General features: G+C 36.7%; 5 protein-coding genes across 6 annotated transcripts in view; 2 read left to right on the top strand and 3 right to left on the bottom strand.

The window, feature by feature from the left end:
• Window positions 1-12,767: 12,767 nt before the first annotated feature.
• Window positions 12,768-42,932, top strand: LOC150091603 (uncharacterized). The gene is made up of 3 exons (XM_090384867.1): window positions 12,768-13,787; window positions 36,890-36,975; window positions 42,223-42,932. The coding sequence occupies exons 1-3, from the start codon at window positions 13,180-13,182 to the stop codon at window positions 42,459-42,461; spliced, it is 933 nt and encodes a 310-aa protein (XP_090240993.1). The 5' UTR covers window positions 12,768-13,179; the 3' UTR covers window positions 42,462-42,932.
• A 6,471-nt stretch (window positions 42,933-49,403) lies between these two features.
• On the bottom strand, window positions 49,404-78,141 carry LOC150091602 (uncharacterized). Its single transcript, XM_090384855.1, has 5 exons — window positions 77,976-78,141; window positions 69,616-69,738; window positions 62,510-62,790; window positions 59,032-59,095; window positions 49,404-49,750 (listed from the first exon to the last, which is right to left on the bottom strand). The coding sequence occupies exons 1-5, from the start codon at window positions 78,031-78,033 to the stop codon at window positions 49,527-49,529; spliced, it is 750 nt and encodes a 249-aa protein (XP_090240981.1). The 5' UTR covers window positions 78,034-78,141; the 3' UTR covers window positions 49,404-49,526.
• An 11,830-nt stretch (window positions 78,142-89,971) lies between these two features.
• LOC150091601 (mucosa-associated lymphoid tissue lymphoma translocation protein 1-like) lies at window positions 89,972-233,085 on the bottom strand. 2 transcript variants are annotated; one of them, XM_090384838.1, is made up of 16 exons: window positions 233,022-233,085; window positions 232,504-232,770; window positions 208,727-208,890; window positions 195,390-195,561; window positions 190,154-190,269; window positions 182,179-182,324; window positions 178,882-178,954; window positions 172,529-172,654; window positions 162,457-162,660; window positions 144,734-144,926; window positions 137,010-137,084; window positions 127,316-127,437; window positions 122,597-122,740; window positions 116,435-116,610; window positions 110,585-110,677; window positions 89,972-90,961 (listed from the first exon to the last, which is right to left on the bottom strand). In XM_090384838.1, the coding sequence occupies exons 2-16, from the start codon at window positions 232,632-232,634 to the stop codon at window positions 90,737-90,739; spliced, it is 2,160 nt and encodes a 719-aa protein (XP_090240964.1). In that variant the 5' UTR covers window positions 232,635-232,770; window positions 233,022-233,085; the 3' UTR covers window positions 89,972-90,736. The 2 variants fall into 2 exon arrangements, with proteins under 2 accessions (XP_090240964.1, XP_090240971.1); XM_090384845.1 differs by lacking the exon at window positions 233,022-233,085 and adding an exon at window positions 232,929-232,955.
• A 29,350-nt stretch (window positions 233,086-262,435) lies between these two features.
• Window positions 262,436-263,937, bottom strand: Pex3 (peroxisomal biogenesis factor 3). Its single transcript, XM_090384827.1, has one exon. It carries the CDS (start codon window positions 263,678-263,680, stop codon window positions 262,571-262,573), a length of 1,110 nt encoding a protein of 369 aa, XP_090240953.1. The 5' UTR covers window positions 263,681-263,937; the 3' UTR covers window positions 262,436-262,570.
• An 11,407-nt stretch (window positions 263,938-275,344) lies between these two features.
• LOC150091599 (uncharacterized) overlaps window positions 275,345-288,358 on the top strand; it is a 118,593-nt gene continuing 105,579 nt past the window's right edge. The window contains exon 1 of the mRNA XM_090384815.1: window positions 275,345-275,512. Within this exon, the coding sequence (XP_090240941.1) occupies window positions 275,479-275,512 (34 nt within the window). The 5' untranslated portion in view covers window positions 275,345-275,478. The remainder of the gene's footprint in view (window positions 275,513-288,358) is intronic.

Genomic DNA, 288,358 nt, shown 5'->3' with positions numbered 1-288,358 from the left:
TTAGCGTACATTTACGGTTACCGGATTTAAAATGTAATCGCAGGATCGGGGAAATCAAATCCGAATAAAACCGGGCATTCTTTATTAAAGATTTAATATGTAAGAATTACATATAATTTATTAAATATCATTTTTAATAAAAAAAACAGGCCGAAGCGAATGTGGCCAGCAAACTTTTTTTTATGTAGTTTTAATTTAGTTTTATTTTCTTCGGTGCAGGTTGAAGTCATCACCTCTCTAGCATAATTTTAAGCGCAGGACAAAAGCTTGTCTAGCATTATTTATACAATTAGCAGCAATTAATAAATCTGTTTATACTCCGGGACAACCGCTAAGTCAGAGGAGTTTACAAAATACAATGAATACAAGGACATCGCCGTATTTAGTAGTCTATGTGACTAGATTTATGAGGCCCAGACTAACTGGAACCGAAGAAGAACGAAATAAGAAACATCAATGTGTATATTAAGTAAAACATAATATAAATTTCTGTTTAAACTGTGAACCACAGCCAAAGGATTTACTATTTCAGTGCAGATAAATAAACGCAGTTAACAATGGGCCTTGCACTTTTTATGGCAGCGTACAGGTTCGATCTTGCACCGTGCATGACAATGACCATGTAGATTAGCCTAGGATTAGAGACATCCCTAATAATTGAAACACCGAACAACATTTTAAGCCCGGGTCGGACGTTACCGAATAGGAGAAAAACTCGAATATGTCCGGGAAAATTCGAACGCATGCATACTGATGACGAACTGCAGTAATGTATAATCCTATGTATACTGATAATGGGATGCAGTAATCGCTTAGTGTACCTAATAAATGTTATCACTCAAGTTCTTGGGACAATACCTTTAAATGTTAACGTCAAATAATGATTGCTCCGAAGTGCTCTAACTGGGGCGGAAATCACCGGAATGGTGTTTTCGTAGCTCCGAAAAAAAAAAAAAAAAAAAAAGAGTAATAAATAAATAAATAAATAAAGTAAATTTAATCAAAAGGTTACGATATAATAGATTAGGACTGTTCCAACTTCCAACCGCTCATGTATTCATTCAAGATGGTATGGCAACTGCCCACAGATAAACTTGACCAGTCATTGCTTCCACGCATTGGTCGACAAAAATTAAGGTATATTCGATTTTGCGCACTCAGCCGTTGTAACTGAACTCAATCAGCTACTTGAAATTGTTACTTGTTCTGCTATGAAAACTTGGGTGATTTCAAACAGAGTGGTCTGACCTCGTGTCCCTCAGAAGCTGTGTAAGTAAAGATACCAAACCAAAATGAAAAATAGGATACGAATGCCAAACATACTTGAGTAACGTTTTGTGGCCTAATGGCACAAAGACGCCGTGTGATTGATTAACTGCGATGGAGTGCGACCGGAAGGATGGAAAGGAAACAGCGATAAGCGGAAGTTGAAAGAGTCTAAATGTCCACCAAAATGTGATATTCCGATTATGGAAACCTTGTACAGCTTTTAGCATCGCTAAAATCTGTACAAGGTAAATAACGAGTCGAAACTGATACTGTCCTTATCTGCCAGACAACACAGGAAGATGGCAGCAAGACACCTTTTCAGAGTATGCAGTATTCGAGTAAATGGGCTCTTCTTGCCTCAATCGTAAACATGAGTCCGTTTCGATTGTGTCATGAACATGGAAACTAAACACAAGGAATATGGTCCAATGTGATGCTTACAGACCGAGATTCAGTCTAAGGTCCGCTTCTCGACATACTCTCATCGGAGGAGAGAAAGGGACTGCTACGGAAGAAGGAACTGCGCAGCTCAAGTACGGAGCTGCACATGTTCGAGAGTACCTGAGAGGACTGTGAGGTATAGAAACGAAATCTTTAAAGTATGTGTCAGACTTTGCAAGGGGATACAGCAGACAGTATACCATCCTTCTAATGAATGATATGCTCTCTCTCTCTCTCTCTCTCTCTCTCTCTCTCTCTCTCTCTCTCTCTCTCTCTCTCATATAGAGTGCAACCAGTGGAGGGCTTTCTTCAGAATTAAGGATATTCCAGAACAGAATGGCCACTAACGCATTAAGTGTTTATCGGATGCTCAGAGGAGACATTTCGTCGTCAACTATCAGACCAAAACTTTGGGTTAAGAACTATTATTCCGAAAGAGGTGAGCTTCAAAGTTACTCTCATTAACAGCATACCCCTTAATGTCTATAACCTCCTCTGCTTGATATTCATTTTCAGGTACGCATGAGTTAATTTGCATATTTCACAATATTTCCGTTTATTTTCGAGACGGCCGAGGAAAGAATCATTCACATATTTATTGTGACTTTATACAGAATACATGTAGATTAATGGCTGACAAGTTTTTAGCGATACAGTAAACAATAGGCTGTGCATTTTTTGTTTAGCTTTCTAACCCTCAAATTGCATACCTGTGGTCGTGTTACGCTAACCACAGGATCATGGACCACAATTATGATTTTATTGCCATACTTGAATATGACAGCAACCAAACGATTTCAAGCGAAAAAAAAAAAAAAAAAAGTAACTTTTTGGAAGTCCGCTTGTTTGTTTATGGATTTCTTAGGAGCATTGGCAACTATGGCCATAGTGCGCCATTGAAAGTCCGCACAATTAGGCAGAGATTTCGGAGTGCTGGAAACGGCTCTAGAGTAGCAGAAGGATCCGAGGGAGATGAAATGCAAGTTCGAGACAGTTAACTGATATCAATCTCTAAACTACACTTTTATTTCAATGTATTGTTGTAAGCATTTTCTTTTATGTCATCAAAACATAAATTTACTGTTATTTCTATAGTTTTACATCTTAATCAGGAAAAATGTTTACCCATGGCCATAAAGCTTACAAGATATTCTACCACACGTGTAGTTCTTGAATGTAAAAAGAACAGTGTCCACATAATTTCTATTAATGCCAATTTAAGTGGTGTGCGTGAACTTTTATTCTTTCTTAATACCAGCAATTTGCAGAATGCAAACAAACTGATGGACAGTTTCAGAAAATCTGTGATATTTTTATTGGTTCTCTTTTAAAGCATTCTTACTCATGTAGTTCATTTAAAGGTTGCTATTTTCAATGAATAAATTTTAATAAAAAAATAATGTCAGATTGAAACCAGTTTGCGTATTTAGAACCAGTGTCCTGGTTTATCCGTAAAATGTGAAAGTCTATACTTGTTAATATCTCTGCTCTTTTTGTTTTGTTTTTCTTTCTGCAGACCGGTCATACGGCAATTTAATGTTCACTGTCGGCATACGAATTAGCTGCTTATAAAGCCAATTAGCACTAAGCTGGACGTATTTTAAGGCTATATTTCGTCCACCGTAATGATCTTTTGGTGGCACTTAAATGACAGGATAGGTCGATAGCCAAAAGACTCCCTTCTGACTGGAATTTTATCGCCCCCCCTGCTTTAAAAGAGGGATTCAAGTTTTTGTTATTCACAAGACTACAAATAACATCACTTGTGTAACCCACAGAAGTATGCCTAAGATGACGAGGAAAATAGCATAGGAGATGAGCCAGTGACAACCAGCACAGTTACTGAACCTTTTTATTTACAGGAAATGTTCTTCAAGCTTGCAATTTCCTATTTTTTTTTATCATGTTTCTCTTGCCTGCACCGCGACTTTAACAGAATAGATTGTAGTGTATGCTGTGAATAGATTTAAGAATTTTTTTTTACGGATTGGAGAACTTATTAACCTTACTTTACTGTGTGTGTGTGTGTGTGTGTGTGTGTGTGTTACATGCGCGCTTAGGATATGGGGAGAAGGGCAGATGTAGGAAAGAAAGCAGGTGAGAATAACAAGATCGTCGACCTTGATTACGTTTGTTACCGCTAAAAACCGTATTCAATATATAGTACTACACAGACGTCAGCAGGAAACGAAAATCATAAAACAAGCTAGAAAAATGGGGAAAGTTTTATTAGACGGAAAGAGGCTCTGTACATTCATAATTAAAAAATCCTAAATAAGTAATTGGACATAAGTAATATGATGCTAAGCACTTTATATACATAGTAATTGGACATTAAAATCCATATAATTTAAGAAGTAATCCTTTTACATAAAAAAGTTAGTTAAAATAAATGTACATAGTGCGTTACATTTCAGGCGCGTTCGATTTTATTCTTAAGTTAAATGATTTTTATTTCTCTTTTCTGTGACGAACAGAAGTGAAAAGTAAATATAGTTATTTCCTTATCAATTAATTACTTACTAAGATTATAACTTGATAGAACGCTTAGTAAAACTAAAGTTATGTAGTTTTACGTTCTCTAAATTTAGCCATTCCTTTATTCTCCTCCCATTGTTGTTGTTTGTTTGTTTGGTTTTTAGGAGCATTAGCAACTAAGGTCATATGCTACGAGGATATGCGGTGGTCATTCCCTAACCTTTCCGCATCCTCCGTATTTGGTGGTCACGGGCTCGAACTCTGGTCTAATCAAGAAGCGTGTGCTACGCACTGCTGCGCCTGCCCACATGGCTACGGAAACGCCTCTCATCCCGGATACTTATTTTTTGACTCTTTTCTCTATAAATGTGCATGTCTTCACAAGCTACACTACGTTCACGTGTAAATTCATATAATGAACTACATTCATTGTACGAATTTCTTTTTTCCATATAAATCATATGAATAATAATAATAATAATAATAATTGGCAGATTTCTATTTTTCTGATTTTAATCAAATTCGGAATGGCTCGTAAAATATTTTTAAAGGGCTCAAATACAAAATTTCATGAAAATACTTCCACTTGAAAGATGGCAAGTTTGCAATGGATGGACTTCACCGTCCATCCATTGCAAACGGATTGGCGGTGAAGATAAAAGCGCATATGTGCTATATGCATATATATGGATATATACACGCAGTGCATATTTTAGGACGCACCTAAAAATCAACATACGAAGGGACGATCTCAAGTTGCTCTACTCCTCAGGTAGAAATAACAGGATAACAACAACAAAAGTACTTTTATTTTTCAACATAGTCTCCTGCAACACTAATGCATTTTTTTTCACAACGATGTTCTAAGGCTTTCAAAAAATTCCTGAAAAAAAATTAAAAATAAATAAATAAAAAATTCTTGTGATTGGCTATCTAACCAGGAGACTACAGCATCCACCACAGCAGAATCACTTGCAAATTTTCTACCCCTAAGGTATTTCTTTAGCTTTGGGAATAGATGGAGCAGAGTCACCTAGTTTGTTCACAAAATCTTTGTGAAATTAGAATCCGGTTCTTTATCACATACTGTATTTAATAACAGCTCTAACCTCGGTTTCTCCATTTCTTATGGATATAGTACTCCAGTTAGTAGTTCACTTGTAATGAACAAAAGTATTATGAGTGACCTCTAATTTCGCGTTGTTCAAATACATAATACATATTTCAAAAGAACTTGACTAATTATTTCAATATTAGGGGGTCACTTTGATCATCCCTCGTAATTCAAGAAGTAATTCTACATAAAAAAAGACATTAACATAATTTAATAAGTAATTCTGAATTTTAAAAAGTGCACATAACTTTATAGAACACACACACTGAAAATCTATGTGACAGTAATTTGTAAATACAGCGACAGATATTTATTAAACTGACTATACATTAAACAATGATCGCTATAGTAAACTTCTCGTTATAGGCCGTACTCCTAATACTGGATCTTCACTGTAATTCTGCACACGAACATTTTATTCTTGTCCTTGACGTTGCAAGCGGCGCTATGATAAGACAACCAGGAAATGATTAGCAGTAGATTGTACTACGTGGTCAACTACAACAGTCACGGTCGTATCCATCAGATCTCTATTTTCTGCGGTGCGGGAGTTCCAAACTAAAGTATCCAACCCCACAATGTAAACAACTGCTTATGTTTTAGAAAGGCAGGACTCAGCCTGAAAATCATATTAATCTTGTAACAGCAGCAGCTCCATAACAACAGATAAAAAGACATTCTCTCCTACATAACAATCATGGAATTTAAGCAATTCCCTCTAATGAACCAATCGGTTATTTCAAAGTTCTTTGTGCAGTAGCATCAGGGTATAACGTTATTTTTTTTTCTTGATTATTATTTAGACTGTCCTTGTATCTGTTTCAACTGATGAAATGGGATATTAAGGTTTCTGGTAAGTTTTCGTTGACTTACAAGTTTCCTAATGACCTGTCAAGAAGTTTATATGTAGCAGCCCATGTGAGCTGTGTAAGAACGTGTTATTTACACTTATCTTGTCATAAGTGTAGAGAGGAGTATAAGTTTCATCCTAAGTAGAAAAACAGGTCAGAAATGAGATACGATTTTAGACCGCAGAATTTGGAGCGCTCATATTTCAGGCATGGCAAGCTATGAGCAGCGTAATTCCATGGCAGCAAATGCGTATTCCACACATAAGGTCGAAGACCTCTTCTCCGGCCCTAGTATTGCTTTCACCAGCGGCATGATAAACACACAGTTCCCTTTAGACACGCTATGTAACGAAAGCTCTCAGAAAACGAAATGGATTCCTTGTAATTGCTATGTTTATATTTACATACAAATCTTTACTCCAATAAAGCAGATATTTTCCTGGATCACGTGTCATTTGTAACAGGTGAAAGGTAACCGCAGATGTTTTCTTATTATTTTTCCCCCCTTTCTTTTTTCTTTTTTTTTTTTTTTTCTTGTAAAAACTCCCAGTTCACTGGCCGTTCGGTTTGTTACTTGTGCCAGGTCACGTGATCACCGACGACAATGGAGTCCGGCGAAACGAATGATGTGTTTTACGAGCGATGCGTTTTATTTAAACTTGGTTATCATCTCTCATACGCAGATGATTTATAATAATCTTCATCTTTACTGTTTGCTGCTTTAAAATAAACAGTGGCTCACTTATAGCAATGCAAACATCACATGCATGAATATACTGTCTCATATAAAGTTCTTCCCAATTTCAATACAGTAAATCATGATCATATTTTACGTAAAATATGGTGTTGCCATCTAGCGGCATAAAATAGAAACACTTCAAAACAGTGATGGTGCTATAAAGTCAGATGGCTTATAATTCCAAGATAGAAAGGTATTTCAGCACAGCTTTACACGGCAGGAATCCATTATGAACTTCAAAGCTGGCCTTTGAAGCATTAGAAGAATCGTTTAAAGTTTAGATATTGCTTTATACGCTAAGTATAACATCCTAACTTGAATTAAACTCGTGTGCTTTAATGGTTAGAAACACATGAATTAAACATTATAATATACGTAATGTATTACGTTTTGCATTGTTACTCACCTATTTAAATCCAAGAATTATTCGTTCATTTTCTTCATCAGGCAAAAAAATTTCGTGGAATTCATCAGGAGTTATGTTTACAGGTTTACTTTGAGTTTTCGAAAAGTAAACTTTTAAAATTTATTTTCTTACAGCAAACGTGCTTTAATATTGAGGCACTGTTTTAAAGAGGAAACCAATTCGCAGTACAGCACTAAACAGGCAACAAGCCATCAAAATATCCCATGTACACTTTTAGTATCATTTGATTTCACGTCTTCACCTATGTCTGAAGATTTTTTTTTTAACAAGTATTAATTTTGGCTTCGTGACTTTCGACAAGGAGGTACTTTATTTACAGTTTACTGTGCTGCCGTGTAATGAAGTGCCACAATGTAGTGCCACTGGTAGTGTAAAAATAATAGAATTAAAAAGCGGACAGTGGTAATCAAGTCAAATTTTGCATCCCACAATTACGCAAGATGCAAAAAAATGACTGTAAAGGGAAAGGGGGAGGGGACTGTTGACTTATATGGCGAATATATGATTAAGCATGAGTTTAAGGGGGAAAATAGTTCGACTTGTAAGCTGTAATATACTCTTCTGAAATCAAGAACTGCAGGTATGTTGCTTTCAGAAGAGTCAAGGCTCTTCTCTTTTGACCCCATCTCCAATTTCTACATTACCGATTTTTTCTTAAAAAAAAAAAAAAAATTTATTACTTATTTTTCTGCTGTATGTCGATGAAGGCAATATTTTCTTCTCTACACCTTCTACTAATAGCTGCGAACAACTTTTACACATGCTCAGTCTCTTTGATAACTAGTCCAAGCAAAACCGAATTATTCATGATCCCTCTAAACGCCTCTAATCAGTTTTGCTCATTCTAGCAAGTCACTGATTCTCTATTCAATCACCATGCTAATTCTTGTCCTATCAGCGCGTCTTCGTAGTCGCTAATTTAGGAATTAAGTTCACTTCCAATCTTTTCAATTCTGCCATTTCACTTTGAATACTTTTATTTTCCTTTTTATATAAGTGTATGGAATATTCTTAACATATAGTGCATATGTTAAATCATCATTTACCGTTATTTGACAGTTCGTTTCCTCTTTTTCGGATTATAATTTTTCGACATGTCTCTAATTATTAATTTTTTGTTTTAATTATTCTGATTTCGTTAGTTCGCTAATTAATTACATTAACACATGCTATTTGATTAAGATTTCACTTCCGTATTTCTTTCAATATCTATATATCTTAATTTCATTTTAAAGGAAAATTGGATTTTATTTTCCTTGGTAATTGTTAAACGTCTTATTTTCTGAATGGCTTAAATATATCTTTTATTTTATGTAGGTTAGTGCAAAATTGTCATTCTACCTAGTAGCATGAGGCCTTTGCCCTTAAATATTTTATAGTCTATCTTTTATTTTATTAAAAAAATCGATAGTCATACAGTTTCATTTCATAATGCACGTATCATACATACTTCATAAGTATTACACAAGGTAAGTAAACTACACTGGTGTGCAAAACTTAAGAACCAACACTATTTCTAAAGGTTACAACCACAAAATCTTTGCTTAAGGTACTCTTTACTGATGAGAGTAGATTCAGTCTCAGCAGCGATTCTGAACGTCAGCTAATCTGGCGAGAGGTTGGCACACGGTATCACCCCGCAAACATCACTGAAAGGGATCGATATGGCGGTCGAGGTGTTATCTTGGATGGACGTACACAACTCCAGATACTGGAAGGTGGTATTGTAACCGATGTATGCACTGTATTGAGGTAATCCTTCCCCATGTGCGTCTGTTCCGAGGTGCTATTGGCCCCCAGTTCGTGTTTATGGATGATAACGCCATACCCCATCGCACTGCAGCTGTGATATGCTTTTGGAAAGTGAGGTCATTGTTCGTATGGATTGGCCTGCCCATTCTATCGATCTAAATCCCATCGAACATATATGGGACGCTCTGGGGAGACGCCTAGCGGCACATCCACATCCACCAGAAAATGTTCACCAGCTGAAGATGGCGCTGACAGAGAAATGGACGATGTTACCGCAAGAACTTATCAACAACATTGTTCTAAGTATAGACAGGCGGTGCAAACCCTGCATCGACATTAGAGGTGGCCATATCTCCTACTGAGGACCACCTCTTCCCTTTGTTCCATCTTTGGCAGTGATGCATCTGTATCATGGCAGCCAGTGCTGTGTTGCCATTTTTGAATAAAGTCCCCCGTTTTGTTTCCGTTGTTGTGTTATTCATCATTTTTGTACCTCATGAGGTTTCTTTGGCATGCTTTTCCCCATATCCAGGCCACTCCTATGAGAAGCTACAGGTGAAAACCTGACTGGTCCTTAAATTTTGCATACCAGTGTATATGATGTCTTCATAAGATGTTGATTAACATCAGTATTTGCTTGCTGGCATTAACACTGTGGAACGCTGCTTGACATGCATGTGGATTAAATTTTTACAAAACTATTAATAATCTAAACTTGCAGTAAACTCTAATGTAGACAACGAATTATACTCAACAGAAATTATTATGCTCATCTTCTTTCTAGTTATCAGTTCCTGCTAACCAAGCAGATATCGTATCTTATGTTTTTTACGTATATTGTTGAATGGTAAAATTATGCCTAACCGATGTCGTAAACCTGGTCCATTTTCATGTTAAAAACGCAAAAAAATAAAATTTTTCCTTAGACTACTGTTAATTATTCACTATTAATTTGTCCCTGAGGTTTTTTTTTTTTTTTCATTTTTCATTTCTCATTCTTGCCTATGGATCTGTGTAAGCTCAGTGAGGTATTAGCCATGGAAGCAAGGAAGCCCGTAGCTTTTGCTGCACCAAAAAATAAAAATAAATAAAATAAAGCAAACCACCTCTTTGACTCCCTGCTCATGTAGATGCTTATGCAACTGACCTTGGAATCTCCCTAAACTGTCAACCTCATGGTCCGTGGTCAACCATCCATGGAGGCAACTTATTCCAGTAATCAAAAACTTGCTGGCTCAAAAAACTTCCTGCAGCCTAGTCTAAATCTCTTCCCCTGTAATGTGAAAATTTCATTCTCATCCATTTTACTTGCTCCCCTCAGAGCCTTGTATACCTCAGTAAGGTTTCTGGGAATGGGCCGTGACTCCAAATATACTCTCTATTCCGTGATGTTAGCAGGAGGGAATTCGATTTTCCCTTCACTCCAGATGAAAGTGCGACGAAAATTTGACTTTTCGACTCATCAGTGAATGGTACCATAGAAGACTATAATTTCAACTGGTTCCAATCGACATGCTGTTGGCACCAATTCAAGCCGGCTCTTCTGTGCATGGAACTCAAAGAAATTTTTGTTTTGTTTTAGTTAGTTGTTGGCGCATCGGCTTCTGTAGCCATAATGCACCTCCCAAGGTTTTTGCAGTACTGTGATCCAAGCCCGAGGCGGGATTCGAACCCGCGACCTTTGGGTTGCTAGGCAGGCAATTTACCCACCCGGCTAGCCCTCAAGGAAATAAAGAAAACAAGTCGTCGTTCAAAAACATGACGCAGTCTCTTTAGACAATCTGCGCCTTTCTTTTTTTTTTTTTTTATAACTGATTCTACAATCTTCTTACGTCGTTGCGAGTCACAGACTTTGTCATGTCTCCATTCTCTCTACTGTTTTCCATCTCAATGGTGGAGAATAATACGTAGAATATCACACGTTTAGATGGTGTCACAAAGATGTCAATCCAAACGGCATCTTGTTGACATTTTCACGATGGAAGTAATAAAAATAAAATTGAAAAATAATAAACTTAAAAAAATAATAATAAAAAAATGAATCTGTAGTGTGCGCGATAAATGCGAAATAGAGGTTCCGAAAACAGGCTGTTTTCATCTGGTTACCTGATTTGAATGTTATCAAATTTTGTTCATGCGGTCAAATAGAGCTTGTTTTGTTTTATAAAATTCGAATATTTGATTATACATTTATTTATTAAAAATATAAAAAATGTTAAATCTTAGTAGTGTATTCGCGTTTTTGTGTTTATTAGCTTTTGATCAATAGTGTATACTTTGGTGCTCAAATGTGCTCTGCATATAGTATAGAGCCAGAGTATTATTTCTGTATAGGCTCCGTTGCCTACCTATATACTCTTGTGTCCAGTATTATTTCTGAGAGCAGTTATCTTTTAAAACAATCCATTTGGGAACTCATTATTATTATGCTAGGAGTTTTTAAAATGTTAGTCAAGCGTAGCGATACAACCTATTGTTCCATACAGTTTTTTAGTTAAAATGGTCTAGACGTGCACGGTGTCGATATTTTTATATCGGCAACACGCAATTGTTGCTCAACCATCCATAAAGTCCGAATGAGTTCAGTGTTAAATAAAAGTCATATTAATCAAAAGTCTCTGTCCTTTCAAAAAGAGTTCTACAAGGCGCATAACTCTGCTAATTGCTATACCATCCCACTTTAGTGCTATTCAGCGTAAATGTAGCGGATTCGTCGTCTTAACACGCTGGCGTTCTCTATAGTTAAACCTTATGACTGGTTGTCAAACTCGGTGTAGTCAAACATTTGTTGAGGGTCCAACCGTTGTCAGCTCTTGGATATTCATTGTGACACACCAAGATAAAGAAAGTTACATTTACAGGTGAGTTACACTAAATTTCAATATCAATTAAAAATTATTTGAATCTTCATAAGTCTTCCCAAGACGTTTGCAGATACGTATAAGTATTTTATCAGATTAAAGTGACTACGCAGAGTTAATTTGCGTCCTATGGCTATTAGAGATTTTCTCTTCAGAATAAGAAAACTGATAGCTTCTCATTTGCTGTGAGTAGACAATAGTTTTGATTAACCGCTGTGGTGTCACAATGGAACCTCTTAAATGATAATTTCTCTTCAAAATTTCTACATTTTGGATCAAACAGTGCATACAAAACTCTCTAAATAACTTATATCAAAACACATGTAAGCATAAAAACTGAAGCATACTGGTAATGGAAGAGTGACCACCAAACTGATACAACATTTAGCATTTTCAAAGATATTGTAAATTTGATTAGTATTATGGAATATTTTCTGCGCTCATGACATTTTATAAAATGTACAATCTTTCTTTTACAGGTTACGAACTACATCGACAGCAAGCAAGGTGGATGAAACCATCATAAAGAAATGCTTCGACATCCGATTTATTTGTGTATTTCCATCCTGTTTTTCCAAGATGGGTGTGGAACGCAATTGCTTATAGAGCTGATAACCAACTGAAGAAAGTCAGAAAAGATGTCTCCCAACAGTCTGCTGTTTCGCGAAATGGCGTGGTCGAGAATTCAATAAAATTTGAGTTTTGAATTACTCAAATGCAGGTAAGGAGATGCATGCTAACTTGGCTTCTGGGACTATCGTGTGTCTTCACCGACGTCTTACAAAACATTTTATGCTATAAAGTGTTTTAAAAAAAAACAAATTAGGAAATATGTTCCACGATGACTAAATCCGAACAGTAAGAGCTTGATTCATAGTGCAATGTTAACCCTGCAGGTTGTAATTCTATACATGAAAGGTTGATTCCCAGCCGAACTCTTAATGTAACGCTTTGTAATGTATAGCTGGTTATACAGAACTAGCATAACCGATATCTACTTATTCAGAAATAGGAAAATGATGAATGAATTTCGACGGAGCAAGTTATTAAGGCAAAGATTAAGTAGTTAATGTCTCCAGAATCACTAGCTACTGCGCAGCAATGGCGGCGCCAACAGGAAGCCTTACTCTTCTTTATCGCAGTTAAGATAACGAAGCCTTGTAAATTTACACTTCGTAAAAGAAAGTGGTGTTACTGTTACGTGTACAATTCATCCAACAGTGCGCAAGGAACACTGGGATGCTACAATGTCGAGCTCTGTGAGTCTCGAAGCTTCTACATCCCCTACACCACCGAGCCATAAGATGAATGGAGGCCTTAACCAGAGACACAACCTAAACATTAGCTCGCTCAGTGCGTCTAAACACAGTCTGGGAAACACTCCTCTCGGTACAGGTGGAGCTGGTGGCAGTGCGGGGATGGCCAACGTAACGTTAACCAGTAGTGTAACTAAACCGCTTTTGGATATCTCTCGGACCAGTATCCACCCGAGTCTCAATGCCTCAAGGAGAACGTTGCACACATCTCGGGTGAGTCTATCTCAGGATCAGGACGAACATGGAATTTACCAAATGTTGGCATCCTTGGCTCTCCTGTGCCTTCTTTCATTGTTAATGTCTTTTCTTGCCTTGTTCTTTCTTCAAAAGTTGGGACCATTAACTTTGCCCCCAGACTCAGAAAAGAAAAATGCACCCAAAAAGATTATAGTGAGTTCCGATGAATATCTGACTGTGTATCAAGTGTCTATAGCTCTCAGCACCCTCACCATTTCACTGGACTTATGTTGTCTCTTTGTCTGCTGTATTCAGTTTCTGTTTGCCATCAAACTTCTAAAAACACCTCAGGGAGATGAAAGGTAAGACGTTTGAAAAATTAATTTAGCTATTTATTTTCAGGATCTACAAATACGCTGAAGGATCTTAAATTTCATTATGCCAATACAAATGTTCCTTTATCTTATGCTTCTAGAAGTTTCAAGTCTCGCCGCGGAGATTATAAATATTTTGTAGTGCATAATTCGATGAAGTTTTTACATTTGTTCGGAAAAGACCCAATCGCATTCAATGGCATTAATTTTATGTATATTCAGTATCATAGTAGCTTATCCAGAGAAGGGACGAAAGTTTTCACTGATAGAAAAATAAATTTAATATTACTTATCCATTAAGAACAAAATTAAGAAAAATTAAGTTATTTCTAGATTTTGCGGAATTCATTTCAGTTTCAATTTTTGTTCTTTATCAACAAACATTTACTGATTTCAAAAGATAACCGTATTTATAAGCCAGATTACAAGTAAAAAATTAAAATTATAGGTAAACAGGTATGGGTCACCTAGACATCCAAGTGAAACCCTACACAAGCGCCCGTCCCCAACGAGATTCGCCATCTGGATATAATTTTACAAACAATGCCTCAGTGTGCTAAAATAATACCTAATAGATATTCAGTCTTAGGCTGACATGCGGCGCTTTGGAAATCCTTGCTCTAAAACTGATATGAACAATCTGACCTAGAAAATTAGTTGAATTCACCACAACCTCTATCCGAACTAAACCAGTCACGCATGAAATCCAGAAACCTTTCCATCGTCAGTCTGAAGCACTTCAAATACTTCGATAGTCGGAACCATCCAACTCACTCGGGCGTAATATCTTTTGAATAGCTAACATTGTTCGAATGGCATAATGGTTAGAAAACTATTGACCTCTCAATTTTGTTTCCTAACTCTGCCATTGACCTCGACCGTAATATCGTGCTTTGTTCTCCACTAAATGTCACCATTCTTTACGTGCTCTGTTCTTGGCAGTTTGGTTAATGAATTTTTTTTCTCTATTGCTTGTTTTCTTTGTTACTTGTCACATGTCAAGGCTTGGGAAGTACACTTGTTTCACTGACAACTATTCGTTATAATTGATCATACAGCCTTCGCTTCTTTAATTCACAGTACCATTAAGGCGTGCTGTTTCAGTATTCTCAAAATGATTTTCGGCATTTTTGTTATCGTGTTATTCGGCGCTGCTATTTTGTACCATCTACATGGTATCCGGAAGAAGCTGACTTGTCGATAATGTAGCGGAAGTGGTTATGGCTGTGATTGCGCTGTAATAACTATCAAAGAAGAGCTTTGGAGGGCGGATTTATTGTTTCTTATTTGATCACAGAGTCACAAAACACTTGTTATTTCGTGTAGAATGTTATGCTCCTTGTCAGAGGTTTATTGTCACAGATGGAAAGGGTCATACTGTTAGAGAAATTCACCGAATGATTGGCAAGATTCCCACAAATTACAATCTTTCATTGTGGGTGTCCAATGTTCTTCATTCGGTAAGCATCCTGTATGCCATGAATTTTATTAGTGCTATTATAGGTCCTCTGGCAGCTTAGTCGGCACGATACATCACTGCCTCGAAGAGGTCTAGGTTTGATACCAGTCAGAGAGAAGAATTTCTAAAGTTCTTTTTAATAGTCGCTGTAATTGGTCGATTTCAAGCAGAGGGAGTAGCGTTTTTAACCAATGAGCCATACCGGGTTTTCCAGCCTGCACAACATGCAAAATATACTGTATATACGGGTATGAGTGACAATTTCCGGTGCCATTAAAATAATAATTTAATTTTGAAAATCTAAACAGGCTGAAGCTATTTGAAAGACATCTGTAATGCAACCTTGTCTTACATAAATGCAAATGACAGATTTCGACCTCACGAATTTGTATCCAAATTACAGCAACAGGAGCTAGCATTGGTTGCTAGTAAACATAAAGGAAAAACAGCACTGTGTATTTTGGTCATAAGTTATTTGTTCTTAGTCGTAACAAAAGATGGCATTTCACGTACAGCTAAAACGATTTTCCCTTCAGAAAAAAAAAAAAAAAAAAAAAAAATGAGGCTTACAATAACAAGTGCATATCTTTTTACATTTCCTCTCATTTTGAACTCACTATAATTGTCTTATATGAGCTGCTTTATGCAAAACTGTCTAATGCAATGGCAGACAAAATGGGAGTTCTCATTCGTGGGCGCACAAAAAAAAATGTCATATTAGGGTTACCCGAGAACAACCTCACCCACGTGTATCATGTACATAAATTGTGTGTATTCTCTGTTCGGTTTGTCTGTTTTTCTGGGCGAAAAAACTGTGCTGTTCTCTCCTAAGACTGGCTAACCGAGTGAATAAAACCCATAAAAGTTCGTGTGACTGATGGGATTCAAACCGCAGCTTTTTCCACCCGGTGTGGGGAGGACAGGCATTATAACCACTGTGCTATCACGACAAAAAGGACAAACTCACCTTTCACACTAATTCTGAAAGGTAAGTTTTTTAAGTGACATTTTTTGACTCGAATCTTTCTGGAACGCGAGTTATAAGCGATTATGTATCGAGCAGAATAGATTTTTAATTTTGCTTATTAAATTTTCATATTTTGAAACAAGGGCAAATTTTGAAGTTTGGTTAGAAATATTTTTAAGATAGAACTACAGGGGTGTTTCAACGTAGAAATTGTTATAAAATCAAAATTCGACGCGTTACTTGCATTCGATTTCAATCACGGAGACTTTCTGCTCTCAGTGAAGATCGGTATACGGAAGTTTTCTTCCACACACAGCTTGGCTTTTCGCTTAGACAAAATACATTATTTACAGTCCAGGATACGGTCGCTAATAGAAGTCACTCAACTGCTGATGAGAACCCCGAAACCTTCGAAACAGCTATCCTAGCGGTGTCTGAGATTTTTAAATGAATAGCGGATTCACCTATCCAGGTGATACTATACAATTTAAAAAATATATATTAGCATCCCAAGCTGAACCGTGGATAACTGTATTTGTCTCTAAGTTTGAAGGTAAGCGACGAGTATTGTTCCATCTTCAGTGAGAGTAGAATGTCTCTCCATAGACGAACACACCTAACCCCTACGAATTTCGATTTTATTAAAAATATTTTGTTCGTTGGTCGCAGTGTATTCTTGCTGAGAACAATAAAAACAAAATAACATTTTATTTTGAGGGTTTGCCGATAAAGCTAGGAACCAAAAGGGGTTCTGACGCCGAAAACGTTTGCATAATATTGGCCTAATGTAATGCCACTTACTTTGTAAACATCCATAATTGAAGAGGATGTTGTTGTTATTTGGTTTTTAGGAGCATTAGCAACTAAGATCATATTGCTCCGGGGATATGCGGTGGTCATTCCCTGACCTTTCCGCATCCTCCGTATTTGGTGGTCACGAGCTCGAACGGGAACTTGTTCTCAAAACCTGTGCTCCTGAACTTACTCCTGTTCTTTGCCGTCTTTTTTCACTTTCTTATTCCAAAGGTGTTTTTCCTTCTGCTTGGAAGTTTTCTCATATCCAGCCAGTTCCTAAAAAGGGTGACAAATCCCTCCCATCCAATTATCGCCTCATTGCAATTACTTCTACTCTTTCTAAATTAATGGAGAAATCAATTAACCGCCAACTCTTAAACTATCTAGAAACCTTCAGTCTGATCAACGATCGCCAGTATGGATTGCGTCAGTGTCGATCCACTGGTGATATTCTGGCTTATGTTACCCATTTATGGACTAATTCAATGGAAAAGTTCGGTGATACACAAGCAGTTGCTCTTGACATCTCAAAGGCTTTCGATCGTGTTTTGCATAAAGGTCTTTTAAGAAGCTTCCATCTTATGGTTTTCCAACTGTATTTTGTAATTAAATTAAATTTACTGTTTATACTACGGGACGACCAAACGGTCAGAGGAGTTCACAAGCTAGACAGAATACAAGAAACAGCACCGTATTCAGCAGTCACGGGCTTGAACCCCGGTCACTCAAGGCACGTGTACTTATGCACGCGCGCGCCTGAACACTAGGCTACGGCGGTTGGTTATCTCTCTGATCACTCACTCAGGGTTATGGTAGATGGCGCTCTGTCTTCTAACTTCTCCACTAATGCTGGTGTCCTCCAAGGGTCAGTTCTTTCCCCCACTCTTTTCCTCTTTCATTAATATACAAGGGGAAAAGGGTGGGTTCAGTTCTTTCCCCCACTCTTTTCCTCTTGTATATTAATGACCTTCCATTGATCGGACATCCTAGCCATAGTTTTGCCGATGGTAGCACATTGTATTTCACTTTCCATTTTGAGAAACCTTACCCTGCTCAATCAGCGTCAACTTCTAGAATATCCGCTACTAATTCCTTACATGCCGATCTCCAGGTAATTCTCCAGTGGGGCAAAGACAACTTAGTTGATATCAATGCTTCTAAAACTGAGTCATGTCTTATATCTCGCAAAAAGGATTCTTCTGCTCCTATGCTTATCTTTGGTGACACTCCGATTTCTACGCAAGTTGATATATCTCTTTTGGGGATTACCCTGACTTCTAATCTCTCTTGGCACAAGCACATTAGAAATACTGATTCCAGTGCATCTAAAAAACTTGGTTTTCTCTTTCGCTCTCGGCGTTACTTTTCTTCCAAACAGTTTACTCAGTACAAATCGTAAATCCGCCGTACCATGGAATATTGTTCCCACATCTGGGGCGATGCCACCCAAATCTCTCTCAGGCTTCTAGATTCCATTCAAAAGAGAGCAGTTAGGTTAATTCATGACTATTTTCTAACAGAGCCTCTCCATTCGCTGTCTCATAGACGTACTGTTTCTGCTGCATGCCTTTTCTACAGATACTTCCATGGGCACTGTTCTTCTGAATTGGCTTCTATAATTCCCGCTCTCTCTTTAAAAACAGTCCGAACACGCGCCGCCACCAGCCAACATCCATTTACTGTCCAACTTCAAACTCACAGAACCAACTTTTCATTTTCCTCGTTTATTCATTCAACTGCCGTTTTCTGGAACAACCTGCCTTCATAAGTATTTCCTGAAATTTATAGTCTACAGAAGTTCAAAGTCTAATGTCAACAAATATCTTCTCTCGTCTTCTCAACCTCCAACCCAAGCACGGTACTAAGTACTATATGTTCCTATACCTGTTGTGTTTGGCGTTTTCATTCAAAAAAAAAAAAAAAAATATATATATATATATATTGGAGACCAGGTGGAAACGAACATCACTGAGTTGGAAATGAGACCACGTATATTTGTGAAATGAATGAGGAAGTCTTCAGGAGGTTTAGATATTTTCGCAAATAAGTTTGTTCTTTTAGCTTGACTATGCATGATGCATTCAATAGATATGGTAAACTTAGAAAGAGGAAAAACATTTAGGCTCGACGTAGCCGAGTGGTGAAAGCGAGAGTGCAGCAGCATATGCGTTCAAGAATATGCCAAGCTCTATTATAAAAACCCTTTGTGACAGTATAGTGGTTTTGCCAATTGTCACTCGTTTGGAGAGGTCCGGCTTCAAGTGCTGTCGTAGAGTTGAGGAATTTCTAAAGGCGTCTTCAATGGGCGGGGGGGGCTGTAGATTATTATTATTATCAGCCATGTGGTGCAAGGAAACCTGAGGCTTATACTGCATCAGCCAAAAAAAAAAAAAAAAAAAAAAACCATTCCCGAGTTATCCAGAGAGGAATCACCAAGGAAGAGAAGAATGATGATATTCGATCTCAGGCAGAGAATGTATGGTTCCCCTTGAGTTATTCCACATTTGCTAGCTCGCACAACGCAGACTTGTACAAACGTAATACACTGCACAATATGATATAAATCGCTGCTGCTGCGCACAAATCCCTATACAGAACCTATTGAAAAACGTAGCCTCAAGTGTGCTTCCCGCATACACACTACTCTGTAATCAGAGTTTTCCAAGGTGTGATCCCCTGGGGTGTACTTGGTTTTTTAGGAGCGCGTGTTTTTATGAAGCCCTTATTTAACGAAATAGAACAAACCATCCCACTAATCCAGGTATAAAGTGTATTTTATTTCAATCTTTGAGATTAAACGTATTCAAGTACTGTATATATTAATTTATAACAGTATGTATACTGTTATAAGTATGTTTACTTATAACTAAATTTTATCCCAGATATTTGAACATGTTCTGGAAGAGGGCGTTAAATTTATGAAATATTTAAGGGGGGGGGAGGTATAAAGCACTAGATGATCAGGATTTAGTTATTAACGAGCCTATTAATAAATCTAGGATGTCTCCTAGATTTATTAATAGGTTCCTTTTGGACTGCCTAGCTGAGGGCTGAAAAAACCGCAATAAAGTGGTTGTACTACGCAGGGTGATGATTCATCTACCACCTGGAATTGCCTGGTATGGGAGATCGGCCATTTCTCTGTGTGATGTAGACACCTATCGACATCTTACGTGGGTCACACCTGGGTGGTACCTCCAGTATACTAGGAGCAGCGTTTATAACGCTAATGGAACTTGTATTCAAGTCCCATTTGTGAGTGAAATGCACCAAATTTCGGTGCAATGATCACATTTTTCCGAAATTTGGTCCGTTTCACTCACAAATGGGACTTCGATACCAGTTCCATTAGTGTTTTAGAGTCCCAGATACAGCCCTAGCTACCATACTTGGGAGAAAGTCTCTCACAAGCCTCAGGGACCAAGTCTTGGTGTTTGCATAGTTAAGATCTAAACGATGCCCAAATACAGGGGGGGCTCGGAACGCCTGAACACCAGGCACCTCAGACCAGTTCGCACCTGCATGTCACCCGCAATCACGCCCCTTTCAAAGTTTGGTAAAGTCGATACCACCGAATGCATGATTGACTATCTGTCAATGCATTCAGTAGGATCAGTAATGTACATGTACACATGTGTATGTACATGTATACATACACATTCACAATTTTTTCAACTTTTTTTGTTCAACTGTTTCTACATTACCACATAACTGCCACCATACGTTGGTCAAAACATTTTATAAATTATTGTTTTGAACACATCAAGCTACTTTGTTTTTATTCTCACGAAATTAAACTTTCAGTTTTTTCAAGACTAAAACAAAAAAAAATAATAATAATAAAATAAAATAACCGAAATAAGTTTTTATGGTGTCTTTGAGAAAAAAAAATGCGGTGTATTGCTTTTTTTTTTCTTTATTTGTTTTTATGCCCTGGTGATATGATTTGAAATAAGAAAAAAGACACTCGATAATCCACGCCCCATGGTTGTTAGCAAACACAGCAACCTGCCATTAGGCGGGCGGCTTCTCTTACGAGTTTTACGCAGAAGCGTGCAAAAAATATTATGCGTACTTGAGAAATTTAATCATTTCTCAAAACAAAGTTTATGATCTTGACTGTTGTCATTTTTTTTTTTAATAAAACAGCATTTGGAAAAACTAAAACGATTTGCCACATGGTATAAATTACAAATGATTTATTCTCTCTTCAAAAATTCCCTAAGATACTCAGTATTTTATTGAAGAATTAACTTCCTTATAGTTGGAGCCTATTCACAAATTACGTAACTCAACGTTTTTAGTTTTTCCGAATTATTTAATTTTTGAGTAACAAAATACTTCAATTTTTTTATCAACATGTTACGTAATATTCGCATCATCTCCTCTCTTCCCCATAGCGTCGTAACTTGATTTTGACATTCCATCCATGCGTTACGTAACTGCGTATCACCCCTTAAGAAATATTGCGTAATTAATAAAATATAATTTTTATATCACTAAGCAGAATATTGCATGTATTTTCTCACATTAACAAATATGGCTTGTGCAAATATTGACTCTCATTCTACAAGTTATGGAATTCAAAAATACACTTTATTTCTAATTTAATTTTAAGTTAAATTATGCATTTGTAATCAGATTTAAACGCTCATCCTACTGTAGGATGCTGCTGTATTTTAACGTTATAATTATCTACGAGATTTTTATTATTATTAAAATTAGTAAACAAAATACAGTACTTACAGTTTGATCCGTGGCACTCCCCCAGTTCGGCTTTTGTCACATATATCCTTTATCATATTATAATTATTAAAACTTCATTCATTTTAGCTTAAAAAAACTATGCTTTTCTCTTTTGTAATACCATTCACACCAATACACAGACATTAGTTAAAAGCTGTCACACGCACAAAAGAACGCTAAAAAATGACGTCACCGCACGTTCAAAGCAGTTATCTAAATCTAGCAGACGAACAATCGGCATTAAGAGTTTTTGTTACTCTCGTCTCGCCATAAAAAAATCATGAAATAAATATAAATAATACGATACTGGATATCTTAAATAAAAAAGACGGTAATAAGTTTTTATCTTTTTATCAATCTTGGAAGCGAACTAAGAAAATATAAAAAGCTAAAATAACAAATGTACGAGTATTTAAAGGCATGCATACGAAAATAATGATAAACAAAAGGAGAAAAAAAAAAAAAAGAATCAATGGTCAGCCTCCTAGAATATATAAACGTCGTTAAAATATTTTAAACATAGGAAATTATTTTATTCTTTATTTTATTTAATTATACATTCAAATTAGCTTAGCCGATTTCTATGTATAAAACGGGACAATACATAGAAATCGGCTCATAGAAACCAAAGAAATACATGCAGCTTACTGTCATATGCCGGACACTGCTATAATGCATTTTCGTTAGGCTATGGAGGGGAAAAATAGAAGAGGTAATTCAAGAATTCTATAGTGAGTTCAGAATATTCTAACAGTCCTGTTTAGGTGTCTTTCATTAGTGACGTAGCCAATATCATGTCCGTCGGCCATATCGGCGATCATGTTAAGCATGCAGAATTTTTTGGGTGTTGGTTCTTGACTTTTTGTTGTTGTTGTTGTTGGGATGTAGGTGGGTAAGGCCATATTGCTCCGTGTATAGTGTGTGTAAATTGCATGTGTTCTGTAGTCGATTTTCTGTTTGCTGAATGAAAACCCCGAGTTTCCGGGAGAAAAAGCCATGCTACCCTCGTCTGAGACCGACGAACTCAGCCACGTTGTGAAAAGGCCCGTAAAAATTCCTTATGTCATCGAGAGGACTCGAACTCAGGTCTTTTCTGTGGGGAGGACGGCGAATCTACCAACTGTGCTACCCACGAGGGCGGTTCTTGACTTGGGAATATGAACATAGGTGTGATGATAGGGGCATACAACTAGGGCTGCATTAGTTGATCTCTGATGATGTTGGGTATGTGTATCATTTTATTCAGAAGTCTAAGTCGGCTTGTAGTATTTTGCGTGCGAGAAGACATTGTAAATACCTGAAGCTCAAGTATTTGCAGATTAATCTGTAGCAGTGTTTGTAGTAAACACTAGTAGGTGGATTGCTGCTCAGAAAGTAGTTTGAATTTCTTTTGGGTCGCTTATATAAATAAATTTTCTGTTCATACTCCTGGACGGCCACATAGGATCAGAGAAGTTTAGAAGATAGAGAGAATAAAAGAACAGCACAATATTTAGCAGCCACGTGAGCTTGAACCACGGTCAGCTCAGGATGAACTTTTCTTCATACCTGGGGCTATACGGGGAGAATTCTGTTCTGAGTATTACCCGTGCTCTGTACAGAGTAAATGATAAGGGCCTCTGCTGAGGAAAAAAATATGCATAAATGCCATATTGTTATAGGTTCAGCTTTCCCAAAGAAGTGCAAACTGAGATACTTAATACGAAGTACCCTTCTTATTATTATTCCATCAAGTCTATAAAGGTAACAGAAAGAAGTGGTTTTTCTATAAATTTGCTTGGGTTAATAGATAGCCCAATATTATCAATGCAAATGTGTTGCGTCGGTGTTAATGCAACACAAGATCATTTCTTAATGAAAAATAAAGATGGAGTGAGCTTTGTGTGTGAGAGAGAGACAGAGAACGGGATCATTGATTAATTAAGATTAATTATTATATACATATATATAAAATTATTTATTTTTTTTAAGCTGATTCGAAGATTTTTAAAGACGTTTCGGGAACCATCCCAAAATGGAATCAATAGTTTATGATTTGGAGGATAGTACAACATTAATAATTATTCATAGAAAAATTATACTGGCATTGAAGCTGAAGGAATTATACTTATAGGTATACAGTATCTTGTTTCGAAAAATAAGAACGGATCGATTTTAAACGCATTGTAGTTAACTAGAAAATCGGTTACCCAAATGTAAAAGACAGATTATAGAATACAGAATGGAAACTTGCTTACAAAGTGGTTATGCAAAACATGATTCAATGCATGAAATGTCTATTTAAGCTTCAGAAAATTTTATGGATTTTGTCTATTGATTGTAGATATTGTAGAAACGGAGAGGCCGGATCATACTCTGTATCGACACTGACAGAATCTATATTGACCTACAGTAAAAAGTGATACTAAAAGAAGAAAAAGTCAACCAGCCAGATTAATTTAACTGCCCAGTCAAAATATTAGAAAGAGAACTAAAGTATGTTGCGGGATAGTCATCTGCCTGAAGCATAGACAATGATTCAAATAGTGGCCGAAAGGTAAGTATAACGGTAATCATGTGGAAGTACAGAGTTATGTGCAATGTGGGTAGCACAATGATTAAAACCGTTGTCTTTCCACACTGTGTTTGGAAAAGACCTGGGTTTGAATCCAGTAAAGAAAGCAGGAACTTTTATGGGCGCCTTTTTACACCTGAACAAGTTATATAGTCTCGGAAGCGGATTGTGCGGTTCCTTTTCTCGCCGGGAAAATTAGGTTTTTAATGTTTTTCATCCAGCCGACTATAGATTTTTACGGCCATTTTCACATTAATATATTTTTGTAGTTTCTAGTTTATAAACTTGTTTGACCGGATGTGGTCTCTCCGAATATAACAGAAAATTATTTTATCAAATGAAATTTTAAGCCATTGCTGTGGCGATAATCCCTTGCCCTCGAAGTAGCAAAGTGGTCATAATCATTATCCTCCCACACCATCTGGAAAAAGCCACAGTTCAAATCCCATCAGTGACATGAATAATTTCTATCGGCTTTTTTCACATGGCTGAGTTAGTCGGTCTCAAATGAGAGTTTCATGTTTTTTTCTCCCAAAAAGTCGGATTTTTCATTTAGCAAACATCAAGCCGACCGAAGAATACACTCGTATATGTGACATCAGTATACACTCGTATACTGATGTCACATATGCTTAGTCGCTCTGGCGTTTAACATACACGCACACACATATTTTTAGTTCTTAAAGTAAACAAAAAATATCTTTACGTTAAAAGTAAAGTGGGGTTCGGAACTAAGGACTTGGCGGAGATGCAAGAAAGGTGACTGACTTGGCCATGTTCCTCATTTCACAAACAGATGAAAGATGATGTAGGACCGTAGAGTTAAGCTGATCCAGATGTGACAATTAATGTAAAGGTAAAAGGAGACCTTTCCTTTTTGGATCTGGAACCCTGATCCTAGAGAGATGAAAAGTCGCATTACCATTTTGAAAGGGGCCAATTTTTCTTGAATAAAAATGAAGTACTGAGGGTGAACGTGATCTGATAAATTTCTTAAATATGCAGGCAGTCTTTTGTATTCTTTTAACTATATCACTGGACTCAGTCCATACCATGAGGACATTCGCTACACAATTATTCCATCACTCAAAGCTTGTACAGAAGGGGCAATCATAATCAGAATCATAATTAACGTGCATCAGACGATGAATTGCCTGATGCAGGTGCCTCCACACCCTCGCCATTTCATCCTCAAAAATAAGCAAATAGGGCTTAATTAGACCACAGTAATTCTTTTCAATGCACTTCAGTCCAATCGCGTTAGTCGAAGCACCAATGAAGTCATCTCCGACTTTAGGATACAGTGACAGCGGCTTAGTTCCATATTTCGCGTTTCGTTGATTTTCTCTTAGCAGTATGTTTTTACCTGAATGAAAAGCATTCTGAAGTTTCTCGAGTCATCTGCAATTCAACCTCAGTCCTAAGTAAGAGTATGTAGTATCTTTCTCTTTTGGTGTACCTGTCCTGTCCCAGTTACTTCCTCCTGAACTGAATGCTTCGTTTTTCGATCGTCTTACAAATTCTGGATTTAGGCAGTTGCACAAGTTCCACAGTTCTTACTGAGATATACTGTATTTGTAAGTCGGTTTTGTGACGTGTTTTTATTATCTTGTGGTCGTGTAACTCGTGTTTTGATTATTGACTAAGCGCACGGTATTTATGGCATCATGGTTGATACGTAACCATATCGTGTGATTCCATAATTTGAATATACTGTGATTTCTATGCACTGTGCACATGGGCGTAGTATTTCTAATATTTTAACTGAAAAATAGTTAGAAGGGCAAAACGTAGTCAAAATTAGAAGTTAGAATTAAAGAGAAATTGAGTTGAAGAAGAACAGTATGTATGCATGTTAAGCGCAAAAGTAACTAAGGCTATGAGGCGTCAGTATATTATGTCTGTAAATTGTTGCATGTATTCTGTGGTGGATTTTTCTGTTTACTTGATGAAAAACCAGAGTTCCGGGTGGGAGGAACCATGCAATCCTCTCCTGAGACGTGTTAACTCAGCAACTTTGTGAAAATACCCATAAAAATTTCCTCCCATCATTGACGGGATCCAAACTCAGTCCTTTTCCATCCGATGTGGGAATGACGGCAAATATATCTGCTGTACCACCTGCGAGGGCACAGAAGAACGGAGAGAAGATATTCTAGGTTGGGCAATCTCTTGTAGGCCATTGGAGCATATATATAGAGAAATACTATCTGTAAAAGAGGAGGAATGAAAGATGTGTAAATGTTTTTGAAGAAACCGATAGCTGAGTTCAGAAAGTAAATGGAATTCAGAAGACTGTAAATGGAAAAAGACTTTACTGAGTTTAGAAACGACACTTCTATCTTGAAATGATTTAGGAAGTTCGTGAGCATTCATATAAAAAAAATCCATAGAGACTGCTTCAACAACTGAAAAACTTATAGACACCATTGAGGAACACCCTAATAATAAATTAAAACATTGAATAAAACCTATGAATGACGTAATGGGAAATATAAAGAAAATTAAAATAACCTTCTGAACTCAGAAAATTTAAACATACTGTGCATATAACAGACAGTTTATACTGTCTCAGTACACCGTGGTTAAGATTGCTGTTCTTTCGCATCTTGTGAAAAGGCCTGGATTCAAATCTCATGAAGGGGAAGAAGGATTTTTGTTTTTTTATCTACGTATTATATATACGTATTATATATATATACGTATTATTATATATGGGTAACAGTAACCCCAGAGCAATGTATCAACTCTGCGGTACTACACTGACAGTGGTGGAGAATGAAAAGGACCTGGGGGTAATTGTGCAGGCAGATATGAAGTTCTCTGAGCAGTGCAGACGAGCTGCAAGAGTAGCTCATGGTGTCTTGTCAATGATATACAGGAATTTTTCTAGCAGGGATAAGGAGGTGATTATTCCCTTGTATAAGGCAATGGTTAGGCCACATCTTGAGTACTGTATACAGGTCTGGAGGCCTCATTTCAAGAAGGATGTAGAGCTGCTGGAACGGGTACAGAGAAGGGCAACAAGATTAGTAAATGGAACAAAGGGTTGCTCTTACGAAGAAAGGCTTAAGTTTTGCAAATTACAGAGTCTGGAGACTAGGCACCGGCGAGGTGATCTGATAGAGGTGTATAAGGCTTTGAATGGTTTGAGCATGCTCAATGCCAGTGGGATTCTTCATCTTTCTCAGAATAATCACCTCAGAGGGCATAAATTCAAATTGAGGAAAGACGGATGTCGGATAGATGTGCGGAAATTTGCCCTTGGCCAGCGGGTGGTTGGTTGGTGGAACCGACTTCCATCACTTGTTGTTGAAGTTGATAGCCTAAACAAATTTAAAGCTCAACTGGACAGGTATTTCGAACGAACGGAGGGGTGAAATGGGAGAGGGTTTTTTTTTTTTTTTTTTTTTTTGGCTGATGCTGAATAAGCTTGCTTTCTTGCATCATATGCCTCTACTAATGCTAATGCTAATGCTATACACGCCGTGGCCAAGGTTTTCGGGTGGAGGTTGAACGTCCCTTTCCCAAAAGCTTGTTTTTCATCCAGCAAAACAGGCATACGTACTATTAAATACACACAATTTACAGATGCAGTACACTAACGTACATTAACTCCTCATTGCTTTAGCCTCTTTGGCAAAAACAATTAACTCCATCTCCACTGAGAATTGGATGGAAGGATTCGAGATATCCTGCATTATCTTTTTATTTCTTACTTCGTTGTTTATTCTTAACTCTTCGTATTCTTATGCTGTTAGAGTAAACAAGGACTAAAATGGTTCTTTATTTTCTATTATCTCTCACTCCTTTCCCTCCCTTTTCTTCTCTATTAACAACCCCTCCTAAACATTTTTCACATTGTGCTTGAGAAAGACCACTTGTACATAATCAATAAAGATTGCCGCTTCCTTCAAATGCTGTACTTTCGAAGTGTTTCTACATTTTTATTCGAAAAAATTGATAGTTATATTTGTATTTTATAATTTTGTATATTTTATCTTAAGCTGTTGGTTTGTGTTCCTGTTTAGTTAGATTCAAGATTGAACCCAATGATCTTATTATCGGACTGGATATTTCATTTATTCTTTTTCATTCCGTAATGTTTTAATTTTTTGTATTGTTTTCAATGATTTCAGTGGTTCTGTGTAACTTTTAAGTCTGTTTGAAGAGCAGTCTGCAGCCTATACTACATTGAGATTTACTGTTTAAAAGTGCATGTTGTTGGATTTATTTTTGTAAAATGTAGTTCTTTATTTAGGAGGGTCTGCGTAATTTTTTTCCCAAGAAGTTAATCTTGTTCCATTAGTTTGTATGGCGGCCTAATTATTCGATCTCGCAAAGAAGAAAATGATCGCAGACAACATACATACAAGCAATATCTGTCATTATTTTTCATGTGAATCTAAAAAGAAACATGAGGAATGAACTGCCCTAGTGGGTAGCACGGTTGATATAATCACAGCCTCCCACACTGGGTGGAAAAGACGGGTTCGAATCCCGTCAAAGACTCGAGGAATTTTTATGGGTCTTTTTCACAACATGGCTGTGTTAGTGGGCCTCAGGCGAGGGTGGCAGGTTTTTTCTCCCGGAAACTTGGGTTTTTCGACCGGAAAACAGAAATCGACCATATAATACACGCAATTTACAGACATACTTGTATTATATATGGAGATACTGCCTAAGTTACGATTCGCATAAACCCTACCACAACCAACCAATCATGAGGAATGAAGTAATGCGATTTTTAGATATATGTCAAACACAAGGCGATACAGTCTGATCTCACATTCCCATGATGAGCCAGCCATTGTGCTGTAGTACAATGAATAGAGAGAGGTACTGAGCCCCCATATTTTCTATTTTATTTCAATTTAACAGTTATCTATACCTCATTCATATTTTTAAACTGACTTCTAAGTTTATTCCACTAATCATATCACTGATAAATGGCAAATACGGGCCGTTTCACGGAAGAGATTAGTTGGATTAGGTTATTTTAGATTAAGAACTGAAAAATTTATGGATATGAGGCTTCACTGTACTGCGGCTGTAAACTGCAGTTTTCGGAATGAAAACCATAATACACTTTCTAGAAGAACAGTGATATTTTCCGCTGGGCCACCTGAGAAGGGAAAAGATTCACCAATGTAACTGAATGAAAAAAAAAAAAAAATCGAAAAACAAAACAATCGACTTCTTTGTGCTTCATAACCAAAGATAAGGGAGGCACTTCAACCACTAACCATTCAGCACCTAGGTAATGTTCCGAGTTTTCATGAGATTTTTTCAGTACTAAGAAAACTAATGCCATAAGACGTTAGTGAATTGCATGTTTTCTGTATTGGTTATTTTATACTTTTCTGGATAAAAAACAGTTTCCGGAAGGGGATGGGAACTACAATTCCTCAAGAGAATGACTAATTTGGTTGATTTATGAAAAATCTCAAACCGAAGAAAATGCTATCTATGCGAAATGCTTTGCTTCCATCTAGATTTGGTCTGAGCTCTAAGCCTATAGGTCCGCAACCCTCATTTGAGGATGGATTCGGATCTGTTAGAACGTTGGAAAGAAGAGCAACAAGGGACACAAAAGGGGTATTCCTATCAAGAAGGCTTCCGTTCAGTAAACTGCAGCGTCTGGAAGCTATGAAGTATGAAGTAGTTTCGGGTCTAACGACACCAGGGACTTCTCCCATCTCCGCGTACGTTCATTGTATCGAGGACAATACGCTGTCAAAAGCCAGAGATTTAAAAGTGTGTTGATCATGTGTTGTGTAGTATGCTGTGCCCATTTTTCGTCTGGCTTATTAGCCACCGGGACCCTAGTGGGACCCAGCGTTTCCATACTTTGCCACGGGGAGGCTAGCCAGGTGTACTATTTGTCAATATATTACTCTGGCAGGTCCTGCCACCTATTTTCCTGAGATTTCAGTGGCTAGGACCTAAATAAAATAAAATAAAAATAAAATGATCGCGGTTTTTTTTTTTTTTAATTATTATTAAATAGTTATTAGAAACGCTAGACGGGGTTGTACGCTAAAATGATAAATTCTAAAAGCCTAAAAGGTCGAGCAGGAATTTTGATGTTATTTAAATTTGGACTCGTGGGGCAATACACTATGTAAGGAGAAAGTGTTGAGAGGGGAGGCGGAAGACTGCGGAAGACCCATGAGGCAGTGGGGCATGCCCATGCCCCACATGAAGGAAAAGTGGATAGTGGCAGGAGGGGAGGTGACAGCAAGATGGCACCTCCCCCCTGCCAGGGAAAGGAGTGAAAGCAGGCTGAGCCAGATGTCCAATTGGTTGCCAGCAGTCACGGTCATGTATTGGTCCAGTTCGGTCCTAGTTTGTCACGTTTCGTTTTCTTGCTCTAGGATGGTATTTTGTCTAGCTCCTGGTGATGGCACAATAGTGTCTCCAACGGCAATCCTCTCATAGGTTGCATTTACATTTGAGATGATTAAGTTTTAGTCATTACATTAATATGTTCCAGTTTTCTTGTGTTGAGATGGTCCCAATGATATGCAGGGACATGTCCAGAAAGCGCATTTCACGGTTTTGCATTCCTTGATGTTAGGATTAGGAGATTTGTCACATTTGAGTTTCCTTGCTACCAGCAGAAAGCAAGGCAGATCCAGATGATGTTTCTACGTTTGCGTTTCTTGGTGGAAGGTTCCAGTCTTTTGGTCACTGCTACAGATGAGGTTGCGAAAATGTTCTTCTCCTTTCGAAGAGATTTTTAGCAAACTGAGCAAATGTCTGGTATGTGTCATCCTCTGTTATTACAAGGTGCTCCTAGTCTCGGAGGGAGAGACAGATCCTAGTGATTAGCCTGTGGTGCAGGTCCTCATAGAGAGGGCAGGTGTAAAGTAAATGTTCCCACGTTTCTCGGGGCCACAGTGACACAGTGGGGTATCGCTGAGTCCAAAACCCTGAAGCTTGTCTCTAAAGGTCCCATGGCTAGTAGCAGATAGATGGTATAGAGCCCAGGGGCGAGCCATGACGGGTATATAGGATATACCATTTGTATTGTAGGCAGAAATTTGTGCGTGATTTGTCCTTTGCTGGATGCTTCCCAGCGGGCTTGCCAAGTCAGGTGAGTAGAGAGGCGTTTCCTTTCATTTTTAAAATCATTTGAAGGGTTGGTTGTAAAGTCAAGGCAAGTGGCCACCAGGCCTTTTGCCAGCTGACAAAGTAGTCCACGTTGGATGATCTCCAGGTCCATAGGGAGGGATCCTGTAAGGGCTTGGAGTGCGTGACTACTGACTATGTTGGGGCGCCTCCGTAGCCAGGTGGGAAGGAGCAGCAGTGCGTAGCACACGCTTCATGATTAGACCAGGAAAAACCAAACCAAACCAAAACTGACTGTGTTACAAGCTCTTGAGGCGGTTAGTAATATACACCTTTGTATTGTCTCCAGCTTTCTCCTGTTTACAGCTGCTGTGGCCTTGTGTAACCATATTCCAGCTGCGTACGATATTACCGGTAGAAAGATGGCTTTATAGTAGAGGCTGAGCGATTTTTCTCCTCAGACCCCAGTCCTTGCGTGCTATTCTTGTAAACAGTGCGGAGTAGACTCCGATTTTCTTGTGTATATACTTGATATGTGGTGTATACGATAATTTTTTTTTATCAAGAATCATTCCGAGGTGTATCAATTCAGTAGTCATCTTGATAGATACACCCTGAATCCTGATTTGGGCGGTCGTCTGATATGCAAGGTTCCTCTGATCACAATGGATCTTGTTTTCTCTGATGAAATTTTTAAGTTATTGCTTGCAGCCCAGTTCTCAAGGGTGTCAACTGCCCGAGTAGCGGTAGTCTCCAGATGGGCTCTGGAATCCCCAGGAAGCATCAGAACCAAGTCATCTGCATAGGCCACGGAAACGACATCACCGAGATCCAGGTTCAGGAAACCGTCGAGAACCATGTTCCAGAGGAAGGGGCCTAAGACGGAGTCCCTTGGGCAGCCTCTGAACACCTCTTTTGTCGCGGAGGAGTGTGGAGCTCGAACAGTTACATATCTGTTAGATAAGTATGATTGACCTTCCGGAGCCAGCCGAGGACGCTTGGCCACCATAAGGTGTCAAATGTCCCGGAAAAGTCTATTGCAAAAACAAGGAAATATTTGCGGTTTGTTGAGGTTGCAGCTTCATTGATGTTTTCGAAGACATTTAGGGTTGCACAGCTTTTCTTAAAGCTAAACTGATTTTGCGATTGTAGGGCCGCTGAATTGTAATGAGTTTCAATTCGATTTTTGAAAAGTTTTTCAAACAGCTTGCTCAGTACGGAAAGGAGTGCGATTCTTCTGTACGACTCCGGAAGGTCCTGTTTCTAACTGGGATTTTTGAGAATTAAACGTAGGTTTGCAGTTTTCCAAGCCTGCGGGAAGAGGCCCTTCCTAAGGCAGTGATTGAACAAATTGAGTATTACCTCTGGAACGGCTTCGACGGCCCTTTTAATGATCTCTGGCTCTAGGAGGTCAATGCTAGGAGACTTTCTGTTCTTGATCTTCAGTGCTGCTATGTCCAGTTCTGTTTTGGTGAGAGGTTCTTCATAGGTAGTTGTGTGATAGGTGTCATTATCCTGACATAGGATTTTCTGTTCCTGAATGGAAGGAGCTAGGGGTTCCAAAAACAGAGAATCCAAGATGTTTGTCACAGAATCTTGCTAAGTTCGGGTATAAGTTCCTTGCGGCGTGTTTGTAGCATATCTTCACCCCTGGGGAGTTTGTTTGTAGTTACCCTATAGACAACAGGGATCATCGTTCCCAGTTGCAGATACAAAGTTCTCCCAGCCGACCGGGCTAGCCGGGTGGGTAAAGTGCCTGCCTGACAACCCAAAGGTCGCGGGTTCGAATCCCCCATCGGGCTTGGATCAAAGTACTGCAAAAACCTTGGGAGGTGCATTATGGCCACAGAAGCCGATGCGCCAACAACTACCAAAAAAAAAAAAAAAAAAAAAAGCTCTCCAAACAGCGTTGCTTGCGTTGGCGGATGGTGGTGGCGTACTGATTTCTGGCCGCCCGGAAATTTTGTCTCAGTGCCTCTATCTTAGCAGCTGGCCAGGAGCGCCGCGCTCGCTGCAACAGTTTTCTTGTTCTAATGACTTCTTTCCTCAGGCGTTGTAGGTCCGGGGACCACCAGGAAACAGCTCGCGAGGAAATATTTTTCTTTTTAAAAAAGTTGTTTGCAGCTGCCGCGATGAGGTCAACCACTGCAATCTGGTGCTGATCTGGGGTTAGTCCAGCGACACATAGGGATTGGGCTGCAGTGGTCAGGGAGGTCTGGAACAGAGGCCAGTCCGCCTTATCAGCAGCGTATCTAGGTTGGATGTATCTAATCGCAGGCTGTCGGGTCAGAGAGTCTGAGCTCGAATGTAATTGCCCTAGGGTCCAACGTGGTCCAGTGTTCTTGGACGGTCCAAGAGGTTAGGTGTCCAGCAATAGATCTTGAGGCCAGGGAGACATCAATAGTAGACTCCCACATCGAGCTGGAAAAGGTGGTTGGGTTATTTGGCTGGTTTAGTATTATGTATGGGCTACTTGCCAAGTAGTTCTCCCGTCGCAGTCCATTGTGTCCTCCACGTCTCAATGTTTGGAAGCTAGACATCTTTGAGGAGACCTCATGGAAGTGTTTCGGGATTTAAATTGATTTGAATGAACTAAATGGTGATGGTATTTTACTCTTTCGCGGACGACGCACACAAGGCAATTTAAATTGGAAAAGGATAGTTGCAGTAAACGGTTTACATTAAGCGAATTTGAATCTCTCTAGAACATTACTTTTCGTGTAAATAGACAGTAAATATTTCTCTGCTGCTCACGAAAGCACATTATGTTTTTATGATTGGCAGGCTTAAATTTCTAAGCAAATGAAATGTCTTAATGTTCAAAACAGAAATGAAACTGCCGAAAGGTTAACTGCCACTTATTAAAAGACGAGACACTATCAAGACTTTCGGAAGTCACTTCATCACATAGCAGCCCACAAACAAAAAAAAAAAAAAAAAAAAAAAATGGCGTAAAAATAGGGAAGTCTTCCTGCTTTCCATAATTTTGAAAAGGCCAAAGAGCATTATATATCTTCTTAAGCTGAATTTCATTTATCTCAGGTAGATTTATACCAAGTTTATGTTATTTTCTTGTTAGGTCTGCAGTACAACGGAATTAATTTAAAGAAATAAAATTATATCAAGTCATTTTCAGCTGATTAATATACATGCATATTTTATCGGCGTTATTTTTTATTTTTTTTTTTTTTTTGGATCCCTCACATGTAGAAGATAATAAATAAAAATAAAATTTCAGCTTAAACCCCGGGCGGTTACATAGCGTAGGAGGAGTCTATTGCTTAGCCTGTCTGAAATATCTTATTTCTCTTTGTGTACACGGAAGCGAAGTTTTGTATTAGATACAATTCCTACTAGTTAATACTTGCAATTTGTGTGCCTTAATGGGAGAGGTACACAAGTTGAAACTGTTAGGGTAGGTGGATAGGTGGCTGTGCTTTTAGCGAATAAAATAATATCTTCTGAGGGTTGATAGTCAGGTCATAATTGGAAAGGTACTTTGCAAGTTCACAGTTTTTTGTTTAAAGCCGGAAATACTAGATTAAAATCATAGGACGGTTTGACAGCGCTCAAGATTTTTATACCATACGCGTAAGTCGATGTCACTTCTGTTAGCAATAAAAGAGACCATTACAGAGCTCTAAATAGTAATCGGTAGAAGACTCCGCTGTGGGAAATTCGGTGCTGATTTGTCTATTGGGATGAAGAATTTTGTTTGTGAGAACACATCTGAGAAAGTATAGGGTGTTTTCTTGGACAGTATTAGTATTAGTAGTGGCAAGGAAGCAAGCTTATACAGCATCAGCCAACAAAAAAAAAAAAAAAAAAAAAACCTACCCGCCTCATCAATCAACCCTCCCTCCTCTAATAATTAGCCTAATTCTTCCTTAAATGTATTCAAACTACCCACGTCCACAACACCAGATGGAAGTTTGTTCGAACAATCAATCACCAATCACTGTCTAGCTGAAAGCAATTTTTTGCACATCTATTTTACGACCATTTTTTTTTTTTTTTTCAATTTAAGTTGATATCTCCTTGTGTGTATGTTGTCTGGGAAAGAATACCGATGCTATCAACATTGAATTTACTCAATCCATTTAAGGCCTTACATATTTCAATCTTGTCCCTTCGCAGGTTCATAGTTTTCAAGCACTGCAATTTTCAGAACTGAAGTCTTTCGTTGTAAGATTACCATCCTTTTGTGTCCTCGAATACTGAAGAATGTTTTACAAAGGCGGAGTAAAGAAGAGGTATTGATAACATCATATTCCTGATTGCATAATGGATTTATGATCATGAGGTAGGATATGGGCTGTAAAAATTGAGATTTGAGTTTTTTTAGAAGTTTTGAGATAAAGAATGTTTCAAAATAGTCCTGTTTTATTTCGTTCGATTTTGGTATTAGGGATTGGAGTGACTTGGTAAAAGGTTTTCCAAAGTGGTGGGAAATAATGCTTTCAGATAACAGAGTTTAAACATTTAATGATGAACTGTGCTATATGTCATAACCTAGAGTAACCTTTAAAGGAAAACTGCTGATGGCTTTGAAGAATTGAATTTTTGAAACCCGTACTTCTATCCATATATCTGGATCAATACCATTCAGAAGGAAATGGAGGTTTACTCTATTATTGGGATGAAATCTTGTTATGTGTAGGAACTTTCGTATGGTTTTACTCGTAATGGGAGAGCTTGATTAGGACAGGGTGTTTTAATGTATATATTTCAATTATAATTCTAGAAATTTCGACCAATCTCCACTGCGGCGGCAGTGGGGAACTCTTGTTCTTCCTCTCCTTCGCTGAAGTTGTTACCGCTATTCATCAATAAGTTAGAGGGATAAAAAATAATATATTACGAATGTGTAACAGATAAGCAGTTGTAATATCGGCAAAATTGTATCTTGCGGACATTTTTATAGCAGGTTGAACGCTTTTTAAGAAAACTATATTTCCAGGCCATGTTCCATCGAGGCCACTGGAATGTTGCGATAGATGATTGGCCCGGTACACAAAGAGTAGTGTTAGACATTTCAAAAAAAAAAAAAAAAAAAAAAACACTGATGAATTTTGTTTACTGAGATTGAGATTGATATTACTAACCAATCGACGTGACTAACAAATTGTATATAAACAGTAGTTTTTAATTTATTTTATATTAGTAATATTAGTAATAATAATAAAAAAGGGGAAAGGAAACTTTCAATAAGTATATAAAGCGGTACTGTATAACTGAAATTCATTTTTATTAAAAATGAAAATAAGACCAACTAAATTGAAAAATTAACGAGTTTATTCATGTATTTCTTTCATGACTTCGGAGCAGTGCAAAGCTTCTGTTTCAAGATCCACCAGATACATAAAGCATAACAAATGACTAGCAATATACCATCATGAATAAACCAAATAGGATTTTCATAAACTCTGAATATTTGTATTTATTTCATTTGAACTATTATTTCATATTTGATTTCATGTCTAATTTTTTTAAAGGACCCACAAATTCCTAAAAAGGAGTTCTCACACGCGTATCATTGCAATAGGAGGATTCTTTCTCTCCATCCCTATATTTTTTACAGGTAAGTAACCTCTATTTCGCCCTTTTAAAACTTTGCACTCCACAAAATATAAAAAAATCTATCATATATCCAAATTGAAGTGTATTTGGCATTAGTCCATAGCTATAAAAAGTGGTTTAACCTTTTTCATTGCCACATGACAAAACTTCCTGAGTAAAGTCCTTCCTGTGTTTACCTAAAACAAACCATACTGGGCGTATGGCTGTTAAATAGTTCTTACTGTCATAAAAATATTTTTGGACAATTTTATATTCTATTTATATGGATTTATCATTACAATAAATTAAGCGCAATTTCTTTAAATACTGAAATGAACTGTGAAAAGCATTGCTTGAAAACATATCCTAATAAATGCGGAAACTGTTAAATTGATTAAACAGGAAAAGTCACCAGGTTAATTCACAGTCGTAAAGTGGCTGTAAGTTAACCTGGTGACCGTATTACATATATTACGAATAAATATATTTCTCGATATAGATGTGCGGTTTATGCATTTTGCCACATGGGCAATTTGAGCCGAGTATCAAAACTGTGATGCTTATCTATTTCGTGCAATTGTACTGTATCTGTAAATTGCTTGTATGCTGTAGTCGGTTTGCTTGTTTTGCCGGATGAAAAAAATTCAATTTTTCGGGAGAAAAATCCATGCAACCTTCTCTCGATATCATCTAATTTGGCTACAGTTTTATTCCAACTTCATTCGGCAATAGTGACCTTTTTCCACATCGTGTGAAAGAACAGAGAGCTGTCTGCTGCTGTCCTATCAGCAAGGACACCATTGTATGACCGTATGCACTGTTCCTTTATTCACGTAGCATCTCGTGTAAATCTTGTCTTTATAAAATCAGGTGAGCTTCATTGTTATTAATGTAAATTAGGGAATCAGTCTGATAACTATTATTCCTCATTATCAGCTCACCCAAATGTGCAGTATTTATTTGTAAAAGCGTGAGAATGAAAAACGTTGATCTTATAACGAGAAGATTGATATACTGTATTTGTTTCGTCATGAACCGAGTTAAATGGCTGAATTTTTTTTCTGGACTGATGTTAGAGATGTAGATTATTCCTAATAATCCTGATAATAGGAATAATATCAGGTTTTCAAAAATAGTCTTTACATGCGTTTGACATGCTCCTTTTTATTGTCGCATTAACTGGGTGATCGGTCATTTTCTGCAAGGCAGTACATAAAGAGTCTACCTGACTCAGCAATCTGTTTTATATTCAAAACTTCTTTTTTTCTCTTGTTTCATTGAAAGAAACATTAACCTTTTTTCTAGCGTGTCTATTCGACTGACAGAGTATTGTGATTTGCACAATGCTCTAAAAGGTTTTTTGTCTACCGAACAATCTGTTTACCACTTCTGCTTAACCCTCTCTTCTTCAATAAATGTGTGACCAATTAACTTTCCCAACCAAGCGTAATGCTTTCATTGTGACAACATGTAGCTTAAGAGACGGATTTATTTTTTATTTTTCTTAATTTTATACACAGTATGTTACTTTCTTATTGAACCTTTCCATAATGGAAAAATCCAGCTTGTAATTTTATTTAGTAATTCTAAAGTGGTTTTATCTGTAGGGCTGACGACCTTGAAGAATCTGGTTAAGAGCTTAACAGTGGCTGTTATTTGTTCATGTTATCTTTAAGTCTGAATACAAAATTGAACTTGAGAATTAAGAGCGCTGCTAAAAGAATTTTGGCCATTTTTATGAGATGCTAATTGTGTCTGTCCTGTTGGGATTAGTATTGTCTATAAGGCAATAACATTTCGAAAAGGGCGGTGGCTTTGATCATCAGAAAACACTGACCAGAATTCTTTGCCCTCCATATAGCGCTTTCGCAGCTGACACAGTGGCTATGATGGTTGTTCTTTCACCCGTGTCAAATAATGCCTGAGTTTTATCCCAGAGGCAACTTGTATTGACTGTTTTTGCCCCATGACTGAGATAGTCGGATGAAAAACCCTAGTTGTCAGAGATTCAGGCAACTAGGATTTTTCATCACATAGACTAACCACAGAATACACGCAATTTACAGAGACATGTACTGCCTCTTCAAGGCCTCAGATGCTTGGAGCTTTTATAATGAAACTAAAAGAACCAAACCCTTGAATAGCAATCAAAATAGCACTAAAATTCACATATAAATAAATGCATAAAAGATTTTATTTTTAACTTGTAAAAGAATGTTTCGCTGGTTTCACGCTTTCGTTCGACAAAAATTCTAAACTTGGCAGTTTTCTTTCGGGCACGAAGCAGATTACTAATTAAACTAGTCTTGCTGTGCCTATTACAGCTAATTGTTACCCCATCCACCCAATTATGTCACCATAGTTGTAATTGTACAATAGATGGTATATGTGAGCTTAAGGAACTTTTTATAGGTCCTTATAATAACTGAATTATATCATTATTGCTGTTTAAATCCAATTACATTCCCCCTTGTCTTCAGGATAAAGTTTAAGTTATTGACTCTCTTTTAATTACATAAAAATTAACTTTCAGTACGTATTATTTTATATACAAAAATGTACCTATTCTGTTTTATTGAGGAAGACACCATACAGATTCTACTATTAATTGTAAAACCACTGGAACAAATTTTCAACATGTATTTTGTGTCTGGAAAATTTCCATCTCGGTTCAAGGAAACAGTCATATTTTCATTTCCCAAGCCTTTACCATTAAAAACTTCTATCCAAGTATTCTCAGCTTGTCTTTTGAAGAATTAGAGGATAAAATATTCATGGCAGAATAATGTCATTTCTTAAAGAAAATAGTTTATCCGCCTTCAATAATACGCTCACAGCCCTAAGGGTTCTGCTGAATTCTACGACCTGCCAACTTCTCTAAAATCACACAGAGCCTGAAGAGAGGCGCCCTGCCATCGCTCTTTTTTAAATCTACTTCTCAGCAAGCTGGACAGACTAGATTTAATAGGAAATAAGTCAACACCCTGAAGACTGCCTAGTTGACCGCTCATCTGCAGTTAGGATCAATCAATCTTTTCAGACAAGAAAGGTTTTCTAGAGGAGTCATCCAAAGATCCTTGGAGCTAATTTCCTTCACTAATGAGTTTTTACTATTTCTACCACCAACACACTACTATGTTGATGATGTCACCAATCTTATCACTTGCTGGGACTCATACCAACAACACTCACACACCAATGTCGTACTGCCCAAACTTGAAGGATAGCTAATTTGTAAGCAGTTAATTCTAAATTATAATAAATCGAAATACAGTATATGGTTTTCAAAACGAAAAATAAATTTCTGATCTGGAATTTCAACATAAGTTTTAAAGGAAATAAATTTCAGTTGGTTCAAGAAACCAAATTCCAAGGAATTTGGTTTGATAGCAATCTGATTAATCTGTTTATTCTTTGGCAGATATATTTAACACTGATACGACCACATATCACTTACCGAATTCTCGCTTGGGGAACTATCAGTAAGAGGACATGAACTCAGTCAGCACTATTTTAAATCGTTGTGTTCGTCTACGAGGGGCGTTTGAAAAGTTCATGGCCTGAGTATGAAAAGGTAGTGGTATAGTGCTAAACATTTCTATGCTTAATGAATAACACTTTAAATAGTAACCCACAAGTTTCAAGCAGTTTCAATAACGTCTTTTTTTTTTAATTACAGATCCTGAAGTCAACAAAGTTGTGTGCATGAGGAAATGAACAAAATCAGTCACCGTGCAGTCATCCAATATTTGGGAAAAAGGGGCTAATGTGAAAGGCAATTCATGAGGATATGGTTATGACATCGGGGAGGATGCCCGTTCCTATTCCATAAAAAAAAGGTGTCAGCATGATAGGTCTCAAATTTGTTGAAGCAAATCCTGCAAATTTCCTTGCAAGGTTTGTGACCATGGATGAGATGTGGGTTTACCACTTTCAGACAAAGACAAAGGAGCAGTTCAAACAGCAGAAACACAGCTCTTCTCCCTCTCCAAAGAAAACCAAGTCTACTCCTTCTGCTGGCAAGGTTTTTGGTTTTTTATGGCATCAGTTTTTTTTGGGATACTGATGGAGTGTTGCTAGTAGGTTACCTTCAGAAAGGCCAGATGCTATGGTCTGGTCTGCGTAATATGCCCACAGGGGCATATTACGCAAACCTTGTGAGGCGTTTGCGTGAAAACATCAAAGACAAATGCTGAGGAAAACTAAGCAAAGGAATCTTATCCCACCAGGACAACGCGCCTGCTGACAAGTCTCTCATTGCCATGGCTGGACTGCATAAGTGCGGTTTTGAAATCTTGGACCATCCTCCACATTCACCAGACCCAACACCATCGGACTTTTACTTCCTAATTTGAAAAAAATACGTGATCCGTATCCATTTTCTCACCGAAAGTGACGTCACTGCTGCAGTGGATGTATTTCTGGAGGCCCAAGAGAAAACTTTCTTCGCAGCTGGAATCAACACACTGCAGCGTTGGTGGTAGAAATGTACTGACTCCTAAGGGGACTATGATGAAATTTAATATGATACCATATTCCTCAAATTAACTCTTCATACTCAGGCCACGAATTTTTCAAACGCCCCTTGTAATTTAGAAGATCCCATGGAATACTTCTGTTTCCTGAAGCAAAGATCCTCAATACGACACAGCTTCTCCTATCAGAGGTAATCTTTGTTTGCAATGCACTTCATACCACTGATTATGCTGAATGAGAGAATAAGAATTTCTTTACTGCAAACCTTTCACATGGAATAGTAATGCAAAACTCTTCACGGCTACATGGCCAGGGATTAACTTGAATATTTTTCTCTTTAATAAAGCAATAGGAGAGAAAAGTGTAAAATATCGAGGAGCCAAATTATGAAATAATCTCCTTACAGCTGTCCAATCCTCAACGTCTTTAAGTAAATTAAAAAAAAAACAACCACTTTTATTGGCAAATATAGCTGAATAACTGTATTTCAACCATAAACAGAATGTCACATTTTTATACTTTCGTATTATTTTTCTTATCTGTAATACAATTTTTATATTATGAGTAACACACTTTAGTAGTCTTTAGCTTATGTGCATTCCCTCCTTTTTACTGTTACCCCCTGCTTGTAAATTTTTAACTTTTTAATAAATAAATTATTCTTATTAAATACATCAATTCGAAATTAAAATATTACAGTCTTATTTGCTTATAAAAAGTGATTTCATTTTCATATCTATAGATTAGTTTCTACTTGCATAAGTGTGTACCTAATGCTTTTCTTTCATTTCAGGAGTCATTTTGTTCACCTTCATCCACTTCCATGAAGTACCAGCCATTGCGACTAGTGTTGTCATAGGACTGGGAATTGTGTTTTGTGGGGTAGCCTCCGTCCAAAATGTCTATCTATGGCAGTGGGAAAAAACTCGCGTCAGCAGGGACTTGGCAGAAAGCAGGATAAGTCAACTTCAGGAGACCACTATGACACCTGATTTAACGGGCCAAACCATGGAACTTTCGACGCTTGTGTGACCCCTACCATACACTAGGCATGCAACATCTATATATCGTGATAATCAAAAGAACTGTTAGGGCTCGATCTCTCGTTGATGTTTCAATGGGAGAAATTTTTTACAGCTTGAAATCAAATCAGTGCAGACCTTCAGTACAAAGATAAATGTTTACTTAATAATAGCTCAATTATGACATCTATTGCAGACTACTGGTAGACTACTTATACAGCTATACAAAAAAGAATCACCTTCCCCCTTCCATCACAATGGGTGAATGAATAGCTGATTTAGGATATACGGGTGGAGTAGCCATAGGGGCTAGAGAAAAAAATTCCCTTGGACCAGTCTTTCCAAGTCAAATGAGGATGGAAGTTTTAATTTTTACAAATGTGAGAAATTATATATTCAATCAAAAGAGATACAGAAAAATAAGTAACCACAGCAAAACGATTTTGGCAAAAATCAGTCAGAGGGCTACTGCCGATACTAACGCCACACTAACGACACGCTGGTCGGTTTGTCATTTTTAGTCTGTTGATGATAAAACACGGCAAATAAATCAAAATATTTGCATTCACTGACTACACATAAATGCAAATAAAAAAAAAATAATAATAATAAATTACACAACTGTGAATGGTAAGTAAAATTAAAAACAAGATAAAAACCAGTTAAGATTAATTACATATAACAGGCTAAAGTTACTTTTCACCGTTTTGTATATAGCAGACTTTCGATTATCCGGGCTGCGGATTAACTGCGGATCTCTACGGCCCACAGTAGTCTAAGTCAGTCGAAGTTTGAAGACAAAAAGAAATATGTGCAATCCGTTACAGGTGTTGTTTGTCACGAAAGGTTCCCAGATATTTTGTAATGTTCTTTTACTACCGTATAGTTAATTTTAACATTCTTCTCCGTTTTTTTTTTTTTTTTTACTTTGTATCCATGTACATCCATCATGCTAAAACGAAAAAAAGGATTGTTCTTTCTATTAAACTCCAGTTCATCAATAAACATGAAAATGGTGCTAACCTGATTGATTCTCTACTCACCTACGTAAAACTAGGAGACGCCGCTCTCGCTGACAAGGTGATACTTTAAAATTTACGAAGTAACATTCGCAGAAACTTCGAAATTTATATATTATATTATTAGCAGAACGGTAAACCAAAAGAAAAAGCGAAACTTCATTATTTTCCTTTTTTTCGAAAAATTATGTTCGTATTATATGTATATTTATGTCACATCTTCCCACACTGTAGTAAAGTTTTATAAATATGAATACAGTAATTATGTAATTAAATTTGAGTGTTTATTACATTTAAGAGATTTTATTTTATTCTGCGGATTATCCGGGAAAATTTATTTCCCAACTACCCCCGATAATCAGGAATCACTATACTTGATTAACTACTTTATTTACACTTGTGTTTTGTCAGTAGGTGCAAGAACATCTTACTGATATGATGTCTGAACGCACAAGACCTCTCTTAAGGCAAATAAGCAATCAAAAACCAATCAATTAAAAAATCACTACATTATTTTTTTTAAATGTATCACTACATAAAAAAATAATAAAACAGGGTCGTAGGCAATCGAATATATTCTTCCCTAGAAAAAAGTGATACCAATCCGTCCATGGTCATACACCAAATATGTTCAGAAATGCTGGTAATTTTACTTGTTAATATAAAAATATTTTGCTGTGTTTATTTAGTAAGGCAGCATACTTGGAAAAAAAAAAGTATCCATCCTCGAATTACATAAATTTTGGGACTATAGTTAGGAGAAAAACAGTGGGCGGCTCAAAGTCACTCACCCACTCCATACAACATAGCATGAAGGCGCAGACGGAAGCTTAATGAGTACCCATTACCCGTAAAGAGAAAAACAGTGGGCAGTTGATGGTCAATATCAGTTTTTCTTATTACTAACTCCTCAAAGAATATGAAGTTCTTTAAATGTAGGGAACGACAACAAATATCGTGGGAAGGTTACACTTTGAACTAGACACTCCTGTTTTGTGTTTGTGTCAAACAATCGTATTTATATACTTGTAATTGCAACTTATTAAATGCTCATTTTATAAGCAAGTAATGAAATGCCCACTATATAAACCTAATGTATGTTCAACGTATAAGTAGTCTTCTAGTCAGATATGCATAATCAAAACGTACCTGCAATATATAATTTATATTTTTAAGTATATGACCTCGTGTTTGTGGCATCGATCTTCAGTTATTTCGAAAAGGCAATCTTTGTTACTCCGACATATCTAGTAACACTGCCATACATTTGTATCCGTTGCTACAAACAAGAGATGTAATCTATATATCTGTAATCAATCCAGAAGCACTCGCCCTAAAGAGTATGATGAACATTGGTGTGTACATGTTTTGTTATAGCCTGTATATTATTATAAGCCCCCCCCCCTTCACTCGGGTTGCTCAGGGACAGCGGCCCCCTAACCCCTTCAACGACGTGTTCAGACAATTTCATAGTCATGTTTCACTGATATCTGGTCATTTTATTTTATTATTATTTTAAATTTTTTTTTTAGTAACATCAAGGTCCCCCTCCCCCACTAGTTTTGTGTGTACATCAAGATATGGGGAATCTAGTTAAAATTATAATGACGTATATATCACCACGTATAGTACCATCGCTATTTTGCGGTACAATTAGAAATGTGTACTGCAGCATTAACTGTGTGCCATTTACGAGTTGCACAAATAAATCGTTAATAAATAAAATATTTCCCTTCTATAAAAATGCATTATGTCTTCTTTTAGATAAATTTACGAATTCAATAAAAACACCCTCTTTATTTATTTTTCCTTAGCACAGTTTACTAATATTTTCCAATAATTTATAAATCTTAATTTATTCAACTGTTTTATTATTAGTAGTACCGGTTACTTGCTTTTTTGGATTTTTTTTTAATGAATGCACTGTAATAATTTCTGAAGAGATTTCAGCAAAGCAGAAATTAATTTTTTAAAAATAGCGAATTAATCATTTGTATTTTAGCAAAGTGCAGCTGACATTAAATTAGTGTTACAAATATCATATTTGCATTATTTTTTGCAAAACTAATGAAAATAAATAAATACTGACGTGATAGTGAGTTTTTCAATTAATAAAAATGAAATTGTTAATCAAGTTTAACACATTAAAATTCATCTGTTTTTTTAAGGAAAACATCCAACTTGAAATAAAGTAAAATACGCTAGAACCCATCGAATTTCTATATCCAAAACTTTTATTCCTGATTAATGCAGATTGGCTTACTTATAATCATAGTAAACTGGTTATAAGTCGGCTATGCAAAAAAAAAAGTATCGTATTCTATTTCTAGTTGGAAAAAAAAGTAATAGAATTAACGCACTGTATAAGATTTAAAGTTATTCCCTGTTTTAAAATTTTTAATCTACAAACTATTCTCGTATGTAATAACCTTTGTATGTAACTCATCACTCAGAAATCTCAATTATGGCGAGATGTACGTAATAACACTTTCATTAACAAAAATAGATTTTTATGAAATAAAATTGGAAAGTAATCTTACTTGAGTATAATTATAATTAATCATAACATAACCACCGGATCGTATATCCTTACCAGTCTTATCTGTTGCTACAAAATAACTATAAAAGGAACTGAACTGAAAATAAAAAATAAATATCCCAGTGAACGGTTGTAAACGTAAAGTTAACTTGATAAATAGACTTATAAGGCTTAAATAGTGAACTGCTGACAGCGACCCCAAGCAAACTGTTTAGTGTCAAATATATTGATGAAATATTTAATAAATGTTAAAAAATAAATTATTTGGTAATTATCTAATGGAACAATTAATAGGAATTAATGCAGATAAAGACAAACGTACACTATAAAAAAACCCTGATATAAATTAAAGTAAAGAAACTGTGGGCTCACAGGCCTGTTTAAGAATAAAGCAAGACTGATTAGCGTTTTACACAGATTTCGTTATAATTGTTATTTATACAGGGTGTCTCAAAAATACACGGTAAAACATCAGGAACGAGTTCCTCATATGTAGACAATAAAAATATTTTATATCAACATAGTTCCGGAAATGCTTGGTTCCCGAGTTATTAACCGGAATGTCATATCTCCCTCAGGTGATTTCCTTTATCACAAGGTACTGACAGAATCTGGTGATTTTCCATTCCGACAATGTACTCAAATCAGGAGCAAGCGGATATGCACTTTATGTACGGTTTGGCGGATGGCAATGCTCTGGAGGCTCGTCGTTTGTACCACGAAAGGTTCCCAGAACGAAGATGTCCAGACAGGAAAACGTTTGAAGGTATCCTTCGCCGCTTTTGTGAACATGGGACCTTTACACCTCGTGCTGCCGACAGAGGACGACCAAGATCTACGACTACTGAAGTAGAGGAGGAGGAGATTTTGGATGTTGTCCTCTGTCGGCAGTACGAGGTGTAAAGGTCCCATGTTCACAAAGGCGACGATGGATACCTTCAAACGTTTTCCTGTCTGGACATCTTCGTTCTGGGAACCTTTCTTGGTACAAACGACGAACCTCCAGAGCATTGCCATCCGCCAAACCGTACATAAAGTGCTTGCTCCTGATTTGAGTACATGGTCGGAATGGAAAACCACCAGATTCTGTCAGTACCTTGTGATGAAGGAAATTACCTGCGGGAGATAAGACATTCCGGTTAATAATTCGGGAACCAAGCATTTCTGGAACTATGTTGATATAAAATATTTTTATTGTCTACATATGAGGAACTCATTCCTGAAGTTATGCCGTGTATTTTTGAGACACCCTGTATATAGCATTAACATGGCTATGTGTACTATCTCTCTACAAGAACATAATCATGGGTCAATTTTATGTTGTGCGCCCTCCAAAACCAGATAATTCACAAGGGAAAACCACACTCCTGCCTTTAAGAATAAAGGCTCCTTCAATTGGAGCTGTAGTTACCGACGGTAACTACAGCTCCAATTAACGGTAACTACAGCCCCAAATGAAGAATCGGTAACTACAGCCCCCCCCCCCCTTAAGAAATTCTCAGTATCTGAGTGGAGCGAACCCAGTCCTCTCCAAATGAGCGATGTGGCGAAACCACTACACTGTCACGAAGTACTACATGGATTTTTTTATTTTATATAAAAAATTAAATTAAATTAATATAAAATTTTATATTAAAAATCCATGTAGTCCACCGTGATAGCATAGTGGCGAAACCGCTATACTAACACGGAGGAATACATGGATTTTTAATTTTATATTAGCATATAACACGTGTCACTTATCACGTGTTATATACTAATATAAAAGTTATTATAATGATACTCGAGTTCACGGTATTAGTATCGTAAAGATCTGATGTTATTAATGTAGAGATGAGGTTGTCTACTCAATTTGGAAGCTATTCTGGCACACCTTCAAATAGGAACAAATCTACATGTATGGTTTTCATCGCCCAGGTTGCTGTTCAATCGGATCAAGTTGTGCACTGCAGGGAGGATTACAATCGAGATGACCGAACCTGGTGCAGAGATATCATGTGAATGTTTTTTCAGAGGAATTTTTTTTGCAGGAGACAATATTTCTGAGACCTTTTCCAGTACTTCTCTTCGAAGAGAGAAAACAATTTTAGTCTGATTGGGCATCTCCAATGATGCAAATGAAAGAGTTGGATAGGAGGCAATGGAAGATAAGTGCTTCTTTATATTCTTTCCTCTCATTGATCCGTTGATATGATGTTCATTTTAGTGAAAACAACTGCTTTCTGAAATGCTGTGTTCTGCGTTCTCACAAAAGCTCATAACCAGTATAACATACGTAACAACAAATCGGAAGAAATATCCAGTTATGAGCTTTTCTTTTTCATGGTTATACAATTTTTAACATTTTAGGACGATTTCTATAAATAGGTTGTTTTCTTCTTTTTCGGAAGCTTTCAAATTTTATTCTCGCTTATTGTTAACAACTGTAGGCTCGTTCTTAAATGCAATCCCCAGTAGGAAATTTTTGAGTTTTGGATACCAAACAAAAGCCATAGAACCTGATTTTCAAAAGCAACGTAGCAACTAATCACAATATTCAGATATGGCGAATATAGTGGTGATTTTTCCAAAAAGGTATCCTGAAGGCAAGGGATTTCAAAGTAAGTCAATCATGTATCTTGTAATTCACAAGGTGAACGCCATTAAGACAAAATAATGACAAATAACAGCAGAGACAAAGCACCAAAATGGCTTATCCACAAACGTTACTTTGATGAGGATTCCTTTAATTAATGGATGGTTTTCTCAATTTAGTGCCGGATCTTATTGATCACCCATCATAACTTTTTAGACCTCATTGGTTTCGTTCACAAACAAGTTGGTTTATCCAGGATCGTGTAGTAGCATGGGGGGGGGGGATCCGGGTACTTGGATAGGTTTAAGGACCCTCTTTCTTTTTTGTTGTGTATTACACTAATTTAAAAATGTTTTGTGGCCCTTTTATGTCGGGACCTGTGGTCGCATCCAGTGCATCCCCCATTTGCTCGGCCCTACGCTGACCATCAGATATCTATGTCACATGCCCGCGCTTCATTAAAATGAATCAGCAATTGGTCATTTAAAGAAGAAATAACAAAACTGGTTGTGCATTCTAAGTTCGAGACACTTGTGATGAATATGAATATTTAACCATAACCAAAATGAATGCGTCAAAGACAGAGTACCTTATTAACAAAATGTTTCTTAATAAAAAAGCTACAATCTAAAATGAAGGGGAGGATTAAAGTTCAGTGTGATTATTTCAACAAAGAAAGTAACAAAACTAAGGAAATAATTACATCGGAATATGGAGTTGATGGCCATACATATTAAGTAGTTAGTTGAAGACATTAGTTGAAGTTGTTTTAGTAGTAAACACTGAATTAACTACTGTTACCATATTAATACGCAGAATAAATAGGTTCTGGTATTTTAAAGACTAGTTCAACACCCATCTTTGTTCACATTTATTATTCTGGTGTTGTCCATCTGCTACCAGAAGATAATGTTTTTTCGAAAGTGTCCATCCCATTTCAGCTTACACAGCACTCCGTAACTTTACGTAAGTGAAAGTACGTTGTTCGTTGGAGGCCAGTTTCCTATAGTGACGTGTTCCTATTACCACCATACTCAAGAATATGGACCCGAAGAAGGCGAATAACAAGAACATGATGATGATCTTCCAGTGAATATGGTCATCCTTTCTCTTCAAAGGAATGTCAGGTATATTCGAGCGGCAGGATTTTGATGGATTGCTTGAAACTAGAAATAACATGAATGCATCAGTAGACATCCAAATTACGCAGCAAACAGATTTTATGCATAAATTAAGAAACTTCACTCAATTTGCTAAGGGTCTCCTTCAAATAGAAACGGTAATAATTCTACTGTCACCATCAAAATCCATACCATAAAAAAATAATTTTTATGACTTCCTTTGGGATACAATATACCATTTGAAGTATCGCGAGGAAAATAATTGATACAAAAGCAAAGCCATAATACTAAAAATAGCAGAAATTTATTCTGAATGTTGGGCGTACCGCATGAAAATATGGTATGCCCAACATTCGAAAAAATAATGTTAGGTAATGTAGCATTCGAATTACATTTCAGGCGTATTTGGCTATTAAATAACGTACCTCAGTGGTTAAAAAATTGCAACAACAACAATAATAATAATAATAATATGTACAAAATACAGTTTATGTTGCAACCTACCCGTCACAGAAACAGGCCAGGAGTTTCTGTAGTTTACTCAAGATGTGTTTACCAGAACATCACCACATGATGGGTAGCTGGGAGTTGTGTAAAAAGTGCTTTTTGGGGGGGAATTAATGATTGTTCAGTAGATATGGGTTAACTTATCGACATTAAATTCGGTACAAAACTCCCTAAGAATAATCTAAATTCTGAAATTTTGAAATGCTCGGGAGCTGTATTTCCACATTCATCGCAATGTTTCTGTGCGGGTGGGGGGTGGGGGATAAACAGGAACTATGGAATCAAAACTGGGCCTAAAACCTCTCCAGGAATTGAAGAAACATACGTTGAAAATTTGGTGTCGATTCCACTTTTCCTTCTCGAGTAATGCCCGAAATATGCTTTCATTTATATTCTGGGTGTTTCAAAATTCAAGGAACAAATGTAGAAGCATGCTCCGCAACTAAAATAAGAAAAAAAGTTCAGATAAATATGTCTCAAAAGTCTTCATTTGCGAGATATTAAACATAATATCTGCCAGGGCAGGTCAAGGAGTCTTGTCAATGATATATAGGAATTTTGCTAGCAGGGACAGGGAGGTGATTTTTCCGTTATGCAAGGCAATTGTTAGGCCACACCTAGAGTACTGTGTACAGGTCTGGAGGCCTCATTTTAGGAAGGGTGTAGAGTTGCTAGAACAAGTACAAAGAAGGGCAACAAGATTGATGAGGGGAACAAAGGGTGCTCTTACCAAGAAAGGCTTAAGTTCCAAATTGTAGCGCCTGGAGAACAGGCACCTGCGAGGTGATCTGATTGAGGTGTATAAGGCCTTGAATGGGTTGAGCAAGCTGAATGCTCATGGGATTCTTCCTCTTGCTCAGAAGAACCTGAGGGGGCACAGTTTCAAATTGAGGAAAGATAGTTGTAGAATAGAGGTGCGGAAATTTGCCTTTAGCCAGCGGGTATATTGGTGGAACAGGCTTCCATTTTTGTTGTGGAAGCTAATAGCCTAAATAAATTTAAGACTGAGCTGGCCAGGCATTTGGAACGAATGGAGGGGTGAAATGGGAGGGTTTTTTTTTTTTTTTTTGCTGATGCTGCATAAGCTCGCTTTCTTGCATTGTATGCCAATGCTAATGCTAATAATCATAAATTACAAAACAAAAAGAAACGGAAATCAACCTCTGAAAGGAAAACATCTGAAGCAGCTGTTCAAAACTGATTCAGATGTATCCGAATTCGGATTCACATGTCTTATTGTTTCGCGACTATTCTTAATAGTTTCATCACCTTCCAAAATGCGATTTCTCAGTTCATATTGCTCTGTAATTATGAGTAGAATGAACACTGTGTATCACCTGATCCCATACAAAGGCATGATATTCTCTCCGATCCATAGGATATCGTACTCCATATTTAAGAAGTCTGAAATAGCACGGAAAAGGTGGGCTGGTGCACCGTTGTAACAAACCACATTATCTACTGATTTTGCAATGGTTTCTACATTTCCTAAATTCTGGCAATAATGTTTGTACAGGCGTACTGTGAAATGGATACAACTTCTGTTTGTAATATCCTCCATACAACTTCTGTTTGTAATATCCTCCATACGCTTGCAGGTAAAACATTTAGGCAACCTGATTAACCTGTTGGCAGTACAGCAACTAATCTTAGTATTTGCTCTTCAACGTTAGCAATTCGTCGAAATCTAGCTCTACTAGCTTTTACTCGTAATGATTCCAGCGTACTTGTTTCTCCAAGTCGCCTCTCCATAGAGCAAATGTTTTATGATTTGATACTGATCTGGTCGGAAATTTTTTGGCGTTTCTATAAACATCAGCTATCGAATTCTTGTGAACTTCACCATAAATTAAAATCTTATCAATTACATTAACTCGGCAAAAATTTCGAACATGTGAAATTAATATAGATTTTTGTATAGAGGAAATGAGATTATCAAATCGGATTGATCTTAAAACTCTCTTATGGATTAACAGAACATGTACTGAAAATTGGTATCGATCTGCCTTCTCCTTATCGAGTAATCTCCAAACATCTGCAATAAACTGCAGCCATTATCAACCCACTGCAGGACGGAAGTCTCCTCAACGATTCATATTGAAGGAAATGGACCATAATCTGCCACGTTGGTCCAGTGCGGGTTAGCAGATCGACCGTATTTAGCAGTCAGGGGTATGAACCCCGGTTTTTCATCCCGCAAACTCGGGTTTTTCGTCCCGCAAACAGAAAATCGACCTCAGAACACACGCAATTTACAGACAATATACGCGGAGCAATATGGCCTTAGTTGCCAATGCTCCTAAAATCCTACTACAACATACGGACGAAGTATTAAATTAATATTTTTAAGAAGCCTTAACTCCGATATAACTTTACGCACTATCCAGGTTTACCTGATAAGTTTTACAATTAAGAAAACAGTAAGAGAACATCTTCCGGAGAAATGGCTTTAAGGTTTTGACAAAGACCAGCTCACGGTTTTAGTCATATACATATTAATTTCTTGCTTTTATCGGACAGTTAAACTAAGTCATTTGTTTTTAGATCTTCAGTATTTTATATTGGCCATATTTTGATAGGTGTTTAATTTACATTTCTGGTTTGCATTATCACCATGCCACTTTTCTAGGATTTTTATTTTATTTTCTATTCCCAGTCATATTTACGTGAGAAACAAACCGAGTTCTGTGAGAGTATCATTATGCTAAATGTTGATTCCGGTTAGTTTACTTTATTTTTTCTAATTCTTCTTTCCTTTCCATTTTTTTTTAGTTCCTTACATTCTAAAGTTCATAGATGTACCTTACAATTTCTTCCCCATATTTCCTGTTTCGCCTAGTTATTAAGTCGACTACAAGGTTGTTTGCTATTTTTATATCAGTATACCAGTAACATTCGATCAATCATTCATGTAGTTTAAGGTTATAAATTGATTCCTATATTGTCCACTGAATTTTCTTATTGTGGTAAAGATATGGAGATTGTACGTTTTGGGGATTTTTTTTTTTGTGCAGTTAATAATACACTACTTTACCAAAAGTATGCGGACAACCTCCCTAGATAGAAAATGATGCAAACCAGATATAAGGAACACAGGACCAGGGTTAAAAGTGTGCAGGAAATAGTAGAGGTTTCATAAACAAACAGAATATTGTCGAAAGTCACTTATGAAATTTCAAACAAGCTTAATTGTCAGACACCATACTAGAAATTTTACAACGTCGGCCATAGCCGATTTAAGGTAAAGATGGCACAGTGAAGGTGATGTAAGTGTGCTAAAACGGTCAGGAAGCAAAAAATGTGACGGATAGGAATCTTTGGTGCCGGAAGAAAGTGGTGAAAAAAAACTGAGCAAGATTTTTGGAAAACGTTACATTGGAGCCGCAGATGTCCCCAAAAGAGAGTGTTCGTAAGAGCATCCACAATCCTTAGGGAGCTGCACGGAATGGATTTTTCAAGGTAGAGCTGCTGCTCAAAGTCGTACATCAAACTGCAGACGTCCTTTACAATGGTGCCTAGCCCATTGTAAACGACCATGGAAGAGGGGAAACAGGAAGCGTGGACGATCTTGGACCATGGAAGAGAGGAAATAGGTCTTATGGAGCGACGAATCGAGCTACAGTCTTCAGCTGGTTGTGGGGGGGGGGGGGGGGTAGAGAATCTACCACAGTGTATTTAACCCATAATGAAGTTCAGAGGCGTCGGAATGATGGCGAGGGGTTTCTGCTAGGTTCGGACTCGGACTCTTGGTTGCAGTACCGAAAATCATCAAAGTCAAGTGCACATTTACATCTTGGTTTTATACTTGCTGTATGGGAGCATTAAGATTTACATCTTAATGCTCCCATACAGGAAGTATATTGGTTAACTTCACTAGAGTGAACCGTATGCATCACGGCACCCGATTAACTCTCGAGAAGTTTATCAATATTAGGACTTTCAATTTGGGTACAAAAACCATCATACACAATAGCAGTCAATAGGAAATGTTACATTCATGTGCAGAAGTTAAGGAAGCAGTTCAAAATCCCTGTTTGAAGAAAGCGAAGTCCAACAACTTGCTTATTCGACCTAGAGTGTAGATGCGAATCCGGTCGAACACTTTTGGGAATGGGCACATATTCTCGCTGTCTGCTACTAGGAAGTGGTTGAAAGTATTCTACGCCGGATCGATGCTATCATTAGGATAAAAGGTGAGCTTTGTTAATTTATTCATTAAAAATCGAATTTTTACAAATGAAACGGTGTCTGAATACTTTTATGATGTATCTCTTTAGAAATCAGTTTCTTAGCAGTTAATATTATACACGTAAGTATTTAAGCTATTTAGGAATACGTTATATTATCTTTGTATGGTTTCTATTCTGCCATTGGCTCTTTCACTTCTTATATTTATTAAAAATGATGTATTCAAATAAGTATTTAAATTCACCTCCATTTATTGACAATTGTTTTCCTTTGATGCTTAAAAATCTTTAAAATTAAACTAAAAATAAACGTAAGTCATCACGTGAGCTATTGAGCTATCTGCAATCTGCCTGTTAAGGAATCTAAAAAAAAAAAAAACCTTTTTTTTTTTTTTTTTTTTTTTTTTATTAGAGAGCATAGCATTGGCCTACACGCCAAGTATTTCAATGCAGTTACAGTACATAGTATTTATTATAAAATCTTACAAAAGTTGTATGTCAAAAAGAAATAATTAGAAAACATTAAAAAATAGCAGTTCTTTATATCCAGACGTTTCCACAAAAAATAAATTTATTTACGTATTTAACTGCTATGTGAGCATTAAAAAACAAAAATTATTTTCATATAAAGCTTTCAGATTCTCTGAGTCCTGGAGAAATCAGCAGAGTTTGCCTCCTAGACTAAACGTGTTCTCCTTCAGGGCAATATTACGCAGGATAATATTCATCTTTCCGGTGTGGGCCGGGAAGTACCAGACAGTCTTCTATATTGGAAAAATCGTCTGTTCTCTTCCCCATACATTTCTTTATATCTACGTGACACTGAACATGCAGCACCGACAAACATTAGTGCAAAAAATGAAGCGAGGCATATAACCAAAATAATAGAATTCCATTGGGTTTTCGCTTCGTATTTGGCTCCATGGCACACAGTTAACTCTGGAAAAGTTTACCAACATTAGGTCTTTCATGGAGGATACAATATCCACTTAATTTAGTAAAAGTAAAAGGGAAAATTTACACTCAAGTGTCAAAGTTCAGGAAATTATACGTTTTCCATTGTTTGAGACAAATTGTATGTGTAAAACTGGAGAAATCCATATAAATTTTCATGCGATCTTTCAAAAAAATGCATAAAATTTGCATTATAGGACCCGCAACGTGCAAAATTTCTTATCTCTTCTATAAACAGGCTAAAATGGTTTTTTTCATTTATTCCTGCTAGGCAAGAACGTATCTGATAGGTTTTTCTTTTACAGGATTGAACAAATGATAAGGAGATATCATCTGGATTATTTTCAGCAACAGAGCCGTTGGAATGATCGAGACTGGCTAAGAATATGTGAAGGTCGCCAAGTTTTCAATGTGCCCGAAAATGTTATCTCAAGGCAGGCTATGGAAATGATTCCAGGTGAAAAGAACACGAACCCAGGAAAGGTGAAGGCCAATTGCGGACAACAATCGAAAAACGATCAATATGTGGCCTTTACAGCCAAACTCAATAGAAAAAATGTCTTCACATCAATTTGCATAGAAGTTCTGATCGGCCGCAGGTCGTATTGTACTAAGGTACACAGTACTTCGCAGGTTTAAATATTGTTATTGTTGTTATTTTTGGTTTTTAGGAGCATTAGCAACTAATGCCATATTGCTCCGGGAATATGCGGTGGTCATTCCCTGACCTTTCCGCATCCTCCGTATTTGGTGGTGACGGGCTCGAACCCCAGTCTAATCAAGAAGCGTGTGCTACGCAGGTTTAAATAAAAGGGTCCTATATTGGGAAACCTGCAATTTTCGTTTCTCTAACCTGTTCCACAAGACAGTTTGTGTATTCAAGACAAAGCACCCAACTTGGATATTTAGACAGCCTAAATAGTGGTTCTCAATGTTCTGTACCTGAAAAGAAAGTAGTGCGTGATATCAGCCCTCCAAAAGGGGAAAGGCATAGCTTTGGTGGTGGCAAGAATAATAATGAAGGCTGAATAATGAAATATTGGCTGATCGACAATATACAGATGAAATCTTATATATTCTGGGGTGCAATCGGCTCTCAGTTCCTCTTTATAGAAGATAATGCACTTCATCATGAATCTCAATTGATGAATTTTCGGTAGGTGAAGATATCCAGAGATTAGAGAGACTGCCTTATCCCCGTACCTAAACCTTATAGAACACGGCAGGAATGCTATTGGGAAGGCATACTGTAAGTCGCCATCCTCCTCCTAAGGACTAAGGACTCTCGCATGAACTAAAATAACTGCTCAAAGAGAAATGTGATTTATCGCCTATTGACCTCCTGAACAATTTTCTTTTCAGCAGGAAGATTCGGTGCGTGATTTGTATAGCAGTAAGGAGTGATCATACCTCCGCCATTAATCCTAGTGTAACACTACTCATGGTAAGCAATTTTTATGATTTTCACGAGTTGCAATTATTCTTTCATGACTTGAACATTCTTTGTTTTGGGCGAATTTTACGAATCTGGATGGGCGATTATGAGATATTTCTAAAACTACTTTGCTTATTTAGCTTTTACACGAGTGTATTTACTTCGCTGTAATGCGGTCATGTTTCACTCATCCTGTTTATTGTCTGCGCGGTAGCACAGTGGTATCATCGCTCTCCTCCTTCCCTACTCCGACTGGAAAAGGCCCGGGTTCGAATCCGGTCGATGACGCGAGGAACTTTAATAGGCTTTTTTTACTCCGTGGCTGAGTTAGTTGGTCTCAGGCGTAGATAGCAAGGCTTCCTTCCCCAGAAACTGGGGTTTTCGTCCAGCAAAACAAACAAATCGACCACAGAACACACGCAATCAACAGACACAGCACGCCAGATGAATTTAATTATTCGGGGGGGGGGGCCTAAAAATAATAGTTCTGTTTTTTTTTTCCATCCTGTTTATCATCTATCGAGGAGTTCTTTAATCAATTATGAAGAGGGGAAATGTTGATGCAATACATCATTTAGCACCTTCATACTGGCTGCTTGAAGTGACCCAAAACTTTATAATTAGAAATTTGTACAAAATAAAATGATTTTTTTTAAATATTGCAAATTTCAGTATAACAGAAAATGAAACTGGGGATTTGGATGCAGATCAATTGCAATTAACTTTTATTCTTTTTCCAAACAGCTTTTGAATACTTGATTGAAAAACAAGGTTCCAGTAAAGATGGAGAGTTTCGGGTGGAATGAAAAAAAATGGACGATTTCACATTTCTAAGGCCCTCGTGGGTAGCACACTTAATATAATCGCCGTCTTCCCAACACCGGGTGGAAAAGACCTGAGTTCGAATCCTATCAGTAACACAAAGAATTTTTATGAACCTTTTTCTCGATCTCAGGCGAGAGTACCATGGTTTTTTCCTCGCCAAAACTCGGGTTTTTCGTACAGCAAAAACAGCAAATCCACCAGAACACACGCAATTTACAGAGATATTATGACGCAGGAACTTTTATGGGCGTTTTTTACTACTTGGCTCAGTTAGTCGGTCTCAGGCGAAGAGGTTGTTCTCGGGTACCCGTAATATGACAGTTGTGTGTATTTTGTGGTCGATTTGCCTTTTTGCTAGACGTAAAAACCCTTGTTTCTGGGAGAAAATCCATGCAACCCTCGTCCGAGCACGACTAACTCAGCCATGTTATGAAAGAACTCCATAAAAATTGATGGCGTCATTGATGGGACTTGAACTTTTCCAACCAACGTGGGAAGGAACGGTGATTATAATCACTGTGCTACTAGCGAGGAAGAAATCAGGAGTATTTGGAGATTGGTCCGCATTGCCAAGTATTCTGGAAGGTAAATGAACAATTTGCGTAAGACTATTAGCGATAGCAAAAAACTTCACCATCCCCAACAGTTGGGTCGGTACAATTGGTAAATGGAAGCCATCTGGAGATATGAATATCAAAGTCACCAAAGAAAATCATTCATTGTTGGAAAAGTCATGGTCAAAGGAAAATCGAGAAGTTCTGAATGAGTTTTAGAGTGGATGAGCGATAATAACAAATGTTTTACACAATGGGATGAAGAGATTTTCAGCCACATTGGATCGAAAAGAGAAGATCCCAAGTAAGTAATCATATATTGAGCTGTGGTCCGATTTGGACAATGTGTTCAGTGACTTAGAGGAAACAGATGGTTAATATTCCGTTAGAAAAGTTAAATGTAGTTTAGGATGTTGTAGTCAGATTTCGTTTAAATTAAAATAAATTAAACCCATCAGAGTGAAGGAAATTTTCGGGAATGCTTTTTCCGCCATCACAATTTTGTAATCACACATAATTTCCTACAAGTGAAAGCTAAAATATACACTATCCTACTTTTCTTACGAAGGTGTATATTTTAGTCTTCGTCCAGTTTCATTTGAACAACCTTTATATTTTCATAATCATGAAGATAAGCAAGAAATTGAATCAATCTGTGATCGAATTCAATCACTGAACTCATTACTGCAATGGTTCCCAAACTATTGTTCTATTCAAGGGGAAATTTTCTTAGCTTTTCGAGGAACGCCAAAGCGTATTAAAAAAGAGTTTAATTGAAATCGTTGTTCATAATTTAATTTTGAGAATAATAGTTTGAGAGTCACTGCCTTGGTAAATGAATATTATCAGTAAAATATTACTTACGCAAAACTCTAATAGGTCCTAAGGCGACAAATCCAGAATCAGATATGTTCGCAAGAAAAGTGAGCTATAAAGAAATAAGGAAAGTGTTAATTGCGAGCATTTACAGAATTAAATAAGTTATATATTCACTCGCCATTGAAATGCAAATTCTCCTGCTGCAATGAATACTACACTGGAAAAACGAAACAAAGTACTGAACTCAGCAAAAACCAGTGATGAATGCCACTGGCGTGGACAATTTGGCAACATCCTATCAGAACAGCCATGGGTGTCACGGAAGAGATGATCGTAGGTCTTAAAAAGTGGATGTAACTCTTAAGGACATAGCAATCATGATGAAGCTTTTTGCATAGAATCCGTACGGACTCGTTATGAATGGGAAAAACATGCAGCCTAAGTGAGAGAAAGATGGTGCACGTGAGTCAGGCTAATAGGTGGATAATGGAGAAGAAATTGTTAGGTTTGCTTCAGACAAAATGTAAAACAGTTAGTGCCACCCCTACCTGACCAAGCATCAGGGATTCATTCATGATTTTGTGGGGAAGTGGAAGCCAGAAGTTTATCAGACTCTAACAGGGAGCTAAATGATTTTCTAGTAACTGAGAGCAAAGTGGGAGAGAAATTGTTTAAGTTAAACATAAGAAAGACACCTGAGGTGGATGAGATCTATCCAGTTATACAAGGAGGCAGCAAAGGTAAGCAAACCTTAGCCATAATTATGAGAGCATCCTTGGATTCAGGGGAGGTCCCCACGAACTGGCGATGCCCAAATGTATCCCCAATTCACAAAGAAAGATGAAAGGGTGATACAAGTAATTACACCTATTAGTTTAACGTCTATTACAGGGAAAATAATGGAGTCACTGGTTAAAAAAAAGTAATGCAGGATCATCCAGATAAGACTGCAGTTATACTTCAGACAAAGGGCTGGTTAAGAGGAAATCTTGTCTGATCAGTTTGATGGGATACTACGACGTGGCCATAAAGAAACCGGATTTTGATACTGTTCCACATAAAAAAAAGTGCTGTGCAAACTGGAGCAGTATGGTGTTAAAGGCTATTTGCTGCTATGGTTAAAGAAATGGTTGAGTGGGAGAAGACAGAGTTTGGTAATCACTGGACACTACTCTTCATGGATTAATGTTATTAGTGGAGTTTCCCTGGGTTCGGTGTTGGGTCAATTGTTTTCTATATTTATCAATGATATTGATGAAGGTATATTCGGCTTAATGTCAAGTTTGCAGATGATACAAAGGTTGGCAGGGTTGTTAATGACAGTAATGACATTACTGTCAATACCGGTTTTGTCAGTAATCTACAGGAATTTTGCTAGCAGGGATAAGGAGGTGATTGCATCATAAGCCATAGGCTTCCTTGCGCCATGTGGCCATTGCTAATACTAATCCATTTGTAGAAGGAAATGATCAGGTCACACCTTGGGTACATAAGGTCTGGAGGCCTCATTTTAGGAACGATGTAGAGCTGCTGGAACGAGTACAGAGAATGGCAACGAGATTGGTGATAGGAACAAACAGGTGCTCTTACCAAGAAAGGCTTCAGTTCTGCAAATTGCAGCGTCTGGAGACTAGACACTTGTGAGGTGATCTAATTGTGATGAATGATTAAGGCTTTGAATGGCTTGAGCAAGCTCAATTCTGATGAGATTCTTCCTTTTGCTCATATTAAGCACCTGAAGGGGCATAAATTCCTCTTGCTCAAAGTTTGTTCCAGCAATCAATGGGTAGTTGATTGCTGGAACAAACTTCCATCTGTTGTTGTGGAATTTGGTAGCTTAAATAAATTCAAGGATGAACTGGACAAACTTTTGGAGGGAATGGATAGGTGAAATGGGAAGTGTTTTTTTTTTTTTTTTTTACTGATGCTGTACAGGTTTGCCTTCTTGCATCATATGCCAGTACTAATGCTAATGTTAACGCTAAAATTAATTTTGCAAATTACTTTAAATTTCACATGCGTACTTTATGATATGAAGAAAGAGTCAGAAAAAAAGCTAATTTTATATTTTCTTTTTACATTGGTTTAGTTTAAATATAAAATTATCTTTCATTTCTTTATTCATATCATAACAAAGTACGTGCACGACTTTTAGAATTTATTATTATTTTATAATTTAAATATAAACTCTTAGTAAAATTCAGTTTTTTTCCTAATTTTTATATTTTACTAATGGAGTTTTAAAAGAAAACGGTAGTGGAGCACGTAAAAGAAATTAATAGGAGAATCAAGCATAAGTTCTGATTCCGAAGTACAGTATTTATTCAACCGCCCATATTCGTGGGTAGAACAGTTGGCAGAATCGCCGCCCTGCCCACATCAGGTGGAAAAGACCCCAGTTCGAGTCCCGTCGATGATATGAGGAATTTTTATGGGCCTTTTTCACAACCTGGCTGAGTAAGTCGGTCTCAGTAGCATGGTTTTTCCTTCCGGAAATTTTGGTTTTTCTTCCAGCAAAAACAGAAAATCGACCACAGCACACGCAATTTACAGACAGTATAGATGGAGCAATATGGCCTCAGCTGCAGATGCTCCTACTACAAGAACAACAAGATTTATTCAACTGGTAAGAATTAATACTAGCCAGAAATGAATTGGCAACACTGTTATTTACTGGTAACCATGCATCTGCAATTCTATCGTGACAGCTTTCGTTCGCCAGGTAGCACAAAGGGACGTGGAAAGCCTTGTGCTAAAGTTCGAAATGTGTTAAGTTTTGCTTTAAACTCAGGAAAACAGCTTCAGAGGGCATCTGCAATCAAAATGTCAAGGTGATGATGACAATTTTCGATCTAGAAGGACTAATTCATCATACCCCAGGGGCTCACATTACGTGATGATGGGCGTAATCGAATGATTTTCACAATCGATTAATTCAATAATTGAAATAATTGATTATGGCATTTTCATAATTCGATTATATGCAACTTAAGTTACAATATTTACCGCAACCTAATTAGCATATAATTAGTTATGAAAATGCTATAGTCGATTATTCACCATAATCGATTATGCTCATCAATATTAATAACCCGGCTGTAGAATCAAATAAAACCGAATTTCTCCATTAAATTAGTAAATTTTAAGTTTTAAATTCTGATAAAATGATGTTATTTAAAGGAGGAAAGCTTTAAGAGGAAGGTTAAAGAAATATTCGATCAAGCTGGCTGATGGAAGGAAATATTTTTCATTGCACATGAATAAAAAAAGAAAGTCAGCAACACCCGATTAGTACCAATACGCTTTTAAGAAAAAAAAATAAAAATAAACTTTTAAATCTTTTAATGTTCCATTTAATCTTAAATTTGTTCTAAATCAGGAACAATTCCTAGGTTATCTTTTTGAAGCTTTCAAAACTGGAAAAGAGAAGTTCCATAGAATTGAATAACACGTAGTTAGAATCACGCGTATGTTTTAATTCATATAAGCCGTATCACACACAAAGTCTAAAAAAAAAACTTACCTGATATTTCTCGGATGTGTTCACAATATTGCACAAATCTGGCACAGACACTGAGGTCCACTCCTGTCCGCTGGATTTCTTTTCATGCTCAACTACGTTACCAGGGTCTGATGACCAAAGAAGCTCATCGTTTTCAGTAGAGGTCGCCAAAAGTGAGAGAACAGATCTCTTTGAAGTACGATATAGGAAAGTAATGTTCAAAAGGGAAGAAGACCCAGAGAACTGCACACTTCTAAGGAAGGAGATGGTAGGCGAAATTTCCCTCAGCAACACGTAAGATTCTGAGATAAAATTTGTAATGACAAAATAAAATGGGAAAATATTATTTCCTGGGAATGTGTATTAATGAGATGGTGAGGGGAAAAAAGAGAAAAATTATATGTACATAATCATAATAATTAATCCATTTTAAGTTTATTTATATATAAAGAGATAAATACTGTATAATCCAGTGAAAAAATTTTAATAACAAATGGCATGAAGCTTTCAGGGTTAAATGGGCCTCTTCATCAGCAAATTCTAACGGGATAAAGACGTTAGAGACAAAATTTAACAGAGTTGTGCGCGCAGTGATGCGTGCATGGTCACGAGATTAAACATTCAATTACTAGATTTTTATTTATATATCTTTCTATACATTAAAATAATTTTCCTCCTAGTGATTCAGCCAATGGGAGAAGAGGGATGCGGGTTACGTGTAATACATAAAAAATACTAAAATACGTAACAGAAGCTTGTTTTACTGTGGTAAAAGAAGCTTCTAGTGCGTATAAGCGTGGTCATACTAGATAAGCCTCCTGCACTCGCTTTGTTTATCTAGCATGACCACGCGGTACCATTCTTGATTTCCATATGTAACTCCTTTATGTATTCATAGTTGAGGAAGATACACATACAGTGTCGAAAATTCTGTAAGTATTTTATTTTATTTTATTTTATCAAAAGAAGAAAGCGCAGCGGACAGGGGGCAGAGCCCCCTAGTAGATAATTAAAATATAGATTCTTAAACAGAGACTTTTCCATTTATATCCATTTTTATTTAAAGTTGAAGCATTCAATATATTAAAAATTTTAATAAACCGAATGCTTAAATTACCTATGAGGTTTGTGGGGCGCTCATATAAATAACACTCTGTGACATTGAAATTGCGGCACCCAGCAGAAGGAATGATTGGAAGTGCATGCAAATCAGCAGGCGAATGAGTTGCGCCGAGATATAGAAATGATTAGACTTAGACTCCACAAAGGATGGATAATCGCCCTTCGAGAGGCTGGATGGTCGCTTCATCGTGTAGCAGACCGTGTGGGCCGTGACAATACCACAGCGTGTAGATGTTAGCAATAGTGGCTGAGGGACTGTGCGACTGCTCGTAGAATGGGTAGTGAAGCACGACGGAGGACTACAGAACAAGAGGATTGGCTTATCCGTCGACAGGTTTTTACACCGCACCTACAGCCACGCTGGCTGCTATCCAACGAACCGTGACATCAGCTGGCTGTCACCGCATCACTTGTCGAACCATTGCACGCTGACCGGAAGACGGGGACTGCCGTGTATATTGGTAATCGCCTTCTGCCAGTCGTCGAGCAATGGCTGACCATTGCCCAGGCCCAGGTGGCATTCTGACTCATACTATGGTTGGTTTTTGCAAATAATCTGGTGCTTTTACTCGGTTTGGTTCAAACTTTCGAATATTTTCATTTTTTCTCTCACGGAATCAGCTTGTTGAAGAGCTCCGCCTCCACGTGGTCTGGGTGAGTGCAGATGGAGGTTTTCTCCAGCTAGTAGAGAGAGCTGTTTTTGGCAAATTTTTCTAAATTCCACGAAGATTCCGTGAGAGAAAATCATCAGTGTTATAACGAAATATGCTGAATTCTGCATATTTGTTGCCTAAATTTTTTAAGACCTCTGAACCCGATGCAGTTAGCCCTGTGATATTTGGGTTTTGCGATCGTCACTTTAAATCAAAATTCACTTTGTGAAAGGCAGCATACCACCGCCAGCAAAAAATACACTCTGTGAAAGGCAGCGTACCATCCACCAGCAAATAAAGGCTTTGAGCCAAGATTGTTTGTTAACTGCGCCTATTTTCGGCCTAGACAAGATGGGCCTCGTAATTTGGGGACAGGAAGGTGAACAGTCATGGACACACAAAATCAGTTTTGTCAAACTAAACATGAGACCAACTCAGACCCAAAAGCTTTTTACCGATTTTTTTCCCTTCATATTTGGAGTGTTAGATTGTTTTCAATTTTCAGGTTTTGTATTAAGGTTATTATTATATTAATATCACTCTTATACCACGTGAAATTAATAATATAGTTTATTAGGCTTTTCGCCTACATTAATATACATTAAAATGACGTCCATCATCAGATCATGCTGTTGGGGAAACAGAAAATAGAAAAGGTTACAAATTGCGAATATTTTAGAATATTACAGTTACAATCACTAATACTACAATTACAATTATAATTACCAATATTACAATTACAATTATAATTACCAACTAGGGGGCTTTGTCCCCTGCTAGCTTCTTTTGATAAAATAAAATAAAATACTTACAGAAGCTTTCGACACTGTGTGGGTCTCTTCCTTAGCTATGAATAGATAAATACGTTACATATGGAAATCAAGAATGGTACCGCGTGGTCATGCTAGATAAACAAAGCGCGAGCACGAGGTTCATCTAGCATGATCACGCTGAAACAGAAGCTTATTTTACCATAAAACAAGCTTCTGTTACGTATTTTAGTATTTGTTACGTATTACTCCGTAACCCACATCCCTCTTCTCCCATTGGCTGAATAAATATCACTAGGAGAAAAATTATTTTAATGTATAGAAAGATATTACAATTACAGTTACAACTATCAATATTACAATTACAATTTGAAAATTGCGATTCTAAAGTCTAAATTAGGATTCTACTGTAACCATAATTGTAATATTGATAGTTGTAACTGTAGTCGTAATATCTATTCTATCTATACATTAAAGTTTTCCTCCTAGGGATATTCACTCAAGCCAATGGGAGAAGAGGGCGGGGCAAATACGTCATTACAAATGCGCAGGTAAATAATTACACAGGTCATTTCCTGATTAGATTTCGATCAGTGCTTATAATGTTAGTATATTAGTATAAATCTTGGGGACTTGACTAAGTGACTTATCTAAAGTGTAATTAGTGAAGTTTGATTTAAATTTCTTATTGATTTGTTACGTTTCAAGTTTTCTGTTGCACGAAGTGCATAGATTAGCTGCCCTACGTTCTCGTCGTCTGGGGTGAGCGGTTAGGGGTTCACCCCCCCTAACCGGCTAAACGGGCATTGATTAGGTGGGGTAGAGTGAATTTGGTTAAATTGTTTTGTATTGTAAAGTTAAAAGTTGTAAATAGTTGGCAATTACAGCCCTTTAATGTTTGGTAAAAAGTCGAGCGCTGGCTCTCTTTCCAAGAAGAAAGCACATATTGAGATGGATGTGGATAGTGATTCAGGAGATTCAGAGAGTGAAAACTCTGAAGTTCAGGAAGAAGTGGAAGAAATAGTTCCTGAAGGGACACCACAGGATACAGCTTCTAAACAGGGAAGGCAGGAGGCATGGACACCAGAAAAGAAAGTTGAAATGATATACAACATGAAGAAATTGTTGAACTCTATGATTAAAAGTTCAGGACAAAGACCAGTGGAAACTAGTATAGAAAAAATAGTGGAGGCACGAGAGAGATTAAGGGCTCTCCTATTACAAAGAGAACACCGAGTAACAGGCAATGTAGCAACGAAGATAATGGAAATATGGGATGACCTAGAAATGGTTATAGTAAAGTTGGAGATAGATCTACAAGTGAGCAAAGTTGAAAAGAAAGGTACTCAAGAACAAAATAAAAAGGAATATGCTACCGTATTAAAAGAAAAGTGTGTTGCAAAGCCCCGGGTAGCAATTATCACCACCAAGAACAAAAAACATAAGTGTAGTGAAGATATTAAAAAAGACCTAATTAGAAATGTGAGACCTGAGCTACAACATGTTAAAGTCCAAAATCTAAGAACTGTTCTGGATAATAAGATCGTCCTCGAAGTAGAAACAGAAAAAGATATAGATATGCTCGCAGAATGTCCAAAGTTCAAAGAACTAAAATTGTGTGTAGAAAAGGTACCGAAGAGAAATCCTAAAGTTTTGATTTACGATGTAGATCTGGATGTGAATGAAGATGAGTTAAAAGAACAATTATGGATCAAGAACTTAAAAGACTATGGAGTAAACCAAGAAGGGTACCAAGAAAGTTTCAATGTGATATCTGTGAACAAGGCAAAGAGCAAGAAGTTGAATAACTGGATAGTGCAGATAGCAGGTCCTGTCCACAAACAGTTGATCAGAAAAGGAAAAGTGTTCATCAATTGGTCCGCTTGTCGGGTCCGTGACATTGTCACAGTAACCCAGTGTTACAGATGTATGAATTATGGCCATATTGCGAAGACCTGTAAAATGAAAACGTTCTGCGGACATTGTTCCACCGAAGGTCATTCATATAAAGATTGTGAGAACAAGGAAAAGTCACCTTGCTGTATAAATTGCAAGCGTAAAAAACAGACAGCGGAACATAGTGCCATAGACCATACCTGTCCCGAATATGAAAAGGCTATAGCCTTAAATCGAAGAAGAACAGATTATGATTAGAGATAGTGCTGTGCTTGGAGAGAGACCTAGTGTGAGACTATAATTTTATTATGATAAAAATTTTTAGCCGCCTTACGAGTAGAGGTCTTCCTCCACGAGGAAGGGGCGGTAACTGTGGTCACACGGGATATTTGCTTATCTCTGTGTGACCACAGGCTTAAGACCGAAAAAAATAAACTGTTTAATCAACAGAAATGTTAGAACAATTTTGGCCTAATAACCATAGTAGTGATGATAATTCACACAAATAATAATTGTAATAAAACTAAAAAGATTAAGACTTTTGCGCAGATAGGCTATTGCCTGGGTGGCGCACTGAAGGTTCTGTTGCTTAAATGGAGTATATTAGTATAATGTTATTATTATACAAATAATAACAAAACTATACAAATATTTACAAAAAACTAAAATTTTTATAAAAAAACTGAAATACTGTATTTACAAAATACTAAACTATTTACACTCATACCTCTACTATATCGGGACATAGATTCCTTCATCAGCTGACATTAATATACAAAAAAACCTTACAATGGAACATCAAATTATGCCGGGAGTAGTCATATGTTAGACAGTGAAGCACATGCACGAGGTTGGTGAACGTTAAATGGAAGGAACACAAATGGGTTACCGGGCAGAATCAGACACTTGCTGTTGACAATGTACAGTGCATACGTGGAACACATGCAACGTTCGGTGCATTGCAAGACAACTGCCTCCATAACTTTCGCCAACCTCGTGCATGCACTTCACTGTCTAATACATGACCACACCTGGTATCATTTGATGTTCTATTGTAACCTTTTTTTTTTTTTTTTTCGTATATTAATGTCGGCTGATGAAGGGACCCATCGTCCCCATATGGTTTGTATATTTATAAATAATTTAGTATTTCGTAAATATTTGAAATACAGTATTTATACAGTATTTGTATAGTTTGTAAATATTTTAGTCCTGCTCTTTCGGATGCAACAATATTTCTCATGTATTATGGAACCCGAAGCAAAAGGCCTTTTCCTAAGTGATCTATGTAAACGGGTAAATAATTACATAGCTATTTATTCGTCCTTGAGAATGTGGTGGGGATAGGGCAGCCAATGGAAGAAGAGGGATTTGGGTTACGTGGTAAAAGTGGGAGGGGCATTTATGTAACTACAAATGCACAGGTAAATAATTTTATAGGTCATTTCCTGATTAGATATCGATCAGTGAGTTTCGACAGGTGTGTCTTTTACATAGAAAAAATTTACTTACTCCGTCATACCTCTACATTTTACATAGAACAGCGTGCGCGGGAGTTGTCAAGCAAAGCGAGCAGGAGGCGGAGCCCCCTAGTTGGCAATTATAATTGTAATTGTCGTATTGGTAATTGTAACTGTAATATTCTAAAATATTCATAATCTGTAACCTTTTCTATTTTCTGTTCCCCAACAGCATGGTCCAATGATTTATCAGTAAGATACCTGAAAAGTCACTTTAATGTATAATAATGTAGTCAACAGCCTAATAAACTATATTATTAATTTAACGTGGTATAAGAGTGGTATTAATATAATAATAACCTTAATGAAAAACAACCACGTATATCCAATTTACATATTAACAGAATCTGTAAAAACTAACAGAAAATATAAAATGCTTGATAATAGAAACTTCGTTTATTAATGTATTACATTATTAATTTACCGAATATAGTTTCAAGTTGGAAAGATTATTATGTTAATTTATTTGTTTTTTATATTTTTATTGATTGCACGTTAAGGTTTTTTTTTTTTTTTTTGCTATTCTTTTCAAAAGAACTTCGTTGACAGGGGTGGGATTCGAAGCCACGCCTCCGAAGAGACTGGTGTCTTAAACCAGCGCCTTAGACCACTCTACCACATGTTAATAAATTTTTTACACGTGTATCTTTCGCAATATTAAATTCCAAGAGAATTCTGGGAGTGAAATTTCGTCTTTCCCAGCTGAAAAATTCCCTCTCTTGATTGTCTCTTATTCCCTTACATTTAATTTATTCCCTCCCCTCTCAACTGGGTGAAAAAAAGTCTGGATTCTACACTGTTCTTTCATTATTAGTTAATATCCATTAACATCGATAATTATAACCGTTTTTTTTTTTTTTATATTTATAATACGTAGACTACTTGATTTCATTGATTATCTCTATATTTGAGAAACAGCAAACAGTAGAATTCAGAACATTTCCGCCTGAAAAAATTTCATTTCGGAAAAATTAAAGATTAAAAATATATTCTTTAATGCTAACTGCAAATCTAATATGTTAACTTTTTATGATAATATGCATATTTAATTTTTAAATACGAACCACTTTTGTGTACACAATAATCATTTAAGTAAACACATTTTTTCAAACATTTGTAAGCCTTTATGACTAACTTGATTAACTATTATTCAAGAATGTACTTACCAGGAGCTGTAAAACTTGAATCGTTTTTTTGAAGTTTCCACGAACTGCTATTTAGTTCAGAAGTCTGATTCCAACTACATAAGTCTTTATTAAAATCACACGACAGTAACGATACAAGATCACCTACATAACACAAGAGTTAGTTCTTCAATTCCAATACACATGCTTAAAATAGATAATATTTAATTAAACATTTTAGTTAATTGTTTTTGCTCTTTATCATCGTTTCGTCCAATTAGTATTAATCATACGCAGTTGCTAAAAAATATGTAAAATTTAAAATGTTAAAAGTCAAGCATTTTGATAAGCTACTGACATGCCAAACGACAAAAGCAAAATAAGGCAACTACCACAAAGCTAAAACAAGAGTTCTATTTATTTATTTATTCTAGGAACATATTAGGAAAATTTGCACAAAAATGCTACATCCGTTCAGGAGAGAGGAAATAAAATAGGAAAAAAAAAAAGAAGTATTTATGCGAGTGTTATTTATTAATATTTTTTGTACCAATAGCAACAGTTAAATTACGAAATAATTTTATTAAAATTTTATTTTAAAATAAATTTTATATACTTTACTACTGGTAATAAGTGTATATAATTACTACCAGTAGTAACTTATATAACCTAGCATGTATAACTATAAGCCGGAAAGTGTTGCTAAATAATGATGATGGCTTGCTATGTGTACAGATGAAATTGCGAGACTGGACACTTATCACGTGATGTCCTTGAAATGATGTGGTTGGGAGACACCTTCTTTTTGTAGTATTTGGATGTTGCAATATACATGTGGTACTATTCTTATTAGTTATGTCGTATTTGTGTAGAAAATTAAATATATTAACAATTTTGAGATTCTAATTTACAGTCATAATTGAAATGTCGAAAACTTGTTCACTAGTGCAGTGCTTCTCAAACTATCTGTGGCGAAGGACCAGTTTCTTTTATATCCAATCCATCGCGGAGCGGTAACGGACGAATCGTCAGGAACCGGTAACTTCCGCGACCAATTTCCAGTTCGTCGCGGACCGATAATAAATAATTAGCGGTAATAAATTAAAAATAAGATTAAAATTTGGAATATATTACGCCCCGAAATTAGTGTGAAAGAAATTATGGCCCCTATATGGTGTCTGTAAACTGCATGAATTCTATAATCGGTTTGCATGTTTTCCAGGATGAGAAACTAAGGTTTCCTGGGACATTGAGCTGGTTTTGAATGTTTTAATTTATTAACGTTCTAATAACGTTAATTAGAACGTTATTAATTGTGATTGCATAGTTCTTCTGATTAAGAAAAGCGTTTTGCTTAAATACCGTCATGACCGGAGGAACTTTATTATTATTTTTTATACATAATCCTAGAGGAATCGGCTTGTTTTGTTATAATCGGAGATCACAATTTATTATAGCATATTTCCATGGATTATGGATGCATCACCTTTGATTGCTTACGAACTTATTTATATAACTCTTAAATTTCAGATTGAAATTTGTCCGTACCATGTACAGTATTAAGACAATTACAACAAAAGTCTCATTAAGTTTTTTAAATCTCGTTGCCCTTCTCTGTACTCGTTCCAGCAACTCTACATCTTTCCTAAAATGAGGCCTCCAGACCTGAATACAGTACTCAAGGTGTCGCCTGACCATTGCCTTATACAAAGGGACAATCGCTCCCCCCCATTATCCCTACTAGCAAAATTCCTGTATATCATTGACAAGACACCATGAGTTACTCTTGGAGCCTTTTTGCACTGCTCAGAAAACTTCATATCTGACTGCACAATTATCCCCAGGTCCTTTTCATTCTCCACTACCCTGAGTGTAGTACCACCCAGTTGTTACGGTACTCTGGGGTTGCCGCTATCTATATGCAGTACTTTACATTTGTCAAAGTTAAACTTCAGTTGCTACCACTCAGCCTATTTGCTCAACTTTTCTAGATCCTGTTGCAGTAGCGTACTATCATTACTGTCATTAACAACCCTGTCAGCCTTCGTATCGTCTGCAAACTTAGACATTAACCCTGATATACCTTTATCAATATTACTGATAAATACCGAAAACAACAATGGGCCTAACACCGAACCCTGGGGGACTCCACTAATATTAGTGGAGTCCTCCACTAATAACATTAGTCAACGAATTAAATGATATAATAAAATTGTTTTTTATTTAGTTCATTTTTGTATTTGTTCTTTAGCTTTTAAGTACTGGTATAAATAACAACCAAGACCGGGTTTATCGTGGTGTAGTGGCACAGTTGTTCCAGGACCCTAAACGTCGCGAGGCGTCAGAACAATGCAATTACTGTCAGTCTAGAGTCCTCGCGAGCTTATTTTTATAACTTAATAAAATATCTAAATATTTGGATATAAAAATTATATCTAACAATATTTTGTTATCAAGGAAACAAAAGCACGCACTGTTGCGAAAGAATTCACGCTAATTCTGATTACGCAATTGACTTTAGAAGAACAAAATTTAATCATAATTGCACATATCTAAAATTTAGATATGCTCTTGCTAATCATGATTTATCATGATAAATCATGTGTGACGTTACACATGAGTTATACATATAAATACGCTTCTTTCAGAATTGCAAGGCAGGACAGGCTAGCAATGGCATAACTGCAATATACTGTATCGTTAAGTCGGCCATCGTGGCATGGGACCCAAAGAATCAGTAGGTACTACTGTATGATGAGAACTTTCAGTGGCGTTTTGGTCGACTAGCCGATTTTTGTACTACCTATAATCTCAGAGATAAAATCTCCACCTGCAGCCGCACCTTACACCCTGCTTCATACTAAGTTGACATCAGAGAAAAGCCAATTTTCACCAGTTTTACACCTGTTGTACATAATACTTCGATATACTGTTCAACAAATAGTTCAATGGTATAACATTGAACATTATATAAATTTTGGATCTATTTCTTCCATTTCTATGGAAGAACTGGCAGAATAAACTTTAAACTTTTTTTTTTTTTCATATTAATTTTATTTTTTATCCGTCCGTATGCCGCTTCCGTGATCGATGTCTTTCCCTTTGACCTTGGGACAGATGCAGCGTTTTTAAACAAAGGCCACAACGTTCCAAATTCGCGATCGACATAACAATCCGAAAAGTCTGTTTCCAGAACCGGTGCCAGGCTATTCAGCGCCCTAATACTCCCCCCCCCCAAAAAAAAAATTCTAACGTCAATTTTCAAAAACAGATGACTTGTAGAAAAAAAAAAAAAAAAATGAAAAGCACAAAACTTGAAACTGCTAAATTTATTTTAAATTACAAGAATAAGTAATACAACAATTTTTGATTATCTTTCTCAAATACAAAAGAAAATTAGCATTAGCATTAGTAGAGGCATTTGATGCAAGAAAGCAAGCTTATGCAGCATCAGCCAAAAAATAAAAATAAATAAAAAATAACCACTTCCGCTTCAGCCCTCTGTTCGTTCGAAATACCTGTCCAGCTGAACCTTAAACTTATTTAGGCTATCAACTTCCACGACAAGGGATGAAAGTCTGTTCCACCAACCAACCACCCGCTGGCTAAAGGCAAATTTCAGCACGTCTATCCTACATCTGTCTTTCCTCAATTTGAATTTATGCCCTCTCAGGTGATTATTCTGAGCAACAGGAAGAATCCCATCAGCATTGAGGATGCTCAAACCATTCAAGGCTTTATACACCTCTATCAGATCACCTCGCTGGTGCCTAGTCTCCAGACGATGTAATTTGCAAAACTTAAGCCTTTCTTCGTAAGAGCACCCCTTTGTTCCATTCTCTAATCTTGTTGCCCTTCTCTGTATTCAGCAGATCTACATCCTTCTTGAAATGAGGCCTCCAGACCTGTATACAGTACTCTAGGTGTGGCCTGACCATTGCCTTATACAAGGGAATAATCACCTCCTTATCTCTGCTAGAAAAATTCCTATATATCATTGACAATACACCATGAGCTACTCTTGCAGCCTGTCTGCACTGCTCAGAGAACTTCATATCTGCCTGCACAATTACCCCCAGGTCCTTTTCATTCCTACCACTGTCAGTGTAGTACCACAGAGTTGATACGTTGCTCTGGGGTTGCTGTTTCCCATATGTAGTACTTTACATTTGTCAATGTTAAACTTCATTTGCCACCTCTCAGCCCATCTGCTCAACCTTTCCAGATACTGTTGCAGCAGCATAGTGTCAGTAGTGTCCTTGACAACCCTGCCAACTTTCGTATCGTCTGCAAACTTGGACATTAAGCTTGATATACCATCATCAATGTCATTTATAAATACAGAAAACAATAATGGACCCAATACTAAACCCTGAGGAACTCCACTAATAACATTAGTCCACGATGAGCAGTGTCCATTGATTACCACTCTCTGTCTTCTCCCCCTCAACCACCCCTTTATCCATAGCAGCAATTTGGCTCCAATACCACTCTGCTTCAATTTGTGCAGCAGTATTCCATGTGCAACAGTATCAAAAGCCTTTCTAAGATCCAAGTATATAATATCAAAGTTATTCCCTGCATCCAGTTCTTTTGTGACTGCCTCATAGTATCCAATCAAATTGGTCAGGCAAGACTTCCCCTTAACAAAACCATGCTGTGTCCGAGCTATAACTGAAGTCTTGTCTAGATGATTATGCAGTGCTTCTTTAACCAGTGCCTCCATTAATTTTCCGCGAACAGAAGTTAAACTCACAGGTCTATAATTACTTGTGTCAGCCTTTGATCCTCCTTTGTGAATTGGGATCACATTTGCACATTTCCAGTCCATGGGTACCTCCCTGAGTCCAAGGAAGCTCTCATAATTATGGCTAAGGGTTTGCTTACTTCCTTTGCTGCCTCTTTTAATATAACTGGATAGATCCCATCCACCCCAGGTGCCTTTCTTGTGTTTATCTTCAACAATTTCTCCTCCACTTTACTCTCAGTTATTACAAGATTCTCTAGCTTACTGCCAGAGTTGAATACATCTCTGGCATTCCCCTCGCGGAATAACTCCTCATGTGTGAATGTCGATGCAAAATATTCATTTAGTTTGTTAGCTACCTGAGCAGGATCATCAACAGTTGACCCATCGATATCAATTGGACCAATTTGATTCATTCCCTTTCCTTCTAGAGTTTACATAAGTAAAGACTCTTTGCTGTTTTTCTTTGCATCCCTTGCCAAAGATTTCTCGTAATCTGCCTTCGCCTGCCTAACCTCCTTTGTAACTTGGTTACAGATCAACTGGTATCTATCATAGGCTTCTGTGTCACGTGTTAATTTGTATGTAGCCCATGCATATTTCTTCTCTGCCACATGTCTGATTAGTTCATCTGACATCCATTTTGGCCTAAACCTTGAACAATATTTCTTAGTTGGTATGTAAAGCCTAGTAGCTTCCAAGATAAGTTCTCTGAATGTTTCCCATTTTGAATTTGCTCTTGGTAACATCATCAGTTGGTTCCACTGTATAGAATTTAAATACTGTCTCAGTCCATCGTAGTCGCCTTTACGAAAGCAATAACCCTTCCCTTTACCCCTAATGGTAGTTGCATTTTTTACAAGGATTAAAAAAACTAATCTGTATATAACTGGGCTCCTCTGAGGTCTTCGCCCTAGGCGGCTGCCTAGTAGGCCCTGCCTAGTATAACACCGAGCCTGTCTGTTTCTCAGAAATAAACGTGGGAACCGTTAAAAAGTGTTAGGCAAAATATTATGACTGTTTATTCGGCACTTTGAGAAGAAATGTCCAAAGCATTTTTAAAACATTGTTTAATTTTTTTAAAAAGCTAAAACAGCTAAATCAGAAAACTTAGATTTTTCTTTTTAAATTCATCGAATTACAAAGATTATTATATACCAGCTAAAAAAAACTTGTTAAATAACATTAAAAAAATGTTTTTTACATTTGTTTCGATTTAAATTACTGTGCCCTACCCAGGACTGCAAGAACGAAACCAAAAATTAAGGAAAAGAAGCGTCAGTTAATAATTGCAATTGTCCCCTGTGGTGCTCGTTTGTCAACGAGTTGCGATAGTGATATCAGTGTAATATGATACATAAAGCAAAAATTGTAATAATAGAGTAATACGGATATACTTCATGATTGTACACCATTCATTTTTAATGAGGCCAAAATTCGCATTATTGCAAACAGATGTTTCCCAATCATGTTCAACTCGCTTTTGGGGATGAAAAAAACCTTCAAATTGAAATGAATAAGTTTTCATGTGTTAATGTATCAGCATGATTCCTAGAATAATAATAAGGTATGTTTCTTCGACATAGTGTATATAGGATATCCCAGGCCACTAGTATTATAATGGTTCCTTATTCTATAAGAGATGCAATGAGAAATGCCAAGAACAAAAGAACTCAGTATGTATTATATTCTGTTTAGTAGAAGCATCGAGTAAGACGTATAGGTAGAAAATATTATATAATATGTGAGGAAACCATGAAGAAAACAAAAGGAGCGATCAAACGAAAAGTAAAGAGAAGTCCATGTGAAGTCCATGTACATCTAACTAAATACTGTAAGCAAAGAGCAGATAAACTCCAAAAGAAGAAAAAGCATACCTGTATTTTGGCAAATGTAATATAGCAATAGAATTTTGGAGGACCCAGTATGGTATATGTAACTAACTCTCTTTTACCGTTTGAACAATAGAACTTCTGAAGAGGGTTCAAAGAAGGGCGAGCAGATTAGTAATGAGTACAAATCAATGCATATATATGCAGCATTGCTTAGAAAGTGTTTTTTTTTTTTTTTTTTTTTTTTTTGTTAGTTGTTGGAGCATCGGCTTCTGTGGCCATAATGCACCTCCCAAAGTTTTTGCATTTTACTGTGATCCAAGCCCGAGGCGGGATTCGAACCCGCGACCTTTCTCGGACAACGTTGGGCCTCAATAGGGGTCCAACGGCTAAATGACCATATTAACAACGGTACAGAACACAACACATGAACAATTCCCACACACTTTTAAATCTCTGGCATTTCCCAGTGAGCCGGTTCACCACAATGAAAGCAACGCGGACATGGGGAAACCCCTGGTGCCGTAAGACAACACACACTTACACTTACACTTACCTTTCTCGGAGATGGGGGGGGGGGACCCCTGATGCCACCCAACTGTACAATAAGTTGAGGAAATAAGTTGGTTAAATTCAAAGTGGAATTGGATTGCGAATAGTATGAATATCCTGTTTTATTCTATTTTATGTATTTATTTTTTAGCTGATATAGAACAATTCGGCTTCCTTGCATTATTCACTAATGCTAATTCTCCATGGTGCTGCTAAACAGAAAGCAAGCATGGAAAGAGATTAATTGTTAAAACAATATAAGTAATAAGTTAAAACAACAAAATAAATAATCTAAGACACATGATTGTTTCAATATTTACACTAAGCCGCATCAAGACTTTTGAGTGTGCAAATGCAAACAGAAAAATTCTGCTCATTCTCACTACATGAAAATGTCCCATTGATACTTTTCATTTTGCCACCCCTAAGAGTTATAGTAACTTAGACAATGTCATTTTAACACGGCCCTGAATTTTTGATCAATAACTCACAAAAAGCCGATGTACCAGAAGACAGTGCAGAAAATTACAAGAAAACAGAAAAAAAAGTGGAAAAAGTATTCAGTTATTGTAAAAATTTCAGAAATTTTTTTGATATCTTTCTGAACTGATACTTACTACAAAAATTGAATAAAGATGGTGTAAATCTAAAATCCATGCCTATGTTACTGTGAAGTACACTGTCAAGCATTTTAGTTGTGTTCCTTGAATTACAGACATGTGGATACAGTGATGACCGACTGTGATAACTACACTTAGTAAAATTTAAAAATATAATTATAAAAAAAGTCACGTTAATTCCAGGGGACCGACGGGAAGGGCTATACAAAACAAACAATTCTTTGTGTTACTGAATGCTTGAAGTTGGAAAAGACATCACCAAATATTTCATAAACTGAATTATCGCAAAACAATTTTTTACTAGGATCTCATTTTTATTAAAAACATTAAAGTATAATTATATAGGAGTCAATATTTTGCAGAACCATCCTGCGAAACAATGCAATAGTGAAATCAAAGTAACTGCGAATGTTTTATCCTGTTGCATATCAATTTTGTAGATTTAAATACTGCAAGGAAAAGTGTTTCAGAAGAAAGATCTGTTTTGGGAGAGTTTCAGCTACAAAAAAAAAGTCCCAGCTTCTTAGAGGTAGTGAATCTTTCTCGAACACTTTGCATACATTGTTTCGCAAGCATTTCGGTTTTCATATTTATATCTTATGCGCTTTTCTTTCTTTCTTTTTTTTTTTTTTTTTTATCTAGAGCACTCACCTCTAGCGTGACCTAAAAATGCTAGGCCTAGAACCATGGTTATCACCGGAAGGGTCATCTCGAAAAAAAGTCCCTTTTTATCAGGAAATTAGGCTATTTACATTAATGTCATTAATGAGAGATTAAAAACCAGACAGTTTGCTATCGTGACATTTCAGGTAAAGAACTGGGTTGCATTATTTTACTGCCAAGGAGATAGAGGTACATAAGGTTGGTTGCGAACTTTGTTCTGTTCGTTGCATGTCGCTTACTGCTTGTTCATGTAAACATATTTATCAGCTGGCTCCCTCGGCGAATCACAGTTTCCTTTTTCAGTAGGTGTGGACGATATGCGGAATACTTTAAGGCTAATCAGTTTCGGGAAAAATAACTAAAGACAGTTTATAAGTGATTTGGTGTGACGATATGAAAAAACTGGAATTGTGCTAAATTATTAATTAATTGACAGTAATTCCTTATATCAGAGTTCTCAAACTTTGTGATAGCACAACCCCCCTAAAATGATAAATAAAACTGTGCGCTGTTCCCTAATGAATAAAGTTGCTTTCATTTGGGTCAGGCTTCGGCAAGAAATGAATATAAATAAAAATGTAAAAGTAAAAATATAAATATAAAAAATAATTAATGAGGAAAAATTATTAATAAACTTATTTAGTAATAATTTTTTAAATTATTACTAAATAAGTAAATTATAAGTACATACGTAAATTATGTCTCTTTATTATATAAGAAAAAATAAAGAAGAAATGAAACAATGAGAAATGCCAAGAACAAAAGAACTCAGTATGTATTATATTCTGTCTAGTAGAAGCATCGAGTAAGATGCTTCTACTAAACAGAATATAATACATATAATCCACCAACACTATTGTAAATTTAAATTTACAATACTGTTTGTGGATTATATTTTTAGTAGAGACACAAGATGTCTCGGCTAAGAAAAGTAAACAGATTTGTAAGCTTAGTGATGTCCAAAAGTCGGAGTTTGAGTACCAGGTCTAAAGCAAAATTTAACAATAAAACGCGACCACCTGGGGATGAGATTGTGAACCACAGTTTAGAAACTCAGCCTTACACGTATTCTTTGAACATTTTAAACAGATACCACAAACTTTTTTTAATTGGTCATTAGCTGTATTTGCTGACTCGATTACCATATTGCAAGAGATTTCAAGTATTGTATATAAACTTAGCGGCCACTTTAGTAGGTACATCTACCCTTTTCATGAAATGGACACTCCTTCAGTAAGAGCATCTTGTGATTGTTGGTTTTAAGCACATTAGCAACTTGGGCAACATTGCGTTATGAATATTATATCTTGGTGTGTTCTGTGGTCAATTTTCCTGTTTGCTGGACGAAAAGCTTGAGTTTTCTGGGGAGAAAAACGATTCAACTCTATCTGAGACCAACTAACTCAGCCACATTGTGAAAAAGGCAGACAAAAATGTCTCGTGTTCTCAACCTCAGGTCTTCTTCACGGAAAACGGCGGTGCTACCAACTGTACTACCCAGGAAGACCTCAAGTTTGTGCTATGCTATATACACCAATGGGTAAAACATTATGACCAGCAAGTCGTTATGCAAACCAAAACAACTGCAGGTGAACTACGGCGCGTGCGCTGGTCTGGACATGATATAAAAGACACCTGATACTGAGCTCTGTTAATCAGTGTTACTCTTGTTCTTCAGATGGGAAAGGCAGCGGACTTAAGCAAGTTTGACAAAGGCCAAATTGAAATGGCCAGATGACTGGGTCAGAGCATATCTGAAAAGGCACGGCAAGTGGGATGCTCATGGTCAGCCGTGGTTAGCACCTACAGAAAGTGGTCCGAGCAGGGAACCCACGAACCGCCGGCGAGGTGTTGGATGACCACGGTTCATCATTTCTTGAGGTGAGCAAAGGCTCTCCCGGATGGTATGTGGCAACAGAAGGTCGACTGTGGCGCAACTCACCAGTAATTGGAATGCTGGTGACGGGTGTAATGTATCACAACAACACACACACAATACATCGAACCCTGCTGAAAATGGGGCTGCTCCAAGTGTCCATGCTAACCACAGTTCACCGGCGACAGTGCCTACAATAGGCATACGAGCATTGAATCTGGACCTTGAGTGATTGGAAGGTTGTCTGGTCCAATGAATCACGTTTCCTATTGCACCATGTGGACGGCTGGGTACATGTGCATAGTTTACCTGGGGAAGTGATGGCACTTAGATGCACCGTGGGACGAAAACAAGCTGGTGGCGGTGGTGTCGTGCTTTGGGTGACATTCTGCTAGGATACCATGGGTCCAGTCATCCATGTGCTGGGCACTCTGATGTCTACCACCTACTTAAACATTGCTAACTAGGTACTCTTTCATTGCAATGGTCTTCCCCTCTTTCAGCAGGATAATACACCATGCCCTACTGCCCGGATTGTTCGAGACTGATTCGTGGAACATGAGGAAGACTTCCAGGTATTGCCCTGGCCTAAAAATTTCCAGATATCAATCTCATCAAGCATGTGATTTGTGTTGAAACAGCAACTCCGATCTGCGGCATCTCTGGTTACGTGTTGGTATCAGATACCACAAGACACATTTAGAAATCTTGTAGTGTCCGTGCCTCATTGGGTACAAGCTGTTTTAGCTACACATGGAGGACCAACATCATATTAGGTAGGTGGTCATGTTTTGGCTCATCGGTGTATAAGTCAATGGTTAGGCCATATCTTGAATACTGTATACAGGTCTGGGAGCTTTATTATAGGAAAGGTGTGAATCTTTATAAACAGTTGCAGAGAAGAGCAACAAAATTGATGAGGGGAACAAAAGGGTGCTACCAGTTTTGCAAATGGCAGCGTGTGGAGACAAAGAACCTGCGAGATCTGATTGAGGTGTTATTAAGCGAATAACACTGTGAGGTATCAATATGTAACTGCGTGTATTTTTCTAAGGGTTTGTTGGACCAAAAACCCGAGCTTCCAGGAGAAAAGCATGCAACCCTTACCTGAGACTAAGTGACATCGTGAAAAAAAAAACAAGCACATAAGAATTTCTTGCATCATCCATAGAATTCAAACTCAAACCTTTTCCATGCAGTCTAGGAAGATGATTAAAAACACTGCTAGCCTATGAGGACACAGTCCTTACTGATTATCTTCAAAAATGCACCAATATCACTAGGATGATTTGCTTCATGCTTGTCTTGTTGACATACTACTATCAAGTTAAAGCAGAAATGCTCACTAAAGGTGTGCTTTTTTTGCCAAGGCATGCTGCTGCTGTATATATGAACCCACACAAATGGCAAGCTAATGTTGATTCGAAACTTAGTCAAGTTGGCCATATTCTCCTGATTTCTTTCCCTTTTCCCATTATTGGTTGGAAAACAAATCCCTAATAAGACAGCAATATCTGAGACTGGCTAACAGTTTAAAGGGTTGTAAGTGTTTTAGATTACACTGCTATACCACAAATATTTGGGCACCTTCATATTTAAAACTAACCTTTAGCCTTTATGACATCCTCCAGTCTGTGGTACTCTTCACCAGTTTTTTGTAAACATCCAGTATTTTCTGCCTTTCAGCCTTCAAAGCAATGACCTGCTCACCAGCCGTTTTCTTGGGCAGTCACTCCTCACATACACCTGATAAACTCATTCATCCCACTAGTTCTGTAGAGGATTGAGGTTAGGGCTCTGGTTTGGCTAGCCCAACTTTTTTGACACTTGTGTCCTCAAATCAGTCCATCACAATACAAGCAGTATGGCATGGAGCACTGTCTTGTGATACAGATATGGTCCTTCCCCCAATGTGCTGACACAACATAGGTAACACATTATTGGCTAGGATATCTAGATACACTTTAGCATTCGTGGTCCTAGGCCAAACAGAAAAGAGAACTGGACCATCATGCTGCCTCCACCAAACTTCATTTTCAGGATGATACAGTTAGGACAATGATAGTACCTTTCTCTGGGCATCCATCACACCCAAGTAGTTGTCAGACTGGTAAACCATATACTGTGCAGCTACAAACCATGATTAGTGGCTTGTGGATGGCTGCACAACAACAATAGCCCATATGATGCAGCATCTGCCATAGCTGAACGGTCAAGCATTAAGGTATATAGTACATGTGCTTTGAGTGACTGGGGTTCAAATTCCCAGTTTGCTAAATACGATACTGTTTCTTGTGTACTGTCTTGTGAACTCCTTTGAATATGTGGTCATCCCAGAGAAAATTTATCCTGTGGACTGTACTGATGTATGTGCCAATTTTCTCACTGAGAGCCTGTGTATACATTGTGTGCTGCCACGTTGATCTGCATTCTGAGCAGATACTTCTTTGCAGGGTTTGCTTCTATTTGCAGATCATGTCACCAATCGCTGACCTAGGCATCTTCAGTCCCATTGAAGCATTGACATTGCTTATGTGGCATCCTGTTATCATTCTACACTTGAAGTCTCTTAACTACATTGTTCACAATATAATGCATTCATGATTGTACGTCTTCTCAAAGGCCTACAAACAATAGTTCTGACACAATGCTAGGATATGACTCATCAATGGATGGGTGTCCAGATATTAATGGTGGTAGGGCAGTGTACATCAAGGCATTGGTACATTGTCTGTTAATTGTATGTATTCTGTGGTTACCTTATCTGCTTTGCTCAAAGGAAAAACCATTTCCCAGAGGAAAAAATCATTCATGACTTTCTTGAAACTAACTTTTAGCAACTGTGTGAAAGGAAGCCCATAGTTTCTTCTATCTAGTCCTTTCCCAGATGGAGTAGAAAGATGGCAATCATAAGTGCCATTCCAACTGTGAGGGCAGCACTTCAAGGGAATCAGAGGGTATCAAAGCCGTCTTTCTATAATAGCCATCAGTAAGAGAATAACATTTTATCACTGACAGAAAACAAGAAAGTTAATTTTTATGGAACTGTTTTCTGTCACCAGTTTAAGGTGAATATGGATTATTGTTAACCCACCCTCAGGATTTGTCATGTGTATAGTACTAAAAATTGTACTTTGGCACTGGGTAGGTAAAAATTTAAATTTACAAGCAGTTTACTAATAAAAAATTAATGCACAATTAAATTAAAATTAATCAATTATAAATTAAAGTTTTTAATTAATATTTAAATTACAAAATCCTCCAGAAACAACTGATATTTCATTAATCTGTTTTTCTTGTGCGTACGTCTCTTTTCAGTGACATTGTGCCACAAGCTAGGGAGACCTGATATGCTCCATTATGGAGCATTTCGGGCACAGAGTTTTTTTTTTTTTTTTGGTGTTTATCGTTACAACACGGCATAATTTTTTTATCTATTTTCACGTTCATAACATACTCTTCATCATATGATCAAGTTGTGGGTAGCCAACTTTAAAAACAATGGCAATCTACGGGACCCATGGCTGCTAGAAGTTTTGCATTGGTATGTTCTGGCATATAACTAGCTCTCATTCTTTGCCTTGAAAAATTCTTGCTTAATCATATTTGTTGTATAAGTTGAAACCCCTTTTCTTCCAATCTTAGACAGTGATGCACTTATTACAGTAAAATGAACATTAAGAACTTTTAATTCAATTATTTTGCTATTTCTTTTAAGTTTACATTGTGGTTTCATTACACTGCACTTAACTGTCCAGAAAGTAGTAAGCATGTAGAATACTTCCTTATGCAAGTCACAAAACCAAAACCTACAAGACAGCGGAAGGTGTGACATTGCTCTTGTCAATGCTCTATGTATAGCCATTCCTTGTTGCCTCTTTAATATTATATTGCAAATTGGTTTTTCTGTATGCTATGATTCAATATAGATACACATTTACTATAAGAAATTAACCTCAAAGGTTTACTTTTGAAAACCCAAAATAAAAGGTGATCTGATAGAGGTGTATAAGGCTTTGAATGGTTTGAGCATGCTCAATGCCAATGGGATTCTTCATCTTGCTCAGAATAATCACCTCAGAGGGCATAAATTCAAATTGAGGAAGGACGGATGTCGGATAGATGTGCGGAAATTTGCCTTTGGCCAGCGGGTGGTTGGTTGGTGGAACCGACTTCCATCACTTGTTGTTGAAGTTGATAGCCTAAACAAATTTAAAGCAACTGGACAGGTATTTCGAACGAACAGAGGGGTGAAACGGGAGTGGTGTGTGTTTTTTTTTTTGTTTTTGTTTTTTTTTTGGCTGATGCTGAATAAGCTTGCTTTCTTGCATCATATGCCTCTACTAATGCTAATGCTAAATCAAAACACTACTCCTGATGAATTCAATCTGTTTTCATCTGATGAAGAAGAAATTCGTGGGTTTTAAAAGGTGAACAATACAATTTGTGTAAAAATATATATGTATTAATTGTAAATATATCGGAATCTCAATCCAATGTATTTACAATTTAATTATAAGTTAAAGTGCATTATTGTATAAGTTGACCTTATGATTAGATTTTTAGTGCTTCAGAGATGTTTTTTTAACACAATTAAACCATGTAGTAAAATCATTCTCTCTCTCTCTCTCTCTCTCTCTCTCTCTCTCTCTATCTCTCTCACACTCATACACACTGGCAAATTCAACTTACGAATATCAACCAACATATTTTCCAAATTGAATTTTACAATACATAGAAAAAACTTGGAATTTCCAAACTTTGCACACTGCAAATTAATCAGTGCTTTATTTTACCAATGTTGTTGTGCTTTTATTCAAAACGAAATTCACTAAGGATAAGTGTTAAAGCTTACTGACAGAAGTTAACTTGTAAAATATATTGGGATGCTAAACAAAAACTAATAGACTTTGAATTATGTCAATATCTTCTGAGGATCACTTTCTGCTGATGCTACTTCATGTCATCAGAAAAGTTGGTCGCCTTTATTAATATTTTAGTTAGATCTATTTTAAATTTTACTGGATTTATAAATTTTTTAACCGTTAGTAATTAATAATAATTTTTCACATGGCTCGTTGTACAAGTTCGATGTAATAGATGCATGAGCTTGTAGAAGTAAGATTTATTTATGAAAAGCAAAATTCCTTCCTTGTCTTCTGTGTGTGTGTGTGTTTTCCCAGCAGAGTTTAAATTGCATAGTGACCTACCTTTTCACAATTTTTAAAAGGCCAAATAGTAACGTAATAGCCATGGTATAACTTCAAAGAACTTTGCTTTATTTACTACTTGAGTAAGGTGATACTCAAATAAGGGGTATTAGTTAAAATACCCCTTACTTGCTTGGGGATTAGTTTTAAAAATATTCGAATAAACAAAAAAAAAAAAAAAAAAAAATTGCATTTTTAATTAATAAAACTTGTGGTTTAAACAGTAAGGTTTTACTTTCTAATGTGGTATTGAATTACTTGCTGCTTTTTTTGGATTACCCAGCCCAATCTACATTATTTTAAAGCTTACTAATCTATAAGATAATGAGATTATTCAGCCTTGACCTAATATTGGACCAAAGCTGTATAAGAAGTTTGATCTTGGGAGAGATTTCAAAAAGAATTTAAAATTAAATTCATAATTTTAGATGCTCTTTGAATAATTTTCAATGTTTAACTGTGCTTTCACTCATTTTTAAGAGAAATAAATCTTTTATTTTTCTTGAAGGTATTATATTGTTTTGTTAATTTCATTGACTGAAAAAAAAAATATATATACAGTGAAACTTCTCCTAACGGACACCTCTCGTTAACGGACATTTTCAAATTCCCCAACTCACCTCCATTGGTTTTAACCTGTTTGCAGCTTCTGTCTAGCGGACATTCTCTGTAATGGACGCGGACAGGCAATCTGCACTGTTTCGTTTATATTAGCACTTAATTTGATCTCCCCATAATGGACAGCGGGCGAGCTCACGGCCCTTTTTCTAGGAACGTTTCTTCCACGTATTGCCTCAATCGTGTGTTTATTTTCTATTTCCGATTCTCTGAATTTTATCAAGGTTTACGTCGCGGTTCTAAACCCTTTTTCAAGAATTTTAAGGCACGTGTAAAACTTCTGATGAATTCGGTGTGTGCAGGGGGGGGAAGATATGGTCGGCCTTTCGTCTTTTCAGTTTCAGTTTTCAGTTTTGTTCAGTGTCGTGTGAAGTGCACAATGTCGTCTCGTAAACATTTAACTTTAAAAGATAAAGTCGAATTCATTAATGCGTATCATCGGCAAAAAAATAGTGTTCGCAATCTCGCTGCAAAATTCAAAATCGGGAAGACGCAGGTAAGCGACATCCTAAAGGAAAAAAATGAACTGCTCAAACAATTTTGGCAACACGGAAATGATCAGGTTCAAAAATCATTCCCGAAAACTGTTGGACTTCAAATTTGTCACGCACGTGCTAAAGAAAAAAATTTTCCCTATTATTAGGGAAAAGGCTTTGGAGGTTGCGAAATCTATGGGAGTAAATGAGTTCAAAGCTTCTGTGGGATGGCTAGACAAGTTCAAAACTCGGCATAGAATTTCTTGGAAAACCATAAGTGGTGAAGGTGGATCTGTTGATACTGGGGTTGTAACAGAGTGGACCGTCAAATTGGAAGATTTATGTCGTGATTTTGAAGCTAAGGATATTTACAACTGTGACAAAACAGGGTTGTTTTTTTAAAGCTCTTCCTGAAAAAACAATGAGTCTAAAAAACGAAAAGTGCCAGGGCGGAAAAATTTCTAAGGAACGCTTGACTGTACTATTGTGTACAAATATGCTGGGAGACTTTGAACAACCTCTTGTTATAGGAAAACCACAAAATCCTCGTTGTTTCAAGGGCATAAAGTTGAATCTTTTGAATGTTGACTGGAAGTCTAATAAAAAAGCGTGGATGACACAAGATATCATGAGCGAATGGATAAGTCACTTTAACCAAAACCTGATTCGTAAAAACAGAAAAATTATTCTTTTCGTGGATAATGCTGCATCTCACCTGCACATTGAATTGTCCAACCTTCAAATCGTTTTTCTGCCACCAAACATCTGCAGAGTGTCAGCCCTTGGATAAAGGGATAATAAAACATTTTAAACTTCACTACAGAAAACGTGTTTTAACACATCTCATTGCAAAGAAAATCAGCATCCTAGATGCGATTCAATGGATTTCCTCTTCAGTAAACGCAATTAGAAAACAAACTATCGTGAACTGTTTTGTAAAGTCTGGCTTCTCAAATGCAAAAATTGAAGTTGTGAACAGCAATGTGGAGCACCAAGAAGAACAAGAACTTCAACATCTATTGATAATGTACGATACTTCCGCTACAAGTGACCCTGGCTACAAAGATATAGACTCGAACCTCACTACAGAAGATGGTGCTCTAGATATCAACGACATTATCATCGATATTTTTCAAGAAGTTGCCCATGAGGATGAAGAAATGGAAGGAGGTCATTCTGTCGAAGAACATATTAACGACGAACCACCGATGAAAATAGAAGAAGCGCTCATACAAATCAATCGTTTAAAAATATTTTTCGCCGCTGAAGAAGATACTGAAGGACTTTCGATGGTTTCTTCACTCCAAACAAATGTTGAAAACAAAATTATCAGCCGGAAGAAGGTGCAGGAGAAAATAAGTGATTACGGTATGTCTTTTTCTTAAGATAAAGTCATAATATGCATAGCACAATTGTATGTATATTATTTACAAAAATATTGTTCAAAATCTGTATATATTTTAATTTAATTTTACATTAAACGTTTAACGATTTTTTTTTTTTTTCCTCCCTCAGACTTCTTGTTAGCGGACACTTCTCTCTAACGGACACATTTTCGTTCCCCATGGCTGTCCGTTAAAGGGAAGTTTCACTGTATATAAAAAATTATTATTTTTTAATTCTTATAAAAAAAAGACCATTTTCAAAAGTTAAACTTTCATAATGGGAGCAGGTTTTAAGATTTCTGATTTAAATCAGTAAATAATTAAGTTTTGCTTTCAGTATGAAAAATGATGTGTGAATATTATATTTTACAAATAAGCAAAACAGTGTACTTTTTTTTTTTCTTGTAGCCTGTGATCATAATAGTTTTGTTTTACTGATACTGAAAAATTCTCTATAATAAATAATGTAATGAATTTTTTAAAAAAATTTATTGATATAAAATATAACAGGGTTATCAGTACAGTAATGATTATATCATCCTGGTAGCTTAAAAAATATATATTATTCATCATCTGAACCTAAATGAATAATAGTATATATATATATATATATATATACACAAAAAAAAAATATATATATATATATATATATATATATATATATTTAGAAAGTTTGAAAATGTTACATATGTACAATGTGCACAATCATTGTACCTTTACTCTTTTCACATTCACCTTTTTATTCTCAAATGAAAATAACTTATACTATATACAAATTTTTGACCAAGTATGATAATTTCAGATGCTAACTGACATTATGCATGTCAGTGCAATTTCATGCAATTTTTAACTTCTATCAGATTAATCCACACCAAGTAGAAAGAAGTTATGTGCAATAAATGATAAAGCACATTCATCATTTGGTAAATTCTAAATACATAAGTAGCATATTTAGAATTTTTAAAATCCTTTCACCACTTAAAATGACTAGCCATTACCAATTTAATTCCTTTAAAAGGTTACACGAAGCAAACTGATATATACATACTAAGCTAGAAAAGTATGCAAAATAATACTTTATATTTTTTCCATTTTAAATGAATTCATATAACAATTCAGTATATTACCATGACAAAATAAAATATAAGAGATGAATAACCATTATCTACTAGCCAGCAATGAGCAAAAAGAGTGCAAAAACATATATTGGGCTTTTGATTATTTCCAGGTATATTTTATTAAAGGGAAATTTAAAATGCAGTACAATATTTCTTCCATTTCACTTTTAGTAGCTGTTTACTACAGTGGAAACATCAACCAATCACTCTCCGATTAACTTTCTGTTAGAAGTGCAATTTTCCATATTCATTATGGATTAGCAGAATAAATTGAGTGTCCCAGGAGTTTTCAAACTTAAAAAGATTAACAAACAGATAAAAAATATATATATATTTATTTATTACATTTGGGGTAAATAGTTGTAGTTTTACAGTTCCTTCTGGAAACTGCAAAATGCAAGTAGTCTGTCCAAACAGTTGTTGTTATTTGGTTTTTAGGAGCATTAGCTACTAAGGAGATATTGCTCCGGGGATATGCGATGGTCATTCCCTGACCTTTCCGCATCCTCCGTATTTGGTGGTCATGGGCTCGAACCCTGGTCTAATCAAGAAGCGTGTGCTATGCACTGCTGCTCCTGCCCAAACAGTGTTTGATGGCTGTGGTCAGTAAGTTTGTGGTGTCTATGGTTTAAGTACATGATACAGCACCACCACGATAAAAATGGAATCTAAAGGAGTCACAGTATGGGTTCAAGGAAGATAGGGAGGTCTTAGTTGACCAATATGGTTAATTGTTGTTATAATGAAGTCATAAAAAAAAGATGGATGCAATAAGCACTCTGACATCATGTATCTAGATTTTAGTAAAGTATTTGATATATTATGCTCCTGTCCACACAAGAGGTTATTATAAAAACTGAATGAGCTGGGATTACAAATAAGATTCTTAGTTGAATCACAAGCTAGCTAAAGGGCAGAAGGATAGTCATAACTGGGCATTTTTCAGAGTGCAATAGCACAGCACAACAAGCAGGGTTACCCAAGGATCAGTAGTGGTAGGGGGACTTATTTCTAATCTTCCTTAATAACAATGATAAGGCAGTATGGAGAAAGCTGTAGGTCTGTTGATGATCTGGAGATTAGGAGTAAGTTTAACCTGATTACATTGCCTCAAAGGGATTTGGACCATTTGCAAATATAGTTGGAATAAATGGTACCCAAGGCTTTAACACTTGTGAATCCAAGCCCATGCACCTGAAAAGCAGAAACCCAGGAGTGCTTTTCAGACTAGCAGGAGGTTCAGGATAAAAAAAAAAAAAAAAAAAAAAGAGAGAGAGAGTTTATTTTTATTTTTTATTTGGTAGTTGCTGGCACATCGGCTTCTGTGGCCATAATGCACCTCCCAAGGTTTTTGCAGTACTTTGATCCAAGCCCGAGGCGGGATTCGAACCGGCGACCTTTGGGTTGCTAGGCAGGCATTTTACCCACCCGGCTAGCCCGGTCGGCAAGAGAGTTATGGGTTCTATGACTCAAACAGGGAGATTACCATGTAGTTTAAACAGTTGGCCAGGAAAGTACTATTTGATATTCCCTCAGTGATTTTCATAAGTAGGGAAAAGGATGTCATTATATAAGACGATAACACTTTGTCACACCTAAAAAGGATATAGAACTTCTAGGGAAGGGGGAAATTCAAAGAAAGGCAGACTAGTTGTTAAGAAGTACTAAGAGCTGTCTTTGTGACAAATAGCTTTAAGGAGGACATGAATTATTTATGAATAAGGTCCTGACAGGGATTAGTAAAATGAACTGAGGAGGTATAGTTCTAGTGGTGGGGAAGAGACAAGAACAAGAGAGCATAAGGGAATAATAGATGGGATGGGACAGCATGGTGTAGTTCAAGACAGAATTGGATGGACACTTTTTGGTAATAGGAACAGTGTGTGATCAGAATTTATTATTATTTTTGACTTTGCAGAAAAATTACACTTCCTTGAAACATTTTGTCATTCTAATACTCAGACTAAATAAAATAAAATTTAAATAAATTTTCTGTTTATATTTTGGGATTATAACATGGTCAGAAGAGTTCATAGGATAGGGAGAACGTAAGAAACAGCACCATATCATGCAAAATCAACAAAACTGATTAAATCATCAGAATATTCTCCAATATATCCAGACAAATGAACAACTTGATCACATATAAAGTCTTTTCTTATTCCACAAGAATGATCTTGTATTTTATATAGCTTAGCTTGAGCAATTCCAGGCTGCTTAATGCCAATGTTTACACTCCATTCTTTTCTGGATGGAACATGCAAAATCACAATTGTACCCTTTAAATCTCCCTGAAAGAAAAATTGTTTGCAGAGATTATTTATACAGGATCAGCAATTATATGAACAATTTTTATTTAAATAGGTCTTCACAAAATAACACAAAGCTTGAAATTATTTATTTCTTAATGTATTAAGAGTACAATATAATCAAAATACACACCATTTTATACTTTTATTTATTATATGCAAAAGTATTTTCAACACGAGACCCTTGAACTGTTTTAATATGTTACTCTCTAAAAACAAAAAGCAAAATTCTCTGTTATTATAGACAATGTGCATTCTTTGATGACAACATCAATTTTCCCTCTTAACTTCCCCCCTTCAATATTCGCTCTCAAATAGTAACTGGATGGTTGAAGAACATGGTCGTTCAGATATCCCCAAATAAAGTAAGTAAATAAATTTCCATTTATACTTTGTACGGTCATATATGAAGTGAATATATGAATAATGAAATCATAAATAAAGTGAATGTTCATTATTTCATTTTAATTGTGCTTATTGCAGCAGATAAACCAGCACAACAGCTAACAATGGGCTGTGCATTTTTTTGGCAGCATACAGGCTCTATCTTGAAATGTGCAAATAACTACTGTCTGTATACTTTTTTTTTTTTTTTTTTTTTTTTTTAATGAAAACCAAACACAAAAGGTTTTAGAACCTATAGTACTTAATACCATGCACTGGTTAAAGGTTAAGAAGAAAACTGTTGACATTAGACACAAATTTCTGTAAATAGTAATTTTCAGGAAATACATATAAAGGGTGGTTGCTCCAGAAAACAGAAGTTGAAGGAATAAAAGTTTGTTCGGTGAACTTGAAGTTGAACAGTGAAAAAATGCTGACTGGTTGCAACATATGTTCGGACTGGTCTGGGAGAGGGAGGGAGGGGGGAGAGGGGGGGGAGAGAGAGAGAGAGAGAGAGTTATAGAAGTCAATTCAGAAGAACAATGCCATGGAAGTATATATAGAAAAGGCATACAGCAGAAACAGAACATCTACGATATAGAATGAAGAGAATCTGTAAGAGATTGTATTAATTAACCTAACTGCCCTCTTTTGAATGGAATCTAGAACACGGAGACAGGTTATGAGGCATCACCTCAGATGTAGGAACAATATTCCCTGGTAGGGCAATTTGAGATTTGTGCAGAGTGAATAGCTATTTAGAAAAAAAAAATAACAACCCCAGGACTATCAAGGGATCAAGGTCATGACAATTATGGTAGGCCCTGACCAACTGAATCAAACTTTTCTGTGAATAGACTTGAAAACACAACAAAGGGCTATGAAGTCTTGGCTGATGCTAAAAATATTTTCAAAAAAATTGGTACAAACGTTTAGGGGAGGTAGGTAACATCTAAAGGAATGTGAATCACATAGGAACCCATAACTAGAAACGTCATGGGAAAGTAGTAGCAGAGGCACAAGACAGTAATTAGTGGCAAACATTTATTTGACATAATATTAACAATGGAGTACGAGATGGATGCATTTCATGATGTTACAACAGATGCTCGAAGGTTCCACCATGAGACGCGCTGCATGCGTGACACCGATGCAGCATGGATTGGCGGACACGGTCGAACACACCTGGAGTTTCTTTGACAGTAGCAGACGAGTCTCGCCACGAGATCCATTTTTGTCTCCACAGGCGATTCATACATGATAGATTTGAGGAGCCCCCCCCCCACAGAAAGAAATCAAGGCTCGATAAATCAGGTGAGCATGGGGGCCAGGCAACGGGTCCACCACAGCCAATCCATCGACGCCCAAAACGCCTGTTCAAATGGTCACGAACACACCTTCCATAATGGGCAGGCGCCCGTCATGTTGAAACCAAATGTTGCAACTCACATTTGCTGGAACATCGTCAAGTAACCCTGGTAGAACTTGTTCAAGAAAGATCCGATATTCAGCGGAGTTCATGCGGGATGGTAACAGGTATGGGCCGACTAAGCAGTCACCGACCATACCTGCCCAGACATTTATTGCGAAGCGATGTTGTGCCGCATGGGAGCGCACACCGTGTTGGTTGTCATGAGCCCACACATGAGCATTGTGCTGATTGAATAAGCCTTCCCGAGTGAAATAAGCCTCATCCGTGAACAAAACATAGGCTGGAAAATTCAAGTCTTGAACACTTTCTTGGAGAAACCACTGCGCAAAAGCCACACGTGCAGGATGATCTTGGGGGAGCAGTAACAACTGAACCCTTTGGAGATGAAAGGGGTGTAAGGAATCGTTGTGCCAGACACGCTGTACACTGCAACGAGACACTCTTAAGGCAAAGGCAATGGCACATGTGCTGGTAGTAGGATTGTTCTGGACGGCATTCAACACACTTTCTTCCATGGCAGGAGTTCGCATCGAACTTGGTCTACCCGCACTACTCCTGTTACCTCTAAATGACCCATAATCACACAAATGTTGATGCACATGCGCAAACAAACGGTGGCACTGTACATGTCTGTCTGGGAAGCGTTCTCCATAAATTCACTGAGTGGCTCGTCCATTGCCCTCTGCTAATCCATACACTAGGTGCATGTCTGCCAGCTCACAGTTAGTATATCGATGCATGCTCTTCGTGCAGCGACTACAGCGCAGTCTACTGACTTAGGGTGATGTTTCCAGTTATGGGTTCCTATGCGATTCACATTCCTTTAGATGTTACCTACCTCCCCTAAACGTTTGTACCAATATTTTTGAGACACCCTGTATAAGTTTGCTTTCTTGTATGCCTCTACTAATGCTAAGTCTAATACACGGTTACTGAAATGAAGGCAACTAATACCATATTCAGTATGTAGTATATGCATGTCTTATTAAAAGAATAAGACACCTTCATCCTTGAAGAACAGGAATGATGTTATCATCAAGAGGCTGTAACAGAGGAGTAATGGTTGAAAGAATGAAGATGCAGTTGCTTGAGTTGTAAATTTTCAGGATGTCCAGATCCTCATATTTTGTTTGGCAACATATCTATTAACTTGCTGGCAGTCAAATGGCATCATAAACAAGATAGCTCAAACTTTGTGATCTGTTTTTGAGAGAGAGAGAGAGAGAGAGAGAGATAGAGAGATATTCTTTCAGATAAGTTGGTTTTAAAGCCAAATAACTGCACAAAAGTTGTGAAACTAATTTCTTGGGGTTAAATTTTGATCATTGGCCTATCATTAGTTTTGAACAAAAACAAACACACTGAAGACATTCGTTAATTATAATTTTTGACTGAACTGTGATAATACTCTTCTTTGGATACCATAAAAAATGCATATAACGATAATCATTCAAATCTGTATCCAAACAAGTATGGGCTTTGGGTAGTCAATTTTCCAATAGTAACAGGTTCTACAAAGAGTTTCTTTGTAGAATTTAAGTTTTGTAAAAATTAAAACTCCATAGATAAATATTAATTTGTTCTTATTTTGACTTTATTGCCCAACATTAGAGCAAAGTTGTCACAAATCAAATCAGAATAAAGAATATCATAAAAAAAGTTTATTTTTTTGATGTAATAATATCCTCTACATCAGCAGTTCCTAAACTACTCAGTTCTATACAACTGTTATAGTGTTAATTCCGCCCCTCCCTTTGTTTTCTAATTACGGTTAAGTAATCACTGAAATTACCATACCCTTCTCACCCTAGATATCTTTCAAAATTTCAATTTACTAATAACCTAGAGTTTCACATAAAGAGTAAAAACAGATTAAATATCATTAAGAAAAGAGCATGTGTTTTTGTAAAGAAGATGGTAAAATTAGTCACTATAACTGTGCAATAGAGATGTGTTTAAAAGCCTACAGTTGTTAGCCAGCAACAGCTATTTCGGCTCAGCACTCACAAGTTCAAAGAGATAGATTTCTATAAACACCGGAAGGATTCACTCAGCCCGGAATGTAAATTTAGGGCTAAGAGAGGGGTAAGAAACTGTGATACTCGTGTGAACAGACATCTAAGATACCTCTCAGCCTATGTAAACTCTGCACAGATGTAAGCAACAGCTTTACCTTTACCTAAAAAGGAGATATGGAAGAGCGGCTACATGTGTTGCAGGGATATTCGTTGCATGGCGTGATGAGGGGGATGGTTAGTAACCCCTTTGACTAAGATTCCATCACGTGCCGACCGAGTGTCTTAAGACTTGGATCTCCCCAACGAGAGGGAAGTGTTGAATAAACAGTTTGGGAGAATTAAAAGCAGGTCCTCGGAGAAGCTGGGTCTTCGAGAGAAGAGTTGCGCAGTCATTATTGTGGAAGAAGAAGGACCAGTGAGCCCCACCCAAGGAAGAAGCCTACTTCTGTTCAGACAATGCCCAGAGTCGCCCGAATTGACTGATGAATCAGAAATCGTTTGCTAATTGGGCCAGTGCGATGTCTTAAGCTGGTAAGTCGAAATGATACAAGTATGAAAGCGTTTGTAAGCAAGATAATGAAATGGTTTCTTTCTAGTTCATATAACTTATATTTTTAATGTAAAACACACAAGTTTGTCTTCAGATTACTTGAATATTTTTGCAAACATGAAGTGTCCTATTATGCCTATATTAACGGAAAGAGTGAAGTGTGTATGTTCTGTCTTGTAATAAATCATGTTATGTTTTGTGTTATAAAGGTTTCTCTTTTCTCTGCCAAAACCTCTCAGTCAACCAGAGAACAATAGAATTAGTGTCAAAATATGATTAAAAGTTTATTGCAGCGTCGAATAAATTATTTACATAATTGCTCGATGTTAATCACAATGCTAAAGTCCAAACTGCAGGATGGAGAGGGGAAATAAACTTCTCCTTCTCTGTTCTGAGAGTATATGAGACTTTGTCCTATAATACCACTAGACGATAACAGAAGAGTACAAGTTAACACCCAGACAATACCACTAGGTGAACATGTTAAGTTAAAATAAGATGGCCAAAAAACGTCTTAACTACACTAAGAACAAAAAGTATGAGTTACGCCTAGTCTGGCTATAGCTTTGCAGCTACGCCCTAAAGCCCCACGAATGCTAGAATAGTGCACGCTGACTAACACAACACCCCCTCAAAAATCAAAAAAGTTTGTGGACCCTTATATATATATATACACATGAGCCAAAACATTATGACCATCTACCTAATATGATGATGGTCCTCCATGTGCAGCGAAAACAGCTTGTACCCAGCGGGGCATGGACGCTACAAGATTTCTAATGTGTCTTGTGGTATCTGGTACCAACATGTAACCAGCAGATCGAATTTACTGTTGCAACACAAACCACAGATGCTTTATGGTTGTTGTTGTTGTTATTTGGTTTTTTAGGAGCATTAGCAACTAAGGCCATATTGCTCCGTGGATATGCGGTGGTCATTCCCTGACCTTTCTGCATCCTCCGTATTTGGTGGTCACGGGCTCGAACCCTGGTCTAATCAAGAAGCGTGTGCTATGCGCTGATGGGATTGATGTCTGGGGAATTTGGAGGCCAGGGCAATAGCTGGTCAGCAATGATGTTTAGGTAGGTGGTAGATACCAGAGTGCCCGGCACATGGATGACTTGACCCAGGGTATTTCAGCAGAATATCACCCAAAGCATGACACCACCGCCACCAGCTTGTTTTCGTCCCACTGTGCATCCAGGCGGCATCACTTCCCCAGGTAAACGACGCACATGTACCCAGCTGTCCACATGGTGCAACAGGAAACGTGATTTATCGGATCAGACGACCTTCTTCCAATCACTCAAGGTCCAGTTTCGATGCTCACATGCCCATTGTAAGTGCTGTAGCTGGTGAACCGTGGTTAGCATGGGCAATTGGAGAGGCCTGCGGCTATGCAGTCCCATTTTCAGCAGGTCTGACATAATGTGTTGTGACACATTGCTCCTTTCACCAGCATTCCAATTACCGGGAAGTTGCGCCATAGTTGCCTTTCTGTTGCCACGCACCATCCAGGAGAGCCTTCGCTCACCTCGAGCATTGATGAGCCATGGTTGTCCAACGCCTCGCCGGCGGTTTGGGTTTTCACTCCTCGGACCACTTTCAGTAGGTATTAATCACGGCTGACCGTGGGCACCCCACCAGCCATTCTGTTTCGGATATGCTCTGACCCAGTTGCCTGGCCATTTAATGGCACCCCCTCTGACGGGCACCAGGTCCAAATTTATGTGAAATATCAGCCATTCTGTTTCGGATATGCTCTGACCCAGTCGCCTGGCCATTACAATTTGGCCTTCGTCAAATTTGCTTAAGTCCACTGCCTTTCCTTTCTGAAGAACAAGAGTAACACTGATTAACAGAGCTCAGTATCAGGTATTTTTTATACTGTGTCCCGATGCGCACACATGCTGTAGTTCACCTGCAGCTGCTTTGATTTGCACAACAACTCGCTGGTCATAAATGGCTGCTCATAAACGGTTGGTTGTATATATACACACACACATAAATGTGTGTGGGTATATATATATATATAAAACCATACAAATAAATTAGAATGAGAGTTAAAGATAAAAAATAAAATAATGCTGGCAGTATGGCAAGACAAGAGCAAAAATATCGAAATTAAACTTAAGAATCAAACCAAACAGGAAGGGAAGAGAGGGGTAAAAAGAGTAAAAATATTGCGGCAGAAAATCTCTAAGATAATTTAAAACATCTAATTATAAGAATAATAATTCATTAAATTTTGAAAGCCAATTAAAATAGAAATTTAATGGCACCCCCTCTGACGGGCACCAGGTCCAAATTTATGTGAAATATCACCAACAGAGATCTAGACCACTACAGTAAAATAAAACAAAAATGAACCAAAAATAGACTGACCATTACGCCCCATCTCAACAGAGGACCACAAGGCCAATAATGGTCAGGGAATCGCTGCATTTCGATTGCTAGACAAATCGCACCAAGTCGATTGAAAGATCAGTCTGCCACCAGATCCCCAGGTCAAACAGCCAATGCAGAGGACTTGGAATAGCGGTGGTCCTGATGCAGCGAAAATTAAAAATAGAACAGATATGAACACTCCAGTGCAAAGCCACACTACTGACAAAAGTAATCTTAACCAGTTTATATAGACGAAAAATGAACTATGGATGGCAGCACAGGTGCAGCGTTAGCAATTTGCCCACTACTGTCATGTGATATACATATATTTGAATAACGTTTAAAATAGTCGGAAACTGAATCTTTCATGATAAAAATAAAATAAAAAGGTACAGCAAACATCAGAGGCAGCAAAAAGCATATTCCTCTACATTGATGCTTGAAATATAACCATACAAATAAATTAAAATGATAGTTAAAGATAAAAAATAAAATAATGCCAGCAGTACCTTTTTATTTTATTTTTATCATGAAAGATTGTTTCCGACTATTTTAAACGTTATTCAAATATATGTATAAGTGTGTGTGTATATATATATTTAATTACTATTGTAAGAGTATAGTTGGTACTATATAGGTATTCAAAGTGTATTAAAACATTGGCATAAACGTACTCAGCGGGCCATAAGGCCAAAAGAACCTATAAAGACTAAGGTAGCCCGTGTTGGTTTACACTGCTATACCCTAGAAATAAACATATAATTAGCAATAAAATAAAAATATATAAAATAGAATAAAATTAAATAATGATTATGCAGCTAATTATTAATAATCGGATACATTGAATGGCACTTTTTCGAGGACTAATGCCATTCAATATATCCCACCAATAATTAGTAAGGTTATCTGTTTCTGATTGTTATCTGCCTGTTTAACTAGGTCCAAATAACTAAACATAAAGGCAATCTATGCTAAACTTTAAATTTTACAGCAAACAGGCAAGATAACAGCTAGCCTGACAGATAGCTTTGAAACGAATATTAGCATTAGTAGAGGCATATGATGCAAGAAAGCAAGCTTATTCAGCATCAGCCAAAAAAAAAAAAACACACACCACTCCCATTTCACCCCTCCGTTCGTTCAAAATACCTGTCCAGTTGAGCTTTAAATTTGTTTAGGCTATCAACTTCAACAACAAGTGATGGAAGTCGGTTCCACCAACCAACCACCCGCTGGCCAAAGGCAAATTTCCGCACATCTATCCGACATCCGTCCTTCCTCAATTTGAATTTATGCCCTCTGAGGTGATTATTCTGAGCAAGATGAAGAATCCCATTGGCATTGAGCATGCTCAAACCATTCAAAGCCTTATACACCTCTATCAGATCACCTCGCCGGTGCCTAGTCTCCAGACTGTGTAATTTGCAAAACTTAAGCCTTTCTTCGTAAGAGCAACCCTTTGTTCCATTCACTAATCTTGTTGCCCTTCTCTGTACCCGTTCCAGCAGCTCTACATCCTTCTTGAAATGAGGCCTCCAGACCTGTATACAGTACTCAAGATGTGGCCTAACCATTGCCTTATACAAGGGAATAATCACCTCCTTATCCCTGCTAGAAAAATTCCTGTATATCATTGACAAGACACCATGAGCTACTCTTGCAGCTCGTCTGCACTGCTCAGAGAACTTCATATCTGCCTGCACAATTACCCTCAGGTCCTCTTCATTCTCCACCACTGTCAGTGTAGTACCACAGAGTTGATACGTTGCTCTGGGGTTACTGTTTCCCATATGTAGTACTTTACATTTGTCAATGTTAAACTTCATTTGCCACCTCTCAGCCCATCTGTTCAACCTTTCCAGATCCTGTTGCAGCAGCATAGCGTCAGTAGTGTCCTTAACAACCCTGCCAACCTTTGTATCATCTGCAAACTTGGACATTAAACTTGATATCCCATCATCAATATCATTCATAAACACCGAAAACAACAACGGACCCAACACTGAACCCTGAGGAACTCCACTAACAACATTAGTTCACGTTGAGTCCATTGATTACCACTCTCTGTCTTCTGCCACTCAACCATCCCCTTATCCATAGCAGCAATTTGCCTCCAATGCCACACTGCTCCAATTTGTGCAGCAGTCTTCCATGTGCAACAGTATCAAAAGCCTTTCTAAGATCCAAATATATAATATCAAAGTTATTCCCTGCATCCAGTTCTTTTGTGACTACATCATAGTATCCAATCAAATTGGTCAGGCAAGACCTGCCCTTAACAAAACCATGCTGCATCTGAGCTATAACTGAATTCTTGTCTAGATGATCCTGCAGTGCTTCTTTAACCAGTGCCTCCATTAATTTACCTGGAACAGAAGTTAAACTAACAGGTCTATAATTACTTGTGTCAGCCTTTGATCCTCCTTTGTGAATTGGGGTTACATTTGCACATCTCCAGTCTATGGGTACCTCCCCTGAGTCCAAAGAAGCTCTCATAATTATGGCTAGGGGTTTGCTTACTTCCTTTGCTGCCTCCTTTAATATAACTGGATAGATCCCATCCACCCCAGGTGCCTTTTTTATGTTTATCCTCAACAATCTCTCCTCCACTTTCCTCTCAGTTGTTACAAAATCATCCAGCTCACTGCCAATGTTTACTTTACCTACATCATTCTCCTTCCTGAATAACTCCTCATGCGTGAATGTAGATGCAAAATACTCATTTAGATTGTTAGCCACCTGAGCAGGATTCTCAACTGTTGAACCATCAATATCCAGTGGACCAATCTGATTCATCCCTTTCCTTCTTGAGTTTAAATATGTAAAGAACTCTTTTCTGTTTTTCTTTGCATCCTTTGCCAAGGATTTTTCGTAGTCTGCCTTTGCCTGCCTAATCTCCTTTGTGACTTGGTTACAGACCAACTTATATCTATCATTGGCTTCAATGTCACCCATTAATTTGTATGTATCCCATGCATTTTTCTTCTCTGCCACATGTCTCATTAGTTCATCTGACAACCATTTAGGCCTAAACCTTGAACAATATTTCTTAGTTGGTATGTAAAGCCTGTTAGCCTCTATAGATTAGTTCCTTGAATGCTTCCCATTTTGAGTTTGCTGTTGGTAACATCATCAGTTGGTCCCACTGTATAGAATTTAAATACTCTCTCAGACCATCATAGTCGCCTTTACGAAAACAAAAACCCTTCCCTTTACCTCTGATGGTAGTTACCTCCTTGAGTAAATCCCACTTCAACACACTGTGATCACTGCCACCTAGTGGTTCATTTATCTGCAGATTCTTAATGCATGAAGAATCACTACTGATAATCAGATCAAGAGTATTGCTCCCTCTTGTTGCCTCACGAACATGCTGATGTAGAAAACAATCATCCAATAAATCCACAAAAGCCTTGCTAGTGTGCGAGTGACCAACCCACAAATTCCAGTCAATATCTGGGAAATTAAAATCCCCCATTATAAGACTCTCTGATTTACTGGCCCACTCTATTTCCCTGTATCTTATTATACTCATCAGAGTCATTAGGCCTATAGCACACTCCTACTCTCAATTTTGATTTCCCTATGCTTATGTCACACCAAACTGACTCGACACTGCCCTGTCCATCGATGTCGACTGGCTTCACTTCCTTGGACTTTATGTGTTTCTTAACTAATAGCATAACCCCTCCTGTCCTGTCTATCCTTTCTATACACATTGTATTCCCCAAATTCCAGTTCCGCATTACTTATATCTGTGTGACACCACGTCTCTGATATCCCAACAATATCTGCCTTTGATGTTTTGAGCAATACCTCAAATTCATCAAATTTATTTACCAAACTCCTAGCATTGGTGTACACGCAGGTATACATGCACCTGTTTCTATTCTTAGCTACCCTAACACAACCCATGTGTTTACTTGTACCGCAATGACTCCCAGCAGTCTCTGAAATATCCTGCATCTTGTTTTTCAGGCTTCTGCTCATTTCAATAGAAGCAGTGCAAGAATCACTTCCACCTCTGCCAGTGGCTACTGTTAATCTATTAGTCCTTGTATCCCCCCCAACTAGCAGTTTTCCGACCCACCTAACACTGCCTCGACAGCATCAGCAAAAATTCTTGCACCCTTTCTATTTAAGTGTATCCCATCCCTGTAGAAGCAATCTCTCCTGTTAACAAGTACAGTCCAGGCTGAAAAAAATTCTACTCCTTGAGCCTTGCACAATCCCTCCAGGGCCGAATTGATCGACAAGGCTCTCATCATATACTCCCTCCTATCGTGTCTGGGCAGAATTGCAGACACTTTCAAATTCAACCCTAATTCACGGCTTTTTTTCAACAGTGACCTGTACTTGCTAAGTAATTCCGCCGGTCTCCTACTCTTAATATCATTAGTGCCAACGTGCACAACTATATCACCTTTTGTGCCCTTAAAAGATGATATCCGCTCTACAACGTCATCAACCTTTGCCCCTGGCAGACATACCCTGGTCCTATTCCACCTATCCTTTTTACAAAGCATGTTCCCCATTTCCCTGACAATAGAGTCACCAACAACTACTAGTTCCTGTGGGAAAATATACAGAATATAATACAGAAAAAGTGTGCCAACCATAATTTTCATTTCAGATGTGGTGTTTTTTATTAATTTTATACATGAGCAAAAGAAAGCGTATGCTGACATAAGGAGAAAGGAGTTAAGAATAAATATAGTAATAGTACCTGTTTCCCTCGAATTGCTCCAATAGATCTTGAGGTATAAAATTTTAGAGTTTGAAAGTAAAAAGCAAAGAAAATAGCTTTTTATAATGGTACTTAGGATATACAAGGAGTGTAACTGCCCAACCCTTGGGTTGGGCAGTTACACTCCTGGTATATCCTTAGTTGCTAAAAGGTAAGCAACTAAGTACGAGCTGCAGCCCACCCATTGTTATACCTGTATGTTGTTTATATATAGAGTCACCATTAAATATGTAGCTATTGAATAAACATAAGTTAATTAAGCAGTCCCAATAATTCTGTTGGCATGGTAATATGTTTTTGTACTTCTTATAATAATTACTAAATACAGACTTTAAGTTGTTATGGGAAATACTAGTAAATAAGTTTTTAACATCGAATGTACTTATATGTTCTATAGTATTGGAGTTGTTATTTAAACATTCTAATATATGGGTGTTATTAAGAATTATTCTAGATACACCTATATTACTTAATATGATGTTTAGTAGAGATTCCAGTTTTTGATGTGGCAGCTTGGCATAGCTGTTCCTATATGATGTGATAAATCTGATATTCCTATCGGGGATTTGTGGAACTTAGGTAACCAATGTACATAAGGAATTTGTTGGTGTTAGTGTTAGATGTTACCATTTTGTAAGTTGTGCTATAGTATAAAATTTCTTACATGTAATGCTATAATTGTTGGCTGCTTTGTCTATTGTTGTTATTATGAACTTAGTTTGCATCTTCTTTAATTGCTGTTTGATTATAGCCATATCAAATATGTTTGTTGGTTGTTTTGTTTAGCATAAAGCCTATATGTTTTTCTATAGGTTCATAGGTGAGAGTAAGGGCGGAAACACACTATTATCACTTCACGAGATTTCACTCGTATACATATCTAATGTCAAATGTTTGTTTGTTTGTTTGTTATTTGGTTTTTAGGAGCATTAGCAACTAAGGCCATATTGTTCCAGGAATATGCAGTGGTCATTCCCTGACCTTTCTGCATCCTCCGTATTTGGTGGGTACGGGCTCGAACCCGGTCTAATCAATGTCAAATGTGGGGGAGCTATATTTACCAATAGTTTATTGCTCGGAGACGCAGTGTTCTAATTGGCTGTATTCACAAGATAACATGTCGGGCTTCAAGGCAGAATGACACTGTCAGGAAGTCAGATTTTTCTCTTCGAACAGAAATTCCATTAGGCGTTACAAGAGGAAATGCTAATAGAAAATTAAATTATAAGTAAATAATCTGTTTTCAGCGCACAAGTAAGAATATCCGAAAACAAATAACAACAACTTCAAGGACATTGCTCCTGTGGCTTTCCGAAGCACCCTCCACTTCGACCAGCTACTCGGCATACTCACCGCAAATGTCCAGTCACAGGGACGCTCAAAAATGGCAAAAGCAGGAAAACAGACCAACAGAATTACAATTAACAAATTGAGAGGATGAACAAGTCAATCATTTCAATTTGCACAACTCATAACAATTTTTTACAAGTTCAATTTTTAGGGTTGAGAAGTAGTTTTTTGTTATTAAATTTCATTAAAAATTCTTGTTTCGTATTTTGACAGAATAAGTCCATATTCAAAATTAAACTTGCAGTATTTTAACTTTCCTTAAACATATAACAAATTTTTCTTTAGTGCTGATTGAATTTTGAAATTGTGTATTTTGTCCTTGAATGTCATCCTTAATTAGAATGTACAGTATAGGAAATTAAATTCTTCTTAATTCATCCGTAAGTACATCCTAAAACAATTTTCATCTTCTTCAAGTGCTGCAGTAAATGATGGAATTCGCCTTTTTCTGTTCTCTTCCAGTTTATGTCGTGTATCCATTGTATACTGTCTTTTGTTTTCTTGACTAAAGAAAAAGCACATGCATTTTCTAAATCTTCTTCAAAATCTGAAGAGGAGGATGAACCATGGCAATTCATTTTGCTTCAGCTTTCCTCAAAGAGAATGACACGTATACAATGTTACAGGTTGCCAGATGTATCCCTTTTGGAAGTATAATAAAATTTCCAAGATACCCCTTTTTTAACATTTGAAATGGGGAATTTAAAAAAAGCAGAAATCATAAAACAACCTGTTGAGATGATTATTTAGGAAGAAAGAATTAACTGACGATAAAGTTGTTGTTGAAATGCACCCTTAATTAAAGACTCAAATACAACATTCTATCCCATTTACAAAGAGGGTTGTAGAATATTCATATTATGCTTACTTTATAACCTTTTACATTCTACTTGACTTCTTTTTTATTTCGTTGTAATGGCTTAAGGCTCATGCAACAAACTTTTTTTATATAAAATTCGCAATATCAATATCGATTTGCTGTATGAAGAATATGTTCTGTTGAAATCATTCCGCAGAAATATTGAGACAAAAGACCTCAAAAATACCACAGATGTTTGGATAAAAATTTTAAATGCGTATGAAGTACGTAATACAGAAAAAAATATTAATTTTGTTTTTGCTTTGCCTCAAATGCAATGAGTGAGCGAGTATTTAACTCAATGTTTAACGTGTGGAAAAAGGATAGAAATAAGAACATTGAAGGAGAACTGTTGCAGAAAACAAATACCAAAATGTCATGCAAAGAATTTTACGCATGTGCACTAAAAAATGAAAAACTGTTAAAGAAAATTCGCTCAAATGAAAAGTATTGCTATGTAAATATTTTTTTGATAAAATAAATCAGGCTTATTGAATATGTATTGTAAACAATTATGTAAAACATTTTATGTTAATATTTATAAAAAGTTTGCTTTAGTGTTTATAATCTTGCAATAAATTTTCCGAATTAAACGAATTAAAACACGGGCTATAACTCGGTTAATTTTATTAAAATTTGAATTCCACGAACTTGTAAAAATCAACAAAATATAGAAATAAAATGGTTGTTATTAAAATTGTTCGGTTTTCTTAAGATATAATGTGAGTACCCCCAAGCAAGGAATGAATACTCCAAACATAAGAATGAGTACCTTGAGATCAAATTTTTAATCTGGCCACCCTACGTTACAGTTTCTTCTCCGACCGACTTCGCAGCTTACAATAAACGGGGACCACGGAGTACTACTCTGTGACAAGGACATGACATGATAATAGTGTGTTTCTGCCCTAATCCACATGTGGAAAGCTTCCAATGGTGTTTTATGTTTGTATTCCAATTTTTAAGCAAAATTGTATTTGTTTATTAATCACATTCAATATACTTCTAATTCATTCTAATTTATCTGAATTAGATAAATCTAATTCAGATTTATCCCAAATGGTGACACTCTATATAAACATTTGTTTTTTTTTTTTTTTTTTTTTTTTTTAAGGAGCATTAGCAACTAAGGCCATATTGCTCAGGGGATATGCGGGGGTCATTTCCTGACCTTTCTGCACCCTCTGTATTTGGTGGTCACGGGCTCGAACCCCGGTCTAATCAAGAAGCGTGTGCTACGCAGTGCTACTCCTGCCCACCTGTCTATATAAACAACATACAGGTATAGCAATGGAGGCCTGCAGCTCATGCAACTTTGCTAACCTCTATTTGCATAATTTTGAAAAAAACTTAATAGTTTATTGCCACATAGATGATCTAATAGTAATAAATGAATCCAAAGTAATTAGATTACAGAATGATGTAATGTTCAATCTACAATTGATGGCATTAATGTGACCTGACATACCTTTTACATCTATTCCAATATTTCATAACAGATTAATTACATATATATATATATATATATATATATATATATATATACTGGTGTTCAAAGAAAGTGCATCACCTCTTAAAATTTTACTTGTCGTCCGAATAACGTAAGTATATGGCAATATTTCTTACAGATTACATCAGATAAGATTAACATGTGTAGATGATGATGTAATATTGATGTAATGTTACTTTCAGCTATATAAGCACGTCTGCAAAAGTTGCAGTCATTCCTTGCTTGTGTCAGGATGGCGAGTTACGCGCAGTTGATGCCACAAAGAAAGAGTACTATTGTTGCTTTAAGTGAGCAGGATGTTCTTCCCATCATATTGCTTATAGAGTGTCTTGTAATCAGTCAACAGTGAGTAGATTTTTTTCCAAACTCAAGAATACTGGTTCTGCTGATGGGAAAAAAGGAACCGGATGCAAAAGAGTCTCTATGCCAAAATAGAACCTCATTTCGAAGTGCTTATGCCTTAAAAACCTTAAAGTTTCTTTGTCTGAGCTGAAAAGAGAATGGGAAGAACATACAGGAGTGGTTTGTTTGTTATTTGGTTTTTAGGAGCATTAGCAACTAAGGCCATATTGCCCCGGGGATATGCGGTGGTCATTCCCTGACCTTTCCGCATCCTCCGTATTTGGTGGTCACGGGCACGAACCCCAGTCTAATCAAGAAGCGTGTGCTACGCACTCCTGCTCCTGTCCACCTGGCTACGGAGGTGCCTACAGGAGTGGTAGCAAGTGCAGTAACATTCAGAAGACTGCCTCTTCAAAAATGGACTTGTAGCCTGTTGTCCTAAGAAGCCCCTCCTCACACAAAAAATGAAAAAGGCCCGATTAATTTGGCGTAATAAGCATGTCAAATGGACCCCTGAGCAGTGGAAGTCGGTTATTTTCTTGGATGAGAAGAAATTCAACCTGCATGGCTCTGATGGGAGACAAACGATTCACCGTAGACGTGGTGAAGAATACTATCCAGACTGTATGGTGTTTACAGTGAAATTCCCTACCAGCCAAATGATGTGGGGGTGCATTTCGTATCGCGGAGTAGGTCACCTGAAGTTTATAAAAGGTTCCATAAATGTCAATGGATACCTGGCTATATTGAAAGGCAAATTGCTGCCAACCATTAGAGACCATTTCAACCTACCAAGTAACTGCATCTTTCCGGATGACTCTGCTTCTTGTCATCGGGTAAGAAGTGTATGTAGGCACTTCTGTAGTTACTTTAGTTTCATTTCTGCATTAGAGGTTCAACAGTAATGTGTTTACATTTGTTTCTGGTGAAAAAATGGTTGGAAGAACGGTCCATTACAACTCTTAGCTGGCCAGGAAACACCCCAGACCTGAATCCTATAGAGAGTTGATGGCATCGTGTGAAATCTGTAGTTGCCAGAAAGAAACCAAAGACCCTTCGTGAGCTCCAGGAAGCCATAATTTGTGTTTAGAACCACGAACTATGAGTTAATTATCTTCAGAAATTGATCTCATCAATGCTTCGATGGTGGCACCTGGTGAACTTTTCATTTTGTTTTCCATTTAAAATGATAAACTGAAGCAAACTGAGGGCTTCTGATTAAGCCATTTCAGCCATAATTGTCATGTTTACCAAAACTGTTGTATAAAGATTGCAAATGGTCATTTTGGAATATTTTGAGAGCACCTGTCAAATATTACTTAGCGTCCTTAACTAATAATAAATATCTTCTGTTTATATTTCTATTTGTGATGCTAGTCATTAATGTAACATACCATTGCGAAAAAGGGTTAGAAATGTGAAATTCCGATGCACTTTCTTTGGACATCAGGGTATATATAGTAAAAACTATATTTATTATCAATTTGCTATACATAGAACGAATAATTTGAAATATGTATATAATTAAAAGTAAAAAAATAATAACAAAAAAATAAAATAAATTACATATATAAAAATACAATTAACACTTCAACTAAATATGTTCATATTTATATATTTTTTGTATATTAAAAAGTAAGAGATTACCTCAATCTTTTTCGTGGAATGCTTCCAGTCAATTCTCTCCCATATGTGACGAATAAAATAAGATGAAAAAAAAAAACGAATTAATGAATTCCCTCACTCATGAGACACGACCAAATCCGATGCGCAACAGACTTGAAAGCCGAGAGCCCCAACCCGACTCCGAAACACATCAAATCACCGCAGCAAGACCATGAGTGCGAGAAGACATTGTGTCAGAATAAATAGTTAAAACTGCTTCCGATAATAAATAATTAAAATCACTATTGAAATTAAATGGATTAAAAGTTACGATTTGGATGAATACTCAAATTAAACAAAATGCACAGCTGTTTCCCTTCCTTAAGCAGACCACGCTTTTTGGTTGATCGCCGTGTTCACAGGATGGGAATATCGCGAAGTGTTTGTGTGTGTGTGTATTTGACTCTGAAATATAGAGAGATTATTTATATTGGCACATGCGCAAAAAAGACCACCAGATTTCTGGTCTTTTTTGTGCATGCAAAAATCACGAAATCTTGTCAGAAAAATTACCAGAAATCTGGTCTTTTTTGTGCATGCGCCAATATAAATAATCTCTCTATATTTCAGTCAAATACACATGCAAACACATCGCGATATTCCCATCCTGTGAACACGGCGATCAAATTGAAAAGCGTGGTCTGCTTAAAGAAGGGAAACAGCTGTGCATTTTATTTAATTTGAGTATTCATCCAAATCGTAACTTTTAATCTGTTTCATTTTAATAGTTTTTAATTTTTTAAATTGTGATTTTAATTATTTATTATCGGAAGCAGTTTTAACTATTTATTCTGATGCAATGTCTTCTTGCACTCATGGTCTTGCTGCGGTGGTTTGATGTGTTTTGGGGTCAAGTTGGGGCTCTCGGCTTTCGATTCCGTTGCACATTGGATTTGGTCATGTCTCTATGAGTGAGGGAATTCATTAATTTGTTTTTTTCATCTTATTTTATTCGTCACATATGAGAGAGAATTGACTGGAAGCATTCTGCAAAAAAGATTGAGGTAATCTCTTACTTTTTAATATATTAAAAAATCGTGGAAGTTATTGAGCCCTGTAGCTCTGAATTTTTTACTAATTTTTTAATAAATTTTTTGTATAAATTTAACTAACGAGAAGGATGCTACTGTTTAAAGAAACCAGTCCTAAATTATTTGGCTCAATGGTACTAACTTGTACTCTCAAATCAGGCTCTACGTTTAACTTAATCCTGTATTTGATTTTGTGTATAAGATAGCAGAGAATGTCTTTTCACACAAATGGTGTGAGAAAGAGTATTAAATGTTTGAGTCACTTTAGTATGCAAACATCAAGTCACAGAATAACTCTGCAAGCTGTTTTCTATTAGTTGACTGGTGTCAAGGATTCATATGCATGTAAGTGTAAATGAGCACTAGCGGTGGTGGTTGTTATTTGGTTTTTAGGAGCATTAGCAACTAAGGCCATATTGCTCTGGGGATATGCGTGGTCATTCCCTGACCTTTCTGCATCTTCCGTATTTGGTGGTCATGGGCTCGAACCCCGGTCTAATCAAGAAGCGTGTGCTACGCACTGCTGCTCCTGCCCACCTAGCTACGGAGGCGCCATTAGGAGTGGAGATTGAACATGCTCTGTTAGGGAAGCAACTTTGTATACATACTAATCGTATCGAAAATAAGTAATGTTCTATATTGAAACTCATTGTGATTCTATCAATATATTTTTAGGAAAATAAACACATATTACTTAATACTTTCTGAATATTTTGCAGACCCTCTGGAACTGGTCTATGGACCCCAGTTTGGGAAACGCTGCTTTACATCAGTTATGCATCACTTAACAATTATCTCAACTTCTCAATTTCAGTTCCAGAGAATTTCTTCAATTTCATTGTATGTAAGCCCAAATCAGATAACTCACCTCCTCAACCAATTTTCAAAGCTCTTTTATTGCTGCTATCTGTTAAAAGTATTAACTACTATTGTAAACCAAGAAAAGAGATAGGCAGTACATGCCGGAAACATCTGAAGACAATTCATACAATAACGGACCACACTGTTTAAAATGACCTTTAAAACATAGCTTTCATATGTACCGCAGGGAGCTCATACATAGAAAACGTAACACTTGTAACACAGTTTATCTTAAAATTTCTTGTGCTTGCTAATTTTGCTGTATGCTCTGTTTAGAATTTATGCCAAAATAATACATCGTATTATTCTTTAACGCACAACAAAAGACTACAAAGTCTAATACTATGTTCATTAATATACTTAAAATATGAATTTAAAAAAAAATAATAATAATTTTTGTTATATCCAACAATTTTTAAATTATGAATCATAGAGAAAATTAATTAACTTCATATAAAATGTACATACCTGAAGTCTCTGCAGGTGCTGAATTTCAATCAGACATCCTGGGTTCAATGTACCTTGCTTTCTTGTACATTTCATAATGGTTTCCACATCATCCTGTATTTAAATTTTAATATTATAACATACATGCATATATAGGAACCTTATTTTTTAAATATAAGCTAACAAAAAGAATTTATATGCTAGATATTTGATTTTCAAAAAAATAAACTGAAAAATTGCACACAATTGCTTTGCGCTAATCTAAACTAAAATTGTAGAAATAATTAAAATATATTTAATATTACGACATTCATTATTCACTTATTATTTACCATTTATGTTAGAGGCAACATTAGAGTGGAATTTGATCAATGATACTTAACTTTTTCATATTTCATGTTTGTTGAATCATGCTAATTAGTGAATTTTTGTGTAAATTTCTCTAAATACAATATGCACATTGAAACTTTGTTTTGTGTTTGTTAGTTAACAAATAATGCTAGTATCAGTACTAAAATAGCAAAATGATTCCAGGAAGCAAAGCTTATTATGTATGATGTGTGACTGACTGAATGAATGAATAAATAAAATGCCACCTAGTTTTCAAATTTATCTATCTCTTTGTCCAGATCTTTAGCTAATACCTTTTTTTACCCTTTCACAAGCCAGTGTTTTAATGAAATATTGAAAATTTTTAAAAATAAAAACACTATACACAGATGCTTTTACATATTAATTCTTATTCTGATTTGAATGTCCATCATTAAATTAAAATTACTGCCAAAATAAATAAATAATAATAATAATAAAAAAAAAAACCTGTAAAGCCGAAAAAAGTCGTAAAAAACCTTGTTACTTTTTTTTTTTTTAAGTCAGTATTATACTCTATGTCTATTTTATGTATCACATTTCATTGACTTCTGGATCTGAATTTCAGAAAATTTTCAGCTTTTGTGAACCAAAATTGGAGGAATGGCTGATAGGCATGTTGTTCTTCCCTGGTTTTCAAACCTTTTTTTTTTTTTTGCATCGCATTTATTAAAACTCTGTTTACCTCAGTTGGAAATACAGATAACAGATGGAAGGAGATTATGGAAAAATTTCAAGAAAATTCATTCACAAATGGACTCTCTAATTGTAGCTCTATATATGTACTTATCAAAGTCCACACAATGCACTCACTAGTAAAAGAGTTAATTCCACATAAGTGCTCCAAGACATTTTGTTACACCTAAACTCAATTATCTTTCCTTAATTTGAATCTATTAAAGCTTCACTGTCTGGATCATCCTAGAAAGAGATAATTTCCTTCCATTTTTAAGTTTGTTCATCTGTTTTATGTCCTGAAATACTTCAACAGATCTCCAAACCAAATTTTAAAACTATGCAGCTTACAGAACTAGATTCCCCTCCTGTATCTACTTGCATCTAGAACTAGTTTTATTGCCCTCCTTTGTTCCCTTTCCTGCAAGTATCTTTCCTTGAATAAGTCCTTTAGACCTATATATATAGTATTCAATACTCTAGTATAAGATGTCTTCATGATAACTGGAAACTGTTCTCCATGATAGTGATTTTGCCACTTGGAGGGATCTGGGTTTGAATCCCATCGATGACTGGATTATTCAATCGGGACTGTAGTCAGCCAATATCAGGTGGAGAGAGTAGGATTTCCCTTGTGAGTTATGTAGTTTTTCATCCTGCAACAACATGCAATCAGTTTGTTATTCAGTCTGTTAAAACCCTACAGATATAATACATGTAGACAATAACGTGGCCTTATATGCTGATGCATTATATAAATGATAAAAACAATTATAAAATTGCAGTGTTCACAATAAAATTGTAGTGTTTTCAATAAAATTCATTTATCAGTTTTTAGATGAAGACTGGAAAGAGTGAAATATATACGAACTGGGCTTCCCAGTCCATTATTACCATACAGAAATATCTGTATGGTAATAATGGACAGTAAGACCTTTAAAGTCGGGTCTTGGACTGACAAATGTGAAATGTTTTCATTTTGCTTGTGTGATAAGTATAACCCCCCATCCCAAAAGTAATAATATGTGGGCAAAGGTCTTATAAGAACTCGGGATAGCAGTTTTTATTTCCTAAATTTCCAATGTAAAAGTTTATATGATAAAACCGTAACCTGAAAAAAAAAAAAAAAAAAAAGAGAGTAAGTAAATGTCGCAAAAAATTAAAGAAAAAAATTTATATGTGGGGCCACAGACTTATTTTTATTATATCTAACTTTTGTAGTTAACCACTCATAAGGCAAAAATGGAAAAATCCCCTCTTCTTATTTTTTTGTGAGACATGTAGACGAGTTATAAAAAAGTCCCATCTTGCCATGAACATATTATACTGCTTGCCTTACACTTCTTGAAATTAACTTCTTAAACTAAAATTCAATAATTTTTCAAATCAACCTTTTCAGTTACTTAAACCACAAACAAGAAAAATTGTGGTATTTATTATTTATAATCAGAATTTATGAGGATTGATCATCATGAGTAATACTTCCTAATTTTTATATCATGCAATTTACAAGACACATGTTAAAATTATAAACCTATCCATTTATTTCTCTAGTTAATAAGAATTAGCAAAATTGCATAGCACAACATAAATAGTAATTATGTCAGGTTATGAAGAACACAGCATAGCCGACCGGGATAGCCAGGTGGGTAAAGCACCTGCCTGGCAATCCAAAGGTTGCGGGTTCGAATCCCACCTCGGGCTTGGATCAAAGTACTGCAAAAATCTTGGGAGGTGCATTATGGCCACAGAAGCCGATGCGCCAACAACCACTAAAAATACACAGCATAATTACAATATGAGATAATATTCAGGCTTCACAGGCCACCATTTGAAATGTCTGTATGGTAATAATGGACAGTAGGACCTATAAAGCCTGGTCTTGGACTGACAAACAGCATGTGAAATGTTTTCATTTTGCTTGTGTGATAAATATAGCTCCCCCACCCCTCCAAAAGAAGTAATAATATGTGGGCAAAGGTCTTATAAGAACTTGGGGATAACAGTTTTTATTTCCTAAATTTCCAATGTAAAAGTTTATATGATCAAAACCATAATCTGGTGACCAGCTGGGATTATATACATTTTTATGAATTTTATAATTTTCTCTTTACACTTTTTTTTTTTTTTGTTACTGTGAGATTGTTCCTTATAATTTTTGAATATGTTTATTTTATTTGTATTACTGTATTTTTAAAACTTGTATCACTAAAGCAGCCAGCAGCCTAATTATCCACTTAGTTCAACAAAATTGCAGGGTTAAAATCATATTTGTGTTTCACCTACAATGAAGTTTTTATGACACAATATAGAGTGAAAACTGTCTGCCATCTCAGAGAGTTCAGATGAATAAACAGCACGTGCATAGCAGGTATGTCCAAAGGCTACCAAACAAAAAAGAGGCTGAAACACATATATAATGTTTCATGGCAGTTACAATATTAAAAAGGCACACAAACTATCAAATATCCATAAAAGTTAACATTCTACTTATATTAAAGCATAAATATTTAAGCATAAGAGCACTTCGCAGAATATCAAAAATTGAAGGTTAAAAATTCACTTCTTAAACTAAGATTTAATAATTTTTCAAATCAACTGTTTCCAGTCACTTAAAACATAAACAAGAAAAACTGTAATATTTATTATTTACAATCACAGAATGTATGAGGATTTATCATAGAATATGATAAATCCTCATACATTCTGTTTTTTTTTATATTATATTATAATATTAATTTTATTTTTAAAATTAAAAAATTTTAATTTTATATTATACAATTTATAAGACACATATGTTAAAATTATATACTTATCCATAATTGAAAAAGAGCATATATTCTTGCTCTGTAAAAGTCTCTCTCTCTCCCTCCCTCTCTCTCTCTTTCCCCCCAATTGCTGTCCAGCAACTGTTGCACAGCATTCTACCATGTATTGTCATATTTGTAATGATGCCCCTACAGCCTTTACTTTAAAGGGATGATAGTTTTATGAGACTGCATCTGTAGTATAAGGCAGATGGAACACCATGATCTATCTAAATGTGGCAATGATCTTAATTATGGTTGGTTGGTTTTTTTTTAAGGAGCATTAGTAACTAAGGCCATATTGCTCCGGGATATGTGGTGGTCATTCCTTGACTTTTCCGCATTCTCCGTATTTGGTGGTGGCGGGCTCGAACCCCGGTCTAATCAAGAAGCGTGTACTATGCACTGCTGGTCCTTCCCACCTGGCTACGGAGGCACCGATCTTAATTATGAGTCCTGTGGCAATTTCATGGCGAAGTCATGTACTTCAAACATTTCTCTTATGGCATGAATTAACTGAATGCAAGTTTTCAAAGTTTGCCTTTTGTCCACTTAATTTGTGTTCTTTGAAAGCAAGAAGCCCATAAGAATCACACTTTCAATCCAAAAAAATTGCGGCCATGACTTTTTCAGCTGGATATGCCCATCCAGAGGCAGATTTAATGGCGGGCGCACACCCTGGGCCCCAACTTCTGAAGGGCCCACGCAAAACCCCAACAAATTAGTTGAACATATTAGTTCAAAACTTTGTGATTATTATTATGCTATTATTAATTATATTATACATATATTATATTCAAATTTTATTGGAAATAAAACATTAATAGTACATAATATTTTTCATTTATCTAAAAAAATGGTTAACATGTATTTTTATTTTCCCTGTCTCCCTCTTTTTTTCAAGGGGCCCAATATTTTCTTCTGCGCCCGGGGCCTCAACCGACCTTAATCCGCTCCTGTGTCCAGCTGAAAAAAGTGCCCTCTTGAATTTCTCTGGTCTTGAAGAACTTAAGTGGTACCAGTCCAGTGACAACTGTTTGAACTTGGGTTCAAAACGACAGCCCTAAATGATGTGACAATATACAGGAAGAAAGTATTATCTTCTAGGTCATAATGGCAAAAAAGAGTGGTAGAGCCTGCTTTCCAAGCCTTGGTCTGTGCATCAGCACTCGTAACAGCCAATACACTTTGAAATAAGCTAAACTGTTTAATAACACCCATCACACTACCCATCCAGATTTATGCAATAGCCACTGCAGATAAGGTCATCAACCTGGCAGATGTCCAGTGTCAATGCAGTAGAGGGATGACTGTTCTGCAGTTTGATTTACAAGTCTGCTCAACCAGTGTTAAACTTTGACATGTTTTGCTTAGTACCAAACTGTAATCACATTCATGGTCATATATACAATTGCAATCATTTGTATATATGACTCGGCCTTTTTAAGCTTTAGCATCTAAGAATTCTAATACCCTCCACTGTTTGAAATATTTTCTAATGCTACTGTGCTGCCATCTATCAGACTGAACAAAACTGATGTTGAATGTTCTGCTACTACACCAATATAACTATCACTTGAACGACCTTACAAGGAAAAAAAGCGTTATTTTCTGACTTATTCTTGTGGATATATTGTAAACAAGATTGTCTGACTTCCTTTTCCAGTGCACTTTATTTTTACATATAAATTTTTGACTTTTCTGTGCTTTTTTTATTTTTTTAACAAAACATCCTAAATTTCCATTAATGATCAAAAAAAATCTTATTAATTAGATTTAAATATTATTCTGATTTTAGGGAGCAGTCACTCCATAACCTAATTCGAAAGTGTAACATAAAATAATTATATATCTTGCTCTTTTATCAATTTACACTTGGAAGTGATTCTTTATTAATAAAATGGTCCTTAACACCAATTAAAAAAAAAAAAAAAAACAAAAATGATTGTTCACTAAAAATTTACAAGCTCTTTTTTTCACAAAATCAGTAATATCAAAATGAAATATTTTAGTTACTCACAATTTTAAATTTGATTTCGAACTGTGAAGAAATCTCAACACATTTTTGGTCTACTGGATGCAGAAATGTATGGATATGCAATCCATTGCAGAACGTCTGTAAATAGGGCCAGCATTCCATAATTACAACAAATCCAGGCAGGCTCTGAACTTCTAATTTGGTCAATGGAGGCAAATCTAAAGAAATAAAAATAACAAATATTTTTAATGATTCCAAACCAAAATACAACAGAAAATTAGAGAATCTCAACTTTAAAATGCATACAAAAGAGGAAGGCAATGCTATACAGCCTCTACTGCAGTCCATAAATTAGAACTCAGATTGTAAACAAAGATTGTAAGAGAGCCTAAGAGAAAAAATTTCAGCATTACAAGACAGTTTTTGTTATAACATGGATAAAGTTGGAATTAGACAAGCAGTCAACATGCTGTTATTCAAGGATTAATAAGAAATTTTCTTGTTTAGTAAATGTGTATATTAAAATTGACACTTCAGGAATATTTCAATTAATGAAATGATTTCCAATTTGTCAAGTAATTACCTATTAGTTTTCAGTTAGAGTGGTGATTTGGCCACAACAAACAAAAAGGCTCTTTTGCTACTTAAACAACCAAAGTTTGTTTCTTTCTCAAACAAAACAAACAAACAAAAAACCCAATTTAAATGCTTTCTATCAGTGAGCAGTAGATATTCCATTAGTATAACGAACATATAATAATTGGTTCTTAAATCAAGAAATTCAAAGAATAATTAAGAGAAAGTAAAATTTCCATAATGATCCTTCCAATAAAATTATAAAGCACAGTAATAGATATGAAATACAATAAGTAACAGTTGTTTTTTGAAAATGTTACAAAGTTAAGTGAACTTTGGTGATTTTTCAAGAAGTCAATGTTTCTTGTTATCAGGGCCTGTTACAATGGCTCCTGGACTGATGTGGAATGAAAACTACTGGAACTCATTCCACCCTACTTAGCCATTCTAACAGGCATGATGAAAAAGAGGAGTTAAGGAGACGCTGCTAGAATGGTTAAGTGTTTCTGTTTAGTGTGCTCAATTAACATGGTAGAATGGTTTGTTTGTTGTAGGCTTTTAGACACATCAGCAACTTAGGCCATATATAATATGCTTCTAAATTGTGGGTTCTATGGTTTACTCTTTAAAAAAACCCAAGTTTCTGGGAGGAAAAACCATGGTACCTTTACCTGGGATCAACTAACTCAGGGTATATTAGTGTTGCTAATATACCCTGAAAATTTACTAAAAATTTACAAGCTCTTTTTCTTTCACAAAATCAGTGATATCAAAATGAAATATTTTAGTTACTCACAATTTTAAATTTGAAGTTAAGGCATGGTACTTCTATAACATGGTTAGAGAATTGTGGAAACCTCGCATAACACGGTATTTTTGAGCTTTTGTGAGGGGGAAAATCTGCTATTATATTAGATGTAATTTTTCTACATTTCCACCTTTTTTTTGTGAATTTTCGCTTTTGGCTCACTAATCGTTATGCAAAAAAAAAAAATTGGGAAATCCCCATGTTAGGTTCTGTGCTATAGAATTTGTGGAAAAATCTAGATTTCAAAGTTTTATTGCTAATGGATAACGCAGAAGGCTATCCAAAAGATTTAAGTCATGCAAACATTGAAGTAATGTTACTACAACATATTACAGCTTATTTAATTAGATCAAGGCATTATATCTACCTTTGAAACTCATTACATCAGAAAATTGTTACAATGGATTTTGGAAAAAAGTGATTCTGAATTGAATTGATAGAAAATTGAAGTGAAGGAGCATGGGAACATTTTTCAATTGTGGACTGTATTGGAAACAGCTTTATCGCTCAAATAAATAAAACTGTCAACATTAAATGCATGTTGGAAAAATGTATGGCCAGTCAGTTCATTCAGGAAATATGGTTGAACCGACAGAAAACAGAATCCGTGCAATAGTAGAACTTGCTAAGTAGGTAAGAGGGAACGTTTTGATGATATGACCACTGAAGCCCTCGTGGGTAGCACAGTTGGTAGAATCACTGTCATTCCTACACTGGGTGGAAAAGACCCAAGTTTGTATTCAGTCCTTCCTAATTCATTTCCTAAGCACTTCCTAATTCATTTCACAAATATACGTGGTCTCAATTCTAATCTTAACGATGTCCATATCCACTTGCAGTCTGCCAAACCCCATGTACTTTTTTTGACAGAATCTCAGTTATCGGTTGATTCAACTACTGCTCATCTCAGATGCCCAAATTATTCGTTGTATGATTCCTTTCGCCTCAAAGGTGGTACTTGTGCATATGTCCATTCTGATATTACCTGTCAGAGACTTGGCAATTTGAAATCTACTCTCTTTGATCTTCTCTGGCTTAAAATCTCTCTACCTCATTGTGTAAAATTCATCTGTTGTCTGTACCGTTCTCCCAACTCCACTAATCACTTGGAGCTTTTTGACTTCCTCCCTTTGCAACTTGACTTTCTCCAGTCCAACTTTCCTAACAGTGAAGTAATTTTCCTTGGTGATTTTAATGTTCACAACTCCAGCTGGCTTCCGTTTTCTAGTCACACCGACCCAGCAGGTCGAGATGCTGAGGCTTTTGCAATTACTAATGACCTTGCACAGATTGTTCATTTACCTACAAGAATACCGGACAATCCTAATCATACAGCCAACACGCTTGATCTTTTTCTCACAAACAACCCTTCTAAGTACACGATCGAAGTGAGAGGTCCTTTAGGCACTTCAGATCACAACTTGGTGATTGTCTCTTCTCCAATTGAGCCTTTATCTCATGGCTATTCCCAACCTCGTGTTGTTTTTCTCCAGTCCAACTTTCCTAACAGTGAAGTAATTTTCCTTGGTGATTTTAATGTTCACAACTCCAGCTGGCTTCCGTTTTCTAGTCACACCGACCCAGCAGGTCGAGATGCTGAGGCTTTTGCAATTACTAATGATCTTGCACAGATTGTTCATTTACCTACAAGAATACCGGACAATCCTAATCATACAGCCAACACGCTTGATCTTTTTCTCACAAACAACCCTTCTAAGTACACGATCGAAGTGAGAGGTCCTTTAGGCACTTCAGATCACAACTTGGTGATTGTCTCTTCTCCAATTGAGCCTTTATCTCATGGCTATTCCCAACCTCGTGTTGTTTGGCATTACAAGAATGCAAAATGGAATGACCTGCGAGATTTCTTTTCTTCTTTTCCTTGGTCGGATTACTGTTTCAAAACTTCTGATGTCAACGCTTACTCAGATCGTGTCAGTGAAATTATTCTTTCAGGAATGGAATCCTTTATCCCACACTCCACTTTAAAATCTTGTACTTTATCTAAACCTTGGTTTTCCAATAAATGTGCTAAGGCTGTTCAAGAGAAGAATGTTGCATATCGCAATTAGTTTGTTTCTAATTCTTCAGTTTAATTTTCTGCCTACACCAAAGCTCGCAACAATTGTAAAGCAGTTATTAATCAGTCCAAACTAAAGTTTGAACAGGCTAAGAGTAGAAAACTTGCTTCTTGTCCTAATGGTAGCTGACCATTCTTGTCCTAATGGTAGCTGACCATTCTGGTCCCTTGCCAAAGCTATTGGCCGCAACTTTTGCCCACCTCTGTTCAAACCAGATGGTTCTGTTGTCATTTCAGCCAAGGATAAAGATGACCTGCTAGCATCTCATTTTTCTTCCAACTCATATATTAATGATCTTGGTAAAACACCTCCCACCATTCCCAACATGCTCCATTCAATATCTCCTGTGGTCTTCGTCAAAAGGATGTCAGAAGGATTTTGACGAATCTTGATGCTAAGAAAGCTCCAGGTCCCGATGGTATTTCTTCACTTGTTCTCAAAACCTGTGCTCCTGAACTTACTCCTGTTCTTTGCCGCATTTTTTCACTATCTTATTCAAAAGGTGTTTTTCCTTCTGCTTGGAAATTTTCTCATATCCAGTCAGTTTCTAAAAAGGGTGACAAATCCCTCCCATCCAATTATCGTCCCATTGCAATTACTTCTACTCTTTCTAAAGTAATGGAGAAATCAATTAACCGCCAACTCTTAAACTACCTAGAAACCTTCCGTCTGATCAACGATTGCCAGTATGGATTCCGTCAGTGTCGATCCACTGGTGATGTTCTGGCTTATGTTACCCATTTATGGACTAATTCAATGGAAAGGTTCGGTGAAACACAACTAGTTGCTCTTGCCATCTCAAAGGCTTTCGATCGTGTTTGGCATAAAGGTCTTCTAAACAACCTTCCATCTTATGGTTTGCCAACTGTTTTTAGTAATTGGTTATCCAGTTTTCTCTCTGATCGCTCGCTGAGGGTGATGGCAGATGGCTCTGTCTTTTAACTTCTCCACTAATGCCGGTGTCCCCCAAGGTTCAGTTCTTTCCCCCACTCTTTTCCTCTTGTATATTAATGACCTTCTTCCATTGACTGGAAATCCTACCCATAGTTTTGCCGATGATAGCACATTGCATTCCACTTTCCATTTTGAGAAACCCTGCCCTGTTCAATCAGCTTCAACTTCTCAAAAATCTGCTACCATTTCCTTCAATGCTGATCTTCAGGTAATTCTCCAGTGGGGCAAAGACAACTTACTTGATTTCAATCCTTCTAAAACTCAGTCTTGTCTTATATTTCACAAAAAGGATTCTTCTGCTCCTATGCTTATCTTTAGTGACACTCCGATTTCTAGGCAAAATGATAGATCTCTTTTGGGGATTACTCTGACTTCTAATCTCTCTTGGCACAAGCACATTACAAATATTGCTTCCAGTACATCTAAAAAACTTGGTTTTCTTTTTCGCTCTCGGCGTTACTTTTCTTCCAAACAGCTGCTCACTCTGTACAAATCGCAAATCTGCCCTGCCATGGAATATTGTTCCCATATCTGGGGTGGGTTAATTAATGATTCATCTCTAACAGAGTCTCTCCCCTCGCTGTCTTATAGACGTACTGTTTCTTCTGCATGCCTCTTCTACAGATACTTCCATGGGCACTGTTCTTCTGAATTGGTTCTATAATTCCCGCTCTCTCTTTCAAAACAGTCCGAACACGTGCCGTCACAAGCCAACATCCATTTACTGTCCAACTTCAAACTCACAGGACCAACTTTTCATCTTCCTCGTTTATTCATTCAACTGCTGTTTTCTGGAACAACCTTCCTTCATACGTATTTCCTGAAAATTACAGTCTACAGAAGTTCAAGTCCAATGTCAACAAATATCTTCTTTCGTCTTCTCAACGTCCAACCCAAGCACAGTACTAAGTACTATAGGTTCTAATGTCTCTCGTGTTTGGGGTTTACATAAAAAAAAACACAAAAAGTCAATAACAGGAGGAATTTTTATGGTTCTTTTTCATAACGTGGCTAAGTTAGTCAGTCTCAGGCAAGGGTAGCATGGTTTTTTCATCCAAAAAAATAGAAAATTGACCTCAGAACACATGCAATTTGAACACAGAAAGCAACATAGCCTTAGTCACCAATGCTCCAAAAAAAAAAAAAAAAAAAAAAAAAAACAACAATATGCAGAAAGATGAGTATTCTGTATGAAAAGCAAAAATTAAGTTTATCTTTCCTTTTTCCTTTTTTTTCCTCCACTTACAGCATTGGAAAAGTAGTAAAAATATAAAGTACCTAAATATTCATTAGGGACAATTAGCTCTCAGATTGAACAAGAATAAGTTATATGCCATATAAGGCGTTTAAAGTTGGGGATGCTTCTGAAATAAATTACTATTAACTATTCTAAAATTAATTAATTGTTCTTAATTTTGAAATTTTAATTTAAAAATTCTGAATTAAGAACAGGTAATTATTACCTTATGAACAAATTTCATAAGGTAATGATTTCATTAGATCATTTACCCAAAGTGAGTATTTTCCTACATAATTTACATGATTTTTTTTTTGGTTCTGCTCTTATTTCTTTAGAATCTTTAAGATGTCATCTTATTTGTTAATTTGCAAGTAATGTTAGATCCAGAAGGACTTAGGGGCCTCTTAAAAATATGCACTGGAACTTCTTCTCAGTTCTGATTATAACTCAAAAATACAGGACTTCTGACTTAATGGTATACACCAACTTTCTGTTTGTACATAAAGTAAGAAATGAAGCATAAAATATTAAGAATTTTCACTTACCAGTTAACTCTTTATATATTGCATCTAATCCTTCACTTCCTTCTCTGTTTGGATAAATAGGATCAGCTAAACTGAGAGGTTTTGACAAGTTGCCTGCTACCCAAGGACATTGGTAATTACCAATTATCTGATCCATTTCAAAATCTATCAAAACACAAATAATTATACATCCAACAACAATGAAATTCTGATATAATCTTCTGTATAATAAGCAAAAAGAGGTAAAAAAAAAAAAAAAAAAAAAAAAACTGTGAGACTGGAGTTGCCAAAATTTCAATTTTTCAAATGATAAAATCATTGTCTAATCAAGTATGAATTATCAAATAAAGTTTATGTTACTTAAAATAAAGTATTAAACTATTAAATAAAATAATCTTATATACTCAACAAATTTTTTCTTTTCTTTTTCAAAATGGAAATTACTGCAACGTACTGTTGCAACTGAGAAGGAAAGGATACGAATTGGCAATTCATTATAACTGAAATGGAAAAATTTGAGACTGTATGATTTGTGAGCAGAGTGGGCTTTCTGTAGTGCATATAACATTCAACATAAATTTGGTTGTATTACTTTTGCTTAAATGAAACAGATTTTTTGTTTTTGACCCACAGAGCTAACTCTAGAGACATCAATATATTCTTTAAGTACTGCATGTATCTTATGGTCAGTTTGCCTGTTTTACTGAAAGCACAAGTTTCTGAGAATAAAACCATACAACCTCTGACAGTGCAATTTACTGAGCCATGATGTGAAACCTTACAGAAATTGTCTGTCTTGACAGGAGTAAAATCAAACCATGTGAAAAGTGTTTATTCACATGGTCTGGAAGGATAACAATTGTAACCTTTGTGCTACATGCAAGGGTACCATAATACAGATGCCATTTTGTCCTTTATTTGTAGTTTTATCACAGGGGACTCAATAATGATATCTAGCAAATGGTGAGCTAATCACAAAAGAAAAATAAATAATAAATAATATATATATATATATATATATATATATATATATATATATATATATATGTACATATATATATATCGTAAATAAATTTATATCTACCAGTTAGAAATTCAATAATGATATCTAGCAAATGGTGAGCTAATCACAAAAGAAAAATAAATAATAAATAAAAAATATATATATATATATATATGTACATATATATATATATCGTAAATAAATTTATATCTACCAGTTAGAAATTCATTCTAATGCAGCAGTCTGCAAACCCATATTGAAAATTATTGATAAAGTATATAAATGAAGGACTTATGCATGGGTATGAAAGGCATATCAAAATACGAATCGAGGTAATAAAGTTCCTAGACTGGTGCCTCCACAACTTTCCTAACAGTGAGGTAATTTTTCTTGGTGATTTTAATGTTCACAACTCCAGTTGGCTTCCATTTTCTAGTCACACAGATCCAGCTGGTCGAGATGCTTAATTTTTTCCAATTACTAATGACGTCGCACAGATTGTTTGTATTCTGGTAGATAAATGAACAATCTTAGGATTTGCCAACTGTTTTTTGTAATTGTGTATAAAATTTTTTCTCCGACCACTCACTACAGGTGATTGCAGATCGTTTCTATCTATAACTTCTCCACTAATGCTGGCATTGCCCAAGATTCAGTTCCTTCTCCCACTCTTTTCCTCTTGTATATTAATGACCTTCCACTGACCAGAAATCATATCCATAGTTTTGCTGATGATAGCACATTGCATTCCACCTTCCAATTGGAGAAACCTTGCTCTGCACAAACTGCTTCAGCTTCTCTAATATCCACTAATTCCTTAAATGCTGACCTCCAGATAATTCTCCAGTGGAGCAAAGTTAACTTAGTTGATTTCAACCCTTCTAAAACGCAGTCCTATCTTATAGCTTGCAAAAAAGGATTCTTCTGCTCCTATGCTTATCTTCAATGACCTTTATTTACAAGCAAGATCTCTCTATTGGGGGTTACTCTGACTTCTTATCTCTTGGCATTTTCTTACAAAAAGTTGTTCACTCTGTACAAATTACAAATCCATCCTACCATGGAATATTGTTTCTACATCTGGGACAGTGCCCCCAAAACCTCTCTCAGGCTTCTAGATTCCATTCAAAAGATGGCAGTTAGGCTAATTAATGACAATCTCTAACAAAGTCTCTCCACTCTCTTTCTCACAGATGTCCTATTTCTGCTGCATGCCTTTTCTATAGATACTTTCATAGGCACTGTTCTTCTGAATTGGATTATATAATTCAGACTCTCTCTTTCAAAGCAGTCCAAACATGTGCCATAACCAGTCATCATCCTTTTACTGTCCAATTCAAACTCAAAGTAACAACTTTTCTTCTTTCTCATTTATTCATTCAACTTCTGTTTTCTGGAACAATCTTCCTTCATATGTATTTCCTGAAAATTACAATCTACAGAAATTCAAGTCTAATGTCAAGAAGTATATTCTTTCATCGTTTCAACCTTCAGCCCATGCACGATACAAAGTGCCATAGGTTCTAATACCTCATGTCTGAGGTTTCAATATAAAAAAAAAAAAAAAAATCTCATTAACATACTGTTATAATAATAATAAAAATGTAGCATTATCCTTTTTGAATGGCAGCCAACATGTTCGATAAACAGTCATCCATGACAATATAGTGTGTTTATCACTTGTTTATTTGTTGAGATCTGAATTTGGATCCTGTTGGAGATCTAAGGAATTCTTAAAGATCTCATCAGCTGGGGACTGTATATAGTCAATCTCAGAAAAAAAGATACATAAGGAGCAGGGGTTCTTTTCTGTGAGTTATTCTGGGGTTTTTTGGCCAAATGCAAATCGCCATGTGAACATACACATTTGTAAAGATATAGTATGCATGATAGTGTGTACTACTGGTTCATATGAATTTGGCACATTATTACCAGAATAGTTAATGCTATAAAACCCCAAGAACAAGAATCAATGAATGGCAGGAATTAATAAAGGTTACATCACACTATGAACACATGTATACAGTGTAGCCATGCTACCAATAACAATATAGCATATCCTGTAGGTCAAGTCCATGAACAGGGTAGCTGACGTCAGGTAATAGACTGCTATGTCTCATAAAAAACAAATTGCATTAGCTTGTAATTTGGCTGCTAAACAACACAGTAAGTAGAGTATATTCAGAGAGCTGGAGTCACTAGTCTAGTGCCAAAATAGTAATACAGTTACATGTCAGTATAGCTAATTTGTGTGGGCAAAAAAAATATATTTGTTATAATGAAATTTCATTACATTGAAATGCAGTAAAAAAAAAAAAAAAGTCACAACAATAAGTTACATATTACAAAATAATTTTAAAAAAACTTACTTATTAAATGCAATTTTATAATTTTTTAATGAAAAATTCAAAAAATTGTGTCTGTGTTTCATGCTTGTTATTGTCAACAAAATGTAACTTTTATTAATTCAACATGAGGAAGAAGAAGAAGAAGAAGAAGAAGAAGAAGAAAAAAAAAAAAAAACACCCTTATAAATATGAAATTAAATCTCTTCCATTTTCAAATTTATAAAACCATAATAAGCACAAATGTTAGATAATATGACACAAATGTACTTTATATAAAACTGCATAATTTTCTCATTGGCACCTCACCTACCAGCACATTTCAATAAATATGTAACTTTATGTAAACAACCTGTCACTTCCAAAATTACTCAAGTAAGAGTTTGGGGAAGGTAATCAGATTAAAAGACACTATTCTTGAACAGGCAATTAACAGTTAGTAAATCACTGGCACTGCTAGATGCTAAAGGCTAATGATAAAAAAAAGTATGCCATATTGCTTTAAGGATTTTCTTTTTATGAATTTCATTATAATAATTATTATTAGCAGTATGAATTTTTGTGCTATTAAATTAATATTTTTTGTTAGAATGATAGTTGTTAAAACATTTGAAGTGATTTTAAATCTGCTTTTTTTTTAATTGAAATTGGGCAACTCGGACAAATTCAAATCAAATAAATTTGCCTTTTTTTTATTATTATTATTATTTTTTAATTACAGGTACATTGTACCTGTAATTCCTATCACTTGATACCATCCATCCAGAGCAGGTAAAGAATGAAAATATGATTAAAAATGTCCAATTTTTTGCATTTTTACTTTTCAGGAAAAATTCACGATTTTCTATTTTCTCGATTAGGTAGTAAACACATCAAAATTCTGTCCTCACCAACCAAAATATCAAAAATAAATTTAATGATGACAAAAAATTTGATATTCTAATAAAATATACTATATCAAAATGTATATTCAAAATTCAAAACCATTAAAATAACAATTGAAATTCTATTTATAATTAAAAAAAAAAAAACCAACCATTATGCACATAGTTAAAATATAATATGCACTAAAATTTCTAATGCATAAATCAGGAGTTATTAAATAATCTATATTTAATTATTGTAATTTGTGAATTTTAATGTATATTTTATTTATACATTGAAAGTTTTTAGTTGATATATCATTTTGATGTAGACAGTATATTTTATTAAATCATTAAATTTTGTTATCCTGCAAGATATTTACACAATTTGGTCAATGAATGACAGGACTTTAATGTATTAAAGTTAATATTTACTTAACATATAATAATAAAGTATACTTAAAGAAAATATGAATTTAAGTAATAATTACAAAAAAATTAATAATTTACTATGGAATTTAATTCTCACCACGCTGAACTTGATGCAATATGCTCCAAATGCTCTCCTTCCTTGAAATATATTTCTTTAAATATTTAACAAAAAAGCCATTTAATTCTCCATCTGCTTCATATGAAGAGCCCAGAAATGACCTACAAATAAAACAGAATATTTTGTGAATGCTGGGGTGGCAAGTTTATTAAACAGACAGAATTAGCAGATTGTACAGCTATTAAAGTTTTCTATTTTAATCTGAAGTTCACAAGTTTCAAATAACAAACTGAATGACAACTCCTACCAATACTGCTGCTGGGGAAGTAGTAATATGTGTCAAAAAATGTGTCTCTATTTAGGTTACTGCAGTAGGTAAACATTAGTGTATGAGTGGTGCATTCATTTCCTCAGGATCTTGACATGTGTCCACAGAAATGCCCACCAGAGCAGGTGTCAGTGGGTGCTGCTTTTAATCAATGAGGAGCAGAAATGCCTGCAAGTGTAACTATCCCTGAAGCATCTAATGTAATACAATAAAAATGAATCCTTGCATATTTTGGCTGGCAATAAAATGTGGTGTCACCACTTGGAGCTATTTTGAACTAGAGTCAAAAAGATCTGGTAAGGAGTACCACTGGTAAGGAGTAGAAAGAGCCACATTTGCTTTACATTAGCCTTTCTCTCAGCCTATTTCCAGTTTACTCTTAATATTTGCCTGCATCTGGTGGAAATGATTAAGCATTAGCACTTTTAGGGAATAGTAATGCCAGTATGCTGCTGATACTAATGCCAAGTCCCTACTCTCATTCAGCTCCACCACTGATGCAAGGTACCCTTCTTGAGGATTTTCTGGCCTCTCATGATCTCATAATTCTTAATGCTCCCAATCAGCCTTCTACCTTTTGTGCCTACAATATTCAAGTCAATTGAATATTGATGTTACTGCCAAAAGAATTTCCAACTGAAGATTCACGAGTTTCTTTCTACTATTGACCGCAGAGTCATTACTTTCGACATCTCTAACACGCTGCAGGTATTAGACCCCCCACCAGTGTAATAATTCAATCAGATATGCAAAACAATTATATGAACTGGGACACCTTCGATGATGCTTTCAGATCCCTCTTGCAACAGCACCCCTTGGAGGACCTGGAGGGGTTGCTTGCAACTAATCTAGCTAACTTGGTAATCAACACAATCACATCTGCCTGTAACAAGTCAATGGTGAAATGCAAGAAACTCCCCAAAATCCCTTGAAGATGTCATAATTCCGATCATAACTGAAAATTGCAAGACACCGCTTTCAGAGAGCTCATAGCAGGGGCTGCCCTCACTAAGTTGAACTTCTCTCTCTGACCTATACAAAACTCTCAGAAGACAGCATGTATAGGCTATCTAGCACCAGAAACAATCTGCCTGGCAGAATCTTGCCCACACAGAAAGTAACAATGATCCCTGGGGCCTCATCCATAAAATTATCTGACAATCCATCTACACCAGATATTTTCTCCATAACTATGCATGGCACCATGGAAACCACCATCTGATTAGACAATGCATAAAATTCTTGACCAGTTGATCATTGAGGACCATCCCAATCTGAACAGAGGAAAACAAACCATGATTGATGAGAACCACCACTCTCCTTCACCATCATTGAAGTTGCAGAGGCCCTTGCTGAGATCAAGAATGGCAAAGCCCATGGTCTTGACCTTAAGGGTAAAGTGGTCAAGCATGTCTGATTAGTTGCTCCTACTCAGAGAGCTTTTTAAAATCTGCCTCTGTGAGGGTTATTTCACTGTGGATGCCGATGCCCTGCTTCAACTATGCACAAAGAGAAAAGATTCCAAATCTAAATATATCCTGCCATCTTCATATATTTTAAGGCAGCATTTGATTTGGTCTGGTGGCCTAGTGTCATCAGAGAGGTCAGACAGGCAGGGTGTTCTGAAATTTACAAGTACAGCAACAGCTACTTCATCAACAGGAGGGTTACTAACAAGGCCTTTTATCACCAAATCACCAGATCAATGTCCAGAAGCTGTCACCTGAGTTCCATCTTGGGCACGGCCGTGTGACACATGGTGTCGAATGAGTGGCTCTACAACTTCAACCTGACCACCATGAATGCAGACAATCCTGTTCTCCTTGTTGAGGGTCTCACCTAGTCTTAGGATTGCCAGGTTTCTATGACTGGATTAAAGGGCATGCCAGATTTCTATGACTGGATTAAAGGACTCAAAAATAATTAATGCTACCACTCTTCAACTCTCACTCCCCCCACCTCCCACCCCAAAAAAGGAAAATTGAATGATTTTTTAGGTAATAATTAAACATTTTGTTTAATTTTTTTAGATTTTGGTTTAAAGATACAGTTTTCATATTGACTATATATATTTGCAAATTTTAGTTTAATTTAGAATTTAAAATATTAAGATTGATATTTATATAAGGATAATGAACAATATGGATGATATAAAAAGCATGAATTGATCCAAATATTTTAATGCAAGTTTAGTGTATTAATTGACATCAAGCTAAAGTAATATCAGATATTTCTAGCTATTAAACCAACGTACTGGTTTAATAGCTAGAAATCATTCACATTGAACATATTTTGTACTACTTTGAGAAGCATTAAGAACTTGGGTAATTTTCAATTTTCTCAGAAAAATCTAAACAGTTATCTTTAAAATTGAAGTAGATCATTAGTTTGTTTTTTATGAGTGTAACCAAACATCTATTTTGCCTAACCCTCCACTTCGAGTTCATTATGCTAAAAATCCTTTCTGAATTTGCCAAGTCCCCAGCACTGAAAAAAAAAAAAAAAAAAAAAACCCATATGAAATGACCTTTAAAATATTTGAAAGCTTAAAATCAACACTTTTTAAAATTAAATGCCACTGACTCGAAGTACTCGAACAAGTTTTAAATTTTTCAGAGGGTGACATCTCATAATTTGTTTTCAGTACTGAAACCTCATCAAATAAATCATTCATATCCAACTTTAGTTATTCTATTAATTTAAAATATTCTGCTACTTCAACAAATGAATCATAGTTAGGGCAATTGGCGCCTCCGTAGCCAGGTGGGCAGGAGCAGCACACGCTTCTTGATTAGACCGGGGTTTGAGCCCATGACCACCAAATACGGAGGATGCGGAAAGGTCAGGGAATGACCACCGCATATCCCCGGAGCAATATGGCCTTAGTTGCTAATGCTCCTAAAAACCAAATCATTATTAGGGCAACCATTTTTAAAGTTTAATTTGCTGAGTTTCAAAAAAAGGGGTATTTTCATTAAAATTAAATTGCTTTCCTAAATATTTCAATGCAGCATTATAAGATGCTTTGAAGTAATTTATTACTGTGCTTTTTTAACTACAGGGTCTAATTTTTGAAAATGATGAACTCTATACCCAAAACATTCTTGATCAAGACAATTCTTCAGGGAATTTTTTAGATTATTCATTATAGAAAAAATGTCAATGGCACACATTTCATTCTTTTCAAGCTCTTTTATTGCTTTGCAAATTATTTTGATTGCATGCATTGAGAAAAGAAAATATAATTCTATGATTATAGGGACCTCAATTTGAATTTTCATTAATCTCGAGGATTTTAAAAAGCTTTTGGAACAATCTTTTGATTTGCATACAAAATAAAGGCTCAAAGATTCCATGAAAGCAAAATTCGTTCTATATATGGTTGTAAAAAAAAGCCATCTTGTTGGTACGTGCCCTAAAATTTCCTTAAACTGTTTTGGCAAACTCATGAAATTCTTTAAGGTTATCCCTTCTTTTAGTTGAAACAGAAAAATGACCATATATTTTCTATAATTATCTAAATTACCTGAAAGCATATTTAGCTAAATTATGAATAATGTGAGCATGGCAGTCTCCGTCACCACCAAATACGGAGGATGCGGAAAGGTCAGGGAATGACCACCGCATATCCCGGGAGCAATATGGCCTTAGTTGCTAATGCTCCTAAAAACCAAAACAACAACAACAGCATGGCAGTCTGCTTTAATTACGTCTTCATTTAATTTCTTAATATTTTGGAATAAGGATTTATTACTCTCAAAATTAAAATTTACATTTTCTACACTGAAACTAGATACCCTTTGCCAATCCAAACCTAAATTACTAATTGAATTTTTAAGGCACTCAAACATTCCATCTGCACTTTCATCAGCATTTTCAAAAAAAATCAACTAAATAGTTTTTAGGACCATATTCTTTGTTGAAGTACTTAATTGACAAAGGAAACATTTTCATATTCTTTCTATTAGAAGCATCAATCTGTAAACAAAAAAATAATGGTAGATCATGATGTTTTAAATCATCCAAAACAATTTGCAACGTTTTTTACCTAAAATATTACAAACAATGGCAGCAGATTTAGTTCTTCCACACGATATTTTTGATGAAATTTTTGAATCATTGTAAAGTTTAGAGTTCAATTTCATGCTACAATCTAATGAGTTATAAGAATCGTGATGCTTAATTGAATGATAAACACGAGTTATTCCAGCTGCAGTAACTAAATCCTCTTCTTTCATATTCTTTTTCACAAGAAACCTATCAAGAAGGTTTGAAGAATTTGCTGATTTTTGAGCTGATTTATGAGCTTGTGAGTCTTTATGCTGAATAACTGCTAAGATGCCCATATAACCAACTTTAAATACATTTCTGCATAGGAGACATATTGCCTCATTAGGATCATTTGTTGAAGCTAGCCATTCATATTCTTGCTCCCAAATTTTGTTATAAGAACAAAGCCTCTTCTTTTTTGGGGGGAAATTCAATATTTGATGGCTAAAAAATAAAATATGTTTTCAAAATATGTTTGTATATAACATGAAATATGTAGGTACCTATAACTGTATAAATGAAATAGATAAATGTTTATTTTTTAAAGTTATAGGAAAAACAGTTGAAACAAAGCCATTGAACTCCATATTATAAAAAGTGATTTTTCTGATACCTATGATTTTATTAATTATCTACCAGTCGCACGATTTTAGTGAAAATTAGATCATGACCACACAGGTGCAACTTTTTATGCTTTGTCAAAAAAATATAATTTCATCGAGAAGTATGAAGTTAAGTGTGTGGTGTTCGTGGAACTACATATATGAGCCGGAGAGCTAGAATAGGTTAAAATTATCTCTTTATGATTCATTTCTCAGTGGCAGATTTTGCATTTGAGGTTTTTTTTTTAACATATCCCCTGTTAAAACAATTTTTTGTCAATTTGGGGGCCTTGCGCAAGTCGGGTGCAAAGTGTATGCCTCCTACACCTGTGCAGAAACCCACCACTGTCATTATGAAGCACAGGTATTGAAAAATGAAAATAAAGGACAAATTGCATTCTTTCTCGTTTCAATAAAGGACGTCTGGAAACCCTCCTAGGCCACTGAATGCTGTTTTTGAATGGCTAAGACCCATGAACTTGCCTTTTCCTCAACCAAAATGCTGCTGATTAAAGGCACCCTCCTATCTGCAGGGTAACCATTATCTGATTTCAAGGCACATTTCTCTTAAGATGCACACAACTGTAAAATACCTCAGTCCTTGATCATGAATGGTCCTTCATGCCGCATCTTGATTGCATCAAGGACAAAGTTAACAGATACATGGATACATTTGCTTATGTTCATGGAATATACATAAGCAAATAAGTAGAGAACAAATAACAAGGCAAAGAACAAAAAACTACATACCAAGTGTTTGTTCCAATACTGAGCAGTTGTTAATTTCATGTGCCATAATTTTTACAGCACTCATTTAGTGTCTACTTAAGATGACTGCTACATGCATCACAGCATATCGCTTGGATGCCATTTGGCACAAACATACATCAGTATTAGTAAACATGTCAATACCTTCCACAAAAAATAAATGACTTCTGTAAATGACTTAAGGACATGCACAAACAACAGATTTAACTACCCAAGACCAAACTTTTTTGCTACCATTATAACTTCTCATACAGCTTTTCAGCTGCATGTGTCAGTGTCGATCCACTGGTGATATTCTGGCTTATGTTACCCATTTAGGGACTAATTCAATGGAAGGGTTCGGTGAAACACATGTAGTTGCTCTTGACATCTCAAAGACTTTCAATCGTGTTTGGCATAAAGGTCTTCTAAACAAGCTTCCATCTTATGGTTTGCCAACTGTTTTTAGTAATTGGTTATCCAGTTTTCTCTCTGATTGCTCACTCAGAGTGATGGTAGATGGCTCTCTGTCTTCTAACTTCTCCACTAATACCGGTGTCCCCCAAGGTTCAGTTCTTTCCTCCACTCTTTTCCTCTTGTATATTAATGACCTTCTTCCATTGACTGGAAATCCTATCCATAGTTTTGCTGATGATAGCACATTGCATTCCACTTTCCATTTTGAGAAACCTTGCCCTGCTCAATCAGCTTCAACGTCTCGAAAATCTGCTATCAATTCCTTAAATGCCGATCTTCAGGTAATTCTCCAGTGGGGCAAAGACAACCTAGTTGATTTCAACCCTTATAAAACTCAGTCTTGTCTTATATCTCACAAAAAAGGATTCTTCTGCTCCTATGCTTATCTTTAGTGACACTCCGATTTCTAGGCAAAATGATAGATCTCTTTTGGGGATTACTCTGACTTCTAATCTCTCTTGGCACAAGCACATTACAAATATTGCTTCCTCTGCATCTAAAAAACTTGGTTTTCTTTTTCGCTCTCGGCGTTACTTTTCTTCCAAACAGCTGCTCACTCTGTATAAATCACAAATCCGCCCTACCATGGAATACTGTTCCCACATCTGGGGTGGTACCCCCCAAAACCTCTCTCAGGCTTCTAGATTCCATTCAGAAGAGAAACAGCTGCTCACTCTGTATAAATCACAAATCCGCCCTGCCATGGAATACTGTTCCCACATCTGGGGTGGTACCCCCCAAAACCTCTCTCAGGCTTCTAGATTCCATTCAGAAGAGGGCAGTTAGGTTAATTAATGATTCACCTCTAACAGAGTCTCTCCACTTGCTGTCTCATACAGCAGACTTACTGTTTCTGCTGTATGCCTCTTCTACAGATATTTCCATGGGCACTGTTCTTCTGAATTGGCTTCTATAATTCCCGCTCTCTCTTTCAAAACAATTCGAACACGTGCCGCCACCAGCCAACATCCATTTGCTGTTCAACTTCAAACTCACAGAACCAACTTTTCATCTTCTTCGTTTATTCATTCAACTGCCGTTTTCTGGAACAACCTTCCTTCATACGTATTTCCTGAAAATTACAGTCTACAGAACAGTACAGTAGAAGTTCAAGTCCAACGTCAACAAATATCTTCTTTCGTCTTCTCAACCTCCAACCCAAGTACAGTACTAAGTACTATAGGTTCTAATACCTCTCGTGTTTGGGGTTTACATAAAAAAAAAAAAAAAAAAAAGTAGAGGAAAACTGGCAGCTGAAGTTCATCTAAATGGTTTCCCACTCCACACTAACAATATGGAAGAGGACTAATGAGTGACCTTGGCCAATCTGTCATTTTTCTCTCTGCCATAGTTATAATTGTATCAAAAACAGAACTTGCTAATTTTTATTATGTTTGAGAAACTGATTGAATTTCTCCGCAGTACATTATTACAATAAAAATTTCATTTAGTTTGACAAAGAACTGCACATACCTTGTTATAATTATACTTTAATATATTTTTTTTTATCCTCCCATGAATAGGTATTTTTTCTCTGAAGCACATTCATTGACATTACAGTACATGACAACATCTGCTGCAACTTTGTTTACATTTAACAAACCTAAAACATTAATTACTAGTATTATCCTTTATTCATTATAAATGTAAATAAGTTCAGTTGTTAGTGCTTAATATTCAGTGAAATGAACTTCTCTGAAATCGCTCGAACACTATGCATCTCTCTCTAAAATCTCAAAAATTTCAAAATCTGGCACCTCACAATCCCAGATGGTGCCAGATTTTAAGAGAGTGGGTCTGTGAGGCTGTCACAGACATTCTCTCAGATATATCAAGCTGTGCTTTCTACATGGAAGTCTAAAACGCTGATGGAACTGATATTTGGGTGGCACTCAAGTCAAGTGGACTCAATTTTGGCAAAGTCTGGTTGGTCTATAACAGCCAAATCCTCTGCCTGCACCTTCACAGCGGTGGGACTGTTAGTAACCCTGGGTATAACCTCCATGTGCAAGTCCTGAAATATAAGTAGGGGATTGAGGTGTGCCGCTGCACCACACGGAGGAATGCAGCCCCCTCTGTGTTACTAGGCAATACTTGGTGGTAGAACTCTCACTGATTAGCAGGCTTCCAGTCAGCTAGTGTGTATAATCTCGCTGCCTCTACTCTACCAAATAGTGACTCTAGGGAGTCCGAGTAATGTGTATGCAGGAAGGGGGTATTGTTGAGGCCATGTTATGTCAAGGAGCTGTGTATATTCTTATCAGGTGTGTACGGCACATCCAAAAACGTCATTACTTCATACAGCAATGTATGAAGACCTCCCAAACACTTCCTCCTTCATTTCACAAATACACGTGGTCTCAGTTCTAAACTGTAAGTGGAAATGACATCCATTTCCACTTACAGTCTGCCAAACCCCATGTACTTTTCCTGACAGAATCCCAGTTATTGGTTGATTCAACCACCGCTGATCTCACAGTTGTCAAATTATTTACTGTATGGTTCCTTTTGCTTCAAAGGTGGTACTTGTGCATATGTTCATTCAGATATTCCCTGTCGGAGACTTAGTAATTTGAAATCTCCTCTGGCTTAAAATCTCTCTACCACGTTCTGTCAAATTCATCTGTTGCCTCTATTGTTATCCCAACTCCACTAATCACCTGGAACTCTGAAACTTGACTTTCTCCAATCCAACTTTCCTGTGATATAATTTTCCTTGGTGATTTTAATGTTCACAACTCCTATTGGATGAGGTGCTGATACTTTTAGAATTACTAATGATATTGCACAGATTGTTCGTTTACCTACCAGACAATCCTAACCACACAGTCAACATGGCGCCTCCGTAGCCAGGTGGGAAGGAGCAGCAGTGCGTAGCACACGCTACTTGATTAGACCGGGGTTCGAGCCCGTCACCACCAAATACGGAGGATGCGGAAAGGTCAGAGAATAACCACCGCATATCCCCGGAGCAACATGGCCTTAGTTGCTAATGCTCCTAAAAACCAAATAACATAACAGTCAACATGCTTGATCTTTTTCTCATGGACAACCCTTCTAAGTACATGGTCAAGGTAAGTGGTCCTCTAGGCATCTCAGATCAAAATTTTAGTGTTTACTGTACATATTCGGTTCATAGGCTTTTTTTTTTTTTATAAGTAAATATGGACAGTGGACAGAATAAGGATTTGCGTTTTCAGCTAACTTCTAGTCTTTCACACATCAAATCTGCAAAATTTCTCAAATGTCATGCTCTCTTAAACATATGAGAAAGTACTTCTCTTTCTCATATGAGTAAGAGTTTTGGAAAATATATTTCAAAACATCAAAAAAAAAAAAAAAAAAAAAAGTGCAAGTTATTAGAATATAAAAGCTTGCCTGAAAAGTAAAAAGATTGTTGACTATAATTTTACAAAACTAAATAATTTATTCTGCAAAATTTTACAAAGAATACATTTTAATTTTAATGAACTTTCAATTTAGTTGTTGTTATATTATATAAAATTACCTTCAATAAAGAATAACTTACGTGGCATAACCAATGACAGTATTTCTTTGAACTTGTGGTTTATAAATTATTTCTGGCTTTAATTTTTTGATGTCACTATAATAAGAAAAATGGAGCCCATATAAACATGTTATTGAAATTATTATAACATTAATATGTCAAAATAAAGTTTAAACATATAAACCAGATATTGTTTATATGTTTAAACATATAAACAATATATATACCAGAGTAACACTAAAGACAATTTCTTTAGTATTGGCAGTGCTTTAGTGATGTTACAAATAAAAGAATAATATGAAAGTGGCTGCAGTAGTCATAAGGTGTGTTGTTCATGATATGGAGGGCAGTGGAACAATTAATATTCAAAACTATAGATGCTATAAGCACCTTAAAATGAGGTAGCTGTCATCTCCAATCCTACACTGGTGTGCAAAATTTAAGGACTAGTCAGGTTTTCACCTGTAGTTTCTCATAGGAGTGGCCTGGATATGGGGAAAAGCATACCAAAGGAACCTCATAAGATATAGAAATGATGAAGAAAACAACACAGACACAAACAATGGAAACAAAATGGTACAGAGGGACTTCATTCAAAAATGGCAACATAGCACTGGCTGCCATGATACAGATGCATCACCGCCAAAGATGGAAAAAAAGAAAGAGGTGGTCCTCAGTAGGAGATGTGGCCACCGCTAATGTCAATGCAGGCTTTGCACCGCCTGTCCATACTTAGAACAATGTTGTTGATAAGTTCTTGCGGTAAAGTCGTCCATTCCTCTGTCAGCACCATCTTCAGCTGGTGAAGATTTTCTGGTGGGTGTGGAATTGCCATTAGGCATCTCCCCAGAGCATCCCAATATGTGTTCGATGGGATTTAGATTGGCAGAATGGGTAGGCCAATCCATATGAACAATGTCCTCACTTTCCAAAAGCATATCAACAGCTGCATTGCGATGGGGTGTGGCATTATCATCCATAAACACGAACTCGGGGCCAATGGCACCATGGAACAGATGCACATGGGGAAGGATTACCTCAGTACAGCAGCGTGCACAACTCCAGATACCGTCCAGTATCTGGAGTTGTGTACATCCATCCAAGATAACGCCTCCCCAGACGAGAACACCTCGACCACCAAATCGATTCCTTTCAGTGATGCTTGTGGGGTGATACCGTGTGCCGACCTCTCGCCAGATTGGTTGACATCCAGAATCGCTGCTGAAATTGAATCTACTCTCATCAGCAAAGAGTACCTTAAGTAAAGATTTTGTGGTTTTAACCTTTAGAAATAGTGTTGGTCCTTAAGTTTTGCACACCAGTGTACATACATAGTGGCATTTCAGAATTTTATACCTTCAATGATGGGTTAAAGAGCCATGAAGGATTGTTCTGAATCCACTGCCAACAGAATAAGCTCATTGTTATTTTAATTGTAACCTTTATGAAAGTTAATCAGTCAGTGATTCTCTAGTATTCGTAGTGACAAGCGATGTAAGAAAGCAAGCTTATACTGCAGCAACAAAATAAAAACAAATAAAAAAAAACCAACAACAAAAATATTACCTAATTAATTTGTCCATCCCATCTAATAATATCAAATTCTAACTGTTTAAATTATCCACTTCCAACAATACCAGATGACAGTTTGTTCAAAAATCAATTACTCTTTGGCTGAAAGCAAATTTTTGCACATCCATCCCCCAGATAACCCCTTTTTGAATTTGAGTTTGTCTCCTTTGTGCACTGTATGAGAAAAAGTTAAAGCCTTTAAACATATCAATTAGGTCTCCTTGCAAGTGCCTAATTTCCAAGTGGTGCAATATACAGCACTAAAGTCTTTTGTAGTAAGGTATCTCTTTGTGTTCTTGACTAATCTGGTTGCTCTTCTCTGTGCCCATTCCAAGAGATCTACATCTTTCTTAAAATGAGGCTTCCTGACCTGTATGTAGTACTCATTATGTGGCCTGACCATTGCATTTAAAATTAGATAATATTCTCTTTGTCCATGCTGGCAAAGTTCCCATATATCATTAACAGAACCCAATGAGCTGTTCTGGCAGCTTGTCTGCACTGCTCAGAGAACTGCATATCCGATTACACAATTACTCCAGGTCTTTTTCGTTTTACACTATGGTACCTCAGTTGATATGTTAATCTTGGATTAACACCACCTATATGCAGTATATTGCATGTGTCAATGTTAAACTTCAACCGCCACTTCTCAGTCCATCTGCCTTAATTTTTCTCAATTTTGTTGCAGCAGCATATACAGATTACTTTCATTAACCACACTGCCAACCTTTGTATCAGTAAACTTTGACATTAAGCCTGATATACCTTCATCAATATCATTAATAAATACAGAAAAAAAGGGTCAATCACTAAACCCTAGAGAGCTCCACTAATAACATTAGTCTAAGAAGAGCAGTGTAGCCACTTGATAGCCACTCGCTTTCTTCTCCCAGTCAACCATGCCTTTATTCAAAGCAGTAACTTGACCTTAATGCTAAACTGCTCTAATTTATACAGCAATTTATGTGCAACAATATCAAAAGCTTTTTGGAAATTTAGTATATGATGTCAGAATTATTTTTCCCCTCCAGTTCTTTCATTACTGTGTCATAGTAAGTAATCAGACAGGAAAGACAAGATCTCCTCTTTAACAAATCCATGCTGTGACTGCTGTATAACTGCATTCCTGTCTAGACAGCCTGCATTATTCTTTAACAAGTAACTCCATTATTTTTCTTGGAACAGAAGTAATGCTAACAGGTTTGTAATTTCCCTAATCATGAATCTAAATGAGGCATTGCCTTAATGGGTTAATTCTATTAAGATATGACTACTTGTAGTCCTACTTTGGTGATTGAGGTTGTCACAGTCATTCTCTCAGATGTCTCAGACAAGCTGTACTTGCTACCTCAGAGTCTAAAACGATGATGGAACTGATATTCGGGTGACATTCAAGTCAAGTGGAACTAATTTCAGTAAAGTCCGGACAGTTTGTGACAGCCAAATCCTCTGCTTGCACTTCCAAGATGGTGGGATTGTTAGTAACCCTGAATATAACCTCCATGCACATGCACACTGTGGGTGACCCACCCAGGTGTGAACCAACGTAAGGAGGGGTCGAGGTGTGGCGCCCACACCACATGGAGGAATGCCGTCCGTCTGTGTTACCAGGCAATACTAGGTGGTAGATGACTCTCATCAACAAGTGCAATACCACCACTTTGCTTATTGGAGGCTTGAAGTGGTGGAACCCATGTTTAGTCTCCAGAGCTAAGTTCCAGTCAACCGTTCCCCACCTCTTCCATCATGCAGTATGACTGATGACTTTTGAGGTTATGATAAACATCATGGTGAGATCCAATCTTCCTTACATTTCGAGGGTACAGCTCTAAAATGGTATTTGCAGGAGGGCCACTAGTTAGTACACCAGAACGAACCTATTCGTAACTCTTTAGGAGGCTTCTGGATCAGCTAGTGTATAAACCATGTGTATAATCTTGCTATCTCTACTCTGCCAGATAGTGACTGGAGGGAGTCCGAGTAGTGTGTATGCGGGAGGCCTTGTCGAAGCCATGTTATATCAAGGATCTGGGTATATTCTTACCATGTGTATGCCATATCCAAAAATTTCATTACTTCGTACAGCATGTCCCCCCCCTCACTTTTTCTTATAATTGAATACACCACGAATTGTGAAACTAATAGAGTATACTTATCTGCAAAAAGATCTAAACCTCCCAAACACTTCCTAGTTCATTTCACAAATATACGTGGTCTCAATTCTAATCTCAACGATGTCCATTTCCACTTGCAGTCTGCCAAACCCCATGTACTTTTTCTGACAGAATCTCAGTTATCGGTTGAGTCAACAACTGCTCATCTCAGTTACCCAAATTTTCGCTGTATGATTCCTTTTGCCTCAAAGGTGGTACTAGTGCATATATCCGTTCTGATATTCCCTGTCAGAGACTTGGAATCTACTCAAATCAATTTGGAATCTACTCTCTTTGATCTTCTCTGGCTTAAAACCTCTCTACCTCATTGTGTCAAATTCACCTGTTGTCTATACCGTTCTCCTAACTCCACTAATCACTTGAAGCTCTTTGACTTCCTCCAGTCCAACTTTCCTAACGGTGAGGTAATTTTCCTTGGTGATTTTAATGTTCACAACACCAGCTGGCTTCTGTTTTCTAGTCACACCGACCCAGCTGGTCGAGATGCTGAGGCTTTTTCAATTACTAATAACCTTGCACAGATTGTTCATTTACCTACAAGAATACCAGACAATCCGAATCATACAGCCAATACGTTTGATCTTTTTCTCACAAACAACCCTTCTAAGTACACGATCGAAGTGAGAGGTCCTTTAGGCACTTCAGATCACAACTTGGTGATTATCTCTTCTCCAATGGAGCCTTTATCTCATGGCTATTCCCAACCTCCTATTGTTTGGCATTATAAGAATGCAAAATGGGATGACCTGCGAGATTTCTTTTATTCTTTTCCTTGGTCGGATTACTGTTTCAAAACTTCTGATGTCAACGTTTGCTCAGATCGTGTCAGTGAAATTATTCTTGTAGGAATGGAATCCTTTATTCCACACTCCACTTTAAAATCTCGTCCTTTATCTAAACCTTGGTTTTCAAATAAATGTGTTAAGGCTGTTCAAGAGAAGAACGTTGCATATTGTAATTGGCTTGTTTCCAAATCTTCAGTTTTATTTTCTGCCTACACTAAAGCTCACAACAATTGTAAAGCAGTTATTAATCAGTCCAAACTAGATTTTTAACAGGCTAAGAGTAGAAAACTTGCTTCTTGCCCTAATGGTAGCCGAGCATTCTGGTCTCTTGCCAAACCTATTGGCCGCAACTTTTGCCCATCTCTGCTCCCACCTCTGTCAAAACCTGTTGGTTCCATTGTCACTTCAGCCAAGGATAAAGCTGACCTGCTAGCATCCATTTTTCTTCCTGTATTAATGATCATGGTAAAACACCGCCCACAATTCCCAACACGCTTCATTCAATGCCTCCTGTGGTCTTCCATCAAAAGGATCTCAGAAGGATTTTAAAGAAACTTGATGCTAAGAAAGGTCCCGATGGTATTTCTCCACTTGTTCTCAAAACCAGTGCTCCTGAACTTACTCCTGTTTTTTGCCGCATTTTTTCACTATCTTATTCAAAAGGTGTTTTTCCTTCTGCTTAGAAATTTCCTCATATCCAGCCAGTTCCTAAAAAGAGTGACAAATCCCTCCCATCCAATTATTGTCCCGTTGCAATTACTTCTACTCTTTCTAAAGTGATGGAGAAATCAATTAACTGCCAACTCTTAAACTACCTAGAAACCCTCATCTCATCAACGATCGCCAGTATGGATTCTGTCAGTGTTGATCCACTGGTGATATTCTAGCTTATGTTACCCATTTATGGACTAATTCAATGGAAAGGTTCGGTGAAACACAAGCAGTTGCTCTTGACATCTCAAAGGCTTTCGTCGTGTTTGGCATGAAGGCCTTTTAAGAAGCTTCCATCTTATGGTTTGCCAACTGTTTTTTGTAATTGGTTATCCAGTTTTCTCTCTGATCGATCACTCAGGGTGATGGTAGATGGCTCTCTGTCTTCTAACTTTTCCACTAATGCTGGTGTCCTCCAAGGTTCAGTTCTTTCTCCCACTCTTTTCCTCTTGTATATTAATGACCTTCCACTGACTTGAAATCCTATCCATAGTTTTGCCGATGATAGCACATTGCATTCCACTTTCCATTTTGAGAAACCTTGTCCTGCTCGATCAGCTTCAACTTCTCAAATATATCTAATACCAATTCCTTAAATGCCGATCTCCAGGTAATTCTCCAGTGGGGCAAAAACAACTTAGTTGATTTCAATCCTTCTAAAACTCAGTCTTGTCTTATATTTCGCAAAAAGGATTCTTCTGCTCCTATGCTTATCTTTGGTGACACTCCAATTTCTAGGCAAAATGATATATCTCTTTTGGGGATTACCCTGACTTCTAATCTCTCTTGGCACAAGCACATTACAAATATTGCTTCCTTTGCATCTAAAAACTTGGTTTTTACTCTTTCGCTCTTGTTGTTATTTTTCTTCTAAACAGCTGTTCACTCTGTAGAAATCGCAAATCTGCCGTACCATGGAATATGGTTCCCACATCTGGGTTGGTGCCCCCAAAACCTCTCTCAGGCTTCTAGATTCCATTCAGAAGAGGGCAGTTAGGTTAATTAATGATTCATCTCTAACAGTCTCTCCACTCGCTGTCTCATAGACTTACTGTTTCTGCTGTATGCCTCTTCTACAGATACTTCCATGGGCACTGTTCTTCTGAATTGGCTTCTATAATTCCCGCTCTCTCTTTCAAAACAGTCCGAACACGTGCCGCCACCAGCCAACATCCATTTGCTGTTCAACTTCAAACTCACAGAACCAACTTTTCATCTTCCTTGTTTATTCATTCAACTGCCGTTTTCTGGAACAACCTTCCTTCGTACGTATTTCCTGAAAATTACAGTCTGCAGAAGTTCAAGTCTAATGTCAACAAATATCTTCTTTCGTCTTCTCAACCTCCAACCCAAGCACGGTACTAAGTACTATAGGTTCTAATACCTCTCGTGTTTGGGGTTTTCATAAAAAAAAAAAAAAAAGTAAAAAAAAGTAAAAATATCGTTACTCTGTGATATTTACCCATATAAAGAGCATGATATTCTGGGACCTATACCGATCCCTCGATTGCATGTTTAATTGTAAACTCCTCTTGGTAGTCAGGATGTCCAGGCGATACGAAAATGGAGAAGACATAAGAGATCTTCTTACATGCCTGGACGACATCTTGACCACCGAGAGGAGTTTGCTTGTGATCAAGAGATCAGTTTAGATCTCAGAATGTAATGCTCTTTATACAGGTAAATATCAAGGAATAGCAGTGTTTTTTTAATTGTAGTTATATATTAAAGGTTTGTAATTACTCATGTCACCCTTTGTGAACTTAGGATACATTTGCACATTTCCAGTCGCTGAATTAAAGGACACTTTCATAATTATGGCTAATGGTTTGCTTACCTCTTTGACTACCTCTCTTAATATAATTGGATAAATTCATCTAACCTAGGTGTCTTTTTCACATTTAGTTTCAATAATTTATCTCTTCATCTTTCTTCTCAGTTATCAATAAGTCATTTAGCTCCCAATTTGAATTTGATAATCTTCTGGCATCTTTACCCCTAAAAAATTTCTCACGTGTGAATGTAGATGCAAAATACCTATTCAGTTTGTCATCAATGAGCAGGATTATCAACAGTTAAACCATCATATATAGTGGACTAATGTGATTCATCTCCTTTCTTTTAGTTTTTACATAACTAGAGGAGTCTTTGCTACTTTTCTTTGCAGATGAGAATAATAGTAACATTTTAGAATCACTAAAAATAATTCAAAAGGCAGAAATTATATCAATGGTCAGTTAACAGGGAAGTTAACACAAGTCTAGCAAACATGATTTTGAGTTAAAGATAATTAATGATTAATAACCAATGATAATCTCTATACACTATTCAATGAAAATCATCTTGTTAATATGGATATAAAAATTATACAACTTCAGCATAATTTTCTGATATCATCAGAAAGCACAATTAAACAACACTAATTTCTCTTTAATTGTACATAATATGAACATCTTTTGAAATGTAACACTAAATATTTTCAAAAACGTTAAGTTCTTACACATAATCGGAAGGTATCCTGCGACAAGAATCTATTAACAGTACACTAAGAGCTGGATTCTTTTTTTGCATACTCTCTAATATATTTTCAACACACAAAGATTCACTGGGAAGGCATTTCTCACTGCAGTCTACTGGCTGTAAATAACACTGTCTATTTGGTTCAAATCCATGTCCTGCAAAATAAAAAAGTCCTGGGGGAGGGGGGGGGAAGAAAAACTTTTGAGAAGTATTTCCATAACAAATAAAAAAAATGTTATTTTGATATGATTAATATTAAAAAGTCATCTAATTACAATTATACTTTAAATAATAAAATTAAAACCCTGATCAGCAGAAGCACTTTCATGGCATGCACTATATATAAGATGCATATTGGCATATGTAGCTGATGTGACCATTCTATATTCCATTTTTATGCAATGATTCCATGCACTAACATTCAAAAATCATCTGTGATGTTTTCTGTAATGAGATTTGCATGTTAATATGAGTAATGCAGTTACATTGACATGGATATTATCATCCAGTACACAACAACTTGGCCTGACTATAAATTTGCACTATGTGTAGACATAATACACAATAAAAGACAAAAGTAGCACATCAAAGAACTGGTGTACTATGACCAAAGAAGTCACACTGAAAATTTTCCAAAACATGAAAAATGTAGAAAAACTGCCATATTAAACTAGGTATTTAGGCAACGTATTGTTTGTTCTAAAAATATTATCAAAAATCAGTGCATTATTGCTGTGAAAAGTAATGTGATGTCATGAAACTTCGAGCTGTATAACTAAATAGTGGTGCTTTACAATAAATCCAGACTTTTCTTTCTGTATTTTCATGGAGAACATCTTTATGAAATAATGACCTCCATTTCTGAACTGCCCTATATGCTTTTCCACATGTTATATATCATTATTCTTTTGATAACTGCAGCTATCTAATATAACTAGTACAGGCAAACTCCCTGTATAACACAGAACTTCTACAACACAGCTTTGCTCTAACACGATCTGCAGCCATCCTTGCACAACACGGTACTCAGTTTCGCTCTAATACGGTTAGAGAATTACAGCAAACCTCGCATAACACAGTATTTTTGAGCTTTTGTGCGGGGGAAACCCTGCTATTATGTTGGATGGGATTTTCAACATTTCCATTCCTTTTTGTGAATCTCCACCGTTGACTCGCTTGTCATTATGCTAAAAAATTATTTGGAAATCCCTGTATTTTATTTTGTTGGGAAATCCTCCTGTTACGTTCTGAGCTTTTGAACTTGTGCTTCTTTGAGATCATAAAAAATTGTGACTTCAAAACATGCAGTGCGTGACTTTTAAGGTCATTGTAAGATTATTTTGGTTTTTATTTGTTCATTTATAAATTTTTCGAGTTATGTATTACTAAACTTTGTTCTTAAGAACCATATTGGAACAATTCTTTGTTGTGAATTAAATTCCAGCCCTAAATTATGCCTAAGGAAAGTAAAAAAGCACCACTCAAAAGAAACTATTTCTCTAGAATCAAAGATAAAAATTTTGGATCATCTTAAAAAAAAGGGAAAAGGTATCATATATTGCAAAAAGTTTAAATTTAAATAAAGCAACAATCTGGATCATAAAGAAAAATGAACAGAAAATTAGAACTGCTGTTGATGCAGGATCTTTCATTTCTGTAAATATGACATGTTTACAGTATAAATGTTCTACAACTGTCCTTCCTCAATTTGAATTTATATCCCCTCAGGTTTGTAATCGGAGCAAGAGGAAGAATCCTGTCAGAACTGAGCCTACTCAACCCATTCAAAGCCTTATACATCTCAATCAGATCACCTCATAGGTGCCTAGTCTCCAGATGCTACAATTTGCAGAATTTAAGCCTTTCTTGATAAGAGAATCCCCTTCGTTCCCCTCACCATTCTTGCTGCCCTTCTCTGTACTCGCTCAAGCAACTTTACATTCTTCCTAAAATGAGGCCTTCAGAACTGTATGCAGTACAAAGCATGACCTGACCACTGCCTTATACAAAGGGATAACCACCACCTTTTCCTTACTAGCAAAATTTCTGTATATCATTGACAATATATGACCTGCTCTGGCAGCCTGTCTGCACTTCTCAGAAAACTTCATATCTGACTGCATAATTACTCCCAGGTCTTTTTCATTTGCTACTAACCATGCAGTTGGTACATTTCTCTGGGGTTACTTCTATCGCTATTCAACCTGAGGGGGACATAGATTCAAATTGAGGAAAGACAGTTGTACCAGCAGGTAGTTGATTGCTGGAACAGAATTCCATCTCTTGCTTGTGGAAATTGATAGCTTAAATAAATTTAAGGCTGAAATAGACACACATTTGGAGTGACCAGATTGGTGAAATGGGAAGGTTTTATTATTTTTTTTGGCTGATGCTCTATAAGCTTGCTTTCTTGCATCATATACCTCAACTAATGCTAATGCTAATACCCCATGACCTGCTTTGCAGCCTGCCTGCACTTCTCAGAAAACTTCATATCTGACTGCATAATTACTCCCAGGTCTTTTTCATTTTCTACCACCCTAAGTGTAGTAACACACAGTTGGTACATTTCTCTTTGGTTATTTCTATCCATATGCAACACTTTGCATTTGTCAATGTTAAACTTCAGTTGCCACTTCTCAGCCCATCTGCCCAACTTTTCTAGATTCTGTTGCAGTAGCAACACTACCATTAATGTCATTAACAACCCTGACAACCTTTGTATGACCTGCAAACTTGGACATTAAATCTTATATACCACCATCAATACCATTGATAAATATACAAAACAACAGTGGGCCCAACACCAAACCCTGTGGGACTCCACTAATAACATTAGTCCACGAAGAGCAGCATCTGTTGATTACCACTCTGTCTTCTCCCACTCAACCATCCTTTTATCCATTGTAGCAGCTTGCCCTTAATACCATACTGCTTCAATTTGTACAGTAGTTTTCCATGTGCAACAGTATCAAAAACTTTCCTGAAATTGAAATATATGGTATCAAAATTATTTTTTACATTGTTTCTTTGTAACCACATCATAGCGTCCAATCAAATTTGCCAGACAAGACTTTCCCTTAACAAACCCATGCTGTGTCTGAATCATTATTGAAGTTTTGTCTAGATGACCCTGCAGTGCTTTTTTAAATAGTGCCTCAATTAATTTCCACAGAACAGAAGTTAAACTAACAGGTCTGTGATTACTTGCATCCCCCTTTGATCCTTCTTCTTTGTGAATTGGGGTCACATTTGCACTTCTCTTTTGGATCATCTTAAAAAACAAAAGGGAAAAGGTATCATATACAGTAAACCCCTGCTATTCACGGTTGCTGATTTAATATAAAATAAAACCTAAAAAAATGTGAACTTTAAAGTGCCATGAATATTTTCTGCCATAAAAAAAAAAACATGGGTGCAGCTAAAATCAACTTTCTCGGTAAAAACAGCGCTCAGTGGGTGGGGGAGAGGGGTGACAAAATCACGAGCATGGAAGGTTTCGTGGTTTGTTTTTAATTTATATACTTATAAATTGAATAAATTTATCAATTTATATGCTTACAAAAGTGAAAAATCTACCATTTTGCAGTGTTAGTATAAACAGACTTTTTCGAGTGTGTTAACAGTAAAAGAAAGTGACTTTATTGTGGACAAGTTCTTTTCTAACCCCTACAAAAATATGGCTATGAATAACAAGGGAATTGTGAAAAGATCAAAGAAGGTGATGACATTGACAAGTAAAATTGAGTTATTAGACAAAATTTATAATGGTGAAAGTGTCTCATCTGTGGCAAAACATTATAAAATCAATGAGTAAATGGTACGATCAATCAAGAAATTGGAAGAAAAAATCCACCGTAGTGTCTGTGAAAACGCACTAATTGCTTCAAAAATTTGCTCTGTAACTTGTGATGTTAAATTAGAAAAAATGGAAAAAGCTTTAAATCTGTGGATAGAAGACTGAACTCAAAATAAAATTCCGTTAAGTTCACTCATCATTCGTGAAAATGCAAAACACCTTTATCAACACTAGTGAAACTGGTGATAACACTGGCAGGATAAGGTTTTTTTGCTAGCAAAGGTGCTGGTTTGAAAGATTTGTTTGAAATTTCTAATAAATATTATATTCAATATTAAATTGTTTCTTATTTTCATTTCGATGCCTTATGCTTGTATTTCATTATGTACTTCTATGTACATAGTCATATTATGAAGGTACATATAATACATACATAGACAAAATTGTAGACTAGTTTTTCTTATATATTTCATACTTTGGAACTGAACCCTTTTATTAGTATGGGAGCCATAACTCAGTATTCGTGTTTTCGGTATTCGTGGCATTTCTCAGGAACGTAACCCCTGTGAATAGCAGGGGTTTACTGTATTGCAAAAAGTTTAAATTTAAATGAAGGAACAATCTGGACCATAAAGAAAAATGAACAGAAAATTAGATCCTTGGACTCAGGGAGGTCCCCATGGACTCCCCTGAGTCCAAGGAAGCTCTCATAATTATGGCTAAGGATTTGCCTCCTTTAATATAACTGGATAGATCCCATCCAACCCAGGTGCCTTTCTTATGTTTAACTTCAACAATTTTTCCTCAACTTTGCTTTCATTTATTACAAAAAAATCATTAAGCTCCCTATTAGAATTTAATAAGCTTCTGTACTCCACTTCCCTACAGAATTCCTCATGTGTGAATGTAGATGCAAAAATTTCATTGTTTGTCAGTTATCTAAGCAGGATCATCAACAGTCAAACCATCAATATCAAGTGGACCAATCTGATTCATCCCTTTCCTTCTAAAGTTTAGATAAGTAAAAAAGTTCTAGCTTTTTTCCTTAGCATCGTTTGCCAAAGTATGCAGAGGAATTTCAAAAAATTATTGAAGAGAACGGATACACACCACATCAAGTTTCCAATGCTGATGAGACAGGTCTTTGGTGGACAAAAATGCCTAACAGAATGTTTATAAAAAAAGAGAAAACTGCACCAGGTTTTAAGGCACCAAAAGATCATGTAACATTACTTATGTGCAGTAACACATCAGGAGATTACATGGTAAAACCTATGCTAGTTTATAGATCCTCTAATCCTTATGCAATGAAGGGCGTAAATAAAAACGTGCTATCATTATTTTGGAAAGCAAATAAAAAAGCTTGGGTAACTGCTAATTTATTTAAAGAATGGTTTCTAACTTGTTTTGTGCATCTAGTTTTCAAAGTTTTATTACTATTGAATAATGCCCAGACCATCCAAAAGGTTTAAGTCATCCAAACGTTGAAATGATGTTCCTACCATCACAGTTGTATTAGGTTAATTCAACTTCTTTAATTCAGCCATTAGATCAGGGCATTATATCTAACTTTAAAACTCATTACATCAGAAAATCTATTGAAGTGATGTAGGCATGGAAAGATTTTTCAATTGTGGACTGTATTGGAATCATAGCTTTATTGCTCAAAGAAGTAAAACTGTCAACATTAAATACATGTCGGAAAAATGTATGGCCAGAGTCAGTCCATTCAGGATATATATTTGAACCGGAGAAAACTGAACCAGTGAGATAGAACTTGCTAAGTCGGTAGGAAGAGAAGTTTTGATGATATTACTACTGAAGATATTCAAAAAATTACCGGCAGAAAAAGAGGCCGGCAAAGCAGATTTGGTGGAAATGGCATTGGAGTTAAATCAAATCAATTTAGAGGATGATGGTGCAGATGAAAATTCTGAAGTTCCAAATTTTACACTAAAAGCATAAACTTAGCCGAGCAATTAGAATCTTATTTTTTGAATGCAGATCCTTCGACTGAAAGGAGCACAAAGTTCAAAAGGGAGCTTCAAAAATGCTTAGCTCCATACCATGAAATTTACAAAGATCTATCAAGCAAAAGCAAACAAACCCAGATTACTGATTTTTAAAGAGAGCAGAAGATATACGAAATCTGGATGCTGAAGAAGAAAGCTCAGAAGGTGAAGATATTCTGCAAAAGAGAAAATGTTCTCGTTTGATTGTGCTTAGCAGTGATGAAGAGGAAGAAAATTAAATGAATGTACATTATCTGGCATATATGTATCACAGTTTGTAAGACGTTTGTTCAGTTATTACTATTTTATAATAAAAATTAAGTTTCCGATAATTATAAAAAAAAAAGGCTTATTTTTGTTAGCTTTTGAAACGTAATCCCCTTTTTGCACTGGTTCTTAGTACTCTATAATGCGGCTTAGTACTAGATGGGATGTTATAGAAACCTAACTACCGTGTTATACAAGGGTTACCTGTACTGCATTAATCCTAAAGTTAGTATAAATTATTGATTCTCAGCATAATTTCCTTTGGCAAAATCAAAAAGATTACTACTTTGTTAAAATTATTTGGTTAACTTGCTTTTTTTTAAAAAAGATATAGGGGGAATGAAGGGTGATTTATTAGATCACCAGTCTCACTCTGAAGCCTGCATTTGGCTGCTAATGCTCCATCTTCTCACAAAAAGTTACAAGGTGCAACAGTAGGAAAAGGAAGTATGTAGTGTTTTGATAACGCTAGTCTGCACAGATTTTGATGTTTCCAAAATTCAGGGTGTGCCTGAGTGTACTTTTAGTGCTAATTCCAAAATTCCAAACAGTTTTTATCTATCATGTATAGCTTTTTTACAAACAGTAAGAACTGCATTTTTAGATGCACATTTCACGTATGTGACATACTACTTCCTTTGTGACTGACAGGTATATATGTGCCCGGACACAATGAGACCTGCAAATCAGATAGCTATATAAACCTGTGAAGTGTTTCTGGTGCAGTTATACCAATTAGTACCTACTTCTAACATGATTTTTATATTCTGTGACAATGGCAACTAGTGATTCTGTGAACAATCCAAATATATTTTGTTACAGTTGTGGAAAAACAAAAGCAGGATAACAGGAAATAACATCATTTGTGAAAAATGTATATGATGCACATTTTGGAATTAAATTAGGCGATCAAGATAAAAGTTGTCCCCCCCCCTATAAAGTGTTCTATACATGTGTGGAAGACTTTCAATTGTGGAAATGTGGTAAAAGGAAAGCCATGACATTTTCCATTCCCATGCTGTGGAGAAAACATTGGGATCACATTAATGACCACCACTACTTTTGTTACTGCATTGTGTACCCCATAGATCTGAATAACCAGTACCACCTCCATAAACTGTTCTTGAACCTATGCCATCAAATCCCAAATCTGACATTTGTAATCTAGACCAAGCTGTCCAAACCTTAGGTAATCCGAGGGCCACATTAAAAAAATATATATATCAATCCAAGGGCCGCATCCAGAAATTAAAATATTTGGAAAGTCCTAACATTAGGTTTGGCCAGGTTTAGCAAGCATTTCTAAAATTTCGTAATAAAGGAAAGTCATGTTGCTTATAAAAGTTTTTGTTGAAACAGTAGACAAGGTACAATTGTTTATAATTATTATTTCGTTTTAATGAGAGCTCTGCGGTTGTTCGTTTTCATTTATTAACATAGCTATATCAATATCAATGCTTGCAGTTGCCAATCACAGTAAATGTGAAAGTGATTTATCAGTCAATGAACATCTGTATTTGGATTTTATGAATTTCATCATTGAAAAAAGAGCTTTGGCAAATATATGTGCTGCTGAGCATTGAGCACATCTTGAGTCCAAAGTCCCTCCATTTCGGATAGCACCCTCTTGTAATAATTTAAAAGAACTTCTTTTTCAATTCTGCCAGTATAAAAAGGATCAGATTGCAAATCGCACAATTCCAGTTGGAGGTCAGATCTTATGTTTTCAATGCTGACAGTCAATGGTATGAATGAAAACTGAAATATTTTCAATTTCCTTAATATCGCCAAATCGATTCTCAAAGTCCTCCATGACTGTTTCAATGCCTTTATATGAGCTGAAAACGATGTTCTCTCAAAGTTCTTTATTTCTTCAAATTGTATTTTGCAATTAGGAAAAAAAAGTAAAAATATTATTGGCCAATGTTGATTTCAAAAGCTTCAATTTACTTTTAAAACTATTCATATGACCATATAAGTTGGCAATATTCTGTTGTTTGCCCTGCAGCTTTAAGTTCAACTCATTCAAATTGTTGGTCATATCTGTTAAAAATGCAAGATCAGATAAAAAGGTGGGATCTTGCATTTGATTTTCAAGTTCTGTTGTGTCCTATGTTCTTAAGAAATATGCGTATTTATTTCCGAATGGCAAAAAAGCACTCCAGACATTTTCCGGCACTTAACCAGCGAATATCAGAATGGAGGAGCAAATCGGCATATGGAGCATCCATTTCGCTCAAGAAATTGCGGAACTTACGATGGGTCAGAGATCTATAACCTCCTTGTATAATATTGGTTCTTTTACAGCACTTTCATGGCATTGATTTGACATAGAGATTTTTTACAGAGTGCTTCTTGATGAATGATTCATGGTAGGGCAGTTAATATTATTTTATTTCAATAGTCCACAAAACCCGATTCCAGTCCCCGTCATAGCTTTGGCCCCATCAGTGACAATGCAGGAACATTTATCGAATCCTCCATAGTTTATAACAGAGTTTTGAACTGCTTCGAAAATATCGGTACCTTCAGTAGTCTCATGCAAAGATATAAGACTGAGCAGTTCTTCATTAATAGTAAAGTCCTCCTGAATGGTTTGAACAAAAATTAAAAGTTGACTTACGTCTGCTTGATCAGTGCTTTCAACCAGACACAATGAAAAGTACCCACATTTTGCCATTGAATCACACAGCTTTTTTGAAACGTATTGATCCTTGTGTTCTACATGTCTTGTGATGGTCTGATGAGATAATGCCACTGTTTCGAACTTCTCAGATAATTTCGGTTCATTAAATTGTTTTGCCATTTCAATTGCACATTTCTTCACACAGTCGCTAAAAGGCTTTTTTGCTTTCGCTAACTCCAATGCTACTTTGTACGAAGTGGCAAGGCTAGAACTTTGTGCAGTGCTAAGTTTAGCAAAAAAAATCTCGTTTGATGCATCAATTTCTTCTTATATTCCGCAATAATGGTGCTTCTTGATTCCCCAATATACATCTCAAAATCTTTTACTGTGTAATGTAGTGTAGTGTTGTTTCACATTATACTCTTTAGGCACTGACAAAACTTGCATGCAAACAAGACATTGAATTTTATTCTTGTTGTTTCTAATCAAATAGTCTGATTCCCATCAGCTTTGATACACTCGCTTTTCTTCTTCAATTTTTCTTTTCTTGTGAGACATGGTGTTCGATGATAAGCAGTAATTTATTAAGTAAAAGTGAAGTATATTAAAGATAACATGGAAATCAACCGCAATGCGTATCTAGTAATTTGGTGAGCCCTGGTGACACAACCTTGGTAAACAGACAAACTAACGATGGGCGACCCACTATGGAGCTTGCCCGTTGAAACGAGATATCTAGCATGGACGCAACGAAATGCACTTGAAGTCTCGTGTAGAAGCTAGGTTTGCACTCGCAAGTAGTGTTTATTTTTTCGTGTGTGAAAATCAAAAGGCTTAACTCACAGGAGGGCCGCACAAAATCGTTCCACGGGGCACATGTGGCCCACGGTTTGGACAGCCCTGATCTAGATGATGATATAAACTATTGTGATGAAAAATTTCACTGGATCACAGCTGTTTCCACAAAGCAAATGTTATGATCTCATAAGTGATTTAAATCTTCCCAAAGGGTCTGCAAAGCTTTTAGTGACAGGACTAAAATCTAAAAATCTTCTGGCCCCAGAAACAGCGTTTTCATGGTACAGACATTGTGAGAAAGAGCTGGTTCCCCATTTTTCTGAAGAATGGCTCAATGACATATTGCAACAACATGAGGGCCCTACTCGTGCAGCTATCGAGACCAGAGCCAACACAGTCGGTTTGGGCTGAAGAGAATAAGCTGGAAATCTCTACAGATAAAAGCAAAACCCTGCTTCTCAAAGGCCATCTTGACATCAACAGACCACTAACCATTCGTTATAAAGGACATGCACTCAAGAATCAACGTTCATTCAAATATTTAGGCGTCACCCTAGATCAGTGGTTTTCAACCGGGGTGCCGTAACAGCATTCTTGGGGTACCGTGTAATTTGGGTTTAAGTTACTTAAAGTTACTACTATTATTATTATTTTGAAATTTATATATTTATTTCATTATAAAAAGGGTACAATATAAATGGTACAGTACAATATCCATTGTATTGTATCTTTTTAATTTTGTGGTAATTTATAATTGATCTTTATTTAGTACCTCTATATAAAGAATAAAGTTATTATGTATAGATATATATTAAAAGGTCGAAAACCACCGTGTTATGTATTTCTTTTGGCCTAGGGGTGCCGTGAAAAAATTACTGGGACAGTAAGGGCACCGTGAAACAAGAAAGGTTGGGAACCTCCGCCCTAGATGATCGCAGAACTTTCATGCCACATCTAAAGTCCATGAAAGAGAAGGCCAAAAATTATATCAATATGCTTCCTCGCTTCACCTGCAAAGACTGGGGTCTTAAGGGACCTGCACTCCACCTTCTTTATTCAGCTGTTTTTGTACCGTTCGTAACATACGGCGCTGCCATATGGTTCCATCGTTTGTCCATCATCAGCACTAGGAACGTTATTCTGCAGATACAACAGTTGATGCTATTAAAAATGACTCGGGCTTGTAGAACGACCTCAACAGCAGCACTACAAGTATAGTATTAACAGGTTGTATCCCCCTTGACTTCCAAGCTGCTTTCACATGCCATCAGAAAGAACAAAGAAACTGAATTCCTGGGGATAAAAACTATTGTCGATGCAGATCCGAAACAAGAACTCTGGCGTACTTGGCAGGAACTTGTTTCCCTCTGGCAAATCCGTTGGGATGATTCCACCAAAGGCAGTACTACCAAGCTATTTCTACCTAGTGTCTCCTACCTCAACAAACAAAGACTTGGCTGGTTCTTCCCTAATTTACACGCTACCTTTCTTCTGACAGGACATGGGTCATTCAAAAAATGATTTCAGGATTTTGGGCTTGTAAATGATGCCCATTGTGTTTATGGAGAACTGGAGGACTGGCACCACATAATGCACTCGTGTAACATCTACCTGGACCTACGTAATCAACTGTTAAAATCAAAAGAAGCGTTTTTAGCTTTTAGCAGGTATGCCTCAGCAGTCTTCAAAAGGCATTGGTATCATATCTCCACATCTGATCCCACAACATAGACATCCACACCAGACATTCCTGAAACCGCTGTGATCTCTCCTCATATATGCTTTTCTCTCATCACCGGCCACTTTCAGAACTGAACGAACACCTAACTGGACATCTTCCACATTGGAATGACGGCACTGAACTGATATAAATCAAACTCAGACACTTCCCGTTGCACCTTCCCAACTTTGCAGCCCTCACTTGTTCTGCAAGCTGTCTTCCTTTCCCTGGCCTTCGGTGGGTGATTCCTACTTCTCCCTTCCCATCTCTTCTTTCAGCTGGAGGATGCCTTCTTTCCTCCTCCTCTTGCCTACTTTGACTCCACCACTTCTACTATCTTCCCCATTCTTTCCCCCCCTGATCTCCATCCAGAAAGCTCAGGCAACCCTGGAGGAGATCAGAGTATCAAGGCAGCCTGGCTCACCTCCCAGTGGTGGTGGTGGTGGCGGCAGGCAATGTAGGGTTCCACTAGGGGCCCTGCGGCCAAGTAGCCAGAGACACAACAACAGAACATAACATAATACTGCATTCCACCACAGAGTACATACGGCACAGATGTGGGAAACCACAGGTGGCACCTAACCCTAAATACTATGCCACTATTGCAACAACATTCCTGCAGTTATAAACTTTTTTGGAATTTTCTACCAACCAACAGAGTGGAGGCTTCTTATTAACTCATTAATGCAACACCTGAAAGTTCTTCATAATGGAAACAAGTATGCTTCCATTCCTGTAGCCCATTCAGCACACTTAAAAAAAAAAAAAAACTATAAACATGTTAAGCTTCTTTTGGAAAAAATTCAGTACAAGGTTCATGGTTGGCTAGTGTGTCAAATTTTAATGGGCCAACAACTTGGTTACACAAAAATGCCTTGCTTTCTGTGTGAGTGGGATTGTCAAGCAGGAAGTGAACATTGGGAAATGAACGTGCGGTCACCAAGCTAGTCTCTGACACCAGGTTCAAAAAACATTAAAGATGAGCCACTAGTATACTGAAACAAACTACTGTTCCCTTCTCTGATTTAGGAAAAGTTAGGATTAATGAAACAGTTCATCCAAGCCCAAAGTAAAGATAGAAATTATCTCAAGTATATTTTTAATCATGTAAAGAAATTTAAAAGCTTTTAATTTTCAGTTTAATTATCAATAGATGGTATGTACAGTATCATAAAATAAGGCTGATTGATATTGGCTGCTTTAAAAAGTTATGTAAATTTAGTGCTGCAAACAAGAAAAATACAAGTATTTTTACCTCATCTCATCACTCAAGTTTACTGTACAATGACTGTTCAAGAAAACTTTTTCTTTAAGTGTGCTATATCTTATTCCTCCCCCCAACACACACACACACACACACACACTGATTGAGCACAGATGTGAATTTGATGATCATCACACAACTTCAAAGGAACCTGAACAGGTAAAATGTTATGGCACAATCTTCATTTGTTTCACCACTTACACAAAGTGTCCTGTATATGGGAACAGTGAAGATGGCAGAAGACATTAGCAGAGGCATATGGTGCAAGAAAGCAAGCTTATGCAGCATCAGCCAAAAAAAATCCCCTCCCATTTCACTCATCTATTCACTTCAAGTGCTTATCCAGCTCAGCCTTAAATTTATTTAAGCTATCAACTTCCACAATAAGAGATGGAAGTCTGTTATAGCAATCAACTACCCGCTGGGTAAAGGCAAATTTCCGCACATCTATTCTACAACTGTCTTTCCTCAGTTTGAATATATGCCCACTCAGGTTCTTAATCTGAGCAAGAGGAAGAATACCATCAGCATTGATATTGCTCAATCCATTCAAGGCCTTATGCACCTCAATCAAATCACCTCACATGTGTCTAGTCTCCAGGCACTGCACAACTTAAGTCTATCTTGGTAAGAGCACCTGTTTGTTCCCATCACCAATCTTGTTGCCCTTCTTTGTACTTGTTCTAGCAACTCTACATACTTCCTAAAACGAGGCCTCCAGACCTGTACACAGTATTCAAATTGTGGCCTGACCATTGCCTTGTACAACAGGATAATCACCTCCTTCTCCCTGCTAGCAAAATTTCTATATATCATTGACAAGACTCCATGACCTGCTCTGGCAGCCCGGCTGCACTGCTCAGTAAACTTCATATCTGACTGCACAATTACCCCCAGGTCTTTTTCACTCTCCACTTCCCTGAGCGTAGTACCACACAGTTGGTATGTTTCTATTGGGTTACTGCTACCCATATGCAGTACTTTGCATTTGTCAACGTTAAACTTCAGTTGCCACTTCTCAGCCCATTTGCCCAACTTATATAGATCCAGTTGCAGTAGCATACTGTCTTTACTGTCATTAACAACCCTGCCAACCTTTGTAATCTGCAAACTTGGATATTAAGCCTGATATACTCTCATCAATATCATTGATGAATACACAAAACAACAATGGACCCAATCTGTATAGCAGTCTTCCATGTGCAACAGTATCAAAAGCTTTCCTGAAATCCAATTATATGATATCAAAATTATTTTTTGCATCCAGTTCCAGTTGTGACCACTTCATAGTATCCAATCAAATTGGTCAGACAAGACCTCCCTTTAACAAACCCATGCTGTGCCTTAACTATTACTGTAGCCTTGTCTAGATGACCCTGCAATGCTTCTTTAACAAGTGACTCCATTATTTTTCCCGGAACACAAGTTAAACTAACAGGTCTATAGTTACTTGTGTCACCTTTTGAACCCCCTTTGTGAATTGGGGATACATTTGCACACCTCCAGTCCATGGGAAGCTCCCCTGAGTCTAAGGAAGCTCTCATAATTATGGCTAAGGGTTTACATTCTTTTGCTGCCTCCTTTAATATAACTGGATAGATCCTCTCCACCCCAGGTGCCTTTCATATATTTAACTTCAACAATTTCGCCTCCACTTTGCTCTCAGTTATTACAGAATCACTTAGCTCCCTGTTAGAGTTTGATAGGCTTCTGGCATTCCCCTCTTTGAATAACTCCTCGTGTGTGAATGTAGATGCAAAATACTCATTCAGTTTATCAGCTACCTGAGCATGATCATCAATAGTCAAACCATCTATGTTAAGTGGACCAATCTGATTCATTCCTTTACTTCTAGAGTTTACATAAGAAAAGAACTCTTTGCTGTTTTTCTTTGCATCCTTTGCCAAAGATTGCTTGTAATCTGCCTAACCTCCTTTGTGACGTGATTACAGACTACCTTATATCTGCCATAGGCTTCTGTGTCGCCTGATAATTTATATGCATCCCATGCATTTTTCTTTTCTGCCACGTGTCTCATTAATTCATCTGACTTCCATTTAGGCCTAAACCTTATGAAAAGCCCAGTAGCCTCCAAGATTAAGTCCCTGAAGGTTTCCCATTTAAAATTCACCATTGGTAACATCATCAGTTGATCCCGCTGTATAGAATTTAAAAACTGTCTGAGACCACTGTAGTCACCTTTACAAAAGCAAGAGCCCTTCCCTTTAGCCTCGATGGTAGTTACATCTTTAAGTAAATCCCACATCAGTACACTGTGATCACTATCACTCAGTGGTCCCTTTATCTGCAAATTCAGAAACATTAAGAAACAGTGCAAATGTGAAGTCAAAATGTCACAATTCATCAAGAACAGCAATTAACACGTTGGGGAGATAAAAATAAAGCCCACATATGAATACACTGAAATAATGATGTACTGAAGAAATTGCAGAAGTGAAAAAAAAAAAATCCAAAAAGCACCTGCGAAGACAGTCTCTTCCCAACTTAAAATTTATCACAAACATATATATTATTTAGAGAAAGGGAAATATAAAGCCTGCAACATAAAAATGATGGAAGTTGTACACCACATATAAAAAGAGATAGCCATGCCTGGGAAGAAATAAAGTTGAGGAGGAGGGGTGTGACGTGTTTGTTGACTAGCTGTCATAGTGTGACAGCTCAGTTCAGCCCACATGTGCTGAGGGATTACACCAATCTACATATTCAGGAATGTTCTCTGATGTTTTATATGTGGTGTTTTTTCTATCACATCATTCTGTTCTTCAATTAAAAAAAAAAAAGAAAATATTGGTGGAGGTGCTTCTGGTTTATTTTGTATTTTTGCAGATTCTGCAAATAGGTTATTTTTGTAACCTATTTGTAAAATCCATATCACCTTGTGTAAACAGCTGTGATAAATTTTTGAATTTTACGAGTTATGAATTTTTGAATTTTATGAGTTATGAATTTTTTCATTGCAATAATTTACTTCATCCGATAGATCACCAATGTCGGATTCTGAATCTGATGGCATATGTTCAAAAGCAACTCAATGAGTTGATACCAGTACTAAAAACAGAAATATCAAAGGCTGTATCCTCCTGTCAAGCAGAGATTACCACAAACTGGATTTCATATACACTAAACTGGATTAAATTTGCACCTTTTTAATTTCCTCAGACAGTTCCTCTTTTCAGCATCCAACAGTAATCAGCAATCATACCAACATTTTGTCTGACTTGGTATCTTTTTTCCATTTCTTTTATATACTGATGGAGTCTTCCCCTCTGCTCTTCACTTAAACTACCTAAATTTTCTGGGACATAGTTGAGATGAAAGTACCTTGGTACACTCAAGAAGTGTACCTTAATGCTCATATTGCAACCTAGTTTTTTGAACTTCTCAGGCATGTCACTCACAATCACCTCATAATCTGGGTGTTTATCATTTCCCAAAAAAATGTTTAGTATATTTTTAAAGTCAGTCCAAGAGTACCTTTCAGTTTGCTTCATGAATTCTTCAGATATAGAGTCCAGCAGCAGCTTGCAAATTTGATGGCCAACAAAAATTCCCGCTTCGATTTTTTTGTGTGTCTCTTACAAAATGATAAATTAATATGATAAAATACACAAGTGGTAAATTTCTATGTCACTTTATGACCATCATGCATATGAACAAAGATCCATAAGATGAACAGACTGTAATGTTTTCAAGAATGAAGAGAGAAGTCTTTGAATATTTATTAATTTTTCTCTGCTAAACTGAAAAAAATGAATAAAGTTTGCCAAATTGATGTTGAATGAGAAACTAATTATGAAATGTCTCCAGGTAACTTTAATTTGTGCACTGGCCTAATGAAGGCTAGATATGATTGGTTGGGCTATTATTCATCATTCCTTTAAGCAATAAGATTTGTTCTGTAAAACAATGCTATTAAAGTATGTTGACAGTTTAACATTCACACTAAGAGTCCGCAGTTGAGGTCCTCAGTTAGAAGTCATGCCAATCTTGCAAGATACAAACCATGGTGATTGCAAAACAAATAATTGGCAATTCTACCTCAGAAAGGTTAGACTCACCTGTAAAACTCTATGTGATGTACAGGCTGGCCTCGATTAACGCGATTAATTCATCCCACGAGCGCATCGTGCAAAATGGAAACGCGTTAATCGAATATAATAATCAATAGGAAAAATTATAATTGGTCCTTGACCTTCTGGAATGTCCATAAAGAATTTTAAAAATGCCTTTTAAATAACTTTTTAACTATATACAATGTAAAAGACAATGAAAATAATTATGGAATTAAATGTTTATTACATAAAACAGCGGTTCCCAAACTGTGCGACGCGGAATATTTTAAATTTTCGAGGGAAACACAGCGATACTCGACATCTGTCGGACACCGTGCGAACTACTAGCTCGAGGTAGTTCACAGTTTCAACATTTCTTATTAAGTTGTTTGGACCTAACTACTAAACGGAACTGTTAGGTATTTCTTTTGGTCTGGGTGCGCCTTGAAAAAATTACTGAGACACTAAGGGCACCGTGAACCGAGAAAGTTTGGGAACTTCTGACATAAAATACACAATGAAGAAATGACTGTTGCGGAAATATTTGAACAGTGTTGGCTTTCTCTTTTCATCAATCAATTTCCGATAGCCGACAACAATCTTCTCTGGGCCCTGGCGAAATAAATATCGCGGAGAACCTCAAACCTTTTGTTTGAGGTTCTCTGCGATATGAAAGATTTCATCTAATTCTTTTACCGTTATCTCCTTAACGGTAACATTTTCATCTGGCTCATTTAAAAATTTTAATTTTTAAATGCAAGTCTGCATTGATTTTATTAGCAGGAGACAAACAAGTAACACGTCTTCTTCCGATGGTTGATGGAACACACCGAGGCGGGCAGCAGGCAAATGTTTGTTTATTGACCGTACGACTCGCGGTAAGCTTAACGCGTGATTCAAATCTTTTTCAACTATTGCATAAAAAAAAAAAAAAAAAGAAAAAGAAAAGAAGATCGCGTTAACTAGAAATTTGCATCGTGTAAAGTGAAAAGTGGTATAATTTTTCAAATAGCATTAACTGAAAATCATGTTAATCGAACTCGCATTATGCGAGGCCTGGCTGTATCTGTCCATTTCTTCATTATTGTTAAACAAGAGGCATTTAGTCATACACAGCAAACACTCAAATTATGTTACTTACCATATACTCCTTCCTGAAGAAAGCAACAAAAGAGTTTCACAGCATTCTTCATTTCTGTCAGAGTAAGATTTGAAAATGCTAAAATTTGAAAGTTGTGAGATTTCAGTTTATGACTTAGAGTTTTCACATCATTGGCTGGCATGACTAGATTTCCCATATTTTTGTAAGTGTAGTTTGCTATAAGTAGAGCCACTTTGCCTTGAGCTATGAGAAATTAAATAAGAAATTAGATTTGCAAATCAGTAACACTTAAAAAAGAATGACTAAATAATATGTTCACTTGAAAATGAAAGTGATCAAAAAAATTATAAAAATTTGATAAATAATTTTTGAAAGTGAATAAAAATTAATCTGCTAATTTATAAAAAAATTTCCAACAAACTCAAAAAATTCCAAGTATATTACTGTCCAATGCAATGAACAAAATTAATATGAATACAATCAAAACCCAATGATTAAAAAAACTGTTTATGCAAATTTGATACTTATACGATTGCATCACATCACATATATATACATTCAGTGATACCACGTTGGACCACCATTCACATGGATAACAGCTGCTATTCGTCGAGGCATTGGCTCCACTAGATGTCCGAAGACATCCATAGGGATCTGCAGACATGCTGCCTGCAGATGACAGCTGTGTGTCTCTGTTGCAAGGGTCAATTATTGGCCCGTATAGCTGGAATGTGGTGATGGATGAGCTACTGGCTCAGGATTGGGAGGAATGTGAGCCAGTGGCTTATGCAGACAACCTATTAATAATGGTGAGACGTAATTCAAGAAAAGAAATAGAGGATAGGTCAAAGAAAGCTGTGGGGCAATTAGAAAGATGGGTAATAATGCATAAGATAGAGATATCTACTGATAAGACTAAAATGTGCTGCTCAGAAGAAGGTTGAGCGAAAGAAGAAGGCCTACTTTGAAGATATTAGGAAAATCTGTAACATATGCCCCCTTAGTCAAATACCTTGGAGTACATGTGGATGAGAAAATGTCCTTTTTTCCTCACATGCAGAAGTTGAAAGAAAAAGTGCGGGGTATATACTCTAAAATAAGGAAGATTAGTAGAGTAGAATGGGGGGGGGGAGGCGAAATCCCTGGATCTCCTCTATAAGCATATCTTTATGCCCATTGTGACTTATGCATGTGGGGCATGGGGGCATAGGTTGATTAATAGTCATGTAAAAAGGAGTCTAATTTCTGCTCAGAGGTTTGCCCTTTTGGCTGTGATACAATTGTACAGAATGGTTTCAAATGATACACTACAAGTAGTATCAGGAAAAGAACCAACTGATTCGGTTGTGATTAAACGAGTAATGGAGTATGTAATCAAAAAAAAATCAGAGGATAGAAATATTGGGGATTAAATCTTGTATTGAGGAAAATAAGGTATATGGGAAGCAGGATTTGAGAGAGAGAGAGAGAGAGAGAGAGAGAGAGAGAGAGAGAGAGAGAGAGAGAGAATGATTGCAACAAGAAATAGATTATATTTGGCAAGAAAGGTGGAACTGTACTGACAAGGGCCGTGTCACACATGCCTTCCTGCCTGGAGTGAAGGTAGTAAGAGAAATGGATGGATGGCCGGGCTAGGGTGTGATGGGTACAATGATAGTAACTAGGCATGGAATGAGGAAAAGGTTGGAGCTGGGAGTAAAAAATGATCCGAGGTGTGTATGCGGACATATTGAAGATATGGATCATGTGTTGAAAAATTGTACAAGTTACACAGAACAGAGAGAAATATTTTCTCTAAGATTGGCTCTGACTCATAACACCTGCAGTGACTTATTTAAGAATAGGGGTTGGTACGAAGTTTTTTTGGATTATGCTAAGGGAGTTAATGAAATAAGAAATATAAGATTGAGAAATTAATAGATTGTATATAGGGTAAATATGTACATATGTAAATAGATTTTTAAGAGCTTAATTTGCACTATGAGTTTCTATTTATATTTGAGCTATTTTATTTTTATTTCTATTGGAGTTATTTTATTTATATTTTGAGCTATTTATATCAGAGCTATTTTGCATTGATGTTTTTATTTATATTAGCAATTGCTGAGTTGGAAGTTTAAAAAGTTTTATGCGAGTTTACAGTTTGTAAGAAGGGGGAAGAGAAGAGAAAGAAGGGGAAAAAATTATGAAAGAATAAAAATATTTTTAGTTGTGTTTGCTGACAAGAATCACAATCATTTGCAGTTAAATGCTTTTACATTTGCCATTAAACAAGAGTTTACTGAAGATAGTAGAGATCAGCCTCCCCGGGACAAGGGCAGTGATGTGTCCCCAGAACTTGACTTGTCAGGTGGGGGGGCACGGCAAAGGATCAATTACGGATAAAATTACAGATTAAAGACTTTAAGTGTGGATGAGCTGTTGCTCAGGTAGCACATTATACAAGTAGTGTAGGTGTTAGTGATGATGGTGTGTCTGTTGCAAAATATCCCACAGGTGTTCAAATTGGATTGAGGTCAGATGAATTTGTGGGCTGATCAAGATGGGTGATATCTTTACTGTGTTCCTTGAACCACTCTTGCACAGTATGAGCCTGATGACATGGCACATTATCATCTTGGAAGATCTCATTTCTGTCCAGGAAAAAATGCAACATGGTAGGGCACATGGTTTCCTAAGGGCTGCTGGTAGACCTCACCAGTGAAACAATGGTTCATATACACCAGGGATCCTGGTTCTTGCTAACAAAACGCCCCTCATTAAGCATGTTACTTGTGCTACACACAAAGATATCTGTCAGCGTGTTGCACCTGGTATTGGGACTCATCAAACCAGCACATTCATTTCCAGTCCTCCAGTATCCAATCAGCATGTTGTTGTCACCGACGATCAGCAATGAAGAGAGGATGTCTCTTGGGTAGTCTGCTGTAGAACCCCATATGTCTGAGTGTGCTGCTCATCGTCATTTGGGATATTGTTCTTGCATTCCCTATACTGTATTGTGATGTCAGCTGTTGCACAATGACCTACCGTTGAATCCGCACAATGCACTGCACCCTTCACAAACATACATCTTGAGTAATCCTTTACAGTTCTGTCAGCAGGAGAGCAGGAATGGTTTAACCTGCTTGGCATTCCACAGATCCCTTGGAATCTGAGAGAGAGAGAGAGTTGTTGTTGTTATTTGGTTTTTAGGAGCATTAGCAACTAAGGCCATATTGCTCCGGGAATATGCGGTGGTCATTCCCTGACCTTTCCGCATCCGCCGTATTTGGTGGTGATGGGCTTGAACCCCGGTCTAATCAAGAAGAGTGTGCTACACACTGCTGCTCTTTCCCACCTGGCTACGGAGGCGCAGAGAGAGAGAGAGAGAGAGAGAGAGAGAGAGAGAGAGAGAGAGAGAGAGAGAGAGAGAGAGAGAAGACCTGTGCAGTGTATTCCAGTAGGTCCAATCCATAGCTCTAAATATTGAATATTATACAAACTTGATCACCAAAATTATAATCGATATTATGAAGTAAAAAAAAAAAAAAAAAAAAAAAGGTCCAAAAATGAAAAAGTCTTAACCATTCCTTTTATTCCAGTCATAAGCTAAAAGATAGCTAATGCAGCCTAACATTCACACATATTATACAAGCACTTGATTGATAAATAACCTACTATAGCACGGAAAGGATTTAGGAGATTCCTGAGGCCATATACAAACAAGTGCCAACGTGTATATTAGGGAATCCTACAAATGATTTTGCAGCAGATTAGAAGAACAAGTAAAACACATACAGTACAGAAGGGCAAAAATCTCACTCAGCCCTTCCCTGCCTTGGAGTCCAGGCTGCACAGAATGAGATTTATGATACTCCTTTCCTGGTCTATTGATAATTACTGCAAAAAGTACATTCAAAGATCTTCGTGAAAAACTTCTGCAGCAAATCCATCAGCAGAAAAGAAGGAGTCAACTTTAGATAGGAATGCCTGCAATTCATACCACAACTCAGCAAATTAAAATGCAACAACAGGAAGAAAGGCCTTAAAATTGACAAACACTTTCCAGAATCCTTTCAAGGTTAGATCCTCTAGAGAAATTTCCAAAGCCACATTTGTCACAAATCTAGCAGCTTAGAAGATGAGACATTCTATAATCATGTAGAGCTTAATATGTTTCATAACTGTGAAAATTGGAAATGGTTCCAATTATTATTTAATCTCTAGATTCCAAAATAATTTTATCCCTATATCAAAATAATTAATATCAAAAAATTGTAGCAGTACCAAAATTTCAAAAAGCAAAATAGATTTTACATCTGAAAATTTTGGTAAAGTGATCTGCATTTGTAAATTTTACTCATCCAATATTTTTTGTCAAAAATGTGTTAAGATACAGGTGACCCCCCCCGCTTAACGCTGATAATTTGTTCTGTAAAAACAGAGCGCTAAGTGAATCCGCGATAAGCGAGTGCCGCATTCCCATAAGGTAACATATGTATTTGTGAGTTGCGGTTGGTGCCATAGGATATTTCATAATCAATAATAAATGGTAGTGAAAAGATGCACAAATGTCGGTCAAAATATTTAATATTCAAATATTTGTACATATAAAATATTCTGCATTACATACGTATATAATTATGTGGTAACTACTTACATATCAAAATTAAACTTAAAATTCCAATTAAAATCATGAATTTAATTGATCTAAATTGATTTAATTTAATTGATGAATTTAATCATGAAAAATGTGTCGATTTTGGGTTGGCCCTCTTCTAAATAAACTAAAAGGAGTATTAATTTTAAATCCCCTGCAGAGTTACCACCCAACAATAAAGTCACCCGATCCTTCACTGCTTTGAAACCTGGCATGTTTTTTTCTTCTTTCAATATGAAACTTCTTTTAAGCATTTGTTTCCACAAAAGTCCTGCTTCATCTATGTTAAAAACTTGTTGAGAAGTATAACACATAATATCCCTCTTCAATAATTTAACAAGTTCTTTTTTGAAAGTTTCGGCTCCTTCTGCACTTGCGGCTTCTCCCTGGATTTTAAAATCTATTCAACCAGCCCTTACTAATTTTAAAAATGGTTCCACATTTTTTTTTTTTAGGTGAGTTTTCTTCAGATCATCATATTGGTTAATCTCACTCTCTTTTTTAATAATATTTAACTTAACTGAATTCTGCATTGGATATTATCTTCAATAAAATTAGTTAAAGTCTTTCCATTTCAATCCTAATAGCCGGCTTAGCCTTAGTTGCTTGCAGTGTAACAGCTATCTTTCCCACTGCTAAAATTATTATTATTATTATTATTATTTTTTTTTATAATTGTTCTTACAGTTAAACTTGCAAGTCCTAAATTATGGCACACATCCATTTGTCTTTGACCGGAATTGATTTGCTTCAAAACGTCTAATTTGATTTTCAAATTCAGTCTTTTTCTTACATTTATAGTCTTCATACTGCGCTCAGACGTTGTTGCTTTTTCATTCTTATCGGCCATTATTAACTCTTCGAAACGTAACTGCATTGGTTGCATTAATTATGATACAATGTTCAAGTAAACTGTCCGTTTCACACGATGTCTAATACGGTACTGAGTGATGACTAGACTTCGGATAAATGCATATAACGCAAATATTACAAGCAATATACTTGATAATTTTTTAAAAATGTTGATCTTGGAACTACGTAACAAGTCACTGTACTGCAATTAAATTAGCATGCGAGAAAATTTCACTGAGCGTGGGAAAATTTCTCAAGTCGGCGTGGGAAATGGTTCCATGCCGTTTTGCTAATCATTTTCAAGCTATCGACTCCATCAAATGAAACGATTTCGCTAAATATGCCAAAAATGCAATTTGTAAAAGAGCGTTATAGTGATCTGTGACAGCGTTATAGCGAATCGGCATAAAGTGAACCGCATTATAACGGGGGCCTGCTGTATTGATATTTGATCAGAATCTGATTAGAATGGCTAATAATAATAATTCACTTAATAAATGAATGTTGAATAAATGTTAAATTAATTTAAAACCATACTATGTTCAAAGGCCACCTCCTGTCTACTCAATATTAACAGTCACCCTTCACCCATTCAATCCCAATCATACTGGGATTTGCCTCCTCCTTAACCTCAACTCCTGACTTAATCTTCCTAAGTAATCCCAACTAGACTTAATTCTACTAAGTAATCTTGCTACAGACCTATTTGTAATTCCTTTTTAATAATCTTACCCCTAAACACAAGAAGCCATTTGTTGCACTCTAACATGCCAGGCGAATTCCTTTAAATTAATCTTTCCACAATATTAGAATTTAGTTTTTTCTACTATTCTTAAGTTATTAAACATAGACTAGTATCATAATTTGTCTTCTCCATAATTTTAAAATCTTTAAGTCAGTTAGGGCCGAAATTCATAGAAAATGTTTCATAGAAGCATGTATTGTAAGAAATTCTTAGTATTAAATAAACAAAAAACAGTAAAATTTTGAACATCGTTCAAAAATTTTACTGTTTCTTGTTTATTTAATACTAAGTATACAAGTTATGATATTTTATGTTTGTAATTTTAATTAAAGGCAAATGAAAGATAAATTTAACTACATTTACAAGAATTACTGTTTTTGTTCCCTCAATCTGTAAGCACTAATTTCTCCATTTGTAATGTGTGGCTTAATTTTAATCAATAAACTTTAATTAATCATAATTGTATTTTACTTAACTAATTATATCAATATATGCAGTAAAAGGAAATCTGAGTGAAAACAATGCTGGTATTATGCTAAAAATTTAGTGGGCCTATTTGGGGAATGACACTATAGACACTTTGGGAAGCTCTGCTATGTGTTTAGCTTCATTCCCGAGTTTTCAAACAGGTTGTATAATTCTTATGTTATCTTATTCACTTAGGGAGGTGAGCCACTAACTAAAGCTACATGGGTCACCCCTGCTTTAATGTATCCACAGTGCCCACCATTTATGAGCTGTATAAGGATGAGGTGGTAATAGAGGATAAGGCACTCCCACATTATCACTACGATGTCAGGATCCATCTTTATAATCATTTCACAGACCAGTGGACAGGACAATGAGGGAGTGCAAGAATCCCCCACAATCATCTGATTTGACTCCACTACTACTTGTTGGGGGCTACCTAAAGCATGTACAGTCAGTCCTCGTATAGCACGATAGTTGTGTTCCTAGAAACCCTCGTGCAATGCAAAATCGTGCAATATAAACAACAGGCCCTATGGAAAAAATAGGGTTAGGTGCCGACCACCCAAGATTGAACACACATTTGTAACCAAAACATTACCAAACACAATAAATAATCGTAATAAAATACTAATAAAATAAAATAATGCGTAATAAAATATTGCTAATGCTTTTGCTTCTATCGTAAGCAAACTTGTTTTTTGTTTGATTTTCTATCCAAACAGATGACAGCCATTCTATCTCCTCCAATTCTTTGTGTCTTAATCTAATGGATTTTAATTACAGTTTGAGTTATTCCTGCTACGAAAGTTGTTTTTATTTTCTTTGCATTCTTTGTAATTCTCGGCGTTGCCTCATTTAGGTCTGTAGCACGTGCAATATCACATGGTCTTTCATTTTGCTCAAAGTGTTTCACAATTTCATATTTTTTCTCTATCGACAGAGGCGGACTGGCCATAAGCCTTACCAGGGCAATCCCGGTGGGCTGGAAGCCGGTGTGATTTTGGCCATAAACCATAGTATGAGGCCGCTATAAATTTCCCCGGGTAAGAATTTTTGACCCAGTCCGCCTCTGTTTATCAATATTGCTTTTCTTTTTCTCTCTGAATCTGCGGTGTCTTCACCAGGACACTTCCTTTTCACACCTTTTAAGTATTTTACTCATTTTTAGGGAATAACGCATAATTACAAAACGAGGAGGCACGCTTGATACACATAAACAGAGCTGAGTGCGTGTAGCAACTGAATAAACAACACTGTAAAGGCAGAGATACACTATTAACACCTCACATTTTACTAAAGCACATTTCTAGGGGTTACTACCATAAAACAATAAAAACAATTTCCAGTTGCATTTTTGCTAGTGGAATCTTCTCTTCATTCCAATCGTGTTGCGTTCATTTGGGATGATTCTCCGTTCAACTGCCATTTCTTGTAAACACAAAGGCGAATTGTGCATAAGCGAATTCAGTTCGTGTTATATAAGATATCGTTCCCCTATTTATAAATCGTGTATGATTGAATTCGTGTAGTGTAAACACGTGTTATACGAGGACTGACTATTGTAAAATAGAAAACAAACCATAGTTTAAAGGTTGATATGAAAAAAGTGTACGAAGCTAACCCAGCATTTACATTGGAAAACATTTATCATTCAGTTGTTTACATGAATAGCATCTAGAAGCAAATGGTGGACAACTGACCATAAACTATTTCTTTTGTACATATCCAACAATAATAAAAGTTTCTAAGGTTTGTAATTAATTTTATTTATTTCCTAAAATGTGTACACATCTTTTTAAGACCCTATGTATAAAATATTGCATACCAAATCCTTGATCAGATGCATAATCCTCTTATTATATTTTTTCTGATGGAAAGGTCAGTTTTGACCTATGTAATTTTGGCATACAGAATCTTTTCCAGGAAATGCAACTTGCTTTAAGTCTGACTAAAAGCTATATATAGGATCACCTCTACATGGTTCCTGGTATTTTAGAAGTGAAGCATGCAATGTATTTCAATGGTATTAATATACTGTTTTTAAGGAACAGTGTATTAATACTCTAAAATACACTTCATTATAAAAGTTTGAAAAAATACAATCAAAAAATCAAAAAGAGTTACAAAAATTACTAACAAAAAACTTAATCATCATGTGGAAAAATAAAATATGCAAAAATGTGTTGCGAAAAGGACATTATGTGGTTGTTCATAGAGAATTAATAAGAAGCAGGAATGACACTAATTATCCACTGGTGATATACTGGCTTATGCTACCCAACTATGAACAAATTCAATGGAAAAGTTTGGTGAAACTTGAGTAGTTGCTCTTGACATTTCAAAGACTTTTGATCGTGTTTCTTACAAAGTCTCTTCACACACTGTCTCATAGACATTCTGTTTCTGCTGCATGCCTTCTCTATAGATACTTCCATGCACACTGTCCTGAATTGGCATCTACAATTCCCCCTCTCTTTCAAAAACCAGTCTGAACATGTGCTGCAACAATCAGTCAGCAACCTTTTACTGTTCAACTTCAAACTCATAGAAGTAACTTTTCTTTTTCCTCATTTAATCTTTCAACTTCCGTTTTTTTGGATCAACCTCCCTTCACACATATTTCCAGAAAATTACAGTCTACAGAAATTCAAGTTTAATCCCAACTAGTATCTTCTTTCTTCTCAACCTTCAACACACACATGGTACTAAGTACTATAGGTTCTAATACCTTTTGTGTTTGGGGTTTTCATTAAAAAAAAAATTAACTCACATGAATTGTTACAAAGTGAATTTACTGCATACAAAGGGTTAAAGTTTATCATTATTAAACAAAACTAACACACAGATAACTAACATCATAACTATCATATAACTAACTAATGGCAATATTTCTGAATTCAGCATCCAATCAATAAATTAGGAAAACTAGAAGGATACACCACTGAATCCAGGAATGGTACTAGTCGTTAATGTTGTTTCTTCACATTAATTCAATATGCAAAAAATAAAATAAGTGATGAAATTAAAAATTTTATAAGAAGTTCCCGTAAAAATATTCTCATGTAGTCATAATTTTCTTATCAGTAACTGAAAATATTTTAGCTATTCTTCAGAAAACACTGCATGTCTTGGAATGCGGTTTCCAGAGAAATCAAAAAATTTTTTCAGTTTCATAAGCAAAAAAATTTCTTTAGCTAAACAGACTTGACATCTAATGGTATATTAAAAGGAGATAAATTCATTACATCCCATAATATCATTTTGTCTTCTATTCCCAGGAATATTTTAAGATAACTGATAATATAAATATTTCTATTATAAATATTTCTATTATTAACTTTTCTATTAATAACAGAAAAGAATTACTGTTATTTTAAGTAATAAATATTGCCAAAACTTACCATAATATTCTTCTGTGTTATTATTTCTTAATTCTGAGATGTCACAAACATTTTGCGAAATATTTTCTTCGCTATAGTTGTTGTAAAGTAAGTTATCTAGATGTATATTATTTTTTACAGTTTCCGCTAAAAAAAACACAACAGAATTAAATTAATATATTTCTTTCTCTATTGAAATTCCAAAAATGAAAAATATGTTAAATACTGCAAATCATCATACATTTCTCTTAGTGAGATTGCTTATATTAATAATACTGTAAAAATTTCACTGATTCTAATAATTAACTAACAATCTAGTGTTATACACTTTTGACTCACTGATACTTTTACAAGAGTAAAAGCAGTAAGAAATATTTCCCCTTTAAAAATGTATCAATTCCATTTATTTCCATTAACAAAAATTGTTATAATGCAACTTTTAAATACTACATAATTAATTACCAGTTGAATTTTTGCATAAATTTGTGCTTACTAAGGTAGGTTATCAAACATACCTTATTTATCGATGTCCAATGGTAAATAAAAATTCCTCTGTATCTTGTTTTTCCTAAAAGTATGTATAATAATGGCCTCTACTGTTGTGAGGTTTAAAAGTTTTTATGTAATTAACTAACTGATGAAGCAGGGCAGGGAAGGGCCTGTGAAATATTTTAAAAAATGACCCAAAATAAAGTAGCACAAGAGGCAAGTTTTTTTTTTTTTTTTTTTAAAGCAATATTAGTCAAATTGGTTCCTGAGAACTGAGCTTCACACAAAACTGGAGCTAAAAATGGCACCTATGGAGATTCCCAGCATACCTATAAATATTACTCAACAATGTATTCAGTAATATTTGGGTCATGGCATTGTATTGTATATAATTGATTGATCGTTGTTGGGTTTTAGGAGCATTGGCAACTAAGGCCATGTTGCTCCATGTATATTGGTTGTAAATTATGTGTTCTGAGGTCGATTTTCTGTTTGCTGGACGAAAAACTTGAGTTTCCAGGAGGAAAAACCATGCTACCCTTGTCAGAGACCAATTAACTCAGCCATGTTGTGAAAAAGACCCATAAAAATTCCTCCCATCATCGATGAGATTTGAACTCAGATCTTTTCCACCCAGTGTGAGGAGCACTGCAATCCTACCAACTGTGCTACCCACGAGGGCACTGTATATAAATTACATTGGAATTATACAAAGATAGTTAATAAATAAAACTCTACAAAATACAAGAGCTTAGGTGTATCATAAATACTTGTTTTATGCTGTATAAGCAAACAATTACTAACGTGAGGGGGTGCCTCCGTAGCCAGGTGGGCAGGAGCAGCAGTGCGTAGCACACGCTTCTTGATTAGACCGGGGTTCGAGCCCAGATGCAGAAAGGTCAGGGAATGACTACCGCATATCCCCGGAGCAATATGGCCTTAGTTGCTAATGCTCCTAAAATTAAAAAAAAATAAAAAAACCAAAATAACTAACATGAGGCTGATCATTCTGAGTTGTGAATGTGTAGTTGCAATTGAATAAATGGTGATTGTCATACACAATGTAAACAAAAAAGAAAGAAAGAAAAAAAAAAAAAAAAAAAAAGCAAGCATATATTGTTATTTACTGCACAATTTGATTTTGGCATATATTATTTACTGTACTTAATATTTCATTTTTGTGAGTTAATATTTTTTCTGAAAGACTCATATGAATGCAAAGTAACATAGTACAAGGTGCTACTGTATCTAAGTGATACACTCGACCTGAGTTAAACTAGTTTTTATTTCATTGTGCATACTGTTGAGTTTAAAGGCAAGAAAGTGCAATTACTATCTGTGAAAAAGGTTTACTGGAAAGAATTTTATTCAATGGCATATAAATAAATATGCTGGTGGACCAAACATTAATATGATTAGGCTAGCTTGTGAAAATGAGTTTTGAAAACAACCTTCATCAAACATATACCACAGATGCCAGCAGCTAAGTTCCATCAAACTGGCAGAGTTTCACAACACAGACCACACTGATAGGACAGAAAGTGTTATTAAAATCACAACTGCAAAAAATGCAAGTAATATCTGTGGAAGTGGCATTTGACAAAGTTCTACTGTCTCCAAAGGAAAGTTTGCCCTGCGTTATGAAAGGACTGAATTCGAAAAGAATTTCACTTCAGAGAACAGTGCATATGCTGGATGTTTTTCTCCTATCAGATACAATTGGCTTTGGGAGTCATATGACTTTGAAAAGAAATATAGATGGCAATACTCCTCAACAGATCTCAGCAATGCAGTATGAAAATAAAAAAATTTTCTTGAAAATATTTGTCAGGATACATAACAAACAATTTTTCAGACAAACAATTTAGCAGAATTCTACACCAAATGAACTTGCTGAAAAGCTCTGACACAGTAAATGTGTGGCAACACGCCACTTCCAGTCATTATTGGTTCCTACTCTATTGAGAATAAGGATTAGTATACTGTTACTGTCAATCAGGAGTGTCATTGAAACATTTGCAATTTATACAGTTGACAATGGTTTAGAAGATACCGTATTTCCCCATGTATAAGATGCACCTTTTTTCGAAAATTTTGGGGTCTAAGAACTGCGTCTTATACAGTGGTTGTAGATTTTTTTTTTACTTGCATTTCCTGCTTTTTCGCGCTTGTTGTCTTTGCGCTCATTGTTTCGCACTTGTTACCGGTATATTAGGTTACGTTTTGCCACTTTCTGCCCAGATATGGCTCAGAAAAGATTTTCATACAGTGCTGAATTCAAGTTAAAAGTGATCCAGTTTGCAAAAGTGAATGGAAATCGTGCTGCTGAACCGTAAGTTTGGTCCTCCTCCAACTGAGAAAACAATCTGAGACTGGCTACGGGAAGAAGAAACCCTACTGAAAACGCTATGGCAGAAGAAGGCCATTAGAGGCAAGTCAGCAAAATGCCCTGATTTAGAGAGGGAATTTAAGATATGGATTGAGGAGCAAAGGGCAATTGGAATTTCCTGTGTCCACAAAGATGGTTCAGCATGAGGCAAGAAGAATTGCTGATGAAAAAGAAGTTACTGATTTCAAAGGAGGACACAATTGGTGCTTCAGGTTCATGAAACGGAATGGACTAAGCATGCGTACATGCACCAGACTTGCCCAAAAGATGCCTGAAAGCTATAAGCAGAAGGTCCTTGAATTTCATTGTTTTGTTATTCAACGTCGGAAAACACATCAGTCTGAGTTGGGACAGATTGCAAATATGGACAAAGTCCCCCTTCAATTTGATGTCCCAAGTAACAGAACTGGACATGAAAAGAGCCATTATACAGTTGTTCTAGCTTGTTGTGCTGACAGAACCAAGCTGCCTCCTATGCTGATTTTCAAACGCAAAACAATGCCAAAAGAAGACATTCCTCGAGGAGTGATTGTCCATCGTGAAGCAGGAGACCAGGAGCAGGAGACCAGGTGGGCTCTTACACAAACCTGCCCAATTGGTGCTTGATCAGTTCAGGGAACACATAACAAAAAATACAAAGAAGATTGCTGCAGAGCAAAAAACAAAACTTGCCGTCATACCTGGAGGCTTGACATCCCAGCTCCAACCACTTGATGTCAGCATTAACAAACCCTTCAAAGCTGCCATGAGAGACGAATGGAACCAATGGATGAAGTCTTCTGGGGACAATTTGACACCAGCAGGAAGAGTGAAGAAACCAACTATAGGAGAAGTTTGTACCTGGGTGAAAAGATCCTGGGATAATATCAAGATTGAGATCGTTGTCGAGTCATTTAAGAAGTGTGGCATTTCAAATGCCATAGATGGAACTGAGGACGAGGCAATATATGAAGACAGTGATTCGTCATCAGACACTGATGAGGACAAGCTAATGGATGGGAGTTTTGACAGTGATGAGTTGTATGAATTTTATGATGAATAAAACTTGAGTTCAATAACTTTATGTAATACATTTTTTTTCAAATTTCGGGCCCCAAAATTAAGGTGCATCTTATACATGGGGAAATACGGTAAGTAACGAAAAGAGGGAAAGAAAGTGACAATTTTTTTTCAAAGCAGAAGAAGCAACATTTATGATGTTTTTTGCTAAGAAAGGTTAGAAGTTATCCCTTGTAAAGATGTATTTTTGTCTAGAAATCTGAACGCTGTTGAAGATAAACATAGGAACAGCAGTCACTTTTGTGAAAAATAATTCAGGACTTTTTTTAGAAGGATTAAGACTAAAGTTTTCTTTCCTCCACTACAAAATTACCTGGAGATCAGCACTTAAGGAATTTGTGGTGGATAATGAAAATTGACTGTTTCACAGAGCATGAATCGTAGAAGGTGGAAAACATTACTATGTATGAGTATCGGGATACATATCAGTTTCACATTTACGTGAAATTGATATGTTTCCAAATATCCTTTGGCTTTCAACACACTGTACCCTCCTTGGTAGACATTCCACGAAGAATTTCATGGAATGAATGTAGACATTCCATGCAGTGAATCAAGTCTTCCATACCTCCTGCAAAATAGTGACCAGTTCAACTTCAAGTGTAGGATTTTTTGGCCTGGCAGTCATTCAATGTTCTAATTTGTCTCATAAGTTTTCCATAGGATTCAAACCAGAACTCTCCACTAGCCATTCCAAGTTTTGTTACATTCATGTCCATGAACATTCAAATGGAACTGGGGATATGGAATGGAGCATTATCCTGTTGAAACAAACATAGGACCACACAAAAACTGCCACACCATAGGGAGCATGAAATTGTCCAAAACATTAAGATCTCATCATTCATGGCTTCCCAAAGATCCTAAGCCATACTGCAAGAAATGGCTTCACATTATAACTCCACCTCCTTTGAATTTCAAATTTTAGCATAATGCACTCTAGCAGCAGACATTCTTCAGAAGTCCTCCAAACTCACACAGGCCTCTGATTGGAATACGAAGTAACGAGATTTGTCACTCCACATAACCAATTTCCACCACTCTCTACACCAATCACAATGTTGTTGCAAGGAGATAGATGCAACTGGTGATGTAAGGCTTGTGCAGCTCTTCTCTCTCCCATGAAAATATAGGCTGTGAAGATGTATTTTTTAAACCCTGTATTGTTACATGAATGTAACAATACAGGGTTTCATACAGAGCTAAATACCTTGATTATCGGACCTTCTTGGATAAACAAATGATTCAGGGAAGGCACATGAGCCAAGCTGACTGATATTGTGAAGAGTGTTATGTTGCATTGCTGGCTTGTCAATTAATGCAACTGCTGACAGCCTACACCATCCATAGTTGACTATAAGTGATGCTGCCATGAAATGATGACCGTGACAGTACCACCACTCTTCAACAATGCACAGGTAGACCACAGAAGCTCACTCTATATGACCAGAGGGTACTCGGAAGGGGGAGACCTTGTCATACATTCCTGCTAACCATCAACTAAGAGTTTAAGGCGCCAATAGGGGCTGAGGTCTGTGTGAATATGATACGTATAGAGCTCTACAGCTTTGGTTTTCATGGAAGGGTGGTGGCACACAGTCAAATATCAGTAACCATAATCACAGGTATTGTCTTGTATGGTGCAATGAATGTCATGGTCCATAGGCCAGTGGACACTGTGCATCCTGTGATCAATCTGCCTGATTTCTGGATGAAAAAACCGAGTTTCTGGGAGGAAAAAACCAAGCCAGCCTCACCCAACACTAACTCAGCTATGTGAAAAAGGCCCATAGAAATTCCTAGCATCAGGTCTTTTCCACTTGGTGTAGGGAGGATGGATATTCTACCTACTGTGCCACCTGCAAGGCAACAAGGAGGTGACTGTCCCTTTGTACAAAGCAATGGCTAGGCCCCATCTTGAGTACTGCATAAGGTCTGGAAGCCTCATTTTAGAAAGGATGTGGATCCATTGGAATGGGTACAGAGAAGAGCAACAAGGCTAGTTGGGGACACAGGAGGGTACTTTTACCATAATACTTCATGCAAATGAAAGTCTGAAAACTAGGCATTGTGGAGGGCGGACTCCGAGTGAAGTGTTTAAGGCCTTAAATGGATTGATTAAATTAAATGCGGATGGCATCCCAAATCTTTCTCAGACAACACACATAAAAGGACAATTTAAATTGAAAAAAAAAAAAGATGTAGGGGGATAGATGTGGGAAAACTTTTTCAGCCAGAAAATGGCTGATTATTGGAACAAATGGTTCCTTGCATCATCTGCCACTACTAATACTAATGTTCATATTAGCAAAAGTAATTTAGGGAAAAAAAAAAAAAAAGAAGCAATATATTAAAAGTATTTTTCTAATTCTATTAAAAAGTTCTTTTCTGGTTAGTTCAGTTTCTCAAATAAATATTAACATAGAGTAATAACTACCTTTAACTGGCTGTATTTCAATATTTTCAGATAAAGAATCTTCCTCATCAGAATGAGAAGGCATAATTGATTCCTAAAAAAAAAAAAAAAAAAAAAAGTTAAATTTCAGAAACATCACAGTTTAGGGATAAATATTTCCTTACTAAACCATAATAATTTTGCATTCAAAGAGACCCAATCACTAATATAAAAGCATGATATTCATTATGCCACTTTTCCACATGCTTATTTCCATGCTGCCATCAAAAAATTAAATTTAAAATTATCGTTTAATTCTGAATAAGAGTGATTTAGCTGTGAACAGCAATCTGAAATTTTGTGTGTGATGCTAAAAATGTATTCCCATTTTAACTACATACCTGCCAGCTATTCTGATTTAGTTGTAAGTTTTCATATAATCAGGTGTCCCTTCTGGTTTTCTGATGAGTTGAGTTTTCTTCTGCGTTTCAGATATGTCTATTTATTACTCTTCAAATATGCATATATGTTTTTTTTCAGTTATAGACTTACTGAATTTAACAATATGCACTTAAAAGTCTTATCTGTGTATGTATTTTGGGTGGCTCTGCTCCTGTTTAGCCTAAATATATTGACCATGTGCCAATAAAAGTTTAAATTTACAATGTCAAGTGAAAAAATGTATCTGAACTTCGTATATCACGTATTTTTATAGGTAACATTTATGGATTTGATTTTTTGTAATGAAGGTTTAACCTTTAACACCTAAGTTCAGCACTCAGATTTTTGCAAGTAGCACTAATGACCATGGTTTAGTGCACTATCATTGTTACCAGTTATTGGACAGTTTTTTTGTGTTATATCATTATTGTTGTTAAAAGGAGGTCAGTTTAGTTTAAGGATATAAGCATTTCATTTATTTAATGAGAACTTGTTAAAAAAAATAAATAAATAAAAAATAAAAACAAAATTGTATTTCATGACAGCATGAAACACAATTTTTAATTCATTTATGGTGGAAGTGGCACTCTTCTTTAGTGGGTGTGAGTGAGCCTCCTTAGGTTTGGTTTTTTTTTTTAGGAGCATTAGCAACTAAGGCCATATTGCTCCGGGATATGCAGTGGTCATTCCCTGACCTTTCTGCATCCTCCGTATTTGGTGGTGACGGGCTTGAATCCCAGTCTAATCAAGAAGCGTGTGCTACGCACTACTGTTCCTTCCCACCTGGCTACGGAGGCGCCAAGCCTCCTTAGGTGGGGAGTTATGCATTCGAACTGCTGAGGGTGAATGGTGTTACTTTGTTTGTTTCTTTCTTTTATAATTTCATTTTATTTCCAATGCTAGGATATCTTAGTACTCACAGAGCAGAATTGCACCTTTCCAAGTATAACTGTAATTTGCCATATTAGTTTCATAGTATATTTAGAGTTTCTTTTCCTAAAGTAGTCTAGAGCTGAGCACCTTTATAGTAGAGTTATTAGTCATCATCAATTTGGAAGAGAAGTCTGGGAATGCCATTCAGACAGTGCCAGAATGCAGTTTTAAAGCATACTTGCTAAAGCTGGATCTCTATTAAAAATCTTCTAGTTTTTGATTTCTGAAAGTTGGCAAGTATGGAATTATAAATTAATCCCTACATACTAATTATTAAAGTTAATGGTCAGCTAGCATTACTATTCTAAGAATGATTTTGGTGGTGTGGCAGTGAGGAAAAAAAAAAACAAAACAGTGTTTTAAAGATATTTTGTTTCTTCAAACTGGAATAATATCATAAAAAAATCTTTTTCTGCACTGCATCTTTTAAATAGACTTCCTCCCCAAGTTACTGCATCAATTGCAAAAATGCACATGACATAATTAAGACAGAATCTCCAAGGTTGGCTACAGAATCTACAAGGTTGGACAGAATCTCCAAAAGATAACTACAGAAGACTGCCAGATTAGGGAAGACAACAGCAATGACTCTCTTCATGGAAAAAACACTTGTTTCATCAAGAATTATAACTACTTGATTTACTAACTGATAATGTTGAAAATAAATTGCCTTTTCCCTTGTAACTGTTTTAAATAGAGTTAACAAGAAAGAGCATTCACTGAATACAACAAATACTCTCCCTATTAAACACCTGCAAATTATCTCAGTATAGATTTATGATTTTTTTTTTTAAATTATCATAAAAAAATGTTCTTGTTTATACTCTGGCATAACCACCAGGTCAGTGGAGTTTACAATAAATCAATCAATCAATACAAACATTAATCGTATTCACTGGCTTGAATCCGGGTCCGGGATTCAAGGACTAATGGACCATGGTTCAGGACTCGCACTCCTGACCACCCTTTTTTCACCCTTCTATTATATGAAGTGGGCCACAAGTCATGAGATGCTTCATTTTTTGTCCTCACAGATACTTTAATGTCTGTTTTTTTTATGAGTAAAATTTTCTTGGAATAATGAAAAAAATGCTGTATTGAGGAAAGGATACACAGAACTTCACAAATAGTGAAGTTATATGCACAACACGACAATGTAAAAAAAGTTGCATTGCAGGAATGGGTGAAGGCTAATTTATTCCAGCAACCTCAAGATCTACAATTTATAAAATAATAAAAACATCTGATATGGGTAGCATGGTAGATCTTTCAAAAGATACAAGGAACAATTACAATGGAGCAAATAGTGATAATCTATAGAAAGTCATTCTAAAACCACAAATGCTGACTCAGATACCTTCTGGCACACAAGATATCAAAAAGTTCAATAAGAAGGAATTAAAAGCACTAATAATCCTACTTAGTATAGGATCTTGATGAAGATGACCCTAGCCATACAGAAATTTCGTGCAATGAATGAAGTTTTGTACCCAGTGAGTGTACAGATTGCTATGGTAGTACAAATTAGTCCTGGGCGATCAGCTTTCCATTAACTATTTTCTTTCATATTTTATTTCCTATTAGACTTTTATCTCTAGCAGAGTAAATCATCTTTTTCTAATGCTAACTTGACACTATTTATCTACCCAACTCTTGGTCTGCCTATGGGCCTATTATTCATTTTTTCAAATATTTGTTTGGCTGCTCTCCCTTCTACTATTCCTTCTATGTGCCCATAGCATCTTAAGTTTTCTTCACTTACCTTTGAATGGGTATGTTACCCATAAGATTTTTTCCAAAATAAAACATAATATACAAGCACAAAATAGCTGAGATATCTGTATCCAAGACTGTAAATGTAACAGAAATTACCACTGTTCATAAACCCAAATTCCTGATAAGAGTTTGTGTTTATATACAGAGATAATTTCTGTGATGACTTAAAAAAGAATATAAAATACTAACCTCTGAATCTGAAAAGCAGTATTCTGTTGATAATTCTCCATATGGCTGTAGTGAATTTTCATTAAACATTTCATGAGATGACTCTAAGGATTCACAATGAGAACTTTGGCCTTCATTAGTTTTTCCTTCTGGCAAAGTAGGATAAGCTGTAGTATTAAAAGTTGAAATTAGGAAAACTTAATATCAATAAATGCATCTGATAAGTGTTGATATTTATAAGAACTAAGATTATATATAATTGAAGGCCAATAAATAAATTTAATTAAATGAATAAATATACAATTAATAATCTCTTAAAAGCATTAAATAATATAGCCTTTGTTTCTTATTCATCAGATGGAAATTATTACATGTAAATGAAAGAACAATAACCTGCTTTTTGTTTTACAGTTTAGAGTCTGGTTTTACATCTTGTTTTTATAACTTCTGAGATAACAAAAAATAAAAGTATCCCCCCCCCATTATTTATAGGTATATACCATGCTTTTCACATTCATTTCCAAGGTGTAGCCAGAAAGTAATGATTGTTAATTTTTATTGTAAGAGATTACTACAGAGGATTGCACTACTTTCTGATATGTTCTCCTCTCTTCTATATACAAGAATCCATTTTTTGTATTCATCAATGGCTGCTATTGCAAAGATATTTTACATAATGGAAAAACTGCTGCTGAATGATGGCTTCCAAACAACTTTCTGCTCTGTAAAGCTTCCATTTTTTTTTTTTTTTTTTTGGAATAACAAAAAAAAAAAATCAAAGTTATAGGCATCTACACCCAACATAATCCCCTTTATTTAGCTTTCTTTGATGCTTGGAGAAAGGCTACTTCATATGGTTCCATGGACAGGAAATAATATTGTATTTTCACCAATAAAAAATTTCAGAATAAATTTTTTATAAGGAATTATTTAATATTTTTAGTATTAGTACTGCCAAAATGATGCAAGGAAGCAAGCTTTATATAAACATTGCAAAAAAAAAAAAAAAAAAAAAACACACCAGCTCACTCCATTTGCATATACCTTCTAATAATTTGTCCAAACCTTATAAACTTATTCAGACTTTATCTCCACAACTTTAGGTAGATAGATATTTATTCCAACAATCAGTCTCTGTGCAAAAGCAAACTTCTTGCAACTTTTGCAAAAGTTTGCAACTGTCCTTTTCAGTTTACATTTATGTCTCTACTGAGAAACAATAAAGCTGCCATTAACACTAAGTTTACTTAACCCTTTTAAAGATTTAAATCAATTATGTCTCCATGCAGGTGCATAGTTTCCAGATGTTATAATTTATAGAACTAAAATCCTTCTTGGTAAGAATACCCTTTTGTGTCCCCAACTAATATTATGCTTCTCTATGCCACTTCCAACAGTTATATCCTTCCTGAAATGAAGGATTACAGATGTGTAGGCAGTATTCAAGATGTAGTCTAATCACTGCTTTACAGAATGGGATATTCCTAGTGGTAAAAGTTCCTCTATATGGAATGGGTGATATAAACTGAGAAATCCTATGTGGTTTAACAATAATGGAATCCCTTTTGTTCACAGTTAATCAGAGGAAAGATTTTGAGACAGCTAGCATTTAATTGATTTTTCTATTGCTTGGAAAGAGTTTCAGTTAAGAGTAATAGGACAATTAACGGGAAGGCAGAGATTTACCGTATTTCCCCATGTATAAGACACACCTTAATTTTGGGGCCCGAAATTTGAAAAAAAAATGTATTACATAAAGTTATTGAACTCAAGTTTTATTCATCATAAAATTCATACAACTCATCACTGTCAAAACTCCGATCCATTAGCTTGTCCTCATCAGTGTCTGATGACGAATCACTGTCTTCATATATTGCCTTGTCCTCAGTTCCACCTATGGCATTTGAAATGCCACACTTCTTAAATGACTCGACAATGATCTCAATCTTGATATTATTATCACAGGATCTTTTCACCCAGGTACAAACTTCTCCTATAGTTGGTTTCTTCACTCTTCCTGCTGGTGTCAAATTGTCCCCAGAAGACTTCATCCATTGGTTCCATTCGTCTCTCATGGCAGCTTTGAAGGGTTTGTTAATGCTAACATCAAGTGGTTGGAGCTGGGATGTCAAGCCTCCAGGTATGACGGCAAGTTTTGTTTTTTGCTCTGCAGCAATCTTCTTTGTATTTTTTGTTATGTGTGCCCTGAACTGATCAAACACAAATTGGGCAGGTTTGCGTAAGAACCCCTGCTCCAAACTTTCTCAAACCAGATCTTCATCCCATCCTGATCCATCCAACCCTTGTCATGAACGTGGACAATCACTCCTCGAGGAATGTCTTCTTTTGGCATTGTTTTGCGTTTGAAAATCAGCATAGGAGGCAGCTTGGTTCCGTTGGCACAAAAAGCTAGAACAACTGTATAATGGCTCTTTTCATGTCCACTTGTCTTCACAGTTACAGTTTTCACCCCCTTCTTGCCAACAGTTCTGTTACTTGGGACATCAAATTGAAGGGGGACTTTGTCCATATTTGCGATCTGTCCCAACTGAAACTGATGTGTCTTCCGACATTGAATGACAAAACGATGAAATTCAAGGACCTTTTGCTCATAGCCTTCAGGCATCTTTTGGGCAAGTCTGGTGCGTGTACGCATGCTTAGTCCATTCCGTTTCATGAACCTGAAGCACCAATTATGTCCTCCTTTCAAATCAGTAACTTCTTTTTCATCTTTTTTAACTTCTTTTTTCTTCTTTTTCATTTTAAACCTTCTTGCCTCATGCTGAACCATCTTTGTGGACACAGGAATTCCAATTGTCCTTTGCTCCTCAATCCATATCTTAAATTCCCTCTCTAAATCAGGGCATTTTGCTGACTTGCCTCTAATGGCCTTCTTCTGCCGTGGCATTTTCAGTAGAGTTTCTTCTTCCCGTAGCCAGTCTCGGATTGTTTTCTCAGTTGGAGGAGGACCAAACTTACGTTCAGCAACATGATTTCCATTCACTTTTGCAAACTGGATCACTTTTAACTTGAATTCAGCACTGTACGAAAATCTTTTCTGAGCCATTTCTGGGAAGAATGTGGCAAAACGTAACCTAATATACATGTAACAAGTGTGAAACAATGAGCGCAAAGACAACAAGCACGAAAAAGTGGGAAATGCAAGTAAAAAAAAATCTACAACCACTGTATAAGACACACCCAGTTTTTAGACCCCAAATTTTTCGGAAAAAGGTGCGTCTTATACATGGGGAAATACGGTATACTCTGCTTAGGAATTGCCTAGAAAAGAGCAAATTTCTAGGTAAAATGATAATTAAAAAATTCTAGTGGGAAAAGGTTAAAAGGTTAGAAAGTTAATTTCCCCTGAAATGCAAAACAGAAGTTAATAGTGGTGGAAAACAGGATTTAAGGACAGCTGTTGAAAAAAAAGGAGACATTGAATGGGATGTGTTTGGTATGGTAGGAGGAAATTTATTAAGAGCAATGCAGGAATTAGAGGGAAAATAAATAAGTTGCCAGTTGGTTAACTTTGTATTCAGATTAGGATGCAACTTATCAACAGGATATAATATAGGAAGATATAAAAATGGATGTAAGTTACAGTCAATGGCTTTAACATGACATCAGAAAGCCTGCATTTCTACAAGAGGCACATTTCCTATTGTTGGCCTATGTAAACCATCTATGTGATCTACATAGGATGACAGGGAGATTGAAAGAATAGGGCTTGGTTCAGTTGGCTGTGTATTAGTCATCTGGAAATCTTCTCCCTTGCCTACTTTCTTACTTTTTTTTTTTAATTGTTCTATTTCAGTATTCTACTGATTTTCTATTATTTGGCCCTGCATCTTTAAGAGTGGTACTGTCATTCAATAAATAATAAATATTTTTACTTTGATATCCACACAGGGAAGTGTTCTAACTTTTATACTATTTATATTATGTAAAAGATTGCCCTTCAACTCCTACATTACGTTTAGAGTTGTTCATTACTATTTTATTCTATGCCTTCATTTGGGTTCCGTGACATGCTATATCTGTTTAATTGCAATCTATGACATAAAGAAAGTGATTAAATTCCAACTATAGTTAATGAATGATAGTCCCTGATGCTCGTCACAGACATTCTTCCAGGCATGACAGCTAGGACTTACTACCTGGGAATCTAAACCTCCCAGGTAGCAGAGTTTCAGACTCTCAATATCAAGAGTCTTAAAATTCGGATATTTGGGTCCTACTTTTGAGTCAAGTGGACCAAATTTCAATGAAATTTAGTTGTTTTGCAGCAACCAAATTCTCAGCTTTCACCTTCACGATGGTGGGACTATTAGTAACCATGGATATACTATGTGTGTGTGATCTAAAACATTGCATCTAGCATACTGGAGGTGACAAACCAGGCGTGATGTCAACATCACACACAAGTATGGCCAACTCTCTGTGTCACCAGGCAACACTAGATGGTAGATGACTCTTTACCTGGTGCAATACCATAACTTGCTTACTAGAGGCAAATGGTGACTCTGGGGTCAGAGCAAATGGTTTTGCTCTGACCCCCAGAGCAAAACTACAGCAATCCCCATCTCTTCTATTATGCAGTATAAATTACATTTTTTGAGAATGATAAGATGATGGGCAACATGGTGAAATCCAATATTGCTTCCATTTTGAGGATACAGTTTTAAAATGGTTTTTGCAGAACGGCTGTAAGATAGCCCACTAGACTGAACGGTAACTGCTGGGGGGCATCTGAATTATTCTGACCTGGATGCCTACTAGAGAGAGAATCTGTCTGAAAAAGAGCCATGGGAGAAAGAAGCTACAGTAGAATCTCTCTCTCTCTCTCACATGGCTATTCTCAAACGTGTTATTTGGCATTATACAAATGCAAAATGCAATGATTTGTGTGATTTCTATTCCTCTTTTACTTTGTTCAATTTTTAAATATTCTGATCCTAATGTTTGCTCAGATTGCATCCATGAAATTATTCATGTGGAGTTGAAATCCTTTATTTCACAGTCCCCCCTAAAATTCTGTCCTTTATCTACACTGAGGTTTAGATAACAGAATTCTAGAGGTATCCCTTTATCTAAACCGAGGTTTAGATAAAGGACAACATCAAAATATAAAACTGTTCAACATCAAAAGTAGCATATTGGAATTGGCTTGTATTCAAATCTCCAGCTTCATTTTCTGCCTACACTGAAGCTTGCAACAATTAATAAAACAGTTACTAATCAATCCAAACTTGATTTTGAATAGGCTAAGGATAGAAAAACTTGCTTCTTGTCCAAAAGATAGTTGAGCATTCTGATCTTTTGCCAAAGCTACTGGCCACACCTTCTGTCCTTCTATACGTCCACCTGGTTGGTTCTATTATATTCTCAGCAAAAGATAAATATTATCTTTCTTATTGTAAGAGAAACTACACACAAATCCCTTCTTGGCTTAGGAATGGCAAGTGTTTGCAATCCGAAGCTCGGCTTACTAACATCCGACTTTTCTTTTAATTCTTGTATTGACGACCTTGGTAAATCACATCCTCCCATTAGCAAATACACTTCTGCAATGGGACAAAGAAAACTTAGTTAATTTCAATCCCTCCAAAACTCAGTCCTGTCTTATTCTCATAAAATTTTAGGAAGGATGTAGATTTGCTTGAGTGTGTACAGAGAAGGACAAGATTGGTGAGGGGAATGAAGGGATCCTCTTACCAAGAGAGGCTTAAGTTCTGCAAATTGCAGCGGCTGAAGACTAGGCACCTGCGAGGTGATCTGACCGAGGTGTATAAGTCCTAGAGTGGATTGAGCACGTTGAATTCTAATGGGATTCTTCCACTTGTTCAGATTACGAACCTAAGGGGGCATTAATTCAAATTGAAGAAAGACAGCTGTAGAATAAATGTGCGGAATTTGCCTTTAGCCAGCGGGTGGTTAATTGCTCGAACAAACTTCCATCTGTTGTTGTGAAAGTTGATAGACTAAATAAATTTAAAGAGGAACTGGACAAACATGAACTGGATGCAGGGAATAACTTTGATATTATATACTTGGATCTTAGAAAGGCTTTTGATACTGTTGCACATGGAAGACTGCTGCACAAATTAGAGCAGTGTGGCATTGGAGGCAAATTGCTGCTATGGATAAAGGGGTGGTTGAGGGGGAGAATACAGAGAGTGGTAATCAATGGACACTGCTCATCGTGGACTAATGTTATTAGTGGAGTTCCTCATTGTTCAGTGTTGGGTCCATTATTGTTTTCTGTATTTATAAATGATATTGATGATGGTATATTAAGCTTAATGTCCAAGTTTGCAGACGATACAAAGGTTGCCAGGGTTGTCAAGGACACTACTGGCACTATGCTGCTGGAACAGGATCTGGAAAGGTTGAGCAGATGGGCTGAGAGGTGGCAAATGAAGTTTAACATTGACAAATGTAAAGTACTACATATGGGAAACAGCAACCCCAGAGCAATGTATTAACTCTGTGGTACTACACTGACAGTGGTAGAGAGTGAAAAGGACCTGGGGGTAATTGTGCAGGCCGATATGAAGTTCTCTGAGCAGTACAGACAGGCTGAGCAAGAATGTCTTGTACAAGACAGGCTGCATGGTGTCTTGTCAATGATATACAGGAATTTTTCTAGCAGGGATAAGGAGGTGATTATTCCCTTGTATAAGGCAATGGTCAGGTCACACCTTGAGTACTGTATACATGTCTGGAGGCCTCATTTCAAGAAGGATGTAGAGCTGCTGGAATGAGTACAGAGAAGGGCAACAAGATTAGTGAATGGAACAAAGGGGTACTCTTATGAAGAAAGGCTTAAGTTTTGCAAATTACAGTGTCTGGAGACTAGGCACCAGCGAGGTGATCTGACAGAGGTGTATAAAGCCTTGAATGGTTTGAGCATGCTCAATGCTGATGGGATTTTTCCTCTTGCTCAGAATAATCACCTGAGAGGGCATAAATTCAAATTGAGGAAAGACAGATGTAGGATAGACGTGTGGAAATTTGCCTTTAGCCAGCACGTAGTTGGTTGGTGGAAAAGACTCCCATCCCTTGTCGTGGAAGTTGATATCCTAAATAAATTTAAGGCTTAGCTGGACAGGTATTTCAAATGAACGGAGGGATGAAGTGGGGTTTTTTTTTTTTTTTTGGCTGATGCTGCATAAGCTTGCTTTCTTGCATCATATGCCTGTACTAATGCTAATGCTAACATTTAGAGGGAATGGTTGTGTGAATTTATTTTTTTTTTTGCTAATGCTACATAAGCTCATACACTTGCTTTCTTGCATCACATGCCATGATTACTGCTACTAAATACAGTCTACTGCTCCTATGTTTATCTCTGATGATATACACATTTCTAGACATGATCACATCTCTACTTGGGATTGGCTTTTAATCTCTCTCTCTTGGTACAAGCACATCACAAATACTGCTTACTTGGTATAAAAAAAAAAAAAAAAAAAAAAAAAAACTCCCATTTTCACTTCATCTTGATACTACTTTTCTTCTAAACAACTACCCACTCTGTACAAAATCTAAAATCATATCTACAAAAATAGAACCCTGCATAGATACTGTTACCAATTTATGGGATGGTGCATGCAAACTTCTCCCAATCTTCTAGTGTCCATTCAAAAGTGATCAATCAGTTAATTAATGGCCAGTCTGTTAAAAGGTCTTTTCACTCTCTGTTTCATAGATATTCACAGTTTCTCTTATATGCTCTTTCTAAAGATACTTCCATCGGTATTACTCTTCAGAAATAGCAATGTAAATTCCCTCTCTTCTAAAATAGTTGAAAAATGAGCGGCAACCAGTCAATGTCCATTCACTGTTTGCCACTCATTTTTCAACTTTCAAATCAGTACCTACGCACAAAAATTTATTTATCAAGGGGGGAAAAAAATTGAAACATATATAAATTTGTAATAATTAATAATTATTTTAATAATTATAATAAACCTTTTCTGTACTTACTCACCTGAGGTACGATGTAAAACCCTAACATTTGCCCACGTTGAAAAAAGTACAAATGGCTCTCCAGTAACACGATTCCAATTAAAAACACGACAGATGTAATTCCCTGCATCCTTTATACTAAATGACAAATAAATATTTAAATATTTGGTATCAACCATATTTATTAATTGTTTAATATATAAATTAGTAAATGAAGACAGCACTGTAAATTATTATTATAATATAATACTAGGGGTCTCCCCCCCTGCTTGCTGCACTCGCTTTGTTCCATCAATGCTTCTCTGTCATCATAAATGTAGATTTGGCTGAATCGTGGAACGTCTCTAACAGGCATTAAACTCGTTGTTCCTTTCACCATGGCACCGTCTTGTATTCGCATCATATAAGGGCCACCACCATCTTGAAAGTCCGTGTTTTCAGCATAAAAGATGTGAAGGAGTAAAGATTGTTGTTGACTCAAACATTTTCTCGGAAGTGCCTCCCTTTTTCTGTGTTGTCAAACAACAAAGTCTTTGTCTGGATAGGTATCTGCTGTCGGCAAACATACCTTCCCTCTGTGACAACAACATGAATGTGCGGCTCTTCTGAGTTCTCTGTGAAAAAATAATCCGCCACAATGTTGACATTCGTCTACAATATTACCTAAATCCAAATATTTTACTTCAGTGGTTTCTTCGTTATAAGGATCTTGTGAAGATCATACATTACATCTCAGCGGTTTAATGGTTCACTGAGTTTCGGCCTGTTCTTCATCCACATTAGCTACCCGCTTCCTGTGCGTTGATTTTTCACTCGCTCCACTGTCATTGAACTTATTCTCTGATTAGTTCATAACCTTTTGGCATGTTTCTCCCTATATTTCTGTGCAAACTCCTGATTGCATTGTTTTCTCTTTGAATCGAAAATTGCCAATCTAGGTCGCAGCATTGTGTTAATTACTACGTTAGCAAATCAATGTTACTGATTCCCAAACACCTCTCAAAACACACTGATCGATATCTAATCAGGAAATACCCATGTAATTATTTACCTGGGCATTTGTAGTGATGTAACTGCCCCACCCACTTGTACCACGTTACCCGCATCCCTCTTCTCCCATTGGCTACTCCACGACGTGGCATTCTCAAGGTCAAATATCACCAGGAGGAAAACTTTTTTAATGTACAGAGAGAAATTGAATTCAGGACAAAGTCTCAAGCTACAAAAAGTCATTGTACATTTCAGGCATACCTTCTTTCTGTATGTAGCTGTGAGAAAACTGTTTGATACTTAATGCATTTATCATATATTTGAGAAGTGCTTTGTCATGAGTTGCTTTGATATTCCATTATTCTAAATAAAATGCACTGCACCATGAAGAAATATATTTCTTTTTATTTAAGGTATATGCCAGTACAGACCTGATTTTTTTTTTTTTTTTTTTTTTGACTCTTTGGTAGGCAGATATGCATTGTGAAGACCCAAACAACCCAGTGACAAGATATATCCACAATATGTGAAAAGATGCAATAAATGAGGTAGAATAAATTAAATATTAAAAAAATAATAATAATAATAAAATATATATATTCTCTTCCAGTGAAGTAGTGTAATACAAAGCAACACATGGCAAAGTTCCTCCACCACATGAAATTGATGCACTAAGTAGTAAATCCAGTTGTCTCACTCTCACAGCTACATACAGAAAGAGGTTGTACTAGACATATACAATGACCTTTCTAGCTTTCATAGATTGAATTTATGTCTACTTCACTTACTGCACCATCTCACAGATTGAGGATATATCGTGTCACTGGGTTGTTCAGGTCTTCACAATGTCTACCTGCCCACTGATGAGACACCAATAAGAGTCGAAACCAAGGTATGGGAAAACTTGTCAACCTGGAACTAAAATGAAGTGACAAGTTCGACCACATTAACTTCAAACGTAAACCAGGGCCTGGGTAGTGACATACACTTTAAATAAAAAGTAATAGTGCCTTCTATTAGAGCTGTGCTTTTTTTTAAGCATAATGTACCAGGGCATCTTATGGCAAAGTTCCTCCACAACATGAGATCAATGCACCAAGTAGCAAACCCAGTTTTCTGACAACTACATACAGAAAGAGGTTATTTGTGATATGTACGTTGTCAGGCATAGCCTCTTTCTGTATGTAGTCACATACATAGACTTAATATAATACAATACAATATAATTACTGCAAGAGGTGTCCAAAGACATTTTTCTTATATAGCACTGAGCAAACAAATATGCTACTAATTGCATTGATCTCATATTGAGGAGGCACCTTTGCCATGAGTTTTCTTGATGTTAGTGCACTAAATCAGTGCACTAACTTAGTTAGTGTACTAACAAACTAAGTTAGCAAACTAACTTAGTTTGTTCAACCCTACATAAGAAAAATGGCCCTCACCACTATTTACAATAATAATTTATAGCACTAATAGCACTGGCTTCTGCCAATCACTTATATATAATATAAGTGATTAGTGGATATAATATATTATATCATATATTATAGCTATATTAATTTGTTAAACCCTGAAGAGTATTCATAAGTATTAAGTACTGTTAACTGATAATTTTGAATAGTTTGTAGTGAATTAGCCATTTACTAACTTAATCCTATTTGAATGTTATGTCTGTTATATAGTTAACTGAATTTTCTGCGGGCAGGTTATCTGGTATATGGATTAACTATAATGATGACAACAGAACTAAGTAACTTCAAGTAACAATAAAACAGTAAAATTAAAATACTTTATAACATTACTTGGAAAAATGTTTTGATATGTTTTCACATGCGTTAAATGGGGTGTATTTTTCTTTTCAACAACATATCATTTTTTTATAAAAATTACTGTAGCAAATTTTTACCGTAAAAAATGCGCTAATGCTAGACATTTTTATGCCTCACATAAAAATGTCTAGCATTAGCGTCTCACATAAAAATCTCAATTACAGTATAACTATAGTGTGTTTTGAATGCATAGCTGTCTAGGGTTTCCTTGGTACATTGTACATTGACTACTCTATTCATATGTGCCAGATGATCCTACAAGCAAACTTTGTGTGTATTATGTGTTACAAGTGTATATTCAGAAGCAGATTTACATTTTGTTAGGGCTGAAATCAAAACTTGAATAACTCATGAGAAACTCTACTCTTCTGCCTGAGAATAGTTTACAGCATCAAATGTCCTTAAAGGCTCCTTCAATCAAGAAGCTGGAGACGCTTGAAAATATACTTTCAGTCTCCAATGGAATTGAACCCTGACCTCTTCAAATTGAGTGATAAGTAGTGAACTCACTATACTTCATGGAATACAGTGTGTTTTATTTTAAATTTACATTATACTGGCCACCCGTCTCCTTCCCTATTCCATATAATCAAGAGTCAATAACAAAGAGTATTAGTATTAAAACTCATGTGGAGTGAAAGTCAAAAAGGTATGTAATGTATACAAGTTTGCAAAATACAGTATGGAACCACATATTCCTGAAACCTGGACCTAAAATTCGGGTTTGATAAAATACATTTTTTTTTTTTTTTTTGTAAATTCAGTTATGTGATACCACTCCAGTGTTACTCCACCCACCTGTCTATCGAAACAAAACAGGCTGACAGTCATTTTTTAATGAAATTTTAATAGTTCGAATAGTTTCAACAGTTTAAATTACTGAATTTTATCTGCCATCCTGTTCATTCTCCTGCCCGCCTATGGCCTTTTCTTGATGACTTCTGGTAACATATACTGTTGGATTATGGTGAAGGTTCCTTTCATTGTAAATGGTTCACCTTGCTATGACCATGTTTCAAGGCAAATTTCTGCAACCCAATGCACTCATAGGTAACAGCAAAGTGGTGTATTAGACTGCATAACTTGGGCTGTTTAAAAAATCTCCAAACTAATATAGACTTAATTCAATTGGGGCTATTTTACATACAAAAAGCCAGCTGCCCTTTCCCGTAATTGATACTGCATTGTCACAGTAATGAATTTTTACCAGTGATCCATGAGGATATCCAACTATTAAAAAAAGATAAAAAAGGCAATTAAAGGAGTGAAATGCAAGCAAACAAACAAAAGATAACAGAATTTATTGGATAATCCGTGTATTTTTATTCCTTGATGAATGGTTGAAAATTACTGTATTTTAAAATTTTTTTTTTTTTCTTTTCTGGCAATAATCAGAAAATGTGAGAAACAAATTTAATGCAAATAGCATCCCTAACTGTTGCAGAATAAAGTTTTTCCAGTGAGGGGGAAAATATTAAGAAAGACAAATATCAATGTGGTGCACCTGCTCATTATAGACATTCAATCATAAAATGGCTGAATGAATGGTTCTCTCCAAAAGTGAGGATCAGTGGAATGGCCTTGGCAATCCCCTGATCTTTACACCTATGGACTTTTACCTGTGGGACCATCTCATAGCCAAGGTGTATACTGTGTAATGTCAAGCATGTTTAAGAATGGACTGTCATTGCATGCAGTAACATCACGTCTCAAACTATATATGTTGTTCTGCACTGAAAAAAATGTTGCCTCATTGTGTTCCTGTGAATGGTGCACATACTGAACATATTTGATCCCTAATGTTCCAGACTTATGAAACACCATGTACATATATGAAGTCATCAGAATGGGAAAAAAAAAAAAAAAAAAAAAAGAGAAAGGTAAACTGCAGCCATTATCAACCCACTGCAGGATGGAAGCCTCCTCAACAATTCATGCTGAGGGAAATAGACCATAATCTGCCACGCTGGTCCAGTGCGGGATGGCAGATCGACCATATTTAGCAATCAGGGGCTTGAACCCTGGTCTACTCAAGGAGCGTGTGCTACTGCACTCCCGCTCCTGACCACTCAGCTATGGAGAATGAATGAATGATGAATCCAAGTATTCAACTTAATGAAAAAAATAACTTCTATAAATACAATGCTGATGATCAAATAATAATATATGATAATAAAAAATAAAAAAAATAAAATTTACAAAAATTGTAATTGCCAAAAATAAAATCTAAAAATCTTAATATCAAAAAACTAAAACAATGGCAGTTAAAGGGCATTTGCCTTTAACTGCCATTCACATAAAACATATGAAACTAACTTTGATGTAAATGGAAAAACACAAAAATGACAAATCAATATCTACATAGCACTATAAGAACTCTGAAATGCAAAACATGGAAAGAAACTTATATCTGTTGAAGTAAAATATTTCTTATACCTGACTGGGTAAATCACCAAATCTGAACTCTGCTGAGTAATGAGCTCTTCATCATCTTTAAACCACTGATAGGATGGTTTTGGATATCCTTCGGCATGGCATGTCAAAACTAGTCGAGAAGCAACTCCTACCTCTACATCTGATTTTGGATGTTCTATAATGTTTAAAGGTTCTGAAAGAGTGGTAAATTTTCTTCATTATCCCTTATACACAGTTGAAGAACTTTTCTCAAATAAATGAGCATAAAACAAGATTGTGGCTAACATGAATAAAATTACAGCAAAACAGTATTTGTTTGTACAAATTTACATCAATTTGTACAAACAAGGTTTACATCAAATTGAACTTTCACTTAATACTGAATCACTGAATATCCGAAAGCAGTGAATGTCCAGACTATGCAAACATACAGCACAGAAAACTGGATATAATGATTTGCAAGTCCCCATCCAGTAAAATTCTGTCAAATGATCTCATTATTAGAAATAACAGTCAAATTGCAGACATCAGATTTTCAGGAAAATCAACATTCATTTTAAAAATCAAGAATTTCAAGGGTACATAATATTTTGATGGCATTAAGGGAGAAACTTAATATCATGACAGAAATATAGTAATTATTGTATTTCTGTCATGACTGATTGTAATCAATCAAAATCCTGTTTGATAATTAAAAGTGATTATAATCACTTTTGATTATAAAGCAGACAATTACTATTAATTATATGTTTACTTTCAGCCAATGTCAGGAGATGATCATCTCCACACAAATTTAAAAAATTGACTCATACTAAACTCATTCTGTATCTTCCTCGTTGTTCCAACCTAGGATTGGGTCAGATGAATCAAAGCCTTCCAATCTTTTTCTATCTTCCCAAATCTTACCTTCTGTCATTCTCTCTCTCTCTCACCCAATTCCCTTCATTTCCACATCTTCCCTAATCTGCTCTCTCCATCTTTTCTGGGGGCTTCTTCTCAGCCTCTTGTTGTCCTAAAAATTCTAGATTAAATTCATTAATCTAGAATTTTCGTTCAGACTGGAATGTGGAATAGGTGTCTCATCAGCATTAATTTTAAACAAATCAAAAGCTGTAATGATGGATAAAAATTCAAAATGGACTTTTTGCTGTTGAACACATGAAACACATGTAAAAGCCATGTAGGTATCTAGCATGCTACCTTTTTTTTTTTTTTTTTTTTAGTATCAAATTCAACTTGATATAGTATAACAGATATTGCAACTGGATATAATTCATAACCAACTTCCATGAATAAAATTCCAATTATGAAGTACTGTTAACTTCTGATATGGTCTACAAAGCATACACTTGTAGACCACATATTTTAGCATTAGCATTAGTAGAGGCATATGATGCAAGAAAGCATGCTTATGCAGCATCAGCCAAAAAAAAAAAAACCCACTTCCACTTCACCCCTCCGTTCATTCGAAATACCTGTCCAGCTAAGCCTTAAATTTATTTAGGCTATCAACTTCCACGACAAAGGATGGAAGTCTATTCCACCAACCAACTACCCGCTGGCTAAATGCAAATTTCCGCACGTCTATCCTACATCTGTCTTTCCTCAATTTGAATTTATGCCCTCTCAGGTGATTATTCTGAGCAAGAGGAAGAATCCCATCAGCATTGAGCATGCCCAAACCATCCAAGGCTTTATACACCTCTATCAGATCACCTCGCTGGTGCCTTATCTCCAGACACTGTAATTTGCAAAACTTAAGCCTTTCTTCATAAGAGTATCCCTTTGTTCCATTCACTAATCTTGTTTCCATTCTCTGTACTCGTTCCAGCAGCTCTACATCCTTCTTGAAATGAGGCCTCCAGACCTGTATGTAGTACTCAAGGTGTGGCCTGACCATTGCCTTATACAAGCGAATAATCACCTCCTTATTCCTGCTAGAAAAATTCCTGTACATCATTACAAGACACCATGAGCTACTCTTGCAGCCCGTCTGTACTGCTCAGAGAACTTCATATCTGCCTGCACAATTACCCCCAAGTCCTTTTCATTCTCTACCACTGTCAGTGTAGTACCACAGAGTTGATACGTTGCTCTGGGGTTGCTGTTTCCCATATGTAGTACTTTACATTTGTCAATGTTAAACTTCATTTGCCACCTCTCAGCCCATCTGCTCAACCTTTCCACATCCTGTTGCAGCAGCAGTGTCAGTAGTGTCCTTGACAACCCTGGCAACCTTTGTATCGTCTGCAAACTTGGACATTAAGCTTGATATACCATCATCAATATCATTTATAAATACAGAAAACAATAATGGACCCAACACTGAACCCTGAGGAACTCCGCTAATAACATTAGTCCACAATGAGCAGTGTCCATTGATTACCACTCTCTGTATTCTCCCCCTCAACCACCCCTTTATCCATAGCAGCAATTTGCCTCCAATGCCACACTGTTCCAATTTCTGCAGCAGTCTTCCATGTGCAACAGTATCAAAAGCCTTTCTAAGATCCAAGTATATAATATCAAAGTTATTCCCTGCATCCAGTTCTTTTGTGACTGCATCATAGTATCCAATCAAATTGGTCAGGCAAGACTTCCCCTTAACAGAACCGTGCTAAGTCCGAGCTATAACTGAAGTCTTGTCTAGATGATCCTGCAGTGCTTCTTTAACCAGTGCCTCCATTAATTTTCCTGGAACAGAAGTTAAACTCACAGGTCTATAAAATTACTTGTGTCGGCCTTTGATCCTCCTTTGTGAATTGGGGTCACATTTGCACATCTCCAGTCTGTGGGTACCTCCCCTGAGTCCAAGGAAGCTCTCATAATTATGGCTAAGGGGTTGCTTACTTCCTTTTCTGCCTCCTTAAATATAACTGGATAGATCCCATCCACCCCAGGTGCCTTTCTTGTGTTTATCTTCAACAATTTCTCCTCCACTTTATTCTCAGTTATTACAAGATTCTCTAGCTTACTGCCAGAGTTTCCAAGATAAGTTCTTTGAACGCTTCCCATTTTGAATTTGCTGTTGGTAACATCTTCGGTTGGTCCCACTGTATAGAATCTAGATACTGTCTCAGACCACTGTAGTCGCCTTTACGAAAGCAATAATCCTTACCTTTACCCCTGATGGTAGTTACCTCTTTGAGTAAATCCCACTTCAGCACACTGTGATCACTGCCACCTAGTAGTTCCTTTATCTGCAGATTCTTAATGCATGAAGAATCACTACTGATAATCAAATCAAGAGTATTACTCCCTCTAGTTGCCTCCCGAACATGCTGATGTAGAAAACAATCATCCAATAAATCCACAAAAGCCTTGCTAGTGTGTGTGTGACTAACCCACAAATTCCAGTCAATATCTGGGAAATTAAAATCCCCCATTATAAGATTCTCTGATTTACTGGCCCACTCTATTTGCCTGTACAGTTTCTTATTATACTCTTCAGAGTCATTAGGCCTATAGCACACTCCTACTCTCAATTTTGAACTCCCAATGCTTATGTCACACCAAACTGACTCGACACTGCACTGTCCAGCGATGTCGACTGGCTTCACTTCCTTGGATTTTATGTGTTTCTTAACTAATAGCATAACCCCTCCTCCCTTCCTATCTATTCTTTCTGTAGACGTTGTACTCCCCAAATTCCAGTTCTGCATTCCTTATATCTGTGTGATACGTCTCTGATATCCCAACAATATCCACCTTTGATGCTTTGAGCAATACCTCAAATTCATCGAATTTATTTACCAAACTCCTAGCTTTGGTGTACACAGAAGTATACATGCACCTGTTTCTATTCTTAGCTACCCTAACACAACCCATGTGTTTACTTGTACCGCAATGACTCCCAGCAGTCTCTGAAATTTCCTGCATCTTGTTTTTCAGGCTTCTGCTCATTCCAATAGTAGCAGTGCAAGAATCACTTTCACCTCTGCCAGTGGCTACTTTTTTATTTTTATTTTTTTATTTGTTATTTGTTTTTTTTTTTTTTGTTTTTTTTTAAGGAGCATTAGCAACTAAGGCCATATTGCTCCGGGATATGTGGTGGTCATTCCCTGACCTTTCCGCATCCTCCGTATTTGGTGGTGACAGGCTCGAACCCCGGTCTAATCAAGAAGCATGTGCTATGCACTGCTGCTCCTTCCCACCTGGCTACAGAGGTGTCGCTACTGTTAATCTATTAGTCTTTGTATCCGTCCCCCAAGCTAGCAGTTTTCCGACCCACCTAACACTGCCTCAATAGCATCAGCAATCGAGGCAGTGTTAGGTGCAAATATTCTTGCACCCTTTCTATTTAAGTGTACCCCATCCCTGTAGAAGCAGTCTCTCTCTCCTGTTAACAAGTACAGTCCAGGCTGAATAAAAATTCTACCCCTTGAGCCTTGCACAATCTTTCCGGGGCCGAATTGATCGACAAGGCTCTCATCATATACTCCCTCCTATTGTGTCTGGGCAGAATTGCAGACACTTTCAAATTCAACACTAATTCATGGCTTTTTTTCAACAGTGACCTGTACTTGTTAAGTAATTCTGCCGGTCTCCTACTCTTGATATTATTAGTGCCAACGTGTACAACAACTCTATCACCTTTTGTGCCCTTAAAAGATGATATCCGCTCTACAACGTCATCAACCTTTGCCCCTGGCAGACATACCCTTAAATGCATTTATTTTCTGAGGAAAGTTGTGTATAAAACTCAAACAACTTAAGTAGTGTACACTGTGGGAGTTAGCAGTAGTGGCAAATGATGCAAGTAAGCAAGCTTATATAGCTTACATCAGCCAAAAAAAAAAAAAAAAAACCCCTACACACCTTGCCCATTCATACCCTCCAAGAATTTGCCTAGTTCTTCCTTGTATTTATTCAAACCATTCACTTCTACAACAATAGATGGAAGTATGGTCCAAAAATCAGCCACCCGCTGGCTGAAGGCAAACTTCCGCATATCTATTCTGCAACCATCCTTCCTCAAATGAAATTTATGTCCGTTCACTTTTGTAGTCTCAGAAAGAGAAAGAATGGCATTCACATTCAGCTTACTCAATCCATTCAGGCCTTAAACATCTCAATCAGAGCTCCCCGCTGGTGCCTAGTCTCCAGTAGCTGCAATTCGCAGAACTGGAGCCTTTCTAGGTAAGACCACCCTTTTGTTATTTTCACCAATCTGGTTACCCTTTTCTGCACCCGCTGTTTGTTTGTTTGTTATTTGGAGCATTAGCAACTAAGGCCATATTGCTCCGGGGATATGCGGTGGTCATTCCCTGACCTTTCCGCATCCTCCGTATTTGGTGGGCACGGGCTCTGGTCTAATCAAGAAGCGTGTGCTTCGCACTGCTGCTCCTGCCCACCTGACTATGGAGGTGCCTCTGCACCCGCTCCAACAGATGTAAATTCTTCCTGTGCGTAATGTTTAAGAAGCTATCAGAGAACGGATGGATGAATAGTTCCCTTAACAATGGATCGAAGGTGAGGGCAGTGGAATGGCCACTGTAATCTCCTAACTTTACATCTTTGGACTTTTAAAAGTAACTGTTTTCATATCACTGTGCATACCTCACAAGGTAATAAAATTAATGTTTTGTAATAATTTACTTATTTCTTTTTGGGTTTTAATAACGATTCAAATAGAACATGTATTTCACATTTCTGCTGTGAATAATGTAATAGGCAAATAGTAATAATTCATGATTTATATACAGGCAGTTCCAGCTTTATGAATTCTGTTTTTCTAAATATCAGGTATTAACAAAATTGAAAATATGAACCATTACTTGCAATAAATAAATGCTAAACATGCATAAATAAATACAGCATTTCAAAACACGTGCGTAGCTATACAATACATTACCACTGTACATGTGTTTATTTGTTCAGGCAGAGATAAGGAGGGAGGTCCAACTCTTAAAGAATTTTGGAAAGAATTCCATATTTTAGATGAAATCAAAATAATAAAACGAGCTTGGGACAAAATTACAGAGAAGAACATGAAGGGTGTTTGGAATAAACTCTGTAATTATTTTATTGATAAATTTCAAGGATTTCAAGAATCAGCAGAGATCGTACAAAATGAAACAGAAGCAGTCGCTAATATTGCTAACCAACTGCAGCTTGAAGTTTCTACAACTGATGTCACTGATCTGCTTCAAACACACAATGGAGAGCTCAAAAAGAAGACCTCCTTGAAATGGCAAAATGTGAAGAAGCTGAGAAAGAAGAAGATTTAACAGCTGAAACTCCTGTTCATTCTTTCACTCTCAAAAGGGGCTTGAAGAAGCTTTTCAACAAAGAAAAAGTAATTGAGATTTTCGAGTCACAAGATTCAAATTTAAAGCGCACTAGAAAAGTAGCTACAGATTTTAAAAAATGCTTATGCATGCTATCGTGAAATTTATAAAGAAAGGAGAAGACTGTCTTGGAAACAAATGACTCAAAGCATTTCCGAAGAAAATGAAGACTCCTTGTGCTTCCAACAAACCGAGTGTCAAGCCAACAATAAGTGAAGAACTATCAAGTCTGCATTTAGTCGATGAAGAATAAACATTCTTTAACATTTGTATGACATAAATAATTTCTTTATTACTATAATCTGCTTGATTTTAAAGACTGATTTCATTTCTTTGGATAAATAAATCATTGCTTAAGCATAAACTATTCTTTTGTTAACCTTTATTTAACATTAATATGGTCAAATTTCATTGCTGAGAATGTAACCTCTGTTTTTAACATTACGTCTATGGGAAAAATATTCCTGCTTTACAAGGATGCGGGGCACCTCCGTAGCCAAGTGGGCAGGAGCAGCAGTGCGTAGCACATGCTTCTTGATTAGATCGGGGTTCGAGCCCATGCCCACCAAATACGGAGGGTGCGGAAAGGTCAGGGAATGACCACCGCATATCCCTGGAGCAATATGGCCTTAGTTGCTAATGCTCCTAAAAACCAAATAACAAACAAACAAGCGTGCGGTATGAATGAATTAACTTGTAAAGTCGGGGGCTACCTGTATTTAGTAAACTAACAAAAAAAAAAACAAGCTTCTCAAAATATCAACTTTCATATGCTTCCATAACCTGAGAACGTTTCTGTGAATTACCCATTCATTCTATCAATGACAAAAAACCAAGATATTAAATATACCAAGATATTAAGATTCTTAGCAAAGCTTATTATCTTAGTACTCATCTCTAGATCCGTATTGGTTAGGGTTAAATTTACATAAAGGAGAGTAAAAGATTTCAATTATATTAATAGATTAGTTAATTTAAAAACATGTCTCTAGGAAGAGGGGTGCACCACCGTTTTCCTGATTTATAAAATTATATGAAGAAAGTTTGCGTGTTGAAAAACCTTCATATAATTTGATAAATGACAACCAGGAAAAAGGTGGTGCACTCCCTCTTCCTAGAGACATGTTTTTAAATTAACTAATCTATTAATATAATTGAAAACTTTTACTTTCCTTTATGTAAATTTAACCCTAACCAATACGGATCTAGAGGTGAGTACTAAGATAATAAGCTTTGCTAAGAATCTTAATAGATAATCAACAGTACTTCAAGCTTTCAGCTGTAAAATTAGTCAACATATATCAATATATCAATGACAAAAAACCAACCACTGGATATTATGTTTGTTGCACAGCAACAAACATAATATCCAGCGCTTTAGCTACAACATATGGTATATATAGATAGCCTATTATGTTATATGTATGAAAAAAAGAATTGCTAGATTTGTTTCTCCAATTTTAATAAAATTCTGGAAGGTTAGCAAATCTTTATAAAAGAGTTAAACATAAAATTTCATGAACATTCATCAATTTTGAATTGACTCGTTAAATGCAGATGGATGGACACAATGAAGACCGTGTTTGTTGGTCATTGATTACTGGAACAGGTTGCCTTCACAGGTAAGTTAAGGCTGACAGTTTGAATAAATTCAAAGGTCAACTGGATAGTTATCTATGTGAGGAGGGACACTCATTTTTTTTTTTTTTTTTAACCCTGGCCAGTGCAGCAAAAGCCTGTGGCTTCCTTGCAAAATATGGCTATTATTAATATTAGGACAATAAGCATATGCAAACAAGCCTGAAATATTACTTTACAAAAAATGTTAGTTTTTTATTTTTATTTTAAATTCTGCTTTGAAGATTTTATTCAACATCGATGAATAAAAGAATAGAATAAATACCAGTGCTTACTCCTTGCCCAACTGTCCCACTCACACAGAAAGAAAGCCTTTTTTGTGTGTCAGATTTGTGTTCAAGTGATATGCATATCGCTAAATTCAGCACAGATCAACCAACCATGTTCTTCATATTTAATATTTGTCAACAACTTCGAGTTCTCATATGTTTCTTTCAAATGCACAGAGTGAGCTACTGAAATTGATCCATGTTTATTTGTATTGTAGAGCAACACACCTTTGAGACTCCTCTTTGATCAATCAATAAAGTCTCCACTGTGTAGGATTGTAACTAATTCCTAAATAGTTCATTAAGTAATTTATATAACTGCAAAAAACCACAGAATCATTCTCAGAAAAGTAGGGTACTAGTTCTCGTTCTGTGTCTGTACTATAGGAAAAATGTCCTCCTATGTGCTGGAAGAGTTTTGACTTAATTCAAAAATAGATTTAAATTTATCAAAGGAATCTTCAGAACCAAGGAGTTCTGCAGATTCCTTTGGTAAATTTAAATCTGTAACCAGATCACTGAGTTCATGCTGTGAAAACAGTTGAGGTCTGGACTCGATGTCACCAGGCATGTAGATTTCCGTTTCATCTTCTGAAGCTTCACTTTCAGCACTCTTTGCTGCTACGCTGTCCAATATAAATGGAGGGCAGGTTATCTCCAAGTAGGACTAGTCTAATGGCAGATGGAATATTAGGATACACAATGCCCTTACGCTTTGCACTGTATCCCTAAACATTAACTAAGCAAAAGTAAGTGATCACAGTGGTTTGTAGGCTTCCACCAAACCATGAGAGTTGCAAATGGCATAGCCTTCTTTTTATCATTTTTCCAGAATCTCAATGCTTCAACAGAGGTTCGGTAAACTTTATGTGGAGTCCATTGTTTATCTTGGTCATGAGTTTCACTCAAAAAGATACATAATACACATTTTTTTTTTTTACGAATTCTGTAATATCTTACCTCTACTTGAGGGCTACATAACTTCCACAATCTGAACTTACTTTGTTATATTCCACAAATATAACAAAATAAGTTCAGATTGTTCAAACACTTGTGTGAAGACATTTTACTCACTTTTCAACAAAAGTTTGACATGATAACCTCAAAAATAAATGGAGCTCAAACTGATGAACACTGCTGGATGGAGCTCTCAAGACTAAGAAACAACTGACTGAAGGTAGTGTTGCCAACAATGTGGAAATTTAGTTTACAAATTCTCAGCATTTATTCCTAACATATTACATTCAATAATACAACTCACAACGTCAACTTAAGTGATCTGTGAAAAAATGGTATGTGATAGAAAAAAAACAAATAACATTTCTGAAATTAGGATATAAAACTGAGTTAAAAACAGGTTTAAATTATGTTAGGGTTAAAAACAGCTATTAGTTTACAAACATTGAAAACCATGCAGAGTGGTGTAATTACTCACCATACCCTTTGATTCTCCCCTGTGTAAATTGGAGATATCTGTACATCTCCAGTACATAAGGACCTCCTCTGAGTTCAAGGATGCTCTCATAATGAGAGCATCCTTGAACTCAGAGAAAGGTTTACCTTCTTTGCTACTTCTTTTAATACAATTGTACAGATTCAACCAGTCCGATGTGCTTTATTTATTGTCACTTCAACAATTTCTCTTCCACTTTCCTCTTAGTTATCATTGACAGAATCTCATTAGCAGTCCTAAAATCATTTAGGTCTCAGTTATATATTAATATATTTCTGGTATGCCCATCCATAAACACTTCTTCATGAGTGAATGTATGTTTAGTCCTAAATACTTCTTCATGAGTGTGAGCAACTAGAAGAGAATCATTAGATATGAATGACATAGCTAGTAGACCAATGTAGCTCATTCCTTCCCTTTTAGTGTTAATATAAACAAAGAACTCATTGTTCCTTTTCTTTGCAATCCTAGCTAAATGCCTTCTCATAATTTACCTTAGCGTGCCTAACCCCCTTTGTGATTTAACTGCTGACTAATTTGTACTTACTGTATGTTTCTGTTGTTGTTGTTGTTTGGTTTTTAGGAGCATTAGCAACTAAGGCCATATTGCTCCAGGTGTATGTTTCTGTGTCCCCTGATAATTTATAATTATACCATGATTTTTTTTTTTTCTGTCACTAGTCTCATCAGTTCATTTGGCATCCATTTAGGTGTAAACCTTGAACAGTATCTCTTAATTGGTATGAATAGCATGGTTTCTTCTACAATTACTTACCCTGATTGCGTCCCATTTAGAATTTTCAGTTGATATTATTTTCAGTTATTCCCACTGAAAAGGCTTTAAAAACTAAGACCTTGTTAAAAACATTGTTGTCATCTTTACAAAGCAAAATCCCTTCTCTTTACCCTTGATAGTAGTTACATCTTTATGTAAAGATGTAACTACTGTCCCACATCAATACACTGTGATCACTGTCACCTAGTAGTTTTTAATTGCAGATTTTTAATGCATGAAGAGTCACTGCGAATATCAGATCAAGAGCACTGCTTTCCCTTGTAGCCTAACATGCTGGGGTATAAGGCAGTCTTTCAATAAACCCAGAAAGGTTCTGCTATTGTACAGATAACCATCAGATCAATGTTCCACTCGATAGCTAGAAAGTTATATATCCCCATTATAAGACATGTTGATTTACTAGCCCATTCTATTTGTCTGTATAGCTCTTCATTATACTCATCAAAGTCATTTTGCCTTTAACATACTCCTATCTTCATTTTAATTTTTTTCCTGTTTGTTTGTTTGTTATTTGGTTTTTAGGAGCATTAGCAACTAAGGCCATATTGCTCCGGGATATGCGGTGGTCATTCCCTGAATGACCTTTCCGCATCCTCCGTATTTGGTGGTCACGGGCTCGAACCCCGGTCTAATCAAGAAGCGTGTGCTACGCACTGCTGCTCCTTCCCACCTGGCTACGGAGGCGCCCTTTTTTTTTTTTTTTTCCTGTGCTTATGTAACTGACACCAGGCATACTCCTTTAGAGTCTATATGTTTTTTTTTTTAATCATGAGCATAACTCGTCTCCTCCCTCTTGTTTTGTCTACCCTTTCTGTAAACATTCTGCATCTGGATTACAGTAATCCTACATTAAACTATCAACTGGAGATAATACAGTGCTTAAAAAAGATCTAAGAGTTGTAATATTGAGCAATTTAATAATTAGGGAATATGTTCTCTTTCTAGGTTGATGCAAACATGGGTAATACAGACTGTCTTGTAAAAGAGTAATCAGCTACTGGAATGTATTATCACCTAGTAATCTTGTAGAGTCAAAAGAGTATATATAATATATATTTAAAACAGACTTAGTTAATATATGGAATAAGCAGATAAAATATTAAACTAGAGAAACAAGCTTTTTTCATAGAAAATGCTTCATGCACTTTGCATCTTTAGATAGCTTTCATTATAATACTAAACCTACTATTCAAATTTTTTAACTCAAAAGTTCAGCACATTGTTTAGTTCAAAAAGTTTGGCTTGTTCTATTAAGAACAGGGCTTTTTCATCTTCATTTTGATGAAGGTAGTATGTGCTTTTTTTTTAATATTGATGTAGTTATCTCTTGAGAATTCATGTCATGAAACTGATAGAGAAGAAACCAGCAATTTCCAATGCATAAAGGTCTTCAATTCAAATGAAACATCAGGATAATTCAATACAATGGTTGTTTGATTTTAGTTGAGAAGCAAGATGTTTTTGTAAGGCAAAAGCGACATTTGTTGAACTGATTTGCTTGCTCCTGCCCTACTATGGAAACAAAAAGGCATCACACATCTCTCTATACCTTGTAGACAGGCCAACGTTTAGACTGATGTAAATTTTCCAGACATAGAAGAGAAATTATCCATGATTATCATTCTTTAAGAATAACAGCTTTAACACATAAGTGAGTAGTTAATTGCATGCATGCTAAATTCTATATTCTGACCTCATGGGTAACTGATACATTGCTAGCTTTGCAGGGAGAGAATACATCCCATTTTGTGATTAAGAATCACTGAAGATCAATTATTTCTTCTTTGACAACAGCATTTGGTAGGTTCTCACATTGAACTGACACTACAAAATATTTATTTCTTTATCTTTGATGAAACTGAGGAGTACTGAAAACAACTTTCTTTACTTTTTTTTTTTTTTTTGCAAAATAAATTAATTTCAATTAGCATCAAAAAAACTTATTCACTAAACAGTGCTACTGCATGATGAATTGGTTCTCCAAATTATATTTAAAGTTAAATATGATTAATAAAACAGAGCTGTGATGCTCAATGAGTTGTACACTGTATATTAATTTATAGAAAAATAAGAGAAATTTACCTCAATATTTTGCATAGAACACTGCTTTTTTTTTTTTTTAGGTAAATTTCTCTTATTTTTTTATGAATTAAAGTTAAATAATATAAAACTTAACACTTCAAAAAACTCAGCTGGCAACTTGCTATCAACAAATTCTGTTTGTAGCCAGCAGACTTGTCTGTTGTAAGGAAAAGTGTTTTGATTCTAAAAACTCAGAATAAAAAATAAATATTTGAAGTTGTAATACTTCACTGGATCATATCAGTAAACAAATCACCTTTGTGGCACAATGCTGGCAGAAATACACTAATGTTTTCACATTCATGATATACTTCTTTGTACTCATCTCTCATTTATCATTCATAATCGTAATTGACAAGGAAAGTAGCCTTTAATTTATTACCATGAGCGATTAATAAATTAATAAAATTGTTTTTGGCTTGTATTTCTAGATCATCAACATTGTGAGCCAGAGCAGTTGCTATCCCATACATTTTCTTTGTAAATAAATCACTAATGATAGTTTTTATAAACTAAGTTCTTTTACTAATCTTTGTTGCTTTCTAAATTGAGAGAGGGTACCATGGGCTGTTTCACATGTACTATGTTGGAAATGAAAACCCTGCTGAATAAAGTTTGCTCTTTTTATGGCTAACTGAACAATTATGGCAAACTATTCTCAGGTGTTTATTATAACTATATTTTTTAACAAAAATAAGAAGAAATTAGCAGAATTTTAAAAAATTTAAATTTTAACATAATTTTACTATTTTCTTTCATAATGAAAAAGATGGGGGAAAAAAAAGCAAGTTAGAAATATGCACTGGTATTTATTTTGATAAAATCCTTACCATCTGATTTTAAACATAAAAGAGCAGGCTCACATTTCATTTCTTCTAACCATGTCACCATTTTTCCTACAGTAACCCCTCGAGCACCAAGATGAAGTATCAATCCTTTTGAAGGTGTCATATATGGTCGTAAAGGTTGTGCCAATTCTTCTGCCAACCTTGTGCTGAAATTTAAATTCAAAAATAAAGCCATAGGCAAGAACATAATGAAACAATAATTTCATTTTTAATAAATATTAAAGATCATCAATAGTGACCACTAGAACTCATAAACATAAAAACAGATTAAGCCTTTATAATTATCTTATTATAAGAAAAACAAAGGAAAAAAAAAAACACATCGCACATCTTTCTGGTCATAATGAGATCAACTGTCATGTACTGTAGTTGGTTTGGCACATCCATCCTTGGGAAAAGTCTATATTTATAAATTTAAATCCTGACAACTAATGGGATGAAAATTTTTCCAACCTTTTCAAAGAGCACTGGTCTCAAAAACGGTTGGTGGAAGAATATTATAATCAGTAGACCTTCCAACTTCTTAAAGTTCAATTCTTTCATCTCAAAACAAATAATACCTTTGCAACACACATCTCAAAACACATTTTCAATGTGTATAATTTACTAAGTACACATATTAAAGTAAAATATGTCTATAATTTAATCCTTCAACAGGATGCATGTTTATCTATCCCACTAGTTTTTGACAGTTCAAAAAACGTGATTAATAAAAATGTGATTTAACAAAAATGCTTGAGCGGTACCCGTGAAGCACCCCTTTTTGCTTTAATCATAAAAATTTATTTTTTATTTTTTTTTTACTAAATTCAAAATGATGATCTAATTAATTATGATTTGCTAAACTTATTTAAAAAATACTGAACAAAAATAAATGATAAGAACAATAATAATAAAAAAGAATGTTTTCATGGGATTTCTTAAAATTTAGAACATTTCTCCCTTAAACTGAAATGTAGATCCTTGTTGTGTAATAGATACCAAGCTGTAGCATTCTTGGACAACTTAATGTCCAAAGAAATGAAAGGCTGAAGTGCAAGCAGTTTTGAGAGGAGGGGGAATGGGGGTACCAGAGCTGCAGATGCTTTGGCTCTCAGCCTGAAGCATTTATCCTATTGGTCTGTCTGATTGCAATTTTTTTTTTTTTAATACTTTCAACAGGAAAGAAAATTTGCTTCCTTCAAATTCATCTTAATTTAAATTTCAGTCAGCATTCAAATTCATTTTGTCATTCTAATTCAACTTCAAATGTTCCATTAATATTCAGTTGGTTCACTCAAATTTGAATACATCAGTTGAAATATACATGTTTATACTATACCTCGTAACTAATTTATTCAGAGTGTTCCAAGTCACACGTTCTGTTCTCTTTTCCAAGAATGCATTTTTCTCTTTGCAGTCAGCAGGACAATTAACTTTATTACAATAACATTCAAAAATAACAGTAAGTTGGTGCTTCTAGTCATCAATCAGTTTTTTTTGAGGTAATAAAGATAAGAAATAGTTTCAATACAATTATACTGCAGTCACAGCATGGATTTGTTAAGAGAATCTTGTCTGACCAATCTGATTGGATACTATGACACAATAACAAAAGGAACTGGATGCATAAAATAATTTTGATGCCAAAATTATTTGATTCTGATATCAAAATTCGGAAAAGCATTTTGGTACCGTTGCACATGAAAAGACTGTTTAATTCAGCATGGCATTATGGGAAAGTTACTGCTACGGAAAAAGGGGTGGCCTCTGTAGCCGAGTGGTCAGGAGCGGGAGTGCAGTAGCACACACTCTTTGATTAGACTAGGGTTCAAGCCCCTGACTGCCAAATACAGTCGATCTTCCAACCCGCACTATTTCAATAAACATGAATAGTTGAGAAGGCTTCAATTCTGCAGTGGATTGATAATGGCTGCAGTTTACTTTTATGGAAAAAGGCATGATTGAGTCATAGAAGACAGAGTAGTTATCAATGAGCACTGCTTCATGGACTAATGTTATTAGTGAAGTGCCCTGAGATTCAGTACTGGGTACATTGCTGTTTTCTATATTTATTAATGATATTGATCAAGTCATATCTAGGCTTAATGCTTAAGTTTGCAGATAATGTGACGGTTGGTAAGGTGGTTAACAACAGTAATCAGTTTATGCTAATGCAATAAGATCTAGACAAATTAGGTAGATGGGTTGAGAAGTGGCAATTGAAATTTAATATTGACAAACGCAAGGTAGTTCATATAGGGAGCAGTAATACCAGATTAACAAACCTACAGGATGGCGGGAAATGAAAAAGAGTAGTGGTATTTGTGCAGTAAAATATGAAGTTTTGAGCAGTACAGACAGGCTGTCAGGGTAGCTCGTGGTTGTGCCAACGACAGGAATTTTGTCAGCATGGATAAGGAGGTGATTATCACATTTGCAATGGTAAGGCAACATCTTGAGTATACTGCAAGCAGATTTGGAGGCTTAATTTTGGGAAGGATGTCGATCTGTTGGAATGGGTACAGAGAAGAGATTAGAGGAACAAAAGAGCACTCTTATCAGGAAAGGCTTCAGTTCTGCACATTACAGCACCTGGAAATTAGGCACCTGCAAGGAGATCTGACTGGCTTTGAATGGACTATGTAAGGTCAATGCTATGGAACCCTTCCTCTTGCTCAGACTACACATGAGGTAGCATATATCCAAACTGAGGAAAGATGGGTGCAGGATAAACATGAAAAAATTTGCCTTCAGCTAGCAGGTGGTCGAATGTTGGAACAAACTCCCATGTGGCATTATGGAGGTGGGTAGTTTGAATAAATTCAAAGAACTAGACACTTTTTTATCATTTTATTTTTATTATTTTATTATTTTTTTATTATTTTGCAAATGATATCTTGTATCATTTGCAAAATAATCTTCACTGCTTTTTTAACTGAAAAGGAAAACAAAAAGAAAAGTTTTCTGATTACAGTACAGAAAATTTGAAAAACCCCAGCAAGTTTGGGGTTTTTCAGAGACATTGTTCCTTTGTTTTATTAGCAGCCTGTCACATAAACTGATATTTGTTAATTATTTAACCAATGTACTCTAGGTAAACAATTTTGGAACAAGCAGCAGCTTTGTTTTTTTTTTTTTTTGTGCAATAATCTCCCACCAAGTTTTAAGAGAAATTTGATCAGGATTCTCATGCTCTGTGCATAGCTTCAACTACTGAATAAACATTCCAAGAAATTTACTTTCTGATTTGTTCATTTAATTTATTATAATGAATGCATGAGAAATATTAATAAGTGTGATAAATGAATACCCCTCCCCAAAATGAACAAATGATAATATGAAAAAAAATTTTTTTTATAATTTTTCAGAGGGTTTTTCAGAGACATTGTTCTTTTGTTTTATTAGCAGCCAGTGACATAAACTGATATTTGATTATTATTTAACCAATGTACTCCAGGTAAGCAATTTTAGAACAAGCGGCAGCTTTGTTTTTTTGTTGTGCAATAATCTCCCACCAAGTTTTAAGAGAAATTTGATCAGGGTTCTCATGCCCTGTGCATAGCTTCAACTACTGAATAATCATTCCAAGAAATTTACTTTATTTGTTCATTTAATTAATTATAATGAATGCATGAGAAATATTAATGTGTGATAAATGAATACCCCTCCCCAAAATGAACAAATGATAATATGAAAAAAAATTTTCTTTTATAAAATAACTATTGCAACTATGAACATGCTACTGTATTTCTTCTCATGTTTGTCATAGACATTCTCTCAGGCATGACAAACTAAGGCTTTCTAGATGGGAGTCTAAATTGCTGATGGAACTGATAACCAGATGACACTTGTGATTCAAGTGGACCAAATTTCACGAAGTTAGGTCATTCTATGACAACCAAATCCTCTCTTCGAACCTTCATGATGATGGGACTATTAGTAACCTTGGGGTATAACCCCTGTATGCAAGTCCTGAAATGCTGCACCTAGTATATGGGAGGTGACCACCCCGGTGCGAATCAATGTAAATAGGGGCAAAAGCGTGTTGAAGAGCATAACTGAATCATGCATGTTCACTAATACAATAAGAGAAATAATTAATTCATATAATTTCTGCTTACTACTGGTATTTAAGCTTTCTAGAATTATCTTTTTTAAATATTAAACAATGAAAGTAATAAACATTTGTGGAATATAAATTCTTGAAATTTATTTGGGAGGAACTTTCTTGGTATAATTGTGCAACAAACATGGAGCTGCGCGGAATGGAGTTCATATCGTGCACCCCTGGTAGGTGAGTTTCATTGACATAAAGGTAACAGTTGTGTAGGAGCAAGCGTTCATAATGGCACATCAGCTAGAATGTTACTCCAAGTTCGAGCTATGCGGAACAGTACGATCGATTTTTGTGGGTGAAACATCTGAATTGTTCCGAGATTCATCATGAAATAACAGCGGTGTATGGGGAAAATGCAATGTCATGTCCAGCCAGAGTGAAGTGGTGCCAGCAGTTTGAAAGTGGTTGCACAGAATTGACGGATGCTGATCGAAAAGGAAGGCCATCAATGTCAACAATTGCAGACAACGCGATGCGGAATAATCGAAGACTGACAGTTGCAGAAAGGGCAAACGAGTTGGATAATTCAATAGGCAGTGTTCATTCCAACGTCCGTGAACATCTTAACTATTGCAAATTGTGTGCATGATGGGTTCCTCGTTCACTGACAGACGAACACAAAGGTCAACATTTTTTATCTTCTTTAGCCTTCCTTCAATGCTATTCTGTGGAAGGCCATGACTTCTTACGGCGCATCATCATCACTGGCGATGAAAAGTGGGTGCACCATTTCACCCCATAAACGAAGAAAGCGTCTATGGAATGGAGATACACAACATCGCCTGTGCAGAAGAAATTCAAAGTTGCACCATCAGCAGGAAAAGTCATAGCCACTGTGTTTTTCAACTGTGAAGGAGTTGTTTATATGGAATTTATGGCAAAAAGGCACAACAATTAATGTTGCCTCATACTACCAAACATTATGGTCTTTGCAAACAGCCATGAAAAACAAGAGGCCAGGAAAGTTAAGCAAAGGTGTTGTTCTCATTCAGGACAACGCCATGCCACACAATGCACGCACAACATGACACTTGCTCCAAACTTTTGGATGGGCAGTATGGCAACATCCGCCATACAGTCCTGATCTTTCGCCTTGTGACTATCACATCTTCAGCAAGCTCAAAGAACATCTAGGGGGCAACGATTTTCAAATGATGAGCAGGTGCAAACAGCAGTTCGATGGTGGCTGGATGACCAAGGAGTGGATTTCTATCATCAGGGAATCGAATGTTTAGTCACACATTCCGGGAGTTGTTTACACCAACTCGGTGACTATGTGGAAAAGTAGTGCAGGGTATGTGCTTTCTATTGCATAATGTTACATACCTCAATAAATGTCTCTTGGGCTACAATGGTGAAGCGTAACTTATTTTTTGAATTACCCTCATATATATGGATGAATGATGTAAATGTATATGGATGAATGATGCTGTGAAAAATTGTTTTCAAAAAATAATTACTGCAACTACAAACATGACATTGCATTCAATTTTACAATTTTTTTTTAGTTACTGCTGACCAGTCAAACAAATTTAAAATCGAGAAAGGAGTTCGACAAGGAGACACAATATCTCCGAAGCTGTTTACTGCTGCCCTTGAGGAAGCTTTCAGAAGATTAGACTGGTCGCAGAAAGGAGTCAATGTGAACGGAGAGTACCTAAACCATTTACGATTTGCAGATGACATTGTGGTCATAAGCCACGATCCCAAAGAATTAGAGGAAAATCTTAATCAGTTATGCACAGTTAGTAAGGATTTTGGACTAAAGATGAATATGGCTAAAACAAAAGTAATGATGAACAAGTATGCCACGGAAAGGGAAATAATGATTGAAGGAGCAGTAATTGAAAAGGTGGAGTCATATACTTATCTGGGACAAGTTATTAGCTGTAATAATGATAAATGGCTGGAAGTCAAGAGAAGAATAAATTTTGGATGGATAGCATTCAGGAAATATAGTCACATACTGAAGAGCAATATCCCAGTTTGTCTGAAACGTAAAATAATGAATCAATGTATACTCCCCACCATGACTTATGGAAGTGAAACTTGGGCACTCACCAAAAGAATGGAAGAGAAGCTAAGAACTACACAGCGAAGAATGGAACGAATTATATTGGGAATTAGAATGTTAGATAAGAAGAGAAACACATGGATTAGGCAGCAAACTCAAGTAAAGGACATTCTTATCAAAACTAAAGAACTAAAATGGTCTTGGGCAGGACACATAGCTCGAAGACATGATGACAGATGGACTAAGAAAATAACAGAATGGTACCCAAGAGGAGCTAGAAGAAAACCTGGAAGACAAAGGCGGAGATGGATAGATGAAATTCATGAGTTTTTGAGTAGTAAATGGATGGCCAGTGCTCAAAACAGAAGGAACTGGAAAGTTGCTGGAGAGGCCTTCATCCTGCAGTGGATTGAAAATGGCTGATGATGATGATGATGATGATGATGACCAGTCAAAAAATAAATTAATAGGAAATATTCATTATAAGAGCTATTTGTTGTGTTTATGCTAGAAGACAAGTGGCATTGCAACATCAGTAGTTCAGGCTATAAACTACTACTTGTATATCGATTTTCTATCGACTTAAGCTAAGTAGCAGAATCATATCAGTAGATGTCCTTTGAATAGGGGGGTGTGTGTGTGTGTGTGTGTGTGTGTGTGTGTGTGTGTGTGTGTGTGTGTGCGCGCGCTAATATTTAATATTGCACCAATAAAAACAAATTTCCAAAATTTAAACTTTTCTCTTACTCTATTATTTTGAACAAATGTGAAAAAAAAAAAAAAAAACCTCTTTCAAAGAAGAGCAAGAGGCTGTTTGTTAACAATAAAACCAGTATACCAAAGACAGCCTTGAAAGAACAACTGATAAGAGCATTTTGGTGAAATCATCCACTCATTTTCAAAGGTCTCTGTTAATATCTGATAATTTTTTCCAATTAAGTCAGTTTAATGTTCTGATTTATGACATAGGAAGATACTTGTCCTTTGTATGTTTTGTGTGAAAGGTTAATTGACGGTCTAATCGTTATACAAGAGTCTCAAAAATTTCCGTCTCAGGGTTACCTTAGGCTTAAGTCTTGTATTCTCTTATCTTAAAAATCAATAGCCAAAAAATTCTAAGATTCTATTTAATTTTTTTTAAGATAAATTTTTTAAACATTATTGCCATTTTACAACAATCTAACCAATATAAATGAACGAATTAATTAATGAGAACTGAAGAATATTCATATGTAATTATTATGTACTTCGAAACTGCTGAAGCCTTATAAGTACTCTTATTTGGAGCCGGAAAAACAGAGTACTAACTGAATTCACATTATGTGGATTCAGAAAACATACATATAAGGTTCTATAATTTTAAGGCACCATTTTCTACATAATTATATTAAGTGTAGCTATATAATATCGTTGTAAATACACCATAGTTTACCCATAAATTTAAATACATAAGTAGTGTAACGGCATCGTTTGATTTTATCTCATATTGTGGCTACCTTCATGATGAGATACCAGGTATTGCACTACTTCGAATAAATAATGCTTCTCTAGTAGAGGAAACTGCTGTTATTTATTCTCAGTGGGCACCACCACCCAGACGCATTTCATAGCTTGTTGGCTCACTGATCGGTGGGCAGGCAGGTACCCGATAATGCAGACGGTTGTGAAGTTAATTCCGCAATGATGCCAAATGGTGAAGATAATGATAATATTTTGAAGACTAAATGCCTTGTGTATTTAGTCTTCAAAATACTAAGTGTACCAGAAACATTTAAACCTTTTAATATATATAAACTTTAAATACATGTTCATAAAGTGCAAGAAAACTTACCGTAAAATTATGGAACCTTATATGGAGAAAGACCTGGTGATTAGGGCTCACAATACCGGTCAAAATCTTAATACCGTTATTTCAGTATTTTTAATTTATGAAACCGGGATTATTATTATTATGATTAGCTATACGGTGCAAGGAAGCCCAAGGCTTATGCTGCACCAGCCAAAACCCGAATTACCCTGAGTGAGTGAGTGAGTGAGTGAGAGAGAGAGAGAGAGAGAGACTCAGAAGTAGAAAGGAATCACCAAGAAAGAGAAGAATGATGATATCCAGCTGAGGACCCTGGGTGCACCAAGCCCATACTCACCAGATGTGAGCCCCTGGGGTTACCGGGGCTCACATCTGGTGAGTATGGGCTTGGTGCCAGTATTAATACCGGCATTCCAAAAAAAAAAACATTTTTCGCAATAAATTTTGATGACAATTAGGTGCAATAAAGTAAGGAAAAAACAGGTAATTACTTGAATTCACGTTTTAAATCAAACTTTTATTACAATAATAAATATTCAAACAAAAAAAATTTTTAAACATACTGAAAACAAACAAAAAAATAAGCATCCACACTACCTGTCCGAATAAAGTGAGCTCTTAAGAAACTCAATAGTGTTACTGTTTAAACTGGATCTAATTTTGGTACATATTTAATTAGTGGCAGAAAATGCCCTTTTGAATTCTGCGCTGGTTGGTGCTTTGTACTGGGACAGTCGTAAACGAGCTGCAGTTTAACCCCCCCCCTTATTTCCTCATCTTCAAAAAAATCTTATTTCCCTTTTATCAAAAATAAAAAAATATTTCCTTTTTGACTTTTTATGGCACTACATCCGTATTAACGAAAGAAAGGGACTAATGGTTAAGCTTGGTGAGGAAACCAAATCTAAGTTGTGGGGCAGGAGTTATTTATTTATTAATTTGTATTTCCCTGTACCTTAGTATTGCTGTCAGTGGCCATTGCTATGATTTTTGTACAGCAGCTGCTCTCAAGCACAAAGTCCCTACAAACTACCTGACTGAGTTAAAAAATAAGAATTTCCAGGAACTGAGGAATATTACCCCCCCCACACACACACACACACCAGTATACAGGGTGTCTCAAAAATATATGGCATAACTTCAGGAATGAGTTCCTCATATGTAGACAATAAAAATATTTTATATCAACATAGTTCCGGAAATGCTTGGTTCCCGAGTTATTAACCGGAATGTCTTATCTACTGAAGGTGATTTGTGATGAATTTCCTTCATCACAGAGTACTCCATTTAAGCAACAGAACCTTCAGTGCGCCACCCAGGCAATTTGCCTATCTGCGCAAAAGTCTTAATCTTTTGTTTTATTACAATTTTATTTGTGTGATTTATCATCACTGCAATAGTTATTAGGCCAAAATTATTCTAAACATTTCTGTTGATTAAATAGATCATTATATCGGTCTTTAGCCTGTGGTCACACAGAGATAAGCAAATATCCCGTGTGACCACAGTTACCGCCCCTTCCTCGTGGAGGAAGACCTCTACTCGTACGGCGGTTAAAAAATTTTTAATCATGATAAAATTGTAGTCTCACACTGAGTCTCTCTCTCCAAGCACAGCACTATCTCTAATCATAATCTGTTCTTCTTCGATTTAAGGCCATTGCCTTTTCATACTCGGGACAAGTATGGTCTACAGCATTATGTTCTGCTGTTTGTTTTCTACGTTTGCAATTTATACAGCAAGGTGGCTTTTCCTTGTTCACACAATCTTTATAGGAATGTCCTTCGGTGAAACAATGTCCGCAGAACGCTTTCATTTTACAGGACTTTGCAATATGGCCAAAAGTCATGCATCTGTAACACTGGGTTACCGTGACAATGTCACGGACCCGACAGGCAGACCAATTGACGAACACTTTTCCTTTTCTGATCAACTGTTTATGGACAGGACCTGCTATCTGCACTATCCAGTTATTCAAATTCTTGCTCTTTGCTTTGTTCACAGATATCGCGTTGAAACTTTCTTAGTATACTTCTTGGTTTACTCCATAATCTTTTAAGTTCTTAATCCATAATTGTTCTTTCAATTCATCTTTATTCACATCTAGTTCCACATCGTAAATCAAAACTTTAGGATTTCGCTTCGGTACCTTTTCTACACACAATTTTAGTTCTTTAAACTTTGGACAATCAGCGAGCATATCTATATCTTTTTCTGACTCTACTTCAAGGATGATCTTATTATCCAGAACAGTTCTTAGATTTTGGACTTTAACATTCTGTAGTTCAGGTCTCACATTTCTAATTAGATCTTTTTTAATATCTTCACTACATTTATGTTTACTGTTCTTGGTAGTAATAATTGCTACCCTGGGTTTTGCAGCACACTTTTCTTTTACCACTGTAGCATATTCCTTTTTATTTTGTTCTTGAGTATCTTTCTTTTCAACCCTACTCACTTGTAGGTCTATCTCCAACTTTACTATGACCATTTCTAGATCATCCCATATTTCCATAATCTTGGTTGCTACATTGCCCGTTACTCGATGTTCTCTTTGTAATCGGAGAGCCCTTAATCTCTCTCGTGCCTCCACTATTTTTTCTAAACTAGTTACCACTGGTCCTTGTCCTGAACTTTTCATCATAGAGTTCAACAACTTCTTCATATTATGTATCATTTCTAATTTCTTTTCTGGTGTCCAATTCTCCTGCTTTCCCTTTTTAGAAGCTGTATCCTGTGGTGTCCCTTCAGGAACTATTTCTTCCACTTCTTCCTGAACTTCAGAGTTTCCACTCTCTGAATCTTCTGAATCACTATCCACTTTCCTCTCAATATGTGCTTTTCTCTTGGAAAGAGAGCCAGCGCTCGACTTTTTACCGAACATATTAAAAGGCTGTAATTGCCAACTATTTACAACTTTAACTTTACAATACAAAATACAATTTTAACCAAATTCACTCTGCCCCACCAACTCAATACCCGTTTAGCCGGTTAGGGGGATGAACCCCTAACCGCTCACCCCAGACGTCGAGAACGTAGGGCAGCTAATCTATGCACTTCGTGCAACAGAAAACTTGAAACGTAACAAATCAATAAAGAAATTTAAATCAAACTTCACTAATTACACTTCTGATAAGTCACTTAGTCAAGTCCCCAAGATTAGCCCCTGGGGCAATCACAGAGTACTGACAGAATCTGGTGGTTTTCCATTCCGACCATGTACTCAAATCAGGAGCAAGCGGATATGCACTTTATGTACGGTTTGGTGGACAGCAATGCTCTGGAGCTCGTCGTTTGTACCACGAAAGGTTCCCAGAACAAAGATGTCCAGACAGGAAAACGTTTGAAGGTATCCATCACCGCCTTTGTAAACATGGGACCTTTACACCTCATACTGCCGACAGAGGACGACCAAGATCTACGATTCCTGAAGTAGGGGAGGAGATTTTAGATGTTGTGCATGCTTGTTGTGGGGCCATTTAAAGTCATTGGTGTATTCAACTCCAGTAGCTGATGTGGAAACTCTCTGCAATCGAATTGTGGCAGGTTGTGAGACAATACGAAACATGCCAGGAATTTGGCATCATCTTCGGGAGTACATGAGACGTCGATGTGCGGCCTGTATTCAGGCAGAAGGTGGACATTTTGAACAATTACTATAAGGTAATGTGAACAGTTAAGTGTCATAGACAGACCTTCAAAATTCTGAAACCAAGCATTTCCGGAACTATGTTGATATTAAATATTTTTATTGTCTACATATGAGGAACTCATTCCTGAAGTTATGCCGTGTATTTTTGAGACACCCTATATATATTATATATCGTATATATATATTATATGTGAGCTGTCAGTTTCTCAAGAGCAATGACACAAATATAAAACAAAAGTCATTTATCATACAAATCTACTTACAATACATAACTGGTGTTCATTTACATCTAATTTATTCATTTTTCTCATTTAATCTGTTAATACATGTTATTATTTCCATAAAATTTCTCTCAATTAACAATCTCAACTCTCTACAGCTTTAAACACTAAACTAATTCAATCTTAACACTTTCTCATATTTCTCTTAACCACCAATATCAATTCTCTTCGCAACAGCAATCCATAAGTTGCTAACTTAATGATAACAATTCCATGTAATCTCTCTTAATTTAGCAATATCAATTTTCTTTACAACTTCAACCAATAAACCAACTCAATACTAAACATTTCCTTATTTCTCATGTTTCTTCAACTTCAACCTTACTCTAAAATAATCTCCCACTTTATCTAAGTACCATTTCCAAAACAACACAGTTCAGAGGACTTACATTCCTTCTCTTACACGGTGGGATTCTTTTGTGCGGGTTCCTTCCACGGAGTGCGGTAATGTCTCTCTCTTCTTAGTTGAACTCTGCATCTCTGCTGTATAGCTCTTCCAGTACTGTCTTATTTCAGGAATTTGGGAACAGTTCTCTGTTAATACTGAAGGAAATAACCACAGCAGTAGTAGAAGCCAGGGCACTATCTGAATGGCTTGTTATTTAACTTCCGGATTAACTTCTAACACAGGAACATACCCAGCGGAACCCTTCACTATATAGCTGGACACTCCCAGAACTGGACCCGAACTGAACCCAGAACTACCACTGGAAGTCTGCAACCCCCTCAGAACAACAACCACAAACCCTTCTTTCGGTGCAAGCACCTTATTTATTTCCTTCTCATTTATTTATTTATTGAATTGATTGCAAGTTACAATCCCCTTGTACTACTTTTTTATATGCAAGCTTATGTGCAAACCCCAGAAGGGCTTGCATGCATTTACGTATCTCCCCTTATCGAATTTAAAATTCCACAGCATCCCTATCTAATTTAAACATGACCTAATCATGGTGTTATTCTTTAAACTCACTCTTCTTCCTTTGGGGGGAAAAACAATATTTTTCCCACAAAACAAAATGCTTTCATCTTTTACCCCAAGATCACCTGCTCACAATACCTTTGAACTTCTCCATACCCTGACATCCTTTCCCAAAATGCACTAAGTGTCGCATCCTCAAGTAGTGGTGTAATAGAGGGATTAAACTATTGTTCAGAAGCTTTTAATTTTAACCCTTCCGCATCTGCCAAACCACTGTTCACACCATATTCCTTAATTGCACTACCAGGCCTACTGCCACTAATGGAAATATTTCTGTAATGATGTTTTCGTTATTCCTTAAGTGCTTTACTTCCACACACACTATACTTATTAAGAGAAATATATTTGTAAGATTTTGTCTTACAGTTTCATGACGTTTTCAGGTTTCCGTTGCATTTGTACTGTGTATAACAATCCCTCCTTTACAAATTCAGCAGTATTAATGATTTATTGTTGTTGAATTTATAGCCTTTATGTGAATAAATCATGGATAATTATTTTTTTAAATTAGTACTGAAAAACTGATATTTTTGTATCAATACCGGGATTTGAATACTGGAAAAAAAATTACCGGAATATCGGTATTGTAGGCCCTACTGGTGACCTAGTTCAGTATTTTTCATCACCATGAAAACACCATGGACTCTATGGAACATTCTACACTGAAGCTCAAGAAGCATTGGCACAAACACCCAAAAAAGACATTGAATACATCATTGTAGATTTCAATGCCAAAGTAGGAAACCAAGGAGAGTCTGATGTCATTGGCAGATTTGGGCTGGGAGAAAGAAAATACAGGCGATTGCTTAGTTCAGTTTCGGCAGGAAAACCTGTTAAGAATAATGAACATGTTGTTTAAACAACCCAAACAATGTCTATACACATGGACATCCCCGTGTACTGTTCTGCTCATGATGAATACAACTTTCAGTTCCATTAAAAGACGGCAGTTTTCTTCAAATTCTGGTGATCCTAATAGCACTGCCAAGTGATCTACATAGTGTTGTGTGATTCACCTGGCAGGATTATGTGGATCTGGTGATCCACATAACACTGCCAAGCAGGAGGATGTATAAAGTGTATATTTTTGCAATGTATAAGAAATGGTGCAGTGACTGCTTTAATAAGCAGTGACTTCTTTGATATACATTTTCCACCTACAGCATTTACTGACCATAGCATTTTACAGCCATGGACACAGGAAACTTGTGCCAGTAGAAATAGCTACAAAAAGTGAACAGAGACAAAAATTATCATGAATATGAACAATAACTTTTGGGGCAATGAACAGACAACTTGAAACTACCAACATGGTAAACTAAAATCAATCATGTGGACACAAAATACAGATAAACCACAAATGACTGGAAACCAAAACCAAACTATAAACAGCACTGAGTGGTACTATTGTGCAGCTAAAAAAAAGAGAACACACATTTAAGGTAAGCACTGTGAATTTCAGTTGATCAGGAAATCAAATTGAAGAGCGTTAAAATTATTTTTTTTTCAACAGGGACTCTCAGCATCTAAATACAAATGAGTAACTACACCACCCAAGGAATTTGGAATGAATAGTGCTATTCCAGGGGAGGAAAGTGCAACTCTGGGAGGGAATAAAAAAAAAAATTTTAAATAAATAAAAATACAGAGCACTACAGCAAACAAACAAGTGCCAAGTGAGTGCTGAGTGCTAGTGAATGACAGATTTAACCAACAATCACTAAAGTCATGAAAAAAAAAAAGTACAAAAAATCCCCATTAACTGAAAAAAATATATAAAAAAATGTTTTTTAAAAAATACTGCCATAATAATGAACATGGTGCATTTTTATAGTGCTTAGATCAGTACCTATTTCCCCAGAAAGAAAAAAGAAATTAATGTAGAGCCATGTTATACACTGAGTGGACAAAAATCATGGGACACCTACCTAGTAACGGGTAGGCCCACCTTTTGCCTTGATAAGGACAGTCACATGGAAAGGTACTGAGTCCACTAGTTCATGACAGTGTTTCACAGGTATTTTCCTTCATGCTTGCTGCATTACAGCATCCGAAGGATGCTCCACAGGGTTCACGTCCAATGAGTTAGTTAGTTAGTTATTTGGTTTTTAGGAGCATTAGCAACTAAGGCCATATTGCTCCGGGATATGCGGTGGTCATTCCCTGACCTTTCCACATCCTCTGTATTTGGTGGTGACAGGCTCGAACCCCGGTCTAATCAAGAAGCATATGCTATGCACTGCTGCTCCTTCCCACCTGGCTACGGAGGCGCCGTCCAATGAGTGGGAAGGCCATTCCATGGTGGTAAAATCTGCAGAATGCTCTTCGAACCATGTTCTAATCACCATGGCTCTGTGGGGAGGTGCATTGTCCTGTGGATGCATGATCATGAAGGGATGCAGATGGTCTGTAAGGATGGACACGTAACCTGGACCATTCAGAGATGTGTTTAGATGTACCAGAGGTGCCAATGTGTGCCAGTTGAACATGCCTCAGACCATTACTAACAATTCACCTGCCTAAACAGGTCCGACCAGATACATACCCTCCCATCCACTCGAAATAGCTGGAAATGGGACTCATCAGACCAGAAGACCAGTCTCCAATCAGCCAAGGTCCAGTCCAGTGCCGATGTTCTTTCGGCCAGTTGAGGCATAGAGTCCTGTGTCATGGTGTTAGCAATGGGACTCTGGTGAGCTGATGGCTCCCATAACCTATTGTGGCTAATGATTGCCTGATGATCTTGGTGGAGATGTTTCTGTCACTTCCCTCATTGAAGTCAGTGGCAATCTGTGCCACTGTCGCTCTCCGGTTGGCTGAAACAATGTGAGACAGATGTTGATGGCCATATTCATCCAACACCTTTCTCCGGCCACAGCACTGTCCACAATGAGATGTTATTCCGGAAATGGCATATTCCCAATACACCCTTGATACTGTTGAACAGTGATAGTGCAATTTCTGTACCACCTCCACCAGAGTGACCCATGCTTGGGCATCCACTATCATCGCTCTTTCAAAGAGGTTAACTCACAATGTTTATCCATGCTGACATTGAATTACCCTCTACATGAATGCAGTGTACCTATAAAACTGTCAAGTGGTGGGTTTGTCCACTAGCAAGAGGGATGACAGCATCGCATTCCCAGGAACCAAGTATCCTATGAATTCTGTCCTTTCAGTGTAAGCTTCTAACATTGTTATTGGATTTGACTGTTTACAATAAACACCAAAGAAGAAGATTATGGAGGTTAGTTATCATGTCTGTATATTACATATTGACAAGTTACTCAGTTTACACGTACAGAAAGGAAAAAAAAAAAAACGTTTCTGTGAAACAAAACTTATACTTAAACTTGGAGCAATAAATACCTAATACATAGTAACTATAGTTGTGAGTGAAACTAATCCCTTACAGAGAATTTCTCCAGCCTACAAGCAACAGGAAGTGAAACTTAAAATTGCTTGCAAATAGGCAATGAGTAGCAAAGCCATTGTACCATTATGCAAAAATATAATGCTGGAGCAACACAAACACATCACATTCCACTTATAGGTCAATTTAAAGGGCTGCAATTAGCAATAAATGTAATAATTATTTTAAATAATCTCAATGTATTTATTGAAGATGTTTTATAACAATGAAAAATTTCTAATTTTACATTGCAAGCTACTGTAACAGCAGAGGCAGAGTTTGTTTTAACATCTAGTTGGGGAGGAATGCTGTCAATCAAACATCAGTTGCAATAATCTCAATGAAAATGCAATATTGACAAGTTAGAGAGACAGCTACATTATGTAAGCCCTACATATGTTCATGGTGTCAAATGTCAAGCCAGTTATATGAAGTAATATAGCAGCAACCACACGACTGCTTTTGTTTTCAAATAACCTAACTTAACCTGACGTATCAATTTGGTCAGATACCAGTTGTAGTAGCACTGCACGTACAATCATTCTGAGCAAATCAAGGTTTCTGCATTATTAAACATATGACACAGGAAATAAGGATATGTTGCATAATGATCAGTGCAGGCATCATAAAATAAGGTGCAGATCTAAATTCATCTACATGAAATTTCTTGCATGCAATGACATTAGAAATTTTCAAAGATTGCACTTCAAAAAACACAAAATGAATTAATTATACAGGTGACCCCCGCTTAACGCTGATAATTCGTTCCGTAAAAACAGAGCGCTAAGTGAATCCGTGCTAAGCGAGCGTGCTACATTCCCATAAGGGAACATATGTATTTGTGAGTTGTGGTCGGTGCCATAGGATATTTCCTAATCAATAATAAACGGTAGTGAAAAGATGCCCAAATGTCGGTCAAAATATTTAATATTCAAATATTTGTACATATAAAATATTCTGCATTACATACATATATAATTATGTAGTAACTACTTACATAACAAAATTAAACTTAATTCCAATTAAAATCATGAATTTAATTGATCTAAATTGATTTAATTTAATTGATGAATTTAATCAAGAAAAATGTGTCAATTTTGGGTTGAACTTTGGCCCTCTTCCAAATAAACTAAAATGGGTATTAATTTTAAATCCCCAGCAGCGTTACCACCCAACAATAAAGTCAACCGATCCTTCCCCACTTTGAAACCTAGCATGTTTTTTACTTCTTTCAATATGAAACTTCTTTTGGGCATTCATTTCCACAAAAGTCCTGCTTCATCTATGTTAAAAACTTGAGAAGTATAACACATAATATCCCTCTTCAATAATTTTAATGCCGTTTTGCTATTCATTTTCAAGCTATCAACTCCATCGAATGAAACGATTTTGTTAAATATGCCAAAAATGCAATCTGTAAAAGAGCGTTATAGTGATCTGTGACAGCGTTATAGTCAGATAGGGGTTATAATATAAGAACAGCGTTATAGCGAATCAGCGTAAAGCGAACCGCATTATAATGGGAGCCTGCTGTATATGAAATAAAACAAGTGCCTGAGTGAAAGTAAGATACTTATTTAAAGAAACTTACATCACTTAAAATGTTGATTTCATATTTGCTGTGATTGTCTATACTATTCTGATCATAACAAATAGAATCACTTTCAGTTCTATTAAAATACAGCAGTTTTCTTCAGGTTATGGTGATCCTAATCTTACATGCAACCATGAAGTATACGATTAGGGCAAAAGTGACCATAAGTACCAGAAAACAGTACTGTTTTCATAGCATTTTTCCTAGTACAGTCAGTCCTCGTATAGCACGATAGTTGTGTTCCTAGAAACCCTCGTGCAATGCAAAATCGTGCAATATAAACAACAGGCCCTATGGGAAAAATAGGGTTAGGTGCCGACTACCCAAGATTGAACACACATTTGTAACCAAAACATTACCAAACACATTACAAATAATCATAATAAAATATGTAAGTATTTTATTACGACTATTACGTAATAAAATATTGCTAATGCTTTTGCTTCTATCGTAAGCAAACTTGTTTTTTATTTGATTTTCTATCCAAACAGATGACAGCCGTTCCATCTCTTCCAATTCTTTGTGTCTTAATCTAATGGATTTTAATTACACTTTGAGTTGTTCCTGCTATCAAAGTTGTTTTTATTTTCTCTGCATTCTTTGTAATTCTCGGCGTCGCCTCATTTAGGTCTGTAGCACGTGCAATATCACATGGTCTTTCATTTCGCTCAAAGCGTTTCACAATTTCATATTTTTTCTCTATCAACAGAGGTGGACTGGCCATAAGCCTTACCGGGAAAACCCCGGTGGGCCGGAGGCAGGCGTGATTTTGGCCATAAAAGCTAGTATGAGGCCACTACAAATTTTCCAGGGTAAGAATTTTTGACCCAGTCCGCCTCTGTTTATCGATATTGCTTTTCTTTTTCTCTCTGAATCTGCAGCGTCTTCACCAGAACGCTTCCTTTTCACACCTTTTAGTATTTTACTCATTTCTAGGGAATAAAGCACAATTACAAAACAAGGAGGCACGCCTGATACACATAAACAAAGCTGCGCTCGTGTAGCAACTGAATAAACAACACCGTAAAGGCAGATATACACTATTAACACCTCACATTTTACTAAAGCACATTTCTGGGGGTTACTACCATTAAACAATTTCCAGTTGCGTTCCTGCTACTGGAATCTGTTATAAACTGGTAGTAAACTCGATCTAATCGCATTTGCGATTATACCGATAGCTGGAATTGTGTTGGTTTTTACGTTATTATGGTGAAATGTGTTTCCCCCTCACTGATATAAAACACATAAATACATTTTCGAAATCTTCTCTTCATTCCTATCGTGTTGCGTTCAGTTGGGGTGATTCCGCGTTTGACTGTCATTTCTTGTAAACACAAAGGCGAATCGTGTTATATAAGATATCGCTCCCTATTTATAAATCGTGTATGATCGAATTTGTGTAATGTAAACACGTGTTATATGAGGACTGACTGTATCCTATAAGGCTAAGTAAAGCATCACATTTGTAGTAGTAGTGGGATGTGATGCAAGAAAGCAAGTGTATGAGCTTATGCAGCATCAGCCAAAAAAAAAAAAAAAACACACACCATTCCCTCCAAATGCTGTCCAGTTCCTCCTTAAATTTATTTAACCTATCAACTTCCACAACGACAGATGGAAGTTTGTTCCAGCAATTAACCACCCGCTGGCTAAAGGCAAATTTCCGCACATCTATTCTACGTCTGTCTTTTCTTAATTTGAATTTATGTCCCCTTAGGTTCATAATCTGAACAAGTGGAAGGATCCCATCAGAATTCAGTGTGCTTAACCCATTCAAAGCCTTATACAACTCAATCAGATCACCGCACAGGTGCCTAGTCTCCAGCCACTGCAATTTGCAGAACTTAAGCCTCTCTTTGTAAGAGGATCCCTTCATTCCCCTCACCAATCTTGTTGCCCTTCTCTGTACATGCTCAAGCAAATCTACATTCTTCCTAAAATGAGGCCTCCAGACCTGTACACAGTACTCAAGCGTGACCTGACCATTGCCTTATACAGAGGGACAATCACCTCCTTTTCCCTGCTAGCAAAATTCCTATATATCATTGACGATGTTTACAAGAAATGACAGTCAAACGCGGAATCACCCCAACTGAACGCAACACGATAGGAATGAAGAGAAGATTTCGAAAATGTATTTATGTGTTTTATATCAGTGAGGGGGAAACACATTTCACCATAATAACGTAAAAACCAACACAATTCCAGCTATCGGTATAATCTGCATTGCTCAGAAAACTTCATATCTGACTACACAATTACTCCCAGGTCTTTTTCATTTTCTACCACCTAAGTGTAGTACCACACAGTTGGTACGTTTCTCAAGGGTTACTTCTACCCATATGCAGTACTTTGCATTTGTCAAGGTTAAACTTCAGTTGCCACTTCTTAGCCCATCTGCCCAAATTATCTAGATCCTGTTGCACTAGCACACTGCCATTAACAACCCTACCAACCCTTGTATCATCTGCAAACTTTAACACTAAGCCTGATATACCTTCATCAATATCATTGATAAATATACAAAACAACAGAGGACCCAACACCGAACCCTGTGGGACTCCACATTAGTGGAGTAGTGCTGCTCTTCGTGGACACATGTGGGAGTCCATGAAGAGCAGCACCATTAATTACCACTCTCTGTCTTCTCCCACTCAACCATCCTTTTATCCATTGTAGCAACTTACCCTTAATACCATTCTGCTCCAATTTGTACAAGTCTTCCATGCGCAACAGTGTCAAAAGCTTTCCTGAAATCCAAATATATGATATCAAAATTATTTTTTGCATCCAGTTCCTTTGTAACCACATCATAATATCCTATCAAATTTGTCACACAAGACTTTCCCTTAACAAACTCATGCTGTCTGAATTATTGCTGCAGTCTTGTCTAGATGATCCTGCAATGCATCTTTAACCAGTGACTCCATTATTTTACCCGGAACAGAAGTTAAACTAACTGGTCTGTAATTACTCGTGTCACCCTTCGATCCCCCTTTGTGAATTTGGGATACATTTGCACATCTCCAGTTCTTGGGGACCTCCCCTGAGTCCAAGGATGCTCTCATAATTATGGTTAAGGGTTTGCTTAGTTGCTTTGCCACCTCTTTCAATATAACTGGATAGATCCCATCCACCCCAGGTGCCTTTCTTATGTTTAACTTCAACAATTGCTCCTCCACTTTGCTCTCAGTTATTACGAAATCATTAAGCACCCTGCTACAATTTGATAACCTTCTGGCATTTTCAAACCTTAATAACTCTTCATGTGTGAATGTAAGGGCAAAATACTCATTCAATTTGTTTCCTATCTGAGCAGGATCATCAACAGTCGAACCATCGATATCAAGTGGACCAATCTGATTCATCCCCTTCTTTTTAGAGTTTATATAAGTAAAGAAATCCTTGCTGTTTTTCTTAGCATCTTTTGCCAAATATTTCTCGTAATCTGCCTTCGCCTGCTAACCTCTTTTGTGACCTGGTTACAGACTAGCTTATATCTGCCATAGGCTTCTAAGTCACTTGATAATTTATATGCATCTCATGCATTTTTCTTCTCTCTCACGAGTCTCATTAGTTCATTTGATAACCTTTTAGGCCTAAACCTTGAACAATATTTCTTAATAGGTATGAAACTTTTAGTAGCATCCACAATTAATTCCTTGAATGCTTCCCACTTAGAATTTACTGTTGGTAACATCGTCAGTTGATCCCACTGTACAGAATTTAAAAACTGTCTGATACCACTGTACTCACCTTGAAGGAAGCAAAAACCCTTTCCATTACCCCTGATGGTAATTATATCTTTAAGTAAATCCCACATCAGTACACTGTGATCACCGCCACCTAGTGGTTCCTTTATATGCAAATTCTTAATACATGAATGATCACTGCTGATAACCAGATCAAGGGTATTACCCTCTCTGGTTGCCTCTTGAACACGCTGCTGCAGAAAACAATCATCCAATAAATCCACAAAAGTCTTACTAGTGTGTGAGTGACCAACCCACAAGTTCCAGTCAATATCTGGGAAGTTAAAATCCCCCATTATAAGACATTCTGATTTACAAGCCCACTCCCTATTTTTCTGTACAATTGTTCTTTTGTACTCATTCGAGTCATTAGGCCTATAACACACTCCTACTCTTATTTTTGCTTTCGCAGTGCTTATGTCACACCAAACTGGCTCAACAGTGCACTGTTCATCTATATCAACTGGATGCACTTCTTTTGATTTTATATTTTTCTTAATTAACAGCATAACACCTCCTCCCTTCCTATCCTGTCTGTATACATTGTACTCCCCAAATTCCAGTTCTGCATTGTAGTAGTAGTAGTATGGTTTTTAGGGGCATCGGCAACTAAGGCCATATTGCTCTATGTATATTTTCAGTAAACTGCATGTCAGCTGAAGGCTCCATTCTGAGCCTTCAACTGACATGCAGTTTTCAGTATCTGAGGTTGATTTTCTGTTTGCTGGACGAAAACCCAAGTTTCTGGTATAAAAAAACATGCTACCCTTGCTTGAGACTGACTAACTCAGCCACATTGTAAAAAAGGCCCGTAAAAAACACAAAACTTCAAAAAACACAAAATGAATTGATTATATATTCCTCAAGTCATTGATGGGACTCGAACTCGGGTCATTTACACAAGGTGTTGGAAGGATGGCGATTGTACCGACTGTGCTATCCACGAGGACATCACATTTCTAATGGTTCTGCCACATGTAGCAAGAACCCAAAATAAAAAATAGATATCTGCAGTAATTTGCAATTACACAGAATAAATTAGGTAGTACTTGTATTTTTGGGATGTTTATGTGGATTTATGTAATCATTATTACATATAAATATACAATAAAATGCGGTTTTGAAATTACTAATTGAAATAGAAGGAAAGTAAATGTAAACAATGAATTTTGTCAACTATTCTGTGCCAGAGTAACTGTGCCCTTTGCTTGTGTTCAATCACTAATTGTCAGCTGGCTACGTTTTTAAGCTTAAGAGTGAAATGATAAATAATTTAGAGTTATCATTGCTAATGGCTACCAAATCCTAAATTATAATTGTTTATAGCTCCCCCCACCAAAAAGGCAGCATAAATTCAATATTTGTAGAGCAAAATTTTCTAATACTTGTGGCAGTCTAATCCTGACAATCAAGCAATTGCTAAATTTAGTATAATCCTACCTACTACCAAGAGTGCTTGCAACTGGTAGCACTATCCTCCAAATATAATAATTCTGTTTCAGATAATGCATGAGTTGAAATGGAAAATTTTACAAAACAGTATGCTCATTAATAAAATTTGTTATAATCAAATATGTACTGATATTAGTGGTGTGTATGTGTTACGAACCAGAACAGCATTCTGGTGTGCTCTGATCCATTCTGAGCCTTCAACTGACATACAGTTTTCAGTATCGACATGCAAAGTTGGTTGCAAATTTTTATATTATTTTTTTTGCTCACCAACGCTGCATCTCAGTTTGGGTTACAGAGAATCTGGTTACATTAATTACAGGAGACTGCCATTTCAAGGCTAGATTTACTGAGGAATGGTTGTTGAGAGCCCAATGATCACAGAAAGGGGGGTGGGGGGTAAACAACAGAGTTGTTTGTGCACCTTGTGACTTTATTTTAAGGCTATTAAAAACATGTGCACCAAGGTGAACATGTTTTTAACAGCCTTAAAATAAAGTTTTTGACAATTACACCAGATTACCGAAATTTGGTGTAATTGTCAAAGCAATCAATATAAACACTTTGCCAAAACTTTGGACATTATTAGATTCTGGGGGATGAGGAGCTGATGCCACTAACTGGCAGCCAAACTCTACCTCTGTGGAACAGAAACTAAAAAATTATTTATTTGTTGACATAAAAGTTTTACGTATTTATTTTAATTACCTTGAGTAGCAAGGAGGTACTACTTCTAACAATGACTGCCATCTTTTGCACTCCGTCAAAAGGTTTATAAATGTATATAACCGTTCAGAGTCAAGGTCTAATATATTGACATTATAATCAACTTTGAACATGGCTAACAATTATGAGAAGACAAATCATGCAGTACACAAAGCAACACCGATGCAAAAATGGTATCATCTCCTCAGAGAAACCTGGAATTCCTTTTCATCCAAACCAGTTAAATCAATGAAAGTAGGCTCCATTTACCTATATGGGAAAATAATATTATATAAGTAGTATAATTTATTTACACATTTTAAGGCAAAGAATAATAAAAAAGGGATGGTCAGTAATTCACCAACTGCACTAGCAGGTGACACTTCTTACGATTTTAAGAGTTGCCACTATCTTTTAATTTCGATTACCTTTTAACTTAATGGTCTTTAAATAATTCATATCACATAACATTATCCATGTATAATCTACAATTTCATAATTTAACAAAAGAAAAGATGTACCAACATTAACATATTAAGTTTTCTTATCGCGTTTTTAACAAACATCCGATAACTTAAAGTTATCATTTGCCGAAAGCGACTCTCTGCGAGTAACACAAAAAAATATAATTTTCCATGGCAGTGTGACAACAGATTTATACGGAACAAGTGGACGGCATAGTTTACGTAGTCTTTTATTATTGCTCTTATATTATTTTACCCTGTTTGGGGGTTCCACTTCGGGAACGTTATTTCTACCAAGTACACAGGGTGGTTGTTGTTATGTCTGGTAGTAGTAGTAGTGGCATGTGATGCAAGAAAGCAAGTATAGGAGCTTATACAGCATCAGCCAAAAAAAAAAAAAAAAAAATCAAAAATCAAAAAAAAAAATAATAATCAAAAATACAAAAAAATAAATAAAAAAAAAATAAAAGAATCACACTATTCCCTCAAAATGCCTGTCCAGTTCCTCCTTAAATTTATTCAACCTATCAACCTCCACAACGACAGATGGAAGTTTGTTCCAGCAACTAACCACCCGCTGGCTAAAGGCAATTTTCTGCACACCTATTCTACATCTGTCTTTTCTTAATTTGAATTTATGCTCCCTTTAGGTTCGTAATCTGAACAAGTGGAAGGACCCCATCAGAATTCAGCGTGCTCAACCCATTCAAGGCTTTTTACACCTCAATCAGATCACCGTGCAGGTGCCTAGTCTCCACCCACTGCAATTTACAGAACTTAAGCCGCTCTTGGTAAGAGGATCCCTTCATTCCCCTCACCAATCTTATTGCCCTTCTCTGTATACGCTCAAGTAAATCTACATCCTTCCTAAAATGAGGCCTCCAGACCTGTACGCAGTACTCAAGGCGTGGCCTGACCATTGCCTTATACAGAGGGACAATCACCTTCTTCTCCTTGCTAGCAAAATTCCTATATATCATTGACAAAACCCCATGACCTGCCCTGGCAGCCTGTCTGCATTGCTCAGAAAACTTCTTATCTGACTACACAATTACTCCCAGGTCTTTTTCATTTTCTACCACCTAAGTGTAGTACCACACAGTTGGTACGTTTCTCAAGGGTTACTTCTACCCATATGCAGTACTTTGCATTTGTCAAGGTTAAACTTCAGTTGCCACTTCTTAGCCCATCTGCCCAAATTATCTAGATCCTGCTGCAGTAGCACACTGCCATTACTGTCATTAACAACCCTACCAACCTTTGTATCATTTGTAAACTTCGACACTAAGCCTGATATACCTTCATCAATATCATTGATAAATATACAAAACAACACTGGACCCAACACCGAACCCTGTGGGACTCTAATAACAACATTAGTCCACGAAGCGCAGCGCCCATTAATTACCACCCTCTGTCTTCTCCCTCTCAACCATCCTTTTATCCATTGTAGCGACTTACCCTTAACAGCATTCTGCTTCAATTTGTGAAGTAGTTTTCCATGCGTAACAGTGTCAAAAGGTTTCCTGAAATACAAATATATGATATCAAAATTATTTTTTGGATCCAGTTCCTTTGTAATCACATCATAATAACCAATCAAATTTGTCAGACAAGACTTTCCCTTAACAAACCCATGCTGTGTCTGAATTATTGCTGCAGTCTTGTCTAGATGATCCTGCAATGCATCTTTAACCAGTGACTCCATTATTTTACCCGGAACAGAAGTTAAACTAACTGGTCTGTAATTACTTGTGTCACCCTTCGATCCCCCTTTGTGAATTTAGGATACATTTGCACATCTCCAGTCAGTGAGGACCTCCCCTGAGTCCAAGGATGCTCTCATAACTATGGCTAAGGGTTTGCTTAGTTGCTATGCCGCCTCCTTTAATATAACTGCATAGATCTCATTCAGCCCAGGTGCTTTTCTTATGTTTAACTTCAACAATTTCTCCTCAAATTTGCTCTCAGTTATTACAAATCATTAAGTACCCTGCTACAATTTGATAACCTTCTGACATTTTAAACCTTAATAATTCCTCATGTGTGAATGTAGATGCAAAATACTCATTCAGTTTGTTTGCTGTATGAGAAGGATCATCAACAGTCGAACCATCGATATCAAGTGGACCATTCTGATTCATACCCTTCCTTTTAGAGTTTATATAAGTAAAGAAATCTTTGCTGTTTTTCTTAGCATCTTTTGCCAAGGATTTCTAGTAATCTGCCTTCGCCTGCCTAACCTCCTTTGGGACCTGATTACAGACTAACTTATATCTGCCATAGGTTTCTGAGTCGCTTGATAATTTATATGCATCCCATGCACTTTTCTTCTCTGTTACAAGTCTCATTAGTTCATTTGATAACCATTTAGGCCTAAACCTTGAACAATATTTCTTAATAGGTATGAAACTTTTAGTAGCATCCACGATTAATTCCTTGAATGCTTCCCACTTCAAATTTACTGTTGGTAACATCGTCAGTTGATCCCACTGTACAGAATTTAAAAACTGTCTGAGATCACTGTACTCACCTTTACAGTGTACCTAATAAAGTGGCAACACAGTGTATATAAACTCTAGAAGTAAGGAGATGAATCAGGCTAGTCCACTTGATATCGATGGTTCGACTGTTGATGATCCACTGGCTATGAACACAAGAGAGCAGTTGACCAGCGCGACTTCTTGTAACAGTATGTGGGAGAGGCGGTTGTAAATGGGTTATGGCACTAAATTGTGGAATGGAAACCCTTTAGTTCTTAATTCGTGCATTCTACAGTAGGAGCTTTAGCATTAGCATTAGCATTAGTAGAGGCATTTGATGCAAGAAAGCAAGCTTATGCAGCATCAGCCAAAAAAAAAAAAAAAAAAAACCTCTTCCACTTCACCTCTCTGTTCGTTCAAAATACCTGTCCAGCTGAGCCTTAAACTTATTTAGGCTATCAACTTCCACGACAAGGGATGGAAGTCTGTTCCACCAACCAACCACTCCGTGGCTAAAGGCAAATTTCCGCACGTCTATCCTACATCTGTCTTTCCTCAATTTGAATTTATGCCCTCTCAGGTGATTATTCTGAGCGAGAGGAAGAATCCCATCAGCATTGAGCATGCTCAAACCATTCAATGCTTTATACACCTCTATCAGATCACCTCGCTGGTGCCTAGTCTCCAGACACTGTAATTTTCAAAACTTAAGCCTTTCTTCAGAAGAGTACCCCTTTGTTCCATTCACTAATCTTGTTGCCCTTCTCTGTACTCGTTCCAGCAGCTCTACATCCTTCTTGAAATGAGGCCTCCAGACCTGTATACAGTACTCTAGGTGTGGCCTGACCATTGCCTTATACAAGGGAATAATCACCTCCTTATCCCTGCTAGAAAAATTCCTATATATCATTGACAAGACACCATGAGCTACTCTTGCCGCCCGTCTGCACTGCTCAGAGAACTTCATATCTGCCTGCACAACCACCCCCAGGTCCCTTTCATTCTCTACCACTGTCAGTGTTGTACTACAGTTTGCCACCTCTCAGCCCATCTGCTCAACCTTTCCAGATCCTGTTGCAGCAGCATAGTGTCAGTAGTGTCCTTGACAACCGTGCCTACCTTTACTACCAAAAGACCAGAGATGCGAACAATACGTAGCCAGGTCTCTTGATATCCGTTCGTTTTATGGAAATTTTATTCGTTCTATGGAAACTATTTTAATTGGACCACCCGTAGATTTCAGAATCTATAAAACGTGATCCGAAAACTGTGAAATTTAGTTTAATTTACCAGTTAATAATGAAGCGAAAATACTAATATGGAGCACCTAAACGAAAGAGGCACCGAGAAAAGGAAATCAAATTGGAAAACGAAATAATGCTCTATTGTCGTTTTTTTGCACGTAGTAAAAAATATAAATGAAGAAAATAAAAGTAGAAGACGAGGAGAAGAGGAAGTAGAGACAAAAAGAGAGACTGAGATGCAGTGTAAAGAAAATATACAAACACTAGGTAATGGACAGTTAACTAGTGGTAGCGTAATTAGTGACAATGAAAATTTAAAAGAAAGTTTAAATGAATCATCATGTGATATTGTACATCCAATGGATATCGCAAAGCGGCCCCTGGAAATTAATGAATACTTTTTAAAGAAATTTTTTTTAATAAATGGGCCAACAAATTTCAGAAAAATTGAAAATTTAAAAACAATGTATAAGGACGGTAACAACTTTATTATAGAAATATTCATGAAACAGATTTTTACTCTACAAAAATGAACGGAACAAAGGAAAAACGTGAGTGGCTGATATTTTCCGATACCAGCAAATCCGACTACTGTTTCGTGTGCAAATTATTTTCAAATTCAAATTATAAATTTATAACTGATTTTAATGACTGGAAAAATATTTCTTCGTCTTTATGTGAGTACGAAAATTCATCAGATCACATTAATGCCATGTGTTTATTTTAAGAGACGTTCAATTTTGGGAACACGGAACTAATTAGGCTGCACCTTGAGTACTGTGTACAGGCCTGGAGGCCTCATTTTAGGAAGGATGTAGAGTTGCTAATACGAGTACAAAGAAGGGCAACAAGATTGGTGAGAGGAACAAAGGAGTTCTCTTAGCAGGAGAGGCTTAAATCCTGTCATTTGCAGCATCTGGAGACTAGGCGCCTGCGAGGTGATCTGATTGGGGTGTACAAGGGCTTGAATGGTTCGAGCAGGCTCGGTGCTGATGTAACACTTCCACTTGCTGAGATTAAGAACCTGAGGGGGCATAGGTTCAAATCGAGGAAAGACAGTTGTAGAATAGATGTGTGGAAGTTTGCCTTTAGCCAGCCGGTAGTTAATTGCTGGAACAGACTTCCATCTGTTGTTGTGGAAGTTGAAAGCTTAAATAAATTTAAGGCTGAACTAGACAAACATTTGGATTGATTGGATGGGTGAAATGGGAAGTTTTTTTTGGCTGATGACTCATATGGCTCAAGTAATGCTAATGGAAGAAATTCAATCTGAATTATTGGCGAGATAAATTTAATCTGAAGAAATTATTGGCGAGATAAATTCAATCTGAAGAAATTATTGGCGAGTTATTTTAAAAAGAATTATTGCTACTGTTCAGCTTTTTAAGTAAACTTGGTTTAGGATTTAGGAACATAGACCAATTGCCAAAAGAAAAAACAAAAATGGAACAGTACCAAAATCTGACCGGAAAACCCGGAGCACCAGCCAAATAAAGGATCAGCATGACCACCCAGGAGGGACAGATGACCAACCCAAGCCTTCAGAAAATGCTAAACTCGATCCAACACTACCAAAGGGAACCGTTCCAGAGCAAACATTACTGCTGCGAACGGCCTTAGAAAATCTGATGAAGGAAAACTGCAGCAAAATAACATCCGTACTACGAGCAGAAATCGTACACCAATGGAATAAACTCGAAGCCATCTTAATGAACACATTCGGCCAACTACAGAAGGCAGAGGCAATATTGGAAGCACGAAACATGGATGGAGACAAACAAATGCTACAGCGCGCTCCGTCGTATGCACAAGCGCTGAGGACACCAGCAAGTGACTCGATAGTGGCCGGCAAAGCACCCGAACCCGAAAGAAAGATCCTACCTAAACAACCACACTTAGTGGTCCTACGACCAACAAAACCCCACGACAACCAGTCCAGTGAACAACTCAAATCCCAAATAATGACTAACCTAAACGAAGAATTTAAAACAACAAGAATAAAGGCCGTAAGGAAAACAAGGAATGTCGGACTACTGATAGAAACGGAAACAAGAGAGGAAGCACAAAGAATAATAGAAAATCCTAAAATACCTGAACTAGGACTAACCGCTGCTGCGCCCAAAAACAGAGGCCCTTCAATCGTAATATATGACCTGGCCAAAGACCTTACCCCAGATCACCTATCAGAGGAGCTATTCCAAAGAAATCTACAGGCCATTTTTCCGGACAGGAATAAGGAAGACCTAGTGACGCCCAAGTACATAACCAAGTCAAGAGACGGAAGCCGCCAAAACTGGGTTGTCGAGCTCGCGCCCATGGCATGGAGGGCTTTAAGCACCCAGAACAGAATCTATGTTAACTGGGGCAGTCACCGCTTTCGGGAGCATGTGACTGTGCCCAAATGCTACAGGTGCTGCAAATTTGGGCATACAACCCACACATGCACCCAGACAATTCCCACGTGCGGGCATTGTTCGGCAAAAGGTCACGCCTTCCGTGACTGCCCAAACAAAAACACCGACCCAACCTGTGCAAACTGCAAGAGTTTAAAGTTAGATAGCGCGCATTCAATCAGAGATGGTCAATGTCCTACATACCTGAAAGCAAAGAGTTTATTCCAATCAAGACTCAACTATGGGAACACATCCTAAAAAATATAACATCACAGAGGTTAAATTCATGCAGATAAATGCACATAGAGCCAAGGCGGTCGCCGACCAAATCCGCAAGAAGGCGGAAGAAGAAAACATTGATGTAGTAATATTACAAGAACCATATGTACATATGAAGGCTGTCAGGGGCTATCCCATAACATACAAAGTAGTCCAAACGGGGGATGACACCCCATGGGCAGCGATTTTGGTAAGAAACCCAGATATAACGGTGACCAAAATCACTCAGCTATGCACTTCTTGGGCCGCATGTGCCCAACTCACTACGGCCTTGGGCGCGTTTTATGTCATAGCCCTTTACTGCCGTCCGGGTGAGGACATCGACTTCGCAGTAAGGTACCTAAGTCTGGCTAGTGATATGCTCCCAAACGCAAAAATCATCGTGGGAGCAGACGTTAACTGCCGGTCGCCAATGTGGCACAGCCATACTCCAGATAGACAGGGTACCAGAAACGGGACCAAGTTGGAAGAGTTCCTGGCAACCTCAACACTAACTGTACTAAACTTACCCAACAATCTGCCTACATTCTGCAACACATTATGGGAGGCCACTATAGACGTTACCATGGCAACGAGGAATGCTGCCAACAACATTTCCAAATGGACCGTCCGTGAGGCTTGGACAACGTCTGATCATCGCGCCATTACGTTCAGTCTAAACAAATCACTGGCCACAGTACCTGTGAACAGACAAACTGCCCATAGATATGCCATAGCAAAGGCAGACTGGGAACTCTTCCAGACCACCCTACGGAATAGCATACAACAACGACAGAGAGAACTCCAACGTATCGAGGACCCAAGAATCCTCCAAATTAAAACGACTGAAATCATAAAACAAGCCAGCGACACAGCCATCAGGAAGAAAAATCCAACACCAGGGAAAGTGCCCTGGTGGAATCAAAACCTCCAGCGACTCAGGAAGGAGGCACAGGAAAGAAGAAAGGCCTTCCAGCGAGCCAGACGCTCCTGGCCGATGGCGGAAATTGAAACCCTACGACAGAGCTACAAAGAGGCAAGAAACGCCTATACAGCACAAATTAGAGAAAGCAAAAACCAATCCTGGGAGCGCCTGGTCTCCACCACTGGAAACAAGGACCCTTGGGGACTTGTATACAAGATCGTCACCAACAAACTTCCCAGAGGGGAAGTAGTTGAAGCCACTAAAACACCTGAAGGAAACTTGACTATCACTTGGGAACACACCATCAACAATATCCTTGACGCTGCCTTTCATCCAGAGATACAAACAATGACAACAGAACAGAGCCGAGTTTGCCAAGCCAACGAGACTCATCAAACGGCAACAAAAGAGCACCCTTTCACCATGGAAGAGATCAGCAATGCAGCAGACCTAATAAAGGGAAATAGATGCCCTGGACCGGACCTTCTGGAACCCGAAATTATCAAAAAAACGGTAGAGTACGCTCCGAACTTACTACTAAACCTATATAACCTCTGTCTCAGAGAAGGTATCTTCCCGAATTCCTGGAAGATGGCAAACGTTAAACTCATCCTAAAGAATCCAACAAAGCCACCACACCTTCCAGACTCCTATCGGCCCATTGCACTTTTGACAGTTATCAGTAAGCTATTTGAACGACTACTTTACACACGGATCCAACATTACTATGATGAGGCAGGCCTGGCCTCAGCAAACCAATTCGGCTTCAGACGGGGAACCTCCGCCGTGGATGCCTTAACTCACCTCCTGACCAAGGTAAACAGATGTAATACAAAGTACTTCCTAGTGATAGCCGTCGACTTCGCTGGGGCGTTCGACTCACTTTGGTGGCCGAGCGTCCTGGCGAGGTTGCGCGAAGCCAACATGCCGGAAAACCTCTATAACACCATCAAAAGTTACCTAAGCAACAGAACCATCAAAGTCACCGCCCCCTATGGCACACTCTCCAGGCATGTCCATCGGGGCTGCCCTCAAGGTTCGGTCCTTGGCCCACTACTGTGGAATATTGTCTTGGACACCTTTCTTAACATCGATCTCAATGAAGTACAATCTCAGGCATTTGCGGACGACCTCATTCTCACGATACAGGCAAACTCAAGAGCTGCGTTAGAGGTCCTCGCAAATCGGGCCCTGACCACTCTCCAAGAATGGGCAAACCGAAATCAACTCAAAATATCCTCCACAAAAACAAACTCCATCCTACTAAAGGGACGCCTTGATCTTAGGCGGCCTCCGCAAATAAAAATTGGGCAGGAAACAATCAAATTCTCCAACCAACTGAAATACCTAGGCGTGATATTGGACCAAAAACTGTCATTTCAGGACCATCTGAAATATCTCCGTAAAAAAATAAGACGCTACGCAGCCATGGTTGCCAGGGTCACGCGTAAAGAATGGGGCTTAAAAAAGCGAGTCCTCAAACTGTTCTACAAAGCTATCTTCACTCCGATCGTCACCTACGCATCCGGTGCATGGTTTCAAAAAACTACAACAGCAGTAAACAGACGTATCACGGACCAAATTCACAGATCCATCCTCCTAACCATCACTCGCGCTTGCCGCACGGTGAGCACCCACGCCCTGCAAGTGCTCGCAGGCACTCTCCCGCTGGACCTAGAAATCATACAACGCGGCCTACTATACTACCTAGACAAAGGCACCCCACAGACTTTTCTGGGGTTCACTATTGACCTAACCAGCAACAGAAATGTGGAAAAGAAGCGGATACAAACTCACCTGCAGCAGGCATGGCAGGAAAGGTGGAGCAACTCTCAAAAGGGAGAGATCACAAAGAAATTTCTACCCAATATTGAACAAAACTACCCAACCTCACCCAACTGGTTCTCCCCAGGTCTACAAGCAACGTACCTCTTAACTGGACACGGAGCTATTAATGCCAAACTGTCTCTACTTGGGATTCAGGTTGATCCAACTTGCACTTGCGGGGGGCTGGAGAGCTGGCAGCACCTAATGTATGACTGCAGGCTCTATGAAGACCTACGTGGTGTTTTACTCACCAGAATCCACTACTTACCACAGGGACAAGAACATCACCTCCTAGACACAAAGGAGGAGTATCAAGCCTTCTCGGATTATGCACAGGCACTGTTCACGAGGAGGAGGACGAGGAGAAACCAAATGGCCGCAGCCCACAACCCACTACCATTATAACCAAAGAACATCTGTTCTTCAGCTCACCGGGCTCCCTTGCCTGGTGCCTTTCCACCCCCTCCCCTGCGCCGGTGGTGGGATAGTCCCCCCGGCGCCCCCTACTTTCTCCTGGTGAGGCATGGGCATGCCTCACTGACTTTTGGGGTTGCCTACTCTATCATCCCCATATTTCTGCCTTAACCCCCCCAGCCTTCAGTCTCCCACCCACTCTATCTTTATGCTAGCGAATGTCCCACACACAAAAACTTAATTATGTCAAAATTCCCGTTCGCCCATTCTTTCGGCCTTTATTATGCAAGCATTATCCCCCTCACCTAACGATCATCAAACCGACGATGATGGATATATGTCTCTGTCTGTACGTACGTGCATATAAAAGAGCGCGCGCGTTTTTTTTTTTTTTTTTTAATGTCCTAGCCTCTGAAATCTCAGGAAATTAGGTGGCAGGACCTGCCAGAGTGAAACTAAAACTACTGGGTTCCTGGTCTGCCTCCACGGGGCGAAGGTGGGGCAACGTTGGGCCTCAGCAGGGGTCCAGCGGCTAAACGACCAGATGAACAACGGTACAGGACATCACACAGATACAAAGCCCACACACTTTTAAATCTCTGGCATTTCCCAGTGAACTGGTACACCCACAATGAAAGCAACACGGAGATGGGGGAAACCCCTGGTGCCGTCTGACACTAAATACACCTTACACCTTACACCTTACACCTTAGGATTTAGGGGTAGTAATGACAAAAGTTATGTGGGACGTAGTGTCTGCGCGCGTAGCGCAGTAGTATCGTCACCGTCCTCCCAACACCGGGTGTAAAAGGCCAGGGTTCGAATGCCGTCGATAATGCGAGGAAATTTAATGGGCTTTTTTTCACTCCGTGGCTGAGTTAGTCGGTCTCAGGCGTAGATAGCAAGGTTTTTTCGTCCAGCAAAACAGGCAAATCGACCAGAGAAGACACGCAATTTACGAACAGAAATAAAGGTTTATATAAGAAATAACGGGTGACCTCAATATAATAATACGGAACGTAGTGGTAATTACTTAAGTTGCTAGAATATTTGAGTAAATTTGATAATGCTGAATATCATATCATTCTTCTCTTTCCTGGTGATTCCCTTCCCTTCTCTCTCTCTCTCTCTCTCTCTCTCTCTCTCTCTCTCTCTCTCTCTCTCTCTCTCTGGCGCCTCCGTACCCAGGTGGGAAGGAGCAACAGTGCGTAGCACACGCTTCTTGATTAGACCGGGGTTCGAGCCTATCACCACCAAATACGGAGGATGTGGAAAGGTCAGGGAATGACCACCGCATATCCCGGAGCAATATGGCCTTAGTTGCTAATGCTCCTAAAAACCAAACAACAACATCTCTCTCTCTCTCTCTTAGGGTAACTGAGAAATTTTTTTTTTGCTTGGTGCAGAAAAGACTTAGGCTTTCTTGCACCATATGGCTAATAATGATAATGATAATGATAATAATTAGTGTTTATTATAAAATACACATCAGAAAATGGTGTCATCAAAGAATAGACGGTGGCACGTTATACCTTCATGGGGTCCAAGGTAAAATGGAATTTGGGGCCCCCCCAGCAAGATTAAATATTGAGTGATTAAATATTTATTAAGTGACAGAACATGGAGAACTGAAGTTAGTTCAGCTCTCTATGTTCTTCTGTCACTCAATATGTAATGTTCTTACCATGGGCGCCGGCAGCATGGTGCAAGTGCACCTCCTTTGGATTTCGAAGCAATACACAATTTTTAATATTTTAATTAATTTATTAAAATGGAACATAAGATATTACTGTATTCGAAAATTTGGTGAACAAAAAATTTATTTCCACTTCCACCACCTTGCAAAATAACTGTTGGGGCCCATGATTCTTACACTCATTCATTTAGGTTTCTGCCAAATTATTCTGCTGCACCTCAGTTCTGCTTTGACATTCACTCAAGACTGGTTAATAGGATCGTGGCTACCGTCTCTCTGCTATTGTATAAGGGCGCCAGCGACGCCAGTTACATATAAGGCAGTCATTATTTTTTTCAATTAACTCAACTATTTAAGGAAGAATTAAATACGGTATATATCATATTTTTATTATTACTTAGTTTCTTATTGTTCACTAAATTAATTTAGTATTAGTATTAGTGGTGGCAAATGATGTAAGAAAGCAAGTTTATAAAGCATCAGCCAATAAAACCCTTCTCACATCTACCTGTTCATACCCTCCGATAATTCTAATTTGTTTAGTTCTTCCTTGAATTTATTCAAACTGTCCACCTACACAAGTACAGAGGACGTTTTCCCAATAATCAACCACCTGCAGGCTGAAGACAAACTTTCAAATATCTATCTTGCATCCATCCTTTCACAATTTGAATTTATGTTCCATCATAAGTGTAGTGTGAGCAAGTGGAAGAATGCCATCAGCATTGAGCTTGCTCAACCCATTCAAAGTTCTAAAACTTCAAACTTCTAAATCGATCACCTCACTGGTACCTAGTTTCCAGATGCTGCAATTTGCAGAACTGAAGCCTGTCTTGGTGAACGCCCTTTTGTTCCCTTCACCAATCTCATTGCCCTTCTCTGCACTTCTTTCAGTAGATCTACATCCTTCATAAAATGAGGCCGCCAGACTTGTATGCAAGATGCGGCTTAACCATTGCTTTATACAATGGGATAATTACCTCCTTATCCCCGCCAGCAAAGTTCCTGTATATCATTGACAGACTGCCAGGCAGCCTGTCTGCATTGCTCAGAGAACTTTATATCTGGCTGCATAATTACCCCCAGGTCTTTTTCATTTTCCACTACTCTGAGTGTAGTACTACAGTCGGTACTTTAATCTGAGATTATTTCAGCCACTAATTCCTCTTTCTGTTGGCTAAAGGGCACCCAAGCACTCCTTATTTTTGGCAGATGTTCTCTGCACTTTAAAATGGAACTACTTTAGATAGGGTATTATTATTATTATTATTATAATTAGCTGTATGGTGCAAGGAAGCCTGAGGCTTTTGTTGCACCAGCCAAAAAAAAAAAAATTCTGAGTTACCCTGTGTGTGTGTGTGTGTGTGTGTGTGTGTGTGTGTGTGTGTGTGTGTGTGTGTGTGTGTGTGTGTGTGTGTGTGTGAGAGAGAGAGAGAGAGAGAGAGAGAGAGAGAGAGAGAGAGAGAGAGAGAGAAAACAAGAATTAGAAGTAAAAGGGATTCACCAAGAAAGAGAAGAATGATGATATCCAGCTAAGGACCCTGGGTGTGCCAAGCCCATACTCACCAGATGTGAGCCCTCGGGGTATGGATCTGTTGGAACAGTTTCAGCGAACAGAAACAAAATTAGTTAGGGACACGAAAGGGTACTCTTACCAAGAAAAACTCGTTCTACAAATTTCAGTGTTTTGAAACTAGGTCTGTAAGGAGACCTGATTTGAATAAACTAAACGCTGATGGCTCATCCTTGTTCCTTCTTGGACAAACACGCACAAGGGAACAAATTTAAATTGATAAAATTATGGTTGCAGGGTAAATATCAAAAATTTTCTTTCAGTCAAAGTGAATTTTGAAACAAACCTTCCTTTGGGTATTATGGTTATGGTTGCAACACATAAACCTTCCTGCATGGGCATTCTCCTTTGAATGTCAATTGTCTGGCTTTAAGTTAATATAAAATAACAAATTCAAGTGAATGTGTGTTTAAAATAATTTTGACATATGCCTCTAAGTTAGGTTCATTCCAAGTGCATGTATTTTAGAGTACATAGTGACTACCAATTGAAGTGCGTTTTGTTATTTATTGAGTACTCATATTAAAAGTGTGGAAATGATCAGCATTGTACTCAGAACCATAGGAAAAAGAACAGCCTTGTGTAAAATTAAAAAAACCTAGTGATGGTCAAGATTATGTATATTACTTATTGTGTAGGCGTGATATTGAGTTATCAAATAAAGGAAAAGTTGACTCAATCCCTCCCCATAACTGAAAAACAAACTGAAACAATGAATTTTTTTTTTAATGAAAACTACAAACACAAGAGGTATTAGAACCTATAGTACTTAGCACAGAGTAATAAGATATTACTCTTATTATTCTTATCTTATTACTCTCTGGTACTTAGTTCCGTGCTTGTATTGGAGGTTGAGAAGACGAAAGAAGATATTTGTTGACATTAATCTTGTACTTCTGTAGACTGTTATTTTCAGGAAATACGTACGAAGGAAGGTTGTTCCAGAAAACGGCAGTTGAATGAATAAACGAGGAAGATGAAAAGTTGGTTCTGTGAGTTTGAAGTTGGACAATAAACGGATATTGGCGGCACGTGTTCTGATTGTTTTGAAAGAGAGAGCGGGAATTATAGAGCCAATTCATAAGAACAGTGCCCATGGATCTGTAGAAAAGAGTAGAAAAACTGTAGAAAATAAATGCATGAAGTTCACAATAATACCTGCTTTTTAAAAATGTTATATACAGTACTTATAAAATATTTTTTTAAAAACGTGTTTTTTTATAATTATTATGCTATATATCCAAAGTTTATACTTCATTCTGAAAGGTGGCAACTAATTGTGGAAGTGTTTTTTTTTTTAATAAATTTAAGGAAGTATTAGACAAATTGTTAGGGGGGGATGAACACAAGAAGTGGGTAGGTTTCTTCATCCCTCACTTTCTAGGATGTACTGAGGCACCAATTCTACTCACATAAGAACTGTCAATGGCAACCATCTGGCACACTTTTTTTCAGTGTGATTTACTTCCCATCCTGTTACTTGGTGTTTTGTTAGTCTTAGTATTCATAGCACAATCACGATTTTTTTGTGCCAGAGCAGCTAAATGCTGTGAAGTACCAATGCAGTGGTTCTAAACAGTGTTGCCAACTCTTAATAATACTTCCCGCTAGCCGCATGCTCAAAATCCGCTATTTTTAACACTTAACCCGCCAACTTTTTAAATTTTCGTTTGGGTTAATCCTATTAACAGGTGCCATAAAAAATAATGGGTGCCTTAAAAATTTTTAAAACTCCTACATTATGTTCAAACAAAAACTTCCAAATTGCATTTCAAATGCAGTTTATTCTGAGGAAGAAGTCAAAAATAAGAACTACCATTAAAGAAAGACAAAATACTTCCTCACGTTAAAAAAAATCACTTCCGTATTGATTGTACATCATATGTAAAACGTTTTTATTGTTATTATAACGGAGTTGATTAGTTTATGCAGTAGCAATATTGATCACGTGATTTCTTGGTTGGCAAAAAATCACATTTTGCAAAATACAGCTTTTTGTGAAGTTTGCAATCCTGAAATGCGGTTTACAAAAAGTAAATGTAAAACTAATATTATTATTAGCTATATGGTGCAAGGAAGCCTGAAGCTTATGCTGCACCAGCCAAAAAAAAATTTCCCGAGTTACCCTAATAGAGAGAGCGAGAGAGAGAGAGAGAAAGAGAGAGAGAGAGTCAAAAGGGAATCACCAAGAAAGAGAAGAATGATGATAGCCAGCTCAGGACCCTGGGTGTGCCAAGCCCATACTCACCAGATGTGAGCCCCTGGGTTAAATATGTTTAGATGGGGTTGTAAGAAACCTTGCCGTAAAACAAAAAGTATTAGACATAAATCATTTTTTTATGATAGTAGATTATCGTTATCTCAAAATTTATTATTTCTAAACTTCTGGTCCCAAGATTGGTCTCAAGATCGCACTGCTCTTGATTTAAATATCAATAAAAACACTGTTATTGAAAAATGCAAAGATCTGAGGGAGATCTGAATGATATCAATAATTGATTCAGATAATTAACTGGGGGGGGGGGGATTTCAGAAAATGGAATACCTATCGAAGTTGAAATTAATGAATCAGCATTTTTCAAAAGAAATAGAGGACGACTAATAGGAACACAATTGGTTTTTGGTGCATTCGAAAGAATTACCAAACGATGTTTTTTTAGTTCCGGTAGAAAATAGAGATAAAACAACTCTATTATCAATTATAAGAGAGGGAATAGTGCCAGGTACAAGAATCATCAGTGATGGATGGCCTGCATATAAAGATCTCTACTGAGACATTAATTATACCCATGATGAGGTTATTCATCGCTATAATTTTGTTTCTCCAGATGATTCAAGATCTCTTACTTGAAAACATTTGGTTACATGGCAAAATAAAATTAAAATACCAATTTGGAACACAGGATAGTCTACTTTCTAGTATGTTATCTATGAGTTTCTATTTAGAAGAAATTTTTCTAAAGAAAAATTATTTAATTACCCTATTTTAGGAATAAATAAATTAGAAAGGTAAATTTTTTTTTTGAATTTTTGATTTTCCCTAATTTTTTATTTATTAAATTTTTTCTAACTTTTTTAAGCATATATTTTTTATTTTTTTATGGTACCCATTGTTTTTTACGGCACGCATTAATTTTTATGGCACCTATTAATAGGTTTGGCTTTCATTTGTTTGTAGGGATTAAAAAAATTATATTATATATAAATAGTTATTTATTTTCTGTTTTTAATATAAAATAAATATCTAAATTAAATATAAAGATCTCTACTGAGATAAATATTTCTTAAGTCGAAATTCAATACCTCCACATCATATGCTTCTTGTGTACCTATTTTGCGAAGCAGTTCTTCAGGTAAAACCTAATTTTTACAACTCTTTTGAGCCCGTATCGTATCCACATTTTTCGATTGGATTCAATAATTTAAAGCTGTGACTGGTCATGTCGTTTGTCCGCGAGTGTAACTACGTATTGAAATAATAATAATAATTATTATTAGCCATATAGTACAAGGAAGCCTGAGGCTTATGCTGTACCAGGCAATAGAGAGAGAGAGAGAGAGAGAGAGAGAGAGAGAGAGAGAGAGAGAGAGTCAGAAGTAAAAGGGAATCACCAAAAAAGAGAAGAATGATGATATCCAGCTCAGGACCCTAGGTGTGCCAAGCCCATACTTACCAGATGTGAGCCCCTTGTTGGTTTCCCCTCAGGGAAATTCCTGAATAATATAAAACCGATCGCTTTATAAAAAAAATGAAATAAGATATCCCTACTATGTTTACGATGTATATCAATAAACATTTCAATAAATAAATATTTCTTAATTTAAATGTTACATTGCCAAAATATATAAAATGCTAAACATATTTTAAATTTTTACATTCATACTCTTTCCGCTAAAAAATCCGCTATCCGCTATTACATATTTTAATCCGCCAAACCTGAAACAATTCCGCTAAAACTAGCGGGAAAACCGCTAAATTGGTAACATTGGTTCTGAAACTTTTTAATGTGAAGACACGCAAAATCCATTATGAAAAATTCCCGGCATCCCCCAGCACCGGATGCATCGGCGCTGGGAGAATATTTTCTAAGGTGGTGCAGGTGGAAGAGCAATCAAAAAATTCCATGAAAAAAACATTTGGCTTTTGGTACACGATTTTTAAACAAATTTTTTTTTTATTTAAAAATTGGCCTCATACTGCATTTTATGCACAATTTCTTTATCTCTAAAAATAATATATTGCATGAAAAAATCTAAATTAAAGAAATAATATTCGATTGTTTTTTCATACTTATTTTAATGTTTTTAGAACAATAAGTACATTTTCTAATTTATATCCAGAAACTAAAATAATTCAAAATTAATAAAAAAAAAAAAATACAAAATTATAGCATTTGCTAATATTACTCCACAAACAATACACATAGGATTAGGTGGAAAGCAATCACCACACCAGGTAAACCCCATTTCTAAGTAACTGTCTTGATACATACCAGTTTTTTCTTTTTTATGGTTGAACTTGTGCTTACTTCAGTTTTTCTGCCCCTCTGAAGTATCTTCAAAATTGTATGCCACTATTTCTTGATTCAAATGTTCATTACTATCTTGATTTTTTCTCTTTTTAATAATAAAGTTTTCCATGGCCACTGTTTTAAAGTATTTGAAATAGAAATCTTAACTAAAACTTTAACATGCAAAAATGCTTGACTATATGCACAACTAGGCACACTGATATGCCAAAGGAGGAATGCAAGCTAAGGACTAAGATCCACTAAGTGAGTATGAGCGTTCAAAGCGGCACTGTGTTATTTCAAATACAGTGTACGTAACGGATGGCTTGGCTGTTCCATATATTATTATTATTATTATTAGCCATATGGTGCAAGGAAGCCTGAGGCTTATGCTGCACCAGCCAAAAAAAAAATTTCTGAGTTACCCTGAGAGAGAAAGAGAGAGAGCGAGTGAGTGAGTGAGAGAGAGAGAGAGAGAGAGAGAGAGAGAGAGAGAGAGAGAGAGAGAGAGAGAGAGAGACCACCAAGAAAGAGAATGATGATATCCAGCTCAGGACCCTGGGTGTGCCAAACCCATACTCATCAGATGTGAGCCCCTGGGGTTAAAGTAGGTGTATGTACATAAATACTGCGATGTGGTCAGCAATTATTTCATGATGACTTCTAATTTACACAGTTTCATGAAAATCAACGACCTTTGGTAGCGACGGCCATGATGTAAGTCGATGCTATTTGTGGCAGCCCTATAAAGAGTGAGTGGCACCCTAGGGTGCCATGGCACCCACTTTGAGAACCACTGTACTAATATATTGTACATGTAAAGTGTGCGTATACTCTGACAATTTTGCTTCTTTTACTGGATAATAAACTGGAATTTATAGAAGAAAAAGTTATGCAACTCTAGCCAGAAACTGATTAATGCAGCTGTTGTGTTAAAAATTTTTTTTTTAATTCCTTCAGTCAGAATGGGATTTGAACATTGGCCTTTTTCACACAGAATGGAAAGACAGTGATTATAACATATCTGAACTTCCCAAAAGTATTTAGATATCCCTCCCAATATAGCAAATGAGGTATATGAAACCAGAAACAGGCTTAATACTTTAAATGCCATGAGACACAGCATTTAAAGTGTTAAGCCTGTTTCTGGTTTTCAAGCCGTCAAGAATAAGACATGTCTCATTCTTTTCAGTTCAACTGGCCTTGAAAATTATCTGCCATGGCAATGCTATTTATTCACTAGGAAATGGTGAACACTTCTCGCTGTGCATTGTATCATACAGCTATATTCATGTAGGTTACCTGGAGAACTCAAATATGATATTAGGGTGGTTTACTGAGTAGCCATTCTTCTGTTTCCTTTATTATATTCCGGAGGGGGAACTATATGATATGAAATCTCTTATAGTTTATAATATAAAACTATCTGATTACTCTGTTTTTTAAAACAGAGTAATCAAATATAAAAAAGTACAGTATAATACTTTGAAATTGATAAAAAAACTCATATCATCATCATCATCGTGAACTTGGTCCGGCTTAGGTCTTTTAAGACCTGTTCCGTTGTAGCTCTTGGAGGTGGTCTTGATCTTGCCATCGTTGTCTTGGTCGACCAACATCTCTCTTGCCTGTAGGTTTGTAGTTAAAGGCTAATTTTGGGATCCGGTCTGGATTCATTCTTTCTACATGGCTGATCCATTTTTCCTGATACCGTTTTATGTCATTTACTATGTTATCTACTTTTAATTTCTTGCGGATATCTATATTTCTTTGGTGGTCTAGTCTTGTAAGGCCTAATAATGGTCTTAAAAATTTCATTTGTGCTGCTTCTAGTTTGTGTGCATCTTTCTTATTTATGACCCAAGTCTCACAGCTGTAGAAGAGGGCTGGTTTTGAAGTGATGTTGTGCAGTCGTAATTTTGTTTCAGTTGTCATTTGTTTTCCGAAGTGGCGTTTAATCGTTCCATTCATTTTATTATATTTTTGTAGTTTAATGTGGATGTCTTTCCCTTCATTTGATATTAAACTTCCCAAATAGGTGAAGTCAGATATTTGTTCTATTATTTTATCATCAATAACAATTTTGACTCTTTGTATGTTTTTTCCATATAATCCCATTGATTTTGTTTTTGAGGTGGAGATTTTCATCTCGTACTTTTTACCTATTTTATTAAGTTCATGTGCTGCTATCTGTAGTTCATCTTCGGATTTTGCCATTATAACTTGATCATCAGCATATAATATAGTTTGGATTTTATTCCTGTTGTTCAACTGTATTCCATTGTTAATTGTTTGTTTCCATTCTTTAAGAATTTTATTGATGTAGATATTAAATAAATTTGGTGATAGTCCACATCCTTGTTTCACTCCTTTATTGGTGTTAATTGGGTCTGATAGTTGGCCATTAGAATATTTTATAGACTTTTGAGTTTTTATATAGGCTTTGGATCGCTTTCCAGAGTTGGGTCGGAAAAAACTCATATAACAGAGAAAATTTATAAATATATTTATACTCTCAATTAAATACTCATTAGGGTTTTATTGATGTAAAATTTTACAGAAAAAAACTTTAAAAAAAAAATAACAATGGTGTTACTCCAGTCAAAGTTCTCATGAAAACCTTTGTCCACATATTACAATTTTTTTTTTGTTTATGTTTACCTTGGAAACAAAATCAAACAAAACATTTCACTTGCTGTTTGTCAGTTTATGCTCTGAAGACCGGGTTTATGGCTCTTGCTGGTAACATAGACTTTTCACATAGGTGGCCTGGGGAATGTGGAATATTATCACATACGTGATTACATTGTTTTTCTTTATAAGTTAACGTAACTACTATTTGAATTATACCAACTTCACAAACTTATATCAATTGGAGAAATAAATGACATAAATGTCAATAAGTCATGCCAGAAGTGATATTTTTATAACTGAGACTCATGACACATAAAGTGTGCCTTACAATAAAAAAAAAAAAAAAAATCCAGAATTTTCCATTTTTATCATATGAGTGGTTAAGAACATTGATTAGGCAACATAATAATAAAAAAGTTGGTGGCCTCACATATAATTTTTTTTCTTTAAAATTACAGTAATTAACACATAAAGTGTGCATGCAGTAAAAGAAATATCATATGTCACAGTAAGCACTTATGGCATTCAAAACAGGTGTAATTGTTGGATGTCACATCAGCAATTTGTCACTGTATACAACAGCCATGTTTGAATCTCAAACATTCAGGTAGGCCAAATAAAAAAAAAAAAAAAAAAAAAAAAAACAATCCTGAAAGATAGGAATTGTTTATCCCCAAAGAAAGTGAATTAAGTGATGTCCTTGAAACACTGTCAGAATTCCAGACATCCATAGGCATTGAAGTGTGTCTATCATTTGGACACAGACAACCCATTATACATAGTATGAGTTGTCCTTGGAAAAATTGCTGCTCATGAACCCCATGTCAAGCCAACAAACACCAGAAGTCTTTGTAATGGTGGGGCCACCTAGCCAATTGTCCTTGGCCCATGGAACAGTGAAAAAAAGTATGCTATGGAGGGATGAGTCTAGTCCTCAGATCAGATGGTTGAGTTAAGGTATGGAGATTAGTAGTGTACTGAAGTTTATTGAATGGATTGAGTAAGCTGAATGTGGATGGCATTCTTCTTCTTACTGAAATTACACACATGATGGGGCATAAATTTAAGTTGAGGAAGGATGGATGTGCGGAAGTTTGCTTTTAGCCAGTGGGTGGTTGATTGTTGGAACAGGCTTCCATCTGTTGTTGTGGAAGTGGATGGTTTGAATAAATTCAAGGAAGAACTAGACAAATTCTTGAAGGGTATGGATAGGAGAAGTGTGTAGTGTTTTTTTTTTTTTTTTGGTTGATGCTATATAAGTTTCCTTTCTTGCAACATTCGCCACTACTGCTACTGTTGTGACCACAATGAAGATTATAGGAGGCAAGGTATGTATGGTTTGGAACTACTTCTTGTGGTTCCATGCCATACATAACCCCTGGACCATTGGTTGCAGTGCCAAAAGCCAAATCAACACGGACACCTTTGAAAATTCTCTGGTTCTTGCCCTCTACTAGTCCTTTGGAAATAGGCTTTCCCTGTACTTAAATGACAATACTCCATCCCATATAGGGGAAGAGTAAAAACTTGTTTGAGGAAAACAAAATCCAAGAACTCACCTGGTCAGCCCAGATTCCAGATATGAGTCTGATGGAACACTTTTGGGATAAACTGGAATGTCAGATCAGAAAATGGCCAATATGAAATATTAACTGCACTGAGAGAAAAATGGATATAAATTCATACTGCATGTAACCAGGAACCGGCAGAATGTGTCCCTTGACAGGCCAATTCTTACTACTTGAGGGGGGGTTAAAGGAAGGATTAATTTGTTTATTAACTGTTTTCCCAAAATGAATCTTAATACATTTTTCTAGGGTAGTGTATATGTACTTGTTTGAAACTAATAAATGGATACATCACTCATTCATCGTGTGTAATACTGTGATTGCAATTGTGTCCTTCCAGGCTGTGGAAGTGGAATGAAATCTCTCAAAATGAGGATTTTTATGGGAAGGGAAGCATCACTGATGTTTTAGTTTAATTAGTTTTCACAGGTGGTCTATTATACAAAATTGTATAAAATGTTATAGGAAACTTGTAGTTATGACCAAAACAAGTATTTAAATCGGCAGCTTAAATTTATTGCCTTCAATAGAAAAAGAAGCCTCAAAGTTAATTAGCCCAAACATGGTGGTATCTGCAACCAACAAGATCAGCTGATGACAACATATATTAAACTAGCCACACTCAATATTATGACATTGTCAGGAAAAATTGAGGAGTGTGTGGACATCTTAAAGGACAGAAAAATTAAACATACTTGGATTGAGTGAAGATCAAAATGGAAAAGAAATAGGTGTAGAGAGTTATGAGGAGGCTGTTACCTGTATTGGTCTGGGGATGATGCAGCGAGGAAGGGTGTAGCCATCATTATAGATCACAGGATTAAGGAAAGGCTACTGGGGGTGAATAATATCAGCGACAGACTCATGTCAATTAAACTGCAAATGAATGACAGCAAAACATTGAAGATAGTATAATGTTACGCACCTCAAACCAGTTGTAAAGAAATGGAGAAACTGGACTTTGAGGACAACCTTGAAGAGAACATCACAGGTGGAGATATAGTTATCATGGGTGACCTGAATGCAAAAGTTGGAGTGGAGAGATAAGGACTAGAATATGTTATGGGTCCACATGGTTGGGGACCTAGGAATGATGATGGTGACAGGCTGTTGGATTTCTCTTTATGGAACAGCTTAGTCATAGGAAACACCTGGTTCAAGAATGAGTCACAAAGTGACAAGATACAGTTGGGACGGTCAACAGGAATTCCTCCTTGACTATATACTCGTGGATAAAGAGCAACACAGAAGACTAGTGGATGTCAAGGTCATTCCTAGTGTCTCCTTGGGTAGTGATCACAGGTTAGTTGTTGGAGTTATAAGATTCCCTAAATTGAAGAGGATCAAAATAACAAGAGAGAAAACTAAGGGTGTGGAAGTTGAAAGAAGAGGAAAAAGGGGCGATGTTCAGAGAAGAGTTCAGGAAGGTGTGAATAGCGTGGAATCAGAATGGAAAGCATTCAAAGACTGTATAGTAGGACTGACAGAGCAGGTTTGTGGAAGGACAAGCAATAGAAGGAGATGGAAAGAAACTCCATGGTGGAATGATAGGACTAGAGGCTGTGAAAATCAAGAATAATGCATTCAGAACAGAAATGATGAGAATAAAGAGAGATATTAAACCGTGAAGAGAGAGGCAAAGAGGATAGTTACTGTTCTACAACTGTCATTCCTCAATTTGAATTTATGCCCCCTCAGGTGTGTAATCTGGGCAAGAGGAAGAATCCCATCAGCATTCAGCTTACTCAAACCATTCAAGGCCTTATACACCTCAATCAGATCACCTTGCAGTTGCCTAATCTCCAGATGCTACAATTTGCAGAACTTACGACTTTCTTGGTAAGAGCAACCCTTTGTTCCCCTCACCAATCTCGTTGCCCTTCTCTATATTTATTCCAGCAGCTCTACATCCTTCCTAAAATGAGGTCTCCAGACCTGTGTGCAGTACTCAAGGTGTGGCCTCATATTGGGCACATTTGTTAATAAAGCATAACTGGCTGTTTTGTAGAGACTTGAAGGTTCTATAAATGCTATTTAGTCAGCAATCTGGTTATACTAGAATATGTTTTTATATGAAGGGGTGCAGAACACAAAGACAGGATTCAAAATGTACTGAGTGTGCAAATCTTGTGGACCCAATGAAGGTCTTATTGCCTCTACTTCATATCAAATTATGGTTAATGAAACAATTTATAGACTTTAAGGCAATGGTGATAACTGCTTTAAGTATTTTTCTAATAAATTCCTAAGTTTATCTGATGCAAAAAACAAGTCATTTTTGTTAGCCTACAAATTCAGACAATTTAAAGTAATGATGGTTGAAAAATCATTCCATGCTTCTTTTTCAATTTCTTTCAACTTTCCACTTAGGAAACTAGAGCAAGAAAGATGTCAATTATGAAAAGTCATTGAAAAATGCTCAATAAATCTCAAAAATTAAGACGTAAGAAAAGTCTTAAGGTTCATTTCTTCCACTTACAACTAGACTTTTCTGGAAAAAGTTTGTTTCTGTTGCAAGGAACATGGTAAGCATTTCCCTCAAGATATAAGGATAGAAAGAAGATGCCACATCATGTAGAATGACATGATAGTAGATTATTGCATCTTTGAAAAGGAGACATCTGGTGTAATGAATAAAAGAAAAAAAAAGCATGAAACTTGAGACTAAAAGACCTAGAATTGGCTACAAGAATGTGGTGAACTGCACAAACATCCACTTTTGTAATACAGTAATTTTAACAGACTCTGATATAACGGATGTCTGATTTAACAGACTGGACAAATAATAATACAGTAATGTACATATTAATCTCAACCATATTATTTTTTTTTAGGTTATACAAAACTTCAGTGTTATTATTAAAAATTAATAATAATTACCTATTTCCATTATTGTTTTGATAATTACTTTCTTTTATTTTTATAATCAAATTCAGGAAATTGTTTTTTTATTCTTTCTGAAAATGTGTTCAAATAGCTGTTTTCCCAGATTACAGATAAGAGCAGGCAGTGACTCGGGACACTTAACTGCAGGTCTACTGACTTGCTTTGTTTCGGTCTCGGTCTGTCTCAAGCTATCATGGAGTCAGGTTGTATAGAGAGTGTTTCTGTGATTTCTGAATTGAGACTTTATTTATTAAATAATTTTGCAATCCTTACAATTTAAAATGGCATCAAGTGATAGTGGAGTTAAAATAAAGTGTGTGAACTTCAGTGTGGCACAGAAATTAGAGATAATTGAGAAATTAGAACAAGGCATCTCAGTAGCAAGTGTTTGTGAAATTTACGGCATAAAAAAACAAACTGTTTCTTATATCTGTAAATCGAAGGCCAAATTGCAACATAATTTTATATTGTACAGTACTGTATGTTGTATTAAAGCTTTTTTTTACATTACGAACAATAAAAAATGCCTCCCCCAGGTTACATTAGATTTAATGGACTTTCGGCATTAACAGACACCCCTTCTCCCCTTAGTCCGTTAAATCAAGGGTTTACTGTACTGCATTCTATTTTTTTCCCCTTTTGAGATATTTTCACTTTAAAAATGTATTGTAAGAAGGGCAAGTTATTTGTTATGCAGGAGTAGAATAGCACAGAAAAGAACACCAGAATGAATACATTTCCTTAGAATTTCTCTTGGCCTCAAAAGAAAGAAGCAGGTTTCCAGGTAGTCCCCCCTTCCCCATTTGCACATATTTCTATTTGTCTATTTTAATGAAATTTGAAATGGCTCAACAAATATTATTATTAGCCACATGGTGCAAGGAAGCCTGAGGCTTATGCTGCACCAGCCAAAAAAAAATAAAAATTTCTGAATTACCCTGAGAGAGAGATAAGTAGAAGGGAATCATCAAGAAAGAGAAGAATGATGATATCCAGCTCAGGACCCTGGGTGTGCCAAGCCCATACTCACCAGATGCAAGCCCCTGGGGTTCAATAGCCCCAAACATAAAATTTCATGAAAATCTGTTCACCAGGAACTCAGTTATTACATGCAGATGGATACAGACAGACATACATTTGGGCCTTTTAAAAATGGTGCATACAAAAAAGAAGATCCAATAAAATAATGTTAGCAAAATTTTAACATAGCCTCAATAAATCTCAAAAATTAGGATGTAAGAACCTGAAGGTTCATATGTTGCACTCCTAATTAGGCTTTTTTTCTGAAAATTTTTTTTTCTATTGGCAGGGAACAGGGTTTAGGAATAATACTTAATGGTTCAAAACCCTAATTTTTTTTAGTATTAGCATTAGCAGAGACATATGATGCAAGAAAGCAAGCTTATGCAGCATCAGCCAAAAAAAAAAAAAAAAAAACAACACCCCACTCCCATATCACCCCTCCGTTCGTTTGAAATACCTGTCCAGCTGAGCCTTAAATTTATTTAGGCTATCAACTTCACACAACAAGGGATAGAAGTCTGTTCCACCAACTACCTGCTGGCTAAAGGCAAATTTCTGGACATCTGTCCTACATCTATCTTCCCTCAATTTGAATTTATGCCCTGTCAGGTGTGTAATCTGGGCAAGAGGAAGAATCCCATCAGCATTCAGCTTACTCAAACCATTCAAGGCTTTCTACACTTCTATCAGATCACCTCACGGTGCCTAGTCTCCAGACAGTGTAATTTGCAAAACTTAAGCCTTTCTTCGTAAGAGCAACCCTTTGTTCCATTCACTAATCTTGTTGCCTTTCTCTGTACTCGTTCTAGCAGCTCTACATCCTTCTTGAAATGAGGCCTCCAGACCTGTATATAGTACTCAAGGTGTGGCCTGACCATTGCCTTATACAAGGGAATAATCACCTCCTTAGCCCTGCTAGAAAAATTCCTGTATATCATTGACAAGACACCATGAGCTACTCTTGCAGCCCATCTTCACTGCTCAGAAAAAAACTTCATATCTGCCTGCACAATTACCCCCAGGTCCTTTTCATTCTCTACCACTGTCAGTGTAGTACCACAAAGTTTATACATTACTCTGGGGTTACTTTTTTACTTCCCTTTCCCTTCTTCCTTCCTTTGTATTTCTTTTCTTCTCCCTTCCAATAATACTTTTCTTTTTAAGAATTATTTTCTAAAATATATATTTAAATATTAAATATATATATTTTTGCATACTTATAACAAAAAAATATAAAGAATCTGTGAATCGCTGAAAATTTGAAAGACATTTCTCTGTGACTAAATTTTGATGTTTTATTGTTGATTTTTTTTATAACAAAGTACAGTAATTTTGTATTCCTTTCATTTATTATCACTATCTATTTATTACCACCTTCTGCATGGAGGTATTATAATATGTTGCTATTTTTTAAAACTGACAATGATGAACCCAGGGGCTCACATCTGGTATGGGTTTGGCAAACCCAGGTCCTGAGCTGGATATCATCATTCTTCTCTTTCTTGGTGAGTCCCTTCTGACACACTCTCTCTCTCTCTCTCTCAGGGTAATATGGGAATTTATTTTTTTTTTTTTGGCTGGTGCAGCCAAAAAAAGGCTTACTTGAACCATATGGCTAATAATAACTCATTGTCAGTGAAATGTGATATGATTTGATGAAATCATGCTTTTCTTTCCACGTTTATATGCATAGATTTTGAGGTTGCAGCTCTACCATATCCTTTACTGCTGCAGAAATTCTTTACACCTATTCTTTAGTAGGTCAAACAAAATAAATGCAGCATCTGCAGGTATGCCACCAGGGCAAGCAGAAAATCGACCTCAGAACACACGCAATTTACAGACAGTATACGTGGAGCAACATGGCCTTAGTTGCTGATGCTCTTAAAACCCTACTGCTACCAGTGCAGGAATAAACACAAGGGCGAGCAGCTATAGTGGGTAAGTAAATACCTGATATGCTAATTTAACAAATGTTTCTTAGGCCTCTTATTCATTAAACACCTTTGGATCAAACATGGTTCTGCTTACCAATACTTCTTGGCTTGGTGCAATCCAAATTTATGTGTGGTCCTATTTTGCCCTGGTTATCATTAAACTGAATTTCATGATTTTTTAAAATTTTCTCACATTATTCAACAAATGTGGTATGTTATACAAAGCATTGCCAGGTGTGACATATGACAGAATAAACTTTGGTATACATATGTCATCTTAAAATGCACTATGGGATGCCAAAAGTTGGGGGGGGTGGGGGTGGGGACTGGATCTTAAAAAAAATTATAACCAAGAATTGGAGAAGGGCAGTCTTGGGGGAGCCCATTTTCTTCAGGGTGCATGCTGACTGTCAACACCCCTACAAACATACCCCAAAAAGCTATTTATTTGTTATTTTGGGTTTTTTTTAGGAGAATTAGCGACTAAGGCCATATTGCTCCGGGATATGCGGTGGTCATTCCCTAACCTTTCCGCATCCTCCGTATTTGGTGGTCACAGGCTCGAACCCCGGTCTAATCAAGAAGCGTGTGCTACGCACTGCTGCTCCTTCCCACCTGGCTATGGAGGTGCCTCCCCAAAAGGCTCTCTTATTATCTCTAACATGAAATACAACTATTATAGCCTATTTCAAGACATACTGATCAGTAAACAGACTGCAGGTGACCTCGATTAGCAATTTGTGAATAATGAAGCAATTCTATACAAGTTGCCATGCATTATAAAGGAGTTAAAAGTTAAAGTATTTAATATATCAAAAGCTATATGGCCTATAAAATAAATTGGTAAATTAAGGACTACTTTGTCTGTGTATTTAAATACACAGACAAGTTAGTTCTCGATTTACTAATTAATTTCATAAGCCATATACCGAAAATCTGTTTAAAATGCAGTATATCGCATTAAGATGGATTTTCATTTTATTTGGTCTTTCAAGAAAGGTTTCTCAAGCCATCCAAAATTTCATTACAATTGGGTAAATTCTATCAGTTTCTATTTTTGCCATAAGATTTTGAGTTATCTATATGTATGGAACTTTTTTTTCAGATAACTGGGCATTATTTGATAAGGAAATTTCAGGCCTCCAACTACTACAGAAATCTATATATAGGTTTCTACTGAAATTATTATCTTTAGTCCCTGGGATAATTTTTAAGTCTAATTCTATGGGTTCCACCCCCAAGAAATTAACTTATAAATAAAGGTATGTTTTGTACGTTATTATGACTGAAATTTTTACACATCTTGCTTATTCCTAGGATGGTTTCAGGCTCAATTCAGATTCCATAGGCAAGCCCCCTCCATCCACAGAAACGTCATAAATTTAGAACAGCAACTGCAATTCTTTTCAAATTTCAAAATATTTAGAGAATATTTTATTCTTAAGGCCTCTGCATCAAATTTCATGATGAAAGGCTAATCCATTTCCATCTGTGCATCCATCCTTAAAGAATACTACTTTACAAATACCATCCCACAGCTATCAATCATAACAACTCTAAGTAAACTGTATTAAAGTTTTTGTGACAGTACCTTATGTAATATTTATTGAGAAACTATACAAATATTATTAAAGTTAAGTTTTGTGGGCGAAAAATGTTCAAAAATGATGTTCTCTTCATTATAATATTCATGAAATATTTAAAAACTATTCAGCTTAAAACTGAACAGTTTTAAATATTATATACAGTTCATGAATTAGGCCATTAATTTTCAACTGCATGGCTCATATAATTTTTATTTAATGTAATCATTCATATTTTTAATAATTTCCTACAACACTCCTCATATAATGTGATACTAATTAACTGTTACAACTAAAACATACAACTCTTGAAGTTTATAAAATTAAAATTGTTTTTCACTTCATTATAATTTATAAAAAAATAATTTGAGAAAAGTTTAAGAAAGAATTTGAAAAAAATCATACAACAGGGGAATTTTAAATAAAACAATAACTAAATTATAATATACAATTACTTCAATATTATTTCATAATCCATTATATTTATTTTTTTGAAAAAAAAAGAGCATTCTTATAATTATATATCCTTGAAAAATACTGCATTATCCATCACAGTCTGGCATAAGATAATGGCCATATTAAAAATAATGGACATTTTAAAATAACTGATAGCAAAAGAAAACCACTGCAGCAAATTATACATTAAATACACTAAGAAGCACTCGAAATGTTTGAATCATCTTCTTTAACAGTTTGGCAAAAGGCTTCATACACATTAGCAGCAAATGATTTCAAAAGCTCCAACTGTAACAATTCCTTTATAAGTGATCCCTTTTCTTGGGGTTGATACTGGCGAATTAGAGTTCGTATCACTGGAATTAATCTTGCAAAAGGCACTACCATACTATGAGGATTGATGAAATTTCCATTTTGATTTAAGTGAACAAAACATTCAGAAAGCCGATCCATCAACATAGAAAAACCATGCTCTATACAACAAGACAAAACTTTGTTAAAATCAGGACTGTCAATGATGTCTTTTGTTTCTATTTTCAGCTTCTCAAGCACTTGTATGTTATTATCACTCAACTGTGTTCCATCAGTAACATCTGTAGGGAGGACATATTGAGAAATTTTATAAATGGGAAATATTAATCCATGGGACATATTTTGTTTTACATTATCAAAGATTTCCCCAAAGTCCTTTAGCATGACTTTGTTTTTTAAGCTTATGCCCTGTAGGGACCTTTTTACTGCTTCCTGAATAACATGGGTGAGATCATTTATACCACTATTTAAAAAATACTGCACGTATGACAGATATCTCTGCTGGATTTCAGGAGTAGTTATAATATTAATAGTGCTTACAGCACCATTTTTTGATTGTTGAGAATCTACATACATGTAACCTCCAAGTATACTTAACTGTATACGCAGCAATACAACTAATACACATTCGCAATATATCTCAGAAAATACTCTTGCAAAAACTGTGGTTTTCAATTCCTCCCATACGTCCAACTTATTAGAAGGTTTTGCCTTCAAAGCATCTAATAGAGGTTCGTCATCAAGATTAACTAAGAGGACTTCTCTTACTTTTGGTGACAACGCAATTACAGTACTATCACAAGTTTGCAAAGTTCCTTCAAAATGATGCTGTTTTTTTAGTTGCTCAAGATACTCAAATGTTTGCTTAGTTTGCCATTCAACAAACTTACGAGTTAAAAACCGATTCAAGATTACAATCCCACCAACAACACCCCCAAAAATGAAGATTTTCCTCCTGTGTCTCCTAAAGCAATTAGATAAACGTTTCCACATAGTTCTCAAATTATAAACTTTAAACTCCCACGTTTCATAAGTGCCACCTTATACCTACTAAAATAATAAAGGGTTAGCTGTGTCGTATATAATCAAATACGTGCAGCAAATAAAGCCATACCACTGATAATTATTTTAAAAAGTATTATAAAACCTCAACTAGCATAAACGTTCTAAATTAACATTAATTAACACTTCTCTATCGCTCACGGAAACAAGTTCACAAGGGAACCGGAACAATTACGAAAGTGAACGAACGAGTCGGAGAGCGCCACTACCGAAAGAAAACGAATTTTCACGTTTTCGATTACTGAAATGGAATAGAACATTTGTAAAATCGTGCAATTCTTGACAAACATCACCAAATTTAATTTGTAATAAGTGCAGATGTTATTTATGTACATAATGATTATAAAAACCTACACGGTTCACCCATCTGCACCTTCCGAGCGTTGTCTAGTTCTTCCCTGAATTTATTCAACCCATCCACTTCCACACAAACAAATCGAAGCCTGGTTTGGTTTGGTTTTTTTTTTTTTAGGAGCATTAGCAACTAAGGCCATATTGCTCTGGGATATGCGGTGGTCATTCCCTGACCTTTCCGCATCCTCCATATTTGGTGGTGACAGGCTCGAACCCCGGTCTAATCAAGAAGCGTGTGCTATGCACTGCTGCTCCTTCCCACCTGGCTACGGAGTCGCCGATCGAAGCCTGTTTCAACAAACAACGACCCACTGGCTGAAGACAAACTTCTGCCCACCTATCCTGCAACCATCCTTCCTCAATTTTTCCCCCTCATGTGAGTCACAGCAAGTGGAAGAATGTCATTAACATTCAGTTTGCTCAATCCATTCATGGCTTAAACACTTCAATCAGATCTCCCCGCAGGTGCAGTGTCTCGAGACGCAGCAATTTGCAGCACTGTTGCCTTTCTAGGTAAGAGTGCCCTTTTGTTCCCTTCACCAGTTTGGTTGCCCTTCTCTGCACTCGTTGCAGCGGATCTACATCCTAAAGCGAGGCCTTCAGACTGATATACATATAGCAGTACCCTGCATAGCACTGATAATTGGTACCGAAACTGTTCCGTGTTATGTGAAACCGTTCTGATTGAGGTATAATTATAATGGGATTTCACTGAATGTGTACTAGAGAAACAGTCTATAAACAAATTATAATAAATCTATAAACAATTTGCGCTTGATAGCCAATTAAGAGGATTTGAAATTAAAAAAAATATTCGCAAAACTTTTTTAATGAAAAGGTAATATCATGAGAGACGAGAAAAAAGCTTTAAAAAAGGCAGTTGTTTAAATAGGTATTTCAATGATGAAGTCTGGTGAAGTCGTCTTTTCTTTTTCTTGGTGTTTATGTCTTTATAGCATCGAATCCCATCTTGTAAAATTTGCCGGATCTTGATGCTACGTTCAACATTCGGATCTCCATTCATGATCGCCTCGCAGGCCATGTCAACCCCTCAAAAAACTTTCTCAAATCGTCTGTTGAAAATACTTTTGGTACCACTTCAGAATTATTTTCCTCTTCTTCATATGCAGTTTGCTCATCAATTTTAAGGAGAGTTGCACCATCTAAGTCGCATGCGAGTCAATGCAGTCACATATATTGACAGTGTCCAAAGTTTTAAATCCCAAGTCTTTTCCGATCTTCACAATGTCTCCGGCAGTTGTCAGTGAAATCATTTACCAAATGGGGCAAAACAGGCGGTCAAAAGAATGTATGTTGTTGGCAGTGATTTCTAGCCAAGATGCAGATATACATTCGATTCTATTTAAAGGGGTAAAAAAATGTGAAATGAAAAGTTTGAAAAGCTGTCACGTCATCTCAAAAGAATACTGAACCCTGTTGCACGTTGCAGCTGACTGCCTGAGGGGAGCTATTGTCACATGCGCATGTGAGACAATAGAGTTGGCACCACAGCATATTGTACCGTACCTAGGCTACGACAACGCAGCATATATATAGAGTTCCTGTCTAGGCTATTGAATGAGATTTAATATGTACAGTAAATTTGACTTAAACTTAATTGAAACCCTGCTGTTTGAAGCCGTGCTAAGCGAGGTATTGCTGTATATATAATGCAGTATTCAAGACGCGGTCTCACCTATACAAAGGGATAACCAGCTCCTTATCCCTGCTAGCAAAGTTTCTATATATCATTGACAAAACCCCATGAGCAGCCAGGAGAGAGAATTTTATGTCTGATTTCACAATTACCCCCAGGTCTATTTCATTCTCCACTGCCCTGAGTTCAGTGCCACACAGTTGATAAGTTACTCTGGGGTTACTACCCATATGTTATTTGCATTTGCCAATGTTAAACTTCAACTGTCATTTCTCAGCCTATCGACTCAATTTTCCTAGATCTTGTTGCAGTAGCTCACCCTGATCACTGTCGTTAATCACCCTGCCAACCTTTGTATCTACAATTTAGACATTTAGCCTGATATACTTTCATCAATATCACTGATAAATATTGAAAACAGCAATGGGCCAGCACTGAACCCTGGGGACCTCAGTAATAACATTAGTCCACGAAAAACAGCCCACTGATAACCACTCTCTGTCTTCTTCCACTTAATCACTCACTTAACCATATGTATAACATTACCAAGAAAGGCTTCAGGTTCTGCAAATTGCAGCATCTGGAGACTAGTCACCTGAGAGACGATCTAATTGAGGAGTTTAAGGTTTTGAATGGATTGAGCAAGCTCAATGCTAATGGAATTCTTGCTCTTTCTAAGACTAAGCACACGAGGGACCATTAAAATTCAGGAAGGATAATTGCCGAATTGATGTGTGGAAGTTTGCCTTTAGCCAGTAAGTATATGGTTTCATTTGTTGTTGCAAAATTGTCTAGTTATAATAAATTCAAGGAAGAATTAGACGAATTATTGGAGTGGATATAAAAATGACGTGGGAGTTTGCTTTTTTACAGATGCTATATAAGCTGCATATACTAAAAAGACGATAGTTCGAATCCCGTCGATGACGTGAAGAAATTTTATAGACTTGTTTTCACAACGTGACTGAGTTTATCTATCTCAGGCAACAATAGCATGGTTTTGCTCCAGGAAACTCGGGTTTTTCAAATCATCCAGCAAACCCATTGTATGGAATTCGGAAAATCGACCACAGAATACACACAATTTAGAGTGAGTGAGTACTGAGTAATATGACATTAGTTGATGATGCTCCGAAAATCCTACTAAAACAATTACAACAGCAACAACCATTGACCAATCCTAATCTGGAGAAAAAAAGGGCGATGAGCTCATTAATGGAAACATTCCAGTAATGAAAGATATCACTGAACAACAAATTTCAAACTTTTGATATTTTTCTCTCACAAAAAATGGCATATCTCGTGGATTTTAATGAGATGAATCCAAGTTGAAGTAAGATACTGCCTGGCTCTGAGAGAAGAACGCAGTTATCCTTAAGGAACCACTAGGTGACAGTTATCACAGTGTACTGATGTGGGATTTACTTAAAGATATAATTACCATCAGGGGTAAAGGAAAGGGTTTTTTGCTTCCGTAAAGGTGACTACAATGGTCTCAGACAGTTTCTAAATTCGATGGTTCGATGTATATAAGAAAGTTAAAGATAAGAAAGGCACCTGGGGTGGATAGGATCTATCCAGTTATATTAAAGGAGGCGGCGACGGAACTAAGCAAACTCTTAGCCATAATTATGAGAGCATCCTTGGACTCAGGGGAGGTCCCCACGGACTGCATATGTGCAAATGTATCCCCAATTCACAAAGGGGGTATCGAAGGGTGACACGAGTAATTACAGACCAGTTAGTTTAACTTCTGTTCCCGGTAAAATAATGGAGTCACTGGTTAAAGATGCATTACAGTATCATCTAGACAAGACTGCAGCAATAATTCGAACACAGCATGGATTTCTTAAGGGGATAAGTCTTGTCTGACAAATTTGATTGGGTACTATGATGTGGTCACAAAGGAATTGGATGCAAAAATAATTTTGATATCATATATTTGGATTTCAGGAAAGCTTTTTACACTGTTGCGCATGGAACATTGTCAAAGACCTGGAAGACTACTGTACAAATTGAAACAGAATGCTATTAAGGGTAAGTCGCTACATGGATAAAATAATAGTTGAGTGGGAGAAGACAGAGGGTGGTAATCAATGGGCGCTGTGCTTCGTGGACTAATGTTATTATTAGAGTTCCACAGGGTTCGGTGTTGGATCCACTGTTGTTTTGTATATTTATCAATGATATTGATGAAGGTATATCAGGCTTAGTGTCGAAGTTTGCAGATGATACAAAGGTTGGTAGGGTTGTTAATGACAGTAATGGCAGTGTGCTACTGCAAGAGTAACTAGAAAATTTGGTAACATGGGCTGAGAAGTGGCAACTGAAGTTTAACATTGACAAATGCAAAGTACTGCTTATGGGTAGAAGTAACCCCAGAGGAACGTACAAACTGTGTGATACTACAGTTAAGGTGGTAGAAAATGAAAAAGACCTGGGAGTAATTGTGCAGTCAGATATGAAGTTTTCTTGAGCAATGCAGACAGGCTGCCAGGGCAGATCATGAGGTTTTGTCAATGATATACAGGAATTTTGCTAGCAGCGAAAAGCAAGTGATTGTCCCTCTGTTAAGGCAATAGTCAGGTCACGCCTTGAGCACTACGTACAGGTCTGGAGGCCCCATTTTAGGAAGGATGTAGATTTGCTTGAGCGTGTACAGAGAAGGGCAACAAGATTGTTGAGGGGAATGAAGGGATCCTCTTACCAAGAGAGGCTTAAGTTCTGCAATTTGCAGCGGCCTGAGAGGTGATCTGATCTAGGTGTATAAGGCCTTGAATGGGTTGAGCACGCTGAATTCTAATGGGATTCTTCCAGTTGTTCAGATTACGGACCTAAGGGGTCATAAATTCAAATTCAAGAAAGACAGATGTAGAATAGATGCGCGGAAATTTGCCTTTAGCCAGCGGGTGGTTAATTGCTGGAACAAGTTTCCATCTGTCGTTGTGGAAGTTGATAGGTTAAATAAATTTATGGAGGAACTGGACAAACATTTAGAGGGAATGGTTGTGTAATTTTTTTTTTGCTGATGCTACATAAGCTCATATGCTTGCTTTCTTGCATCACATGCCACTATTACTACTAGTACAATGTAATTTTTAATGAAATTTGAATAAGTGCTCTAAGTATCATTTTGAGCTAAATTTCTCTGATTCTTCTACAAATATTTCCATATCAATATCGTTCATGATGTGATCTCATCTTTCGGCTACTGTTGCTGAAATTTATTTCAGCAATTGTACGTCACTACAAATGCAATTAATTATTTACAACTGCCTCCATAACATTCACCAACCTTGTTCTTCCTGTCTAACATTTGATGTTCCATTGTAACTTTTTTATATATTAATGAATATTGTATATTTGTAAATACAGTATTATAGTGCAGTTGTGTTCAGCCGGAGTGCCGCGGCACAATAGGGCGCCGCAACAACATTCCAGCGGTGCCACGTAATTTGGGTTTAAGTTACTTAAACTTGTTATTATTTTTTAGTTCATATGTTTATTTCATTATAAAAAGGTGTACAGTATCTTTTTAATTTTTGTTGATCTATAATTGATGTTTACTTAGTACCTCTATACAAAGAATAAAATTATATAATGTATATATATAATTTGTATTATGAAATGTAATTTTTATAATTATATCATTGTAAATACTATCATATAACATATATATTTTTTAATATTATATATATATTGAGAAAACTGATTAGGGATGCCGCAAAATAAAATAAATTACTTAGGGGTGCCGTTATTAAAAAAAAGTTGAAAACCACTGGTTTAGTGTTTTGTAAATATATGTATAGTTTGTAAATATTTCATTTAAAAATTTTAGTCATGCTCTTTGAGATGCAACAATATTCCTCATGCATTATGAAACCCGAAGAAAAAGGCTTTTTCTTAAGTAACCTATGTAAACTCATGTGAATAATTACATAGTGATTGGATGTTGCCCAGTACAAATGCACAGGTAAATAATTACACCGATTATTTCCTGATTAGATATCTATAATAGTGGCATAGCGTTTTTTGTCTGATGGCGCCAGGGGGTTTCCCCAGCTCTGCGTTTTTACTCTCTTTAGAATACAATAATCTGCATAAAGCCAGGGTGTGTGTGTTAGTGTATGTTTTGTGAAGTACTGTATTAGTGTGGGTTGTTTTGTTTCTCTGGCCACTTAGCCTGGGGCTTGTGGAGAGCCACTAACACCCACAGTTTCCATCACCTCCCCGGGGAGGCGGGCCAGAACACATTAGGAGAGAAGAAAGCTCTGGCAGGATGAACCCTGATGTAGCCTAGGCCCTAGGTATCCAAGGAGGGCCAAAAAATTTATTGGAAAGGAGATAATGGGGAGATAGGAAGAGGGTGGGATAAAAAGGGGCAGAGAACAGAGAGCAGCAGTAGTTGAGGTACTCGCCTGATTTGAAAGGAGAGACAGTAAGGGAACCCCTTGGTACAAGACGCCCATTCTGTTCCAGAGGGTGGGAGTTGAAAGAGGTTGGTGGGGTGAGCCAACCATGCAAAAGGGGGTTGGGCCACCCAGGGTGGGGGAAGGACACTCAACCACCCCAGGTGGTAGGAATAAAAGAACATAGGGAAAGCGATTTCTATGGTGGAACATGTTTTTTGCAGCTCTGTCCCACACTGGCTTGGGGGTTACTCTAATGGCCAGTGTCAGCATCCCACACCATACCAGATGGGAAAAGCTACAGCATGGTGTCTGCGTGGATAACCATGAGGCCCCTGAAGGCCTGCATAGCCATCAGCCTGTCCAGTGAAGAGGCTAGGATAGAACATACAATTAATAATAACTTTCACTCACTCAACATTCACACAATTTTACTTTTTATAGTTTTTCTTACACTTTCTATTTTCTTTTATATACACTGATGTGCAAAACTTAAGGACCAGTCAAGTTTTCACCTGTAGCTTCTCATAGGAGTGGCCTGGATATGGGAAAAGCATACCAAACTACTTAGGATAAGACCACATCCCATGAAAGATAAACACTGATTGGGCTGGACCAGACATTGGATGTGACAACCACAGGCAAGACACATAGACTCGACCCAAGGAACTGACCAAAAGCAGATATATTGCTACTACGTGACAATCATGGACTGGACCAAACACCTCGATGTGATAACCACAGACTTGACCCACGGACTCCACCCAAAGATTTGACCAAATAACAAGTATATTGTCACCGAGACTTAAGGTGTAAGGTGTAAGGTATATTGTTGTCATGCGGCCCCAGGGGTTTCCCCCATCTCCGCGTTGCTTTCTTTGTGGGTGTTCCAGTTTCCTGGGAATGCCAGAGGTTTAAAAGTGTGTGGGTATTGTACCTGTGTAATGTCGTGTACCGTTGTTCATCTGGTCATTTAGCCGCTGGACCCCTGCTGGAGCCCAGCGTTGCCCCACCTTCGCCCCGTGGAGGCAGACCAGGAAACACCAGTAGACTAAGATTTACTCTGGTAGGTCCTGCCGCTTAATTTCCTGAGATTTCGGCAGCTAGGACCTAAAAAAAAAAAAAACTTATGTGCACATACACATATATGCACATATACACAACAGTGATACATAATATATACGCATCCATGCAATCGTAATTACTTTGGATGTTTGCATACAGCACGTGTGCATGCATTCATATGGCAGGAGTAGGGCATTGCGTAGGATAATTAGGCCGAGACTGGGCGAAGATTATTTTTTTGCTAGATTAAATTTAGTGTGTAGGGCGCTCGAGTTGTGTATAGATAGAGTGGGGGAGGGGAGGAAGAAGGTTGGGGGGAAAGGCAGAAGTATGGGGGACACAGAAGAGATTCCCCCAGGTGGTCAGTGAGGCATGCCCATGCCTCACCAGAAGGAAAGGTGGGGTAGCAGGGGGCGAGGCGACTGGTCATCTCGTCCTCCTGCCAGGAAGGGATATTAAAGGAGAGCCAGGCTAGTGCTTGGCTCAGGCCGCCAGAACAGCTGCTATTCGTCCTTCATTCAGATTTTTTGTCTATCTTCATGGTTGCTTAGTAGTCCATCTTTGGTGTTATGCACATTTTGGCTTCTAGCCATTATGTGGCTAATGTGCATTCAGGTCCCGTCTTCTTCTGTACAGGGCTTCAGCGAACTTTGAGAAGGCAATATATTCCTGTCTCCCATCCAGGAGGTGTTGTTCTCTATCTCTGGGCAAAAAAGTGATCCGAGTGATGAGTTGGCAGCGGAGGTCATCATAAAGCTGGCATTCATGCATGAGGTGGTGCCAGCTCTCCAGCTCTCCACAGCAGCAAGTAGGGTCATCTGTAATGCCCAGGGCTGTAAGTTTAGCCTTAAAGGCACCATGTCCTGTTAGCAGGAAGGTCGCGTGGAGTCCCGGCGTGAACCATGCTGGAGCCATTGGATAAAGTTTTCCAACGTTGGGGAAGAATCGTTTGGTGACTTCTCCCTTTGGGGAATTCTCCCATCTGGTTTGCCAGGTTTGCATGAGATGATTTGCAAGTCTCTTTTTCTCAGTCAAACGATTTGTGGTAGGATCTGCGTCGAAGCCGGCGAAGGTGCAGGCTCTTCCCTTGGAGAGTTCATATAATACTCCACATTTAGCTACTTCGAGGTCTAAAGGTAGGGTTCCCGCCAGCACCTGCAGCGCGTGGGTGCTAACTGTTCTGCAGGCCCGGGTTATAGCGAGCAGCATGGCTCTATGGATAGAGTCGAGGATTCTGCGATTTACAGCCATGGTGACTTTGGGGTACCAAGCTCCGGAAGCATAGGTAGCTATCGGCAGGAAGGCGGCTTTGTAAAACAGCTTGAGGGTCTTCTTTTTCAATCCCCAATCCCTTTTTGCGACTCTGGTGGCAGGGAGGTTGAGAGGCCTCCTGTCCCCTCCTCGCCACCCTTCTTTTTCTCTCCGGTGGACATGGGCATGGTCCACTAACATCTGATTGGGGTCCTCTTCTCTATTAACCCCATCTTTCTGCCTTTCGCCTCCCCCAGCCTTCAGTCTCCCTCCCCTCTCTATCTTGACGCTAGCGTACACGTCAAAATCTAACTTTGTCCAAATTACTTTTCACTCACATTTTGGCCCCTCAGAGTTCAAACGCTCTCCCCACGCAGTCGATTATTAAATAATCACTATATGTATATATAGATTTATTATTATTTTTTTTACTTTCTTTTTTTTTCAAGGTCCTAGCCACTGAAATCTCAGGAAATTAGGTGGCAGGACCTGCCAGAGTAAATACAAATTATTAGGTACCTGGTCTGTCTCCAACACGGAGATGGGGGGAACCCCTGGTGCCGTTAGACACTGAAAACACTTACACTTACTTACTAAGGGTAGTGTGGCACATTAAGGACAGTGGTGTCAACCACTGACTTTCGGCTCCAACCTAGCGGATTTTTTCTTTCTTTCTTTTTTTTTTTTTTTCCACTGAAATCTCAGGAAATTAGGTGGCAGGACCTGCCAGAGTATATATAAGCTACTGGGTTCCTGGTCTGCCTCCACGGGGCGTAAATGGGGCAACGTTGGTTCCCAACATTGGTCCAGCGGCTAAACGACCAGAAGAACAACGGTACATGACACTAAACGATCCAAGACCCACCTACTTTTAAATCTCTGGCATTTGCAGCGTACTGAAACACACCACAACGTAAACATCGCGGAGATGGGGGAAACCCCTGGTGCCGCTTGACCCTAAATACACTTACACTAAGGGTAGTGTTCGCACGAGAGACTACAACCAGACATGATCTTATATGACTATACGACGAGTACTGCAGCTTCGCTGCCATGTAGCCAAATAGCGATTTGTACCAGTTCCCTTGCCTGGTACCTTTCTTCCTCTCCACGGCAGGGGAAGGTGGATACGGTCTACCTGTCTCCTTCCTCCCTCCCCTGTCACGCCATATACTTTGCCTGGTGAGGCATGGGCATGCCTTAGTGACCACCTGGGGCTGTCTTCCCTATCCACTCCCTACTTCTGTCTTTCCCCCAGTGTTCTGACTAATACGCCAGCGTAAATCCCACACAATTAATCAAATTAACGATTTCTAAATTGCAACGTCAACCACATCAACCTCTCTTGGCTTTTTCTAAACTTAAGTGTTCCTTTTGATTTTTTTTCCTTTAGGTCCTAGCCACTGAAATCTCAGGAAACTAGGTGAAATAAAAGTAAAATAAAAGTTGTATTTGTGTGCCTGGTCTGCCTCCATGGGACTTAGTGTGGGCAACGGTGGTCCCCAACAGGGGCCCAACTGCTAAAAGGCAAGATGAACAATGGTGCAAAACACTACACATATACATTACCCACACACTTTTAAATCTCTAGCCTCAACAGTGTTCTGTGTCACACGACAATAAAAGCAACGCGGAGATGGCGGGAACCCCTGGTGCCGTTTGACAACTAACACACTTTACACTAAGGGTAGTGTAGAAGAAAAAGGACTTGGAAATAATTGTGCAGTAAGATATTAATTTCTCTGAGCAGTGCGCATGGCCAGCTAGGTTAGTTCCTGAGGTTTTGATATTGATATCCAGGAATTTTTCCATCGGGAAGAGGTGGTTATCTCATTGTATAAGGCTATGATAAAGCCACATCTTGTGCATAGGTCTGGAAGCTTCTTAGAAAGTATGCGGATCTGTGAAATAGGTGCATGAGATTAATAAGGGAAACAAATGAGTGCACGTACCAAGAAATGCTTCATTTCTGCAAATGGCAGTGTCTGAAACTAGGCACCTCGAGGAGATCTAATCAAGATGCATTAGGCTTTGAATAGATTGTGTAAGTTAAATGCTGTTGGCATCTTCTCTTTTGCTCAGACAACGCGCGCGCGCGCACACACACACACACACACACACACACACACGGGGACATAAATTTAAATTGAGGAAGGATTACTGCAGGATAGATTTGTGGAAATTTGCTTTCGGCCAGTGGGTTGTTGATTGTGATATTAGAGAGGTTCGATGGGTGATGTCTGAAGTGTTTTTTTTTTTTTTTTTGTTTTGTTGTTGAGAAAGATACTGATACATAAGAAAAATAAAGATAAAGGTAAAGTTGAGAAAGATAAAGATACTGTATAAGTTTGCATTCTTGCATCATTTGTACTAATATCATGACAAATAAAACTACTAATATTATGACAAATAAAACTACTAATATTATGACAAATAAAAAATGTGTTGTTCCAGATCTTACTAAGATGATGGAAAAATAGAACATACGTATTATTTCTGGGAGTTCCAACCTTTATTATTATTATTATTATTATTATTTATTTATTTATTTTTTTGTCAATATGTTGAAAATCATCCAGGAAAGTGCAAAGCATGTCAAGGCGCTGCATCAGTAGTTTAAAAGGCGAAGCTATGTTTTTTAAAGTTTAAATTAAATTAGCTTATTTTTGATTTTTTCCGTTCATTCATTTTATTTCATTTTAACTTATATCATTTTTTTTTTTTTTTGCTATTTCAATTTGGCTTAAACTGAAAAATTCTGTCCTATTTTCGGGCTTATTGAAAATTAACTTCTTAAGTTTCGAAACCAAATATAAGAGCACGTGTTGCACGTTGTTGTTTGAGTGGTGAAATAAAAGTTAATTCAATTAATGTACTCTTAACTGAATTAGCTTATGTATAATTTTGCAGAATGGAAATTATATTTATTCATGTTCTGTTGTTAACATAATTGAAAGTGTTAACGTCATATATAAATGAAATTATGTTGAGCGATGTACAGTCTGCATTTGTTGTGTTTGTCGAGAGGTTGGTAAAGAAATTTGTAAATTTGTTTTTATTAAATTTTATATTGTTTAACTTTTCAAGATATAAAATACTTTATATAGGCCCTATTTATATATTTAAAAAGAAAGGGTGCAAGAATATTTAATAAAATCTTAAATAGAAAGGGTGCAAGAATATTTAATAAAATCTTAAATAGAAAGGGTGCAAGAATATTTGCTGATGCTATCCGAGGTGGGTCGGAAAACTGCTAGCTTGGGGGGGGGGGGGGGGTACACAGACTAAAAGGTTAACAGTGGCTGCAGGCAGAGGCAAAAGTGATTCTTGCACTGTTTCTATTAGAATGAGCAGCAGCCTGGAAAGCAAGACAATGGAGATTTCCAGGACTGCTGGCAGTCATAGTGGAACAAGTAAATACATGGGTTGTGTTAGGATAACGAAGAGTAGGAACAGGTGAATGTATACTTGCATGTATCATGTACACCAATGCAAGGAGTATAATTAATAAATTTGATGAGCTTGAAGTGCTAATCAAGACACTAAAGGAAGATATTGTTGGGATATCAGAGATGTGGTGTCACATAGATATAAGCAGTGCAGAATTGGAATTTGGGGAGTACAATGTGCACAGGAAGGATAGACAGGATAGGAATGGAGGAGGTGCTATGCTGTTAGTTAAGAAACACAAAATCTAAGGGAGTGCATCCAATTGGTGCTGGTGGACAATGCAGTGTTGATGTTGAGTCTGTTTGGTGTGAAATAAGCACTGGGAAAGGAAAAATGAGAGTAGATGTGTGTTATAGGCCTAATGAATCTGATGAGTATAATGAGCAATTGTGCAGAGAAATAGTGGGCCAGTAAATCAGAATGTCTTATAATGGGAGATTTTAACTTTCCAGATATTGACTGGAACTTGTGGGTTGGTCACTCACACACTAGCAAGACTTTTGTGGATTTATTGGATGACTGTTTTCTACATCAACATATTTGAGAGACAATCAGAGGAAGTAATACTCTTGGTCTGATTATCAGCAGAGATTATTCATGCATTAAGATTTTGCAGATAAAGGAACCACTGGGTGACAGTGATCACAATGTACTGATGTGGGAATTACTTAAAGATGTAACTACCATCAGGCCTAAAGGGAAGGGCTTTTGCTTTCGTAAAGGTGACTACAGAGGTCTCCAACAGTTTTTAAGTTCTGTACAGTGGGATCAACTGATGATGTTACCAATGGTGAATTTTAAATAGAAAGCCTTCAGGGACTTAATTTTGTAGGCTACTAGGCTTTTCATTCCAACTAAGAAATACTGTTCAAGGTTGGGCCTAAATGGATGATAGATGAATTAATGAGGCTCGTGGCAGAGAAGAAGAATGTATGCAATGTGTATAAAGTATCAGGTGACACAGAAGCCTATGGCAGGTATAAACTAGTCTGTAATCAAGTCACAAAGGAGGTTAGGAAAGCAAAGGCAGATTATGAGAAATCTTTGGCAAAGGATACAAAGAAAAACAGCAAAGAGTTCTTTTCTTATGTAAACTCTAGAAGGAAAGGAATGAATCAGATTGTCCACTTAACATAGATGTGTTGACTATTGATGCTCAGGTAGCTGACAAACCAAATGAGTATTTTGCATCTACATTCACACATGAGGAACGTGCCAGAAGATTATCAAACGCTAACAGGGAGCTAATTGATTTTGTAATAACTGAAAGCAAAGTGGAGGAGAAATTGTTGAAGTTAAACATAAGGAAGCACCTGGAGTGGATGGGATCTTCTGAGTTATATTAAAGGAGACAGCAAAGGAAGTAAGCAAACTTTTAGCCATAATTATGAGAGCTTCCTTAGACTCAGGGGAGGTCCCCATGGACTGGAGGGGTACAAATGTATCACCAATTCACAAAGGGGGTTCAAATGGTGACACAAGTAACTATAGACCTGTTAGTTTAACTTGTGTTCCAGGGAAAATAATGAAATCACTGGTTAGTTTAACTTGTGTTCCAGGGAAAATAATGAAATCACTGGTTAGTTTAACTTGTGTTCCAGGGAAAATAATGAAATCACTGGTTAAAGAAGCATTGCAGGATCACCTAGACAAGACTGCAGTAATAGTTAAGACACAGCATGGGTTTGTTAAAGGGAGGTCTTGTCTGATCAATTTGTTTGGATACTATGATGTGGTCACAAAGAACTGAATGCCAAAAATAATTTTGATATCATATACTTGGATTTCAGGAAAGCTTTTGATACTGTTGCACATGGAAGACTGCTGTACAAATTGTAGAGGTATGGCATTAAGGGTAAGTTGCTACAATGGATAAAGGGATGGTTGAGTGGGAGACGACAGAGAGTGGTAATCAATGGACACTGCCCTTCGTGGACAAATGTTATTAGTGGAGTTCCCCAGGGTTCAGTGTTGGGCCCATTGTTGTTTTGTATATTTATTAATGATATTGATGAAGGTATATTAGGTTTACTGTCCAAGTTTGCAGTTGATACAGAGGTTGGCAGGGTTGTTAATGACAGCAAAGATAGTATGCTACTCCAACTGGATCTAGATAAGTTGGCGCCTCCGTAGCCAGGTGGGAAGGAGCAGCAGTGCATAGCACATGCTTCTTGATTAGACCGGGGTTCGAGCCCGTCACCACCAAATAAGGAGGATGCGGAAAGGTCAGGAAATGACCACCGCATATCCCGGAGCAATATGGCCTTTGTTGCTAATGCTCCTAAAAACCAAAAAAAAAAAAAAAAAAAAAAAAAATCTAGATAAGTTCGGAAAATGGGCTGCAAAGTGGCAACTGAAGTTTAACAAAAACAAATGCAAAGTACTGCATATGGGTAGCGATAACTGAAGAGAAAAGTACCACCTGTTTGGTACTACACTCAGGGAAGTGGAAAGTGAAAAAGAACTGGGGGTAATTGTGCAGTGCAATATGAAATTCGCTGAACAGTGCAGATGAGCTGCTAGGGCAGGTCATGGAGTCTTGTCAATGATATATAGGAATTTTGCTAGCAGGGACAGGGAGGTGATTATCCCGTTATACAAGGCAATGATCAGGCCACACCTAGAGTATGTACAGGTCTGGAGGCCTCATTTTAGAGAGGATGTAGAGTTGCTGGAATGAGTACAAAGAAGGGCAGCAAGATTGGTGAGGGAACAAAGGGGTGCTCTTACCAAGAGAGGCTTAAGTTCTGCAAATTGCAGTGCCTGGAGAGTAGGCACCTGCAAAGTTATCTGATTGAGGTGTATAAGGCCTTGAATGGGTTGAGCAAGCTGAATGCTGATGGGATTCTTCCGCTTGCTGAGACTAAGAACCTGAGGGGGCACAGTTTTAAATTGAGGAAAGATAGTTGTAGAATAGATGTGCAGAAATTTGCCTTTAGCCAGTGGGTAGTTGATTGCCGGAACAGGCCTCCATCTTTTTTTGGGAAAGCTAATAGCCTAAATAAATTTAAGGTTGAGCTGGACAGGCATTTGGAACGAATGGAGGGGTGAAATGGGAGGGTTTTTTTTTTGGTTGGTTGATGCTGCATAAACTTGCTTTCTTGCATCGTATGCCTCTACTAATGCTAAAGGGATTTGTAAAAAAAGTATTTTAATCATGAGAGTGCCAGTCAGTTTTCAGTTGGAAATTTTGACTGCCATTTGCATGTTCAGTGGTTGAATTTATGATTTTGATAACCATAGACAAAATTACAGAGGAATGTTGAATTATTATAATATTATTATTATTAGCCAAATGGTGCAAGGAAGCCTGAGGCTTATGGTGCACCAGGCAAAAAAAATTTGAGTTATCCTGAGAGAGAGAGAGTCAGAAATAGAAGGAAATCACCAAGAAAGAGAAGAATGATGATATCCAGCTCAGGACCCTGGGTGTGCCAAGCCCCTACTCACCAGATGTGAGCCCCTGGAATTATTATTTATTAATATTAGCCATATTGTGCAAGGAAGCCTGAGGCTTATGCTGTGCCAGCCAAAAAAAATTTCTGAATTACCCTGAGAGAGAGAGAAGTAGAAGGGAATCACCAAGAAAGAGAAGAATGATGACATCCAGCTCAGGACCCTGGGTACGCCAAGCCCATACTCACCAGATGTGAGCCCCTGGTTCTATCTAATTTAATTTTAGATTGGGCATAGTTCAGATAAAAATCGACTCCTTATTTTTGCAGTGTTCGTAATTGTTGATTTTTCTGCTCCTTATTTGATAACCAAACTGGTACTGTTAACAAATTTCTTCAATAATTTGGTGGTATTTATCATTGATGGATAGAACTATTCATTTACATTTTTATGGACATTAGAGCCATTTTTTTATGACATTCATAGATATTTTTGTAGTACTGGACAACATGATTAGGTGCAGGGCACTCACCCCAAGTATAAATAGCAGACTACAGCATGGGGATGAGTAAGTAAATATCTTTATTGCAGGCAGTGATTGGTTACAAGATTGCGTGATGCAATAATACCCACAACAGTGACAATGCTAGGGGTTTAACATTAAATAACTTATACAAGAAGAATTACTTAAAACATATATTAGGACATAAAATGTATAATTACATATTTTACATATAAAATTAATATTAACATGTGAAATGAAGACACACGAAAGGACGATGACAGTCACTCGGTTGAAGATGAAAGCTGGTCCCTGATGATGTGTCTTCTGTACGATTTGTCCTCTATGAACTTTTTGTAGCCCACATCTATCTCCTGGACGTTGTGGAGCATCTCCATGGGCAGGAATCTATCCCCTATTCTGAGCCTCCGCACCACAGACTGCAGAGAGGGGAGGGCTCTTAAGGGTTTTGGAGGGATCCTCCAATTGCACATCTGCCAAAAATTTGTCGTATTGACTTCACCCGCTATCATTTTAATTGACACAAGCAAGCGGAGGGCAAATATCCGTTTGGAGACTTTTCTGTAATTTAGAAGTTGGGTGATATCTGAAGTATGTATGAGTGGTGGCAGTTTATGCTTGAAGAGGACCCACCGAAGAAGCCAGTACTCATCAGATGCAATGGTTTTTAGCGTGGTTTTCGTGGCCGACGCCCAGATTTCTTACCCGTAGGTGATGGCTGGCTGCAGAAAGGCTTGTGGATAGCAGAATATAAGCTGGTGTTATATTATGTGAAAATGGTCTGAATTTGATTCTTCTTGGCAGCTTCTTAAGTTATGAAATACTTACTGCCAGTATGGAAAGAAATGTTTCTATATATTTTTTTTCGTACCATGATTAGTTAATTAGTTTAAAGTGAGTGTTGCATGTTTTTTTTTTTTTTTTTTTTTATAAAAACTGGATTTTTTTTTTTCACCTGACCCTCCAAACAAACTGATAATAGAATACACACACAGATAGTAGACATAATTTATAAATAAATAAATTTTTCTGTTTATACTCCGGCACGACAACCAAGTCAGTAGAGTTTACAATAAATCGTAAATACAAATATTTATCGTATTTAGTAGTCATGGGCTTGAACCAGGGTCCACTCAAGGAATGTGTGCTATGCACTCTCGCTCCTGACCACTGGGCTACGTCAGGCCTAACTAGCACCTTGTAGCTTTAGTTACATAAGGATATTTTTCAGCTGAACAATAAAGGGAGGACTCACTTGAAATTATTATTGTTATTAGTAGTGGCATATGATGCAAGAAAGCAAGCTTATAAAGCATCAAAAAAAAAAAAAAAAAACCCTCATATAATCTGCCCATCCCCTCTCATAATTTGTCTAGTTCTTCCTTGAATTTATTCAAACTATCCACTTCCACAACAATGGCTGAAAGTTTATTCTAACAATCAACCATGTGCTGGCTGAAGGCAAACCTCTGCACATCTATCCTTCCTCAATTTGAATTTATTTCTCCTCGTATTCTGAGAAAGAGGAGGAATGCCATTAGCATTGAGCTTGCACAATCCATTCAAAGCAATAAACAGCTCAATCAGTTCACCTTGCAGGTGCCTAGTTTTCAGAGGCTACAATTTGCAGAACTGAAACTCATCTTGGTAAGACTACTGCCTTTTGTTCCCTTCACCACTGTCATTGCTCTTCTCTGCACCCATTCCAGCAGATCTACTACATCCTTCCTAAAATGAGGCCTCCAGACCTGTATGCAGTACTCAAGATGCAGCCTGATCATTGCTTTATAAATGGGATAATTAGCTCCTTAACCCCGCTGGAAAAATTCCTGTATATTATAGACAAAACCCCTTGAACTGTCCTGACAGTATTGCTCAGAGAACTTCATATCTGACTGCACAATTATCTCCAGGTCTTTTTCATTTTCCACTACTCTGAGTGTAGTACCACACAGTTGGTACATTAATCTGTGATTACTGTTACCCATATGCAGTACCTTGCACTTGTCAATTTTAAACTTGATCTGCTTCAGCCCATCTGTCTAATATTTTTAGATCTTGTTGCAGTAGTTTATCCTGATTACTCATTAACTGCCTTGTCAACCTTTGTATGATCTGCAAACTTGGACCTTAAGCCTGATACAACTTCATCAGTATCATTAATAAATACAGGGTGTTTCAGTTAAACGTTTCAGAACTTCTAAGAGGGGTAGGGTACATCCTGACAACTCGAAATCATATAGCAATGTGGGGTCGGAAATGCTTTCCTGAAGCGGTGTTGTACACAGAAGCACCATAAAGAAAAGAGACCGTAAGTGAGAAATCGTTTTAATAATACATGAAAAGAAGCAAAAGGTACATGGATTAAAGTAAGTGTTCGAAGTTTCTTCCACGGGCTACAATGCACGCCTCACATCTCCGATGCATGGACATCCGAACATTCTGGAATACTCCAGGCGAATTTCGAATTTCTTCGGCAGCTACTGCGATTCTTGCAACCAGCTCCTCAGCATTGTCAACAGGGGTGTCATAAACTAGCGATTTCATATGACCCCAGAAATAAAAATCAAGACATGATAGGTCGGGTGACCGAGCAGGCCAACGCACGGACCACCACGTCCGATCCACTGTTGACCAAATGTGACATCCAGGTAGTTACGAACATCTCCGCTATAATGGGCAGGGGCTCCATCGTGTTGGAACCACATTGTCTGTTGCGTCGATGCAGAAATCTGTTCATCTCTCAAAAGTTGTGGCAATACTTGCTGCAGAAAGATCAAGTAGATAGGTCTAACCGAACCTATCTACTTGATAATCCATGTACCTACGGTAATCCATGTACTTTTGCTTCTTTTCATGTATTATATTAAAACGATTTCTCACTTACGGTCTCTTTTCTTTATGGTGCTTCTGTGTACAACACCGCTTCAGGAAAGCATTTCCGACCCCACATTGCTATATGATTTCGAGTTGTCAGGATGTACCCTACCTCTCTTAGAAGTTCTGAAACGTTTAACTGAAATACCCTGTATATAAAACAAGAATGGGCCTAGCACTGAACCCTGGGGGCTGCAGTAATAACATTAGTCCATGAAGAGCAGTGTCCATTTATAATGACTACCTGCCTTCTCCCACTCAACCATCCCTTTATCCAGAGCAGTAACTTGCCCTTAATGCCACACTGCTCCAATTTCTACAGCAGTCTTTTATGCAATTTGTACAGGAGTCTTTTATGTGCAACAGTGTCAAATGCTTTTCTGAAATCTAAGTATATTGACATGAAAATTATATTTTGCATCCAGTTCCTTTGTTACTGCATCATAGTATCCTATCAGATTGGTGAGACAAGATCACCCCTGGAACAAATCTATGCTGTGAGTGCAGTATAATTGCATTTCTGTCTAGATGGTCCTGTATTGCTTCTATAACTAGAGACTTGTTATTTTCCCTTGAACAGAAGTTAAACTAACAGGGCAGTAATTGCTCATGTCACATTTTGATCTCTCCTTTGTGAATTGGGGATAGCTTTGCACATCTCCAGTCCATAGGGACCTCTCCTGAATCTAAAGATGCTCTTGTAATTATGGTTAAGGGTTTGCTTACCTCCTAAAATGTAGAGTATTTTCAAAGAATTTTAAAAATAACCAAGCATAAGCATAGTTCATGTTCACAATGCTGAATTTTTGTAAATCAAGAGGAATAATTTCACTGTATTTGTACAAACAGAATTTCAAAGAGCAACACTGTGTGTGTGAAGTCCATTTCATTTAATTTCAGACTTTCTGGAAGTTGCTATTTGGCAACCATATTACCACATCAGCATGTGTCCATTCTGAAACTGTATAGCTATCACAAAAATTTTGCGGTGCCTCCTGTGTATTTAAAGATGCATATAGCTGAATTTAATAACATATTTATTAAGATTTCATTTTTTTGCAGTACTGTTTTCTGTATTAAAAGTGGAAATTCTCTGTATTTCAAAATGTAAATTGTTTAATTAAAAATGACTAAAAATATGGTTAAAACCACATCAGCAAGTCTGAACAAGCTTTTTCCTTTCAAAAAGAAAAAAAAAAAAAAAATTGCCTTTACCATCTTAACTTTTACTGTTTGAGAAAGAAGGATGGGCCTATCTCAGTTGTCTGATTGGGATCTTTACTTGTAACAATTTCAAATTTGAAATGAAATATAAATGATTTAGCAGGGTGGTGATTTAGGAGGTGATTATTCCATTGTATAAGGCAATGGTCAGACCACACCTAGAGTACTGTATACAGGTCTGGAGGCCTCATTTCAAGAAGGATGTAGAGATGCTGGAACGAGTACAGAGAAGGGCAACAAGATTAGTGAATGGAACAAAGGGGTGCTCTTACGAAGAAAGGCTTAAGTTTTGCAAATTACAGTGTCTGGAGACTAGGCACCGGCGAGGTGATCTGATAGAGGTGTATAAAGCCTTGAATGGTTTGAGCATGCTCAATGCTGATGGGATTCTTCCTCTTGCTCAGAATGATCACCTGAGAGGGCATAAATTCAAATTGAGAAAAGACAGATGTAGGATAGACGTGAGGAAATTTGCCTTTAGCCAGCGGGTGGTTGGTTGGTGGAATAGACTTCCATCCCTTGTCGTGGAAGTTGATAGCCTAAATAAGTTTAAGGCTCAGCTGGACAGGTATTTCGAACGAACAGAGGGGTAAAGTGGAAGTGGTTATTTTTTATTTATTTATTTATTTTATTTATTTATTTTATTTATTTATTTATTTATTTTTTATTTTTTTTTTGGCTGATGCTGCATAAGCTTGCTTTCTTGCATCAAATGCCTCTACTAATGCTAATGATTTTCTTAGAAGCAACTTTGTATATTTTATATATACAAAATTCAGACTAGTGCTGTCTTTTTCATGTAGTTGCCTCAGTTCCGATCATAATGCAAAACTACTTTCTCAGGAGTGTTAAAAGTTAACTGAAGGCTATGTGTGTGTATAATTCTATGGTAATCCTGCCAAGAATTTATAAAATTTAGTGTGTATAAAATTTATTTAGTCATATGCATAAAAATTAAATATATAGTTTAGTTAACATATCACATAATCCACTAACTGAAAAATTTTATGTATAATGTAAGTGTGTGTGTGTAAATATAAATCCTTCACTGTTCCTAAAATAAATTAGAGTATAACAGCAGAAACTGATCTACCATACAGTATTCCAAAAAAAAAAAGCTATATTACTGATTTTAAATGAGAATGAAACCACTTCACATTTTTGGTTTTTTTTACCTTGATTTGTTTAAGGCAGGTTCAGTCTTCTCATTAATTGTAAGTTAAATTTGTTTTATTGAAAATGTTTTAAAATGAACTGATAAAATATATGTATGCATGGCATATGTGCATACTATCTATTAGTTGCTTGATCATTTTGGATAATTGCTGTTCAGATTTTTGACACCCATTGTAATAATTTTCTAGGACTCGGACATTTTTCACTATGTACAATTTTTTTAAACGAGAATAATATTTATGTATATGAATAGGAATACACATTTTTTATTCATATACAAAAACTGATACCATCTTGATCTTCTATAGTAATAATATCAGAGATGCATAATAAATATTTAGAACCATATTGAAGATGCTGATTATAATTTAATATGCACCATTGCTGGATGATGAAATTAGGCATCTTTCAGCTTCAGTATGATGCACTATTGCTGCTGTCCCTCATCCAACTCATAGAAAGCACATTTGAAAGTTGACATCATATCCTCTGAATCTTGCTCTGGGAATGACAGCAATTTCCTGAACCAGCTGTTAGGATAGGGACATTATAAATATATGGCACTATACTTCTTATATGAGAAATTCCTTTTATTATAAAGTACCATACAGCTTGTGGTGATAGCATAGAAACTTGAGAAATCAATGTTATAATAAAGAATTCTGTCTGTGCCCTGTCTAATAAAAAAAAAAAAAATAATAATAATAAATGGGGTAAACCCTTTGGATTAAACTCTACATTGTAAATTCATTCAAAGTGTGAACTTGTGGCAATTGTATCTAGTAATTGGTAAAGTATTACTTACGTTCGCTTTCAGTACAAAAAAATCCTTATCTTTATGACTAGAAAAACAAAATAATTCAAACTGATTGCATCATGGTAATTTGTTTTTATTATAGATACATATGAAGTATATTTTCTTTTTATTTTAAAGTGCATCAAATATCAAAATATATATAACTGTTAATGTTTTGTGGAATATTTTTTGAAACACTTGTGGAACACCAGTGGTCTGTGGAACACTGGTTGAAAAACACTGCCTTAGTGCCTTGTCTCAAAGTGGGCAGGGAGATACCTCCCCACCTTTGAAATCTTGCATTATACAACCAGTACATAACTTTAGTTGATACAAGAATACTATCATGTGTGTATAAATTTAGAACAAATTACTAAAAGGTTATGGTTAATAAGAACTGTAAAACAGAATATTCTTCACTGTAGATTTAGGTATTCTGTTATTTAGAGATGTAAATTTGTACAGTTTTCATAATTTTGTATCACAACTTGTGTTACAAAATAATAAAAATTAAAACATAATCACTTCTTATTGAGAATGAAATTGTAAGAAAAACTTAAAATAATTTCATTTTTATAATCATAATAATGCCAATTATTATTTCCTGAAAGTATGGAAAATAAATAATAAAAATTTATTTTCCACAAAAAAATTAATTTTTCTGTATTGATTTTTGTTATATTACCATACTTCTACTTTATTATTTTACTTTATATTACTTTATTATTACTTTCTACTTTATTATTTTACTTTATATTACTTTATTTTACCATACTTTATTATTGGCTGCAGCTATAATAAATAAAAAAAAATAAAAAAAATTGTGTGTATACCCTGTATGCACGAAAGATATTTTATATGTAAACATCTTTGACGACACCTACTAAATTTCGAACAGCTAGAACTGAAATCATGAATAATGTAATTTATGCTCACGCCCACACTTACTCTACTGAATCAATGTTAGTGATAAATAGGATATACATGCCAGTGCTTACTCTACCGAATCAACATTTAGAAGAGGTTAGGCCAATAGCCTAATTATCCATTTGATTGTATCCATTTGTTGAATAGTATGATCGCAACAGTACAAGTATTTATATTGTTACAATCATACTATCATGTTGGATCATGTTACTCTGTCATGCTTTGTCACAAATTACACATGCAGTGCTAACGAGTTCTTCAAGAACAGTATCCACGCTTAATACGCTATTGAAACTATGACTTGGCTTAGGATCTCAACGAGTACAAGTGCGAGATTGTAGCGCTGCACATTCCATTTTCGCAATGAGGAAACAGAGGGGCTCACATCTGGTGAGTATGGGCTTGGCACACCCGGGGTCCTGAGCTGAATATCATCATCCCATCTAATCTGTGATTCCCATCTACTTCTCTCTCTCTCTCTCTCTCTCAGGGTAACTTGGAAATTTTTTTGGCTGGTGCAGCATAAGCCTCAGGTTTCCTTGCACTATATGGCTAGTAATAATAATGATGTCAGAGATGAAATATATCAAGATCTACGACAACAACGAAGAGCTCATACTAGATCGTAAATTGTATGAATCTGACTTGGACATTCACAAAACGATTGAAATATGTAAGATGGTGTGTCAAGACAATGACGACGGTGACCCTGATGAAGCTTGCGATAATGACCTGCATAGCCTTGTAACACGACTGCGAGAAGACCCCTTTCAAAACTTTTACAGTCATCCAAATGGTGAGATGAATGAGGATCTAAAGCTCGCCATGCTCAACCAACTCAGTGCAATTGCAAAGAAATGCAAAAACTTGATGATCAATGAAGACTTCTGCAACTTAATGGTGGGAATGGCTAATGACAAGTAAAAGATTCTATTCACACATGTAATTTTGGGTCTGTTATCTCACAATCGCAAACCTATTCAAATATTCTTGACCGGCCCAGCTTGTTGAAATATACAACTGCTTCAGTAACACAGTTACTGAAGCCTACATTACATGCGCTTCAACTGGCAAGGCTGAAGCACATCCAAGATTACTGCTCTCAAGATATCCATTTCCCTGTTTACCAAAAGGTTTCTGCCACGGGTAGCAATGGTTAGCCTAAAACCACCTAAGTGGTATGCCCTGAATCATAAACGTTTTTCTGCAACCAGCTGGTTTTGCCACCTCTGAGCACATTCAAAAATCACTTCCCATGATTCTTTGCTTTAAATACTTTTCTTTACTTTAAATTTTGCAAGATATCTATTTCTCTGGTTACCAAAAGGTTTCTGCCACGAGTGGCAATGGTTAGCCCAAAGCCACCTAAGTGGTATGCTCCGAATCATAAACATTTTTCCCCAACCAGCTGGTTTATGCCAGCTCTGAGCATATTCAAGATCATCTCCCATGATCCTTTGTGTGATCTCCTTTCCCGACTTTGTTTTTCTTTGTTATGAAACAG

Source organism: Mastigoproctus giganteus, chromosome 1 (assembly GCF_048544385.1).
Source record: "Mastigoproctus giganteus isolate SK-2022 chromosome 1, ASM4854438v1, whole genome shotgun sequence".
Lineage (NCBI taxonomy): Eukaryota > Metazoa > Arthropoda > Arachnida > Uropygi > Thelyphonidae > Mastigoproctus > Mastigoproctus giganteus.
This window is presented reverse-complemented; position numbering and strand designations above follow the sequence as displayed.

What these genes read in the sequence shown, in the direction of transcription:
- LOC150091603 (XM_090384867.1), top strand. Translation starts at nt 13,180, where the DNA reads ATGTCGAGCTCTGTGAGTCTCGAAGCTTCTACATCCCCTACACCACCG. An exon ending in ACACCTCAGGGAGATGAAAG is followed by an intron (nt 13,788 to 36,889) that starts GTAAGACGTTTG and finishes ATTTTTTTAAAG; the next exon opens with GACCCACAAATTCCTAAAAA. An exon ending in CATCCCTATATTTTTTACAG is followed by an intron (nt 36,976 to 42,222) that starts GTAAGTAACCTC and finishes CTTTCATTTCAG; the next exon opens with GAGTCATTTTGTTCACCTTC.
- LOC150091602 (XM_090384855.1), bottom strand. Translation starts at nt 78,033, where the DNA reads ATGACCCTTCCGGTGATAACCATGGTTCTAGGCCTAGCATTTTTAGGT. An exon ending in ATTTTTAGGTCACGCTAGAG is followed by an intron (nt 69,739 to 77,975) that starts GTGAGTGCTCTA and finishes TGTGTTATGTAG; the next exon opens with GTGATCTTGTATCGTTACTG. An exon ending in AGGACCTATTAGAGTTTTGC is followed by an intron (nt 49,751 to 59,031) that starts GTAAGTAATATT and finishes TGTTATTTCTAG; the next exon opens with TTTCAAGCAATCCATCAAAA.
- LOC150091601 (XM_090384838.1), bottom strand. Translation starts at nt 232,634, where the DNA reads ATGTTCAAAGTTGATTATAATGTCAATATATTAGACCTTGACTCTGAA. An exon ending in TTGGTGATTTACCCAGTCAG is followed by an intron (nt 190,270 to 195,389) that starts GTATAAGAAATA and finishes TTTGTCATTTAG; the next exon opens with TATAAAGGATGCAGGGAATT. An exon ending in ACTGTCATTGGTTATGCCAC is followed by an intron (nt 127,438 to 137,009) that starts GTAAGTTATTCT and finishes TTTTATTTGTAG; the next exon opens with GTCATTTCTGGGCTCTTCAT.
- Pex3 (XM_090384827.1), bottom strand. Translation starts at nt 263,680, where the DNA reads ATGTGGAAACGTTTATCTAATTGCTTTAGGAGACACAGGAGGAAAATC.